Source organism: Thunnus albacares, chromosome 9, assembly GCF_914725855.1.
Source record: "Thunnus albacares chromosome 9, fThuAlb1.1, whole genome shotgun sequence".
In the NCBI taxonomy this organism is placed as follows: domain Eukaryota; kingdom Metazoa; phylum Chordata; class Actinopteri; order Scombriformes; family Scombridae; genus Thunnus; species Thunnus albacares.
In genome coordinates, this window is record NC_058114.1 from 8,221,799 (window position 1) to 8,510,156 (window position 288,358).

At 39.0% G+C, this 288,358-nt stretch overlaps 6 protein-coding genes, 1 long non-coding RNA gene and 1 other non-coding gene across 18 annotated transcripts; 2 read left to right on the forward strand and 6 right to left on the reverse strand.

The window, feature by feature from the left end:
* The first annotated feature begins 4,053 nt into the window (after nt 1-4,053).
* Nucleotides 4,054-4,125, forward strand: trnap-ugg. The gene has a single exon. It is a non-coding gene; the product is annotated as a tRNA-Pro (tRNA).
* Nucleotides 4,126-4,948: 823 nt separating this feature from the next.
* Nucleotides 4,949-10,595, reverse strand: ncbp2 (nuclear cap binding protein subunit 2). Its single transcript, XM_044362513.1, has 5 exons — nt 10,412-10,595; nt 8,662-8,748; nt 7,614-7,708; nt 7,309-7,447; nt 4,949-5,596 (listed from the first exon to the last, which is right to left on the reverse strand). Exons 1-5 carry the CDS (start codon nt 10,484-10,486, stop codon nt 5,498-5,500), a joined length of 495 nt encoding a protein of 164 aa, XP_044218448.1. The 5' UTR covers nt 10,487-10,595; the 3' UTR covers nt 4,949-5,497.
* A 1,771-nt stretch (nt 10,596-12,366) lies between these two features.
* On the reverse strand, nt 12,367-15,148 carry fkbp2 (FKBP prolyl isomerase 2). Of its 3 annotated transcripts, XM_044362590.1 has the most exons (3): nt 14,578-15,148; nt 14,444-14,479; nt 12,773-12,820 (listed from the first exon to the last, which is right to left on the reverse strand). In XM_044362590.1, the coding sequence occupies exon 1, from the start codon at nt 15,005-15,007 to the stop codon at nt 14,591-14,593; it is 417 nt and encodes a 138-aa protein (XP_044218525.1). In that variant the 5' UTR covers nt 15,008-15,148; the 3' UTR covers nt 12,773-12,820; nt 14,444-14,479; nt 14,578-14,590. The 3 variants fall into 3 exon arrangements, with proteins under 3 accessions (XP_044218524.1, XP_044218525.1, XP_044218526.1); XM_044362589.1 differs by lacking the exon at nt 14,444-14,479 and having other exon boundaries at nt 12,367-12,820; nt 14,578-15,146; XM_044362591.1 differs by lacking the exon at nt 12,773-12,820 and having other exon boundaries at nt 14,444-14,482.
* Nucleotides 15,149-16,385: 1,237 nt separating this feature from the next.
* Nucleotides 16,386-17,901, forward strand: si:ch211-162e15.3 (protein NCBP2AS2). The gene is made up of 2 exons (XM_044362482.1): nt 16,386-16,623; nt 16,743-17,901. The coding sequence occupies exon 2, from the start codon at nt 16,834-16,836 to the stop codon at nt 17,137-17,139; it is 306 nt and encodes a 101-aa protein (XP_044218417.1). The 5' UTR covers nt 16,386-16,623; nt 16,743-16,833; the 3' UTR covers nt 17,140-17,901.
* Nucleotides 17,902-19,854: 1,953 nt separating this feature from the next.
* Nucleotides 19,855-34,979, reverse strand: meltf (melanotransferrin). 2 transcript variants are annotated; one of them, XM_044362762.1, is made up of 17 exons: nt 34,893-34,979; nt 34,598-34,765; nt 32,892-33,046; nt 31,639-31,738; nt 30,870-31,055; nt 29,717-29,873; nt 28,002-28,069; nt 27,682-27,866; nt 26,968-27,133; nt 26,717-26,862; nt 25,915-26,011; nt 25,630-25,824; nt 24,528-24,681; nt 24,380-24,447; nt 24,094-24,281; nt 22,525-22,717; nt 19,855-21,830 (listed from the first exon to the last, which is right to left on the reverse strand). In XM_044362762.1, exons 2-17 carry the CDS (start codon nt 34,644-34,646, stop codon nt 21,763-21,765), a joined length of 2,175 nt encoding a protein of 724 aa, XP_044218697.1. In that variant the 5' UTR covers nt 34,647-34,765; nt 34,893-34,979; the 3' UTR covers nt 19,855-21,762. The 2 variants fall into 2 exon arrangements, with proteins under 2 accessions (XP_044218697.1, XP_044218696.1); XM_044362761.1 differs by lacking the exon at nt 34,893-34,979 and having other exon boundaries at nt 34,598-34,875.
* A 7,410-nt stretch (nt 34,980-42,389) lies between these two features.
* On the reverse strand, nt 42,390-160,438 carry LOC122989199 (disks large homolog 1-like). Of its 5 annotated transcripts, XM_044361912.1 has the most exons (26): nt 160,150-160,438; nt 158,573-158,743; nt 155,151-155,985; nt 154,480-154,576; nt 127,768-128,100; nt 122,156-122,278; nt 93,051-93,104; nt 90,496-90,546; nt 88,190-88,314; nt 87,250-87,419; nt 86,604-86,740; nt 85,601-85,745; nt 84,037-84,169; nt 80,671-80,827; nt 79,278-79,380; nt 66,381-66,495; nt 58,842-59,024; nt 55,119-55,182; nt 52,424-52,439; nt 51,014-51,055; nt 50,433-50,483; nt 49,333-49,434; nt 48,534-48,706; nt 48,271-48,380; nt 46,932-47,023; nt 42,390-46,078 (listed from the first exon to the last, which is right to left on the reverse strand). In XM_044361912.1, the coding sequence occupies exons 1-26, from the start codon at nt 160,166-160,168 to the stop codon at nt 45,972-45,974; spliced, it is 3,708 nt and encodes a 1,235-aa protein (XP_044217847.1). In that variant the 5' UTR covers nt 160,169-160,438; the 3' UTR covers nt 42,390-45,971. The 5 variants fall into 5 exon arrangements, with proteins under 5 accessions (XP_044217847.1, XP_044217843.1, XP_044217844.1 ...); XM_044361908.1 differs by lacking the exons at nt 122,156-122,278; nt 127,768-128,100 and having other exon boundaries at nt 160,150-160,436; XM_044361909.1 differs by lacking the exons at nt 51,014-51,055; nt 122,156-122,278; nt 127,768-128,100 and having other exon boundaries at nt 160,150-160,435.
* Nucleotides 160,439-168,425: 7,987 nt separating this feature from the next.
* Nucleotides 168,426-244,528, reverse strand: lrrc7 (leucine rich repeat containing 7). Of its 4 annotated transcripts, none has more exons than XM_044362326.1 (32): nt 243,926-244,528; nt 212,962-213,164; nt 208,190-208,307; nt 207,711-207,789; nt 206,014-206,103; nt 204,472-204,528; nt 203,341-203,404; nt 202,588-202,662; nt 202,318-202,462; nt 200,733-200,805; nt 196,943-197,072; nt 196,695-196,810; nt 196,324-196,393; nt 195,057-195,156; nt 194,640-194,764; nt 193,490-193,708; nt 193,218-193,340; nt 192,468-192,579; nt 190,576-190,819; nt 189,019-189,525; nt 187,945-188,169; nt 187,585-187,813; nt 186,390-186,737; nt 185,544-185,789; nt 183,164-183,376; nt 181,636-181,803; nt 180,222-180,341; nt 179,856-180,060; nt 179,089-179,348; nt 178,147-178,239; nt 173,600-173,674; nt 168,426-171,984 (listed from the first exon to the last, which is right to left on the reverse strand). In XM_044362326.1, exons 1-32 carry the CDS (start codon nt 243,948-243,950, stop codon nt 171,874-171,876), a joined length of 4,968 nt encoding a protein of 1,655 aa, XP_044218261.1. In that variant the 5' UTR covers nt 243,951-244,528; the 3' UTR covers nt 168,426-171,873. The 4 variants fall into 4 exon arrangements, with proteins under 4 accessions (XP_044218261.1, XP_044218263.1, XP_044218264.1 ...); XM_044362329.1 differs by having other exon boundaries at nt 171,901-171,984; nt 173,600-173,657; XM_044362327.1 differs by having other exon boundaries at nt 171,908-172,206.
* A 10,195-nt stretch (nt 244,529-254,723) lies between these two features.
* Nucleotides 254,724-271,233, reverse strand: LOC122988326. The gene is made up of 3 exons (XR_006404770.1): nt 271,223-271,233; nt 261,559-261,561; nt 254,724-254,834 (listed from the first exon to the last, which is right to left on the reverse strand). It is a non-coding gene; the product is annotated as an uncharacterized LOC122988326 (long non-coding RNA).
* Nucleotides 271,234-288,358: the final 17,125 nt, after the last annotated feature.

A 288,358-nucleotide genomic window follows, 5' to 3' on the forward strand; every position in this document is an offset into this window, starting at 1 on the left:
AATGATGATTAAATGCATACTGCACACACCAGTAAAAACAGTATTTAAAAAAAAAATTAAAACCATAACATCCTCTCCAATGTTGTCTATTTTATCCACTCACTATTCTCCTGCACAATCACAAGAGCATTTATGTCGTTTAGATGTGACTAAAGTTGTGGATGAATCTTACACAATATCTGATATCAATATCCTGAAACTAAATTATGTACACTATAAGGCCAAAAAGTAAAATGCCTGTGGACACCTGAACATTACACCCAATTGTTAAAGATCTCATGATGCATCAACAGCAACAGGTTTTCAACAAGTTTCGGTCCCATTCAGCCACAAGAGCGATAGTGAAGTCGGACACAGATGTTGGCCAATAAGGTCTGGCTCACAGTTGGCGTTCTGAAATGTGTTGGATGGTGTTGAGGCCACTGCTCATTCAAGTTCTTCCACATCCAAACTGGGGAAACCATTTCTTTGTGCTTTAGGGACATTGTCATATTGAACCTGAAACTGTTGCCATAAAGTTGCAATAACGCTGTTGTCTAAACTATCTGTAACTTTAAGTCACTACTCAGCATTTCTAAGCTTTATAGAAACATTTTAAAAAACAACACATTATAATATAATCTTAAACTGATTTGAGGACATTTGTAAGTTTTTATTAATGTACAGTATTTGCCAACAGTCATAAATTCTTCTTTGAAGACATATTTTATATTATTACAGCTGTATTTTACTGATTGTCATTCATGACCTGTTTATACACCAACAAGGATAAAACTGGCGATTTTCTGTATTTTTTTCTTATTTTGTTATTTTCTTATTGTCAGAGCCAAACCAACAATTAATTGTTCCTACTTATAACTTGACTGTGTACTTAAGTTTTTTAAGAAATTTACAATGTAGTACAAAGTTGAGATGTTGTGATATGTAGCACAACAAGCTAACTGAGCACTGTAAACAGACATGCTCACTGGTTTTCTGCCTTACACAGAACTACTCTTCAGAGACTGAAAACATGATCGCTGTTATTAGTCTTTGAAGCCGATTATTATATTACATGTGCATCAGTGTGGCTCGCTGATGTGTTTTTAATAGTTTTGGGACAACAATGGAGGTCTATGGCACAGAGGAATAAGATTTATCAGGCTTTATATACACACCATACTTGTAAATAGATCAGTTCATTCTCGGTTTGGATCTGCACGTGCGATTTGATGACAATAAGAAAAATATAGAAAATCATCAGGGGTATCTTTAAAGTTGAATGAGTGAGTTCATGCTAGTGTGTTTGCTTATCCATACCCCCTTTTATCATGAATTAATGACCAAATTGAAGATATTCTTGTGCTGAAGGCTGGTGTTAAGAGCTGTTGTTCTTCATTGAAACGGTGGATCATTATCTAACGGCATTATCTGTAACCAGCCAATGACAGGCTGCCTTTATAATGAGTTTCTCTGTGAGACAAAGTGGGGGGATTTCAAGATATTTCTTTCTCTTTTTCCAAACAGCCTTCTCATCAGCATAACGCCTCATTAATTCTGACTCTGGCCTTGGCATTGTCTAATTCTCACTTGACCCCATTTGAACTTGACTTTTTGAGCTTGACTATAATAACAGCTAATGTTTAAAAGCTGCGAGAATCGTATCGTGTGGGGTGTATTTGGGGCCTTAGTGATCTTCAATTCTTTCACTTCAGAAGTACAGAAACAGATTAATTCCTCAGCTCGCACATAAATGGCAAATACACATCATTTGGATTCATATCTCTTATGGGTCATTACCAGGTGCTTTATGGTATTGAGGACAGAATGAAATCCTTTTACAGTCCTTCCAGCCGTTGAGGCCACATGCTCCTTCTGTTAGAAGATCCACCTGTGTAATAAAAAGGAGCTGAAACACTGGTGGTGTCCACCTCAGTCTGTGCAACACTCATTGACTGAGCAGTGATTTCCATACAACTTCGCTGTAGTTGCCAGGATGTGTGTGGAAAGATTGTGGAGTAGCTCAGTTGAAAAAAATGTGATTTGATTGAAAAAATATATCCACATATTGAGTCAGCTGTAACAGTATGTGTTGCAACTGAGTGCATGAAAACTAGTTAGCAAGCAAGCTAAATAGTCAGCTAAAAGTAATGGATTGAAGGTGTATAGCTAAAGCTAAAAACAATGTATACATGGGTCAAAACAGGTTAAAGTTTGGTAAAAGTAATGTTAAAAGCAGATAAATGAATGAAATAGATGCTAAAAGTATCTTACTGGATAATTATAAGATGGCTAAAGTAATGGATAAGTTGAAATAGCTAAACATAATGGATAAATTATTGAAAAAGATAGCTAAATGTATGGGTAAACAGTTGAAATAAAAGCATAAATGGTAACTAAAAGTACAACAGTAGTAAGTCGTGCTACTCTGTTAGTCTATTGATAGTACAAATGCAAATTTGACCAAACTGACCTAAACATTGACAATTCAGTGGTATGAAAACATCATTGTTACAATACACACTTTTACATCATGTTAAATAACATCCTGTTTAAAACAAATTCAATGTCTTTGCACTGAATTTAATACATTCTGAAATATCTGTCATGTCTTAGTTTTGTGTTTATTCTTACACTGCTAATAAAGGTCCCAACATGTGTCAAATGGAAATAGTGGCTCTTCTCTGATCATATTAAGAACCTTGAACCTACATACATTAAAAGTGTGTGAGTGCTGCTCCACTATAACATCTTTCTCTCCCAAATAAGGAACTCCACTTCCTCTTCTGCCATCTTGTGTTCATTTTCAAAACCTGCTTAAGAGGATGCGATTAAGAATAAAGTGTAGCTGATGGCAATAATTAGTGGTGTGGATATAATGCAAAAAAAAAAAATCAGCTGCTTCATTATAACAGCTCACTTTGAGATAAGAGACCAGCTGACAGCCATGATACCATGTTCTTTATTACAGGCAGAATGGGGATTGTTTAGCAGCTGAGTACTGACCAACTGCTCAGCAGGATGATCACCAGTGTAGCCATAATGCTTTATGAAGAACAGGGAAACTACTTGGCTATGACATGATAAGTCTGGCAGATAACAAAGTTACATTAAGAGGGCAGGCACACACCCAGAACCCTAATTAACATATTATTTGTTGTTTGTTTAATCTGTTAATTAGTAAGTTTTAGAGGTGATGGTTTGTTACCTTTGGACAGAGTTGTCTGTTTCCCCTTTAATTTACCACACAAATATGAGAGTGACATCCATCTTGGTATCTAACTCTCAGCAAGAAAGTGTTTTACCCAGGATAGACAACTAGTCCTTTAAAGGAGAGTTCAACATTTTGGAAAATACTGTTATCAATACCACCCTCATGGCTGGATCTAGGAGGTGATCAGCTTAGCGTAGCATAGATGCTGGAGACAGGGAGGAAGAGCTAGCTTTGCTCTCTCCAAAGTTCAAAACTCCACCTAATAGCATCAATGTTGTATCTATTTGTACACAAATAGAAATGTAAAAATTGACAATTTGAGTTTTTTGAGGGAGTTACTGTTACTGTTCCAGCACAGAACTCCTTATAAAACCACAAATGATTGTTTTTACGTCATTGTGTTTGTCTGAATAAACAAATAAGAAACATATTGGTTAGTGAGTTTTAGAGGTGCTGTAGGTGGCTAGCTGTTTCCTCCTAATATTCCTTTAAGAGACATGTCAAAAGTCTGCAGGATTTCAGCCTGACTGAACTCCACAGCAGCAGATTGAACTGTTTTCCTCACCTGATCAGACATACCAGTTCTATGAGTTGCTGTTGTGTTTTTTTGGTAAGAAAACCTGCAGATAATTGGGCTTTGGTGCATAAATAAAACACAACAGACTTCATAGTAGCTGATTGAGTGTGAACCTGCACACAGAAATCCTTGCATAGTTTAAATGTGTTTAACACCAGTAAGACCTTCATGGCGTGAGGTAGGTACAGGCTTTAGAAGGTAAACAGGTCCTATTTTAATCCATTGCAAAACTGTTATGCAAGCCTGCAAATTCATTCTCCATTACACAGAGTAACTAAACAAGGGCTTGTTGGTCTAGGGGTATGATTCTCGCTTTGGGTGCGAGAGGTCCCGGGTTCAAATCCCGGACAAGCCCTTACATTAAAGATCTTTGATTGATAGCATGTGTGTAAAGCTGCAGGACTTTTAAAGGAATGCTCACTATGAGCCAAAGATGCAACTATTAGCATGTTAATAATGCTGGTAGTAAATGAAATGTGTCTGCTTGCATCTGTAGATCACAGTTTACTACTAAACCTGGAAATAACCTCTAGCTCATATAAATCATTAGTCTTCTGGAATAAGCAGATAAACTGTGGCCTCAGCACTTGCTTAGATTAGGATAGACATGATGTGTTTGATTGATCAGTGAAAGGAGATTTTTCTGCAGACAAAATGATCCTTTGGGAAGAGAAGACTGTTGCAGCCTCAGAGTATTAAGCTGTCTGCATGAAGCCAGGAAAGACCTGGATGTCAGGATACAAATCTATTAAAGAGATTTCAAGTGATTTAGTGTCCAACTTTATCATTAAAGCTGCTGTAATCAATATCTTTATATTAGCAATGGATTAAATGTGAAAGGAGTCACTCAGAATGACAAACTGTCAACTGTCATAAAGTTAATCTCAGCTCGTTTTTATTTTATAGCCTGCATGACTTTACTGTTTTGATTCATTCTCACTTCTCCCTTCAACTCTGCTTTAATAACTTAAAAAGATGATGTGTCAGTGTTTAAGCTACTATCTTACACTTTGTTTCATTTGCTATATGCACTGAAACAAAACATAGGAGTAAAATAACTAATTTTGCTACATTCATAATAAAGAAAACTGTAGCAAAGACTCAAATATCCACAAAAGAAAGTAAAGACCTTTGGATTACCAGACATCATCATCATCATCATTAAGGGAAATAAACACTTGTCAAAAAAACGGCTTTATTTAAAAAAGTAAACACAATTTAGGACACAAAGTTTCATTCATGGAAATGGGGAAGATCACATCATGCTTCCTTTCTGTTACTCCAGCAGACTATTATTGGAACCTGACACACAGAGACTCACCAAGATCATTTTGACGAGTCGTCTTTGTACAATATATCATCAAACACTACACGCGATCAGAGACTTTTTTTTTTAGCCTGTAGGGAAATTTTTGATGTTTCTATATAAAGGATGATGAAACCATCACTAAATATCACAGTAACTTTGTGGTTTAGCCTGTGATAGTAAGTCTGGAAGTCACAGAGGCAGTCAGAAAAGAAAACAAGCCCCCCCAAAGGAAATAAATAATAGCTGCTAATACGCAGGGTCCAGTGGTCCATGCAGACCAGCTGTAGATTGTTTAATGGTGACAATCTGTGGTTGTATGTTGTGGCACTGTTGGAGCATTAATCTGATCCGGGTGGGGGGGCGGAGGTGAGGCTCGAGCTCTGTGTAGTCCAGACAGACTGCTGCGGTGACGTTCGGTCTAAAAGCTGTTGCGCCCCTCTGTGGATCGATGCTGCTGAGCCAGTTTACCGTAGCCGCCTCTGGCTGGGTCGTAGTCCTGCCTGTACTCGTCTCTCACCTACATGGAGACAGAAACACGACCAGAGGGGAAACGAACAAACACAGGAAAGATTATACTCAAACATAGAGGAAAAAAAGAGAACTAATTACTCATTTTTAAACAATTTAAGTAATGGAAATGGCTTCAGTTGCAACATATTTACTAAGAAACTTGACCTAAGTCTCTCTCTTTTTTGATAGTTCTATTGATAGTTCTCATTTATTGCAACTGTCTTACTTTTGTATGTTTCACAATTTATATCTTCTTGTATGACATGTGCTGTATAAATTAACTTGTATTTTTCCTATTTTATTTATTATTATAAATCACATCCATATAATCTAATTAAATACTACTAACTGTACATATGTATTTTCGGAATAAATTTATTGTACAAGTGCACTGAATATTACTTATTTACCAAAATAATCTCAGATGAGTTACTTAACCACACCGCAGCATCTTCAGGTGTCACTGTTAAATGTTATTGAAAGCTCTGAAAGCTAGTAAGTGGACCTTTGAGCTTTAATTACTCTGTGACATACATTCATCCCAAAGGTCAGGTATAAACATCAATGCTCAGAATGTGTCATTATCACGGTCATTTTGGTTTTATCAGAAAAGTTACATAACGGAGGGAAGCAAACTTGTCAGAATATTTTCACACGATAAACCAGCGTTGAGTCCAATGTTTGATTCTTATTTACACTTCCACGTAGCACGCTGTGAACGGCCGCAAGAAAATTGGACATGATTATGCATTTTGTATTTGTTAACATACGGTTTCATTCTTCAAATGCCATACTATAGTAATACTGTCCCTTCAAAGGCCACACTTAATCATGCATAATTTATTTTGGAAGTTATATCACTTTCTAAATATCATACGGTTGACTTAAAATGTCATGATATAGTGTATTGATTTTTTGAAGGCCATTTCAGTATAGGCCATTTTTCAAATGCCATAGTGCGCTCTAAGTTTTATTGTTTTCCAAAATGCTGTACTGCAGAAAATCCAACTTTTTTCAATATGAAGGAGACACAAAATTGGTAGGGAGTAGACCCCCGAACCCTGTGTAATGACACGACCACACGGGAAGGTTTTTGATGTATACATCCTCATCCTACACCACAGCAACAGCTGGGTGTCAAATAAAGTTTACTACTATTAAACTACTAAAATCACTAGTTAATTATCACCCATTTTAATGGAGACTCTTATTACAGACCCCACACATTGTATCTTGTATATCTCATTCTATATTTTACAGTGCAACTTGTCTGTGTTGGTTTTAATATAAACTAGAGATTAACAGGATATGGATTTTTTTTTAGAAAAAGGTCCACACATGCATTTTTGGGGTTGAAACTGCTGATGTGCAATCTGTTCAAATGAAATCAGATATTTATGCCACAATAAGCATTCAGCGTCAAAACTGAATCCAAGCACAATAGCAAAAAACAATATATTTGTGACATTTATTAAACTTCTTAAGATCAATTCAAGTTGGGGAGCTTCTTGTAGACAATCAATATAGTTCCTTTAAACTGTTCAAGCTTAAAATAAATGATCCAGCAAACTGCATCATGTCCATCCAGCTGAGATCCAATTATCAACAAAAGTCAACAAGTCTGACCCTTATGTGTGATTTTTTTTTACAACCTGCCAGCATCCACACAAACAAACATTCACACAAGTATTCACAACACATGACTGTCAGATTTCTTACCTGTCCTCCAGACTTGCCGCGACCGAACTGCCGTCCCTCCTTGAAGCCGGTGTCCCAGTCTGTCCTGATGATCCGGTCGTCCAGCCGAGTGCCGTTAATGAAGCGCATGGCGTGTTCCGCGTCCGCACGTGTGTAGTATCTGGAACAGGAGGGGTTAAGGTCCGCCGCAGACTCTTAAAAACTTACACGATGTGCACACTTTGTCAGTAACCAGACAGGAAGTTGACTTAGTTTCAAAGTGTGTTTGCTGTACGTGAATGCAAGTGTTATTAAAACAAAGGTTTTTTTCATGTTTAAAAGGATACTCTACGAAGCAGAATCCACAAGCCGTCTTCTTCACTTTATCCAGGCCGATGATGATGCGCTTGACGTCTCCACTTTTGGAAAACAACTCATGTACCTGCTCATCAGAAACAAACAAAAAGAAAAGCCACACAAACAAGTGAGAATTGTGGAAGAGCTTGTACGAAATATATGAGTATTATAGAATAGAATATTCTGGCAATACTATGAGGCAATTCTCATAGGCCTGCATACTAAACATTATAACATTTTGTTTGTTTCTTCAATACAGCCTCCTATGAGAATTATTATTCACGTCTCCACCCAGTTACCGCCGTTACAGTACAAATCAAGCGCCCCCTGATATAACAGCCTACATAGTCTCAGTTTACCTGTAAGACTTGTGTTTATTTACGCTGTTGTTCATCATCTGTGATGTGAAAACGTCACATTTCCACACAGTCAGAGAAATAAAGAGTGTGCGTGCTGGTATTAGTTCAGTTATAAAATCTAAGCGCACCACGGAGCGTCTCTCCTGCCAGCTGCTGACAGCGCTGTCAGCTGAAGACTGGATCACACTGGACAGGAGGGGAGACGATAGAGACGCTGGTGCACGTCTGTTTAAACAGGAGTTTTGCTGCATTTAACTCCGGAGCTGAGAGCTCGGAGCAGGAAACGGTCGCTCTGTCCATCCTTCTCTGTATCCGTCACAGTCATGTCGTCTATTTAGGTCATTTAGAGACAAGAATCTGTAAATGTTTACAGACTGTCATGCTGTCACGCTGCATTACTCTGTGCATAATGACATGGCTAAAAAAAGGCAGCGGTTCGATCGAAGAAATGCAAGTCGGGTTTAATGACAGATGCATCGACTCAGCAACTTTCAGGCAGCAGCCATAGGCCAAAAAGGGTGAAAGACTAAAGAAGCAACAAATCTTTTAGTGTCCAAGAACCAGATACTTTCTTGAAATCTTAAAAAAGGATTTTAATGGTATGAAATCGATTTCCAAAGAAGTCAGTGCAGGGCGATAACTAATGGTGTGGTCAGAAAAGAACAGCGATGTATCCTACCTGCTCCTCAGTGGTGTAGAAGGAGAGGTTTCCCACATACAGAGTGTGGCTACCCTTAAGTAGCTTCTCCTGTTCATAGCGGTTACCCTGAAAACACAAACATCATCGTAAATACCAGTATGTTCTTCACTCAGTAAGGACACAAGCCAGAGCTTCAGTTTATAGCAGCAGGCAGATTATCTCTGCAGCTGCTGCAACAACTATTATCTTAGGATGAGCTGATTTTAAAATGATAAAATTGGATTTATTTACATTTTTGGCTCCACAAAGAATGAAACAAAGACCAAGTTTTGTCTAAAAGGAAGTAGATAGAAAGCCGACTACAAGTAAGCAGACATAACATTTCATTTGTATGTGAAAGCTGTACATGTCATTCTAAAACCATCTGGGCATTAATCTGCTGCTGAAACAGCCTTCACTCCTCTATAAAGAGCTTCAACAAGATTTTGAAGCATACTGAAATGGAAGCATTTGCTCTCATCTTGCAACAAGGTCATTAATGAGGTCAGACGTGGTTGAGGTCTGAACAGATTAGTCAAGTACTTCCACACTAAACTGGGAAAAACATTCTTTATGGACCTGGCTTTGAGCACAGGTTCATTGTCATGTTGACACAGGAAGAGTCTGTTGACTCATATAATCATATTTTGTATTCTGTACCTCAAAAGGACAGGGTCAAGTTTCCAGGTCTGTCTTAAAACGTGGTTGAGTTAACAGTCAGGAGCCCAAATGAACACTGAAACAGGTTTTTCTTGCCATAATTATTCCTCCTGTTTTTACAGATCCCTTCATAATACACTTACAATGTAAGTGATGGGGGACAAAATCCACAGTTCTCCTTCTGTGCAAAAAAGTATTTAAAAGTTTATCTGAAGCTAATATGAACCTTCAGTCATCCAAATTAGTCAAATGAAGTAGACATCTTTCCACATTAAAGTCTTTATAGTGCCAAAGTCCCTCTTTTTGTTACTATACTTCCACCGTAGCTCAACAGGGAAACACTGTCTGAGGAAACACAAAGAAGGAATTTGATGCTAAAAAGACTGTAAATGTGGCAGATATCCACTTGATACGACTAACTCAGACTGCTGAAGCCTCATATAAGCTTCAGATAAACTTTTAAACTGAGGATTTTGGCCCCCATCACTTCCATTAAAAGCACATTTGAGGGGGATCTGTCTGTTTTGTCCAAAACCCCAAAGATATTCAGTTTACTGTCATAGAAGACTGAAAGAACCAGAAAATATTCACATTTAAGAAGCTGGAACCAGAGAATTTGGACATTTTTTTCTTTTAAAAGTGACTCAAAATGATTAATCTATTATCTAATTAGATTGATTAATGCAATAGTCAGCAAATAACCGATTAATCGTTGCAGCGCTAGTTTTATATTGTTGTTATAACGATATCTAACGTTACACCTTTTACTTCCGAATCAGGCTCGAAAACCTGTAATTTAAATATCATTACTCAGCACCACAGTTGGCTTAAATGATATTTTAAATGACGTAATAGCTAACCCTAAGCTACTTACGTTAAATTTGCCATATAACTTTAGCCTCACTTTTGTACGAAGTTTAAGAAAACGTTTTTAAAAGTCTGAGTAAACACACAGATCCAGTCGCAGCGTGCAGTGAGCTGCCCGCTGCTGTTAGTGAACGGCTGCTAACTGTAAGCTAACGACACAAACCGTTATGTTGACGTTAAAACATTCAGTAATGTGTTCATCAGAGGTGTTTTTCTGACTTACCTTAAAATGTTGGTCTCTATATTGACTAATATCAATGTGAGAATCACTATTCAGGGCATTTAATTTAACAGACATTGTGAAGAAATGGTGGATACGCGGTCTCCAACTATTCAATTATTTAGCGTTTCAGCTAAAGCATGACGTTGCTTCCGGTTCGTAAGTCCGTCCTTTGAATGACTCCGGGTGCAACAACTGGATATTCAGCCAGCTGAGTGGCTTCCAACGCCGTTCTTCTTCGTCTTCTTCTTTGGGGTTTAACGGCAGCTTGCATCCTTAGTGTTGCATTACTGCCATCCTCCGGAGTCAGTCAAATCCTACAGTGTCCGGTTTGTCAGATTTTTCCGATTAATCCTTTTTTCCTAAGAAAGCTAAACAGACACTTCCTGCCTTGCCCTCTCTCACCACACTCCAGTATGCCCTCCAGACCTGCTCCTGTCAGCCCTGATCTCCTCATTCCCTAAATCATGTCCTTTCTCTCTGATGTATATTTCCTGCAGTTAACAAGTACATGCTCTAATGTTTCTGGTACCTGACAACGCTCACAAAGTCCAGTTGGATGCCTCCCTATAATGTGGATTCTGTTCAGGTTACTGTGTCCTTTTCCTAGTCTGGTCATTATTTCCTCCTCTTTTCTATTTCCTCCCCCACTTCTCTCAGTACCCACTCTATTTTGTATTGCCTCCCAACTCCCTGTTGGTAACATGTTATATTCAGTTTATATGCACTTTGGAGCTATAGAGATTTCCAACAATGATGATAGTGATTTTGTTTGATTCATATTGAATTAAAAACATCTTAAATTGGTGTAAAATATGGTATTTAGAGTAAATACAAAAGCATGCCATAACAAATCAAAAACACATGAGAAATGGTGTCAGCAGAGCCCAGATTTAAACCTTACTTTACCCATAAAACTCTTTAAGTCATATCTCTAATACACACTTACACACCCATAATCTAATATAGCATTTAATATCAGTTTAACTTAACAGAGAACTCATGGAGGACAGACAGTAATTGTTATTTATTTACTACGGTGTGTATGCTTGAGTTGTTTTGCCTTGGAACGGCAGTTTTTTAATAGAGTTAAAGATTTTTGTACTAATCTGCTGGTGATTTCTTATGTTAGGCCAGTGTCTGTTGTGATGTTGTTGCAGCAATTCCCGTTATCAGAGACAAATTTCTCCAGAGGGAGACAACAAAAGTGACCTTAACGAGTAATTTTAAATGTATGAACTATGTTGATGATACACCAAATGTAAAATTCTTTGACCTTTAAAACAAAGAAACAGATATTGTTGATTCATCAAAATACATATTTTACTATCTACTTTTTATTACTATCTGCCTTGTCTTTGCTTAAAACTGTACTCAATACATGTAGCACTAAATCTAATTCTATAAATTTAGCATTTGTAAAGTGACCCATAGTCACATGACTACTGAAGCAGGAAGTTAAACTGCAAGATGTGGTGCCGAGCTATTGGCTGCTGTAATGTTGTGCAACTGATAGACTGCTACTCTTGTTTGACTTGTTTGTTCTGAGAGTTTGTGTTTGAACTTTTTAAAATAAACTTTAACATCACTCTGCTCCAGGACGTGTGCCAAAACACTTTCAAATACATCGATTGTTGGTGTTTCCTTCGGCCTTTGTCACGAACTTGACTTTTAAAAGCCTGCAAGTTTGTAAGTTGAGAAACCTTCATGATTAAACACTACGGTGCATTTATAGGGTGTATTTACCAGAATTTTTAGGTATTTAAATGGACTTTACAGATGAAGATGAAGTGTTAACATCATCCTTTATAGATTGCACAACCCAGCTACAAGCCTGCTAGAGAGAACACATTAGAAATACAGAGGTATTACTAAAAAACACATACAAATGTAAAACCGAAGAAAGGTGTAAAAACTTGGGTATTTTCTTGTTCAATAAAAACACTTCAGACTGAAAATGGTCCTGTAAGGTCTAAATTTTATTATCACAATTCAAAAAATTTGACGTGAAAAAGAAAATTATCCTAATCTATCACCTGTCTTAACTGCTGACAACATTAACAACCGTAATTATTTTGCAAAAAGTAAGAACCGATATGAATGTACCCGCTTATAAATCACAGAAAATGAAAACATAAATGAGATGAAACAGCAGGGCTTAAACCTTCGACAAGATACTGGGCTTTAGCTGCAGACTGTTAATTCTACTAATGTTTAACAAGGACATATTGTCAGTTCTTGTATCAATAACTTCAATCCAATAAATCAGAGCATATTAAGCAAAGCCAGTAAAAGGAGGGCAGTGGCTCTGCCGGGGGGGGGGGGGGGGGGGGTGACAACTCTACTCCCAGATCTGCCTTGTAGTCTTCATCAGAGGTCAGATGATCTCATTCCTGCATTGACTCCTGGAAACTAAAAGAAAAATGATACCAGTAATTAACACTTCACATTCACGTCATTCAAAAAAATAACATATAAAGCTCATTTTATCCTTGTAGGTATGAATACTGAGCGAGTAGGTAATCTTCTCTGACGGTGACCGTGAAGCATGTAGCATGAACTCAGGTTCGACAGGGATTCTACTATTTTAGTCGGTATACACGATATATATAAGTGGTAGATGTATTATCCTCCTTCAGCCCTCAGTTATGCCTGATCATGTGGAGATTTCTCTTGCAGGAGATGCAGTTCTTCTCTGACTGTGAGTGAACATCACAAGTATAATGTCACAGGCAGACAGACTGTTGCCTTTTGGCATTTAAGATAAAAGAAATATACATATTTGATGGTGAAAGTCAGTAAAAATGGCCTTTTAGTATTAAATATTTTAGTATTAATTTTCTTATCCTCGTTAAATTCTTAGAATTATATATAAGCAAAGATCAATAGTCTAGTCTAACCTTAGATGAACCTGACAGCACTGAAAGTTTATTTCTACCGAAGCTATATCGTGCTCCATATTAATGTCTTATAGTACTGACACAAACAGTCAACAGATTGTTTACTCCACTGATCTGTTTTATAGAATTGTACATTAAATATATAGAATTTAGTGAACCATCAGCTGGCAGGCATGGTTCAACAGTAAGGCTCACCTGATCGCCCGGGGCGAGTAAAATGCCACATCAGCTAGTAAATCTGGCAACTCATTTGCCTGATCGGGGCATGTTTCAATCACATGTTTCAATCATTTTCTTTAAATCATCGTCATATCATTCTCTGGCACACAGCGAATCCCCCTCCCCTCGCATGCATCAGAGAATAATGGCGCACGCTGTTGACCAATCAAGAATCCAGTAGGTTAGTAGTGTGATGTGTGAAACAAACATCCCTCGGGAAATGTGAGTAATGTCAAATAGAGGAATCAGTGGAGCATGTAATGTTTCACTGCCAGAAATACTCTCGAGAACGAGAAACAAAAATGAAATCAGGAAGCCTGGACTGGAAGAAATTAGTTTAAAAAATGTATTTGCCCTCAGGTTAGAGAGACTATTACATTACTTGAGCGAAACAGTGCTGATCAAAAAAACTTAGTGTTCAGTGAAATATAAGGGATGGGTCATAACGTTTTCGATATGCAAGAATATTTGTTGCTTCGCATCGACGACACTCAGTGACATTGTTCTGTTTCATGTACTTACATAAAGAGACTCTTCATACATTTTTCCAGAGCCCAAAATAAAATAACTCGTTTTGTCCGACCAACAGTCCAAAACCAAAAGATATTCAGTTTTTTTAAAGCAGATAAAAGTAGAAAATCCTCACATTTGAAAAGTTGGAACCAGAGAATTTTTGGTGTTTTTTGCTTAAAAAAAAATCACTGACACAATGCATCAATTATTGAAATCATTGCCAGTTATTTTTCTTTTTTAATCAACTGATAATTAGATGTAAATTAATGGAAAAATTGCCCATTAACTTCCCAGAGCCCAAAATAGCATCTACATAGATCTTGTTTTGTCTGACCAACAGTACAAAACCCAAAGATATTCATTTTATAATAGTAAAAGACAAAGAAAAGCAGAAAATGCTCACACGTGAACAGCTGGACCCAGAGGATTTTGGCGTTTCCTGCTTGAACGATTAAAATCGTTGCCGATTATTTTTCTTTCGATGAATCGACTAATCGTTTCAGTTCTACAACTTATGTTTAAAGCAGCTTTCTTTACCATCTCTGCTACATCAAAGGTCGGATCTCCTCTCGATGCTGAGCAGCTCCACTTCGAAGATGAGCGTGGCTCCTCCGGGGATCTTAGGCGGAGCTCCCCGGTCTCCGTAGCCCAGCTCGGAGGGAATGACCAGCTTCCTCTTCTCCCCTTCGCACATTCCCAGCAGGCCCTGATCCCAGCCTTTGATCACCTGGCCGGTTCCCAGGGTGAAAGTGAAGGGCCTGTCGCGGGGGATGCTGCTGTCAAACTCCGTGCCGTCTTCCAGTTTGCCCGTGTAGTGCATGTTCAGCACGTCTCCTTTCCGTGACTTGATGGGGCAGTTGTCCACTCGCTTCTTGATGCCGATCTGTAGCTTCTTCTTCTCGGCCCCGTTGACCGCCGCCGGGCTCAGAGAGAGCAGCGTCACCGCGAACAACAGCAACACCCGCATGGCCGCAGTCCTCTCACGATTTTCAGGTGTTAAAGGGTTTGAGCTTTGGAGAAGCTTTGTGAGTGATGAATCAGGGAAAAGAGCCGCTGAGTGTGTTGCAGAAAGCGGATATACGTAGGAAACTTCACCGGCTGGTGTCACCATTAAAAACTTCCGGGGAAGAGTCTCTGACGATGCTGAAGTTGGTTTCAGATTCGATATTTTCTACACCAATTTAAATAGTGAAACTTTTATTTAATTATTTTTTATAATTAATCCACGGACATTTCAACGCCAACATGGTCTAATGTGACCATTTACCACATAGGTACTACTCAGAGATTGTTTTATTTTATTTTTTTGTATGATGTAATGCTTTAAATAAATAGTGCTTTTAGTTTTGTATGATGTAATGTTTGATACACTTGATTGTTTTGTAAATTTGCCTGACAGGGACTGCTAATGAAATTTACATGTCTAGCTAACTCTGAGACAGTCAACTGGCTGTTAAATAAACAAAACAGGCATTGCATCTCTATAAAACATACAAAAAATAATCCAAGCAGCAGTAACCTGACACAAATACAACACACAAGTAAATATAAAATAAATAAATGAATAAATAAAACACACAAAAAACTAAAAATTAAATGAATAAAAATTAAATAGGTTGGGAGCGACCCCTCAGATTTATCTGGTGACCCTTTGGAGGAGCCCGACCCCTATGTTGGGAACCACTGGACTAAACTAGTTAACTGTATACAAAGTAGTTGAAACTAGCTCCACCTCCAGCAGCTACAACAGTAACATGCTGCTCTAACACTGATGCTTCAGTATTAAAGGGAAACTTCAGCATTTTTCAACCTGCAAACAAGGTCAATTATGACTCTTTCTATCATGAATTTCTGATCCATAGAGGTTTTATATTTGTAAAACTTTCCTTGAGCCAAGAAAAGCGATTTAAAAATTTGTGACATCATCACAATGTAAAGCCTAATGGCCAAGCAGGAACTTGCGGGCAGGGCCAGTAGGGGAAACACCACTGCGCATATTCAGTGGGCCACACAACGTGGAAGCAATCCTAGAAGCTAGAAACTTTTTTTTTGCCATTTTTAGTCCGGTATGCAGCTTTTTATAATATCTCCATGGTCCTCTTCCACGGAGCCCGCCATGTAGCACTGCTATGTTTCTTCAGTAGCCCAGAACTCTACAGTTCTTTCGTTTTTCTTATGTTTTTCACAAGTGTCGCGACCACCATAGTTCATCTACACTCTTGAAGGGGAGGGGGAAGGGTTTTCAGTTGGTTGCAATTTGCAACCTCACCACTAGATGCCACTAAATCCTACACACTGGTCCTTTAAAGGATCTTTATAATTTACTTCTTCCACTAATGATCCAAACACATCATGACTAAAAAACAATGCAGATTAGAGACTCTGGAGACTTTTCAAACAACCTGCCAATTTTGTGAAAACTTACTTAAAAAGTACATTTTCACAGTTTTTTTCCCCACTCAGCAATGATTCAGACCAAGAAAAGTGTGGATTATTCTCCTCCAACCTGAAGCTAACTTCCAGCTCTCTCCACAGTTTGTTATGTCACCCCCGGAGAGCTAGCGGTCACCTGGAGCACCTAAAGTAAGTCACCTTTATTAGTGATATTTATCAAAATTCACACCAAAAATACAACTAACATAACAGTATGTCATCGATGTATATATATCCACAACTAACGGTGAACGTTGGTGTTATTTCAGGGCTGAACTATCCCGAGAGTTGGACGGCGAGTTAGCTGGCTAAGCTAACGTATCAGCTAGGACACCGATCTCTGAGGAAACACTTGAAAAAATGCTCGCTCGCATGTTATTTACCCTTCTGAACAGACTCCAAGTCGTTGAGAAGTTGGCAGAGTCTCGTCCGATCCGCAGGGCTGCTCAGATCACAGCCTACGCCCTCACCAAGGCTCAGCTAGCCGGCCAGGACGCCTCGAAGCGGGTCATGCAGTCGCAGACGCTGCGGCAGGTCCGGGAGGAGGCTGGACGAGTCCCCGGTGACCTGGGAGAGGTGGGCAACCGGCTCAAGAGGGTCCAAAAGACGTTTGTGAATGAGGTGAAGGAGGGCTGGAAGGATGGGTCCAGGCAGATCAAGAAATAAAGACGGTCAGACTGGCTGCAGGATGTTATAGAGACTGGGAAGCTATTGATGACAACCACTCTGTCCGATAATGGACTCACTGACCTTTCATGTTTTTGTAACCTCACCAGACTGCCAGCTGGACAAACTAAAGGAGACATCATGTATAAATACCCCTCAGCAATGCATGACAACTGTCTGTGTGGTGGTTAACTACAACTGTCTTGAATAACTGGCTTCATGTTGGAAACGATCAGTTCATGTCACTCCTGACCTGCAGCCAGTGGATAGTAATTTATCATAAGTAGGAAAGTTTAGCTAAGTACATCCATGATTCCCACATTTCTCAGAAAACATGAAATTGTGAATTGTAAAATTCCTTGTAGAGAAAAGTGTGGGGAAAAGTCAAAACTGTCCTCAAAAGTGACATAAGCGGCAGCTTTGAAAGGTGTAAAATGGTCAAGTGCACTTCTCAGAAGTTGGTTGAAGTTGAACTACCAAAGTGTACTTTTGTACCAGGGATTAGTTAGAAGACGGCATCAATAACAGACGATACTACTAGACATATGCTGAAAAAAGTGGTATTTCTCTTTCCACCAACCAAACCAATACACCAATCCTGCCATAAAGTTTTTGTGGATCTGAACAGGAGTAAAGCTGTCAGTGTAAATCATTTTATTGGCCTAAAGTGTACAAAGAAAATAACTGGTGTATAGAGAGAATGAATTCACTGTTATTCTGTGACTGTATAAATAAAGATTATAATTTATGATACAAACTGTGTCACTTGAGAGTTGTGAACTTATATCTTAAGTGTTCCAGTTTTGTTCTCCATCTGGTTAACCTAAAAGATGCACTTTAAAGTCCCCCTCCAGTCAAAAAAGTGTTTGACGTTGCAGAGTGATTGACAGCATGTGCAGAGTTCAAACGTGACATTCATCTGATGAAGGGGATAAGATAAGATTGAGCTTTTTGGTAAAGAGGCAGACATCATGTCTCTGGTACTTTTGACATAAAAAATATTTTCTTATTCACATATTCTGGATTTTTCAGTGAGAGGAAAAGGTGTGTTTAACTAGTTATTTTGACTTATGGGGGGAAACCATATCAGACATAAATAGGCTACTTGTTCAAAGCAGAATATTTTTGAGAGCTGCAACCATGATTTGATTAGTGGATCGACAGAAAATTAATCAGCAACTTGTCTGATAATGAAATAATTGGTTTAGTCATTCTTTTAAGCAAAAATGCCCAATAGTTGCTGGTTCCAGCTTTTCAAACATGATGATCTTATAGTTTTCTATGTCTATAGTGTCAAATCTGCAGTTTGTCCTCTGCTGCCACAGCAGAGTCACAAGTTCACAGTTCACTGCTTCCGAGTTGTAAACCATAGTCCCTTCGTTTTCACAACTCCAGCAGGATAACGAGAGATATATGAAACCCAGAAAAGGATTAACAGCTTAATTAGAATAAAGATAAGAGGACTTTTACTGCTTGTCAGCTGGTTAACCCAAAGTGAAGAACTTGTCAGGAGACCATGATGTCTTACGCAGGAACATTTATTGAAGCTCGATCGAGGAGAACAGAATTACAGGACAAGTGAAACACTGTGCAGTGCCACTCAATTCTGCTGTCTACTTCCAGACAAGAGTGTTTAAACCCTTCAACAAATCCTTACCCTTACTACTGCCAAGTAAGGCTGTGCTTCACACATCTATGCCCCTGTTGGTCATTGAACTATAAGCCACACACTATGCTGACTAAAGTTAACTGAAGTCACATAGTCTGTACACAGATTACTTGCTACCTTGAGACCAGTCTGACCATCTGCACAAAGCACAGCATATCTATCTCCACCTGACCTTGGTTCCCATCAGAGACAGCCAGCCTTATCAAGACAGCTGCATATCCCAACCAACCCCAGTAAACAGAGATATATACCGGAAAATGACCAGAGAATGACCCGTGGAACACAAATATTTCCACCACACCACTCCCTGGGAGATTTGGTGAAAGCGGATGCAGAATGATACAGCTTGTAGAAGATATATGCACACCAGTGAAGCATGTGCAAAGACTGGCTACATATCTATATCTTCATATCTCATTGACCCAATATAGTGCTGTCACTTACAGTAGAGGTTCAACAATTAGTTAATTAATCTATTTATAATTGATTTGGCAGAAAGTTATCTTGAGTACACCCTGAAAACATTTAATCAATGGTTTGTGCTTATGTTGTAATATTTCTTCATGTCAGACTACGAGCACCTGTTTTTTTTCCATGATGGAAATAAGTCCATGACTTAATAGTTGTATCCCTGACAAAGTCTGATGTGTTGTCAATAAACCTAAACCTATAAAAAATATTCAACAACTACTCTGCTTATCATTTTTATTGTTAAAGTCGTTTTTAAAGCGAGAATTTGATGGTTTTGGCTGCAGATTTCATGTCTCAAAGTTATAGATAATTGAATGTCTGTGGGTTTGAAGGCATCACCTTGTGCTCTGGGAACTTGTGATGGGAATTTTTCACTGTTTTCTGGGGAAATAAATGGACAAACCAAATTTCATGTATAGAAAGGTGTAAGAGGAGATCTGATTTCTGCCAAAATAAAACATTTGTCTGTGAAATAAAGCCAAAATTCACCTATTTTAAGACAATAACATGAGCAGAGGAGAGAGCACAGTTTGCAACATCTTCAGAAATGAGTAACATTCATCACTCTCACACACTTGTGGCACTTACATTTATTTAATTTGAACAAGCACAGAAAACAGCTCAAGTCAGCAGCTTTATGTAGAAGTACTAGTGCAGAGTTAAATGTTAGTTCAATGTCCCATAATTTCACATAAATATACATCTCTATTAGGAGGAAGAGAATGCATTTGTTTCTGACAGCATGAGTCAGTACATATACACTGATATGGCACCTGAACTTCATATAAAAATAAATCTCTGACAATAGGAAAATACACATCCGATCAACATTTTAAAACAGGAAACAGCATCAAGCATCAGGAAGTACAGCAGATATGACAAGAGCTGGTTAGTTCACTCGGAGGATACGAGAGCCGATTTTTTTGACAGTTGAGAATAAACAATTATTGTCTTTTAACTATATTTCCTGTCAATTTTCTGTCTGTAAGTCAAACACAAGCAAAAAAGCTGAAGACGTTAAAGTGAAAGCAGTTTTTCAAAACTTGTTTTTCTTCAATTGACATAAATTCCAGTTTGAAATAAACCATCCAGACAAACAAAAAACTCATTCACTCTCCAACACAAACCACAGGATGTTTTCTCCATGTTTTCTCTGAACTTGACCAACGAGTCAGTCTGTCTCGCTCCGACTGTGTCCAAATTAAATGCTAAAAAAGTCTGAAAAAATGGCCGATAACTGGGAAGAACGCTGAAGCAGTCAATCAGATTACATTAACAAGAGAAATGCTTAAATATTATACAGCAAAAGATTAAAAAAAAAAATTTGAATGTGCAGCTGCAAGCGAGCGCAGAAGAGAAACCAGATGAATGAAATAATTTATTTCCTTGATTTTAAAGTGTTTGAATAAAACACATGAAGCAAACAACCTACGGACACACAGTCACTCATCATCACACCGACCTCGGCACAGCTCTGTGTGGAGGGAAACACTAGTGCATATTCACTGATATGGCATCAGCTTAGAGTCAGAACATGGCCGAGAAAAGGCCATGCTCGTTAGTAGTATTCACAGAGCAAGTGGCAGCAGAGCAGAACAGAAATCTGACTTTTACGTTCACATGACGCCTTTTAAATGTCTGTAGCTGATCTGGGGTCAGTTACAGTCTTAATTTTTGGTATGTTTGGGAAAGTAAAAACAAATAAAGTGCAGGTTGTAATTTTCTTCTGTGGTTTCGAATGTGTGGGCTGACTAACTATATTTATTTTAATTGGTGAGAGTTTAAAAATAATTCCACCCCATGTTACTGCTGCTTTTACCACAAAGAATTTCAAGATTGTACTGGGAGGCCTAATTAGATCAGGTTTCCTGTGGTAAACCAGCAGCTACAACATCATCTGTGAGTCATGTGAGGTTAAAAATCAAATTGTCTGTTCCTGTTAAAACCAGCTTCTGAGAGACAGAGAGGAGCTTCCCACTAGAGCAAAGTAACAGGTGGTAGCATACGCACTGGTATGGCAGCTCACCTTCGGTAAACAAAGTGGCGGCGGCACCTCGTCGTGTCATATTCACACTGGCTGCAAGTCATCTGGCAGCTAACTCTCTTCTCTGCCGCACCAGTAAGTGTGCTTCATTTGCTTCAACATTACCACCATTAAAATCCAAAGGCAGTTCCAACATGCCATCGTCTCAAATATAATAAAATAACATATGGTGAATATGATGTAATCGTAAGATAAGATAAAACATGTAATCAGGGACGGAGTTTGGAGAGTGATTTGACTGAACAGCAGTCAAGAGGTTCAAAGTCTGAAGACTCCGGTATGAAAAAAAAAGAAATAAAAGGGGTAGAAGAGAGAAAGGAGGGAAGGGGGGGTTGGGTAAGGGCTATAGAGAGGTGAGAGTTAAGGAAAAGAGAAAAAGAAGAAAGGAAGGAGGAAAGGAGAAGAGGGGAAGAGGCTGGACGCTTGTGTCATATTGTCTTTACATCCAGAGGTTGGTCAGCATGGAGCTGAGCAGCGCCACCAGAAGCAGCCATGCAGAGGACATCACTGGAAGAGGGAAAGAAATTTTAAAATATTAAAGGAGACTGTACATAAAAAAACAACATCTTTGAAGCATGCACTGGCTTTTAGTAAGTGGAAATTGACAGCTCAATGTATTGTGTATCTTATTAATGGATCAATCTTCCTTCTGTCCTTTATCTATCTTCACTCATAATTTCCCAGGGGGTTCTGTAGTACATGGCTCATCCTTTCTTCCACAGTATCATATATGATATCTTAAACACCTCCGGCTGGATTTTGATGAAACAATGATGGAAAAAAAACACATCACCACAGCTTACTCTCATTTTTTAGAATTAAACTTATTGAAATAAGGGACAGCTTTAATCACAAGGTGACATAATTGTTACTGATTGTACTGTCTACACGGTGAGCTTAAACATCCCCATGTGCTGAAGTACAGCCCTACTGAATATTAGACAGTGTCGAGCGTCCCACCAGAGCAGTTTCACAGTGTCATGTCTATCTAAGAACCTCTGTAAGGTGGGGTATTTGTTTAAGAGATTTATGAGTGTTTATGCTTCATATTGAACCAGAATTTGATGAGTTTTTCAACCAATTATAATAAGATTCTCTTTATTTCAGCACTGCCTGAGTGGTAAAAGACACATTTCACACAGCCATCAGCTGAAATGAAACGGATGTAAAGAACGATTAAAGAAATGTGGTGTGTTTTTACCTGCACTCGATGAGTTGCAGTCCATGTTGACCAGTGCGTCAAGGTAGCCCGGGCCCAACCACTCCTCGTAGGTCTTTTTGTCAGCGACACTCACCAGGCGAACGGTGGAGTCTTTGAAGATGAGATCTTTGCCGCTGTAGGCCTGCGAGTCGAACATCTTGAAAACACTACCAGTGTCACTGCCAAAATATGTCTGCAGAGAAACAGTGAGGGAAACAAAGAAGCTTAATAAAGACCAAAACATCACGTTGATTAAAGGTTCAAACCATGTTTACAAGAGTTGATTTCCTACATCCTAGTTTAGCCACTGATTCATCTCACTATAACATGAACTTGAAGACACATGAGACTTATCTGAGAGATTGTTAATCCATCACATTGAACCTTTTGTCTACTTTATCTATTTATTTGTTTTGGTCAAAGTTAAGTTATCAACATGTAGCTTTGTTGCCTCGACCAGGATCCTTTTCGAAAACTCAACAGCAATTTTATTATTATTAGAAACTACATCACTCACTTATGATTCAGGTTACATTTTGTTTGGGACATTGATTTCTTGATTTGTTTATATATCTACCAAGATGTGGTCCTTAGAAGAAACTTTAAGCTGTATTTTTTTTCATTTGTTTTAAAATTCTAAACTTTTGGTCTGGCATTTTTGACATTATTTCTAAAATCATTAGTGCTTATCTAGAATCAGATTCTTTACTAATCGTCCTCGGCTCATCTGACGCAACAGTAAACTTTTCAAACGCTAAGAAACTTTCTTTTTCCCTCATCACAGAAAAAAAAACACACTGGAGGGAAACTAATGTCCTAACCACTAAAGTTTTAAAACACAATCTCTCTAAGTGTCATAGAATTTGAAAACCCTTAATTAAGTATCTTAATGCAGCTTGAAATTAGGCTACAATCTACATTTGGGATCATCTAGGCTCTTTTTATGTTTTTATTTATCTATTTTTGCTTTCTCAATTTATTTTGTTGTGATTAGTAGCCCTATTTTTTCACTTACTGACTGAATACCAGTGGATACTTGAGAGCACATGTTTTGGCTTTATAATACACTGCTAAACTGAGCAACACCTGAGCAACACACAAAAAAATCAAAAATCAAATTTACAACATTGATTGTTTGTCTTTTGAATGTGATCATCACTTCTCAGATGTCGGAGAATCCTTGAATGCACCACCAAGAAGAATCTTGAAACATGATGATCAATTTGACAAAAAAAAAAGTGAGTCCTTTAATATGAAGCATTATTTATCTTAAGCCAGTTTACTTTGCTGGCTTGCACCTTCTGGATGTGTGCAGTTTGCAAGACATTCACCAGGCAATTAGGGCCTAATGAACTTCACCAGTGAGTTGAGTCATAGAAAGTTCAAAAGTCAAGACATCTCTGCTTCTGTTGCTTCCACTTTGACTTCTTTTATACAAATCTATCTCTTGCAAGTTTCCTAACTTTAGGAAGAATACTAAATCACTTTTATGTTACACACATTCCCGAATTCCTTTGACTCTCCTCTTTAAAATGACACATGCATACTGTACATATGCATATTCAGTACCTGTGCGCTGTCCAGGAGTCCATAGACAATGTAGATGTTGGTGTCTGGCCGCACCATCACAGCATGGGAAGGGACTCTGGCCAGGTTACAGTTTAGGTAGTCTGTGACCTCGGCCCTGCTGTCCTGGGCACAGATCAGCTGGAAATCTTTGGACAGGAGATTCTGTGCCCACGGGTCAGTCGAGTTACCTGAATAAAGACACAAAGAGAGGTGGTTAGAGAGGTGGTTGACTGAGAAGCGACTTTTAAAAGGAGAATATTCTGTATCCTGGAGTTACTTGTTTTACCATCAGTGTTTGTGAAGACAGTGGTGTGTTTGATGAAAGCCACTTCCCCAGTTCCCTCTGCTAGACACCTGAATGGACAAAGATGCAGTGTGTTACATTCAAATAAAGTGTGTTAAGCTCAAGCAACGTATCAAGCAATTTTTAGTACCTGAAGGCACCGTCATATCCATCATACTGGTCTTTTCCCTTCTCACATTTGTTCTGCCCTGTGCCGTCTCCCTTACACAAAGCGCACAGGTTGCTCGGGAAACCGGGCTGGTTGGCGCCCGGTACGCAGCTTTGCTGGAAGAACCCTCCCACCGCTAAGCACCATGGGAAGCAACAAACAGAAGGTTAAAGGAGAATTCAGGCTTTTAAACCAAATACATTTTATAATTATTGCTACCCAGAGGAAAAGAAATACTTTAAAGAGATACTCCTCCAATTTTACACATTACGGTCAGTTTACTCATCGTGAGGAGTACTACAGTTTTATAATGTTTTCTGTGGTTCTGGAGGAGCTTTGTCAAGTCTGATGTAATAACCCTGATGATGTCAGCAGGGCAATCTCAGATCGGGTCTGTAGACAGCTAATTTATCACAGAAAACCTGTGTTAAGATGTGGAGGTATGTGGGTTAAAGACAAAGCATTAACCAGGCAGAGAGTTGTGACCCATACTGGAGACCTTTGTTACATTCATGGTCATATCCCATTTCTCTCTCCCCTTGTTTCCTGTCATATCTCAACTGTCACTATCTAATAAATGTATTTAATGTCCAAAACATACTTAAAAAAGTAACTAAAAGAATGAAATCTAGTGCTAAAAGGTTGATTAACAAATGAGTCAATCAACAAAGGAAAAACAATGTTACAGTAATAACCAATTAAACATTTTAGTCATTTATCAAGTAAGAGTAATAAAGAAGTAAGAAAGTTTAACACTGTAGATTAGACATCTGTCGGTTTTGAACTGGTGGTCAGACAAACACGTTTTACCTTGAGAAGTTGAGCATTTTTCACAATTTCTTTACGTTTTAGTAACTTAATGATTCATTGAAAAAAGCAGACTAATCAATAAAAATAAATAAAATCATTTGTTTCCCCCATAATGCAAACTAGAAAATGAAACATTCTGGTAACGCACACAGGAATGCTCACATGTTCAGTGTATAGTCAATGGATTCCTACACAAGAAGTTCATCTGACTTCACCTGAAATTCCTCTGCTACACACACACACACACACACACACACACTGACATCCTACTGACCTTGAGGTATCTCACAGTTTTTGGGGTAGATCAGGCCTCTCTCAATCAGCGTTGCTACAGGAACGTTCCAGCCAGCCGTGCGGCCCACTCCAGTGTGACAGGAGCGACGGCCTCGCAGGTCGTTAAGGCTGTGGATGTTATTATTATTCTTTTTCACCACCGCAACTGCATAGTAAATGGAGCCATCGCGAGCCCCTGGAGCAAAAACAAAACAAAACATCCTTGAAACCAGAGTGTGTGACTGTGTATCTTCGTTCATATGAATCTGTGTGTTTGTGTTTTTACCTGTGTAGCTCTCGCCGGTCGCAGGGACCAAGCCGTAGTCTTTGCCTGCTTTGTACATGTAACCTCCATCCAGAGTGATGGCATCAGCCTCTTTGTTCTACACAAATAGAAACAGAAAGAACAGAGATTGAGATGCCAGATCTGCTATAAGAAACCTGCAATCACTGGCCACTTGGGGGCAGCGGAAACACATTGTGAACACAAAACTGACATATCATCAGCTTTTAAGTTGATATGTTGAACATGTTAGCAAAGTATTTCCACATCAGTTACAAAGCAACATTATCATGCATGTCAGTCCAATATTCACTCTCTTTTAGCTCTTTTTTTTGCTCTCTAACAGATCCTGAGGGAAATATCTGACTCTTTGGCTGCTAAATGCTCCACTATATTTCACCAGATAGTTGCTGACTGTCTGTTTGCTGTTTGGTGCTGAGCAGGTAGTGTACAGTGAGTTTTGAGAGCTTTTGCTCTGAAAACAGCTGCCTGCTGCGGCAAAAAAACAACACTACTAGAGTGGTGAGAGTGAACCAAAACAGAAAAGCTGCAGCCGGACAGCTAAACAATGAGCTGAAACTCACTATAAAGCTGCGTAAAGCTGAGTGGAACTGCAGGTAATTCTCTGTGGGTTCATCACTACGAGTGACTCCTCTGACATAACACACTGACATTTGATACAGTTTTTATTAGAAAATATTTGCTTATTGCCACTTTAAAACAAAAACTACTGACACTAAAAGCTTTCAGTAATTTGTTGCTGGTGATCTCAAGAAACCGGCAGTGAGAAACATCTGTCTGGTACCTGGATTTTCTTCATGCAGTCAGTTTCAGACTCCCCGTAGACACAACTGATGTCTGGAACCAGATTTTTACTGCGGAAGGCGGTGGCCATGTCACCGCACTTCTGCTGCTCGCCACTGGACACCACACACCACCGCAGGGTTTTTTCTGTTGATAGATGGATGGATGGATGGATGTATGGATGAGTGGGTGGGTGAGAAGACAGATGAGGACAGATGGAAAGATAAACTCAGACAGATAAATATGCTTCACCTGTAAGGGTACAGCCCATGGCAGTCATGGCATTATAATAGCGACTACCCAGCCACTTCTTGGGGTCCTCATACCCAGCCTCTTGAAACATGATGGAGAACTCAGAGAAGAGCAAATTTTTTCCCCCGTACTCCGCAGAGGAAAACATGTCGAAGCCGGATTTTTCCTGCAGACAAGAATTTACACTCAGTCTCACAAATGAAATCTCACAGCGGAAATGTATAATATTCACACATAAGCGACAATGTGGCCAAATGGATCACTGATTACTTTGTTGTGTCTAATACCTGTAATGAAATTCGATAATTCAGGAATAATAAATGCGGCGATAACCAACATGTCACATATATGTATTGTCACAGGTGGAAGGTGTCAATCTGTATCTCCATGGCTACAATGTGCCAAAAATAGAACTTTGATGACTGATGTAGAGCTGCAACAATTAGTCAATGGAAAGAAAATTAATCTGCAATAACTTTCATAATCAATTTATTGTTTCATTTTTCAAGCATAATTGTCAAACCTTCTTTGGTTTTATCCTCTTAAATGAGACAATTTGCTGTTTTTCTTTGTCATGTATGACATTAAATTGAATATCTCAAGATTCTGGACTGTTAGTCAATAATTTTCCCATTATTTTTTTTATAATTTTATTTTTAAATAATCATTACTTGCAGCCCTACACTGATGTATTATTGATGCATTTGGACGTACCATCCCCTGCGTCAGCATGTTAAACACCACAGATGGGGTGACGTGATTGCCGACCACGATGCCACGAGATGGAACGCGGACTAGATGGCAGGATTTCCACTCATCAACGGGAGCTCTGGTGCCATCACGACACAACAGCTCATAGTCTGATGACTTTAGTTTATGTGCCCATTCTGGGCCACGACCTGGTGAAGAAATAACTGGTTAGCTAACAGACAAGCTTACTCACTAGATGGGTATTAGCCATCTGAATGACAGCATTTACTCAAATTATTATAATAGCCAACTTATTTATAATTATCAAGTTAACAAGTTGTTACCATCGGTGTTGTCCTCGACAGTTGTGTGTTTGATGAACGCCACGTCTCCTTGACCATCTACCATACACCTAAAGAGACCGAACCAAAAGCAGGAGAAGTTGAGAGTTAAAGGTATGAACTACTTGTAAATTCTCACACCAATTTCATTGAAAGTGGTCAAAACCAGATGCTAACGCCATTCACTTTTTGTCCCTCTTGTGTTTTCCTCTTCATAAACACAACAGAGATATTTAAAGATCCTCTCCAGAGATGTTTTAAGATGTATATAAAATACTCTACTTTGAATAATAATTTGTGTCTGGTATGGTTTTTCCACAAAAAAGTTAAATTATCTTGTTAAAATCCTTGAAATGACATCTACTACAGAAACTATGAATATGCAAATATTTTTCGTCTCAGAAGTTTAACTACTGGACACAAGATTTTAAGTCCATTCTCAGTGTATCTGCAGTGGAGGCTTCAAGTTTCCACATCACACTTGTGTAAGTTGAATATTGGACCAGGATTGGCTTCCAAACTATTTGTGATGTCACAAATCATGCTCGAAGGCCTGCCACTTAAAATCAGATTTTCGATAAGCACAGAGAAACTTTCCTCCTTCAGCAGATGAATATGAAAAAAGTCTAGTGTCAAACTCTGCATATACATCATTTTGCGAAGTGAAGCTCAAAAATTCAACTGTAGGAACAAGAAAAATATATCTCTGAGTGGACGGAGACTTTAACCATCAAAGACACAAATTCTTGGATTTGTTTCTTTCTTTTTTATTGTCTGAGCCCAGAGGAGTAATTTCCATTGTGTATCACTCAAAGAGAATAGTTATGTCTCTGTGTGGTCTTGTTTCAGTCGTTAAGGAATTACAATTTTTTAATTACTGAATTGACAGGACTACAGCCATACATCTGTGAGGCTGTACGAAGTCACAGTGCTTTGAACTGAATGGGTTAGGGTTACAATGAATGTTAGCATATGCTATCTCTATCTCTATGCTAATTTAACATTTCCAGCCTTTTCAGCCTTAGAAAACTACAGTGTAAAAATGCCATAAGATGTGAACATGGTAGTATATGTTATGTAATGTACTATATATTTATTTCTTTTTCTAAGTTATAGTTTTAGGTTACTGCTTGTATATTGTATACAGATGAAATGCCTGAATGTTGGTATTGAAGTGTGAAAAAGTTAGCATGCACACATTTGCTGCTTAGCACTATGACCATGACCATGAAAAATTAGTACTATGAGTAGTATAATATAATAATAATTAATAAAAAAACAATAAATATAATAGTAAAAATATACATTATAATAATGTATGTATAACAAATAGTAGTTTTCACCCTTTACTCTATGTTGCTATGTTTTTTTTTTCTCATTTGTGTTAGCCTACAACATACGCATACAACTCACAGTTTATATTATATATAAATATATAATTTTGTGTAATGTATGTATAATTGACATAAGCGATTGTGACACAACCATAGCTGGTGTTTCCTGCAATAAGTAATTCATAAGCCTTACTGTTGCTTTGCTTTCTACCCTGAATATAACACATAAATGATCCAAATATTTAAATATGAGTCATAATGAAAACCTTTACTGAAACTGGTCCTGATAGAGGAAAGGAAGGAATTACTAAAAAATGACCTTACTGTATGTAATTCTGATGTGTGTGTGAGTGTGTGAGTATGTAGAATATGAACTTGTGTTACCTGAACGCCCCGTGATAGCTGAAGTATTTCTCGTTGTCGCCCCACTCACATTTGTGCCCTCCCTGCCCGTCTCCCCCACACTGCTGACACAGAGATGAAGGGTAACCAGCCTCGTTTGCTCCGGGGACACAGCTCGCATTGAAGAAATTTGCCACACCTGATCACAAACACACACACACACATACACACACACACACACACATACATGTTGTTTATTTTCTGTTGTAGGCCAACAAACTTTATTATTTTTAGGATTTTTCTCTTAATGGTGGAAAAATGATTTCTGCTCTTGACATAATGAGCATTATGTAATGAAGGTCTCATTAGGCAATCACAGTCACAGTCATCATTTACATTTTGCATCAGCTGATACAACAACCCCATTAAACAACAGACCCCATGTTTCCCACATCAGAATCTCACACATCTTGAGATTGTAAAATATGTAAGATTAAAAAAATCAAGACAGCAGCTTCTCTGTTCCACTTCCTGTCACCTGCCTATCCCTTACCTTTTTCACAGCAGTAATAGAAAAAAAAAAAAAAATCACAGCTGTAACTAATGACTTTCATGATGACTCCAAGGATGGAGACCCAAAGTGTTTAATATTGAATAAATAAATAAATAAACAGATAATTAACAGACATTAGGAAATACATAATCAAACTGTATGAATAAATACATACAAAATATTTGAAATATGATAGGTGATATAACCATACAATTGTGAAATTATACTATTAATTGAAAACTCATCTGCAAAAAATAACAATAATAATGTCATTTTATTCAATTCTAGCAGTTTTCATCTCATTCATCAATCAGCTGCCCCCTTCTGTATTGCTTTGCCTTTAATATTTTATCAATTTTCTTTTCATTTGTTATCTGTGCAATGCTGTCGTGTTTTTAGGATTTTACCCAAATTTGATTTATTTTATTCTACACTTTTATTAATTTTCTGCTTGATCCTCATAATTATATCTGTGTTTTCATTTGATTGTAGTTCTCAGTATCTGTAAAGTGCTTTGGTCAACATTTGTTGTTTTTAAATGTGTTCTATAAATTGACTCAAATAATAAACCAAACATTAAAATTATTATTGTCTCTCCAGCTTTCTATATGTATATATACAGTATATGTATATGTTTCCTACCCTGTGGGATGTTGCAGCCCATCGCAGAGATGTATCCCTGGTCAATGAAATATCCTATAGGCATATTCCAGCCGGCTGTTCGGCCTTTCCCGGTGTGGCAGCTGTTTCTTCCTGCCAGGTTGTTGATGTTGATGCCAGGGTTCGACTTTTTCACCACCGCGACTGTATAGTAGGTGGCACCGGTACCTGAGGTGACGACAGCACAGGTGTTAACACACATGACACTGGAGCACTGACTACTGCAAGTACATGGACAGCAAAATATTTCTCTCTTATTATCAGGGAGATGAAATGGCATAAGATCAAAGTGCAGACTATGTAACGCTTGTTTTTAAATATCCCACATGCAGCACAGAGATTATAATCCAAGTAAGTAAAAGTACATGTGTGATGTGTGATCATTAGTGGAGAAATAATAATATATATTCACCTGTTTTCACTTTCTGTGTCTAGGAATCATCTATAAATTGTTATCTTTTCATGTCAGATGAACTGTCAGATCTAGTTCAGTAGTCAATGTTTACAGAGAATTCCCAAATTACTAAATCCACCTCTGGCTACAGTGGAATAACTCCAGTCAAGCAGATTAAGAAAACTCAGAGTGTTAATTTTCTTTTGTCTGATTCAGAATAGACAGATGAACTCTTTTATATAATTATTTTTCGTTCACTAGCATTAATCCTGCCCCATCATGAGCAATCCAAACTTATCAACTAAAGTCACTTGGAGTCATCATCAGTATTGTTTTCATCATACTACTAAAACTTACGGTCAGGGCCTGATTCACCACCAGCTATCTTGAAGGAAGCAATCTTCGACTGCTTGTAGACGTTGGAGGATGCCATGGACAAGGCATCTGCTTCATTTTTCTGCAGAGACACAACAAAGAAAAGGATTAATTATGTTAAAAGACTAAAGAAACATCTGTGGCCACATGATGATTTGCTCTGGAGCAAAAATGTGTATTTCTTCTTAAAATGGGACTAAAAGTCTCAGCAGGATCAAATCTACAAGAGGTTTAAAGATTCCATATTAGATTAAACATGCTTTTAAGCAGCAGATGGCGCTTTGGTACATATTTTCTGGGAGTTTGAGAAATTAAGCACTTTTTGGAAACTTTTCATTAATGCTAGATACTGAAATTCAATTCAATTCTTGTTTATTTTTTATATAAAAAAAACCAATTCAAAATATGAATACTGATTAGCATTACTTATTTTGCAAAAAAAGTATTTTGTTGTGTTGGACAGACAAGACTGCTCTAACTTTTAATTTATTTCTATACCTTATTTTCTTCCCCTAGAGAGTCATTGGAAAACAAAAATTGTGGATATACTTGATTACTTGATTTTTAGTCACCTTTTATCTTGTACTTGGAAAATGCAAAATTCAAAAAACAGTAGATGTTTAGTCATAAAAAATATAATTTACTGGATTTTTTTGTAAGACATAATTTTGGCATATTGTATATCATTGAAGCGCTTGTTTTTGCCCTGGGGTGGAGGGAATGAAGAAATGTGTGGACTGCATTGCTCGTAGTATCTACAGTTTAATGAAATGTAAAATAATAAAGAAAAATATATTATTAAAAAAACATGCTTGTAAGAGGAAAACACATAGCTTATTGAGCCTATCAGCTATTTCCTTATAACCTGAATTTGTACATAATACTTGTATTTTGCCCCGAGTTTAGCTTCTGGTAATTAAGATAACCTGTTCAGAAATCTTCCAATCTGTGGTTAAACAAACCTTTACTCAGTGTGCTTTGCGCCTCCTGATAACTATATGGTCCATTAACAAGTTTATTGCACAAGTTTCTGCCTCGTTATCTGACACGTGATGGTGTGTTCTGCCACTTAACATTTCCATCAGTGCTCTATGTCCCCTGTTGCACTGATTGACACAAATCAATAGATGATTAGATCAAAGAAGCTACACTTGTTTTAAACAAGTCAATTAGGAAGATTGGAATATTATTCCAATCTGACATGCTCGATTTGGTCCTTGTTATCACTAACCAACCTGCAGTTTCTGAACGCAGCCCTCGAGAGTCGCTCCCTTGACACAGCTGACGGATGGACTGATGGAGACGGCGGCGAAAGCCTTCGACATGGCCTCGCATTTCGACTGCTCTGGATCTGAGATGGTGCACCATCGGATGTTGCTCTGGCCAAATACTGAGGGTGAGAGACATGGAGAGGTACAGGGAGAGAGAGAGAGTGCAGGTGATCAGTCTGTTATTAAAATATTAAGTCCTTCATGAAAACATCCTATTTAACGTTTTTTTTTGCCTTTGTATAAAATATCTGATTAAGTGGTAATGCTTTATTTTACATTTTATAATTAAGTAATTTTGCAGGTATTTAATGGGAAATACACTCATTATGGAGTTTTTTTTAAGAGTGAGTTAAAGAATTGTTATTAAAGGGGACCTATTATGCTCATTTCCAGCTCTATATTTTCACTAGAGTAGCTTTGTGTGATTCACAGTTCAAAAGGCTCCTTATTTATCTTATACTGGCCCTTTATGCAGTCCCTCACTTCAGTCTCTGTCTTTAACAGGCAGTCTTAGCTCCTGTCTCTTTAAGGCTCCCCTCCTGATGAGCCCACTCTGTTCTGATTGGCCAGCTTCAAGAAGCCTGCCGAGGGGCAGCCGTATCAGAGTTGTGTTAAGTTACTGCCAATGCAAACCAGACATTTCCTGCTTTATTTGATCAAATTAAAAGCTTTTAAATTACTAAATAATGGGAGACTTTATTGTGAAGAATTTACAGGAAATTAAACGTGTTCCTCACTGAATTAGCAGAGCTTTGTTAGCGGCATTACATGGAGATATATGGAGATCTTTGTTCAGCGGATCAGTTAGAAATAATGCAGGGACAAGCAGAAACAACCACAGTGGTGATGATGTTTGATGAAGAGCTGCAGACAACAAGCACACCTCCAACAAGTAAACTACTTATTTTACTTTGCCTGCTGTGTAATGGAAAAACAGTCACAGTGTGCCAGCTCGACTCGAGTCATGGCTCGGAGTGACTACCTCCAAAACCAAGGAAAAATGCCATAATGTTAGCGGAGTGGAGCAGATGACCACATAAAAAAATCCATCACGAGCTGACATCAGCTTGGGCTGAAAGTAGAAAAAACCGAGTGTTCAGAGCTTCTACATATGTTTACCTCATTATTTGACACTTTGTTCACATTTCATATGAACATCTGACATTGTTCATTATATATATGACTGAAAATAAGCAAAAGCATAATAAGTCCCTTTTAAGAAGTTTTGAAAATTAACAAGTATGAACCCAAATATAATGAGCAGGCATTTACCTAAGCCTTAACTAAACCACACTTGTCTCCATTTTTCTTATAATTTTACCAAAATTTCTGTAAAATGTCCTAAAATTAACTGTTCAATACCTAAAAATCACAAAGAAAGTGTCCAGGAAATTTGTATAAAATTAAAGGACCCATAAAATAAAGCATTATTATGTTTCCTTAGCAGGGCTGCTGTACAGAGGCAAGTCAAATCACCTTAAAAGTTGCTTTGTAAATTCACATCTGTGGTAATCCAATTTGTTGCTCTTAGACTTGTATCGCATGCATTTTATTCCAGCCACAAAGACACACATTATTTAATAAATCAATGAAAACATTCAGATAAATTAAAAAAAAATGCTTATTTTGTGTAACTCACAGTGTACACAGTGTAAAAAAGCATTTCTTACCTGTATTTAGTATTAGCAGTAGAGCTCCTACTGTCCTCCACATAGCCATGGCCTTGTTCTTTCTCCTCCTATCTTTGGTGAAATAGCCTTCTTTTCCCTCTCCTCTACTTTATATGACGACTCCGGGGTCAAAGTCCTACTTCTATTTCCAAGAATCAGCTTAAAGTCCTGGTGTGAAGTTCAGAAGAGATTGTATTTTTAGTGGTTTACAGCTGGCATCTACAGCATGTCATTTCTAGTGGATTATTTGAAGCTCAGTGTAGAGTTTAAGAAAAAGTGTGCCTCACTGGTATACCTGGTCTGACACGTCTCTGCTGCTGCCGCCTGGCTGCAGGCCAGAGCTTAGACAGAGAGGTCTTTTACACTCAGGACCGCACCTCTGCTTTCCTCTCCCTCCTCTGCTCTGCTCGCATGGTGCTTTTCCACTGATGGGCAAGAGGGAATGAAGGGTTTCATACCAACACAGTGACTCAATGCTGAAACACCACAGAGACAAAAAATATGTTTACCTGCTTTTGTTATGGAATGTGATCTTGCCTCTTATTGCTAGAGGTTCAGTTATTTGTTTTGGTGCAGAATAGGAAAGCTGTTTTCCTTGTTACAATGCTGTACCCACAGAGATCCTACTGTGTGGGCATGTGGTCTATAAAGTAAAGTGAAGTGAAGTGAGGTGGGTGTTCTGGCTCAGAGGGTCAATGTAGCCTATATAATACTCACCATTCATGTTCTTGGTTTCAGTCTGGAAACCTAACGGTGTCCCAGACCCCAAAAATGTCAACATCTTTCCATCTAATGATGTACATACATCCCTTAATTTACCTCTTCAGTGAAAGGTCTCATATCTTTTGCTCAAATGCCAGATATATGATTTCTAGACAGAAATATTCATCGACTGTTCTTTTAGGCTGATGGGTATCAAGAAGCAATACAATTGTATTTCTAGACTATTACTTATCTTTTATTTACATATCTGTTCACTGTTGTTTTTTAATTTATCAAATAAGTTTCTATTCTTTTAATTTAAATTTAATGTTTTTATGCAGTTTTTAAAAAAAGTCTGTGAAAACAGTTGTATAAGGTCCTCTGTAGCCCTGGAGGTTTTTTTTTAAAGTTTGAAAAAAACAAAACCCTAGTGATGTCATCAGGGTTATCGCATTTTGGGTTTAAAGGACCTGTGTGTAGAATTCAGTGGCATTTAGCTGTGAGGTTGCAGATTGCAACCAACTGAATACCCCTCCCCTTCCAAGCGTGTAGGAGAACCTGCAGTGGCCGCAAAACTCGCCAAAAACATGAAAGGCCCTCTCTAGAGCCAGTGGTTTGTCCGCTCTGGGTTACTGTAGAAACATGGTGGTGCAACATGGTGGGCTCCGTGGAGAGGGCCCACTTCCTATGTAGATATAAAGGGCTCATTCTAAGGTAATGAAAACACAACAATTCTTATTTTCAGGTGATTAAACACAAATTAAAATGTACTTACGAATATTATATTCCATTTCTGACAAGTTTGTTCATCTAGATGCACCTAAATTCTAATCACTGCACCTTTAAGACTTCGAATTCATAACAGACAGCCTTTGTTACAAACTGGAATTGTAGGGTTTGGGAGGAATGGAGGGTGTAATGAAAAACTGAAAGATGCTATTGAGTTGCGTTATGGGAAACGTAAGATCCAGTGTCTCTTTTCACATCATAGAAATGAAATACTCTAATACTATGCAAAACTCGCCAAAAACATGAAAGGCCCTCTCTAGAGCCAGTGGTTTGTCCGCTCTGGGTTACTGTAGAAACATGGCGGTGCAACATGGTGGGCTCCGTGGAGAGGGCCCGCTTCCTATGTAGATATAAAGGGCTCATTCTAAGGTAATGAAAACACAACAATTCTTATTTTCAGGTGATTAAACACAAATTAAAATGTACTTACGAATATTATATTCCATTTCTGACAAGTTTGTTCAACTAGATGCACCTAAATTCTAAACACTGCACCTTTAAGACTTTGAATTCATAACAGACAGCCTTTGTTACAAACTGGAATTGTAGGGTTTGGGAGGAATGGAGGGTGTAATGAAAAACTGAAAGATGCTATTGAGTTGCGTTATGGGAAACGTAAGATCCAGTGTTTTTTGAGCATGACTCATACCCCCAGACTGCTGCTTTGACATTCTTTTTTTAAAATCCATCTCTTTTCACATCATAGAAATGAAATACTCTAATACTATGCAAAACTCGCCAAAAACATGAAAGGCCCTCTCTAGAGCCAGTGGTTTGTCCGCTCTGGGTTACTGTAGAAACATGGCGGTGCAACATGGTGGGCTCCGTGGAGAGGGCCCGCTTCCTATGTAGATATAAAGGGCTCATTCTAAGGTAATGAAAACACAACAATTCTTATTTTCAGGTGATTAAACACAAATTAAAATGTACTTACGAATATTATATTTCATTTCTGACAAGTTTGTTCAACTAGATGCACCTAAATTCTAAACACTGCACCTTTAAGACTTTGAATTCATAACAGACAGCCTTTGTTACAAACTGGAATTGTAGGGTTTGGGAGGAATGGAGGGTGTAATGAAAAATTGAAAGATGCTATTGAGTTGCGTTATGGGAAACGTAAGATCCAGTGTTTTTTGAGCATGACTCATACCCCCAGACTGCTGCTTTGACATTCTTTTTTTTAAATCCATCTCTTTTCACATCATAGAAATGAAATACTCTAATACTATGCAAAACTCGCCAAAAACATGAAAGGCCCTCTCTAGAGCCAGTGGTTTGTCCGCTCTGGGTTACTGTAGAAACATGGCGGTGCAACATGGTGGGCTCTGTGGAGAGGGCCCGCTTCCTATATAGATATAAAGGGCTCATTCTAAGGTAATGAAAACACAACAATTCTTATTTTCAGGTGATTAAACACAAATTAAAATGTACTTACGAATATTATATTCCATTTCTGACAAGTTTGTTCATCTAGATGCACCTAAATTCTAATCACTGCACCTTTAAGACTTTGAATTCATAACAGACAGCCTTTGTTACAAACTGGAATTGTAGGGTTTGGGAGGAATGGAGGGTGTAATGAAAAATTGAAAGATGCTATTGAGTTGCGTTATGGGAAACGTAAGATCCAGTGTTTTTTGAGCATGACTCATACCTCCAGACTGCTGCTTTGACATTCTTTTTTTTAAATCCATCTCTTTTCACATCATAGAAATGAAATACTCTAATACTATGCAGTGATTACTTTATCATCCTTATTTGGTAACACACTGCACTGCCTCCTCTGTGTGACTTCTCATCCTCCAGTGCCTCATTATCATTAAAAGTACTTTTAACAGTGCTTGAACTTGCTATATGACTATTTTATTTGAAAGTGAATCTTTCTGTGACTATAATCTGGGCTCAGAAATCATGAAGTACAAACAAACCCAGATTAATGTCACTATAGAGACAGAAGAGCTTCATGACACTTGAATTCCTTCTTTTTCTTATGATTAGATGATCCAACAGCTTCTGGCTGAAAACTCCAAAACACGTCTACCAAATGAAATCACATCATGTTGCAGGATGTGACGATGCATGATTACGGTCGTAAATTATTTCTAAAGACTCTTAAACACAGTGGCAACCTAACCATAAACATGTGTTATTGCTTTGATTGCTCCTCCTCAAAGAACATTACGAGGCACAGGTGATAAGAATAATAAAACTTAAAATTGAATAATGAAGGCAACAACAGTACTAATATCTCATAATCAGCACTTTTTTCATGATAAAGACTTACATCATATTTAAAGTTAAATTATAGTTTTGGTAAATAAAATAAAACAGAGCAAGTGAAACTCTGCAGTAAAGACAGTAAATGTGACTGCAGGAAAGGAGATTGTTGGGGGAATACAGATCACGTTTATGCTGCTGCAGCATTCACAAGACACCATGTGGCTGAGTGAGGATGACACAGAGGTGACAGCCAATCTGATGTGTCAGGTTGGTGTTATTTTCCCTCCACAGAATGCTCATTTACAGATATTTCAGTGTCAGTCAGCACATAAAACATCAGCTGACCTGAGAATCTGCTGTCGCCACTTGAAATGTGTCTTAAATTAGAAACCTGTGATTCATTTTACATAAAGTGAAAATAATGTGGATCAACTTTTCTTAAATCCCTATCTCTAATAAACCCTTAAACCCTCATGTGTTTTGACAATTCTCTTAATATCACTGACAGCAGGCTCTGAGTGCAGTCACGGTACCTATAATCAGGATTTTTTCAAGATCGTATAAAGACATTATTTATATATCAGGTGTCCTAAAACTGAGACCTGCCACCTTTTAACGATTTATAATTTCTGCCTCCTCCCACTCTGACAGCAGTTTACTGCAGGAAATTTGCCTATAATTACCTGAATATGGCTTCCTGAACTCGACGACCGGATGAGCTGAAGGGGTGTGATACTGTGAACTTTGGACCTGACACCTTTGGACAAATTACTCTAAAGTCCCAAAAGACAGTTTTCTAAAATCTTGTGCAACTTTAGGACTTCAGCAGCTCTGTAAGGAAATGTTCTCACAAAACAACTTTAAAAAAAAAAAAAAACTCATTTAAAACATTTTTACATCAGGAAAATTCTTCTCCTTTCATCATATTCATCTTTTTTTCCTTTATTTTTAATTTATTACTTCCTTAATTCTTATGACTGAGACTACATTTGTACTGATTGACCACCTTGACCTTTCTTTGTAATGGAAAACTTGAATACAAATCAATGTTATTATATTGTTATTATTATGTACTTGAAGACAAGTCCTATTATTTGATCCTACAAGCACTAAAATATAAAGAAGACTCAGTACAACATTGCATGCCTTAAAGGATAGGTTCACACTCTTTTTCAAAACAACAGTCAGGTGCCCAAATGAACTTTGCTCACTGTAATCATTCCTCCTGTTCACATAATAACCCACAGGCTAAAACACATGGTGGGCATTTCTGGGACTGCATTCCAGTGGTTCTCCGTCTATCTCACTGATAAGACTTTCTCAGTCTCTGTAGGAGAACTTGTGTCAGACACTGCTGCTTTGTCATGTGGCGTCCCCCTGGGATCGGTCATGGGGCCTATTTTATTCTCCATATACATGCTTCCACCAGGACAGATTATCAGCAGTTTCAGCAACATCTATCATTTGTATGCTGATGACATCCAGTTATACTTTTCCTTCAAACCTGATGAGCTTGAGAGACTGTCTGTATTGAACAGCTGTTTAAATGCAATCAGGAACTGGAAGGCAAATAATTTCTTTAAGTTTAATGCAGGTAAAATTGAAGTCTTGATTATTGTTCCGGATAACCTTCAGTCAGTGATCAGGCAGAACCTTGTTGCCTTATCCTTGTCTTCTTGGTCTAGTCTGCGTAATCTTGGTGTGATTTTTAACCAATCCATGAGTTTTGATGCTTATATTAGGACACTGAATCGATCAGGTTTCTTTCATTTAAGAGACATAGCCACACTCAGGTCTGTTGTGTCATGAGCTGAATTGGAGATGCTAACACATGCTTTTATCTCCTCATCTCTAGACTGCTGTAGTTCTCTTCTTACCTGCTTTAATAAATCTCCCTTGGACTGTTTACAAACTGACCAAAACGATGCAGCTAAGCTTTTACAATGATCCAACACATTACACCTATTTTAACCTCTCTACATTGGCTTCCTGTTAATTTTAGAATTCATTTTAAAATCTTGGTGCTCACTTATACAACCCTACATGGCCAGGATCCAAATTATATTGTGGACTTTATGCACCTCCACACCACAATCTGAGCTTTTAGGTCCTCTAACCAGGGTCTTCTAAGTGTCCCTCAGACAGGTTTAAGGCTCAGGGAGATTGTGTGTTCCAGTCAGCACCATCTAAACTTTGGAATAATCTCCCTAAAAGTCTGAGGTCTGTGGACTCTGTGGAATCTTTAGCATTTAGGTAGCAAGTGGTGTTTCATGTTTTAACTTGTGTTTGATGTCTGTTTTTTCTCCTGTGTGTCACTGCCTGTGAAGTCACTGGTAGGTAAACTTTACTTTATTACTTCATACTGACTATTTAAAGGTCCATTCTTAATGTGCTTTCAATGTAAGTGATGGGGAACAAAGCCTTCAGTTCAAAAGTGTAGGAAAAAAGGGGAAATAAAGTGGATATCTTCTTCTAAGGTTACAGTCTTTTTACTCGTTTTTTTATACTATTACTATCCTTTCACTGTGTAGGGAAGCACAAAGAGGGAATTTTGTTCTAAAGAGACTTAACTTTATAGGATATCCACCTTACATGCCTAATTTGGATGCCTGAAGCCTAATATGAGCTTCAAATAGATTTTTGAATACATTTTTGCACAAAATGAGGACTTATCACTTACATTGTAAGCACATTAAGAAGGGATCTTTTCATGGTCAGTATGAACAGGAGGTACTGCAGCAAGAAAAACCTCTATTAATGTTCATTTGGGCACCTGACTATTGTTTTAAGACAAATTATGCATTATCCATTTACTGCGCTCTTTGTTTATGTAACTGCAGTGAAGGATGACCTCATTCACACATACTGACCAACAATCTGTTGGCTCTGCTGCAGCACAGTGACTGATTAACCAGAACAACTGTGGGTGAGAGTGTGAGTGTGTGCAGGAATGCCTACAGGAAGTACTCTCAGAAATGTTGTTGACTCCTTTTTGATGGACTGGATTCAAGTATCAACCTCATAAAACTGACAGCCTGCAGAATTAACCCCAAAACTTCAGGGTTTCGTTCAGGCTTTACTGATTATAGTTCCACTGTATTTGCAACTACAGTGGTTAAGAGAAGGTTTTAATTTGTAAAAATGTTTTCTTTATAAAAAAAAAATACTTTACTGAAATATTAGTTCATTGACAACGTCTGTATGGTTCACAACCTAAAATGTATCATGTTGCAAGTGTTTTAGGTGCAGTATTGATAACTCTAATCATGAAAAAATATTATATAATTGTGATTCAAGAGGGACAAAATGAATACATTAAAAGTAAATTAAAAATAATTAATAGATTCTGCTTTTTTTTTTTTTTTTTTTTTTTTTTACCTTGGTTGTGATGCTGTATTTTTAGCCTCACTAGTGACACCCTAGGGATGGAAATGTCAGTTGATCCCCACTTTGGTCCAAATCGAAATATCTTAACAAGTATTGGATAGATTGCCATGAAATTTGGTAAGTACTTTTCTGTTGTTGTTGTGTTATTTAGATACTGTAAAAAACCCCTTGACAGGGATGTGGACACATTTTGTCTGTTTTTTTATTTTTATGTGGAGTTTATGCTCCTTGTATGTGCGCATTCAGTCTCTTGTGTGTTGTGTCTCCTGTATCAACCTGTGTCAACAAATTTAATGGAAAAATAAATAAAAAGTTGATCATTAAAAAAAAGGAAAAAAAAAGGAATTTGGTACAAACATCAACGTCCACAAATTGTAATAATGATCCTTTGACTTTTCCTCTTAATTTTGTATTTGGAACTCCAATGTTTTGTTTCTGTATTTTGGATCTTGAGATGGTATCTTTAATTTTAAATATGGAGTGAGCGGGTTCTTCGCCATCTCGACTGTGAATCTGGTTTTCACTGCTGAAGAGAACAACATCAGACATCAATAGAGACCACTACAAACTGGCAGTAGAGGTGGAAGTAAAGGAAAATATATTCATATTTACAGTTATTATAGTGTATTCACATTCATTCACATTCCACAACGCAAACAAGAATAATCATCTCTGGTCATCAGAAGAGGGATTTCAGTAAATCTCAATAAAGACTTTTATTTTTTTTGTACCAAAATAGGCAGTTAGAGCAGGGATAAATATTATAATATGTTAGATATAGATCCATCTCTGTAATAGATTCTTTGCATCGGTGCTTTACTCTAACAGACAGTGGCATGGTCCCCTGGCTACGACACACAGCCAGAGTCATACAGAGAGTCCAGTTCTGTTAACTGACAAACACCACTTGTCTACTCACTTCACAGAAGATTATCGATGGAAACAAATATAATTCAGCTGAATATTCTGTGAGGAGTGGGACATATTAAAGCTTTCAATACACATGTAGTCAAAACTATTTATCATTTGGGTCTAAGAGCTACTCTGTTAGCAGAACAGGCTTCTCTGTGTGTCTCTGGTCTCCAGTCAGCTTGGAGCAGTCGCCTCGGGGGTTGAAGGTGGAGATGGGAAGAGGGTGGCTGACAAGGTCCATACAGGGGCTGTGTTACCAAAAGCATCTTCGTAGCTCAAATGTTACGGTTGACAACAGAGATTCTTGTTGTGTTTTAGGTTAGCCCAAATCATGATGTCAGCACTCAGTATGTGAGAGAGTTCCCTATGCAAAACTTAGAGGAACATTTTTAATTTTTAACATTTTTACCTGTTATCCAACAGAGAGTTGCATGTTTAAATGTATTTTCAAGATCTCACAGATGCTATCTGTATCTGGATACATTATCTGGATAAGTAAAAGCACATTAATGCGCTCCAAATGCATTGTGATTGAAAGGCGATTGGGATGCGACCTGTATGTTGACAAGTCCACCGGCTCTGCCTAACAAATGTGCATATTGAGATCCGATCACAATGTGGGCATAACTGAGAAAAATGAGAACAAAATTTTAATACCACGTGTAAATGCAAAGACCCAAAGAACATCAGCAACCAACTGTCGATCAGCGATACATCCTGAGACCAAAGTCGAGATGTGAGTTCGATCTTGTTCTTGTGCATTTGCGTGATACCAATAAAACAGGGTCCCACTTGTGAAAACATTGCTCCATGGCGCTGCTAGAGGTCAAAAACTTCACATGGCACCTTAAAGTCCACCATGGTTGTGGAAATATAATATAGTGATTAGTAAAAGTTGGTTAAGCCTCGGCCAAACGTTTTAACTTTCTGGGCCGACAGTACACATCTGTGGGATCATGAAAATACCTTTGAAAATAAAACTTGTTCGTGGACAATAGGTAAAAATATAATGTTTTGATTTTCCCCCAAAGGTATGCGACCGAACCACAGAGTCACATACGGATAGCTGAGGTCACAAATGTGTCTAGTTCCAGGTGTCGTGTATGCACACTGGCACTGAAGGCTCAAAGTTATATACTGGTAACCAGCATGAAAAACTCAAAAAGAGCCAATGCAGTTGATTAGTCAGTCCTGACGGAGTGCACCTCATGTCTTTAAATACTCCACAATAGCATGACATACAGAATATGAGATAACTGCAAATACATTTTTACTAAAAAGTGTTCCCTGACCTCTTTAACTCTTTCAAACCAGCATGATAATCACTGAATTAGCTGAAAGAAAAGCGTATGTGTCACATGTCCATATACCAGAAACACTGGGACGGTATCAGCTCTGTCACGCTAAGATGCTTTTAAGAAACAAGCCCTCATTAGTGCAACTACAGTAAGAAGGAAAGCTATGATGCTGATGATTATGATCGTGATGATAGTGTTGATGAAGAAGATGATACACAGCTTTATGCTGGGAGTGCTCGACAAATGTCACACTGTGAACGTGAAAGAGGAGAGGACGAGAGAGATGAAGGCATGAGATGAAGAGGAGGAAGAGGAAGAAGAGGAGGGAAGGCAGAGAAGCCCTTGTAGGGACGAAGACTCGGGTGATTCAGACCCGAGTTTCTTAAACTGAGATTCTGGGCCTGTATTTATCAAACTGCTGAAAGAGACATTTTGGACTTAAGTGAAAGATAAAAGTACCAATCAGTTATTCCGTTTCTATTCGCTAATTTAAGGATAAAAGCTACCGTATAAATAACATTAAATGTAAACTGTAGTACAGAAATACTTTGTGCGGTTGTACAAAAATACAATGATTTGGTCATGATGAGTAATACATTACCTGAACCAAAATGTATAATTCAAAATAGGGTAGTTTAAGCCCATTATTTTCATTTCATAGGATGTCTTTTTTTGTTTTTCAGGGGTGCAAACAAGAATTGATTCCAGTAACAATCACTTTCCATGCATGCTCATCATCGTTTATACATTATAAATATATTAGATTGTTGTTAATTTCATATGTTAATTGTTACTGGAGATATTAAGGAATTCACACAAATAAAATGAACATTTTAAAAATTAAATATTGCAGAATTAAATATTACAGGAAGACTGAAAAATGTGGCAGGTGTAGGGGTATATCCTTGTCTCTGATTGGCTGGTCCTGCTCTGTTCAGACATGTAATTAATCATGTGATCACTTGAGAGCTGCTTTTAAAGGTCACTCTTACTCTTTACAATAAGTAAGAATGATAATTTGATAAATGTGTCTTCATCTTTACTTTTAGTGATGACGTTTTGTTACTCGTAAATCAGCTTTTAAGATTTTTCTTAAGTGTAATTCTCAGAAATTTGATAAATACAGGTCCAAGGCTCCAACTACACTCTACCACCATTTTAATGTTGATATACGATAAACAAAATTGTGCTAGAATATTCTACACTTTATGTAATTTAATGAAATCTAATTTAGTTTTCTATTTCAGTTTTGAGTGAGAATTTCTGCTTGTTACAAGTAAGCAGGTGTCTCAATTACAAAAATCCTAAATTGCTTATGATTATTTTCTTGCTATATTCCTAAACAGTGTTTGTACTATAGTTCCATTTTGACCTTTGATGCCAAAATGCCAGGGCACATTGTTAAACTTTCACCTTATATTTAAAGCCTGTCGGTAATGTAAAGAGGGTGTGATGGGATGTAAGAGAAAAGACAGAAAAAGACAGAGCAAGAGAGACTCTAAACAGGAACAATGCCATGAGGAAAGACAGACAGACAGACATGGAAGGAGATCAAGATTTTGTCCCAAAAACATGCTCTTAAAGCTACAGCGTGCAAAAGTCTGCCTCTTGGTGACAATATTATCATTACAAACCCATACATGAATGCATTACCCTTCGTTAATATGAAAACAACAACGACAACAACAATAATAAGAACAATAATGAAATCAAATCAGATGATGGTACATGTCGCCTTGATTTGAACCACCTCCTTAAACATTAAGGAACTGAGCTGTAGGAAGATCCACCGATAGGCTGCTGGACAGACATGAGCTCCTCCCACTTCAGGAAGTAGCAGTCCCAGATAGTCCCAGCCTCGTCCGACTTTATGTGCTTATGTGTGTAAAATATGTGTGTGTGTGTGAACCTCTATGTGTGTAAGAGAGAGAGAGAGAAAGAGAAAAAAGAGAGAGAGGAAGCAGGCTGATAATAGAAAATTAGAGAAGTGGGAAGTGTTGAAAATGTAATGTGTGTGAGTGTGTGTGTGTATGTGTGTGAACATGTAATATGTGTGTGTTTATTCAGAGCCGCTCCTTGGTGGGCACCCAGATGTACGGACCAGACTGCTCATCAATGATCTGCTTCACCTGCGAATACACTTCCTCTAGAGATGAGCCCTGGACTATAGCTGCAGAGAGACAGAGAGAGAGTCAAAAATAATTAGTAAAATATTTCTTCACTTCTCTCCAAAGAGAAATTACAAAAAAAAAATTACAGGTAAAACACTGTGTGCACAAAAATAAACCTTAATTAAAATCTCCATAAAAGGAGAAGTAACCTTTCAGTTAAGTCTGTCAAATTTTTTTTACACCAAACATGATGTCTGCTTTGTGAAAATGTAATGTGACACTTTCTGAATCACTTTTGGTTGGCTCGCTTAACAAAAATAGTACATGATAATGACCATGTTATCATTCTACAAAGGATATAAATGAGTGATTTCAAGCAAACTGCAAGTTAACATGTAAAGAATGTTTTAGAGTATATATTTGTCACATGTGAAGAGTTTTGTCTGATGTAATGCGTAACAGTGAAACACAGATTATTGCTTTGTACATCAGTTTCATTATTTTATATTTTATTTTGAAAACAATTTCAATATTGTTATATATAGTATATATATTTTTTCAAATACTTTTTTGGCTGATTTTATGTTTTTATTAGATAGCATACAGTTGGGAGATGATAAAGGAAGGAAATAAAGGGGTTTGTATGTTGAGAGAGCAAAATATATTTAATAATGCAGCCAAACCTTTTTTTATAAAAATGTTGCTGCTTTTGTTTACATTAGAGTTGTGGTGGAATACTTCTAAATATCTTTAAGTTATGAACTGTCAAAAAACAAACAAACTGCAGCTCCTGTTTTCACTTGTTTCCATCATAGAAAAATCATCAGACCATTTATGGGCTCATGTGCATGTGGTAAAGCAGCGTCAGCTTGTGTATATATACAGTTCACGTGTGTGCTTCTCATAACTAACCGGTGAAGTACTCTGTGAACTCCTGCTCCAGTTTGACAGCTCTGTCGTAAGTCTTCCTCGCCTGCTCCTCAGTAAACCGCTTGTTCATCTCTCTGCGGACACAGAGAAGAGTTTCAATATCAGGGTGCAGGACACAATAATGTAAAACTTCTATTACATGAATCTAAACTTGCATCAAACTAACTGACCTCACTGTGAAGTTCAACAGTTGCCAAATGAAATGATGATATTTAATTTTTATTACACTGGAACTATATCAGCTTACTATGATGATTTAGCACTAACCATGTACACACAAAATACAGTCTACACATACTTCATAGTAATTCTGAGTGCTGTCAATATATTTTGTCATTATTAAACTTGAGAAAGAACAAAAGTGCCAACATGAGAGACAATATTTCATTATACATAACAACATAAAAGAAGGATTTGTCATTTTAATTGCTACAGCCTGATTCAGTGTCACTCTCAAGTTGTTCAGAAGCTTCTGTTTGTCACTTGCAGGTTGTTATTTATTCTTTTGATAGTAATAATGACGAGCATGTTCAACGAGCGTTAAGCGAGTTAAACTGGAGAAACATTTGGTGGCTTTCATGTCAACAAAATAAGACACAGTCATTTTTCTGTATTTTTTGACAGTGGATGAGTGAGTTTGTTTGGCTGCGCTGTAAACAGGCACACCAGCTGCTCTTCTGTTGTATTTCTAACAAAGAAAGCTGCTCAACAAATGTTTGCTGTAGTATTAAACCACACTTACCATGAAAACCACAGGTGTCACCAAATCAATCTTAGACACTATAACTTTAAATGATGTAGAATTTGTTACTTGCAAAGCATTGTGGGCGGTATTTTATTTTCATAGTGTATATTGTTTATCTTAAGATATCATGTTTCTAATTGTAAGTGTGGCCCTGTCTTGAAAATGGCTTCTTAAGCTATAGAGTTCAAGTATATAGTTGACACATGCTTCAATAAATCTCTGTAGTCCATTTTACAAAGATGATACATTGACCAAAAACACATAAAACATAATGCAATAAGCATGATAAGAATGTTTAGCACGGTCAAAGACAAGTGTGCTCTCTAGGCAGCTTATTAAACGTTTTAACCAATCACAAGCAGAGCTGACTGCAGTTATTATTGTTTCTAATTAAGCATACTGCAAGGAAACTATAGAGCTGCTTATCCTTAGTGAATTAAATACAGCAAAATATTATATTTACAAGTATTTCCAACAATAATCTTGCTGAAGTTGTGTGATATTGTCGATCCTATTGTCAGGATTGCCATTGACACATACAGGATGTTGTATATGTAGTTTATTCATTTTACTTACAGGATGTTGTTGACATTGCTTGGTCTAATGAAGATAGCAATGGGATGGAGGCCTGCCATCTGGAGACGCTTTATCGCATTCCCTGATACATCCAGTATACAGTGTTTACCCTGAGAGAGAGACAGATAGTGAGACAGCGCATCCCGTCCTCATCAACCCTCCATCGATCACTCCTCTCTGTTTCCTTTGCCCACTGTACTGTATCTCCTCTCTCCTCATGTTCTCTCTTCCACTCATCATGTCTTTGTGTGTGTGTGTCTCACCTTGTCAGCGACTTCTTTGACAGACTGTATGCTGGTTCCATACAGATGGTTGTTATACTGTCCAGCCTCGATGAACTTGTGTTCCTGGATCTCTTGCTCCATGAGTTCTCTGGAGGACATGAAATGATAATCTCTGCCGTCCACCTCGTAGTCTCGCCGCGGCCGCGTTGTATCTGAGGTACACAGACGTATACATAGAAAGCTTTGTTTAAAACATTATCTCTGATTATACACACGAAGCAAACTCTGTAACGGTTTAAATTCCAGATCAAATTCAAGTGTTATTTACAGGTAAATTAACAGAATGTATATATGTATCTTCATACCTCTATACATCTATATACTACAGTAAATAGGTACAGATGGTGCTGTTTCAGCTCACTTTTTTTGTAGATTGGGTGAAAGAAACTTTTAAGGCATTTTTTCAAGATTTTTCAGGTTTTAAACTTTGAACTTTTTTAAGAGAATGACATCTTATTCTGATACTGATTTTTAATTTATGGCCTTTCTCAGCCACCATTTTACAGTTTCTATTTTCAAGCTGCTTATCAAGCAAGTCATCACTTCATATTACTTTCATGGGATGTCTGTCCTCATATAAATCTCCTTTCATAATAGCTAAATGCCGACTCCCACTGAGTTCATAAAAATGTACTGAAAAGGATATGACACACCATCATTTTAAACTGATGTGTCAGTGTTCCTTACAGTATCATAAACATGATTTTATGAGTTCCAGCATCTTTTAGTGTCTTTCAGACGTCACTATTGGAAAGCATACTGAAGTTCAAACACTCACGTGGGACACAGGAGCCAAACTTGTCAGGGAACTCGGAGATGAGGTCATCGTTGACTCGATCTTTCATTGGTCCAAGAATGATGACTGGCCGCGTGTAATTAACTGGGAAATAACAAACAAAACCAGGTTGATACACACACACACACAAGAAACAAACTAAGTTGAATTAAGCAATGCTGACATTTGAAAATAGAAACTAAATAACCCCTTAACATCCAGTTTTCATTTTGTTTAAGCAGCTTTAATCCTGCACTAATTGATATTATATATTTTTGTAATGTGAAACATGTCGCTCGTAGTGACAAAAACTCACAGATAACTATCACCCAGACAAAGTTAGCGGCTAGCTGGTGGACATAGAGGAGCATTTTAGCAGCTAAAGAGCAAGATATTTTCACTCAGGATTTGGTGGAGACCAAAACAGAGCTAAAAGGAGAATGAATATTACATTTATCAGGAAGATGGAAACACAATTGCAAATAAATGTTGATATGATATATTATATATATCATTTCTGCTGGATGTGTGAAATGGCAGCTGCTGACTAACGTAACATAACTTAACCAGCTTGACCAACACAACTTAACCATAACAACTTTATTAGTGATACAACATCAGTGATGTGTTTACAGCTTGTTTCGCTGCCCCCAAATGGCCAAAAACTAAATTACTTACAGATTTAAGGTTGGAAAAATCATCTAATTCTATATTTTGTATTAGCTTGGTTGAACACTTCATTGAAGACATATCATGTTTACATTGATTGATACACTAATGATAATTGGTATCTTTGGAAAGTTTGGGATCTCCACTAGAATTTAAAATAAAGCTTTGTGGGTTTTTTCTGTAAGTTTTGCTGCACAGCATGAATTTGTAATGACAAACCTACCAGCAGTTCAATTAATTTAAAATTAATTATTATTTTTTGTAATCAGCTATTAAGCTATTAAAGGTAAGTTTCCATTCATAACTTAAGATATGTTGTGTTTTATTCTCAGTATCAGTACATGCTGCATGCTGGTATTGATTAGAAAATAAAATTTTAAAAAATGATTCTTAAGAAACTAAAATAAAATGAGGATTTGGAGTTAAACACTGACCTTCCTGTTGCATGACTGGTTGGTAGGTAAGGAAGATCTCCTCCTGGCCAGCTGATTGGATAAACAGAAATCATAGACACATTTAGACGCAAAGTAGGTGGGATTATCGACAACAACACACACCCTTACCCTTTTCTACTTTACGACTACACCTCTTCAACAGCTCTGGAAAAGCAGGCTGGAGAAGCAGAGAAAGGTAACCTGCACACACACACACACACACACACACACACGCACACGTACACACACACACACACGCGCGTGAACACTCACATGCACATAAAAATACAATAATCACAACACACAAACACAAACAAGCACACACAGTGAAACACGCACACACACACGCAAACCAGCAGCAACTTCAAGTGGCTGAGGTTTGAAAATAAAATTAAAAATGAACAGGAAGTAGAATGAGTAGTGTCAGAGAGTGAGAGAGAGAGAGAGAGAGAGAGAGAGAGAGAGAGAGAGAGAGATAGAGAGAGAGAGAGAGAGAGAGAGAGAGAGAGAGGGAGGGAGAGAGAGTGAGAGAGAGAGAGAGAGAGAGAGAGAGAGAGAGAGAGAAGAGGGTCTAGACTTACAGGAACTACTCTCACTATCGCTGGTGCCAGAGGTTACCAGCTCTGGAAGGACAAGACAGGTCAGAGTCAGCAACACACACACGTACAGAAGCACATAGACAGACAGACAGACAATCACACACTGACACACACACACACACACACACACACACACACATACACACATCCTTTTTATACACAAAATTACTAACACACTTAATTAGAGAAAGCATCCACCACACAATATATCATTCTTCCATCCATGTTCTGTATTTGGAGGCTGGAGTGTATCCCAGCATGCATTGTACAATACCTTACAAAACCTACACTGTATGGCCAAAAGTATGTGGACACCGGATTGTTACAGCCTCATAATGCCATTAATTCCTCTCTTTCAAATTTCTACTTCATTACTCAAGTACAACTATGGCCACAGGATTCCTTTGTACCTGACAAAAACCCAGTTTGGGCTTGAAACATTTTACTTTCTCCAGTGTAATAAATGAATTTTAAAGGGACACTCCAGTGATTTAGTATTGCTCCCACAAGATGGGAGACATGTAAGACAGATTAAAAAATGAAGTTTTAAAAAACAAAGCAGCAGAGGCTGAAATATGATTTTTAGCCCCTAACACAGGTCAAGCTCCAAAGACATCTTCACCCTGTAGTAGACCTCACTTTGTTTACAGTGGCACTGTCATGTTGAAACAGTAAAGGCTCCTCCCCAAACCGTCGCCACAAAGTTGGAAGCAAACTATTGTCTAAAATATAATTGTATGCTGCAGGATTAAGCTTTCCCTTGAGAAATAATACAAGGCTTATCCAGAACCATGAAAACAGCCCCCGGACCACAAGTACAAAAAAACTGTGTTGACAGATGTGCTCACATACTTTTGACCGTTTAGTGCAGCCTACATGTCTTTGGACTGTTAGAGGAAGCTGTAGCTCAGCCAGGACCGAGCCACTGAACTGCACCATAATGTTTGCAAATTAATGTATGTCTAGTAACATGTAACATTTCACCAAAAACAGCTTTTTTATGAATTTTGGAGGTGATTCAAAAAGGAAAATCTACACATTAGACTGGAGCTGTTTTTCTTCAGATTGTATTTGTTGTGATGCTACGTGGCATCACCCTTCCTTTGTCAGGTCATTACGTCAATACAAATGTATGTTTTTATATGATGAACTGTCCCAGACAGAAGCATTATGAATTCAAACTTCACAGAATCCATTTCAGTACATCCTCCTCCCCCAACTCTCCATCTTGCTCCTCTTTCTCCATCTAGAAGGAGAACTGAGGAGGAGGAGGAGGGAGAGTTTGAAGGAGGATGTAAAGAGAGACGATCAGGGTGGAGGTGAAATGGTTTTTCTAGGAGCTGGAGTTACATACACCGACCAGCAGATGTCACTGAGGGAGAGAATACCTACCTTTATCATCCTGATCCTGCACAAAGGGACAGAGAGAGAGAGAGAGGGAGAGAGAGAGGGTATTAATCATCGTATCGAAAATGATCGCAACAGTATCTTGACTTTTATCAGCAGAAGCCCTATTTGAAAGCCCATGGGATCTCTATTCTTTACACACACAAGACTCAGAGAGAGAACAAGACTAATTGCAGTGTCTCTCAAAGCACAGAGCCAGGGGATATGGTGTGTGTGTGTGTGTGTGTGTGTGTGTGTGTGTGTGTGTGTGTGTGTGTGTGCGATCGCTTTTAATTATCAGGTCTTCACCATGCAGAGTTGCTGAATGAAGAGTTGCTGATTCGCATAGTGTGAGGAAAACAGAGAGGGAGTGAGAAAGAGAGCTGACAACACAATGATATCAATAGCTCGCGTTAGACTCGTGTCTCGTCTCTCATCATCGCGCTTTTAGAGGTGTGATTAAAGTCACGTCGTCGCCTCGCCTGTGAACTCAGACCAGAAATGTCTAGATCACAAATAATTAGTTTGTGTACTTTTAATTAGTCTTTAATTAACGGTTAACATATCTACACTTTTCCGAGTAACACGTGATGTGATGAAACACATTTTTAGTCGACTCATAGCCATTATTCATCATCATTTAACATCTGTTAATTTCACTCATGATCTGTCAAATCGTCATGCAGAAGGATCTTTTAAAATCTAGCCCTATTAAAAGACTAAAGAATATTTGTGAATATCATTGTGATGTTAGTGAGGTGACATTTTTCAGTGGTGGTGGTAGTATAATAGTTCATTCCTCATAAAAAGACCATTCAAAAATGAGTAGTTGAAAGAAATGTCTTCGCCAACAGGGACCTTGACTAGTTCACCTGTCGAATAAAACAGAGGATTAACTATCATAATATCAGCACAGTTACCTTTTACCTTTTTTTCTGCGTCTCTCTGAAAAAGCCGTCAAGGCACTTACAGCTAATTCAGAACATCGCTGCTTGAGTCATGACAATGATCTCAACACTGGTGAAGAATTCGTTTTTAAATCACTAAAATAAATAACTTGATAGTACTCATCTATAATCACACCAGATTCATACTGTAACATACTGTAACTGTTCTATGAAGACATATTTTATATCATTACATCTGTGTTTTTCTACATTGTCATCCATTATCTGTTTATACATCAGCCTCCACTTGCGGATGCCCCCAAGAAGAGTTATAGTTGTTCAATAATATGTTAATACACACTTATATCTGCTTACAGCTACATTATCGTGTGTCATAAACCATTTATTACCTGTTTATATATTGCTTATAAATGCTAAATAAAGGGGACTTAAAGTAAAATTGTATAATTTGTATTGTAGAATCTATTAAATTATCCAAACCTGACCTCTCAGGTTGTTTGACTCAGGTCTTCTTATTGTTCCCAGGATTCAAATCAAACAAGTTAAAGATGCTTTTAGCTTCTGTGCTGTGCGTACTGTGGATTAAATTTCCAGTGATTTCAACAATTACCTTTAAATGAGCACCATAAAGTAATCTGTCTACCACCGTTCTTAATTAAACAGTGAGTTACTTTTGGGTCTGTGCTGCAGATTTCATTATTTTATTTTCTTGGTTTTTTATTCGTTTGTTTGTTTTTCGACATTTTATTTCTGTTGTTTTAGTCTCAATAGCTTACAGAAAGCACTTTATATTACCCCGTGGTTTCACAATAAAGTTGTTGTTTGTACTACGTGTTGCTGGAGTTTTTACATCTTCATCATGTACCCTGGAGGTGGCTGCAGTCGAGACAGAAATCACTACTCTGTAATTACCCAATGTATGAAATGTACAATACAAATAAAGTTCTTCTGTTTTGCCCTAATCAAACAAATAAAATAATTATTTTGTGGTCACACCTTTTAAATATAGGATTAAGTCACATTTAACTAATCTTTAACATAACTAGCTGTTGTGGTCTCACATTAAGATGACTTCGATTTGATTAATAACACAGTCATTAACAGTTACATGGACAGGTGGAAAAAACAACTTTCCACTGCAAATAACACATTGTCAAACCTCCCTTTGCACCTGCTTTAACAGCATCTTAACACCTTCTCATTTATTTTCATCTGAGAACTGAAGTTCACCTGATAATCTGATATTACATATGGTATTCATGTTTTGTGTTATTAGAAGTGTCTCGAGTGTGTCTTGTGTTTTGAAACGACACATTGTAGTTGTGAGAAAGTATTAATTGACCCTTGGCTGTTATAATTTTACCAACATGTGTTATTTACAACACACGGGGAATAACAACACTCTACCTATAAATGTTTCATCTTTTTTTTTTCCCAGCAAGAACCTTTATTCTCACGACGCTCTGGATGAAAAGGGAGACTTGTTATTTCCTTTGACGTGTCTGTCCTGTTATATTGAACAGCACGGACTGATGATAAGACTGCAAAGCCGTTTGATGTATTTGATGTATTTTTTTTTCAAACTAAAAGCAGAAGGTTTACAGATAACTTTTGCCTCTAACTGTGTGTTTGTCTACCCTGATCAAACAAGCACACAAACAACGTGACAGAGACTTTATGGTAATCCTAGGTTTTGTGTTACTTTCACGGGAATGTAATCTGTTCGGTGATTTTTGTGACCTTTGTGAGAACCGGTCCTAATTTTAGAGTTTATATGACAAGTCGCTACTCACCGATCTGTCCTGAGACCTCGACACTCTGACTGTCTTTAACCTCGACCTCTCCTTCTTCTCTGCCCTGTGAGAAGGAAAGACAAGAAGAGAAAACTGAGAGAAATGCTGAGAGATAAAAAAAGACGCCAAAACAAAGAACAGAGAGAGTATGGATGGAGGCAAATACAAAAAAGTGTAGCTGAAATGCGGCTTCTGTTTGAATCTGTATTTACATGTTGGTTTTTCAGACAAAGTTTAAAAAGAAGTTCATTTGTGCAGGATATATTTATTAGCAGGTATATAGGAAAATATTTGTTCTTCAGAAGCATATCAGTCATCCATCTTGGGACTTTCTTCTGCAACTTCCTACATTATTCAGTGCTTAAGTGGTCAGTTCTATTTGCGGAGGGATAGTCCCTCTAAAGCTCGTCTCATGTCTAGAAGACTATAAACACAGAATCACCATGATGCAGCTGAAAACATCTGGAATGAACTACTTTAACCCCTCATATCTTTTCACTTTTCAAAATACAATCAAAGAGGAAAATATCATATAATAACCTTTTATTCAAGAGGTTATTTTGCAGCTTATTATGTTAGAATTTAGTTTTTTTTTTGGCAATCTCTTCCATATTTCAGCAGCACTATGATATTTGGGGATTTCTGAGGGAGCTGATTGAATTTCATGACTTTAATATCCACAGCTTACGTAACTTGATAGCATGTTCATATCCGCTAATCTGAATGTGCTGTGATTACCTTGTACTAAATGCAAAGGGATGAGAGTGAGACAAGATTAAAACAGTTTGGACATAAAGTAGAAAAGACGGTTTGGTCAAGGTCCTGCTAATGAGACAGGTTTGTCTCCTGAGTTTAAATTTAGATTTGAGGGCCATTTCCTGCTGGTGGTCACATCCAACACTTGAATTTTAAATAAGGTGAATATCCAGTGTCTTAGTTAAGGGACCTGCTCCTCTGTTGAAGCCTCATTTTCTAATTTGGGTTGAAAAGCCAGATGCATTTTTATACTAAATCTTGCATAATGCAGTTTTTAATCTCCTAAATTCAGCCAAAAAAAAATCACAGACCAGCAGCATTGTGGTCCACAGCAGAAATTATAGTAATAACTAAAGGAAAAATGCTGGACTGCAGGCCTCCTTTGGTTTTAATCCCTGATGACAAGTCGGCTCTGAAAGGCTTTACAACCCGACACTACCTTCATATGAGCGCATTTACACTTCTGCTTCGGCAAATAAGTTGTCTTTGCTTCTCCTCTCCTCTCTACCCAGCCTGTCTCTGCTTTCCTCCTCTATCTAAGGAGGAGTGGAGAGAGGAAAGGAGACGACCAGAGCGGAGGAAAGGATATAAGGAGAGGAGTGGAAGGAGATAGTGAGGAGGGGGAAGAGGCTGAGAGGATGAGGATGAGGTGGAGCAGAAAGAGGAGGAGAAGAAGGGATGAGGATGAGGAGTGGAGGGGAGGAGGAGGAGGAAAGAAAGAGGGGAGAGGAAGATGAGAGAAAAGAGAAGAGGAGGAAGAGGAGAAGAAGTGGAGAAAAGGGGAGCAGAGGAAGAGACAAGCATGAGGGGGAGAGGAGAGAAGGAGATGCAGAGAGAAGAGGAGGAGCAGGTGGAGCAGAAAGAAGAGAGGACGAGGAGGAGTAAAAGGAGTAAAAGAGAGAGAAGGAGAAGCAGTTGAGCATAAAGAGGAGGGGAAGAAGGAGAAAAAGGAAGAGAAGGAGAGGAAAAGAGAGGAAGAAGAGAGGATGAGGAAAGGAGCGGAGGAGAGGAGAGACAGAGAGGGAGGGGGACAAGTGAGCCAGACAGGAAATCTATTGAGATCAGATGACAGCCTTTATCAAAAGACTAATTAACTTCACGTTCCTCACACCAGACCTTATATTTCTCCAACCTCTAACGATCCCACATATTATAACTTCTGGTATTCTTCTATTATACTTCATATTCTAAAAGCTCAGTCTATAATACATGAAGCCATATTATCCTTTTACTTTAACAGTTATTCCTTTTACCCCTGATGCATCAGCCTCTAACAGCCCAAATTCTCTCACCCAACCTCTACTCTAACACCTCAGTCTATTAATACCCCATCGCCCAAACCCATGACAATCTTCACATCCATCCCTCCCACGTTCTATTTGCTCACTCCCACTCACTTCTTGCTGCCTCTAATCCCTCCATCCCTCTTTCACTTATTCTCTGTCAATTTAACACTCCCTCACTTTCCTTCCTTCCACTCCATCACTTTCCACATCCCTCCCTCCCTCCCTCCCTCCCTCCGCGTCACCTCCCTCGGTGCCACGAACGGTTCTAAATCAGCTCCTCCTCCTCCCACCTCAGAAACCTATCAACATCCGTCTGTCACCTCCTCCACCGAGGAAACAAGGAGGGAGAGAGAGGTGAGAGGAGGGATTATTGCTATATTTCTATTACAGGCATAAATTCAGCAGATTCAACGTGCCGATGATGCCTGCGGTTATTGAGCCCAACATAAAAATGACAGACCAAAGTAAATGGAAACCAATTACTGTTGAAATCTTTGCACACTGACAGTTTCCACAAAACAACAACCATGTTGTTTTTTTATCGTAGTGACATTTCTCAAGTGTACAGTGACAGCATACACTTGGAAATCAACAGTTTGGTCTAGTGTTTAGTATGCCACATATAGACGTCATCTTACACTTTTATTGCATGCCACACTGTGCGAGACAGGTCTAATAAAATCTTGGTGGCGATCAGTTTTGAGGCATGTCAGGTGGCGTGATGAATGCTGGGTGAACCGCAGCGTTACGATGTAAACAGAAAAAAAAAACGAATGCAAGCAGAGGCATGTCATCGACTCATTTCATCCATCTGCACTGCTCTCGTGTTTTGAGAATATAGCGAGCAATAAACAAGCTTCGCCCGTGGTGCTGTCACGTCTACATAAGAAAAACTCAAAAGAAGGAAGAGCAGATGAGTATGGACACGTCGCAGCCGGGGAAAAGAGAGCTGTTGATTTTGCAACATGTGTTTGAGGTAAATATGTTTTTAGCAGTCACTTTGTGCTCCCAGTGGATTCTGAATAATTTCCTGTCATATTCTGATAGGTTGTTTTGTAGGCATGAGTTGCAGAAGCAGTCACATTGTAAGAATATGGTTCTAAATTTCTGACACTGTTAGAATTAGACACAGTCTGCGTTGCCGAAGCTTTAAATCGTCTGTCGGTGTACTGCTGTTTTTGATTGATTTCACCACATTTATGTCATGACTGCCAACTTTGTCTGGAACAACGTAAAATCACAAACTATATAGGAGCCTTTGGTCAGATCGAGTAGAATAGGTTGAGCTGTCAGAACTGTGTTTTAGAGACAAAGAAAAAATTTTCTTATTATGTGTAGATACTATTTTTTTTAATTTAAAGAGTGACTTAACACCGGGTTGAAAAGCGGTATTTTACTTTTTTCTCTCTGGTTGATAGTCACCTCTGACCACACCCAACAGTGATGTCACAGGGTCCTGCAGTACACCTGTACATCACTGCAACTAGGTGAGACGTTGAACCACTGGAGGCCAGCAAAAACAAGATACTCAGAAGGTGTTATCTTACTCTTTTAAAACAGTTTGTATGAAAATGCCACAGATTGTTACTTAAAGTTATGCCTCCAAGAGTCATCAGCACACATGGCGATTCAAAAAAAGAAAAACATTTTGTTTAAGAAATAAGAATCAATAAACTCTGACCTCCTGCGGCTAGGGATGACCCCGACTTCGGGGCAGTTTGGGGGCGGGGGGCTGAGGTGACGTGCTGGCCACCACTCCTCTTCGCCAGCACTGCTCACGTGGAGGATATCCCCGAAGTGAAATGGCAGAGCCTGATTGGGCGCGCTCAGATCTGACGCGCTCCCATCGTAGTCGAACAACGCTCTGCAGACAGAGAGACAAATAATTACACATTAAACACATCTAGTTAGTTTTTTGGGGCATTTTCCTAAATATGAAACCTCTGGACACATTTCACAGTAAGAAATGTTTGAATATTCATCATACATTTCACATTAATTCCAAATAAGAAATAGAGAACAAACTTTTGTTATGACATCTTTCACATTTCTCACAACTGTTGACAACAACTCGACACTTATAATAAACAGTTTGAGATTAAATAACCTGACAAAACAAGACAGAGAGGCAAACAGAGAGCTGTCGTAGTAAGTAAGAGCCGAAACAGCTGAGGACTGTTTTCCTGCACTATTAATTCATGACCTTGTCTGTGTGTGTATATGCCTTTCTGTGTGTGTCTGCAATTATACACATCTGTGTGTGTGTGTGTGTGTCAGTCTGTTTGTGCACATTTATATGTTTCTGTGTATGTTGTGAGTCTGAGTGCGTGTGTGTGTGTCGGAACGGTGATCTGTCTCTGTGACCACAGAGTTCCAAACCTGTCCAGAGGGAAAAGGGAAAGGGAAAGTAGGCCAGCAATGTGTGTGTGTGTGTGTGTGTGTGTGTGTGTCTGTGTGTGTGTGTGTGTGTGTGTGTGTGTGTGTCTGTGTGTGTGCGTGTGTGTGCAAAGGAACTAGAGCTGAAATAACAGGCATCCCCTAAAGTCCCCACTGCCTTCATCAATAAAACAGAACAGAGACAGAGAAGGAGAAATCTAGAGAGAAAGAGAGAGAGCCAGACATCCGTAAAAAAAAAAAAAACAACAAAAAAAACACCACCTTATGTTTTAATGATGTTAGATAAAAGTAAGATTTCCACATAGCACATTACAGTCAAAGTTGGCTGCAAAAACAATCTGTCTGTCTCCACTGGACTGGATTCATACAAGCTGCTGTTAATGACTAACACTGTAATTAAGGGTACAGATGTCTAATAGAAATGTGATCTTATGACCAGAAGGTCAAAAGTTCAGATAATGTTTTGATGCAGCTGTGAAGGAACTTGACCTTTACTAACTTCTGCAGTGACGTTACTCCATGGTCAACAGTACAGTAGAGTACTGTCATCATCAGATCAGAGGAAACTGAGTTTTGTTTTAATCTACAGTTGTGGTGTTTTTTTTAAAAAATATATTATATACAAAAATAGCAACTTAATGAGATATTTAGAGATGTTTCTCTATTGTCATAAAGTGAACAATTTGAATGATGGCTTAAATAGTAAAGATAGCATGTTAAAGGTCCCAGAAGGAAATATTATATTAAAACCCAGTATGCACGTACGTAAAGCAGATGTATAAACTGTGCATAGTCATACTGTGTAACTCTCTAAGGAATCCTTTCAAATGTTTTTCAACTATTATTCAATTTAAGAAAATGTAGAGAGACCATATATTTGGACAATGTATAATATATAAATTTCCCTGAGGGGATCAATAAAGTTTTTCTGACTCTGAATATGAACTAAATGGATAATGTTTTTGTTTAGTCTTCCATCTTTGGTTGTGTATGAGTGTTTTGATGTGTGCAAATCTGTCTTAAATGATTGTTGAAAGTACTGAGGCAGCTGTGTTTCAGGAGGCAAAGCTGGTCAGAGGGTCAGTGGTTCGATCCCCGGCTCCTCCAGTCTGCATGTTGAAGTGTCCATTTACCATTTAATGGCAGACCATCTTGCCATTTATGTTATTATATGTTATATAAATGCAACCCCGCATTTATATTAGTGAGTTTACATAACATGCAGTAAAGGGAAGCTGCCAGATTTGAGTGTAAAAGTAACCTTCTTTTCATTCATAATATTATTACTGCATACAGTTGATACTTATAGAAAAAAAATAGAATAAAAATAAACATGTGCACTATCATTTGAAGAGCTCCGTACACCCTGAATCGTTTTTTTTTGCAGCTGCCAGGTTACACTGATGGATGGTGTGTAGTATTATTAAGGCCACAGCTGCAGTATGTAAGTGTAACTCTAAATCAATTACCTGTTCTCAGTGTTACAGTTGTTTTAATTCCTATGTGGGAACCTCTGAAATCTAATTACACGAGTCAAGGAACATATTAATTACCGCAGTGTGTAACAGGAATATGTAGTCTCATTTTACACTGCCCTTTTCCCAGTGAGCGCTGTCGGAATTTTAAACATTAAATACAAAGTTAGTGTTGGTTTTTGCAGAGCCAGCAGCTTATTTTCCAAACTGTATTGCAGTTTAACTTTGCACTCAATACTCATATAGTATTACTGCGTATGATCATGCAACACTTTCTATCCTGAAATCCTTGATTCAGATGAGGAAAAAAACTTCCATGGATGCAATAGATGGACATATGTATTATACGGGCTTAGTAGTAATTTGATAGATGTTCTTTATCAATACTGTATGTCTAACATTTGCTAATATCATATAAATGAACAGTCAGCTCTATCAGAGTGCTCCAAATAGCCCTAAAGCAATCTGAAACCAAAATATTCTGTTTCAAGAAGCCAAGGTCATAAAGCATTTACTTAAAATGCTTCAAAATTGATATCTACACCATAAATCAGTACAGCAGAGAGAAGTATCATTTTTTTTTTTGTGCCCAGTGAAACACAACCTTCAGCTCTCAAACCTCAATCTAGAATTAATGCATCAATAATTTGTTAAAAATCCTTTGATCAGATTCTCAAAGACCTGGACATTAGCAGACTGACCATCAGGTCTCTTATAAACCTTTTTACCTCTAATGCTTGGATAGCAGACAAATCCAAATATGTTAGAGGAATATATAAATTAAAAATTAAAATAGAAATATTTTGAAAAATATACTCTATAGTTTATAAGGGAATGTGACTTTATCTTCTTATTCTTTCCTTGCCTATGCAGGTACCATAGATCTTTGTGTTAGCAGTGAAATATACAATTACAATGCAGAGCTATCAGGCCATTCGGTGTGTTTAAAATAGTGGAGTGGATGTAAAATGAGGAGAGAGAAGGACGATGACTCGATAGAAGAACAGAGAAGAGCACAAACACACACACCTTCCACACACAGGACAGTCGTACATGTTACCTCGCCTCAGCGAGATTTCCTCTGAGGAAAGGTTATTCCGTGTCTTACAAATTATGCATATGGTAAAAAAAAAAAAAAAAATCCTACCATGCACACATGCATGCATGACCACACACATACAGCAGCCCAGAGCACCAGACACCGCGATCTATCATGCCACCATCCACCTCAGCTCGACCAATCAGCTGCCAGTCCGAGCCTTCCTCCTTAATATTTTTATGCTGATTGATCACTTATGGGTGGTAACCAGATACAGGTGCTTCACATATGACAGTGATTTATCATGTGGCTTGTTGGGAGGAGGGGGGGGGGTTACTACATTATTTTACATAACCTTGAAATGATCATGGCCTGATTTTGACTGTAGACTCGGAGGAATGTTGTCATTAAGATTCAGCACGTAAACTGCTTAACTTACAGAGGGTGTCATGATAATTATCTGATATATGCATATTTTCCTTGTTAAATCTATCATGATACGGTACAGTCATGTACAGAGAGCTCAGTTTTATCAAATATTTGTTAAGGGGTTTCAGAGTTATATCTCTAAAGCGCTTGGAGCTTTTCTCTTGGTTTAAGTTTGATGTGTTTTGTTCTGAATTAAGGCAAAACTGCCTTTATGTACGCTATTTTTCTATGAAACTCTATGCAAAAGCTCAATATTAAGCTTTAATATTTTATGTGAGACACTCAATAAGGAGCAGTTTTGTTTTGGTCTTTGAACCTGCTGTTTTGCTGTTGGACTATTGACTCTTAAAGCAGTTACACAGAAAAAAGAATCATAGCTCTTCTACTGACATTGATTGTGTTTTGCTTTCATTTTATTGCTGTAAAATATTTGTCTGCAACTGTTTGTTCTCTCCAGCCAGGTCTTCTTTGAAAAAATATAGTGCAACAACTTGAAATTGCTGTTGCCCTTGACGGTAAAGAGGCTCCCCGGCATATAACGAACATTTTTGTTTCGTTGTGTTTCGCTCCACATACTAAGCCTTTTTGTTTAGAGAAAAACTGCTGAGAGGAAAGTGGATATTGTGTTTATATAGCACAATTTCATCAAAATGCAGTTCAATGTGCTTTTCATAACAATAAAATAATCACATAAAGTGGTGGTGGACATTGTGACGCAGACTTCTTCAAATTTAATCAAATGAGCAGTGGACAAGCCATTTCTCTTCGTTTTTAGCGGGAAAAAAACAAATAAAAAATAGTGGGTGCTCACTGAATTTATGCTAATGATAATCATGCCTATGGGTGACTGCTTAAAAATTTAACAAGGGTGACGGCAAGCAGCTGCAATGTCATGTTTCCCTGTGTTTTCCTATTGAATCTGCTATTCGCTAAGGAGATCACACACTATACGACACACTATAAGAAATGAAATGGAATTTAATATCAACTAGAATCATATTTCAGTAGACTATGAAAAAAAAAAACAGACAAACAAAAAACAGCAACTATGAGTCAGACATTCGGGCTGTTTCTCAGTCAGTCAGATAAACCAGATGACCAGTCAGTGTGATAAATCTCTGACACTTGTTGGACTACATTTCCCAGATGGCTGAATGTGACCTCTGGCCTCTAGCTCCCTGACCAGACACAACCTCAGCCCTGCTCTCTGTGTGAGTCAGCGTGTGTGTGTGAGAGAGAGAGTGTGTGTAGTTCAAGGTGACTCTGTCCCAGCTGCTGCTGCTTTCTCCTTCCAGGCCACTTGCACATAGTTCAGGTCAGATGTTCCTTTCATGCAGAGTACATGTCAGCTGTACTTAAATCTGAGTTTTGAAGTATTTTATGTGATTTCTTTTTGTCATCAGACATAAAAACAAACATAGGAAGAAGTGAAGCGTGATGTGTTTTGCTGCTCATTTCTTTGCTTTGCATCTTTCTTCAAATTTCACCAAACTTTACCACTCTTGAGAAAAACCACTATCATAAATCTGCTGTTTACTGGGCAGTATCTAGTTAATACATGAAAAAGGAATAAGAAAAATGTGAACGTGAAACCATCTAACTCTAAAGCAAGGAATCTCTCTCTGTCTATTTCTGTATGTATGTTTGTCCTCCGCATATCTTGAAAACCATTCATCCGATCTACTTCATACCTGGGGTTTGTATTGCTTGAGACTCAAGGAAGTGCAGTGTCCAATGTGAAGTTGTTTGGATAAGCAGTTCTTGAGAAATATACAAAAATACCTCATAAACACTGTTGATTTGCTTCTTCTGTCTGTGGAGTCAACGAGTGGAAATACGGACAGCGCCACACTGCCATTACAAACCACATTGTGGTCAAAGGTGGGATTACATCCGTAGTGTTAATGACTTGAAAAAGAAGACTTAAGCTCTACTGTTGAACTGTCTACTGTGAATGAAAGTTGGCATGTACATTCAAGACTTACTGCAGGATGTCTCAGACATGTGTTGAACAGGCACTGCAGTCCATCTAACTAAAAAGCAAGGAATCTGTCTATCTGTATGTATGTGTGTCCTTTGCATATCTCAAGAACCATTCATCCAACCAACTTCACTTGGCGGGTGCTGGTGACCCAACGACATGCAATGTTGAATTTGGTGCAATTTGGACATGTGACACATTTACCATTAATAAACTTTGAATATACCCGTGTCTGAGTGCAGCGGGGGCTGTTTGATATAAACACCATCACATCACAGCGGGGTGGGGCCTCTGGGCTCTGACTCGACTTCACACTTGGTGGGTGTACTGCTGATGACCCAAGGAAGTGCATTGTTAAACGTGAAGTTGTTTGGACTTGCGACAGTTTTAATAAACTTTTTGTGCAGCGGGGGCTGTTTGATATTAACACTGTCACATCACAGTGGGGTGGGGCTTCTGGGCCCTGACTTGCTGAGTGGGACAAAGGCACACGCCCCACTCACTTAAACTGCCCGAAAGAGAAGAACGAGCATACACAGGAGAAAAAACAGAGGCAGAGGCAGTAAAACTAGCCAATAGGAGTGCAGACATGTTTGCAACAAAATCCACCAATGGAAGACCGTTAACTGCTTCTACAGTTCAACCTCAGTTTAGTCCCACCAGTGAAGTTTCTGTCTAGATTTAAACCATTTAGTTTATTAATTAATTATTGTTTTAATTCATACGTTTGTCATTTGATACATATATATGCGGTTCTAGAAATAATAATATTTTCTGGTGATTATACACTAATTAAAACATACTGAATATTATATTGTATTTCTGCCAATAGGTCCCCCTAAATCTTACACACTGGTCCTTTAACACCTTTATATGCTTATTTACTTCTCTTCTGTGCACAAACCCTAAAATGAAGACACATATGAAAATGGTTCCTGTTCTTGAATCATTTAGATTACAGCCGTGACCCTGCTGTCTTCTGAAAGTCTTTGGAGTTTACTAATATAATTGTATGAATTATTAATTATTAGATATGGTAAAATTCAAGATTGTAAGATTTTTAAACTGTTCTGTTTTGTATGCAGTCTTGTTACAAAATAAGCAACTCTTGTCTCAGTCATCGTGGGATTTTAATGTGATTTATGTGGAAAAATCATGAGGCTTTGTGCTTTCAAATGACCAAGTATCAAAGTTCAATTAGTTCAGTTTATCATTTGAGGAAAAGTATCAGTTTTTTAATCTAATAGTGAAATACACATCTATAAAATCGTAAAGACTTTTTAATTAAAAACAAACAAACAACAACCTGTTTTGAAATCATTGTCAGCTGTAGCTTAACTGATAAAACTTAATAACATGTTATTTTTGTCCTTGAAGACTCAACAATGGATTCATTAGTGTTACCGTTAGAGCTGCCTGTGTTTGTTCTCCACGTTATTGATCCTCCAAGAGATCCAGTGTGACTAATCTGGACTCAGCGACCTATTGTTTAATCAATATCTAAAAATGTGATTCTTTTGAAGAAAGGATCTTGAAAGTGTAGTTTTGTTAGGACTGAAACTGCTTCTGGGCTCTGCAGAGGAACCTAAGGAGAGACGGGGTGATTCAGAGAAGACTAAACGACGAGGACAGGCAAGGACAAGAACAACAGAAGGACAGAGAGAGAGAGAGAGAGGAAGTTGACAGGCGATGGATGTGTTTGTGTGTGAGTGTGAGACAGTATTTGCCAGACAATCTAATTGTGATTTCAGATGTGATAACCCCTCTTTCAACCTCTCACACACACACAAAACGTTGAGGAGACAGCTGAGATAAGACCTTATAATAGTTGTGTCACACTGAAGGACACTAGACAATCAGTCACCTCTGTCTATTGTGTATGTGTGTATTGTGGGTTACCTGACGTAAAGTGTGCGTTTCTGTGTGGAGCGGAGCGACGTGGAGCTGGAACTGACACTGCTGGTCATCATCTGTTCTCTCAGGTCATGGATCTTCGCCTCGAAACGACTGTACTCTACACACACACACACACAGACACACACACACACAAAGAGGACAAATATTGTTAGACCCAGCAGAACTGAGATACATCTTAACTTCCTTCTTTAGAGCTTTGGAAGAGGCCTGATCATTTACATCTTTGTACATGTTCCCTTTAAAAATAATCCTTACCTCAACTGATTAAATATTCAAAGAATCTCATTTAAAATACTTTTAAAAGCTACCTGTTACTCCACATTAGCAGCAGCTGAGTGACAGCGATTTTTTATGCTTCAGTCATCTTTGCTCAGTAGTTCAGAAACCACTTTACATGCGGTAGATCAAAGGGAGGAGCAGGTGCATGAACAAACACAGATGCAGGTGATGGAAGTTAATGTACTGTGTCATATGCAATCACATTTCCAAATGAGGTACAAGCGCAACATGTATTAAGACATAATGAAAATTGCACCCAATTTCTTTCACACGCAACATTTACACTCGGGCTGCGACTAACAATTATTATCAATTAATCTGCCGTTTATTTCCTCGATTAATCAATAATCGTTTAGTCTGTGAAATGGCAGAAAATAGTAAAAACATGACCGTATCAATTTCAATGACAAGCATGGAATCATCACGTTTGAAAAGCTGAAAACCTTTGGCATATTTGCTTAAAAAAATAACTAAAATGATTATTCAATCATCAAAATAGTTGATGATTAATTTTCTGATGATCCACTAATGATGACTATGATCCACAACTGTTGATCTCACACACACACACACAGACATACACACAGACCTGGAGAGGCAGAAACACATCTCGAACTGTCAACACATTCTCTGGAGCCATAATCTAAAAGTCTGTTTGATCTGAATATGAACTCCTGTTACATCAGACCAGATCCTTATCAATAACATCACAAAAACACACGTACCTACACACGCAAACAGTCAGTTAGAGACTACTGCGATGACTCAGATACATCACGTCACTAAAAATAAGCATTAACAAATTTCCTCATGTCAATTGGAAGGTTATTTATATCTGTTACATCCTGCAGTGTCCATGGAAATGATGTGTCTCGGCCTCACAATCAGACTGCCGTTTTGTTTCACTTCATTCGTTCACTTTTCTATTGCTATTTTTCACAAATGTAGCTACATTTGCATGCTAGCTTTGTAGAAAGATGACGTCCCCACTTGTTATTGGGCAGAACTCCAGTAATATTTTATTTGCTGAACATATCTGAGAGGTCTTAAACCAGGCAGTCAGTGTTTTCATATTTCCTTCCTTCCTCCACTAACATGCCAACAACTAATTACATTTTTAGGTTTTCAAGTCTATCATTCAATTGAAATTGGATTTCAATCTCTTTCATACAGTTTAACCATGTGAATAACAATGATTTGAAGGTAAGTTTCTTTTTGAGTACTGATATACTCTCATACTAAAGCCATGTGACAGACAAATCTGTCATACATGACAGCTAGACATGTTAGATCAATCTGACTTGAGCTGTCCACATGTGGTGTTGTACGTGGCAAACAAATAGACAAAGTCTGCACTGATCACAAGCGTCATATTATACATGCACACTGATTTCACACAGTGACATCCAAGCAGCTCAGCAGTGGTGTGACACTGCATCATTGGTGCAGTGTTATTTGGCTCATATTTGCTGCTTGGCTGGAATTAAAAAGACCTACAAGAAACACACAAGGCTGGAAAGAAAAAGCAAAAATCACTGAATTTCCTGCAAAATGGCTGCATTTGTTTCCATTCGTTTTCACCCTTGCTTACACAAATTATAATACTGTAATCTGGACATGTGGATTCATTTATTCCTCTTAAACATGCAAATTCACAACACAAAATTGCTGATGTCTTGTACGCAAATACAACATTTTCAAACAGCACTTTAAATTTAATTGCTAGGAACAACTGTATCCCCATCTCACTTGAACGACAATTAGTAAATTGCGAGAGCGCAACCAGTTGGCCAATCGATGCAAAGTGCAATGATTTGCTCAAACACTCAGCATAGCAGCCCTGTGCTTTAGTATCCTCCTGCTACATGCAGCAACAACACTTTAGTTTCTGACCCATTTTTTTTCTAGTGGCTATAAAAATGTCATTGGGCCTCTTTAATTATAAATGTACATTACTTATGGAAATTCACAAAGTGCAAAAACAAATGACATAATGTCTCCTCTGATGGGAAATCGTGGCTTTTGGGATGATGGTCTTCCTTGAGCACAAAAAAGTAAAAATATTTGCTTTTAACCAACAAGCTGATGTCTCTGTTTGGCATTAAAATGTGCTATTTTTCAGAGTGGCTGAACAAACAGCAGATGTGTGTTGTAATAAATCTGTACTGACTGTCTTCTAGTCTTAACACCACACAGCTTCCCAGAAACCCCTGAACTAACACACGGATGACAACGCCGCTGGCAATAAGCCTGAAAAAGCCCTTCTGAAGGATGTCCCTGTGTGTGTGTGTGCATGTGTGTGTGTGTGTGTGTGTGTGTCCCTGAACCATTACTGTGGACTACAGAATCTAATTAACCCTGAGTAATTCAATCATACTCGAGGTACACACGGTCATGCACACACACACACACACACACTCTGGGACCTGCAGTATCTGCTGATGTTTCCTTGCTTTCTCCCTATTTCTGTTTTCCTTTCCTTGTTTCACTCTCTGCATACACACACACTCTGCATACACACACCAGCCTACAATACCAGGATATCATCCCTGATTTCCCCCTGAAGTGTTAAATAATCTGACACATTGATAGTCACAGACACAAACAACTAAATTGCACTGAAACATCTCAAAGCCACACAGACTGACGTGATCTCTCATACTTTTATCTCGAGCTATTTTAAAACAAACACCGATGGATTAGTTGTTAGAGGACAAAAAGGTTCACCTTCATGTGTCCAGGATTTAACTGGTAAACATCACGAACTAGGTTTCAGTGCCAAATACGCATAGAAGCAAAACTTCCTTCAGTTTTCCATCATGAGAGGATAATTAAGGTGACATTTTGCTGAAAATTTCATTTCTTGCTAACCTTAAATATTTTCATCACTGACCTCAGTCTGGCATTTTCAATCTTGGACCGGCATCAGCTCTAATCCAGTATGAAATGATGGATTAACACTTCCTAATTCTGTTTGTTTCACTCCATAGAGTGATCACACACACACATCAAAATCATCAGACATCGTATGAACTTTCACATCATCAGCATCTCACCGCCTGTGTCAACACACATCGCTTCGATACAGCATTATGGGATTAAGCACGAGAGAGTGAGACCGAGAGAGAGAGAGAGACATTAGAGGGAGGGAGAAAACAAGACAGACTGAAATGAGAGAGGGAAAAAAAAGGAGTAAAGAGGAGGAGAGTGACTGACTGAGCTTAGATGTATTGCAGCAAAATCACATCTGATGCAAGGATATAGTGAATAAAGACAAAAGTTTATCAGACAGTGTTGCAGCATTAGAAACAACAGAAACAGCTTAAAAAGAGATGATGTTGCTGTATCTCTGCTTCTCTTTGTGATCTACGGAACAAAGACAACTAAGATATTATTGTTGTCGAGTCCTGAAGAGAAAGCCAGCAGCTCTGATCGTCCTCTCTTTTAAGACCAAAGCGAATGCTAGTGCTGAAAAGTCTGAGCTGTATTCTTGTTTTTTAAGTCTTAAAAACCAAATGTTATAGCAAAAGTACAGCAGTAATTCACTCTGTTGAAACAATCAGTTGACCGGAAAGAAAAAAAAACAAAGTGAGACTGTTGATACTAAACCGGTGATGTTTCTACATCACTGATCATTTCTTTCACTGTTACTCAGAGCACAGGCAGCGTAGGAGCCAACATGTCAATGCTGCATCACCGGTCATAAGAGGGGTAACAGGGTGTTAGTGCACCACAGATTCACCAGATCAAACCTACGTTTTTCAGCCCAATATCAGCTTTACCATCATTTCCCAAAACCGCTCCAAGTCCCTGAACTAAAGACAATGTTAAATCCATAAACAGTCGAGCAAGGTTGTTACCAGAGGCAGGATGTTAACAAGTAAATCAGTTCAGGTCTCCCCCAACTCCCTCTCAGCTGTACTCACATGCTGCTGGCAGACAGGCAGGCTCAACGTCCGCGCGATATGATGCCGGTACGGTAGCTTTCAGATCAGTGTCTGTGTGTGTGTGTGGCAGTGGAGTTTGCTGTTTAGTGTCCCTGGATGTGAATGAAAGGAAAAAAAAAACACAGAGAGAGCAGATGTGTGTTTGTGTGTGTGTGTGAAAGAGAGAAAAAGATGAATACTGATGGAGAGGATCTAACGCCAGTTCCACGTTGGATCCAGCATGTGAGCGAACTGGAGTGGAAAGATGTGAACGTGTGTGTGTGTGTGTGTGTATGTAAGTGTGTGTAGGTATGCAGTAGTGTGTGGCACAGAGAGAATATGTGTGTAAAATCAGTCCAGTGCTGCTCAGCTGCCACAGAAACAACAGATGCTAACGCTCTCCCTCTACTACACTCCTCTTTTTTCTCTATCTCTCGTTCGCTGGTGCGTTCGGTTGCTCCTCCCCCTCTTTGACAGCAGCTCGCTGTAGGGCGGAGACACACACACACACACACACACACACACACACGCAAATACACATGCAAACAGACACACACACTGTTTCCTCAGGTCACTCATGCAGGAAGCTGAGTTGATGCCAGGCTCTCCTGCCCTACTTTGGCCCAGGGAATTGGCCTACACACACACACACACACACACACACACACACACACACACACACACACACACACACACACACACACACACATGCTCACGTGCGCGGTAAAGCTTGACCAGGCATTTTGAATATTGATTTTTGGGAAGCTTAATTAACAGCTCAATATTTGGTTTTTAGATCGATTTTCCAAAAAATGTGTCTGTTTGATATGGAAATAGTAAAAAAGAAGCTAAAATCTTCCTTCATAAGTATAAGGAATTAAACTCTTCCTGCTCTGCATGATTTATATTTGTCGGCATTTCCAGCTGTCTCTCCTGTTTCTGTCTCAATTTTTTAAGACTAACTTTCTTCAGTCTGATATCTGGTTCTCTCCTGTCCTGGGTTTCACATGTAATAAAACCTTTTATGCAAAAATGTGACTAATTAAAATGTTGTGTTTGTGTGCAAACCAGCAGGTTGTCTCACAAGCTTCTATAATTACATCAAAAAACACACACACACACTTTTATCTCAGTCTCTTTCTCTGGGTGTGAAACTCCACAGTGCCATCACATACATCAAGATCATCAGATATGAAGTTTCACATTATCAGCATCTAACTGTCGCTGTCAACACACATCACCTCAAAGCAGCATTATCATATTATGAGCAAGAGAGAGAGAGAGAGAGAGAGAGAGAGAGAGAGAGAAAGGGGGAGAAAACAAGACATAATGGAGACAGAGAGACAGAAATGGGAGAAGAAAGGAAGAGGAGTGGAAACAGAGAAGAAGATAGGGGGGGAGGGGTGGTGACAAAGACTAATGGCTGTGGGGCTCATATTCCCTTCTTCTCTCCTTCCTTCATTTACCTCTCCTCTCCTCTCCTCTCCTCTCCTCTCCTCTCCTCTCCTCTCCTCTCCTCTCCTCTCCTCTCCCTAGAGGAGCATTGTTCATCCATTCAGCAGCCAGCAGAGACCTTTTCTGCATTGTGCAGCTTCAGTGTGCAACCCAACAGAAATTCATTGGAGAAGGGGCAGTTCTCATCTTTAGGTTGTGTTCATTGCATCATTATTTCCCTTTCAGATCAAAATTTCTTACATTGAATTAGAGTCCTGTTTACACAAAGGAGTGCCTCCTTAGTGGGTACTGTAGATACTATCTCCTTATTTAGTTTCCTGCTGGAAGGAGCATAGATTTTATCCTGAACCTGTGTCCTATCATATCATATTTGCTGTAACATTTAGAATTTTTATTGCTTATGTTACATTAAATCTACCCTGTGGAGTTTTTGACCAATTGCATCATGAAGTTTTTTCACTCTGTTCCACTGGTCAACAGTTGGTGTGGTAATGCACAAAGCAGCATAGTAATGTGTCAATATAGGCAGAGAAGGGGCATCCTAGTGGCCTTATGGTTAACGCCCACGGCTCGACTCCAAGCCAGGAGTCCTGCGCTGCATGCCATACCCCTCCCCATGTTTCCTGTCTCTACACTGTCTGTGAAATAAAGACAAAAAGATTGAAAAAATAATCTCTCTGAATCTCTTTACTTTTACTGCTGCAAAAAAATGATTTCTCCAAGGGGGAAAGTTTCATTATCTACACTTCCTAGTCATTATGTGTGCTATACTTAGTTTTTAATCATTTGGTGGATGTACATATCAGACTACAAGAGACTAGAGGTATTAAAAGAAGCATGCATTTACAGTTAAACCTAATTGTAAAAGGATGTCCCTCGCATAACTAATCAGTAAAACACAAGTATCCTTTGTATTTCACTTGATTCACTAGGAAGTCTGTTGTATAAGTGTACAAGAATTGATATGAGGCTCTGGCTCTAAAAATAGCTGTGCTAGAAGGAGCTCATCTATAATTGATACAATACAGTACAGTAATCTATATTGGTATTGATTAAATGATCAGATTGCAGAGGAAATGAAAGTACAGAAAAAGAGACCAGAAGAGTAAAAATAAATAAAAGAAATAAATGTCTCATAATGTACTGAATTCAAGTTTAAATGTCAAAACTGAAAAAACGTGTTTCATCTCTGGTAGCTAATAAAAGCCTCAGCATGACAGTGACGAGGTGACGCACTGCGAGTCTCTAATCAGTCACCTTCCTGTTACAAGTGACGCCTCAAATCCCCTGCATCACACTTTGTGGGCGGTGAGTCAGACCATTACCACAATAACACTGGGGAGGACAGGAGAGGAGGAGCTGACAGGTGGAAAGGAAAGAGAGGGACCAAGAAGAGGAAGGAAAAGCAATAAAGTAAAGTAGGAGAAAAGAAAGAAAAGCAGGCTACTGTGGGTATTCGACAGATAATATTCCCACAACTTTGTGTGTGAAGGCACTGCGATAGAGTTGCTGTTAATCTTCTACTTAACCAGTGGTGCACGACACACACAAACACACACACACAAAGTGTAATAAGCAGGCTAACAGAAGTGAAGATAATCCTCTCTGCATCACCTCAGTATTACTGCTGACAGAAACCGCCTCTTTGTGTGTCATGTCTAAGTGTATGTGTGTTTGTGTGTGTGTGTGGGTGTGGGTACAGTTTGTGTGTGACTGTGACAGTTGTGTGTAATCCCAGTGACTAATACTGCTGTCAACCTGCAGGCATTACTAGTCCCACATCAGGAAACTTTATGGCACAGGAGCAGATCTCACTGAAAGGTCAATACCGTTAAATATTAGACTTCTAACGCAGCCAGATATTTTATTTTGACCTGCGCAAACATACTGGGCACTTGAGAACTGGGAATTTAAGCATAAACATTTCCTCTACAAGGAGACCTGAACGGCATTGCTTTAAGATCCTCTGTTGGGTTACAGCAGATATTAACACCAGTCTTAAAACTTTTATTTTACAGTTCTTCTGCTTTTTATTCTCTGTCTTTTCTTAATCTCTATCCCTTTTACGATGTGTGCTTTTTATCATTCGATGCAGGGCCCGAAAATTATGGCATAGCCTGGAGGATCTGAGGCTCGCAGACTGAGTACATACTTTTAAATCTCTTCTAAAAACATACTTTTATAGATGTGCTTTTATGTGATGTCGTCTTTCATCGTCTTTTATAATTTAATACTCATGGTTTTAATTCCCCCACTGATCTCCATTTCTTTTTTCTTTACCTCATAACGTTGGCATCACTGTATTTTGTTTTAACACTTTAATTTAAAAATGAATTGATTATGCATATGTGCTTTTGCTGTGTGTTTAATTTATAGATGTGCAGATAATGTTAAGCACTTTGTACAAATAAAGATAGTATTATTACCGTCTTCATTTATATTTAAATGTTATATTTTAATGTTGTATAAAAGTTTCCCTGTTTTATTTTATGCTTTTTATGTCCCGTCACTGTCATTATTATGATCACTACTATTCGAAGGTAAAGTCACATAAAATGTGCTCTTTGCATTGTGGGTTTAGAGCCAGTGTGCAAAACTTTATCTTGCATGTCTTCATTTTTCTTAATGTCTTAACACCATGTTTTCTGTGGCTTTGGTGGCTGCAAAAGAAAGAGGGATTTTCATAAACTGTGTTCTTTCACTGAGGTGAAATTTGAAAAATAACTTAACTACAGTTTGAGGATTGGATCCATTTTCTCTACTCATACCTCCTTACCAAAGTACTGCTCATACAGTAATCTGCTTCCAATGCACCACAATGAACTTCAAGTGAAGTTTAGTCAGCACCAAATAATCTTAGGAAAAGCCAGCAGTTGGAGGTTTTTGGGAGAAAATCCAGTCAAACAGCCTTGTCTGGCCAAATGCATATGAATTTTGGGACAAACGCATTTTGGAACCACAGGTCTGATGTACAAAGTTGGCTTAAAATAGCCTAAAACGTGACGAGGGACATCTATAGTACTACTACAGCATGGAGACTTTTCACAGACAAACATACTCCATCTGCTGTACTTCATATAAACATAGATCTATATCTGCTGCATCAGCTTAAATCACACACACAAACACGCACACGCACACTGCTAGGAGTCCAGTTCTGTGGCGTGCTGCGCTGTGTTTGGCTGCAGCGGGTACTGTATTTAATATAAATAACAGGGGGAGATCTGCACACACTTTTTCCTCTCCTGGTGGAGGTCATTATGAGTTCTTCTCTTGTTGGCAGGAAGTGTGTATGTGAAACAGAGGGAGCACTGCTGGTCACTGCGGGATAACGGGACAAACACGGACCTCAGATGGACACACACACGCACGTAGTGCTGACCAAAGCCCAGCGTGGACAGAAGGTTTGATGTAGAGTTCATTCAGCAGTCAATAATGAAGTCTGTAGGAGAGTCACGACACTATCATGTGCTATCATGTGAGCAAAATCACAGTCATACACCTGCTTACATGAATATAGAGCAAAAACAACCTAGAACATTAAAACTAAGCTATGAGACAGCCTCACTGAAATCAGCTGGGTCATTGTGATTCCCAGTGAGTGTTGCCAATGTAAGAATTCCAATATAACACCTGCAACAAAGCAGAGACACATCACAGCCAGCTAAACCTGGACAAAGCAAAAGCAACAGACCTCAGAACCATTTTTATCTTTGGTTAGTATTGAGTATAGACAGAGGATAGAGATTAAAATCATTTTTTTAACTTTCAAAAGATGTATTACCTATGTGAGTCAAAGATATGTTGTGCTACCTGCTCTTATGTTATACACTAACATGAACTGTGGAACAGCAGTCAAGTTAGAAATGCATAAAACGCATCATTTTGAGGTCACAGCAGAGTTATGGAACCATAAAATAACCTGATTGCTAATGAAATCTGTTGTCCTTGAGTATCAAACAGGACTGAAGCAGGTTCGTACCTGCTGGAGTCTTGAGGTGGAAAAAATGGTTTTCATACAATGGTCGAACATTGTGAAAGCAGTCTTCCCTCATAACTGGACGAGACCACAGGCTACATCTGGCTAAAGCTGCCTATTGTTAGAGTTTTTAGAATTTTTAAACACATTGGAAAATAATTTCTATACTGTAACTGTTCTAAAGAGTAGACTTAAGTAATCATTATTAAATACCAATGACTAATAATCATATTGTTTGTTCTGTCTACATGAAGACAATATGGATTGCTATAAATATGTCTGTCCTTAAGAATCATGGGAGAAATTTGTGATTCTCATTTTGACCAGAATCTCACAGCCCTATGTTTCTCTACTAAGGCATAAAATGCCCACAAAAAAACTAAAAAAATGAAACTTTTTAGTCCATTTGTACGCTGTTGATACATTATCTGGTCTGTTTCCAACAATCCTTCCATAACCAATAAAACGCTAAATACTATTTCTGGTGGAATTATTTTTGGAGCATACTTAACATATAGATCAACGATGGAAAAAGTGATGCAGGAGTAGTTCAAAAGTTATATATATATATATATATATAGGTTTTGACACATTTTTATCCTCAAGGGTTATGTTTTTAGCAGAACATTCCTTTAAGGCCATAGTGCGCTGTCCATGGTGCTAATCCTAATTCATCCCCTGAACAGACACAAGCAAACTATTATGAAATGCACAGGCGTTCTCATTGGTATTTCTAACAAAAGAGTAAGAGTAACAAAAAGGCATGCTGAGTTTCCTCTTCTATTGTTCACTCCCAAGATCAAAGTGTATCACAACTTTTTATGACTTTTTAATGACTCTTAGATATCTGGGTGAGCCTTGAAACAACCAAACTGTTTCCCAGTGATCAGTAGTAAGAGGAATAGTATCATGTTTCTTTACATGATCTGATCAGCCTCATAAAAAATCTATATTTTATAGCTACAAAACAATATTTCATGTACTGTATGTGGAAATGATTATAGAAGGAATTCAGTGTCTATCAGTTGCCTGCTACCAGAGCTACATCATCATTTTATTAATAGAAACTATGAGATGTTTTGGAAAACAGCTACTTGACACTGACAATAAAAAGAAACTTACTTTTTTTATTACTGTAAATTAAAGTACCTACTATACCTGTACTGTGTGCTGTGTTTGATTTTGGCTTTAACTCAATCATATTTGTGTGATCTAAGCACCTTGAATTTGATATTTTTCTTCTCCTTCTACAGTGTCGATTCAGCCTCCGCAACATCACGTAGAGAAAAGAAAACCTTCATTTAGGATCTTCACTTTCTTCTGATATTAGAATTCATAATCCATACATCATGGTTTTCAACATGATGTATGGATTAAATCCTCCTGCTACTTCCATAGGCTCCCAAGAAATATGCATACTGCGGCTGCTGGGGAGCTTCATTATGTCCTGCAAGTGCTTTTCCACAACTTAATGTATTTTGCTCCCCTCCATATGAGTTGGGCTAACATCTATTTGCCCTGCATAATATTTGATCCGATGTCTAGGCTGGGTCCTTCCCCCATATGCTTTTACTTAAAGCCTAATTAACGTAGGTCATTCCTTGGTGGTATTCTGACTCAAGCTCCTTCACTGTTTTCCTCCAAATATACTAGCTATCCCCACTTCAACTAAAATAAAAGTGCACTATTGTTTTGGTGACAGCTCCCTATTTTCCCAAACTCTCCACCACTCTCACTCCACTCTCCTTTTTTTTTTTTAGCTGCCTCCAAATTCAAAATCAACTGTATTAGTCATAGAATGTCTGTCGTCTTATCCTGCACTCCAAACCTTCCTATATCATAGTCATCAAGTACATAACTATAGAAATCATATGCCAACAGTTTCCTCAGTGTCAGCATTTATCCATTTTGTTAGAGACTCAGCAATCTTGATGCCTTTAAACAGAAGTTTCTGCCAACTAATATTTGTCCCCCTTAGCAGTCTGACCTCCTTAACTTCTCTCCACTGGTCTTCAGCACTAAACTCTATCTTGACTGGATAATAACTGAACGTTGGTGGGTCAACGGCCATGTTACAGAATCATGGCAGTGTTGGATTCACCCTTATGTCAGATGGCCTACATATATGGTGCATATTTGCAAGACTACACTAGCTGGAACTGAAAATTAATTAAATCAAATCAGAATTCATCAAGGGTTGCAATTTTATTTTTATTTTACGAGTTGGATTTCATTTCTTCTTTATGAGGACATGTGATACTGTATATCATGCACTGTTCTAGCCCATAACCACACTGTTCTAGACCACCTCTCTGACTGAATAATACATGACTGATACCATAAAAGAGACACACAACCCACAAATACATTACACACACAACCTCCTGCAGTAAACACATTTCTACAGCAAATGAGGGGCCAGGGGACCTGATATTGTTTAACTGTGCGCACGACTGTGTGCAGGTGTGTGTGTGTGTGTGTGTGTGCCAGTGTATGTGTTACACTCAGGTCCCCCACCACAACAGCATCCCATTAGTTGAGCCCATCAGCAGTTATAACTTGGTTTCCTAGGTTACGGCCTTCTCAGTCACTCCCAGTAGACAAACATCCAGGACATTGCTTGTTGGGAAACCTCACTCTGTCTCTCGGTGTGTGTGTTTCTGTTTGTGTGTGTAGTGAATGTCAGAAACTTCTGTACAAAAAAGCATAACTAAATGTGTGTTTCCACTAACTACTTCTACAATAGTGAACTACAATATCACGTGATAAAAAGAGTACAAATACCTATAAAATTATTTAAAAAAAAACAAAAAACAAAACGTGGTTCATCATGAATCTACCTAAATTGCATGTTTGTTGGTTTTAATATTATTATTTCTCTGCCAACGAATACTGCATTTTGAATACTGTATGTCATTTTATAAATTTTGGGGCTTTCTTACAGAGAGGAGAACTGTAACTGTAGGCGGCAGCAATACACTCACACGATGTCCACAGTACATTGCCAAAATTAGAACAAGAAGAGGGAGAAGAAGCAGAGGCAGATCTACAACATCATCGTGTATTCCACAACATGTATCTCACTTTCTCTTAATCGATACACCAACTTTTCTACCTAGCCGAGAAGAAAAACCTGAGATACTGCAAATGTCTACTGATTACATTCAGATTTTCTTCTACATTAATCCGCACTTAAAAACAGGTAGATGGAAATGCATTGCGTCTATCTGCAGTACTCACCCTCTGGTCTGTACTGCGCTACTATGGTCACGGTCTGTCCTGCGTTCTTCAGAGCTGCAGCTGCCTGCTCGTGTGTTGCACTGGACAGGTCCACACCGTTCACCTGCACACACAGACACACACATTTACACACAGTAGTAGAGCCTTAGATCAATAATAATAAATGTACAGTGAGATGAGCACGCCATTAAGAACACTATACATCTTACTGGATCGATAACTCACAGGTGACCAGTTATATGTGTGTGCATGTGAAGGCTTGTTTTATGCTTAAAACCATTTGATGTCAGTACTTGCATACATGAATGTGTAATTTGCTATGAAACACAGTCACAGTCACTCAGCAGGGGCTGCCATTTCACCTTAATGGAACAGAAAATACAGCTGTAACACACACATCCCATGTCAGCCATTAATGGTGACTATCTGCTGTTGAGCTCCAATGGTGGTAATGTGCGAAGGAAATGATGCCAGTTAAGTGAAAGTTAACTTTAAATTCAGATTGCTGCAGACACTGTGAATGAATGTGAGAAGCATCTGATCAAATTATAAATCAGCTTCAGTAAAACATTTACAGTTCTAAACTAAAACTGCACAAAGTAGAATCTTTAGAGAAACATAAAATGACATGACGACTTCCTTGATAAACTGATAACCATAATATACAGTGATAACAGTCAGATTAAAGTCATTAATAAAATTAATCGAGACAGTAGTTGTTAAACTCAAGGCCCGCGGGGCGAATCCGGCCCAGCACCTCATTTTACGTGGCCTGGAAGAACTTGCAAATGTATGTATGTGCATAAATGTGTGGGTATACAGTAAGTCATCTCAGGTGTTCAGGAATTACCAGGTCTAATCTGAATTTGATTTTGAGTCTGAAATCTGTGAGAACGTTTATATCATACATATTTAATAGGCAGACTCTGGTTTGGTTCTGGACCAGTAACATTTTAATCCAGTCTGGGAACAAAATTTAACTGCAACCTGACCTGGACCGCTTTTGTCACCTCAGCTGTCATCATTCACCTGCCCCTAGGCGCCACAGTTAGCAAGGTGCCTGAGGAATGTAGGAGCTGATAAAATAAAATGTCTTATTCAAAACTAGCAGATACAAAAAAGAAAAAAAGAGGTTGACAGAGAAAAACATGACTGGGCTGAGAATACATGATCATTTTGCCTGAGGGAAGTATGAGACCATTGTGCTTGAATTGCACTATATATATATATATATATATATATGCAGAGGCAAGTAGATACATTTATATAGTCTTACATTTACAACCGACCCCCTTTGAGGGCAACCATAATGTTGATGTGGCCCAGGATGAAATTGAGTTTGACATCCCAGGTGTTATATATATATCTGTATGTATTAGGTCTTAGATCATACCGAGAGGATGCGGTCTCCCTTGCGCAGTTCCCCACAGAGATCAGCTGGACCTCCTGCCAGAATGAAGGAGATGAAGATTCCTTCTCCATCCTCCCCTCCAACAATGTTGAAACCGAGACCTGTAGACCCTCGCTGAAGCACCACCCGCCTGGGTTCCCTGGTGAACACACACACACACACACACGCACACACACAGTGTTAGAGTAAAAGGTGATAGATTGTATCCATCTTTTTAGCACAAATACATGCAAAACCTTCATGTTTGATCAATCTTGTCAATTTTGTGACAACTTAATGATCAGTCAGTCAGGACTCAGATAGTAACTGTTGTTTTTTCCAGTTGAAAGTCTAGCTGATGTCTAGTATTAAAACCTGGTAACCACAGTCTAAGAATCAGTGACTAGTGAGCAGTGATAGATGATAAGAGGATGCCAGGATGAGAAATTATATTATTATTATATATTTTAAACAACATAACAATAATAAAATATTGCATTAGTATTAGAAGCTGCCGTAGTTTGTATGTACTATAATGCTTTATGATTGTATAAAAACATTATAAAACCCTATAGTGTAGTGATAAATGATACATCTCAATGGGAGGAAAGGGAATTTGACATTAAGATATGTCACCATGTTGACCAGCAGATGTCAGTGTTGTACTGTCTTTTTTTGTTGCACTACGACAGTAAGTCTGCCCACTCCGGACATATTTTTGTTTTTTTAAGCAAACACCTCAGCCTCAGTTTATACCTATTTATGGTTAAATTCTTTGATCAATCACCATAACTTAAATTTCTTTAGAAAGCAAAAGAAACAAAAGCAAACTCAGGAAATCAAAGTCAGAACAGACAAGACATGCAAACACCTTTAGGACAGAACACAGGTTCTTCTTGCTATGAAGCAGCCACTGTACCATCATGCCACCCCAACTTGAAATGCTTGTGCAGAAAAAATTCCAGAAATCCGGTTGTGAGAGTTAAATTCATGTTAGTGAGTTATCAGGCTATTAAATACAGTACATGTATAAATAAACTAAGCAAATACATACACTGTACATATGTACATATGATCTCTATTTTGGGGAATATGTGTTTCAATTTCTTTACTTTACATTATCCCTTGTTAGCTTCTATGACTGGGATGGTACTGACCTTATTAATCTAATTCTGTATAAATCAGATGTTATAGATCCATGTTAAATACAGTTTCTATGTCAATGTCATAAAATTCTGTGTTTCTACTAACAGTGGCATTCATTTAGGTGGGCTGGTGACTCAGTTTTTGGTGCCACAACAGTACTTGGCCTAATGTTGCCTTTCAAAAAATGATCCCAATGAGTTCCATGCAGTTTGGTATACAGATATAAATTTGGGAAAAAGAAAACTGGCATCAGTTTTGGTAGATATTCTGTGTTAGAGAGAAAAAGTCAAATTGGTGCAGCCATCGTTCCAAAGCACAATTTAATAGGAGATCATATCTTTCACCTGAAATCACCTACTTAGCAAAAAAGCAGATGTGCACACTCAGTGGACATTTATTAAAACCCATAATCCTCTATTTGCATGACAAACTAATCAGAGAGCGAAAAAAAAGGAGATGAAAGAGAGAACGAGGGAGAAAAAACAGTCAGAGAAAAGAGAAGGGCAGACGTCAAAATGACCATTCTGCAGTCAGTCCGCAGCTTATCAGATTTATTATAATCAAAGCGCTCTGATTGGCCCAAAGGGTTATGACGGAATGAGTCATATTCTTGTAACCACGGTGACGCCAGTTGAGTGACGAGGGTTGTGATAGGCTGTAATCCCTCCATTAAAATGGATTAAAAACAGTAGAGCAGCACTGAGAGTGTATGTGTGCGTGTGTGTGTACATATGTGACCTGAGTTTACATGCCAGACAAAATTTGCACGGCCATCTGCCTTTTACTGCCAAACACGCACTCACACACACAAATACAGCAGCACAGTGAGCAGAGAAGGACAGAGGTCAGTCAGTGTATTTTGGTCTGTCTATTGGAAAGGCTAGCAGAGTACTGAAATGTCCTCAATATTGCAAACAAAGTGTTTGTGGTTTTAAAAAAAAAAAACAAGTTATTGCAATAAAAGTGATGGAGATGAATACTGTATGTCAAACAAATTATGATGGTGAACAAAAATACTAAGCCTGTGTAATAATCTGTTTTTATTACATAACAATTGAGTGGCCTTTGACATTTTGAAGAGCATTTTTTGAGATGGTTTTTACTTCTGTCTTATGACACAGATACTCCTACATACACAACAATTTTGATAATCAATTTATTGTTCAAGCAATTTTTCAAGCAGAAATGGAAAAAATGCATGGGTTCCAGCTTCTTGAATCAAATATTTTCTGGTTTTCTTGTATTATATGATCTGAAACTGAATATCTTTGGGTTTTAGACTGTTGGCCAGACAAAACATCTGAAGACGTCACCTTGGACTCCAGGAACATGTGACATGTATTTCTGCATTTGGTTCCACAAACAGGAAGGTTGGAGTTAGTATGGACTGAATGGATGGAGGCTTTAGTATCTCCTTGCATTACTGACATCTCGTGTCTAATGTGAATTCCCAGTAAAGTTTCTGCAAGCCTTAAACCTGCAGTGTGGAACTTTTACATATAAATGAACGTCCGTTACATTCAAGTCCTTGCCAATCAAGTTCACACAATGGTAATTAAGCCTAATCACTGTCAGATGAATTTTTCTGTATTTCACAGAATACCGGAGTTTTTAATCTGGCGTCGAGTTTGACATTCCCGTGCTGGCCGGATGAATGCATATGGCCGAGCCGCCTGAATTCCAGTTAGCTCTGCTAACCTGAATGGGGATAAAATAATTTAATCGTGCGGCTCTTCTAGACTTTCCAGATGTTCCAGACCAAACGGATTAAATTCTGATAGTGAAATGAGTCATTCGTGGGGGTTGTGTGACGCTCAAAACAATTTTATCCACTGTCTTACAGCCGCGACAGTAGCGACGCGGTAGACTACGGTGGAGCCGATGACATAAGCACGTGTTGACAATGTTTTTGTAATTACTCTCACTGCCAGAAGGGGGAGACAAAAGTCCCACAGTCCCCAGCTTTAATTTCACCAAAAGCTCCACAAAAGCTGCTATTTTGTGCGACTTTGAGTTATGGTTGGGTTGCCATTACATGATGCATTCAAATGTTGCAAAGAACTGGGAACATTCAAACATTTGAAAGAAAATTCATTATGCTGCCAAAATAGACTTTCTGAAAAAAAGGCTCCTCTAGTTTCAGTCACAGAAATTCCTTTTTCAGACACTCATGCCTGATAAAACACCCTGAGTGTGTGTGTGTGTGTGTGTGTAAGGTCTCACCTGGGGACATCCTCGTCTCCGGTCATGGCCCTGGGCAGAGGTGAGTATCTGGGTGTGGTCAATGGGGCGGGGCTTACAGACTGGCTGCCGCTCATGTAGGGGCTTATATGGTTGTCCTGGTGTGGGGAGTAGGCTGGAATAACACACACAAGCATTTTCTCTTTTTATCAAACTGTCACACATACACATTATTTCACAGATGATTCCTGTACGCTCATGTACATTTATGAACGTACACTTTGAAACACTGTCCTACCGCAACTGCCTCTGATTACACAGAACGTTTCTACTCTGAAATGTATTTTCTGGTTGGTCGATTGTCACACAATAAATCACAGCTCATACTGTCAGTCAATCAATAACTGTTTATGCACCGTATATAATTTGTATATTGGATGAGATATGTGCTGTTTGGTAATGTGTTAGATTAAGAGCGGTGATAAATGACGTGTTGTTTTGATAATATGCTGATTTGGAGATGTGACAGGTGGCTGTAACCCAGTGGACCAAATTTACCCAGTCTGATTATCAGACTGTTATATAACAAAGTTTAAAACTGTCTGGGTGATGTGGTCATTGTAGAATATCCTTAAAACATTGACATATAAAAAAAAAAAACACTAGAAGTATTTGCTTTTTATCAAAATGAACAATGAATTTGTTTAAGATATTGCTGCAACCTCCTCAAGTTCACAACATCCTCTGTTCAATTAATTCATTCTTCTTCTGTTATATTAGGGTTATAAACAACCCTATACACAATAAAACTGACTTGACTTTCATGTTTATAGTGCCAACCCCTAGTAGATATTTGATGTCTAATGTGGAGCGATAAAATTTTATTGGTCTATCCCATGTGAACAAAAAGCAGTCCCCTGTAGTATCAAAGCTGTTGTGGAAATACTTGGCAAGGTCTTTCACTTCACTGACAGTAAAACCATGCCATTATGACAGAGTTTTCACAATAGGGGATATGTTGAAAATTCAAAATACACCTTTAAACTTCACTAATAGGCTGATGACTTGCATCTGTATTTTTCTGACTGCATTTGGGGTAAGTGTTATGTCCTCTCCATTACCACTGACAGCAACACAGTCATTTGAAATCAGAGCTAATTTCGAAAAAGCTACTGCACATGTTGCCTTGATTGCTTGCTTGTATTGATGGTGATCTGGGAATTCAAGCTTACTGTGGTGTTACAGTTCTAATAAGAGTCTCTGCTAAAAGCCTAATGGTGCATGTGAGCTTTCTTATAAACCCACCCTAAGCGTAACTCCACCAGCAGCTTTGCTCCTTGCTGTTCTTTATAGTTAGACACCATCTGGCTCTAAAATGCTTCATCCTCTTGCACTGATGTGTGCTACATTCACCAGAGCACTGTTTCCCTGCAAGTTGTTTCTAATGTTGTGAAGAAAAAGCGAGAGCCTACACAGTCTGGATGATGCTGGATAGCGCAAACCCATGTTATGTAATGGACCATGACCGAGATCATATTGTTCTCTCTGAGAAAAAGTAAAAAAGTATTATGCTAAGAGCTCTCTAGTGTGTAAAGTATGTACTCACAATTAGTAACATCAGGTGGAGGGAAGTTGTCATTGATAAAAAGAGAAGTGTGTTTGGCCACACGCAGGTACACAACGTCAGGAGTTGACTTCAGGGCAGCCACTGCCTCCTCGTGTGTTACCTCCTCCAAACAGGAGGCATTCACCTAGACACACATGAAGACACATACTGTAATAAACACCAGATTAAATGTAGACAACATTAATGTCCTCTGTAAAACAACACCAGACTGCAGCACCAATCTTCGGTACAACAGACCATGTGGATGCTATCATGTGGTTTTGTGGTTGTGTCCATTGTCTGTTCCTGTATCCTAAAATCTATTGTTGGAACATAATTTAATGGGGAAGAGGATGTGATCATGTTGTTTGTATCATTGAGCTGAATGAGCCTGTAGATGTGTTCAGTCACCTTTAACAGACTGGGATATAAAGCAGAAGAGGAGCCTCCTAATACATTTATATCCTTTTACACTGTCCTTCTCTAACACTCCTCGTTCCTTCTTAGAATATAATATACCCTGTAGGAGAAGGTACCATGTTAGAATCTAATAAAGGGGGTACAAGGGATGACAAGCCTTGGTTTTGCTCAGCTCTCAGTTTAAAATATAAATACTGACAAGTCATCCTAAATGTGGTATAATTACACTTCTGATTTTATTGAGGGCAATTCATGTCATATTCGGGGTTACTATGACAAAATATCTATGATAAGTTCAATAAAATCAATTCATAGCTTGCAGGACGAAAATACTATTCATTACATTTTGGGGGATATTAAAGCTGAATTCATTCATCCATCTGAAAACAGTTCAAGCAATCCCCCTTAGATTAGAAAACAAATTGTGTTGTGTGAACCACTGAACTCAGCTGTCTTTAATCTAGACTGCAATCTACACCCTTTACTGAATACAATGAGACTCTGTAATTATTGGCATGACAACACATTACTGAAGTGAAGCGAAGAAAACGTAAAAAAGAGGGATAAAAATAGAATAGCTTACAGCTACGAGTTTGTCGCCTATCTGTAGCCGTCCGTCTTTGTGTGCAGCCCCTCCCTCGATGATTTTAGTCACGTAGATACTGTTGTCACCCGGGACATGTTGGTTTCCAACTCCACCTGCTATACTGAATCCTAAACCTAAAGAGAAAACATTAACAGGTTTTAATTTGAGGATTAGGGTTAGCAATTACCTGAAGAAGCTCTTAATGTTGGATATTTTTATATGCTTCACTACCATATTCGACCCCCATTTCGACCAGTTGTGTTATTTTTTTTACTTGATACAGAACAAATACAGGGTAGTAAACAAAAGCTAAATCCAAGTAGGTAAACCATACCTTGGTTTATTCTTTTCTCTCTCCTGTTCAATCATATTACTGTTCTTTGCTGCTTAAACATGCTAACTTCTCTAAAGAAATCAGAACATTGTGCCTCATCTTACTCTCTCACTTTAGGGCACCTGTTGATGTCTTTGTTTCTTTGTCTCCTTATGGTCCAGTTCAGTAAATAGTAGGACAGCAGAAGCATGTGAACTTTAACCTCATAGTCATTGTTTGATTTCTAGTCCAGTGTTTTGGACCAAACTACAACAATATATCCATGTAACTACTCTGTATGTTGTGTTTACATTTGTTGTATTTTCTCACCTTTCGGCCCTTTCACCAGCTTGATATCCATGATTCTCTCCGTGAGACTCCTCCTTCGTCGTATACAAAGTCTGACCAGACCTCCTGCCTCCTTCAGCGCCTCCACAGCCCCGCTGTGGGTCACCTCCCTGACGTCTGTCTCATTTACCCGGACTATGCAGTCATTCACCCTGCGAAGCAAAGTCCCACATGTCATTTGAAATGCATGAGGAGACAAACGGTGAAGACAAATGCTGCACATCACCTCCTCAACACAGATACTAGTCTTTCACTCTGACACGACATGTCTAGACGAGACATTTATCTGTTATAGAAAGAGCTAAGTGTGAGTGAACTGCTGAAAGAGGTTTTTTGAGTGGTGGTTTTCAACATCATCCAACAGTATGTTTTTAATATGTCCTATTGAAATAAATGTGGTAACTTTCAGTCAACTCTATGGTATAGTGCGGTGAAACAAAAAACTATTTATTATTACAATCAGACACACTCTTCTTTCAACAAATGAGGCGTTACTTGTCAAAATGAATGTATCTAGTCTACAACAGTAGCTATAAGCTACACAAATCAGCTTCAATAAGTCAAGGTTTAAGTATTCCTTCTTTAACCTTCCAGCAAAAAAAAGTTAAAGTTAGTTGAAAGAAAGACTTTTATTTAATGTTTGTATTAACATGTACTAAGTATTAATCACATTGTCAGGACACAGATCTGCTCACACAGTGGGGGTTCATAAACAGCTGGTCCCCTCAAAGTTAGTCATTTATTTTATGGTTGAGACTGTTATTTTTGGTTGAAGATGGAATTATAGTTGGGTGAGGTTTAGGACTGAAGCCTACAGTAGTTTCCGGTGATCGTAAACCTCCATGACGAAATAATGGAACTCAATACAATGTCATTAGTCACAAAAACAATTGTGTGTGTGTGTGTGTGTGTGTGTGTGTACCTGAGTCGTCCATTCTGGGCTGCGGCCCCTCCGGGTATAATCTTGGTGATGAAGATAGAGGGGTCTTCTCCGATGTGGGGGTTATCAGTCCCTCCTGCGATACTGAACCCCAGGCCTGAGTTACCCTGCACATACGCACAGAAAGACAATGTGTTTTAATAATAAACATTAACTGAAAATCCACACTGGTTTTAAAATATCTCTGTGACACGAGAAGCTTGAACTAAATACAGTTACTGTGAACAATGTGACCACGATGTTAGACTGATTTTTATCAAACCGAGTTGAACTATACTGATACTTATGATGCTTTTTAGTAGTAAATAAACTGATCATTGTTAGATAAGAAGCTGATAACCACACAGGAATTATAACTTCCTGTTGCTAAAATCTAGCACCATATCAACACATTACCACATAAAATCCAATATAATACTGTACTTCTACAAATCTCACTCATCAGCAAGAGGAATATAACAGTGCATCCTCTCCAGATTCATTCAGTAAAAAACTACATCTAATATAAATGTTCTCCACTGTCAATTACTACCAAGCTAATCTAATATCTCCCCAGCTGTCCCTTCTTCTCATTTATCACCTGAACAAACTACATGTACAATAATACATGTAGTAGATTCTGCTTATTACCAAATGATACCTAACAGATCACCTCTGTAAATCAAACACATTACCTGATGACATACATTTCTGTATATATCTCTCTCACTCTCTCTCGGTCTGTCACCGAGTATAAAGCTAGTGTAATGTCTATGCCTCTTTAAAGCAGAGCCAGTCAAGCAGACAGAACCAGGTCACAGGAGAATAGAGTGAGAGAGAGATAGAGAGAGATAGACAGAGAGAGACGGAGAGAGAGCCTCAGGGTGAGAGAAAAGGGAATATAATGAGAGGAGGAGGGAGGTGGATGGGAGGGGAGGGGGGGGGGGGGGGGGGGGGGGGGGAATCAGGGAAAGAAAGTAGGGAAGGATGGATGAGGAATAGAGAGGATGGGAAAATATGGTCAGCGGAGTTGGACTAGTGGTGGGACTGAGTAAAGACAGAGCAGAACGGTGAGATGGAGGGAGGGGAGAAAGATAACTGAAGACTCAGAGAGGTAACAGATGGAAGTTTTATCTTTTTCATAAATGTGTGTAATGTACACTTTGGATTCAAAGGACTTTATTTGTGTTGTAGTGATAGGGCATGTAGTGTCTTTTTCTTCCTCTCCTATGATTTTTTTTTTTAGAATTAGTGAACATAGGAATATTAGAAAATGTGAGACTTTTTAAGGCGTACAAAAATAACCTCCCTGTGAAGTAAAGCTAACTTATTACGAGTGAGAGGCAGACGTAAAGAAAATGGTGTGCAAACTACTGTGTAACCTCCAGTCTCTCATCTTAGTACTATATTAAAAACACACTAATATAATAGTTTTATTAGTAGTAGTTTTTTATTTCCATAAAACACTCCATCGGTTACTTTAGTGTCATATTAATTATGATTATTTGTGCCCTTAGTTTACCTCTAAAATGTCTGACAGCCTAAAATGGTGGTAAAAAAAAACTCTAGTTAGTCACCATGTTCGCTGGATTTAACCTTAATTAAACTATTTCGTAAATATCTTTAAATAATTTCTTAATGTTTAAATGAGGAATACTTATTTACACTTACAATTCTGTCAGAGAACTGTTGCTTTATTTTGCACTGTAGTGAGAACTAGCAACAAGCTACTGTTGATGATCTATTTTAATTGACATCAAGCATGAACAAAGAAACATCATGCTTTGCAAGCTGGCACATTCTCTAAGTACTGAAAAGGCTGATTAAAATACATAGTTAAATCTACCACATTTAGCATTGTTTATACTTGCCAAAAATGATCTTGAGCTCTTGTTATAGTTGGACTGTCTTCATAATAATATCCTCTCTCTGTCAACTAATGCTTTTGTCTGCTCAGAATTTAAAAAGTGTAAAATCTGGAGGGCTTCAGGATGTCAATATCAGCTCATTCAAATGGCCTGTTTGAAAAAGAAGTGAGCAATAGCGACCTTAACCCGTCTGAATTCCTCAGAAAAAATATATTCAGCCTTTTCACACCTTCTCAGCAATCGTTTGCTTGTTTTAGTCAGAAGCACAGAGGCACAAACACAGTTTCCTGCTTCCGACAGCACAATGTTTTTAGCATAATTATAGAGGAGAGTTAAGAGGAGGAGAGAGGTCAGTGTGATTAGATGGAGGTACTGTCACAGGGTGCCGATGTGACTGTGTACATTTACGGTATGTAGAATATTATGTTGATGGTTTTTTACCCGCTCCAGCGTGATTTCTTCATATTCAAAGTCTGCTTCTGTTCCATTGACCTGTTAGAGAGAGAAGGAAGAAGAAAAGGGAAATGTGTAAATAAAGAGTAAACCTTGGTTATGAAAATGTAGTGAGGAAAGCTGTTCTACTATGTCATATTAAAGCTTGTTATCTGAATCATTTGTAAGATGTGTTTTGTGTCACGTCACTTGCTGTTGGCAGGTACACCACGCTCCCATCAAACCTCTTTGTTTATTACAGCTTTATCACATTTCTCACTGGTTCTCACTGGTTCTACACTACATGCTGGATTTTTTTACTTTGCAAATCATTTTTAATTTAATTTTGAACATAATATGAAATGTTGAGTGTGCTCTGTGAAACATAAACAGCACAACATAAATGAAGGACACCACATAGAACCAACATCAACAAAAAAGCAATGAAAAAGCCGTCTAGACAGGAAGATAAATCACATATTGATTCCATTTCAGTTCAAGTCTACTTTCCGATTTTAAAACAATACAAAGAACAGTGAGCTAATTGTATTAAAGGATGAGTTCATTCACTTATTAGGTAATACAATCTGCAACTAGCCTCAGAATGATAGAAAAGTGAATTTAGACGTTTGATCATTTATGAATGACGCATGAATCTCAGAGATTAAACCGGTAATGCGTATTTACCGATGATGTAGCTCTGATGTCATATTTAAGAACATCCCTGATGAATTGGCTGTGAGTGAATATATTAACGTCTACATTTTCTGACTAAATGAACAGCACACAGAATTAAATCTGATCTGAGCAGACTATTATGTATTTTGTGTTTTACTCGGTTTATACTGGGAGATGAGTGTCTTGCTCCTGTAGGCAGGCACACACACACACACACACATATACACACACAAACGCAGTGGTCGAGTGGCATCCCAATGGCCCATGTAATCCCCTTGGCTGTAATCTGTGTCTCTGTGCAGTCAGATTAGTTTAGATTTTGAATTTCTGTCATTTCAAACAGAGGGCACAATCTTCCATCAGCCACTGTGTACAGTATGTCTACTATTACCTACCACACACACACATTCATTTACTATCAATATAAAATACCAGATTATTCTGAAGTACAAAGAGAATATTTTTACTGTTATTGCAAAAGTTGGGAGCTCTGGTCTCTGTAACGTTTCTTTGTAATATTTCTTGTTTAACAAAGTCCACTTATTTAAATAAAGCAAGAAAAAATTTAACCTATTTCTGCTTGGCACAATAGGAAGAAACTGCCTATAGGTTACTATTTAAAAAAACAGCTGACATACCACCTTTGCCTCATTTTGAGCCACAGACACCCTATATTGGCTTTCGTATTTCTGTATTTTCTGCGTGTATTAATCACATATTTCTGTAAGAGAGAGGATAACAGTCACCGATAATATTGATGAAATATTAAATGAAAATATTTTCCTGCCTGTGTTTTATTCTGGGCTGTTCAGCGGGGAGTAATTCCATAGTAATTACATAATAAACTTATCTAACAACAACAGACATTGGTTCTCTATGGCAGCTGGCTACCAGTAAAATGACATCTGGATCCATCTAATTCTAGACTGAGCATTCTCTCTAAAACCAGGACGCTACTATCATTATTATCCATGTTTAAGGGGGGAATTAATGTAAATTATGGCATATTTAGTAGAAGCTGCAGAAGCCTGTAGAAGTACAATAAAGCTTAATATTAACTTTTTGCAGCTGCAGTTATACAAAGAGGAGAAGTTGTTGTAAATACTACTAGAATTTTATATAAAAGCTCAGTGAGCTATATATTGATTATGCTGTAAAAAAAAGCTCTTTAATCTTACAAAAAAAACCTTTCCATGCCTCACATAAGTAGACACCTTATAGATTTGCCCCCGTTAAAATGTCAGCGGCAGCACTGAGGGCTGATTTATCCTTCTGTGTTGAGGTGTTGCACAAACGTTGTAGGTATGAGGAGGGTCATGCCCTCGCTGACATCTTCAAAAATGTAACTACACATCAGAACTATGTGGAGACCACAAGACCTGTGATCGGTCTGCTTGGACTGGTTTGATTTCTCCAACATATTTCCAGTGATGTTAGTGTTTGGTAAAGAAAGGCAAAGTAATGTCTCCATTTAAGTAATGTTGGAAAACTTCAATTTTGTGATCCGGAAAAACTATTTCTATCTATAAACCTTCTCCTCACGCTATCCCAAAGTGAATATGATACTTTAAATACACTCTTCACAAACACTCAGTCAGTAGACGTCTGCGCTGAACTATAAATTGATTCCCACACCAGAGGCATCCGCATCGTAACCACCACAACACCTCAACACAGAAGCTTAGGAGTTTTATGTTCTGCACATATACTACGAACATGTGGTCAAATCCAGCCACCAAAGGTCACAACTTCACACACGGTCACTGATACAGTATAGTAGTTTAATATTTATCTTGATATTATGTGATTTAACCTTATTTGCCTTTGGTCAGGAAAGTCTTTACAGTATCAACAGGTTGCAGGGTTGTATTTGAACGTGTACTCACATATGGGGGTGTGTCGACGCTGTCGGTGTTGACCACCACTGGAGGGGGGTTGGCCTGTAATGAGAGAACAGCAGAGTTATTAAGCACTTTTCATTTCGACAATATTATGATTTAAACAGAAAGACAGACTGTGAAACTTGAACACCACGCAAACACACAAACAGAGAGAGAGCCGTGACAATGACTTACTCGTCTCATGTTTTGGTACAGCATGTCGAGTACATCTGCTACAGATTACCACCATGGAGCGACTGCATACACCGCATGACATACTGCACAACCCTTATATTGGACAATACTAATGTACTACACTGCAAACCACATTTTATTAAGCTCTGCTACTGCTCCGTAAAGTACACTCAGCGATATAACAATTAACTAAATTATATTCTTATATCTTTGTTGTACACTCATATTCTTTATACCTTTAGTTTTATGACACTACACTGTATTTTATTAGACTGTTCTGTATTACATGCATGTTCTGCCCTACAATGAAAACAAAATCCAACAGCTACAGTCTTATATCTTCACACACAAATGTCTTTCCTTCCCCTTCCTCCCTGTGTTCAGTCTACTCTTTCTCCCTGGTCTCCGGTCCAGGCCTGGACAGATCAGATAATAGACATTATCTCTCCTATTCTTATTCTTCTTGCTAAATATTTGCTTTCTATGCAATCACAGATGTGTTTTTCTCCTCGTATTTGCAAGGGGAGCATCAACAGCCATCCCTACACCTCCCCTATCTATCTCATCTCACTTTCTCCACAGAAAGTATTTCGTGTTCTCCAGTCCACCGTCAGCAGCTCTAGTCTTCTCCCACAAACCAGCCATGAGCGAGCCAGTACATGAAGGACAGTTGGAGGCTCCGCGTTTGCTCTTGCAGCTGAAAAAAAAAGTTAACCAACCAACCAGCTAACCAAGCATCAAACGAGCTAGCAAACCAAATGGACAGTCCACGCAGGCATCACAGCATCAATGTGCAACAGAGCAGCAACAGCATCTATCCCTCTACACTAATCTCTACCTCCCTCATCCCTCCTTTATCTTCTCTCTCTCTCTCTCTCTCTCTCTCTCTCAAACACACATACACACTCTCTCCACCACATGTCCAGCTGTCTGTCAGTCAAGCTGAATGGATGCTTGATCCCACACGGGAACAGAAAGAGAGAGAGGAAGAGAGAGAGAGAGAGAGAGAGAGAGAGGATCAGAGGGATTAAAGGTATGGTGGGAGGAGTCAAATCCGTCTGCTCAACAACAGCAATGAGCAGAGCGTGCAGACAGATGCACACAAACCTCCAAAAGCACACACACACAAGTAAAAAAAAAAAAAAAAAAAGGGGGGGGGGCAAAAATGAATGGTGTGAGAACAGAAGTGGAGGGAGGTTGAGTAAGAGAGGGAGGGAGAGATTTGGTGGTATAATGAAAATAGAAAAAAATGCTCTCACAGCACAGTTCATGGATATTGAGGAGACAGTAAAGACATGCTGACAGTTGCAGCTGTCAGGATCCATCCGTGTGTGTGTGTGTGTGTGTGTGTGTTTATGTGAATGAAGTACAGACAGAGGGAGAAGATAATCACTGTATAATAATGTTGTATATGAGGCAAATATCACAATTATTCTGGGACCAGCTGACTCCACTGCCATTAAGCTGTTCAACACCTCAAGCTGTGAGGGCTTTTAAATATTACAGAATGACACCGCAGATGATTTCCTAATAGGTAAACTGTAAATGGACTGCATTTATGTAGCGCCTTTCTAGTCTTATCGACCACTCAAAGCACTTTACAACACGTGCCAACATTCACCCACACACACACACACACACACATACACACATTCATACACTGACGGCAGAGGCTGTCATGCAAGGTGCCAACCTGCTCATCAGGAACGATACGTCACTTCTTATTCAAAGCGCCTCACGATGTTTCTATGCTTACGCATTCACACTCACACACCGCTGGCACAGCCATCAGGAGCAATTTGGGCTTCAGTATCTTTGACCAAGAACACTTCGACATGCGGACTGGAGGAGCCAGGGATCGAACCACCGACCTTCTGATTAGTGGACGACCCGCTTCACCTCCTGAGCCACAGTCACCCCTATAGGCACATTTATAATAAATATAATAATAATTAACTTTATTTATATAGCACTGCTCTTGACAAAGTTACAAAATGCTTTACAGAAAAATAAATAAAAACAAAAGGTCACGTATGGACCAATTAATACCATCAGCTAGTGCCTCCAGATGAATCTGAGAGAAATCATAAGATTGTTAATCAGATTTTTTAAAAACTATATATTCATATACATATATCTGTAACAAAAATCTTTAATTTTACATTTTTCTTGTGGATACTTTCACCAGGCCAAATCCTTTACAGTTCCCCTGCATTCAAAAATATGTTTTTTCTTCTCGTTCCTTCAGTTGGATGTTTGAGTTTCACTGTGCAGATTTTGACACTAGAAGACTATTTTCACATTTATCTGTTGAAAGTTTCTCTGCGCTCACTTCAAACAGTTGTAGTTGTGTACCTACAAGCACAATTTATGTCTTCACAATTAGTTTGGAAGCCAAGTATGATTCAGTATGCAACTTACACAAGATGTGGAAACTTGAAGCCTCAAGTGCACAAACACTGAAAATGGACTTTTCAGTGAAAACACAGCATATTGATAAAATAATAATATCAATAGAATGAGGCATTTTTTTCTGAAAAAAGAACATATCAGACACAAATTATTATTCATTTCATTTTATATCTTATAACATGTCTGGAGGGGAAACTATCTCTTTGGCTGAACCGCTCATAACTGCCGTCCACACAAAGGCGATCACCTGTAATCAGAGTCAGAAGTAGACATGTTTTATCTTTAAGGGATCATGAGCCAAAAAGTTTGGGATTCACTGATCTAAACTGTGTTTTTCTCTGGAAGTATTTTGATGAGCTGTATGACTTATGAAATATTTAGTCTATATAAATTTGGTTGGGAAGGTGAACAACATTAGGTGTACAGACTGCATAGCACATTGCATTTATTGTATGATTCTCTACCCTCTGAGACTTTTGCCTTTCTCGTAGAACACTAAAGGTACCCAGATTTCTTTTCCTTTGGTTTGTCTAAATAATTAAAGATATTGACCGATTCATCTCAGCTGAAGCCTTCTCACCTTCTGCTGACTTTACCCAAACAACTACCTGCCTGAATTTATCTGTCATTACTTCACACTTACCAGTGTCCTTGTCTAAACTTTACCTAACTCCATCACCATTGCAACAGCAGCATTACAAAGTACACAACTTCTGGGTATGTGTCTTTGTTTATGTGTGTGTGTGTCATTGACAGAGCAACAAATCCAGTCGGTCAGTCTGCTTGTGAGTCCATTGACACGCTATGTCAGACTGCACGCTTATGTAACATCAATATGTGTGTGTGCATGGGGTTTGTGTTACATGGAAAGGCCAAAAGAACAAACGTGCAAATATAAACAAACAAGCACTCACACACAAATACAAAAACACACACAAGGTCCATATCCAGACAGTGTTTTGTTGCTCTATGCAAGTGATTGTTAGTCATTACATAATTGCTGTTACACCAGCTGTGTTATCATGGTATTATGACCTGGTTCAGCCCAGCACAGCATGGTTTAGAAAGAGATCTAGACTATCCCTGGTTTGTCTCATCAGACCAAGAGACAGACAAGAGCTTTAGTGGTTCAGTCATTACTCATGCCATGTAGGATGGTTGTTTAGACATGACGAAGTACTGTAGGTGTGTGTGTGTGCGCGTGTGTGTGTGTGTGTGCTTTGGGAAATGATTTCCCATCAATGCAGGGTGCTGGATCCAGCTTCTACAGTATCAGCATGATAATTCAATTATCAATTAGCGGATGAGTCGTGATTGGATAAACAGAAATCAAGAATCCCAAAACATCTAATGATGCACGGCGGCAGTTTGTTAAATAATCATTTAGTGCTGTGTGTCGTACTATGCCAGACGTGCGCACACTCTCACACGCAAGAACACACAAACACAAAGGCCAAAGTGAAAAAAAGGAAAAGTCACAAACCAAACTGGGAACAATGGCGATTGATTATATGAGTGTTACACAAAAATAAGCTGCAATATTTAAAGGTTGCATTAAAAACTTAGGAAAAACTCTACTCCTGTAGATTTAATTTATTGTAAGCAAGAACCAATGTTGAGACATGATGTGTAAAGACAAGAGTAATGCACACATCTATGCACACAAATACTCCACTCCTAATATCACTGTTCACTATTTCTTCCTAATGTGAAATGAAACTCCATTTGACTAATGAGCTAATCAGATGGAGCATGACTCTAATCAAATCAGAACTGCTGTGCTAATCATGCTAATCAGACTATCACTACCTGCTATCTCTGATCACTGTGCCCACAGCAGATGTACAGCACAGTGGCCGAACGACAGATAACAGGCAGCTGGCTTGCTGCTTTTTCTCGTCTGTTATGGTTTACACAATACACAAGTCCTGCTAAACTTGGATGGACAAGTTGCTTTGATTATATCACTAGGGAGGTCAAATTAACTTGAATTCTTTTTTGTCTGTGAAGTTCAATAAACTGACAGCTTTATTTTGTGCTGAGCTGTTGCAGTGAACCTTTCATTTACCCACAATCTGCTTGGTCTGTATTTTTCCTTAAGCTTGGGACGAAACTTATGACTGACATCAAACCTACGAGGACTACACAAAGCACATATTTCCGCCAACAGACGTAGATTTTCTTAAGTCTTGACAGCAGGAAAGGAGCACAAATTGAATGACTGAGTAAAAATACCGATATTCATCAAAGAGTTTTCTTTGCTAATTGAAACTGCAATCCATGTGGAAGAGGGAAAAATGTTAAATTTTAATGAGATGGAAGATGTAGAGATGAAGGCATCACAGACTGTAAACTGTGAGAATATGAAGTTGATTACAAAATAGTAGCGACTCTGTCAGAGCACATCACGGTTTGCCGTTTTAAAATGCGTTTATTCAGTTTTGGTTTCATTATTATTTCTCCAGCTCACACACGATATCAACATCCCGATTCCAGTCGTATACATCTAACATATCTAAAATAATAAAAATGAGAATAATGGGCGGTGACTAGATTGGAAGACATGAATGGATTGGAAACCTTCAACACCACAGATGATTTTAATTCCCGACTGGAACAGACTTGGTCCGATTGGTTGTGAAACTTAAATCATATCTATAATCTGCTCAGTAATCATAACGTGCATCACCGCCTTTACTAGGAATATAATGCAATTCTGCAGATAAGTCAGAGCCAAGGTTTTTGTGGACAACAGCATTGAACCACTTCGGGCTGTCAGTGTTTCACTTAAAAGGGCAGTTTGACAAAGATAATGGCAACATTACAGAAGTGACTTTCCACGTCTTAAATGTCTACAACACTGTGGTACAAATACAAGGCTGGTTCACAGAAGCTAGCGTACTGTGTAGACTACTCATCACATGGTAACACTGTGGATTTTATGGTCTCTTTGTTCGATCTCTCCATTTAATCTGTCTAATATATCCTGTAATGTATTGATTTCACCTTAAATGTTAATGGAATGAGCAATCCATTTGACTATGTGGAATTAACTTGTTATGTTTCTTGATACAGTGTTGTTTATTCAACTTTTGAAATCATAATTTGCATTCAGATGTTATGATAGTACAGGATAAATTGCCAAAAGAATACGAAGTATAGCTTTTCATCACGCCATATTATTTTCATTTTTGTATTTCATTGGTAAATAAGGTAAAGTAAGTTAAGGCATTGTGGGGGATATCATTTGTATCAAGTTACAATTAAAAAACTGGTTGAATAGCACAGCAGCAGGATGCTTGAACATTTATACGCACGTGTCAATAAACGATATCAATAATTAAAGAGTAACTTAAGACCAGGCTAAAAAGCTGTGTTGCTGCCCTCTCTGGTTGAAAGTTTCAAGCCTGTTTCACCTCTGATCACATGGCTGGGTGTGGTCATGAATGTGCTCTGTTGCACCTGTAACCACGCCCAACAGTGATGTCACTGTGTCCTAGAGTACACTTGTACATCACCGCAGCAGAGTTAAACCACTGGAGGTCAGCAAAGATTTTCAAAGGGTGTTCAGTTACTCTTCAAATGTAAAAGTTTCAGTTTCTAAACAAAATACATAATCTAATGAACACATGTAAGACCTGTGTCTTCAATCATCTCTTTTTATGCCTGATAAAGGCCATTGACCAAAACATAGCTTGTTTAATGTATTTTATGCTTACAGTGTATAAGAGTCTACCACATTTACAAAGTTTCAGTCTCTGATTTCTTACTACAACCTGTGTTATCTATCTCTTTGTAGAATCTGATTAATAATTGCTAATACATATAAGCTGTCCTTGTGGCTCACTGGCCCTAATGCATGCTACAATATATGTATCCACCCAATAAAACATACCTGCACATTTGCTTTTATTTGCGGAAAGTGGTGTATGTGCGGCGCATGTGGGGGCGTTTCCATGGAGTGCGTGGTCCATATGTACGTGTCGTTGGGCCACGGCCTGCTTCCAGCCTTGCTCTTGGCTTTGCTCTTTGTGGGACTCTTCTTGCCACTGTCTCTCTGGTTTGGGATCTTCCCTCTAGAGCCCCTGGTGGCCAGGTTGGTAGGCAGCGTGCTCCACCCGTAGCCGCCTGGTCCTGTACATAGGGGGAGCTGTGGCGAGTGAAATGGATGGATAGACAAGGACTGGGAGGCGTGAGGAAGAGGAGAAGGGTAGTGATGGTGGTGGTGGTGCTGGTACTGCTGGAACGACTGGTGACTGGGTGAATGGAACTGCATCTGCTGCTGCTGTTGGTGATAGATTTGATGTGTTGATTGCGAAGAGAGCATGTGACCGGGCGAGGCCGGAGGATGTTGCTGTTGCTGGTTTTGAGAATGATGCTGCAGCTGATGATGGCTTGGTGATAAGTGCATCTGGTGGTGGCTTGGCGAGTGCAGCATTTGATTTGGTGATTGTGGGGCCAGATGGTAAGTTGGTGATGTAGGAGCCAGCTGATGACTTGGACTTGATGGTGCTATGTGGTAGTAGCTCGGAGAAGGGGAAAGAAGCAGATGTTTCGGCGAATGGCAGCCATGATTCGGCGAATGAGGGTGGTGCTTTGGAGAGTGCAGCGGTGAAGGTTGCATTTGGTGATTTGGTGTCTGTATTTGCAGCAAATTCTGGTTATGCTTTGAGTGAGAGGGGCTCTTACTTGACTTGGCCTTCCCTTTGCCAGATTTGCTCTTAGTAGAGCCACTGCTGGGCTTCTTGGGGCTACAACAGAACTCATGGCTGTGGAAATAAGTGGTCATAGCTACAGAGATATATAAAAATACAAAAAGTCACAGAGAGATCCTCCTGTCTTCTTTCGTCTATCTTTGTATCTCCCTCTCACCACATCCTCTCCTTTACAGAGATGACAAAAGGGAGTAGCTCCTTAGAATCACTTGTGTCCACATAATGTAGGTCATGCCTTTCCAGAGCAACCAATCCTCCTCTGTGTCCAGTGCCAAGTCAGTATTCCTGCTCTTCCTCTATCTCTGTAATATATTCGTACGCTTCAGTATTTCAAGATCAGTGAAATATCAGAAATACAATCCATCCTCTGTAGGCTCTGTTTCCATTTCTTCTTCCTTGTGGATAAGACCCTCAACTAAGCTCCTAAAAAGCAAAGCATCTTCTTTTAGCGCGATATAGCACTTCTCTTCTCGGCCGTCTCCCTCTTAGGAGCACATTAACCCTCTCATCATCACTCTGGGTTTTAGGGTCAGCAGTAAGATCAAAGGTGCGGTTCCAAGAAGAAGCAGCAGGACCACTTAGATGAGTTGAGCTTCTTTTCGATCCTGCTTTCTCTCATGGTGTCTCTGTTTCTGTACGTCAGTTCATGCGCTCCAATGGAAGATTTCTCTTTCTCATTCCGCGATTAAGCTCCACTCCAGTGGTCAGTCATTCAGAGTAACTCATATTATCCACGTATGTTGTTGTGCACTCCAGCTTTGTATCTGAAGTCTTGGTTGCTCTGTAGATGATGTAGTTGGATTTGTATATTCCAAAAGAAAAGCAGTAGACAGTAAAACAGGAACCAAACTCAGATCAGATTCCTGTTTGTTTTTTTCTGCGTTAAAGAGTTCAGAGAACATTAAAGTCAAAGAGTAAAATTTGCTTGTCTTTGTTTTTTTTCCCTCTTTTTGCCTTTGTGTTATCATGATTTGATATTAAGCCACATCTCTATGCACAATTCTCTTTCTAAGCCTCTCTCATCCTTCTGTGCTGCCTCCCTCGCTCAGTGTCTGTCCCCCTCTCTCTACAACTCTCCCTCTCTCTCTCTTTCCTGGACTAGCCAATTAGGGACTTCCCTGGACTCCTGCACATGACAGCAGCCAGGCATGACTAATCGATAGGCGACCAGGGACAGTGATACAACGCTCAGAGCTCAGTCAGTGTGTGTGTGTGTGTGTACAATGAACCTAGAGCTGCGATTGGTGGAGAGCGGTCCCTTCCATCAACCTTTGTCTTGTTCTTTTAAAGCATCACAAGGCAGGCTGGGTCAGCTGGAATAGAGTCTATGAAAAGCTGCTGTGCGTTTGTGTGTGTGTGTGTGTGTGTGTGTGTGTGTGTGTGTGTGTGTGTGTGTGTGTGTGTGTGTCTATGCGTTGGCCTACTTCCTTGGGAGAAGGAGTTTAAGTTTAATCTTTGTTCTACACAGGCAGATGTCAATCTGCTGTTAACTGTCTCTACAAGAGGAAACACACACACACACGCATGCATGCATGCACGCACACACACACACACACACACAACCACAAGACCTAAGATCTAAGACTCCAATTCATTTCAGTCAAGCCCATTCAGAAGCACAGTTTCTCTGCAGTGAACCGTAACATGACAGTAAACACAAATGTCTCCTTTCTTTTGGTCAATGCTTGTGACTATGAGATCATTACTATGAGACGTCGATACTTTCTGAGTACCAATCAAATTGTGTCATGTGTCTTTGAGTGCAAAATACTGTAAAGTATCAAAAGTTGGCATTAAATGTTTGGTCTGATTCTTAATCTTGTTTACTTACTGTATTTGTTAATCAGTTGATTTAAATAATACTTTGGTAATTTTTTACTGTATTGTACTTTGACAAATTTAATCTTCAAATGTTTGAAGAGTGACAAATCGCGCGGATTGTGGTTTGATCCCCTGCTCCTGCTGGACACACGTTGACGTTGTTATTTAGCAAGACATCAAACCTCAAATTGTTCCTGATGGCCAAGCAAGCGCCTTACATCCCAGCTCCGCTGCTATCAGTTTGTGAGTGTTTGTGTAAATGGGTGAATCAGATGCATTGTGAAGAGCTTTGTGACGCTTAGTTAGAAATGTCCATTTACCATTTCAACACTGAAGCATGTAGAAATATATACATAGTAGTAGAAGTAGATAAACTACTCAAATGTGATCATACTTGTAATACTGTATTGTATTGACACTTGTACTGGCATTCAAAAAAATACCAAAAATATTCATAATATATATCAATATTCATTTTAAAATTATGTACAGAATGATTATAGAGTGGCCACTATTTTTAATAATAAATCGCATATAGCTTGTGGCTGACAACAGCTGGTATTTAAGAGAGAACAGCAACAGTTATGGCCATGGGGTTCAAGCCTCTATAATGTCAGCTAATATATGCCACAACTTGCCTCAAACCAACCTGACGATAGAGAGAGAGGCAGATAGACAGACAGATGAGGGACATTAAAAAGCAGCACCCATGTGGAGAGCACAAAGAGATGAAGAGAGCGTGAGGGTGGTTGAGATGAGAGAAAGGCTGTTATAGCCGCCCAGTGTGTTAGTGGGTGTGTGTTCCCTGTGTAAAGTGCTGCTAGCGCTGCAGGCTAAGCGCTCAGTCAGGAGAGGATGAGCAAGGAGAATAGGCTGCTAGCATCACAGCGCTAAATGAAGCCAGCACTAATATATTGCTAGAAGGTGGGGTAGGAGGGGGGGGCTGCTGAGAACTGTAAATGCAGGGATAGGGCAGAGATGTAGCTGAAGACAAGAGATGAAATGTGGCTAGGGAATGGATGATCTGAGTGTTAGGAGGCTTTCATTTTAAAATACTCCAATCGTTTCAGTCAAAATCACTTCTGTGATCTGTCAGTTAATTTCTAGCGCCGGGTATGAGTGCTTTATTCACACTAAAAGGAGTGACAAACTTGAAACATGAAGAAAAAATGCCTTCAAATACTGTTATGTATGAAATGTCTGTGTGGTGATCTGCCCACACACCTTGTCAAGCTTTACTTTTGTCTACCCCCACCTCTATTCTGATTTACAAGAAAGACTTATTCAGGATCAAATGAGTCTACCGAGACTGTCCTCCCAAGAAAAATGACACAATAGTTATGAATCTCAGTCATCCAAAAAATTATAGTTATGTTTGAGTGACAGATGCCAACTAGTGGCCGTAGTAATTATAATCCAGACAAGTGGCATCTATATAACTTGACAAAATGTCCTCATTCGGAGGTGGTGGATTGGATGAATGGCTTAACCCAAACTTGCAAACAGCGAATTTTGCAACAGGAAACTACTGTTTGTTTGCCGTTTCCAACCCTTAATGTCACAATTCCAACCGCAAATTTTTCAAGGACAGTTTTTTAAAAACTATGATCGTCCCCTTACCTTGACCCCGTGGTTATTAGTGGCACCGTGGCTCAGTGGTTAGCACTGTTGCCTCACAGCAAGAGGGTCCAGGGGTTAAACCCCAGGTCCTTATGTGTGGAGTTTGCAGGTTCTCTCCGTGTTTGCTTGGGTTGTGAGAAGTAATGCGAGAAATGACGCAATACCATGCACAAGAAAGATTGTTTGTGCGCTGATTTGCAGCGAAAAAACAAGAAACAAAAGAATATGGGTAAGAGAATGGATTGAGATATACAGGCAGCAAGGATTGTCTGTTTTGCAGAGAGAGAGAACACTGATTTGCTTCTGATTTGGGGCTTTTGTCGGCCATCTCCAAAACCTGTAAGCAAGTGCAAAATCAGGGCTACGATTATGTAGTTTGAACTCATTGAATCTGCCTATTATGTTCTGGGCCAGACAGACCCGATGACGAAGTTTAAAAAGACAGGAAAAACATCCTCATTTATTGAGCATAAAACCTTTTCTACGCCACATAATTAGTGTAATGGATTTCAATTAGTCTGCTGAACACAGACATCTTCTCTGTTTTCAGGTCAATTTATCTGTACCAGTCAATTTGACTCAGAGTGAGGATAAGTATCAAAATATCTCACATCAAATTTATTCATTTTCTGAATAAGACATAAATGAACCACATTTCTCATGCTGTTGCCTAAGTGCCAAGATACGGCACAAGATATCAAAACAATTACATTCACCAATATTATGTTTGACAATGCAGACCCACTAATGTAACAAGTGGTACAAAAGAGTGGAGTGAGCATATATGTCAGTATCTTGTCCTGCCTTCCATCCAGTGATTTGCATGACAGACTTGCATAAAATATTCTACTTGGTAGAGAAAATCACTGAAGCATTAAAAAAAAAATCCAGTAATCAGGTTTCCTTCCAATTACACTGTCTACTTTGACACAAGATTGTGAAACTGAAAGTCACCAGCAGGGGGCCTCAGACTCCACAGACAGATGGAGGACTGAGGAGAGACTGGAACACACTCACAGACATGACGATGCTACTCTACAGTGCTGTTCCTCCATCATTATTGAGTTATTCCCATATATCTGATATGAGCAGCACTGATAAACAGCATGTATGATATCATACCAAGATACTGCAGCACTGCATGCCACATCAATGTCCAGCAGACTCATATAACACATAAGACTGGAGGAAGCACAAGCACACAGAGTGTTAAATCCAAATTGTGTTGAGTATATGCAATCCAGTGAAGTTATATGCACTCTAGCATGCAGCATGTGAAAAATATCCTAATTTAACCATTCTGAAGCCTTCATGGATCTTGCAAAGCTGCTGTTGTGTTGTTTGGTTGACTGACTGGTTGGTTTTAGCTTTGTACCACTTTGCTTAATTTTAACACTGATGGAAATGTACTTTACTAATTTCTACTTAGTAAATTGAAAATACAACTTCAGTATGATATATTGTAGGTACACTGATCTGATGAACACTGGATGAATATTTTATACAGTGAGCTATGCAGTCGAATCCTTAAGAACGACATGTTCCTTAAGAACATGACATGAGTGTTACCAATATCTCAGTACTGCATGAATATCATTTGTTTGAGCTCTATTAACTTTTTTTTTGTACTGAATTTGCTTTCACTACTTCTACACTATCCTACTGACTGAACTGAACAGCATTCTTACAAAAATGGACACAGAATAACTGCATAATGCAGATGAGACACTGACATCATGTGAAGGTAAAGGATATGAAAAGACTGCATCTCAACACAGCAGAGCTGTGGTCCACATGGATCCAGCAGGTGATCAGACAGCCTGAGATCCTCATTATCATATATCACACCAGCAGCTACACACAACATGGCAGAATAAATCAGTATTCATTAAGTCCATCATGATTAGAGCAGGAATTTGTTTTGGAGAGGAAGGCTGTGGTATAGTGTGAAACATAGCAACATCACACAAATCAACATGCAAAACTAATCTTTCATTGCAAAATGTGACTGAAAATAATGTCTATTTGGATAAACTATGTTTAAATTAGAACTGTACAACGCTAATTCACATAGTATGTTTGTGGTAAACTGAGAAAGGTAAGAAACTGTGGTTTAACTTCAAAACCCAGAAACTATCTAACATGATAAGATAAGACTTCAGCTTCTCTGAAACAAGCTCACAGAAATCAGCCCTGATGTACTATCAGCTTATCAAACTGAGAACCACACTGGAGTCATATTTTTGGGCGTCAAGTCCAATACTTCCTTATTTTTTAGCTCAGGTTGGGTCTCAACCATGGGTGGGGAAAGTTGTATACACTCACCTTGTCTGAGCTTGTTTATTGGAAGCAACTGCCCACTAAGTCATCAGGGTGGGGAAGAGCCATGAGACTCAACAGATGAACAGCTCATTTAGGGCCATTTTAGCTCAAAACATAGGGCTAAAAGAGGCTACATGCTGTGTAGGGCTGAAGAGTAATTTGATTAAAGTTACGATCTAAGACATGTTTTAATGGAGCGATAAGTTTAATGTGTATTTCTTCTTTTTCACAAAAACATTCTGCAGAAGTGCATCGAATCCACAGCGTCTCAGTGGAGGGAGATGACATGTTCTTGGCTTTTGCATAAGAGGTTGTGACTACATGAAGTCTGTTCGACTACATAATGGCCCGGAGCTTCTCAGGGACCCGCTAATACAACCTCTCCCTCCAACTGCACAGTCGAATCAGTCGTTAAAAATTGAAGAATGTTTGCCTGCAATACAGAAAGTCTGATTTTGATTGCAAATGGATGCTTAAGTGCATTCAATTTCCATATTAAAGCAGAATAAAGAGAACTGTTGAGTGTCGTTGACGTTTTAGAGGACGCACTCTTGCCGTCTGTGTGGGCAAGCATGAAAGAGATACAGGGTCTAAGTGATGTTTTCAATGCCCATTGTGACGCACACTGTTGATCACTAATGCTCACTTTATTAACAATTACGCATGCACATTTTGGTCCTATGACTTGAATCAGACTTGAGGACCGAAATGTCGTCAATAAGGTGAATACAAGTGATGGACAGACTGTGTGTGGGATTCTTTGGTTTCTTCAGCCAATATTTTTTTTCCGTATGTACCTGTCAAACCTTTTTGGTGTACAAGCAGTTGCTCTTAATGCCCATTGTATAAAAGATGACTTATAAATAATAAATGTATTATGTAATGGGTCTGCCCCAATATGTATGAGGCCCAGTCCGGCTCCAAAGCTCATGATGAATATATTGAACCCTGAAGTTGCAGCCCTCTTCATAATTTGAGGTGATGATAATGTGAAGCACAGGTTCAAAACACAGAATAGATCTTTGGCTGTAGCATTTGTTTGTTGTAGTAGGAAATTAACTGCAATACAATACTATCCTTTATTATTCCAAATACTGTAAGAAGGGCTATTATATGCTGTAATAGGATCTGAGAGTTACTAGTAGGGTTAACATGAGTGGAACTGAGTCTTCTACACTCTGTTGAGCAGATCTCAGATGAACCTCCTCCTCTAACATTGATTGTTGAACTGAGGAAGTGATCCGACTTGTGGAGCGGTTGGGAAAGATCACTTCCTCGGGTCACGGCGCTCGGTTCATCAGTAACCGAATAGCTCATTTGCTGTGGTGTTCAGACCACAATACTCTCTCTTCCTCCATCTATCTGTGTACCCTCTGTCTCCTGCTGTCTCTGGTGAAACCCTATCTTGTATTATGTTGGCTAGACTGACTGTACTTCGCTCCAACTGTGAGCCAAAGAAGCAGAGAGAAGTAATACTGCTGAAATGGTATTCATATTGTTACAGATGCGTTTACAAATCTGTCTTTTTCTGTCTCTATCTAGGTGTCTGCTGTGTCTGCCAGCCTCAAGATTTCCTCATCCTTGATTTAAACTCTGTTTTCAAAATCTAACAGCTCTGTCAATCACAGGCAGAGATCAAGGAGCTGCAACCACAACTGCGACATAACAAAAAGTGATATAAAAGTTCATAGGTTCTGTATTTTATTACTATACTACAGTACGTCATCCATAGGCTCACATCACAGGAAACACAAGCAGTACAAAAGAAATGACAATGATGATAAGACACAAGGGCAAAAACTAATTATTTTCATTAGAGCTTCAACAATTAGTCAATTCCATCATTGCAGCTTCTCAATGTGAGAAGTCAAAGCTTTTCTGTGTCATACATGACAGTAAACTCAATATTTTTGGATTATGGTCTGTTGATCAGACAATACAAGACATCTGAAGACGTTGCCTTGAGCTTTAAGAAATTATGACAGGTATTTTTCTGTATCTTCTGACATTGTATAGACATAAATTGATTAGTCGAGAAAATAATCAGCAGATGAATCGATAATGTAAATAATCATTAGGGAGCGCTGTGGTAGCCAAATGGTTACAGAGCACACCACATAACCGCAGCGTCCCTAGCTTAACTCTGCCTGGGGACCCTTGTTGCATGTCATGCCCCTCTCTCTCTCTCCCTTGTTTCCTGTCTTCTTCTCCACTATCAGCTGATGATTAAAGGCAAAAATACCCCAAAAAACATCTTAAATATCTTGTATTTTATTAACACATCCACTGACTCGCACAATGTTTACCAAGTCATCAAGAAATGTAACCTTACAGAACACTTTTTCTTTTAAAGTGACATTAAAGATCTGTCATGTCATGGTACAACTTGTCCTGGTTGTTCTGTTATACTGTACACCTTTCCTGTGGTAGGCTCCCTTCTCCTTAAACCACGGGTGATGTGATATGTTCATTTGTGTAACAAGATACAACAGATTTAAATTCCATTAAACTGTAACTTTAATTAAGAAACACAAAACACCTGCGAGGAGGCACAATGACTGCAGGTCAAGATGGAGAGCATTAATTGCACAGAATAAAGTTTTACTGTTGTTTTGTATTCTCTGTGCAACAATAGCTTTTCCAATTAAAATCTGTGATTTATGCAGTAACAATCCCGTCACTTACTGTAACACACCCGTGTGAGACTGCTTGAGGTAATAATATCACTCTGCCTGGCAATATCACACGAGCAGACATTGTAGCTGTAAGGTAAAAACCTGATTCTGAGGCAGCAATAATATGTAAATCACGTCACCATCATCCTTTATATCCAGTTATAAGTTTTCATGTGGCAGCAGTGAGTAGGTCAAGCCTTCAGTAGTGTCAAATCATGCCATGCTAATTACAGTAGGATAGATGGAGCTGTCATTATGTTGTGTTCAGCCTCATTAGTCAGTGGTCATATTAAGTGATTGCTCGTGGTCAGCTAATCTGCGTTGATTATATCAGCATAGACAGAGAACAGGCTGGAGGTAGGAGACTGATGGAGAGGGAGGAGAGAGAGAGTGTGTGTGTATAGACATCTGTGTGTGTGTGTGTGTGTGTGTGTGTGGGAGAGTGCTGATATGCAAGCTTCATCCCACACGCAGAAGGTGACGCAACACCTAACACATTCTCAAGCACCAAAAATCTAATACACTACAACACAGTGTGTGTGTGTGTGTGTGTGTGTGTGTGTGTGTGTGTGTGAGTGTGAGTGACCTTGCGAGTATATTAAGCCTTTAAGTTTTTACATACTCATCTTTCTCTCTAACTCACACATACACACTCACACACACACACACGCCTCGCTCTGCTTGGTGATCAGCATAGCAGCATCACCATGACAACAGCTGATGCTGCCTGCAGTGTTGGCCAGCATCAGAGGAGAAGCTCATTGGTTACCATGGCAATGGTGGTCCAGGTTGTAAACATTTGCATTAGCCACACCCACTGTGACATCACCTCCACACTATCAGCAACTTAGTGTAAGGACCTCTTGTTCTTTAACTCAGATTTAGAAAACGGTTAATTTCAAAGAAAATAAACGAACGACATCGTTACACAACTCATTCTCAATTCATGATCACAGCAGCACACAACAAGTATGTTCACATGTAACAGTTGATCAGGATCAACCAAAGACAGCTGTACACATCAGTCACGGCGCCTTCAGGGTTTCCAACAAGTCTGAACACGTTAATGTTTCCAAGTCATTGCTTTTAACCTTCAAGTTGCTCCAATATTTATTCCCATATGATGTGAGGCATAAGCAGGAATAAGCAGGAATAAGCAGGAATACTGTGCAGTTCTGTGGTGTATAGACAGAAAAAGACGAAAGGGACACATCAAGACAAGACTATAAAAAGGTTTCCTTATTTGCACATTTTACCTCTTGTACTATACTTCTGAGGCTCTCAGAACTTGTCATGATTTCAGAAAAAGAAGCTTTGTTTTATTCCTTGTCACAAGTTTGGTTGTTTACACAGTCATAGCAAATGCTCCTTCTCTTCTTCTCACTCCTGCACTGAAGCGCTGCTCCATTTCTATGTGGTGATGATGTATAGTTTCTGAGTGTGCAAAAAAGATAGTGGGAGGTGAAAATTTGCAGTTATGGTGTGAAGATTCACAAAAATACAACTCTTTCTTCAGCTCGTTACATGCTGCCCACTCAAGAACAGACATGATCGACAGACATAATGCGCCACAAACTGTGATGAAGTTTCATAGTGTACACATACATATAGGTTGGTACAGTATCTGACTCCTGACAAACGCACCTAAATATGCTGTTCGCTACCCATTGCACTGCAGTGATACCACCATGTTAAAAAAAAAAGAAAGAAGCAGGACAGAGAGACAGAGAAAAGGAGAGAAGCCTACACAATCTCAGTCATATCCCACGAGGCACAGGGAGAGTGGAAAGTTTCCTTGGGCAACAGAAAGATAATGAGCCACTCTCTACAGGAGCGGGGTGTGTGTTGGGGAGAGTAGGTTGAACTTCACTGTATAAACGCACTTCTCTGTATGGGTTGAGAGTGATAATGACATAGCTCCCACACATTTTCCATTTTAAAATGACCAATGTATAAATGACATTTCAAGACCTCTTTCTAGCAAAAACTGCAATTTTTTTTTTTTACAGTTTTACTCAGTTTTACATGTGATTATATCAGAATGTGCTTTGACGTACACGGGTGAATTGTAAGGGCTTTTACCAAACTCTCCTGTGTATGTTACATCTTTTAATTTTCAACATTTTAATTTAGTTTTCTGTGACTGATCTGTCTAATAAAATGCACATAATAATGAAGAGGTAAAGCCAAAGTGAAAATTGAAACACTATAAAGTGAAAGCAGTAAAAGAAGTCTCACTTACTCACTGCTTTATTGTTGATTCTTATAGAAATATCTGATGGATTTATACTATTTACGCGTGCAGATAAGATGATTTATTAAATAACAGGTAATATGAGTATCCCAGCTGACTTGATTTATCTCTTTATGTTGATTGATGCATTATTATCTATGGGAGTAATATGCATGATATATTCACAGTGCTCACTTTGGGCAAATAGGCTCTCAGATTTCTCTCACAGTCCTAATCAATCAATAATTCTCTCCGTCAATGTTTCTCTCTCTCTATCTATCTATCTATCCCTCCATCTCTCTAGCTCTGTCCATCCCTCTCTACACCCATTTCCTGTGACCACTAAACACCTCTTTAAGGCTTTTAGAGCTCTTTCTGGAGAGCCAGGATGACTTTCATACCTCTGCTTTACCGCTCATCAATTATACACAAACAGGGTGGGAGCTTGGGGGAGTGGGAGGGAGGACCACTGTTTGAGTCCACAACAAAAACAACAGAAAAGTGTGGGGTTAACCATTTAACTGTGATTATTGAGATTACTAAACTCCAGCGAGGATACAGTACGAGATCTAACATGAATAAGATATGACAAACACTTTGCTAAGCTGCACAGAGTTCCTCAGGCAACATAAATTCTGCATTTAGCTTTCAGCAGACATAGAAAGTGGTACAAAATCACTTTGCATAATATATAGTAGCTCTAAATGGAGATAATGAAACTCCAATTGCCATACTGTCCATGGTGCTGCTTAACAATGTCTGATAATCTAAAGTCAACAATGGAAACATTGAAACAGACTGATTGACCGGTGAGCTAATAGCACAAAGCATCAATACCATCATTGCCAGCAAGGAAACGATATTGCAATAAAATGCTGTCTAGTGAGATAAAGTACTATGTGTGTATATTGTGTGTGTGTGTGTGTTTGTGTTTAGGTATAATGGCCTATCAGTCATGCAGTAAGTGCCCTGGATAGGAAAATGGCAACACCTTGGGGAAACACTGGCCAATATGATTACAACAAGTGGGGGAGGGGTTACTTTTTCCATGGGCTGAGCTGTAAATCTGCAGACAACTTTCAAAGTGCTGCAGAATTGAAACATTTTGAGTGGCGCCCCACCCGTTCGGGAGTTTTAGATCAATAATGTGGGTTTGAATCCAATTCAGACATTATTGCGTTCGCCATCTGAAGTGCAAATAGTGTCGAAAAGAAAATACATCATAATGCTGAGAGTAGCCATGACAACGTATTATCAAAAAATGCTGATTCTTTGAAACCAGGGTGACAATTATCTTCTCCAAAACAGATCTGCTGCAACCAACTAAAATGTCAATTAATAAAACTCTATGTTACTATGTATTACCCTGAACTTTTTTTGTAATTTGGGACTTTTGTTACAAGTCTGTCTGTGCAATGTCTAAACTCATGTGACACAAGCTTTAGAGAGCTGGTGTTTCAGGGTGTGAAAATACTTTGAAAATGGGCTCCTTAGTGCAAACCATATGTGTATTAAAATGAACTGGATATTGTGTTCAAAGATGGTATCTGATTCATTCCTAGGAAAGTTGCTCATGGGTACATACACTGAAAAAGGCTTGCGTTTCCTTGTTTTTGGGCCCGTCAAACATGCAAGTCCTTCTACAGCGAGCCCAGCTGAGCGTCCATTTGAGACTTTCTCTGGCCAAGCTGGCTGACTTGCTGTTGGCTCCCCGCACATATGAATGGGATAAAATGGTTTAATCATATTATCTCTCTTCTAGAAGAATGTTAGTGCTACAAATGAATAAAAGTCTGATAATAAAAAGAGTCATTTCGAGTTGTTTGTGACGCTCAGTAAAACGCATTCACCATTTAACAGCTGCTGCTTTTCTAATGATTGTATATGGGGAAAATGTGTTTTGGGCAAGTGTGTGCATCATGATGCTGGCAGAACTTACAATACAGACGCCAAAATCGCCTCACAGCCCAGCACTGTTTCTCAGGGCTTGGTGCAAATGCAATCACGAGTGCAACCTCTCGGCACAGGCACACAAATGTGTGACTGAATTAATTCTTGCAATATTGCTGACCAGAGCCTCAAGCAGGAATTGAGCTGAAGCAGGTTGAATACACTGTTAGCAGGAATCCAGTATCAGCTGCTCGAGTTGGGGGTGGGACTCAATAATGGCCAGTCGCACCAGCTCACAGCAGCAGTTCACTAATGGGCCAAGAGTTCAGGTCAGCTTGTCCTCAGAGATAACAGTTCCTTCTCGCTGAGGTGCAGAGTGCAAAGCACAGCATCTTAAATTTACAGACAGCATCTAATATTAATATGCAAGACCCCAAACATTCTTCCAGGAGCAGACGATGCACATTTGAAATGCAAATTAAAAAGTGAGTAAAACTTACAACATGAAACAAGCCTACATAAAAGGGATTTATGTTTTCTCTGTGCAATGCTGAGTGCTTGGTTTTTGGACGAAAAGGTGCCAGGGATTATGTCAGATTTAAGAATCTGAAAAGATAGAGGGGACTTTGAAGCATTATTGGAATTTGCGTCATGCAAATTACCATGGTCACAGAATCATTTTTATAACATTATGGAAGTGGTAAGGAGAGGTGTCTTGTAAGAGGCTTAAGACAACTTAAAACTGTTTACTGCAGACAGTGGCTGCAGCATCTATTAACATCAGAGGGGATCCATGTAAAGATCCTCATAATCTATATAGCATTCCTGCCTGAGTGGGTCTTTCATGGGATGGGACGGTTGGATTGCTTTGGTTATTAAATAAGCAATTTATGCTTAAGCTGCTGGTGTGATGACTCTAGTTGATTAACATGGACAGCAATGTTCTTTACAAGTGAACACTATGCTTCCTGAAAATTGGTGTAAATGTTATTACTTTTATTTAACCAACCAGTCAGGCTATGGACCCATTCTCATTTAAATGAAGCTTCATGTATCATTATTATGGTATAATATTTGTAATAGTGCCATCACTGCACTTAAACATCTTTGTTTAAGCATGTGCAAAGTGGTGATGTAATGGACAGCTAACTGAACTTATCAGTTATCTGGGTTTATACTTGACACATGGGGTTAACAATAGTCCCACCATAGATTCCTATAGTGAAACTATGCCTACTTATACCTACCCTAAGTTTTGATCGACATCATAGTTTGGCATCACATTTCACGTGCCAGCACAGATGTATCGCACATGACACAGTGAAAATGATATTCCTCACTCTAATTGTGTGTACATTCTTCCAATTTCTTTTTATCCGGGTAACTTATTTTTCACCAATTGCAAAGTATGAAACTCGTGTGCAAATGCCATGTTATAGAGTGACGATGTGCAAAAGATCTGCAGTGTAATGGCCTTGCTGGATGTGCGTTAGTGAAAAGGAGAGGACTACCGAGCCTTTCTTGAATGTCCTTAATGTTGTCTTCACTGTCAACAAGCTCCTCCAGCATTAGAAACAGTCCATGCTGATCAGTCACAATTCCTATGGTTTCCACTTGGAATCTCAATAGATGCAGTAGCCTCGATATATAGTTAAAGGTGAGGAGGTGCACATGAGCTGTGGCGCAGCTACATTTGCTACGTGGATAGGCTTGGTGGCTACGCTATAACCCATTAACACAGAACAATAAATCTTCTTAAGTCAATAAAACAACCTGAGTTCCATGTCCAATTTAAAAGGAGATGTAAATTATTTATAAACATACATCTATGGAAACATTTCAAAAATGTTTTTTTTCAAATTCTTGCTGTAACGTAATGTAACGAAGGACCAAGGTGACATTGACTCCTCTCTCATCAGGTCAACAGCACATCTTCCCTTTTCGTGGTAAGATTTTGTATTCAATGTGGATTTAGCAGCTAGTACCACTGGACTGCTCAGCTAAATGATGGCTTTGCCATGGCAACACACCAGCTCTCTGTGTCTCATACACTATGCTGGATCTCATTTCCATGACAACATTATCAGAAATCTCAACCACAAACAGGGAGCTGCTTAAGCTTCCATTTAAATCCTGCCTGCTTCACTGTTTTGGCTAAGAAACTGAAACTAGAGAATGTTTGCTAATGTAATGACCAGCCCCATGTGCACACACACACACACACACACACACACACACACACACACACACACACAGTAACAACAAAAACCCAGCTTAAGTTACATGCTTCCCACCATGATCCCCTACCACCCCTCAAGCATACGGCACACACACACACACACACAGCCCGTGATGTGTGTGTTACCTGGCTGGCAGTAATACAGTCGGTGAAGGCGCTCCTCCTGGAGAAGAACGTAAGGAGCTGCTGCCAGCGAGAGGAGGACGTGGAGGGGGAGGAGGAGGCGGGAGAGGAGGTGGAGGGGGAGGAGGTGTGGGGAGGTGCCAGCTCCTCCGAGGAGCCACGCTTGGGTCCCAGCTTCTGTTTGACTCCTAGCCCCGCCCCTTGACCCCCGGATGCCCCGCCTACCCTCGCACTGCGGGGGTACAAGGTGTTGTTACCGAAAATATAGTTCATTGTCTCTGCTGTCTGTTCTTCCTTTAGACAGACAAGATAGAGTTCATGTTGTAGAGCTTTTCCATTGCTTCATCTTCAGTTTCTCTCCTCTGTTGCTTCGTTCGTTCTCTCTTTATGTCTCTCAAGCTCTTGAAGCGTTGTTGTCTGATATAAAGTCCAACTCTTCCCTGTATTTCTTTAACCAGTTCCGGGTGAAGACTAGGTGGCTATTGTTGATATTTTCATCTTCTCTTCTCAATTTTCTCTTATAGTTATCCCTTTTCTCTTCTTAAGCTCCCTCAGGATGGAGAGAGCAGCTGGCAGATGGAGAGTTGATGATGAGGAGGAGCTGGAGGAGGAGATAGAAAGTGCAGGGCAGGTAGACAGAGTCCTCTTAGAGTTGGAGCATCAGTCTGTCTGTCAGGGTCTTTGTACATCCATTCATCCATCAGTCCATCTGCCCGTCTGTCTTGTTGTCCATCCATTTGTCCATCATCCCATCTTCTCTCTAGCCAGGAGAAATCTCCAACATCCACATCTCTGGAAATCCAAAATCTCTTCTCACAAACTCCTTCCTTTCCCTCACAGAGAGGACAGAGTGAGGGGCGTGGGCCAGGCAACGGCAGGATATGAGAATTGATTATTTAAGAGAGTTCACTCTTTCTCTCTGTCTTTCTCCACCCCACCTCTTCCTCCCTCCTTCCCTCCCTCCCTCTTTCCCTCCCTCCTCCTCCTCCTCCTCTCTGATATAGTAGTCCAAGGAGATGACCAGTCAATCTCCCCTCTGTCACTATGTGTGCTCCCATTAAATATGGAAGGAAGAAGGGAGGGATGGATGGGTAGCTGGATGGATGAAAGGAGGGAGGTGGAAGGATGCTGGCGAGGAGGAGAGCATCTGAAGTAGATGGATGGTTGGAAGAATCATTCTGCAACTCTTCTGCAACTCTTCTGCTTCTCCTCCCCTCCCTCCTGTATCTCTGATGTCGCTCCAAGTCTCACTCTCTCTTCTCGTCTCTCTCTCACTCAGTACATTATTCAGTCTCTCTCTCTCTCTCCTCTCTTTTTTCTACCTACCTACCCCCCACCCACCCTCTCTCTCTCTCTCTCTCTCACTATCTCTCTCTGCCTGTCTTTCAGCAAATTGTCTTTTCCAGTCTTTTATTGGAGCTGCAACCCGACGCCTCTCTCTCCCCTTTACTGTCAGATATCATTACTGGTACAAGCCACGCCCCTACATTCCAGCCAGCCAATGACATAACACAACCCACCCTACTCCAAATACACACACACATACACACACACACACACACACCCTGAAACATGCATGCACACACAAACATATGCACTGATGCCTGTTGCAGGTTGAGGAGGAGACAAGGTAGGAAACAGCTGAATGCCACAGAAGAACAAACTGAAATGCTAGCAGTGGCTAGATAGATAAAGAGATAATTGTGTGTGTGTGTGTGCGTTTGTGTGGGAGACAGAGAGAGAAGCAAGAGTGAAATGAGAGAGACGTTCACCCAGTTTCACCCAGTAACAACAATTCACATAGAAGCACAGCACCAACAGGTATGCTTCTAATGTATGTAATGTAATGTATGCGTGAACTAGTTGATAGGTTTGTTGTTTATACATATGTGCATTGGGTGTATGTGTGCTTGGAGGAGAGAGATCTTCTCCTGAGGCTGTTTCCAGACACTGCAGCACCCAGCTCTCCCACACACTCTCACTCTCTCTCTCTCTCTCTCTCACATGCAGACACACACACACACACACACACACACACACACACACACACACACAGACAAACATACACACATACACAGAAATACACGCATAGAGCATGACTCCAGAATGGAAAACAACAGGCTGTTGCTGGGCACCGACTGAGATAAAAGAAAAGAGAGAAGGTAGGAGAGGAGAATAGAGGAGAGGAAAGGAGAGGAGAGGAGAGGAGAATAGAGGAGAGGAAAGGGGAAAGTCGACAACCGACCAGGACAGCAAGCATCCTCACAGCATCCTTAAAGCATGGCAGAAAGGCCTAGAGGCTTTGAATTAGCTAGTGTGTTTTAAGGCAAAGGGAATATAAGTTAGTCCTGTAACTTGCTTCACCACGTCTCAAACTGACCTTAGCTGTAGTCTCTTGCTCTCTACCTCAACTAATCCAAGTCATTTCATGTGGTATTCTCAAGAATCTTGGGTGCACAGTTAGCCATTGCTAACTAAACAGCTATTGTATCCTCCCTGAGGATTAGCCACAGGTGGAGCAGCACCCCTGTCACAGCTTCTTCCTGTGTTTCCTTGGGAACCGTATCTATGGCAACAGCTTTGCAGAGTCCTGAAATACACCTGATACTGGCTGACTAATGTGTTGTTTTCCTAAGATCTGAATAGATGTCACTGTGATTTCTTATGCTTCTTATTAACCTTCTGAGAAGAAACCTGCCTCATATGTGATAACAGAGTGGGTGAGAGTGATCGAGCGTTTTTAGAGCGGTTTCCCCTGAATCTGGCTTGAATCATCCCACTTTGGAAGAGCCCCGTGTGTATACAATGTGAATGTAAAACTGTTGCAGATTGATCACGCTGAGGCATAGTCCCTACAGTCCTACTTCACAAAGTTCCTTCTAAATTCTCATTTTGACTTTATATCGACACCACTGAAGTCTATTCATTTCCTGTTAGTAACTCGGAAAACTTTTCGCTACTAAATTAAGCTAAAACTTGCTATGTGGGAACAATCACCCACCGTGCTGGCTGAGAAAAGTTATTTGGGACTGACAGTCTAGGAGTTCTCATTAGCCTGGGTTAGCGAGTCAGGATTTCATGACATTCAATTAAGTAAGTAAAAGCCTAACCTACAGCATACAAGACAAAGAACATAGCAGCATTTTTCCCATATTTGTAATAAAGGTTTGTGGCTGCATGGCTGAGGAAGTGCAAAATGAATGAATGTGAGAGCTGATATCAGACATTCACACATAACTAAACACCAAAAAACAGAACCCAAGATGAAAAAAACATGCACTAAGTTGTTGATGGCCAGATGTGGGATACAAACCACTTGGTTAACCAACTCCATCGAAAACAACACATATGAAGAGCTAAAACTATATGGCTGCGGAGCATTACACTGATGCAACCGGAGCTTCAAGAACCACCCACAACCAGTAAGAATAGAGAAACATATCAGTCATGTTGTGCTCAGTGCTAATACACGGAGAAGCTAGCAGCTAGCATAAATTACAACTGGAACAATATCATTAGCATCCGTCCGTCACCCTCTACCGTCAGTCTGTCTGCATTTAGCTACATTAACAAAAAGTACAATCCACAGACATGTGAGCTGACATAACAATTCAGTGACACACTGGCCGTATCACACCAACCCCGCCTTCGTGCGCCTCTTTCTCTTTCACTTTTTCATTCTCTCTCTCTCTCACCCTCTCTCTCTCCAGTCAAATGTCAGCCAGTGAATGCCAGCTCTATTAATATTTCAGGACCAATTAAATAAAAGCACACATCATGCATGTTTAATGTCCAACTGCTGAGAGAGCCAACTTTGCCATTCCATCCTCTACAGGTAAGCCGAGCTAGTTATAGACGGCCTAACATACAAACGCTGCGTTCACTTTTTTTTTTTAACAAATGATTTCCTACTTCTCCTAGTCTGGCTGTGGGCCACCACAGACTGACCCACAAATTATTTTGGATCCGAGCTCAAGCAGGCTGTAGACAGTCTGACCCTGTAGGCACAGTAACCTACTAACAACACAGCTACGCATGTTTGGCCGTAATATAACCTGGACTGTTGTCTGTCTGAACTCCTAAAAACATAGTACAGTATTACCATGCTATGTAAACAATCAGATGTTGAACATTAGTGGCCAACTAAAAATTGAAACCTCATTTTGTATTTTTTGTTGCTCTGTCACATTGTGTTAGCTTGTCTTTAACTTCTAACATGACTCTCAATAAAACTGCAATAAATATTATCTCTTTATATTGTCAACAGCCATAAAGGGACGCTTGTACAGCTATAAGCACTGTAAGCCAGACGCCATGCAGATCTAGACTGTGGTCTATTCCAGTGGTTCCTAATCATTTTGGCTTCCCCCCAGCCTTTCCATTAGATCCCTTTCAGATTCTGGTAAGGGCCATTTTGAAGAGCTACAGTATGTCAAGCTCCCATGGTAAATACGGAAGATATAGTGAGAGAGACATAAAGCACTGGGGGGTGGTTGTTTGTCTTCTCAGCTATAAAGCAATTTATTTAAACATCAAACTCATTTTTCTCCCAAGAGACCTGGGTGCTTTCAGCATCAACAACAAAGAACATAAAATAATGGAAGCACAACACAAAGAAACCCCCACAAAATGTCATAATTAATACAAGCATCAGCTTATTTCATTTCTGTTTTCCAGCCAAGTATTAGAATACACAGTGGCACATTCACAGTGCTGTATATCACACCGCTATTGAGAAATGCTGATCATCTCTTCGCGTCACACCTGTCCTGAGTGACAGTGCCAAGTAAATATTTCTCATTCACTTATCTTGCGGGTTGATGAAATTTCACTCTGCTAGATGGCTCGATACCAACAAAGACAAGGTGAAACTAGATACCTGGCCATCTCTGCGCTACTTTACGGGTGACAACATGCAGAAAATTCAATATTTCATCTCTAAATAAATAATAATAGATAAATATAAGCTGCTCAGTGCTCCCGCGGGTGAGGTCAAGCTTGATCCATGCTGTTCTGTAAAGGCTTTATCGCACTGGGTGTCTGTCAGGGCAGAGCCAAACCTCGCCGTAATGGTTTATAAAAGTGTCTGGATGTTATTTTTTTCTTGCGCATGTACTGTACAGTAGCTGGATTGATTGCCCATTCAGCCCGGTGGCCTTGCAAACTGGGGCAGAAATCACTTCACACCTGTTAAATGCCAGTCCTGCATGTAGAGGTCTTACTGACTGTTGATTTCTATTACTGCATCAGTGGGAGGGAAGCAGGATTCATTGGGGAGGAGTGATTTGGCTGACTGACAGGGTTGAGCAACATCCAGCAACAAATCTGCCCACTGTCTCTGTGTCTGTCTGCCTGTAATTCTCTCTTTATCCCATCTCTTGCCGCTCCCTGGTCCTCTCTGTCTTTCCTTCCTTCCTTAATTATCTGCATTAGCTTAATGACTAAGAGCCACTAAGGTCTACGAGTGGCCTATGTGTGTCTTACTGTTTGTGTGCTATACAGAGACAGCAAGTGACTTTTTACTGTTCTCCTCAGTCAGTCTCTCCAGTAGATATAACTTCTGGCAGTGAAGTTATTTAAACATAGTCAATTATACTGCTGCAGTACTGGCTGCATTTCCTCTCCAGTCAAACTGTCTAACGGGTTTGTCAATACTGATAACAATGAGTCCTACTATTCCCTTTATTACTCTCCCGTCTGTGCTGATGATATTCATTTATTCAGCCATCACTGCCCGCAATTAAACGGTTAGAGAAATTCTGTTTAGTCAGATTTTGATTTGTGAGGGTGCCACACACAGAAGAGGTTCGCTCTTTGGCTTCTGCTGCCTCCTGCAGTTTATAACTGCAATTACATCTAAACTAAGAGAAGATGAAAGGAGAGACTGTCAGCTCTCTTTCCACTCTCTTTCTAATGAACATGTTCCATACAGAAGACTCAGCAGCAAAATTAACAGACATTATGGGACAGACAGCATTATTTCTACTTTCTGGGCTTTTGCTTTACTGAGTAGCAAGTGAAGATTACACTCAGGTTCATTCCTTGTGTAATCCTCCACATCACATCCATGTCAGACCATGTGTACAGTACAAAAAGTCATACAAACATATCAATAATATGATCATGCTCTGTATTAGCATCATCCAGAGAACCAAAACCAGTGGATACAAGAGCATTAAGGCAGCGTTTTGGTTCTGACTTTAGGAGATTAGATATTCATGTTAAATTATTTAGATAAAAGCATGCAAGCCAGTGAGCATGCAGCAGAGCTGATCTCTTAAAGGTGCTACATGGAGCATTTTTAAGTGTCAGAATAATGAACATATCCTTGTAAAAATTAATCAGGATACAAAGTATAATTACCATAAACAAAAAGACAAATCTTCTGTGGTATTTATTTTTGTATTGTTTCAAAGGATTAAATCATATAATTTCCTACAGTGTCACATACTTGTCCCATCCCTCCCTGCTGTCTCCTCTCCAGATAAGTTGCTTGTCTGTGAGAACATAGACATGCTAGAAGGTTGTTGTTGTTTTTTTCTGAGAGCTCTGATGCTTTAGCTCCATTTGCACAAGGAGAAAAGTGTTGTATTACATAAGGTTTCCTGTCTTTTAACAATTTATTGATCTTAATAAAAAGCTACATGGAGCACCTTAAATTGATAAATAAATCCAGTCGATGTAATGAGTCCAGGGCAGTCTGCAGAATTGTCTCAAAAAACACAAGAAATAATAAATAAAAAAAGAACTGCATGCTCAAATATCTTTAAATTTGGGGACAAGAAACGACTGAAAACCGACATCACATCACGAATGAACAAAGTAGTAACGATGAAGTCATGCGACGGGCTCAGAGGCGGGATTACCTGGTAGTAGGCGTGGCTTTGCGAATAGAGGGAGGAGAAAGGTGGGGCTGGGACTTCATTCAGCCTCTCTCCCTCTGGGTGAGGCCACGCCTCGTCATCAAACGGAACCTCAGGAGATTCTACCTACGATGTACAGACAGAGCTCAGGATGGTGCAACTCATACACACACACACACACTACGGCAGACTAATACGTTAGGCGGCCCTGCAGGCTGATCATTGCACAGGTGGCAGCATTAATTTAACACAGTTATCTATAATATATTCATTCTTTCATGATATACTTCAGGATCGAGCAGAAAGTCACTGACAATCAGTGACAATTGATTTATTTAACTCAAAAATGTAGATCATTACATATTATGACCAGTAGTGGTACGGATAGAAAAGAAGTCTTAGGTATACTATTCTAAATATATATGTTTGTATGTGTATATATATATATATATATATATATATATATATATATATATATATATATATATGGCAGATCAAAAGTCGGGGCTTGAATCTAAAGGTGACCGTGCTTTTGCCATCAGGTCCCCTCGGCTTTGAAACGACCTGCCGCAGGATATAAGGCTAGCAGAATCAGTAACTTCTTTTAAATCACTTCTTAAAACCCATTTCTACAGACTTGTTTTTATGTGATGTTGTATTTTTTTATCATCTTTCTATATTGTCTTTTAATCTTTATGTCATCTCTCTATTGTTTTTCATTGTCTTCTACTGTCGTCTTCTTAATGTCAGACTTGTTATTGCTTTCTGTGTCGTGTGTCTTTGCTTTTGTATTGTCCTGCCTTTGCTTTGTCTGTCAAAGCACTTTGTAAACTATAGGTGCTATATAAAGATATAATTATTATTACTACTGTTATTATTATTATTATATGTTGCATCACAACACAAGATGTGATATACTGTGCGTATGGATTATTTACAGTATATAACAGAAACTGAGTACATCCCTGTGCAATATCACTAAAATGTTAAATGATTCAAAATTGTATCATCTTACAATAATTGTAGTATTTTTAGGGTGAAGTGAAAGGTGTTTGATCTTATTTGTAATTAAAAACAAACAGGTAAGAAAGACTAAATTGAAAATACAGGCCTTAAGTACAACCTCAATGCAACAATAGTGAGTACACCTGTGACCACTGAAACGAAAATGATTACACCTGCGACTTCCAATTAGATTAGATTAAATAAGGCTAATTGCCTGAACAAGGTTGTAAAAGAACCTGTGAACACCACAACTTTCTTAGTTTTGGCCTTGGTTGTGTCTCATGCAACATGGCTCCACATGGTGAGGAATTGCCTGAACAAGTAAGAAACGAGATTGTGAGACTTCATAAAGATGGGAGAGGGAGAGGAGCAGAAGTAGTTGCGGCAGTGGTTATTAGGTACAAGAGGACACATACTACCGATAACAGACGGTGCTCCGTGCTCGAAAAATGACGGCACAACCTTACATTGACAAACAGACGGGCAAGTGCTTCTGATTTAACTGTGGAAATTGGTGTTTCAGTGAATGATCAGACAATGCGAAGGACATTACATGAAGTCAACCTCTACATATGACGTCCAAAAATGAAAACAGAACAGCACAAAACTGCAAGGTTAAACTTAGCCAAAGAACATGAAAAGAAGCCTGATGAATATTGGCGGCACATTCTTTGGTCAGATGAAACAAAAATAAATTTCTTCGGATCAGATGGAGTCCAGCATGTTTGGCGTGGACCTGGCCAGGATTACCACAGTGACTGCATAGTGCCGATCGTGACGCATGGAGGTGGGAGTTGCTGATATGAAGCTGCGTGAGTAAAAAGGTGTAGGGGAGATGACATTTATAGATGGCACTAAGAATGCAAGTTTGTATACCCAAATACTGACTGAAAAGATGACTCCCAGTCTCAGGAAGGTTGGCAGGAGAGGGATTTTCCACATACTAGTTTTTAAAGAAGAAAAAAGTGAAAACTATGACCTGACTAAGTGTGTCCCCTGACCTGAATCCAATAGAACCTTTAGAGTATTTTAAAGAGGAAGGCAGAGCAACAAAACCCCTCCAGCAAAGAGCAACTAAAAAGAATCATCTGTGAAAAATGGCACAACATCTCTCCACAGATTTGGACAAGACTGGTATCATCCCTGCCCAGGAGGATCAAATCTGTCATCAAAAACAAAGTAAAATATTAAAAAAATAAAAGAATGGAGTCTCACTGGTGAAGGCTGTACTGACTTTTGTTGCAGTTCGTTCCTAAATACGGACCTTTCATTATAGTTTGATTAGTGAAACATTCTGTGGTGTTTTGCCTAAAAACAAATAAAATTGTATTAATTGAAATGATTTGTAATCGCTTAACATTTTAGTGATATTGACCAGAGATGTACTCAGTTTTTGTTATATACTGTATATGATGAAGACATAACGCAAATGTACACTTAAGATAAATTAGAGAAAAAGAAGGAGAAAGTGTGTGTGTGTGTGTGTGTGTGTGTGTGTGTGTGTGCACTTGAAAAGGAGAGAGAGAGAGAGAAGGGAACATGTACATGGAGAGAGCAAGATGGCAGATCCATCTGTCATGCAGAAGAGAGCCAGATCGAGCACCTGTGGTCTCACTCTCACACACATACACACACATACACACACATACACACACACACACCATTTGGAAAGGAGGAGTTCTCAAAATAACCCGAATACCCAAATACACCAACAGCAATACACAAGAGTGATGCAAAGATGATGGTGTTTATGATATAGTGGTGTGGTTTTGTTACTAGATAAAGATATGTGGATCTCTAAGCTATGTCCATGAAGCGTGAGATGAACCTCAGTGGTCACAGGTGAATGATGAAGATGGCATCCAACTAGGTTAACAGCCTAAAACTCTTTAAATACATTTCCAGATAAAATACATAGACATAGACAAAATGCATTGTTGGTGTATGGTGGTTCATGGTTCTTATCAAACAGAAGGCACATATTAAAAACTTGATTAATTAATTAAGTGAATAAAAAGATAAACAATCAGTCAAATAATCAGCCATTCATGTGATGTTACAATTTTGCATTGATGTCAAAAAACCTCGCTACACACCTCAGTAACTTCAACAGTGAAATGCTTTGAGAAGAGATGGGAGGCTGTTATCCAGCCACAAGGTGGAGCTACAAACCAACATTTCCTCCACCATACTGATAAAAATGAACTGCTGTAGTTTTGTCCGAAGCTTGTCCTGCAGACAAAACTTGGACTTGAGGTGACTGGCGACTGAGTCAGTACAATGACAGCGTATGATGACTTAGAACTGACACACCGCTAATACACACACTCCTCTGCTCCGACTGCCCGCAGCATGCTGAGGGCTGTCGTAACTTACCCAATAAACACACACCGCCGCTGACAACATAAGTGATAATCACTCATGCCAGATTTTTAAAAAAGGAAGACATATTAGTGGGGGAGGGGGGTGGGGTATGATACAAAGAAGAAATACAGAAAATGACAAAGAGACAGAGACATGAATGGGAAATGAGAGAAAATCAAAGGAGCGAAAAAAAATCCTTTGCCGTTTTAAATCTTATTCTTTATTGCCTGTCAGCTGTTTAAGAATCATTGTAAAGCCTTTTGTGGCTTATAGCTTGAAAAAAACAGAGCATTTGCGTGGCAAGAGAAGGATAGAGAGAATCCACGGGAAAATCACTGGGTGAATAAACCTTTGATCACTGAGTTTTGTAGTTCAAGGTGGTGTAAATAATTTGTTTCTTAATATGCATATTCTCATGCATTTCTAATGGACTATGAACCTGTCTCTGCTCTCTGCCGGATTCCATATGAAAAAAGACACCAGTAAAACCTACAACTCAAAAAAAAACAAGTAACATAAAGAGGAGCAAGAAACATAAACAAAAGATGTTGACGTGTGTAATTAAGAAATGAGTGTTTGCATGCTAGAGAATATATGAGAGTGTGTCTGTGTGTCTGTGTGTGTGTGTGATTGGAGCTGTGAGAGTACAGTGATTTAAGCATTAATCTGCAGACAGATACAGCCCAATCAACCAAAATATAGAGATTACCGAGCGACGCTGTGCGATTATGTGTGTGTGTGAGATTGATATAGAGGAAAAAGAAAAGGAGACAAAAAAAGAGGGAGCCAGACGGACACAGACTGGGTGCAGAACAGAGATAGTAATGGGCCTCATTACTAAAAAATGGGACAAGCATTCGACTGAATCCCTGCATGCCAGTTCTGCAAAAGTATTCTCCTGGTACAAAGAAAGGCTCTGTGCATGGAAGTAAATTTAGGCCAGTATCCTTGACTTCTAAGTACTTTTCAAAAAAGACCTAATTCTGGAGCCATATTGAAAAAAGGTCTCACTACTTCTGTTTGCACTTGAACTTAAAAAGGTTCTGCCTCGGCCACCTTGACAGCACCGTGTAAAGTCATCCGCCTCGAAAAGATACTAGACCAAGTTCTGAATAAATTACTACACAATTGTATCATGTCTATTTTTGAGTGACTATAATAAACTTGACTGTGTTATGTTTTTGTCCATTTTCCAGTGGCAGACAAAGGTTCCCAAATATTTGTATAGTCCCTCAATTAAAAGAAATACTCTGTGGTCCAAATGCAAACAAAAAAGTAGTTCCAAAAAAAAGGAGGAGACGCTTTTGGCACGTCACAAAATGCTCATAAAATATCGAAAGTGACAACATATTTAATTTGTTTTCCCTCAATATCGGTTTCTCGCAAAGTCACATTTGTTTGAAACAAATAAAGCATGATTAAACATTTTTATGGTTTTGTTTAGCCACTCACAGCATTGTGGTCTGTGTGGTCTTGTGATTAAATATTGAAAAAGCCAATAGTGGTTTGAAGCATTTACTATTAACATTAACCAAAACCACAATCTTTCCTTAACCAAAGTGCTTTTATTCCCTAAACTTCAACCACACACAGGACTCAGGGAGCAAACCATCTATCTAGCGTGTCAAAGCCGTACTCTTCCTACTACTCCCACCATCCACCCTGACCGCCTCCTTTTGACTTCAACACAATACAAGAACATCACTGCACTTAATCCAGGCAGCAGCTATTTTTCCCTCAACACATAACTGTCAAAACAAATTAGTATATAAAAATAAATTCTTGGAGAAAGGATTGGGAGAGGCACATACTCTGGCACTAATCAAAGGCAAAATCTAAGTTGTTGCTGTTTAAGGGTTTATATATTGTAAACACAGCAAGAAAACTGGGCTTCTGTTTCAATAATGATCAATTCACGATGTTACCAAAAGTCTTCAATTATGTATGAACACCTCAGACATGTGAGTTCAAAAACTATGGATTGGGCCTTTAAGTCAAAACATAAAAATGACTGAAAGGTTTACTAAACTAAAACATAAGTAATATCAGAGTTATTTGAACTGACGGACAAACAGAGTGGAGCGTGACCTTTGTGTTTGTGTTCCTACAACTACAACAGACAGGTAAACAGTGTTTGTTAGCAGATGTGATGGCGACCAGAGAATGTCAGTATAATGTGAAAGCTTGTTGTTTGGCATACTGATAAAGCGCCAAAGCCTCAGAGATAGACAGCGAGAGTTAGTTACCTGAGCAGGCGTGATGTGTGTGTGAGTGACATATCCGTGAACGTGTTGAATCTGAGACAGCTGCCGCTCCGCCACCTGAACCAGCTCTGCCCCCCGCAGGTCACCGTGACGACTGAGAGATCCGTCCCTCCCCAGTGATCGTTCCCCTTCTCTCTCCATGGTCCCGGAGCCCCCTCCCTCTCTCCTCCAGGTCCCCCGCTCCCTCCCCTCCCTCCCCAGGGTCCCTCCATCACTCAGCTCTCGGGCTACTCCCATCGGGTGCTGATGGCAGGGGTGTTGGTGGAGTTTTGGGGCGCCTGGCGACGCCCCTTCCTCTTCTTGATATCGATACTTCTACAGCGAGAAGGGAGGAGGATGAGCAGAGAGGAGAGGAAAAGATGGAAATGAAAAAGAAAATGCAGGGAAAAGGGAAGAAAGGAAAACCGAGAAAGAGACAGAGCGATAGAGGAGATGTCAATAAAAGAAGACAGAGATGGTCGGGATGAGGAGGTTTAAGAAGGTGGGCAGGAAGCAGAAATAAAAGACAAAGAAGAAGAGAGAGGTTATTTTAAAGGAGGAAAAGATTTAGTCAAGCTGGAAAGTAAGAAAGCATTAGTGATGCTCAGCAAAACTGCAATCAGCATAAAAGAGTATAGCGGAGTGTGTGTATGTATGATTGGTATGACTTAAGTCACTTTCAGGGACACACACCAGATTTAAGACCAGTTGATTTGGGACAGCCTGTGCAATTGGGGACAAAAGCCGTGTCCCCAATTGGTAAAACGCTGATTTTTAGGTCAGTGGTTCAGGTTAAGGTTAAGGTTAAGGTTAAGCAAGCAGTGGTTATGGTTAGGGTTAGGGTAAGTCTATGTAAATACCTCAAAAGTGACTTAAGTAAACCTGTGTGTGTGTGTGTGTGTGTGTGTGTGTGTGTGTGCATTCATGTGTAATGAGATGCTTCTACAGTACAGTTTGTGTGTGTAAGCACATGCGGCCGTCCAGGTGTACACCCAGCATGGTAGTAATTGTTTCATAAGCTTTCTATATTTTGCATACCTGAACACACACACAAACACACACAAACACACACACACACACACCTAAAAATACACACACGCTGGACATGAAACAGAAGTTTTGAGGCAAAATGAGATGCAAAACTGAATGAGGACAGTGAGCGGGAGGCAACTGTGCCTGAAGGAATAACTGTTTCTTTCTCTCCTCCTCGTCTCTCTATACCTTCATCATGCCTCTTTCCCTTCCACATCTTAGACTCGCACTAAGTCTCACTATTCCCTTTCTCCCCCTCTCATTCCCTATTCCCACGCACTCTACCTCGCCTCACTTCATCTTTTTAAAAAAATGTTTTGATGTTTTTTTCTGCTTTACTGGACAGAGTACAGTGCAGCTGAGGGGGAGGGATGACAGGTCCAGTTTTGAATCCCTGACATCGTGGTTGCATGGTGTGCAATTTACCCAGCAGAGCAGCTGGGAAACTGGCCTCTCCGTACACCACTGAATGCACAGGGACAACTCATTCCTTCCAGGAAGTACAATGATGAGGTGGACCCAGGTAAAAATCCTTCACCCCTCATTAAGTTTTCATCTAGACCAATCAGCAGGAGGAGATACAGATAAAGGGAAGCAGGATTTTTAAGCTTCGGGACAAATGAGATGTGGATTCTCTGATCATATCAACACAGAGATAACAATGCAATTTCAGCTAAGACACAGACAGCTTATACAATGACAAAACAAACCATTTAAGTAGGATCTAGTCACGCATTCAGTATAATTCAGGTATTGGACTCACAGCTTGACTCTATCCGAGGGTTAAATGAAAGCGAGAATGTGCACTGTCAGAAAATTATAGCACATTTAAAGGATTTGCGGCACACACCTGCTAAGACTATTATGCTGCCATCTGCATTTCAACCTCATTGTACCACAGCTCAGTTCTTGTATTGAAATACACCAGTTGACAGACTTTCTACATCATAATACAAGAGACAGAGATGTTAAAACAAGTGCTGTACTAACCCACAATGTAATAAATGTTGAGCAATATAATGACATGTCAAATGGCATGAGTACATCAGGAAAACACTATAAAGGAATACAGTGAAGGTCATTGTCACTGCCTTTAAAACGACCATCTCTTATTCATGACTGAAACATTTTCTGTTTGTGAACCTTTTTCTTTCTTTTTTTTTTGCACATTTCAAAATGTAAATGTTCAGCTTCACCACATGACCTCTATCAAGAATTATTCATTTTATAATGCATGGCTTCCTTTTAGTCTGTCCCTGTTCTTCTTCTTCTTTGAAACTACACACCTGAGACATTTTGTACACATAAAAGAAAGTGAAAACATCCCCTTAGACACTCTTCACAGCTGTTATCTAATACAACTTGCAACAGAAAATACATTTTGAAGGAAATGTAATGCTAAATGCTAAATGAACGTATCTGCAAAATGTTCAGCAACAATGTATTTTGATTTCTTTTTCTACAATATTTGAGAAATGTACATCAACGGGAAGGAAGAGGGTTAACAGATGTTTTACAGCTGGACACTGTGATAAATGTAAAGCTCAATTCAAGAAAATGGTCTTAGTAACATGACTTTTAAACACAATATATGTATTAGCACCAGCTCGTGGGTACTGGGGTAGTCAGAAAGGCAGATTTTGTGAACTGGTGTTGTTGGTTTAAGTTGAGTCATTACATATAGAGTTGAGAATATAATAACAATAACCATTAACAGACAAATACAGCCTGCAGCTTAGAGACGAGATAGATTCACCTCCCCTACAGTGAGCCAGACAGTCTCACAGTCAGTCCTATTAATATGACATTTAACCTTTTGACTCGCTATCACTCTAGCTAACCACAGGAAGCCAGGACTGACTTCCCTGAGTGTGTTTGTGTGTACTTTTATTAATCAAAAAGCTGTTAAACTGGTCCCTAAAAGGTTAAACATTAAGTTTTGGGTCAATCGGGTTAGAGATGGAGGACTGTGGGTGTATGGTGAGAGTTAGTGGTTTAGATCAGAGCTGAAACAGCTAGTCAGTTAATCAAATAACCAACTGAACATTAGATGAATCAGCAACTGTTGTTGTTTTTTTCTTGTTTTACATTACAGTAAACCAAATATTTCTGGGTTTTGGTCCGACAAATATCTGAAGACATTGCCTCTAGGATATTGTGCATTTTTTCCGCTTCATTAATCCAGAAAATAAACATGAATCATGAAAATCGTTACCCTATAGTTCAGACAATGATTGGGGTCAGGCATGTAGCGGTAATGTTCAGAAAAGCCTCCAGGTAATGTCCATACAGCGTTCCTTCCAAGTCAAGAAAACAAGTGTGTGTGTGTGTGCGTATGCGTGTGATTTGTCATACAGCTCCCTCTGTGTCTCTGTATCAGTAACTACGCAGCCAACAGTCTTAATTAAACATCCTTCCCAAGAGAGAAATTTAAACAGTTTGTGCTCGGGCCCAGACTGTGTGAAAATGCTGTTATTGGTTTTTCCCTTGTCAAGTGTTATTCAATATTAGACTTGAAGTATCCTTGATTCAAAAGACTTAACAACAGTCTACTCAACATCGATTCTATGATGTGTTTACACTTATGTTTTAACAACCACCTACTGACAGCAAGCACAGTGACTTACCAGGGCAAGATTAAAACATTATCACTACATGTGACCCCGCGCTGCGGCCGACTGTCATCTCAGTCAGCATCAAGATGCAAAAGCTATTCTAGAAATTGTGTTTTGGGGCAGGGAGTGGGCGGCTACTTTGCCCAGGAGAGCCCCTCTGTGCGCAACGGTATCAGCTAATTCTTATGAATTCAAATAGACATGGTGTGCTCTCTCCCCGCTTCCCCTGCTGCATACTTTAACCTCATTTAGACTGGAATTGGGAGTAAACACTCCTCTGACAAATGTGAGCCCGTCTCATGACCTTCAGCACGTTTCATTCCCTCTCCGCCTCTCGCTCTGATCTTTTCATTCACTGTCGGCTCGCTAATTAGTCAGAAATGCCTCAAAATAATCTTGGAAGCAGCGGTTGAACAGCCAAGCACTAAGACCCTACAGAGACCCTGGCTCACACTATTGTCACAACACTGCTGCTCCTGCCCTCTGCACTCACATGCACGCGCATGCACACACACACACACACACACACATAATCCTACATTTTGTGTTTAATTTTCACATGACACAAGAACACCTCTGAATAAATTCATGGATGAACGGACAGAGACACCAAATATGTCTATTTTAATAGTGTGTATGTGTGTGTGTGTGCTTCTCTGCTTGCTCAACTAGCAAGAGCAAACCATTCCTAATCAGGACTGTGCCTGCAGATAGCCTGCTCAACACATGCACACACATGCATACAAACACACACGTGCACACAGTGGCTGTCATGTGTTAGTGTGTCAGCCAGTCTTGCGTAGCCAGAAAAACGTGACTAGATTGGGAGCAGATTCAGCATCCTAGTACATATCTGTGTGTTTGTATCTGTGTGTGTGTGTGTGTGTCTGCGTGTGTGTGTTTGTGTGTGTTTGTGTGTATGAGAGTAAAGCCAGGCATTAGTCACGCTTGGTGAGATATGAAAGAGCAGGGGATCCTCTGCCGTAAGGGACTTCTCACACACACACACGTGCCTTCGTCTCTCTCTCTCTCTTTGCCTTTTCATTCTCTATCTTTCACATCATGCTCTCTCTCATGCTTTATTGGCGTGAAATATAAAAGTACTAACAACAAATAACAGCTGATGACCGCATTTATTTAGTAACAATGATAGCGTGACAGTAACAAATACAAATGGCTCAATGATATGAAGTTAGCCGATCACAAAATCAATGGACACATTTATCAAAGGAATGACTTCTTTCTAATAGGATAATGAATGTTTTACTATACAGTTTGGACACACTTTGCACTATTGGCACATTTTCTTCCCCACCTACAGTATCATTCAATTTTTATGAACTACAATAAATTAATCTAAACATCTGTTTCACTCCACAACTCTCTGTTGGTAAATATTTAGTGCATGTTTTCTTTTTTTTTGTTCCATGACAACATCCTCCCTGAATGTGCTTGTTACTATAAGGTGATGTAATATGACCGAATAGTGGAGAGTTAGTGAGAAAATAAGGTCCCAGTGTACAACAGTTACACACGAACCACTTGAACAGGCTACTTGCAGTTTTCAGACTAAATTGCCCAAATTCAGATTTTTTTTCAAAACTCTATAAGAATTAAAGTTCATGATCAACAAAAAAGTAGTTTCTATGACTGGAAGTTTAAATTAAAAAAAAAAAAGCAACAGGAAATAAATTATTTAAAAGCAGATGTCCTGAAAAAGTAGAATAACACGGCTGATAAAATAAGACACTCAAATACTGAATTAAAGTTATTTAAAATGTCAAAATTGAAAGTTCTTCTTAATATTTTCATTAACTCTGAAATATGTATGAGGACCTGCAGATTCTCCTTAACTGACTCAAACATGGCCTCGCTCAGTGAAGTGTCTTCAGTAGAAATATACAGACCCAAGCAGAACCAGAGGAACAGATTCATCTATTTTGAATGTGTTGAAATGTCTGACCCAGTTAAGGTGTGTTTGATTTATCTTCTCAGGCAGTTAAAAAGCTTCAGAAATGGACACATTGCTTTGGCAACGTCAAATGAATATACTTTGCCCTCATGTATCCGTCTATGTGTTTATCTCTCTCTTCTTCTCGTAACTTATGTCAACATGTTATTTTAAACTTTACTTTTCTCGTTATTACTAGTGTGGAGTGAGTATTGTTGAGATATTATCAATTCTGATGCCTACACACTCATAGTAGCTTTTTATCACTTAACAGGGTATGTTAATGAATGCTGTTAGAGTTACACTATTATAATTATTACGGTAATTACAGTAATGTCTATGCAAAAACAATACTTCCTGCAGGGAAGCATTTATTAGGCAAACTACAAAAAGCAGTTGAAGCAAATCTTGACTTAGTCTCAGAGGTTAGCAGCTGACATAACTTGTTTAAAAAAAAAAACGGATATACACTTAGATAGGGATATTTTCTGCACTATTTTGTCACCACATATTCTAAAGGAGAGATACACGAAAAGATGCAGCCAAACATACGGTTCCAGGTGACAGTCGTAACCTCCATCGAGGTAAGCGCTGCCCCCGACTGTGTCATTGCTGACTAATGGAAACACAGTTAGTGCTATGCTGGCATCACAGAGTCCTGATCATGGCTGCTCTCAATACACACAAGCTGACAGACATCTGAAAAAGAACGGTGGTAGTTGACCAACAGGACCAAAAATCACATCTACAGACTGTACAGCAACATTCATGAGTACAAGAACACTGCTCTTACTGTGTCACACACTATTGTTGACCCCCGTCCTCTCTCTCTCTCTCTCTCTCTACAGCTCTAGTCTAGCAGGCTGACATGATGAGGTGATCTAATAGGACAGAAGTGAAGTCCGTACAGTTTATTAGGGCCTAACTGCTGAACTGCACAACAACATGCCTATGCATGCACACATATACACACACACACACGCAAACACAGTCAACTGGACCTACTGTACTTTCTTATATTACATGAATTAATCACAGAAAATTGAACGCTCTCCTCTCAATCTCAACCTCTTCTATTCAATTATTATTATTGGGGTGATTAAAATAACACTGCTAAACCGGTAAAAAATGAACTTTAAACATGATACTAGGATAATAAGTCATTTGTTTGCTAAAGCTGTACATATTGTCTTTTCATTTCCACGTGTCTCTCGCTCTCTTTCTCAAGCTCAGGTCAAGATTTCACCGTGGTATTTAGACAAGTTTATAGATCCATTTATGGAGCCATTTTTGGGTTAGCTGTGTATTTAATAACAATTCAAAGATACAGCACAGTGTACTAACAGTTCCTACACATCAAAGGCACATTTCCTTAAGCTCTTGGGTGGAACTTTAATATTTCATGTGTTGATTTTCCACTCAACAGTTTCAGAGTACTTTGCAAGATGATGATTGCCAATTTTAGCCTAAGCTCATTCACTTAGCATGGCCTGATGTTATGTAATTAGCGAGTGGGCATACTCATGGGGGTTATAGTTTTATCAATTTAATAATGGGGCAGAGATGGTGCGGTCTGCCAAAGAACTGTCAAGTGGCTTCATTCATAATGGAATGATGGTGAATTTGAGGCAGCTTCGATGGCTAGAATATGGATTTACAGGGGAGACAGATGTCCAGAGGATTCTTGTTTTTAATCAAACAAATTCATGAGTAATTTGCCGTGGAAATGTACCATATTAATTTAGACATACATCTATTCTCTACCTGCTTATCCAGTTCGGATCTGTGGGTGTGAGAGCCTTTTCCGGCATGCATAGGACAAGACACGGGATATCCTCCCACATCGCCACAGGGGGTAACGCAAAGCTTCCAATTCACCTAAACCTCCTTGTCTTTGGATAAAGGGAATAAAAGCTGAGCACTAACACAAACGCGGGGGAGAACATGCAAATTCCACACATAAAGGCCCAAACTGACTGAAGAGTTTGAGCCAAAGACCTTCTTAGCGACATTGCTACACTGTCCACTGCACCACTGTGCCTGTCATCGACAGCTAGCTTACATATAAAAGAAGTACATGGATAAAGGTACATGGTGAAATTATGTATGGGCTCAAAACCTTGATACTTTTTGGTGGCAAAAACTATCAAGTAATAAAAAATGACCTTGAATACCTGGTCAGTTCCATAGTCTTGTGTATTTACTCAAATAGTTAAATTATAATTTTGCTAATTTTAGACTTATTTTTATTTAGGCTCAGCTTTTGGGTTTTTGACTTTCGGTCAGGCAAAACAAGAAATTTGAAGAAGTCGACTTGGGCTCAGAGAACTTTTGATGGACATTTTTTGATATTTTGTGATATTTTAATAGACTAAACAATTAACAGTTATACAGAAAAATATACATAATAATATAAATATACAGACAAATAACTGACAGCTTAATCAATAATGAAAATAATCATTGGTTGTATCACTAACACCAAGCTCTCATTTGCTTATGATTATTACCAGTATGTTACACTTAATCCAGCGATCGTATACATATTTATACATATTTATAATTAACATTGTGTTGCATTATCTCTGTATTTAAGAAAATAGCAAAATGAGGCACATTTACAAAAGACATAAATAATTTTAAGTGGTGAGTCAGTGAATCCTCGGATACATTAGTTGTAAAAACAATGTGGAGATGTTGGTGATAAACTGGCTGTAGAGAGTTTGTGATATAAAATTAGACAGCAGAACACAAACCTGCTTTTCTCTCTCCCTGTCTCAACCGCTCAGCCACACACACACACACACACACACACACACACACACAGCTAGGACCCCTCTCTCTCTCTCTCTCTCTCTCCTGTCGGCTACTAACTCTCACCTTAGTTTACCTCAACCCAGAATTCCTTGACAAGCTTAGTCATTAGCTCTTTCTTTCTCTCTATCAGCATATATTGCCTTAGTCAGTCTCTCTCTCACTGTCCACTACTTTGCCTCCATCCCTTACATGTCATGCACACACACACACACTCACACACACACACACACACACACACACACACACACACACACAAACACACACACACACACACACACACAAACACACACACACACACACACACAAAGCCCTCTACCTACCTTGCATCCAAACATCAGAGATATGGTGTTGTTGGTGCATGCTACTTTGCAGTGGCACAACATGTGGCTAACGTTAGCTAGCTGGTCCCGCGCTGGGGGGGCATCCTAGCCTTCATATACACATTTCACATTCACACACATGCACACACTCACACACACACACACACATGCACATGCATGTGTCCTATCAACTGAGCTCCATCCTGTCCCACAATCCCCCACTCTGCCGGCCCCCCCTCTACCCCCGCCGCCCCCCCTGCCTGGCTACGGTCCTCAGCTGTGGCAGGCCAGCGTCCTCTCCCCCACGCTCTTCATCGCTCTCATCTTCATCATCATCATCCTCATCAGTGTAATCCTCATAGCTGGTCAGGATGCAGGGAGCAACATGGTCGCTGTCTGCCTGTGCGTCAGTGTATGTGTGTGTGTGTGTGTCAGAATATGTCAGCACGTGTGTGTGTTCAGTATGTTGTTGTTGTTAGCATGTGTGGTTCAGTCTGCCTGTGTTTGTGTGAATGAATGTGTGTGTGCATGTAAATGTGTGTATGTGTGTGTGTCAGTATGGATGTGGTCTCTCTTGTCCTCCTCTGCAGCAGCAGTCCCAGTCCTCTATCTCCTCTCTCTCTATCTGTGTGAGAGTGTGCCTCTCTCGTTCTATCGCTCCCCTTCTCTCTCTCTCTGTCTCTCTCTTGCTTCCTCTCTATCTGTGTGTCTCTCTCTCTCTCTCTCTCTCTCTCTCTCTCTCTCTCTCACTCTCCCTCGGTTCGCTCCACTGCCTCTCTTGGCCCGCCTCTCAACAGCAAGATCAATGAGAGAGCGAAAGAAAGAAAGAAAGAAAGAAAGAAAGAAAGAGAGAAAGAAAGAAGGAAAAGAGGAAAGAAAGAAAGAAGGAAAGGAGGAAAGAAAGAAAGAAAGAAAGAAAGAAAGAAGGAAAGAAAGAAAAGGAGGAGAGACCTGCGCACAGAGGTGGAGGGAGAATTAAAAAATGTGTCATCTCTCTAGTGTCCCCCTATTTCTACCTGCTGCAGTGATGTTCTGCCTTGTGTAGTCACACACATACACACGCACACATACACACACACACATACACACACACACACATACACACACATACACACACACACATACACAGTGAGGAGGAGGGGGTAAGTGTACTGTATTATACGGGCTAGTGAAGATTGAATTGACCAAATATAACATTGGCAGAGAGAGCGGGCTAGAGAGACATAAAGAGTGAATGAGTGAGGCAGAGACAATGTCATTGCATCACCAGTCACAAGCCATGATCTCCCAAACACACACACACACACACACACACACACACACACACACACACACATTACTAGGGTGACTTGTTCAATTGACATTTGAACACAGCTCTGTTGTTTTGCTGGCAGAAGCACTTTGGCACTGAGCCATTTAAACCACAGGTGACCAGGACTGAATAACTGACAAGAGGATCAGAGTGGGACAGAAACATTGTGTAAAAACAATTAACATTAGAATCAAACCACCGCAGGACAAAAGTTTTACATAATATGCACTCATCTTTAAATCGGAGCATCCCATTCCCTCACCTACACCTCACACCAAATGTGAGCACTCTGTGTAGCTGAACTCATAAATATGCTGAAAAAAAGTCAAAAAAGTCTTAGTATATATTAATATACACTGCATACTGCCAGCTACCGCCTTTGGTTGCATTTACTGTAAATATTAAGGTCAGTATCATTTACACACTTCTCTATAGTATCTGTGCTTATAATGATCTTCTTAAACAGATTGGGTATTGGCCATGATGTGACGGAGCCACATTAAATACAGTCTCACCATCAATGTCATTGTAAAATTCAGTCTTTCTGCTAAACTCAGTCATGGCGAGCCGCCAACTCAGTTTTAAGAGCTACAGCAGTCCTTGGCCTTACGTTACGTTACATAAAAATGATTTAAATAAACTCCACATAGAGATTCAGATTTTTAATTTGGGAAAAGAGGACAGTAGTAGCAGACCCAAACTCGTTATCAATGAATACCCTGAATTAGGATGTTGGAACCAGTATCAGGACAGAGACAGTTGGATCGGTGCATTTCTTCTTCTATAGTACAATAGCTTAATGAAAGCCTCATTCAGAGAGGTTATTATGTCTTACAATATCTACAATACATAAGACAACAAATACACATTACGTTTGCCACAGAAATCTCAAATGAGTAAATTTAGCACCGAAGCGGTCGCAGCTTATCACACAATAGGTAAATATCTGGACAATCATTTAAAACTTCATATAATGTAAAAAAAAAAGCAACTTACAATTATTTTCATGATAAATTAACCCGCCGACTATCTTCTCAAATAAATAACAAATTAGTTTATGAAATGTCACAAAATACTGAAAAATTACCATCACAACATCCTCAACACAAGGAGATGTTTTCAAATCACTAGTTTTGTCTGACCAACACCCCAAAACCCAAAGGGATCCAGTTTCTCATCACAAAAAAGCAACAGATTCTCAACATTAAGACATTTTTCCACGAAAAACAACTTAAACTATCAATCGAAATCAAAATAGTTGGAAACTCCAAAGAAGTGTAATTTGAAATAGGCATTGAAAAAGATAACATTATCTGTACTGCACAAATATTTGGACCTTGTTGAGTTGCATGCTCACTGGAGAGGAGAGGAGAGGAGAGGAGAGGAGAGGAGAGGAGAGGAGAGGAGAGGAGAGGAGAGGAGGATAGAGGAGATGGGAGATAAAGGGCAGAAGTCAAACAAGCCAAAGCGCACTTTTCAGCCAGGGCTCTTAATGATGACAGCTGGGCCATCTGGACCATCACACACGCGGTCACACAGACCTAAACACACACAGTAGTCTCTCTGTGGCTGTCTCTGTGTTCTCACCTTGAGTTGAAAACAAACAACGCAGCATGAGAGAGAAGAAGACACAGAGAGGGAAACAGTGTGAGAAAGGACAGGATGAAGCAAGTGAAACTAGCAGAGGGTGATTTAGAGGTCACTGACAGGGAAAGATATTGAAAGATGGCAATGTGGGCAAATGGAGAGATAAGCTGTGAAGTAAAGTAATTTTCTAAATTCACTGATAAAGCAATCAATCCACAATCCAAGATTGTGTCTTAAGTTACATTAAAGTTGATAATCAGTAATGAGAAATTAGTTCTAGAGGGTTTTCCAACTGTACACAGATAAACGATGCACGTATTCAAGCCTGGAGGAGCCAATTAAGTCTAGAAGATGATGCAGGTAGACAACTCAGATAAATAATGCAATGACATGAAAGGTTATTCTGAGCACAGCAGGAACTTAATCTTCAAAAACATTTCTTATGTAGAATATACATACTTGCACATGTGCAACTTTGTACGTATTCTGTATAAAGCATTAATAATTCATTCATAATTGAATGAATTAACCATGTTGCAAAGCTTTGTTGTTCTTTATTTAGACATGAAAAAAGAGTTTCATGAAGCAAACAATGTGTTTTGCATCCAACTCATTCAGGCTCACATTCACAAGTTATTTTTAGCAATATGTGATATTTTATAATATCTTTTTGGATGTACTTTTGATTTTTATATAATTGGTAATCTGAGATCCTCTTTGGTGTTTTTTTGTAGTTTGCTTGTTTTTCAGTGACTGATTTTTGGCACTCAACGCTTTGCTTTGAAATGCACTGATCATCACCAGAGATCGCTTCCTCAAATATTGAGGCCAAGTACCCGAATTCATGTTCTATTTCTTCCAAACAAACACTTACTGTGTGCCAGAGTTGAGAATAACAAATGCATACAGGTTGAATCAGCACTGTGTGACATCATCTGATGACTGACGATAGATCAAGGGACATTTTTATGAAAAATGTTCTGCATTAGTGGTTTCTGAAATGTTTTCTTCTTGTATTTCAAACAGACAACTTAACCTGAAGTCCTCCAGAATAAACCAGGGAGTTATTTTTATGTTTCAAAGAGTCAGCTTTTGGTCATGTGCCCGTCTCTGCTTGTGTGATAAGCTAGCTGTCCTAAGACCAGCTATATGAGTGCCTCTGTGTTTGACAAGTAACAGATGGAGATCCTGCTGATGTGTGTGCATGAACATATACACACACACACACACACAAATACATTCATACATCTGGGATAGCCACAGGCGTTCTGGCTCATACGGTATAGCTCATAAAACATAATGTGAGTGTAAAGATAGCATCAAATGTTACATTACCAACATGACACACTGAACTACTGAAAGAAAAAGAAGATGAAAGAAAGAGCAAAAGAACAGAAGGAAGAAAGAATGAGGAAAGGAAGAAAGGAGGGAAAGAAAAAAAGAAAAAGGGAGAGCGACAGAGAGAGGGAGAGGATGCTACCTCATGTGCCTAGAAGGCATGCACTACATGTTAACATTAGTAGGTCAGCCAGCACAGAAATAACTACACTGTGTGTATATATATGTGTGTGTGTGTGTGTGTGCGCGTGCTCGCGGTAACCTCATACACTCCCTACTATCCAATCGTGGTGGATTCTCCATTCTACACAGTAACTAATCAGAAAAGACTCCATACATCAACATTTCAAATATGGTCACATGATCTGCTTTTACCAGCTGTGAGTTCATTTTCCACATGAGTGAACTTTCCTCTAAATATATCTCTTCCAATCCCTCTAAAATCCTGTGCGAGGACACACAGACTCCTGAATAAACCTCACAGCTGCAAATATCACGTTTGCAGCAGAAAAGTCTGAGGTTTTTCCCATGATTGAATTCTTTAATGAATATTTTACAAAAAAAAATAAGTCCAATGTCATTTGTCTGTGTAGTTAAATAGCAAAAGGTAAGGTGTGAAGTATCTGCAGAACAATTCAAGCACTCAACATGTTGGAGTGTTTGTCTTATGTACATACAGTGCCACTATGTGGCAAAACACAGACACAGCAGCACCTGGGCAATATTCTCTAAATATTCATTTTATCTCAATCATGTTTGATATAAACTTTAAAAAGTTTTAAAGTTTGAAGTAATATAATAGTTATATATAATATAGTAGTTATAAAAGTTTTTTGCTGACACTGAGAGAGAAAATTTAAGGATATGTGGGGGCTTAGCATCTTATTATATACAGAGCTCAAGGAGGTCTGTATGTGCTGAAATGTTAACATACACAGCATAACAATGTAACAAGGCAGTAAAACATAGCTTAAGCTTGCAAGGCAGCTGGATTCGTGAGATCATGCAAGGATCCATCTTGTCAGGCTTCAAGTTATGCGCTTGTGTCCGAATCACCAGCGGTTCGGGCCAATCAGCGTGCTATGAGGATTCTTGTGTGATCTTGTGATCTCGTGATCTTGTGAATCCAGCTGCCTCACAAGGTAAGACAGTAAGAGACGGAGATTGACAGATGGTTCATCCAATCACCTGCCAAGTATTTTTTTGAAAGTGCCTGCCCTTTTCCAAACAGTTTCCAAGGACGACTTCTCAGATGGTTCCGTGTAACAAACCATCTGGCGCACCAGGTTAATATATAGCATCCTCTCTCTGGATCTGGAGGAAGATGTAATATGGGTTTAAACATGCATGAGTATAAAATACTAAGTATTTATTACTTCACTCATTTTTGTGAAAACATCATTACTCGATCACGTGAAAAATAACAAGAGTAGGGATATAGGCCTTATGTGAATATTTTTATGGACTAAGTGTGAGAACAATGCGAACAAAGCCAAATATTGAGGACAAATATTGTCTTCGAGGAGACGGTTCTCCTAGTGTCAGTCTCAACAAATCATAATTTTTATTGCAACTGTTGCATGTATACTAATGGTAGAACTACAAACCAGCACAAGAGGGACAAAGGTAACATTTTGAATCTTTTTGACTCACAATACACATGTAGAACGGCCTTGATCCACTATCTAAACCATCCTGACAGTCAAGGATCAAGGGTTCACACAGTCAGGACGATTACTCTTAAAGATGTTTAATTTCCTCCCTCCTGAAATACCAATGTGAAGACTGAACTGAACCAAACTGAACTCATTTGACTGCCTTTTTGTTTGTGTGTGTGTGTGTGTGTGTGTGTGGGTGTGTGTGGTTGTGTGTGTGTGTGTGTGTGTGGGTGTGTGTGCGGGTGTGTGTGTGTGGGTATCTCAACAGAGATTAGTCATCTTCTTAATGGGATTAGCTGCTCTGGCTGTACTCAGGCATGACATTGGCTGAACAATTTAATGTTAGCTAATAGCTAGCTAGCCTGCTAGATATCTGACTGCAGTTCCTGTGAAAACTGAGACAATACATCTGCTAACAGCAGTTATAGAAAAACATAATTAGACAACTTAGATGACTTCAACTCTACCCCCTTGCTTTCTGAACACGAATAACAGCCTTCAGCCACAAACTACTTGTTCATAAGGCTTAAAAAGTATTGGCATCATGCTTGTGCTCCTTTCCAGACTGGGTTATTTTTTCAGAGCCAAGCACTGCTCAGTCCTCGCCTACAGAGTTGACCCTGGTAACCAACCAGCCAAGTTGGGCTGATTGTGGCTGAGGTCTGATGTGAGCTGAATGTCAGCTGGCAACACCCCAGATTTGGCTTGGTTTTGGGGATTTGGACTTGGATGGATTTGAGCAGCTACTGTCACAGCACTCTAGCAGTTTCAAAGTGATTTTTAAAATGACTACTACTTCACTGTGAAGTCAAGTTTCCACATCATACTTGTGTTGTTGCATACTGCACTATGATTGGTTCCAAACTAGCTGTGATGTCACAAATCATACTCATAGCTAGTCTTAACCTCAGGACCAAGTGTCCTTGAGTCTGCATTAGTTTGCTTCAGAAAAGGCTTCTTATGTGTTCACAGGTTGGAGAAACCCTTTGGTTTGGGGGTGATGCGGTGAGGTAACATGCTTCCCAGGTGTAGCCTATTTATTGATCTTTTCTACCAACAACTGACTACATGTTATTCCCTTATTCCCCTAACCTAAAGGTTCAGTGCTCTAAAAACATTTATACACCTTGGGTTTTCCAATATGATTGTCAACATATCATATGGCCAACTGTTTACTTGTTGGAAAGAGAAATGTCTAGAATTGGTTTGAAATGTATATACTCAGGCTTAGACTGGTTGTCATAACCCCACTACTCCTCCACAGTCATGCAGTAATTTGGTTACCACTCTAGCTACAATTTTAAGCTACTGACAAAAATAAAGTCTTAAAATAAAAAGCTATAGCAATGGTTTGAGAGCAACATTTGCCTGAGTTGTATCTGGTTCTATCATGTGCCTTTGTTGAACACAGGTTCATATTTTCCAATATGCCAGTGTCAAGGTGAATGAGTAAAGAAGGTGTTCTTATGTAATTCAGTCCAGTTAAGTGTTAAACAGTCATCAGCCTGTTAAGTTTGGGACAGAAGCAGCTGGGTAGCATGGCCACTACAGGGAATGGAGCATTAGTGAGCAGCTCTCATTAATGTTAAAGCCGTAACCTCATTAATGTTAAAACCATAACCTCTGGCCCTGGACTAATTCCTCTTAATTACTCAGCTCCTCTTGGTCGACAGCCAGCCTTTGTGATTCCTAGCACCTCCGATACAGTTCCACGGAACCATAAAGGCTTGGTGATTGGATTTTGGAAGGAAGTGACACAAATCTTGTTCCAAGTTGATTTTGGAGAACGCTTAGGCGTCAAAAGGATGTGTGTTGATGCCAATAACATATAGGGGCAAACTTATACTACAACTAAGACAGGCTTTGGAAACAGGTTGACACTGATACTAAATACTGTGCGAGAATGGATAAGAAGTTTGATGTAATGTGTTGAGCTTTTTTTGTTGCTTTATGTACAGTATGTACATACAATATAGGTACTATGTAAAAACAAACAATGTCTGTTTGACTAAATGGACCGGTGTGTAGGATTTAGTGACATCTAGCAGTGTTAGTTGCAAATCACAACCAACTGAATACACCTCTCTCTACCCCTCCCTTTTCAAGCGTGTAGGAGAATCTACGGTGGCCACGAAAGTCGTGAAAAAAGCAAAAGGCCCTCTCTAGAGCCAGTGCTTAGTTTGTCTGTTCTGGGCTTCTGTAGAAACATGATGGTACAACATGACGGGCTCTGTGGAGGAGGACCAGCTCCCTGTGTACATATAAGGGGCTCATTCTAAGGTAACAAAAACACAACAATTCTTATTTTCATAGGATTATATACTAATTAAAACATAATTAAGAATATCATATTCCATTTCTGCCAAGTCTATTCCACTAGATTCCACTAAATTCTACACACTGCACCTCTAAAACAAACTTTAAAACACCCCAAATCTTGAATGCAAAAATACAAGGCTAACAAAAAAATGTACTAAAATGCATACGGTTTCACATATAACACACGTTACACAAGTAATGGTCTGTGGGTCATTCATTACTTACTCATTCATTAAGTTGACTTAACCTCTGTTGCCCTTGCTACTCTCTACACTAATTACAATACAAGACTCAGAACATTTTTCTGAGTGAACCACACATAAAACAATAGTATATAAAATAAGTAAAGATACATTACATTGATTGAGGACACAGAGTTGCGATGGTCCATCTTCACATGTAGCCCTTGTGCTGGCCCAGTAGGTGTCAGCCCTACTACAGGCAGGGCTATCCAAACATCTACAGACTTGCTCCAATTCTTTACAACACGTGTGGATCCTACAGAGCCGAGAGGACGTTAAACCTTTTGAAGAGGGTCTCGTCAAGTGAGCTAACTTGTGACAGCCGTTCTACATCGCAGAGTTAGTCCTACTGCAGATGCATAGCCCTAGGCTCAATAGTCCTACGGCTGCTTGGAAAGTTCTCCTCCTCCTCGCCTCCTCTCATGCCCTCTCCGTTGATTAATTTGTCAGCCGTGACCCCTCCTCACAGTTACATCACAATGCCAGCTGGGCAGTTGCACAGATGGATGGATCGGTGGAATGATGTTGCTGTGCGTTCTCAGGCAAAAGCGAGAAAAATAACTCACCAAAGCTCGGTATGCCAGGAACTTAAATGCTCATGCACTCGTTTACAGACTTGCGCTGTCTCTTTCCCTCGGTCTTTGTGTGTCTCTCTCATTTTTTTTCTCTCTTTCCTTGTCTTTGTCCATCCTAAAATAGCTCCACCTCTGTAAAGTCTATTAGCAGCCTAAGGTAAGCCTCTTAGGAGAGACTCTTGCTCTCTTGGAGCACGGGAGGCCAGTGACACTCACTAAGTCCACACAACAATCACAGACTGATAAAACCAGGGTGGGATTTAAGACTGGATATATTAGAGAGGAAAGGAGGATTGGGAAAGATAGAGAGGAGAGTATTGATAGAAAGTGAAATCCACATTCATCATGTTTGACAAAAATCTCCTCAAGCATAAATACAAATATTGTACATTTGGTAGATGTTTGAGGACTGATACACATTGCTTTGAGGATTTAATGAAGAAAAGATGTCCCTTTCAACAAAAGGGATTCTGACAGTAGTGCACACATTGCTGCAGACATCACTTTGTCTCTATTACACGCCCCAAATTGCTTTATTTCCCATCCATGAGTACTATACTGTACTCTTACCATATACTTTACTATACTGTAATCTTCAATTTTGACATTTATATTGTGATTATATGTGCTGGCAAACTGTTTGATTGGCCTGCACTTTCTAATTTGATCCATTTCTGACTGGATGACCGGATGTCCAGTTATTCAGTAAAACTAGTCTTGTCTATGTTATTCTGTTATCCAAAAAGACAGGTTTTGAGACAGAGATCGGAAAAAGAAATTAATCAAGCTGGATGAGAGATGATGTACTGATACATTCTCCAGCGGTAATCTAGCAGCCTTGAGCTCAAGGAACACCCTCTGTTTTTAATCCATTATCTTAATGAGATAAATGAGATTAACCAGATGAATGTGAGATGGAATCCCTGCAGTCTGCCTGTATATTTGCCAACAGACTGCAGACTTAAGCGTGTGAGTGTGTGTCATTCATTTAACACTTTCATTCACCACTTAAAACCTTAGGCTAAAACTTCAGGTCTTATCTTTATCTTAATCTTTATGAATTCAGAGAAGAGCTTATAGCTTTACAATGGTTATTAATGCCAGTGAGGATTTGATTGTCTGTCCAATTCCAAACTTAGAATTGTGTTTGCAGTACAACAGAAGGTCATGCTCCTAACAGCTAATTCCTTCTAAGCAAGCTCATGACTGGCTGCAAGACAGTATATAAGACGGCAGGGTGACCTACTGGTTAAGTGTTCATCCTTCAAGACAAAAGGGTTCAAATCAGGGCTTAATCAAGAACCAACTAATCTGAGTAGACAAGTCAAAGACTGACTTAGAGTAACAAGTGTCTGGAGTCAAAACGAGATCAAGGCTGAATCACAGGATCAGACTGCAACAAACTGAGCCTTCTCCCATGAACAAGCCTAAACTTGGATTTAACCAACATGCATTCAGTGTTTTTTATTCTGTTAACTATCATAAAACATCAAGAATCTCAGGAAGATATACTAGAATTAATCATACAGGATCAGGTGGTTTAGTCTAGTCTAATATGGAAGAACAAAGTCTGTGACAAAGAGGAGAGGAGAAGAGAACATAAACCAAGTTCTAATGACTTACAACAATATTCAACCAGTTTTCTCTCTCAAATATCTCAAAATATTCACAAATATTTCCCTGAGGTGGTGTTACTCTTTGTAGCATTTGCACTTCAACATAAAAGATAACATAAGGATAACAGTTCAGTACTGCTGCTTTTAAATAGGCCATGTGCTTTTTCATGTGTGTGTGCATGCACATATAGTATGTGCATAGTATATGTGTTTAATCTTGCCAGCCTAGTTTTTAGCCAAGTATTTCGTCCTGCCTTGAGACAGTCGGCTAGCTAGTCAGCCAGTGAATCAGTCACATACACAACTGGCCAGCCAGTCAGATAGCTTGTCTTCTGAAGTGTGTGTCCTATCAACCCAATTTCCTGTCTCTCCGGGTGTCACATGTTGTCAGACCAACAGCTGAGCAACAGCTCGGCAGTCCCATTAGAGTCACTTCACTAGAGCACAGTCTGTTCCTTTATATCATCTTATAGCTGTTCATTCGCAAATTACAGCAAGCCATCCATACAGTAAGCAAATCTGTCTCCAATTTCACATGGCTAATTGTGAGCAGGTGCACTTAGTTGCCCTTCATTTACTAAGTCTGCAATTTATCATACAATGCTTCATCTGGATGTGTTAAGTGGAATCCCCCCAAGGACTGCAGGTCTCAGTTATTTTCCCTTAAAATAATGCTCTCTGTGTGACAGGTTAAAAAAAACATCATGTTAGGACATCTGGAACATTCAAAGCTTACCACATATGTCACAGACAAAACTCCAACATAACATTAAAGGAATTACCTCTACTTCTCTACTCTAATCTGCTTTCTTCCTGTGTCTCACCTTGGTAGTGAGGATACAGATGCAGTCCATCCTCAACAGTCCAACAGGCAAACTTTCACCAAAACATCTCCCAGCTGCAACTTTCCCATTCCACCACCATTTAGCCGCTTGTTGCTGTCGGTGACATCCTTCTGCTGTCTGTCCATCTCTGTCTCCTCCTTCTCATCCTTTTCTTTCATTCCTCAATCTCTCTCTCCTCCCTTTCTCATGTCCTCTCCACCTGTCCTTCCATCAGAGCAGCCAGAGAGGACTTCTCCGCTGAAATAGAGGCTGACTCGGAAACATGGCAGCTGTCCCGGTATACCTCCACCCGCCCTCTTGTTTTCCAGCTGCTGTCTTCGTTTTATGGCAGCTGGTAGCCACATTTTGACCTCAAAAAGTGCATAGCACAGAATATGTATCCGCACACATGCAGAACGCACTCAGCTCACAAAAAAACGGACAGCCAAACATGCAGAGACAGGTGCAGATATGCATACACATGGATGCACAGGCAAATACTCAAACAGACAGACCAGTATACACAGACATAAGCACACACACACACAAATACATATACTACACACAGACACACCACTCTGCTGTTTTATCAGGTCAGTGTCTGTTTGGCAGGAGAGGGGGGGTTAGACTGAGTGAACAGTAACAGCAGTATAGCAGTGGATGCTCTACTTTCAACTTTGACTGTGGAAGTTAGAGCTCCATAGTTAGAGCCTGAAGCTTTACACAGAGATGGGATTTCACTCACTGAGGATGTCAGGCTTTTTTAGGGTTTGCACAACATCACTACAGGTGATGTGGGATTTAAAATATTACAATACACTGTACTATCCGTACCATACCAGACCATACATACTTCTGCATTTCATACAGTGAAGAATGCAGAGAAATAGGAAAGTTAGAAAAATCACATACCTGCATTATATTGAAATGTGTTCCTAATATTATGCCCACACCATACATACATGAGGGGGGCAAAATAGTAAGCACACTTTTTTACTTTTAATGCACTCCAGTACACCACCACCACCCATTACAGCCTCAATAATAAACAAAGAGAAGTATCACTTTTCTGACAATGTCAACAAAAACTGAAAATGTATAAGCTTCGTATTTATGGCCGAGCTATTGTATTGAATTGCATTAGATTGCACTGGTATTCCTAATTAAGTGCTTGATGAGCGTATCTCTCAAACTCAAAACTGCTGCATAACACAAACTCACACATAGAGACATCATTTTAAGTTTGATTCTGTTCTTGTGCTACTCTACTTCTGTCCAGCTCCACCCTCCCCTGGCCCCGCACTCATTGTTGGTTCTCTCCTGATGCTCTTTGTTGCCAACAGAAAGTTGTCTATCTCTCTGCAATGAGTCGCGCTAATGAACATTATTATTTCTCAAGACTGAATTTCTCTTACAGCCACTTGTAAGACTATTAAAGCTGTTCATGAAACTATTCAAAGATGGAGGATTAACAATACAACATGCAAAATGTTTTTTTGTAAATTGTATTTCAATTAATTTTAACTTTGGTCACCTAACACGAGTGGAGAAAATCCCTATAATATCATTACAAATACAAATGAATAAAAATTGATATTCCATATTGGAAAGATAAACTGTCCACCCCAGTTTTAAATTACTACTGGATTAAGGCAAGGAAAACTACACAAAAGCATTCAAATTATATTTCAACAAAATCAACAAGACAAAACCGGTTGTATGAGCCCACCCCTAAGCTCACTCCGCTGACTCCTCTTGACAATAAAATGTTACCAAACTGAATTGATTCTTCTTGTCATATTATGTAATGCAATATAAGCCAATGTTCAAACAGCCAGCCTGCATAAACGATCTGTCCATCTAATTCTGCTATCTGCAGCCACCAGCAGCCCTCCAAAAACAGACAGGTTGTCACTAGTAAAAACATATTTGCCCTATATCACATCCATTTCCATGTAAGAGCGGTGATATGTTAGACATAAAGAAACAAATCCAGGATGATTCTAGAAGAAAACCTCTAATTCAAACCACAATTTTGAGTCATACGTCTATGAAATATTATCTCATATTCAGTAGGTGATTTAAGAAGGGGTGAGGGGGATGCTATCCTCCTTGTTAGTAAAATGACCAAAATGCCTCCCCCTTGTTAACCTGTCATCCCCCCTCTCCATCCCCTAGTAGCAGAGAGAATGCAGGGGCAGAGGGGATGTTTAGTTGAATATGTTAGTCTAGTCTGCCTGACTCATTGATCCTTTATCTGACTGAGGTTTGTGCAAGTTAGCCCCAACCATGGCTCTGAAATATCAGCAGCCTAACTGTGCTGTGTATTGATAAATTCACGGTGCTGTCCGTGGTGCTGAAGTAGCAGACGGATTTGGAATTGCGCCTTTTTCTCTCAGTCCCGCCCTTCTGTCAGTTTTGTCTCAGATCTATAATATTCTCTGCACTATTTACTATAAATACTATTCTATACGACATTGTAGCCTATATACTCTACTCCTATATAGAGTTGTGTCACCTTCATGATCAAAGAGACAAGTAGCAACGTGTAGTCGTGGAAGAGTGAGAGAATCAGAGAGGCAAACAGCTGCCTGTGATACTCCTATAATATTTCTCTAATATTTTTTATGATCATTTAGTGCTGCTGAAGCCACCTCTGTGACAAAATATTTTAGGGAAGTCATGACTACAGATATAGTTTTTACTATAGATGTTTGGTGTAACCTGGGACTGGAGCAGGTAATGTGACTGGGGACAGTTACATAAATCGAGGTTATGTTTATGCCATCAAAACTACAGTATGTTTTTGAAAAATAAGCATGATCAAAATGATTTCCACATCCAGTGAAAGAATAGAGCAGTTCTATGAAATCAAAATTGTAATCGCAATTATGTTATCAAGAATTAGGCTACGTCTATATGATAATCCTGCAGTCCTAATATAAAATAGCCATACAGAGGCAGGTTCAGGCGGATGTGGGTCCCTCTTACTCTTTCGTGTAGAGGAGCACAACAGCAGATGGGGGAAAGAGAAAGTGCGGCAGCAGCATGCAGAGGCTGGGTCAGAAATTAACAGAGCTTGAAGCAAAAGTGCCCTTGAATGCTCATAAACTTTTTTTTTTTTGGCAATTCTCACTTGTTATTTTTCAAATAAAACATATATTTGTGCTGCAAATTGAGTGTTTATTTGACAATATAATGTAATAATTATATATTATTTCAGAGTTTAGTAAATGCCCCTAAAAATAATATAGGCTAGCAAAATATAGGCTACCCTCTGAAAAAAAGTAACATGCACAAGTAATCCCTCCTCCCCCCTCCACCCTCCTTCCTCTTCCTTCGTGTGTGGATAGAGGGGAAAGGGAGGAAGAGAGAGGAGGCAGTAGGAGCAGTCAGAGAGGACATACATTTGTTAAGTTCACCTTTGAGTTGACACAGAATCCACTGGTATTGTTCACACAAAAGGGTTGCAGAAAATAAGCAATTTCATTGAAGTTCATGTCATTACTTTTGTAGAGAATCAACAGAGGCAGATAGTGGCAGGAGCAGGGCAACAAGGTGGAGGAGAGAGAGCAGGTAGTTCAACAGCCAGAAAGGCCAGAAAGAGATGATAAATCAGGAAGTTCAAGCAGGCCGGATTCTGAAAAGGATCAGGAAGAAATGCCAGAATGCTGGACAAAAAAGCAAGCAAAGGAGAAGAAGGAGCTATATCCATGGCTTGTATATTCTGCAAAAAGATGTATGCTGCTGGACCAGAGATGGGTGGAAAACACAAGCATGTTGCAGAGGAGTGGATCAAGGTAAAGGTGGTTGCATCAGGGATAACAAAAAGTGAACAGCAACAGTCTCTCCATAAGAAAATACATTGCCACAGAACCTCAGACTTTCACGAGGCAGCTGAGAAAACAGTGGAAAGGGCGAAAGAGAAAACAGTGGAAACCCTGACTGCTGAGATGATGAGGGATCAGTTTCTGACCACTGACTGGGTGTTTAGAACTGTTTATAAAATTGCAAAATCCAGACAGCCATACACTGACCTAGAAACAGACACAGGCATCCAAGTCCTGAATGGATTGGACATGGGAAGGACTTTACATTCAGAAAAATCTTGTGCAAATATTAGCCAGTACATAGCAACAGAAATGAGAAAGTCAGTATTTGCAAGTGTTCTAGAAAGCAATTCAAAGATTACCATTCTGGTTGATGAGTCAACCAACATCAGCCAAAAATCAGTATTAATAATCTATGTCAGAGCATGTGTAGGCAACAGCAAAGAGCCACCGACATTCTTTATGGATATTGTAGAGCTCCCTGTCCCAGTCATGCTTGGAAGCAAGGCAGGTGTGGTGAACAGAGTGGTTAACCAGTTTCCGGCATTTTCATCTGGCACTGTATGAACCACCGCTTGAAGTTGAGGGTAGGAGAGGCTGTTGAGGAGGCTGCAGGTCTCAATAAATTTCATTCTTTCTTTCATAACTGTACAGCCTCTATCATGCTTCTACTAAAATCCGAAAAGAGTTGACTGCATGTTATGAGACACTTTCAATGCAGTGTCAAAACATGGGGCGAATTTTGAGCAGAAGATGGATAACTTCCAGCTACAGAACTGTGACAGCTGTCTGGCAATAGTACCCTGTCCTATAAAAGCACTTTTCATAAGCAGTTGTGGACCCAAACCAAAGCTCTACAGAAAGGGTCATTCTTCGTGTTTTATGCCATCGGCTCTATAGTCCAACCTTTGTGCTCAACTTAGGACTCATGTTTGATGCCTTGTAAGAACTGTCTGATTTCTCCCTCTCTCTGCAAGACAGAAGTATGACACTTCAAAGTGTAGATACATCACTCAGTCAACAGATTCGAGTACTGAAATTCATAGCCTTCTCGCTGGGTTTCAAGACACAGGAGGCACAGCAGGCAGTGGGGATAAATATCTTCAAAACAGTTTCACTAGAACAAACAAATGTGAGACATGACAGTGCAATTAACCAGGGGTTGTTTTTAATACCCTGGCTGGAAGTCTTGAGCAAAGAATGGGGTGTCTACCAGTCAAGCTGCATGACAGAGATAAATATCAGCAGTTCCTCACCAATATCAAAACCCTGCAGCCTTCTAATTGGCCAGAGGAGTGCAGGGTGGGATATGCTGAAGCAGAAGTGCTGGAGCACTGCATTTTCTTAACACTTGAGAGTTCGAGAGGCACAGAGAGGCATGAGGGAATACATTGAAACAGTCAAAGCCAGTGTTGAGAAAAGTAGGGCTCCAAAGGAGCTAAAGCCTCTGTTAAAAGCAGTCAACACATTTGTCGTCTCCACTGCAGAATGCGAACATGGCTTCAGCCAAATTAATATTATAAGTGGAATGAGGGCCACCCTGGAACTCAAAAGATTATCAGCTTTGATTTTCATTAAATGTGTTGGTCCTCCTGTGAAACGTTTTTCCCCAAGACATTATGTGAAGTCTTGGCTTCAGAAAAACAACGTCTTGGCTAGAAACCTCCAGGCAAGAGCACGTGAAAACAAACAGCAAAAGTACAACTATGAGCTAATATGGAGTCTGTTATGAGCAGCTAAATGATAGTAGTGATAGTGAGGATTGGAGTCAGAATCTTGTACTATGCTCATATAACGTTTTTCACAGAGAACTCAAACTTGTTCTTTATTCATAGATTCCACTCCCTTTGCTGGTTATTTCATTGGTGCAAATATTTCATGTTTATTTACAGCAATGTCCTTTAGGAGGTGTACATGGGTGTGTAGGTAAGTGGTGTGGGGGCAGGGGGTGCTCCCATCGGGCCATCCCCCCTGTTAAAACATAACAAATCACCTACTGCTTAGATGACAACAATTCTTCTGTACAAGACAGTGTTATGCAAATGACAAATCACAAACTGTGCACAGGCAGGGGGAAAAAAACAAAACATGGTGTAAAAGAGTGAAAAAACCACGGGAGCTAAAACAAAATTTGAGTAAAACCATACAGAATCGAGAAAATCTAGTCAAAAATGCTGAGGAGGAGAAAAAACATTTATTAAATCCTAGCTCTAATAAAAGAAAAAAAATATTTGTACAAAAGATTTTAGTTATTGTTGTAACACCACTGGCAAACACTATATATTTATATAAAACCTGATATTATAACAATGAAAAACTTGAATATGATGAGGTTATCAAGACCACGAAATGTACTTTGAACTTTCGTCCACCTGATCTCATAAACATCAACAATGTGAGCCTTATACAGTGGATCAGCATACCTGACAAGCTCTCCTAGGCTCTTGGAAATGACACACAAACACATACACAAAATAGTTCCTCCAAGACCACCAGCATCTCTCTCAGAATCTTTGTTTTATCCAGCCCTACTGTAACCTCAAGGTTGCCACCCAACAACTGAGACCAGCCACCTTCAGACAATGCCCCTGTCTGACTGCTATCAACTGCTATTAACTGTTGAGAGATTTCCAGCAGGTTTCCTCAGGCATTAATATAAAACAACCAGAGATGTCTTACCTTGTTGGGGGTCAATGGGCTTGTAGCTGGCCTGGGGCTGGCTGGACCATGAGTAGGGCTAGCAGAGGTGACCTTTATTGGCCCAGGGCTGGTTGGACTAGGAACAGAGATCAGGGAGAGAGGTTGTCTGGAGGTGAACTCTGAAAACTGTCAGTTATTATTGTGTCATCTACACCTGAATTCAGTGGACCCCCCCAAAAAAACCTGCAGTGTTGTTTTATTTAACAATACCTCACCAAACCAATGTGATATACATACATTTCCATTAAACAAACCATGGAACTAAACTCATTTTATAATTTTGTCTTTACATGATTTCTCAAATTTAAAATGATGAGACATTTTTACTGACTGAACAAAAACTTAAAGAGTTGAATTATCCCATATCCAGAATGCTATTAGTTTTGCTCTCCTGACAATACATCTCAGATTAATTAAGTTTTTCCTGAAATTGTTTTGATTTCTGGTGGGAATAGATAAAAGAAATTAGTTTGCTTGAGCAGCAATAACTACTACAACTGATTCTTTTGTCCACATGTTTGGTGTTATTTGCTCACAGTATTTTGCTCTGAACTTTCAGAACATCTTTTATCAATTGATTGAAAGAGATTGAAAGTGCTTATGTTGCCAAAGGTTGCACTAAATACTGTAAAATGAAATTTTTAATTTACCTGAGAAGAGGTCCTTTGTTCAGTGGCCCTGGAGGACCTGTGGGGCTACGGCTGCCAAAGGTAGATTTTTCCTGGTTGGGGCTAGTTGGACTATGGCTGGGAGTGACTTTGTCTACGCCTGGGTCCTTGATAATAGCAGCATCTGTGACTCTGTTGGGACCTGGGCTGGCACTAGGAGTGGTGATGGTTGGCGTGAGTTTGTCTAGAGTGGTTGGAGACACAAGGCCTTGGATGGTGCTGGAGACAAGGGCTGAGACAGTCACCAGGTTGAGGTCAGCAGAGGCAGGATCGGTTTGTAGACCGGCAGAGGTAATAGTGCTTTCTAAAGAAACACTAGAGTTGGTGGCAGCAAGATGTGGCTTTGTTCCATTTAGTGATACTTGAGTTGGCGTTTTTATGGACGAGGTTTCTATACCATTCACTGTGACTCCCACAGATGTGGCAGCAGAGGGAGAAGAGGGCTCAGTAGTCTCCACTGCCATGGATTTGGAAGCCCCAGGCTGGACAGGAGGAGGAGGGGCACGGTACTTGACTTTGCCTGGCTGTGACTGAGGCGTACTGGACTGCGTTTTAGGGGAAGATGGCTTTGATGTGGGTGTTCCGGATGGGACTGGAGGAGCAGGGTACTTGATTGACCTGCGTTTGGGGGTTGGAGATTTGGGCTGGGATGATTCCACAGAATCCTGAGGGCTTAGTAGACCAGAAGTGGGCTGTGACTGGACTGTGGGCTCTGCTGGCAGGTTGCAGGAGGCAGGGAGGTTCGCTGGACTGTCGATCTGGTCCACAGAACACTTGCTGTCGGCAAGGAGAGTCAACTCGTAGTACTCCTGGATGTCTGGATGGAAACAAAGAGAGATTAGACCCATGACGAGTGACTGAAGGGTTCAGTGGATTGGTAAATGAAGTGACTCATTGAAGGAATGGATAAATTAATGTACTAAAAAAAGGTTTTAAAATGACATGGATCTTAGAGATGAGATATGAAATAATTAGTAAATTAATAAATGGTCGATCGACAGAAAATTACTGACAACAATTTTACTTACTATATAGTGGAAAAGTAACGCACACCAAGGGTTGTAGTGAGGTGCTGATAACTGGAAGCAGACTCCAAAGCAGGAAAAAAGTCACATACTCTGGCTCCATATGTGTTTCTCTTTTATCAACAATTAATAATTGTTGATCTTGAAGAAGGCCTAAGGGCCAAAACGTCATCCAAATAAAAGAGAAATACATATGGAGCCAGAGTGTGTGACGCTTTTTCCTGCTTTTTAACAATTTTACTAACAACAAAAACTGCGAACATACTCTGGTTCCAGATTTTCAATGTGAAAATTTGCTGCTTTTCTTTGTTTTGCATAATTGTAAACTGAATATATTTGGGTTTTGGGCAGTTGGACAAAACACTTTAAAAAATAATTGGCTGATTAATCAATGATGAAAATAACCATCAGTTGTAGCTTTACTGTATATAGCTGCTCCAAATACAATAGACACTCTTCATTGCTACTGTATACATTACAGATGCAAGCAAAATGAAGCATCACAGAAAGTCTTAATGTTTTGTACCTCCAGGATAGCTGGGTACATATGGAGAGAAACCCAATGTACCTTTATCTCTCTCTATTCTATTCTGTTCTGTTCTCTGTGCATATGATGGCCAGTATGCACAATTTAAAATCCCAGTTTATACACTGGTGGCATCTAGTGGCAGCACGAGGATACTGCTACATTAGTTAAATAGAACAACAGCTAATATCCAGGGATCCCCAGCTAAAAGAGAGGAATAGCTCAGTATTTCCACTGTCATTTCCCTCTTTAGAAGTAAGCTCTGACAGTATGTATCAGAGTGACTGTTGTAATCAGAGGAGCTAAGGTTGTCAAATTAGAGAGGTTCAATGGTCATTTAAGAGAATATTAAGAGTAAGAAATAAAGAGGGAAGAGGACAGGAAAAATAAAGACATGGTGGAGAAGAAAAGGAAAAGAACACAGAGAATTTGTCAATATAACGCATGAAAATGACCATCAAACAGGCATCAAGGACAGGAATTACACATTACAATAACATACACACATAGCTATGAGCATACAGTATATTCAAACATATTACATAATAGAAGAAGTTTATTGCATCAATAAAGGGAAGAAAAGGTTGGTCAAAGGTAAAAATGTACAAAACAGGAACTCAGTGGCAAGTTAAGTGAACAACACATTCACACACACAAAACAGAGAAAGGGGTGTTACTATCAGAGTTGAAAGTGTGGGCGTGGCGCGAAGCAGGTAGGACCAGGGACTAAGAACCAGTTTGTCGTCATGCACATAACCAAACAGACACACATGTGCCTGGCGTTTTTCCTCAAATAAGCTCAGTTAGACACAGACTGTTATCTCTTGCAAGGGATGTATATATGCTATATATTTTCTATATTTGTGCCTGCTTTCTACAAAGAGATCTGTGTTTCTGTGACAGGCCACGTCACGCCTACATATGTGGGTTCTGACCCTCATTTTCTGGTGAACAGTCATGTGATAAACCAGCTCAAACATCTTGTCAACACCATGAAAACAAGTGCTGCCAGTTACATGAAGCAAACATTCTTCCTTCTCTGACCAGTTCAGCTTTCTGTCTTGTGGCCTAGCAACCTACTGTCATACAGCCAAACCTTCTCATCTTCATTTGGACAAAAATGAATGAACACATACATTCCTGTCTTTAACACATCATACACAGTGTCAAACACACAGTCTGTTTTCCTACTGATTTCATGCATTCCTACATTAACCTTTTACACACTGCTGTTGTTGTAAAGAGCAACACAAGAACCACATTCAAAGGGTCAGTTTTAGCTCAATTACAAAAACCAGTGGCAATGTCATGAGTTTTCTGTCAACTCCCCAATACAGAAGAGGAAGTTAGTTTATGATGCCTAATGCATCCAAAAATGACATGAAAAACTGTTATATGTCCCAGTTACTCTAGAAAATAGTGACAACTGCCTACAGCAAAATATGTGGATTATCTGTATTTTTGAAACTCCGTATGGCAGAATATCAATGGGGTAAGACGGAAAATATGTTCTTTGGGTGAAGTGACCCTTAATTTAACTATGATGATTTACATTCTTGATCTATGGTAACATAAAATGTGGCTTAGGGCAGGAAAATATGCGCATGAAGGCATGAGAGTGAAGATGAAGTTGCCTTAATATGCATTTATTATAAGAACAGTAAATAGTTTAAGCACAGCTTAATTTTTATAGCAACATCTTTAACCCATATTCACACTGTGAGCAATACAATCAACACCTCATCCCAGGAATATTTTTATGTCTTATAGTAAAATCCTCATCATCAAACAATGGTTGTATAGTCAAAGAGCTTGTCAGCTAATAAAAGGCTTTAAAATCTACATATTCTTACCAAGCAGGGCGCTGAAGAGCTGGCTCTGGAAAACATTGATGACTCTGTCCAGAGACTGTTGCAGCTGGCTGTCTTCCTCCACAGGGCCTTGTTTGGACCGGTTCTGACTCTGCTGTCTCTGATCTAATTTGGCCCGGTACTGCTGGAGAAGCTCCAGGGCTCGCTGAGCGTCTGAACACAACACATACAAGTAAACAACAAAAGTCTTTTTTCCCACATGTTGCTCTGGAAGATGAAGGAAGAACAAAAATCTCCAGGCACTCTTAAATAAAGCAATGAGATTAGGTACTGGATATTAAAAAAACCTTTTTTTTAAATTGAGGATTAATATGTTTAAAACTCTGAGGGTCTTCAGCAGGGCTGCATTTATAAAACAAAAATTAATACCATATGACTCCATATTGTGAGTGTTGAAACAGGTGTTATTAATCCGTCATTAGGATTTTAACATGTTTAACTGTTCTTAAGAGTGTCTGAGTAATGTTTTCTTTCATTTTCTCTCACAGCTTATGAATGTTTCAATGTTTTGTAGTCATGTTTAATAGCAAATCTGACAGCAGTTAAAAATTAAAAGTATAGAAGGTCTTCACTCAATACTTTACAAGAATATCGATTGTTTTAGAAAGGTGGATCAAGGTGCAAATGACCCTGAGCTCCTGACGTAATATTACTACAATATAATATGCAATAAAACCTGGGAGATAAATTAATTTTTAAATCTTCTTAATTATAAGGGAATTGTAGCTCCTTCTGGTTAATGCTGTAAATTATTGATATTGCTGTAAATGAGTTACTGTATGTGTCTGCATAGTATGAAATGGTAACAACTACTATTACTACTGGTTTCTGTCGCTCTGATGCAGAAGAGCATAAGGGCAACAGAGTTTATGGTGTAATGGAAAGGTGCAGGCGGCATTCCAGGCTCAATGGCACTCTGAACAGCTGATTAAACCGGAAGCTCTGACAGCTCAACATCAAACTCAAGACGAAATGTGTCAGTTTAAGCCTTATGTCGCATTCTCACCAAATGGTATTCAAAATGATGCCAATCATTTTACAGCATATTGTATATAACCACATATGTATGAGGCAGAGCATGTTGATGTTGCATCACTACTCAGTTGCACCACTACATGTATGCACCATTTAAGTAGAAAAAAATCACAAGATGTCTCTTCTAGCTGATTTATACATGCACGAGCAACTGTGTGAATTAGTAAAAGCAGATAAAAAAAATAATTTTGTTATTTAAGTGCTGTTTGGTGGATTACTTGTAAACCGAATTTACCACAAGGTCTGAATAATTTGTAAAATCTCTTAAATTATGATCTACAAGTTCTGTACGTATACCAATAAACAATTTAACGCTAAATTGCTGGTGTTTTAGAGAAGTTTGGTTCAGTCGTTAACTGACAAGCTTCGCTGAACTACACTTCAACACATCAACGGAACAATTTAGAGTAGTTAAAACTGATTTTCTTCGATGATGTGTCTTTACATAAACACAGATATGTTACAGAGATGCGAAGAAATATCAAAAAAACAACAACAAACAAACCCAAAAACATTTAATTTACCTTTCTGTCGCACAGGCATGGTGACCCTCACAGTCCTCCACCCCGGGGCTTGTGTCTGTGTGACAGTCTGTTATCTGTTATTACAGATGTGTGCGTTTGTCCCGGGACAGCCCGCCTCCTCCAAACTAGGACACCACACTGACACCACGACAAGTCTACCAGCCTGTCTTTTCAGCGAAACAGAAAAACTTTAACAAAATGGTTTTGGTTTTTTTTTTCAAAGTCCGAGTTAACCGTCCCAGCGGGCAGCGGCGCAGTAAAAAAGAAACCAACCGTTGATATCAGACGGTGGACTTGGAACCCGGAGGTGTAGTTTGTTTCCTTGTCTTTCACTTTAATTCACTTCTCCGCGTGTGTGTGTGTGTGTGTGTGTGGGTGTGTGTGTGAAAAACTAGTTCTCCATTTCTACATTCAGGTGACTCAAAACGCTGTCCGACCGGTTCTTTAGGCGGTCCTGTGTGATGAAAACACACACATTCACACATGGGAAATCTCTAAACACACACACACACACACACACATTCATGCACTCACCTCAAAATACTATTAAAGCAGGTTTGAGAGGCTCTTCATAAGCAGCTTGTGTGTGAGTGTGTGTGCGTGTGTGTGTGTTTGTGTTGGCATTGTCATGTTAAACAGCTATATTGTGTAGCCTGGTCTATTCCAGTGCCTGTAGGATCCACATCTAATCCACTCAGCTCTTCAGTATAGATTTATTTGGGTTAACAGATTGTGATTATACACTAGAGTTAGTTGTATATGCTGTAACATCCCCTCCATTGCTCCTATAGGACATTACTGTAAAATGATAGCAAAATAAATAAAAACATAACAAATACGTTGTTCTATGAAGTGTGAATGCTGACGTCTATTTATGGTGTCTACATTCATGCCTACAAATACTCACTCAAGGAATCCAGTTGAAATGTCACAGGTGTAATCTCACCGCGAGTCCATGCAAGCCCATCTCTGGGTGAGTTTGGTGGCTTTGTCATGGTAAACAGTACATTGTGTAGAGTAGATTAAAGCTGCACTATCCCAGGCTTGGCCCTTTCCCTCAGCCTGGATCCACGTTATGTACAGTACCAGGGCCTAGTTTAACCAAAACAACACCTTTTAAAGAAGTATACAACATTAACCTTTGCTTTTAGTGCAGAAAATATCACAAACTCCCCAAATATTTGGGCTGGTGTTTTGTGCTAACACATAGTTTGGTGAAACTTTTCCAAGAAAGTCATTGGCTCCTAAAAATAAAGATAAACAGAACAGACAATAATTTTGCCTTTGACATATTAAAGAGGACAAACAAATAGTATTTTAAATGAATAATGAATATCATGTGAGAGGCTACTGCCAATACCACATTTTTGGTTATCTAGACTGGCAAAAACAAAACAATAATTAAACGAGTGGCTGATGAAGAAAGTTGAACATTTACAAAGCCAAAGAGATCCAGATGTCTCAGGAATTGACAGACCAAACCTCAGCTAATATGTGACAACTACTGAACCCAATTACAAGTAGCCAGAAAGAGGTCTAACATTAAATGTAGCAGGAAGCTTATTTCCAAAACATTTTCCATAATAACTTGATAAGCTAAATGAAGTTTATCTTGACTTTTGTCTTTCTGCCCTTTAGTCTAAAATCACTTAATGAAACTTTGACATCGCTGCCTGTTGTTTGTAAAATAGTATATTTGTCACTAATCTGACATTAAAACAATGATTTGTTGGTATCAGCTGCTCTTTGCTAGCAAATTACATGCACACTGACTGTTAGTGATACTTAGGGCAACTATCATTATGTAACGACAGAAACTATTTGTCATCATGTTTAAATATATCTTTTTGTGTTTCCACAGGATGAGTGTGCTGCTTATTAGGTTGCTGTTATTGCCCACACGAAATAAATTCTTAACATACCATATTTTCATCTAATCTATCAAAGTTACGGAAGATCATATAAAAACAATAACTATTTGGCCTATTGAGAGAGGCTAGTAAAAGTTTGTATAATGTTTTGTCTGCCAGCAGTTATTTGACCAACATTTTAATATTTTGCAAGCATTGTTTGCCATCTTACCACCGCACAGTCAAGAAGATTAATGTGATTTCTTCTTTGTGCATTCAAAACAGATGTAGATCCACGGTGTGTTTAGCCAAGCTTAACACACAAAATGAAAAAAATGTGCTTTCCAACAACTCCAAAACTGTCTTCTTTACATAATTGTGTCTTATTTGCTAATAAGCTAGTCAAGGGCTACATCCAAGCATCACCAGGATTTTGTTCAGCAGTGTGCAAAACTGAATAGCTTACATGCTGCTTGCAGAAGATGAAAAAAAAACAGCACCAATGCATAGGCTAACTGCTTCTTAAAGGACAGGTTCACAATTTTTCAAGTTTATCTTAAAACAATACAGGTGCCCAAATGAACACTGAAATAGGTTGTTCTTGCCATAATCATTCCTCCTCTGTTCATACTGACCATTAGAAGATCCCTTCGTAATGTGATGAGTGACGGGGAGCAATATCCGCAAGCCTCCTTCCTGTGCAAAAATGTATTTAATAGTTTATCTGAAAGTACTATGAAGCTTCAGCTGTTAAAATGAGTTAAATCAATCTTTCAACGTTACAGTCTTTTTAATGCCAAAGTCCCTCTTTTTGTTACTATACTTCCACCACAGCTCAACAGGGAAACACTGTCCAAGGAAACACAAAGATGGAATTTTATGCTAAAGGCACTGTAAATGTGGCAGATATCCACTTGATATGACTAACTCAGACTGCTTCAAATAAATGCATTTTTGCACAAAATGTGTGGACACACTGTGGATTTTGGCCCACATCACTTACAATGAAACTACATTCAAAGGGGATATTTTAATAGCCAGTATGAACAGGAGGAATGATTACAGCGAGGAAAACCTCTTTCAGCGTTCACAGCGCCGTGACTGTTCTTTTAAAACACACTTGAAAAATTGTTAACCTAACCTTTAAACTGTAAGGTATCTTTGGATTTGTTTGAAGTCAGACTGTTATACTTTTGATGGAGCTTGGCTAACTGTTTCCCTCTACTTCCAGTCCTTGTGCTAAGCTAGGCTAAATGCATCCCAGCCGTATCTGTGCACTGGACACACAGAGAGGAAATTGGTATTGATCTTCTCATACAACTCTGGAAAAGACAGCAAACAAGTGGATTTCCCTAAATGCTGGGGTTTACTTTCTTCTGTCTCACTGACACATTTGACATTTTATGATAAATTAGTCTCATGGTCAAAAAACATAAATTCTGATAAAAGATGAAACAATTAGAAATGCAAAGTTGCTGCAGGACACACGTCAGTCCGACATTTTGTACACAATATACTCTGTGTCTGTGTCTGCCTGTGGACACTGGAGCAATTGTAGGGACACTTCATCAGCGTCATACACACAGACACACACACACACACACACACACACAAACACACTCACCACACACACACACATACATAGGCAGCAGCTGAATGCAGGTCATGGGACTTAGTCTCTGGTATTGTTATTGATCAGGTCACAAGAGCTTATCGACTGCTTTGATGGGTTTACAGAACTCTCTCTCTGTATCTCTTACACAGGCACACAAGTGGTCAAACACACTGATGCCAGCATATATGAGTCAGCGTGGGGAGAAATTTATGCACAATTGTGTAAGTGGGTTGGTCAGTCAGCACACAGAAGTATCATTTTGTCCAAACAAGTGCGTGAAAGACAGAGTAAAGAGGAAAGGGAACAAAGAGACATCACTCTGTTTTCATCAATGTGTGTGTGTGTGTGTTTGTGTGTACTATTAGCCTCTATTGTTAATTGTCGGCCTGTACCACAGTAAGCAGGGTTGTTCCACAGAGGGCACTGATGCCAGAAGTACATCAGGGAATGGTACAGCACAGACAGGAAAGACAGCATAATATGGATACCTACCTTATTAAGATGCAGTGATACATATAGGCCTACCACAATAAAGTCGTATAGATAATATACTGTGGTTAGTAATTAGCAGTGGTAGAAGAAGTGCTCAGAGTCCTGCCTTCAAAATCTCACCTAAGTAGAAGCACAGAAGCGTCATCAGCAAAATATATTTTAATTCTCAAATGTAAAAGTACAGCACAGACAGGAAAGACAGCATAATATGGATACCTATATATATATACATATATATATGGTAATGATTATTAAAATTATGTTTTTGTAAGCCATTTTCACATGATCCTATTTTTTGTACGGTATAAAACCAATATATACCAGGAATTAATTGTAAATAGATGAGATAATCACATACAATTAAAGCCTAAAGCTCTCAAGATATCATTAATGGGTGTTAAAGGAGGATAATTTGAATATAATCTTACATATTTTTTTTTGTGTTTTACATCCAGAAATCTGTGCTTTGATGGGGCAGTCTTAAGGATGAATTGGATAATTCTATGAATTTACAAAAGAATACTGTATAAAACAAGCCTTTATTTAAAGTAGGTAATTTTAAGGTATTTCTTCAATGTTTTTCATTTTTTTGCGCAGACTTATACATTTGTTTAACATTCTAGCAATATTTTATAATGTTTTAAAATTTTTATTTTACAACAGTTGGACTGTAAAAATGCAGATAATGTCTATGATAAATTTTTTTTTTTTTTTTTTTTTCAATTCTCTGTAGAATAACTAAAGGTTGTTTTTTTTTACCATTATTTGATGGTAAGTGTTTGGCAACTTTTGCTGCCAGACTTTTTACCATTTTTTTAACTATTTATTTATTTATTTATTTTTGCATTTTTTTACATTAAATTTAAAATTTTGCTGCAAAAAACAGAAAGTTGCCTTAATTTTACATTCAGTAATAGGATGTGTATTTTCTGTATTTTTACATAGAATTCAATGTAATTTAACATTCAAGACCATTAAGCAATTGAATAATTCTGTACAAAATTTAATGTTAATACATTTAATGTAGAAAAAAAAAACTGTAAAATAATACGGTAAATTTCTGTGAAGTAACTTACAGTGTACCTTAGCCATGGGGTTAAACTGACTACAGACAATGTTTTTTTGTTTTAAATGGATGATGATTTGAATGACGACACTTCTCTTTTTGCCAGGGGTAAGTAAATTGTAAGTGGTCATGATATTTAAAAGTGATAACAGGTGATGCAGAAAAATAACAGGTTGTGATGTTCTTCACCTCCACCATGTTTTTTATGTTATAGGACTTAACCACCTGTAGCTATTATTGCCTACACATACTTAAATGTTTGCAATTAATTTAGCTCCCAAAGAGAATAGATATTGGCAATTTGAGAAGAAAGACTGACACTGAGAGTAATGGGAAAATGTTGGACATAAATGTCAACATTTTGGCTTTTATAGTTTTTAGAGACTCATCCCTCCTCAGGCCAAAATGACACTCTCAAATTATTCATAGTATAGTATTAACATTGTATATCAACATTTACTTAATTATCTATAAAATAAGTACTAATCATTTTTGAATCAATGGCTAAAAGGACTTTCAAGCTCCTTATCTATGGAAAAATTTACATTTGCATTTCAATATATATATATAATAGTTTTCTTCTTTTACTTTGGGTTTTTTGTTTGTTTTATTCAGTGTTTTTGCTTTTTGATTGTTGTGTTTTGTATGTTTGACATATATATGTTTAAAGCGAAAAAAAGCAATTTCATTTTCACACATGCTTAGTAATCAATCAAGCAAAAAATAGTCATGGTTTGTGTTATTTTCTAGCTGTCCATATACATATTATCACTGGTTTAGGGTTCTGTGCACACATGAGGAAGCTCCAGCTCAATTTACAGAAAATGTCCACAAGTAATTATCACCAATTAATAATTGATCAAATTTTTCACTTGCAGGTCTTGTATGCAAAATCAAGTAGGACTTTTTTTGCATGCTTATCATAATGGACCAAAGTGTTTCTTTGAGCTCAAGATTCGGAAATACAATTACTGACATGATTTTCTACCTTGATGGAGAAACTGTGAGGCAGCTAGACAAACTTAGCTGTCCCTCTGTGATCCACAGCTCAAATAAATGTAAAGAATAGGTGAGATGGATGGATAAAGAGGGATGAAGAAGAGTCTGGCTGTTAGACTAATGGATGAAGAGACAAAAGAGCATCTGCTGAGATGATGAGAGCCTCGGCTGAATTTAATCCACAGAGGAAACCCTAATCTCCCACAGACCTGCTGAGGTGATCTTCATCCCTCCCTTCCTATATCTCTTGCTTCATTTCTGTTTCTTTTTCTCTCTATCACTCATCCATTTTTCTTTTTTCATTGTTTTTCTCTCTTCTTGCTCCCCTCCTTCACCCCTTTCTCCTCCTTTTACCTGTCCATTTTCTCTTTTCTCCCTCTTTTCCTTTATTTCCACCTTTTCAATTTATTTGCACAATTTCTTTAATCTCTCTCCCTTTTTTACATCCTCTAATTTCTTTTTTCATTCTTTGTCTCACCCTTCCATCTTTTGTCTCATTAATTTACTCCTTACATCTTTCTTTCTTTCTACAGTTATAAAAACACATGAATAAACAAGAAAATTCTTAAAGCAATCACACTGCATTATGTAACAATTGCTGGAGTCTGAATTATGATTCTACCAAGATTAAAGTTTCCCACAGGGGGGATCAAACCTATGACCCGCTGTTTGTTAGACAGCAGTGTGAAGCCTGAGCTATCATGACTCAGAAAAGAACATCAGTATGATCAGGTTAAATTGCAGAGTAAATAAGGCTTGCACCTCTGACATTTTTATAATCTGAAAGGGAGATGGAGTAGCTGGGAGCTGGAGAAGAGGTGGCAAGGAGGGTGTTTGTGCCAGTGTATGGCCAGTATGTTGTGTTGTTTTTGTATGTATTGTTTGTTTGTGTTTGTGAGACAAAGGCAGTTTTGAACTGTGAATAAAACCTGAAGGTTTGAAGGGACTAAAAGAGGAGCATCTTATCAGAAGAACAGCCTCACAGCCTTTTGCAGCCTCAATCAGCCGATTGGGAGCACCTGTAGGCTATGTGTCTGTGTTTTTGTCACCTTCAACTCTGTTGAGTGCTGCCCTTAAAGATCTGGTATTATCGCCTTTTTGGACAATTTTTTATAAATGCTTAAGCTTTTTTAAACATACCTGTGATATTTTATTCACCAAAAGTTGTTTAGATTTCTCTAAATCCATCTTTCCTTACAGCCCAGATTCACTATGACTACCTATTCCAATTGGCTGGAGGTGTGGCCCCCACTTTCACCCCAAGCCAATCGGAATACTGCCTAATGAATAATTTACATGCCCTTAGGCAGTATCCTTACATGGACTAATGGCTGCTGCTGGAAACATAAAACAACAGTTGTCTATGAACCAGAGTCTGATCCTGAATGAAAGGGAAGAACCTGCTGTTGCACAGTTGAGATTTCAAAAGGATGTTTCAGAACAGTAAGATCATGTCTAAGTTTCCTAACAAAGTTGCTGGAGGGCGCTAGCTTAGCTTTAGCACACATCCTGCTTTGGCCATCATCCGGCTGAAATGCAAACTCAGACAACAAAAGTTATGTATGCACTCAATATGGGAGAAGGGTCTATCTGCAGTTGTGCAGATCTACATGACACACCCACTACTACATGAAAAGCCCACCTTACTACACAACACACTCCTGACCCCTAACCCTAACCGTCTCACAGCTCATGTCTAAACCTAACCAAATGGGTGTGTCATGTAGATACTGCGAGTCCACAGATAGACCTACTTGCAGTGTAGCGCTGGGTGACGGTGGCTTCACGCTAAAGCTTCCTCCATATTGATTTGCCTGTTGGGTCTGATGTAATAACGGGTTCAGCCTCAACATCGCAAGCTCTTGAGCCACGAATTTCAGAATTTCAGATAACTTAAACAGAGCAAGGAGACAGAAATTAGTAATTTTACAGCACAGGAGGACTCCCACCATCACCCTAATCCATCCCAAAGCTAATTTTTCATGTTTTACTCAATGACAGGGTAGTTGTATCAAATGTTACATACTTGGTTGCAATTGCAATTTTGCATGGGTGTGGCCTATATCAGTCGAATCAGCTTCATCCAAGGAACACATGGTGCAAATATTGTTTTGCTTCGCCTTGCGGTCCATGAGTTATTAGCCAAAATGTAAAACGTGTAATAACAGACCACTTGCAGCAATCACACTAATTAGCAGAAAGAGAGAGGTCTCCCTCCTACAGACAGAGCTTAGTGCACTATAAAGAGCCCAGATTACCAATAGTGACATTTTTATTATTTGTACAATAGAGACTTTAGTACATTATTCAAAACACTTCTTATATACTGAAAAAATGGTACGTCCCAAAGCCCAAAATGGCTTCAGTATAATCGCTGCACAGCATTTTTTCAATTTTATACATATATTATTTTTTGTAAAAACTGTATCTTAAATAGTATGTACAGATAGCGTCTGCAAAATGCATTCTAAACACATGATATATATTATATATACTTCGGCAATTACATTTCTCCGCATTAATACTCAAACTTAAAACTGGAAGGATTTCAACTTGCATGTGCAAATAAATAAAGAAATAAATAGTTCTGTTAAATCGTCACTAAAATTTGTCCAACTTATAACTCAACAGCAGTTCTCTCTTCGGAGGTCAAAGTACTTTTTGTCACACAACAGAAGAAGCAGCATTCAAGTTGGGTAGGTGTAGGTACTGCAGAAAGCATGAGTACATTCACAATCAATATGAGTCATTTTAAATTGGATTTCATTCACAGCTATGTACAGTGACACCGTCCTCAGCATTTGTTCAGCTCTTATGTAGTTTAAACACATAGAAAATGACTGTTTTTATAGTCATATACATATATATATAATATATATTTGTATAACACAAATTCACAATTACAGTAGAAATACATTTTATACAGTTTTGGATAGTACATGTGTAGGTCTCCAAGTCATACTGTGCGTACTTCCATCCATAACTTTGTTATAAGTGTCATTATAAAATATCACAATTTTTGAGCAAAGCTAAGGTATATCAATATATTTAGAAAGAATTACCTGAAACATGTAGTAAAAAATAATTATATTATCAAACCTTTTTTCTCTGTTCTCATCACAATATCTTTGATATTTCAAACTCTAAATAGGGTTGGGTGGGTACCTGTGGTTAAGATCAACCACACAACTTAACTGTGCCATTTTGTGTCCCTTATTGAATTAACTAAATTCTGATGCTTATTAGGAGACTTGACACAAAATGGGCACAGGATGACACTGTCACGTCAAGTAAAAGCAAAGGACAGTGAAGGATGTTGTTTTGCTCTGGATGAAACATCAGATGTTACACAGAACAGAACAAAACTCACTGCCATGAAACGCCTTCAGGACACTTGTTGCATTTACACGAAGACAGAAAATGAACTTCTTCACTTTTTTTTTTTTCTTTTTGTGGTTGCTTCTGTCATGTTAATACAATTTCTGAAGCGTGACCATGCAGGTCAGATTTTATATAAGACCACACTGCCATGGCTTCACCTTTGGCCAGAAACCTCTCATACAGTCTCAGTTTTTAATCTGAGTTGACATAACTTGGTTTCCCTGTTTTATAAATGTCAAATTCCAAACAACACCTGACCCAATCCACATATAATTTTCAACATTCACCAACAAAGTTGGCACATCTAAATTTCCATGTACACCCAGTGTCAATTTGCATCTTCTCAGGTTACAAAAGTTACACTGAGATTTCAAGTGAAGCTAAAGTCTTTGTGATAGAGATCAGATCTTTCCCTGATTGTCTAAAAAGGTAAAATCCGATTCAAGGCCGATTTACCCGTTAAGAAAGACTAACGGTGTGTGTTATACCTTATTGATTCTGCTGGGGAAATTCTCTTTTCACTTGCTGCTTTGCACAGGGAGGCCAGAGGTCAGGGCACTTCAGCAGAGCGGATGCTCTGGATTTGATGCTGAGCCAACAATTGAAACAGTTTCCCTACTCACTAAAGCCATGCAGCTGCTCTCACTGTGGACAGATATGATCTGGGCCACAGTGAGGTGAAGCTCTGATGTTTTGGGCCTGTGTAAATACAACCAGGGAGGGTCAGAGGGTCTATATGGCACCAAGTATAGAACATCAGTCTCACTGTAAATCAGTGGTATAATACATCTAGAGTCTTCTAGAGAGTACAGGCCTCTAGAAGCCAACAGAAAATGGCTGGCTGACAGTGACCAACGATATGAAAGCATGCTGTGCATTTACCATACAACTCAAACAGCTAGAAAGGGACGTGACATTGCTGAGACAATTGTAGAAAACACTTCAAACTCTCGAAATGTGGCACAAATGTTATAGATAGTGTTACAGTGTGTGTGTGTGTGTGTGTGTGTGTGTGTGTGTGTGTGTGTGTGTGCGTGTGTGTGTCAGTATGTCTGGTTTTATAATAACATTTGAAGTCAAAGATGAGGTTAGAATATAGATATGCAATGCTGCATAGAGCACACCATTGTATATGTGTTGTGTATGAGTGTACATGAGTCTGTGTGTATGTGTGTGTGTGGGTGTGTGTTTGCCTGTTGTGTATGGCAGTGTGTGTATGTGTGTGTGTATGTGTGTGTGTGTGTGTGTGTGTGTGTGTGTGTGTGTAAACATTAGCATGAGTTGCTCATTAGATGGCACTGCAGGACAAGTTAGGCTCTGCTGAAAAGCTCAATGGGCAGAACCTCGGAAATATTGCTTTAGCTCTTTTCAGCACAGCTGTGCAAGCAAACAGTTTTTTTTAAAACAGAAAACAAGTAGCAGAGATGGAGTATGAAAACTGTTTTCTACACAGAAAAATTGTGGTATATATGCTTTAAAAAATTGTCCATTTGGAGAATCCCTGTATGTTCATATGAGAGAATTGAGAATGTGGTTTATCAACAATAATAATATTAATCAAACTTTTAGAGCTGTCTGTCCAGGCCCCAAGGAGAGTGCAGCTCTAGGAGGCTGCAGCTCTATATATGTACACAAGGCAGAAAGTCTTAAGATTTCAATTTCTGTACACTGGAGGCAATAATACCTGCAGAACAGAACAGACGACAGCAGAACAGAACAAAGCACAAAACAGTGAAAGAAAGAGGAGAACAGAAGAAAACATAAGACAAAAGAATTGAACAGAATACAATACTGCAGAGAAAAAAAAAGAAAAAAAGAACAGTGAAGAACATGGAAAGTGAACCATGTGCTACACCAGGAAAATCATTAAAAATCTACCATGGACAGCAAAATACAAGGCAGTGGAGAAAAGCAAAAATACCCCAGAACTCTAACTAACCAACAAAACAAACTACTCAGACTGGCCAATCAGATGACTGCCTAATTAACAAACCAACCACAAAATCCAAACTGCAGCAGCCCTGTAGGGACTCAAAGGGTAGAGTCCTCTTGTGGTCTGTCCAACCGTCGATCAGGTCCCCGACCGCCGGTAGACAGAAGAGCCGATATGTTTCCTATGGTACATTTGGCACTAGTATTTGCCTTTGGTCCAGCAATAGGCAAAAAAATGTCTGTGTATTCCCCTAAAAAGGTAAAAAAGGCGGCTCATTTTTCAGGTCCACAAGCCTCCAGCGGAGGGCAGGTGGTGTGGCGTGGGATGGCGATGAGCAGAGAAGAGAAACGATGTTGTGTTTATTTGTTTGTTTGTTATAAAACTATTTCTAGCACGTGCTGCTGTCTCTCAGAACCACCAAGTCCACCGTCCACTGGAAACTCTTCAGCAGAGAGACGGCTGTCTCGTGCTCCATGTGTAAAAAACTATGTCCGTTAGCCTGCAAGGCAAACATGCAGCACAGTCAACAGCATGTGTGTGTGTGTGCAGTTTTTCCATACATATGTATATGTGTGTGTGTGTGTGTGTGTGTGTGTGTGTGTGTGTGTTTGTGTGTGTGTGTGTGTGTTTGTGGAGGGATGGAGGGTCACTGCCATCATTATCTCAGAAACACATCACTGTTGGGGAAAAGAGAGAGAAGAGGAGGAGCTACACAGTCATGCTGTAGAAAGAGAAGGGGTAAAGACAAAAAAGGGCTTTTTAGATGAGTTAATCCAGCTAAACTGTACATCTGTGGAGAAAAGACGAAAGGGAAGGAGAGAAGGGAGGGAAACATGAAGGGGTTCATGGTAAAGCACTAATTATGACTACATGGTGCAATCCTCACACTTTTCTTTTGGGCAAAACTAGCAAATAGCTACACTACTTTGAAATAATAGCTACAATAAATATACTAATGCATGTAGCACAGTAAGAGGGTGAGGTTTGTACTATTCCAATTGAGCGTATTTTGTTTCAATTTTGACTGATTTACAAAATATTCCAATATTTGTGTCTATTGTTGCTCCCTGTGAAGTAATATCCCTGCAGGGTGTAAACATAAATTGTTGCAGCATCAACCTTATAATGCGACCATGTGTACTCATAGGCACTCAAGTTTGCTTTCTCACAACTTATAAAAAAGACAAATAGTCTAGTCATCTGATAAACCACATAATTTGGCGAATTACATTCTGTTTACTTTCGCACACACAATCTGCTTTCATGGCAAATTACCAATAACAGTCGTTCTCAGAGGGTAGGCTGACACATCACAACATTGTCTTTTTCCAGTGTGGTTGAGCTATTATTCTGTTACCTTTTAGAAAAATTCACAGTGTTCAAGCCTAAATCTTATCCAAAGTGACTGCATTTTAAGACCAATTATGCAGTGAAAGAATGTAAATCTTGAATAGCACAAAAACACAGTGTGGCTTAATAACTGTTTTCATTAGAAACTGAGTTAACTGACATGGAAATATAAGAAATTGAGCTCTGCTGGATTTTGTGTCATCACTGCAGACCTATGGCAGTTACAGCCGATGCTGCATGATGACGTAGCCTCATTTAAATTCAGCACTGATATCTTATGCAATGGCCTTCACAACCTTCCTTCACTCAGGTTTTCAACAGTATAAACTGTTAGGCCACTCAAATCCAGCTGTAATCTGTGACCTCAAAAGTTCTTGGTTGTCATTAGCTAAAGAAGAAAGATGGGTGAAAGGTTGGTGGGGGGGCTTCTGGGGGGGTCATGCCAGATTTCTAGACCAACAGATACACACACAGAGGCAGAATATACAGGCAGGAAAACGCTGAAGTCTGAACCCTAATATAAACTCCATGTGAGCTAACACCAGTGGGTGGGTTACGGCTTATCAATGATTGTTTGCTGCTGTTGGATAGCCTATGTAATAAAATGTTACTTTACATGGCAGGTAAAGTGTTTATGACTTCCTCCTTTGTCCTGCTAAATGCCCTGCCTCCTTGTTTGAAAAATAGGGGAAGGGTAGGGGAGGAAAGGGGGGTAAAGGTGTGGCTGTTTCTGGCCCATCTGATGATGAGTGAGAGGGTGTTACCTGCAGTATCTTGTCTCCAGGCTGCAGGGCAGAGGCGGCGGGCCCGTCATGCTGTACCCTAGTAACAAAGATACCCTATAAGTCAAAATGATACACCGTTAGGACAACACAGGGACACGATGGTTTAGAATCTTTGCCTTTCTCATTCTCATCTCAATATCCACCCCCCCAGAAAATCACATTTCTGCCAAAAGTTTAAGGGCAGTTAAAAAATGCGTTCTCTTTGTTCTGAATTTGGGAAGGCATGCAAATATACCTTTGACAACAAAATTGCAAGTCATACATAATTATTGAACTCTAGTTATTCAAAGTACTTGAGTTTACATTGAACAGACTAGTTTTAATTCAGCATCTATCTTAAAATCTACAGAAGCTGAATGATACATTCCTCCCAAAAAGACAGATTATACATGCCAAAATGGTTTATCACCTAATTATACAGATAAAGACTTGGTGACAATTAGACATAAAAATAGAAAAATAGATAAACAGTAAATATATATAAAGAATAGGGGAAGAGGAATAGGTGTGGAATGGGTACTGACTAGGGGAAAGAAGTAGGTAGCAGGAGGGGCAGAAGATATTTCATCCCCCATATTTTCCCTCAACAACCCAAGGCAGAGATTGTAAAAACACCAACATCTTTTCACAGAGAGCTGAAAGATGTTTTTGAACACAGAAAGTGTAGGACAATGCATCTGTAACAGCTCAACATGTTTCAACAGGTTGCGCACGTGTTGAACACACAATAGTGAGCATAACAGACAGATGTGCCACACAGAAGTGACACCGGTTAATAAAGAACAATACGATGTAGTAGTGATAGTGCAGTGGCACCAACATACTATAGGCTATGAGTGAATGCAGGAACAGACACATACAGGTATATTGCATAGAAGTGCATATGTTAGAGGTATTAGTTAAGCTACTATACACAATAACATTTATACAGTGAGCCTCATAATTAGATAAGAAATAAGACGTTATTTTCCCTGGGTTTGTCATATTTTCAGATTCAAATATGCCATTTCATATATGGCAACATAGTAAAAAAAATCAACTTCATAAAATGTTATTTGGACAATGTTAGCACTTTGTAATGATCCCCTGACATCTCAAGCACTGAAACCTATGACATGTCCCTGTCAGGTCACATATGGAGCTCACTGTACATTACAAATGTATTTGTTAGCAGCTGAAATTGGTTAGCGTTAGTCACAACAATCAAACATTTACAGACTATAAAGCAGTTGCACACAAAGCTGCCCTACAAAAACCTTCCATCTTTAAAATGTACTTTTTCAGTAAATTTGAAAAAAAAAAAATCTGCAAATTATGCCAAAGCATGAGCACATTTTTAACAAGATTAAGTAATTGTATTATTGTTAATCTAGACAAGCTAAATGAACAAGTTTCTACAATGTTAGTGGTCAGTATTGAGGATGAGGGTTTTGCAGCTCAGGGATAACACACATACAATTTTCTCAGAGAAATGACAGTTGATACATATGTTTGTTATCAACAGCAGCTCAATGTGCAAGCACAGCATATCTAGCAACACTAGGAACAGAAAATTGGATTTTCACAACCCAGATGTGACTAAAAATCCATGTTCTGCTCCCAAAATCCCTGTCTTCTGTTCTTAAACCAAGCCTGAGAGGCTAATACATCAAAGCCTGGGATCTCACTTCTGTCAATACAGGAACTGAGTCCTGTCTCCATTCATTGAATCCTAATTAGCCAGAAGTGAAGTTGACCCAGTGGCTTAAAAGTGTCACAGTTAGTCTTTTAAATCAAACTCAGGAGAATATCACTGTCATTTCTTTTTTTTTTAGCAACCTCATAATGATGTCAGATGGGTTTTACAAATGATTTTAAGACATTAAGAAATCTGATTCATCGAGGTTAGAAAACTCTGTTCTCACAAGCAATTTTTGGGAACTTTCAACTACAGTATTTGATTAAATATAAAAGGGTTTCGGTGCAGAAGATTATTCTGCACAGGATATACATAGTTAGATTAGATCATCATGCTTTTTAGAGACAAAATAAAAGGGTACTGGTACATTTACAGAATCTAGAGATTAAGCTATTACATTGAGAAGATTTTTCCTCAAAAACACTTTGGAGGTCAAGAAAACATGAAGAGGGCAGCATCTTTTGTTTCAGTTTGGATAGACAAAACAGGCCTTAAAATTCAAACTGGCATTTTTGAAGCCAATTTGCACATGAGAGTGTTTTACAAATATAAAACTCACTAAATCATCTGGGAAACAAGTATGCCACTCTAGCCCAGATAAATCAGTGGAATTAGTCCCCACTGAATTAACTGTAACCAACTGGGTGCAAACAACAAGATGACCACTAGAGGGAGCCACGATCCTGTGGAACAGTTGTGGCTGTAGTAGGCTCAAGGGATCAAAACCATAGATGTATAATTTATCAGTCAAGCTGTTTTGATACACAGTCCTTTTTAACTATTTAAACTCTCACTCAATTTAGCCTTAAGTTTGCCCTTAATTACATTAAAAGAAAATAAAACCAATATATGTATACTTGCCTGTAAATACTAAAATAGTCACTAATGAAGCTTTTGGTGATAAAAGGAAAAAAAAACCTACAGGAGCTCTCATAATTAGGTCAGAATAAACAATTGAAACAAAATCAAAAGCTTGTTAGAGCTAAAACTGCTGACAGATCAGCCCTGAGTTGACTACCATTGATCATTAAATCATGAAAACAACATTTAACTGCTTCAGCAAGATGCCTCACGTGTGGATCAAAGAGGAAATGTTCATAGGGTAGGAAACAACAGAACTATAATAAGAAAAGGAGTTTCAAAAAAGGAAATTTGGAGTAAGGAAAGCAGAAAGTTGTATCCTGGTGACAGTTAACCACCATTAGACCCTGTGGGCGGGCTCTAAGGTGAGCAAACCTACACATTAAAATGTATATATCACATTTTACATTTGAACCATACACACTTCCATGACTCAGTGAAAAATGAACAGTTGCTGACGTTAACTGACATCACTGCCGATAACCAGAGGCTTAGCAGGTGATTGACAATTACCATCATTGTTTACCATTCACTGAGCTCATGGGAAGCTGCAGTATGTATAGTGAATGTCAACATTTTACTTTAAAGTGAAATATTACAACACATTATACACTATCCATCCACCCCTGTTAACACAGATAAATATTTTTATATCTGTCTATACCTGTATTTCAAGTCTCCTATCGTCTATATGCTGTATAAATTTACTGTGTGTAAACCATAATTACTCATCTAAAGATCATGCTTTATGAATACGAATAGGCAGTTTTGACAAAATATTTAGTAGAATCACTTGAGAAACTGCTCATCTTCATTGGTTTCAATTCCTGCCTGTGCAACATTGCATTAATAATGGACAAACTGCAGCTGGTGGAAGCGTTATGGATAGACACAGAGATGGGAAAGATTAAATAACTGTACGAGTCAGCAACTTAAACACTAGTTGTCTACTAAAAACTTAAGTGAAATGATGAATTGACAGTTCCTGTATTATCAGTTCCCACCCCCGACTTAAATTAATTCACCATTGTGTCACATGGGCTGTGCAGAGGCTGAATGTTTTAAAGGACTCTTCTTACAGGCTTTCTATTTATAGACCAGCTGTCTCCTCAGTTACTCAACATCTGAATAACAGTCAGTAAAATCTGTCATACTTCCCATCCCTAGATCAAAGCGTTGAACATCTAAAATCACCCACGATGTCCCAGAACTAAGCAGCCTTCCTAAAATAGCTGTGAGAGCTCCATGAGCAGCCGTGCTCCTTTAGACTGACTATAGCAGCATGTTTCTAGGACAGACTGCCATGTGCTGGAGGCCTGGGGGATCTGCAACCCCAACAGGCTCTCAGTTACAGGCACTCTGACAGAATCAGTCAAACTGAGAAGTAGAAATGATAAAAGAGTTTGGCATATCTTGTAATTAGACATCATGTATGCATGTGGGCACAAATATGTTTTCAAAATATGGAAATATTCAAGTTTGTTGATTTAACTTCATTTTCCAACCAACCTGCCAGTGATAAGGACTCTTTTAAGATCAAATAAACACATAAACTAAACTATTTACTATTACTATTTACTACATAAATGTCTATATCACAAAGGTGTCTTGTATTATCAGTCCTAACTGCCAAACTCAAGGGTTTTGAGTATTTCAGGAGATTTAGTTTAGATATACTACAAATAACCCAGATACATGAGTCTTAGGTATTTAAGTGAAGTGCAAAGGAAACTAAATCCATAAACAGCTCCTGCTTCTTACCATTTCAAATACATAAATCCTTAATTAATCTGCTATTTTCCAGTATTTTTTAATGTAACATCACAGACTCAAAGTGACTCAAAGTTAACCAAGTCAACTACTACCCCACAGACAGACAGACAGGCCGATAAACGAAACACTGCGGTAACGAGCAGCAGTTTCCATGGCAACTCTGAGGTAAAGCTGGGGAGGCTGTGATTGGCTGGCAGGCCAGGTCGGGTCGTACCATGTCGGAGGGTTTGAAGGGGTTCCCCTGGCCACTGATGCCACCAGAGATACTGAAACCAAGACCGGGGTTCTTCTCTATTCTCACACACAACTAGAGAGAGAGAGGAGGGACACACAGAGAGAAAAGAAAGAGAGAGAGAAAGAAAGAAAGACAAGTGAAAGTGAAATCTAAAGATCATAGCAGTCTCTACATGAGCATAGATTACATACACAACAGTAACGGGGCTTTCATGTCATGTGTGACACGCTCTGGCAGCTATATTGGAGGTCCTCCAAACTGAGCCACAAATACTCTTGTCAGAGTTTGACATAATGAAATGCTTCTCATATTTGGAAGGGCAAAAACAAAACCCTGAGGAAGATCAGCTGATGATGAGCCAATCTGAATGCTGCAAATGACTTCATGTTCCCACCTAAACTCTCCATCTGTGAAATATCTCACATTTAGAACTACACCTCCGTGGCTTTTTCTAGACCTGTTTCTGCACAACCTGTCACTGCTAGGCTTGTAAAATCACACATGGATGTAGTGGTTATCAGTATATTTTGTTTCCTTGAATAGAAACATGTTTTCCTGCGTATTTGATCAGGTAACAATCATATTCTGTTATCCTGTTGGCTAGTTGTAACATGTAGATGTTAACCACTACTCTTTGCCAAATTTGTTGCCTGTTAGCTGACAAAGCCAACAATGACAATAGCAACAAAGAAAGCCAAAATCAGTTTACTTTGTCACAGTTACCTACATTTAGGAACAGATTTAGCTTATCAAACCATTCACTTTTACTTGTGTTGCTACTCAAAAGACCACAAAACCCTTTCTAACCTATTTACTATATACAGTATGTAACTGTTGTTTGAGCATAGCGCATTTTCTAAATAGACCCCCAAGATAGTGAGACATGTGTTGCCTCAGACAAACAGACAGACGGTCAGATACCTGTTCTTGGAAACCATCCGTGCTCTTCTGGCCTTTAGTCTGCAACAGGCAGCGTGCGCTCTGAGGCCGCGGGTTGGTGTGAGTGGTCATAACAACCTGATTGTTATGGACCATGCCCTGGTTGCCGTGGTACTGGGGGTTGGTGGCAGGCTGATGGGGGTTGTGGGAGGTATGAGGGTTATACTGGGATTGGTTCCCGGATGAGGACAGGCCCATGGTCATGCCGGCACTTGGGTAGCCCTGGCCAGGAGGGGGAAGGGCTGGATGGAAAAAACAGAGAAACTGGTAGCATTTAACACTAAATAAATAAAACTTTGTGTAATTGATTAATGTGTAGGCTGCTGATTAGTTACACAAGGTACACACACTTTCTGACTTTTTCTCCCAACTGCTATCACACTATTATTCTACTACTGAGTATCTACATATTTCAAATATAAAAATTAGAAACTAAAAGCTAATCTAAACTTGACATGACTTGACGCTACCTGGAACTGGATTAAAAAAAGAGAAAATAACTGAAAAACAAAAACTACAAATAACAGCATATTTCAGTTTAAAAAGGTAGAAACCTGGATATAATTTTATTACAGTTTAACACCAGCATACAACTCTTGTTTCCATTTACACATTGTGATTGGAGTTAAGGATTGAGTGACAGCTTGTAACCCCAATAATTCAATGCGTTTAACTACTTACAATTAATTTCTAATTCCAAAATAAATCTGTACAGGCTACAAATGAACAATTTTTTAATTTACTTTTACCTTGAGACATGGTGCCTTGATATTGCCCCCCAGAGGGAACGACTGATAGGGGCATCCCTGGCTGGTATTGGCCCTTGTTCATCATCCCGCCATCGTAGACCTGCTGACCGACCACACGATGAGGGGTCGTGGCCGAGGAGGAGGAAGAAGAAGTGACGATCATGGTATTGTGTGATTGGTGAGATGGGTTATGGGGGTGGCCGCCCTGAGGAAAGAGGAGCGGGAATTAGGTAAGTGGAGATATTGTATAGTGTTAAGATGTTTATTCATCTGCATTTATAACAAATATGTATATGAGCAGTGTCCTTCCTTACTCTCTTGGTGGAGTTTGATTGAAAGGTACACTGATTACACAGCAGCTCTCACCTTTTTCATGAGGTTGTCAGGTGGGACATCCCTTCTGCCAAGTGAGTAGGGAGCCCACTGATTGCTCCCTGACACCCCCTCCTGGTCATTGTCCAGCATGGCAGCCTGCTGGGAGGGGGTCTGAGAGGGAGACAGAAACAAAGACAGAGACAGACCAATTAACAATTACTGAGAATGAACATTTAACTTTCATAACATACTTGTATGTACATGTAGACGTATGTCAACCTTTGTCTGCCTGAGTTTCAGACAGGTTTAAATCAATGTTATATGAGATTTTGTTATATTTTTAAGTATGAATAGGGTTGTACCACCTCAGTTAATAGATTCCCCTTCTTAATGAAGTAAAGTAGTACGGCATGCAGTGATACCACCAGTCAACATGGGCTGGAGGTTACAGGTGATAAATATTGCATCTGAATAGAAATTACCTTCTGCAAGAGTTGCTCTTTTAATAGAATTCCCAACTCAAAATTGTGACTTTTTGTTTATACCAAGTGTCCAAGTATCAGATAGTAAAGACAGAGAATAAATCATAAAGATTATAGTTTTTGACAGCAACTCAGCTCACCTTACAGTAAGCTCTACAAATAGTTTACTATGGTGTAGACCCACCGCTTTGTGTGTTAGACAACAAAGATCTGCATGTAGATAATGCAGTGTACTTTAGGATGGAGAGGACAGATGTCTGTTTGTTGAGTTGATTTAGTTGAGGGCTTCAACTAACAATTATTATCATTATCTGTTGATACTTTCATGATTAGAATCGATTAGTTATTTGGTCTATAAAATGACAAAAAATGTTAATCACTGTTTCGCAAAGCCCAAGGTGCAACGTAAAATCTCTTGTTTTGTCTCAACCAACAGTCCACAACCCAAAGACAGTCAGTCAACAATCATAGACAAATAAAGAAGCCAGAAAATATTCACTTTTAAAAAGCTGGAACCAGAGAATTTCAGCATTTTTTTTTCTTTTAAAAATGTCTCAAAACAATTAAATGATTATCAAAATAATGGGCTACTAAGTGTCTTTTGGTCGACCAATCGATTAATGGACTAATTGTTGCAGCTCTTGTTTAGTCTCTGTTGTTTTGGCAACCTTGAAAAGTTGAAAGTGTCTAATAGCTGAATTCAAACTCTTGAATTACCAATTCACCAAATTACCAATTTATACACACGTTATATTCAGCCACTCCGAGAATATTTGGAACACCAAAAAATAAGACATATCACCCCAAGTTCATTGATACTCACAGCTTGAGATGGTAGACAAGATAGTTATAATAATCTAAATTATGATTAGTAATATGTCACACAGTTAAATAATAGTTCATGGTAGCTGTAGTTGGGTGGAGAGGTAGTGGCAGCTATGTGTGGAGTACCAGGGGTTCATTGTACTCAGTGGGATACTCACAGTGTTAGCAGACGGAGGAGGAGGTAGTGGCAGCCAGCGGCCAGCAGGGGGCTCATGCTTAGTGTTATTGTAAAGGTTAAAGTTCAAAGTGCTGCTTTGCCCCTGGCCATGACCCCCGCCCTGACAGAGCATGCCCAGCGTGAGCGTGTTGTGCTTTAGGACACCACTCTGATTGGAGAAGACAACATCACATGACATGGGTGAATGAGGGGAGGGGAAGGGGAGCCTGCACAGCGGGCTGCAGCGTGGCGACAACACACTGTGAGCTCCACAAACAAACAAACAACAATAACACTGATAAAACAACAACAACAACAACAACAACAATAACAACAACAACAACAGTGCAGAGTTGCTGAAAGCACAGAGAAATGTTAGCTAGTGATTGGTCAATACACAAAGTGAACATTGTGTTATACAAGCAACAACTGGTGGATAAAGTCATTCCATTAGTTAATAAATTAGTATACTAGTGCTCACATCAGTTAGTAAGTAATATTGTATGTATGATCATTTAAAGAAGCCCAATCCCTAACTGAAAACATCTCCCTGCACTAAGGTCTTTTCCTTTGTAACGTTGCTCATGTTCAAAAAATTAGACCAAACTGGCCGTATGGAAAACATGCATTTAGTTTGATTAAATTAATTTAATTTGTGTTAGAGGCTGTGTTTCCACTTTAAGGACTTTATAAGGGATAAAACTGATACTCTATATCAGTGTTGATACATAGTTTCTGTATAATTACACTACCCTGAAAAATAGCCTTGTCTTTAAAAAGTGATTGTGTTAATTCTGAAGATCTTGTGGTTTTTTTAAACAAATGAAAATGTGAATGAGTGCAGTCTCTCAAAATAACATTTTAAAGAGGGACTGTTGAGGGATTGATTGATTTTTAATGGTCAAATTTGAAGCAGCAAATGACTAAATATCCTGAATTTTATTGAATGGTATGGGTCAAGCTCAAACATCATTGGGACTCTAAAATTTCTGTAATGCCACTCTAGTTTCATTAGACCCTTCCTGCATGATAAACATCTACATCTTCAAACTCCACACTCCCAGTGTAATAACATAGGCTCTCTTTTAAAAAAAATACCATTACATCATCAGGGTTATTTTCTCAGACTTTGGAAAGGTACTCCAGAGACATGATACAACTGTATTCACAGGCTGTTTAGTACTTACAGCAACCGTCTTTAAAATAACACTACTAGATGTAACCTCACTGACTTTTCACTTGTTTGAAAAAAAGATTTTAAGACTCAACACAAGATCAAATGACTTGTCACATTACAAGTTGTGTGGCACTGCATCTCAGGACATGTGGTTTCTTCAGCACATATCCACAGTAGTGAGTGTGCAGTAGGTCAGGCTGACAGAGCGACAGTGTGGAGTGGACACACATGCAGCCAGACACATATCTTGTCAACTTTACAACACAGACTTAGACAGATACAGATTGGGAGGGCCTCCGAATGTGTGTGTGTGCATCTCCCTCTTCCGTGTGTCTGCATCACATTGACGTACCCTGTCCAAGCGTTTGGCCTCTATGTGCCTGAGCAGCTGTTGCCTCCAATCGGCAGGCATCTTGGAGGTGATGTCTTCAGGTTTCTGTGGTACGACAGGTCTTACTTTGATGGTGTCATCGGATGGTTTCTCAGGACAGGTTGCCAGGGTGTAGTCAGGGGGCATCTTCTCCAGCAGGGCAGCCATAGTGGGACGAGCAGACACTGGACGGGCCTGAGGATCAATATCATGAAGATCATGAAGAAAATTCTTGAAAGTTTGACTGAAAGCTATGGTTTTATTTGAAGGAACTGTGTGTGAAAGAGGACATATCATGCTTGTTGTGATTTTCTGTTATTTTTATACCATTATAATGTCGGATGTTTATGTTAAACAGGGTCAAAGGTCCAAAACTTGAGTTGATTGTATGTAGAAATGCCCCAAAAGCCAGCCTTCTCTGAACACTTTGTTTGCAAAATTACCTCTACTTCCTCCTCAGGATGACATCAGATTGTTTGCACATAGCAAACAAACAGCCCACCGCTGTTAGCCTTTCTTGCTAAAGTTGTTGACGTTGTCCATACACACATTTCGGATTGGATTCCGGCTCAAAAATGTACAGATGTATTTGAGAAGTTTCCATTCTGAGTAAAGAACTAGAAAAAGAAGTGAAATCCTACTACTGCTTACTGATGTAGCCTCCCGGGCTGCCAGAAGTTGGCCAAGACGCAGCTTTCGGAAGCTAGCCAATCAGAACAGAGTGGGCTCATGGGGAGGGGGGCCTTAAAGAGATTGGAGCTAAAATGGCCTGTTTCAGACAGAGGCTGAACTGAGGGGCTGCATAAAGGGCCAGTATAAGATAAATAAAGAGTTTTTTGAACTGTAAATCACGCAAAGAAATTCCAGCAGTGCCACAAATGAAAAATATAGACCTGGAAATGATATGATGATACGTCCCCTTTAAGATTAGGGCTGCATTTCCCTTTCATCCGAAACTGTCATCACAAAAAAAGACAGCATTTGTTCTAAAAAGCCTGAAACAACTCATGTTGTTTCTGAAAAGCGACCTATTGCAGTCAAGCAAATAATGACTGTACCTCTACAGGAAAATGTCAGCATTACCTCTTTGTTAAAACAGTTAAAAACAGCCTGTTTATGTTTAGTTTTGTGACATTTTGGATTGTCCTCTAAATTGCTGACCCACATGAGGAAGTTTACGTATCCTGGGGGGAGGTGATGGTAAAATAGAACATGAAATTGGCAGGCAGATTGGCACAGTGATTCAGTAATGCAGACACCGTATCAGACCATTGTGGGGAAAATGGAGCTGAACCTTAAGCTGATGTCCTGTATGATCCAGTCCTCACCTTTAGCTATGAGTTTTGGGTAAAGACTGTAAGAATAAGACTGCAGGCACAAGTGCTCAATGTTAGTGTCGTAGCTCCTTGTTTCCTTCCTGTGCCCCGCTCCTTCATGCTGAAAAGAGCCAGATGAGGTGCTTTGTGCAGCTGATCAGTATGCCTCTGGACACCTCTCTGTGACTATTTTGGGAAAGTGTGACTTGGAGCAAACCCAGAAAATGCTGGAGGAATTATTGATAGACTTGGGAATGTCTTGGTTTTTAGCTGGAGCTAAGGACATCTGTGCTACCTGTGCCACCACAACCCAGGTCAATGGCTGAAAATTAATGAATAAAAATGCTTTCACTCAGTCACATACAGCCACACACATACTATAACCCAAAGTCCTTACTCTTCTATGACACAGTAGGTTGTCAGTGCCCTACAAAATGAGCATTATAGGTGTTAAAATACAAATTTTTATTTTATTTTTAGGAACCCAAAACTATTTAGTTAAGGTTAGGGAATGTCATGATTATGATTTAAATCAAGCGATGTTGACTGTTGGTGGGAAACAGGTGCAAACCCACATAAACAGGGTCAAATTCAAACACTGACAGAACATATATTTAACATTTTACATCTAATTAAACAAACAACTAATGCTGTTGTTTTTCTGAAATAAAGTATGAGCCCTCTTTCTGTTGTTATGAAGATGACAATTTATCTTGCCAGGTTTATATCTCTGTCAGATGGGTGATCTATCAACAAATATTTAATCTTCTGCGACTATTGCATGCATCTATTGGTTTACTTTTCCTAGATATTCTCACAATTGGTCTTTGAGGCTGTAAAACTATAATTAAATTAATAATTCATTTTCTATTAATTTAATAATTGTAACATAGTTCTTGGACTGAAATATTGTATTTTATGGGACCACAAGTTAAAACACTTTAGTGTGTGAAAGTTTAAAATAGTATAAAATAGAGACATGAATGGATAGATACACAGCTTAAACAGCTCACGTCAGCAGCTTAGGTGACAAACAGACAATATACCTGAGATGCTCCGTAGGTCTCGGTACTGTAGCTCCTGGCAGACAGGGGACGGCGCTGAGTCAGGCTCTTTGTTGGATAACCAATCATGGGCTTCTTCTGTTCCTGGTAGGTGGGGTAATCGTCATCGTAGCGGCCGTTTCTCTTGTTGTGCAGCATCTGGCTCTGGCTGTCGACCATATTGGAGAGAGCGGAGTGCTCCATGGGGGAGGAGTAGGCAAGAGCCCGGCCATAAAGAGGAGGGTCCGCCTAAGGAGAGAAGAGGGAAAATTCATCAGACCACAGAAATTAAGTTCAAGAAAAAGAATCCACCCTTTGTAAGAATTTATGTTATTTATATGAATACAGTGGCATAACGGAATGTAAATTTATAGGAATTTACCCTAGTTTATTGGTGCATATGATCATTAGTACAACAGAAGTAAAGGTTTTAGTTTTCAGTTTTTTTATACTTGTTTGTGGGATAAATTTATTGTTGGTTTTAGACTTTTCGTGGGATTTGTTTCCAATAGGAAAAATATAAAATCTCGCTGGATTTAACCTTTAAACATGGTTGTGTACATCAGAAAACAGATGAGCTAGAAAATGGAAAGTTTTTCAACAATTGATTGATTCTAAGCCATTTGTTATACTAAACTTGGTGATACTTTATGATGTCTAAACAAACAAATATTTTCATGAGTCATGGCCATATTGATACCAGATCACTTATACATGGGACTAAGATATATTTTCTGGGTAAAGAACAAATATTGTTGTCCTCATTTATATGATGAATTCATTTCTGTCAGTAGGAATAACACACACAAGCAGGCAAATAAGTACAATTCTGCACACAACAAATACAACCTGCTGTCTGTACTGAGCTTCCTGCAGCGCCTCCTGCTGGGCTTCATGGACTCTGCGGAACAAGGCGAGCTCTGTAGAGCTCACTAATGAATCAGCTCTCCTCAAAAACCCTGGCCTGGAACGCTGCGATGGTATTGGCTGCTGCTGGCTGGGCAGACCGTCCTGGTTGATCGGTGATTGGGGGAAAGAAAACATCTCCAGCGGTGGGTAAGCACGGTACCGAGGGCTCACTAACTCTTTGGGTAATGTCTTCCCTGGTTGATTGATGTACTCCAAGGCCTTAGATGAGTGGTTGACATAATCTGGTGTGTTGGGGAAGGGCGGAGGGACTCGGCGGTCCATAGTCACCTGATTGGTTAGAATTGTTACCAGTAAATCCCTGAAAGTTTTCAGACATTGATGTCATGCAAAATATTGTGACTTTTGGTTCTTTTGGTTTTGATATTTTGTCGAGAAAAAAATAATGATAAAAAGAAAAAAGAAAAATCAAAAACATGCGACCCACAAAATGCTGCTTAAGTTATTCAAACCTGCATTAAATGATTTTTTTGGCCATTTGGGGGCAGTGGAAACAAGCTGCAAACACAACACTGACACATCATTATCTTTTAAGTTGCTATGTTAAACTTGTTAGCATATAGTTGTGTATTTACACATCTAGCCATTATGGATCAACATTATCATTCATTTGCAGTCATGTTTCTGTCCACCTGGTCAATGTAAGTCCAATATTCACTCTCTTTTAGCTCTGTTTTTGGTCTCAATCGACTCCTGAGGGAAATGTCTCGCTCTTTAGCTGCTAAATGCGCTGCTATGTTCACCAGCTAGTTTAGAGCTAACTGTGTCTGTTTGCTGTTTGGTGCTGAGCAGGTAGTGTACAGTGGGGTTTTAGAGCCTTTTCTCTGAAAACAGTTGCCTGCTGCAGCTGAAAACGACACTATGAGAGCAGTGAGAGTGAACCAAAACAGTAAATTTGCAGCCGGACAGCTAAACAATGAGCTGAAACTCACAATGAAGCTCAGTAAAGCCAAGGTTCATCACTACGAGTGATACCTCCAACAGTACACGTTATTTGATATATTTTTATTATAAATTATATTGATTATAGCTGCTTTAAAGTTTGTGAGGTTTGATTTTTTCCCCCACAAAGCACATATATTATTTCCAAAATTTAAGACAGGCACAAGCTGCTAACCTGGGGGTTGTAGTTCTGGTCGAAGTGGTAGGCCTTCTGTGGGATGGCAGGTTTTTGGTTCTGTCCCAGCTGGTTGCTGGATCCATGTCCTGGGAAGACTAGTTCATCGTCTAACATGGGTGCAGACTGGGACCGTGCCATGCTGGTCTGCTCCATAGAACCAGGCAGCTCCTGACGGTCCAAACTGGTCTGCTGCTCAATGGATGAACTATAGCTGTCCATAGGAATACTGTACAAAGCGAAGACAACAAGAGAAATCAGCGTTGACAGCTGTAATCAAATTACTGTTTATGCAGGAGACCCCACTTTGCAATCACCTGACTTATATTTCAAAAGAAACAATCGTAATACTAAATCTACCTGTAGACTTTATAGGAGCCGATGTCAATCTCATCGATGCTCTGTGACTTCTTAAACTTGGACCTGGTCTCCTTCATCATGGGGGACAGGCGGTCCGAGCTTTTACTCATTACCACGGTTACCTTGTTGCCCCCGGTGACACTTAGCTGATCCTTTCTGTTCTGCTCCCCCTGATTGTCGTGGTACGTCCAGCTGCCGGGCAAAGGCCCCGCTCCTTGTTCCAGCCTTGGACAAAAAAACAAGAGATGTTATAATAGAACACACCCAAAATGATTAGCAGAATTATAACAGTATGAGCAGAAAACAAGACCATGTGACACACTGTCATTATAGCCTGATAATCAGACTAAGCTGTCATTTTGTTTCCACTCCATTATTCACTCTCTTTCAGACAAAATGTTGGTGGCACTTCAGAGGTCTGAGGCCCTAATAATGTCATGATTCTGATGTTGGAAAAATATGAAGGATAATACAGAGTCACAATAATGAGAACAGAATTGAAGAAGCAGCTTCATAACAACACATTTTCTGCACAACACTCAACTCTCAACACTACATTTTGATGAATCAATTAATTATTTAGTCTAAAAAAGGTCAAAGAATGCCCAAAGTGGCATGTTCAAGTAAATTGCTTTGTCCTACTGAAGTCCAAATCCCAAAGGTATCCAATTAACAACATAAAACTGAAAAATTTAGAAAATATTCACATTTTGAGAAGCTGGAACCAGTGAATATTGGTCATTTTTGCTTGATAACGACCACAAAAGTTTAAAGGATTATCTGTTGATTGGTTGATTGGCTCAAATAATTATTATTATTAATTATTTGAGTGAAATTTGTGAAAGCTGGAAGAGTTTCAGATTTTTACAGGGCACGTAAACATATAGATGTATATATGATTCATGTAGACTGAGATGATCAACAACTGGATCTTCAACCAGAATGAAGTGTACAAATGCTGCTGTAGTGTTTGGTTGGAATGAAAACCTGTATACCCTGAGGGTCATGAAGGCGTTTTAGTGGTGACCGAGGTACTGTTAAGCTGGAAAATGGATCATTTCTTGCTTCAGTTACCTTGGGTCCATCACTTTGCGGTCGGGGTTGGGGCTGGAGGTGGGTGTCAGGTCCAGTTTGGAGGGAAAGGCAGTCCTGTCCTCCAGTGGGCTTGGGGTCCGGGTCCAATTCTGCCAAGGATTTTGTGAAGGACCTGCAGAGCCTTGAGGGTCATTGTCCGGGGTAGAGCGTTGGTTGCTGTGGAAGGGGAGTGTCTGGGTGTCCAGCTCCAAGGGGACTCCCACGATTCGCTCTTGCCTGAGGAGGGGGCGGCGGCCATGTGTCGACTGGCTGCGGGGTTTGGAGCCCAGAGGCGGGTTTCCCTGGCTCGTAGTAGAGGACGGGCCGTCCAGAGGAGACTCCTCAGCATCGAAGCCTGTGTTATCATAATGAGGGGCTTCAGCCCAGTCAAAAGGCTCGCTCAGCGGGCGTCGATCGCCGCGCTGCTGCAGGGTTCCTGATGGAGGGGTTTCTCGCTGAGATAACAGGGGCTTGGAGTCAATGGGCTTGGGGAATGACTGGGCCAGTCTAAAAAGGACAGAAAATATTAATCGCAAATTATGTTGGAAAATAATAAAACAAACTGAATTATACTGAAATGCCACGCTACATTATTATTATGTACTGTGCTGTATATTTAATCATTGGTAACAGCGTAACTTTTTCCGCTCTCTCTCTAAAAGATCAATTTGGCCAACAACCATGTTTGTTGTAATTAATGTTTCCAAGAGCAGCCTGGAATATAAAATATTAATGCCTTTAGCCTCCCTCCTTGCCACTTGCAGTATGCAAATACCAAGTTTCACAAGTACACAGACAAAGGGACAAGTATACAGATTGGGATCGGTACCGCCCCAGGGCATGTGAAATAACAACTTTAATGTCAAAAAATACCAAGGCGAGCTTTCAACCTGCAGGGGCTCTGCATGGGAAGAGAATGGACAAAGAAATGAGTTTTCAACATTAGAAGAGATGATGAAACAATGAAAAAGGTCTTCCATCACAGCAAACTGTCATAAATATGGTACACAATGTAAGTTGAGACATTTATTGTTGTCTATAGCTGCAACATTTCTTATTAGAACTCAAAACACTATTCCCATGCTATTTCTCAAGCCAATTCTTTCAAACTTTACCCTGAGTCCACTCCAATCAGGCTAAAAACATCAGTAGAAGGACCAAGCCTCTTTATGTGTTGGTATAAAAACCCCCTCTAGATAGTAACATTATTGAAGTCTGGACTGGACAGCTTTGAAGCAGAGGGTTCAGAGGCAGAGAGAGAGATTCCTGAACAGAAGTCTGCAGCATCCTAATGAGTCTCTCTGACCTTCACTGAGCAAACGAGAGAGATGAGAAAGACACAGAAAGATGGAAGGAATGAGGGTGGGAGGAGAGGATGGATTGAGCGACCGGATAGATGAATGAGATGTACGAGGGTGATAGATAGAGGAGATTGAAAGTGGGGGGATGGAATCGAAAGAGAAGAATAGATGATAGATAGTTGGAGGGAGGGATAGAGCGAGGGACAGAGATGAAATTGAACATGAACCGTGTGTGTGTGTGTATGTGTGTGAGTACCTGTTGGTCCAGTGTGTTTGAGGAGCCTGGTCCTTGTTGGGGGCCGGCAGGGCGGGTGTGTGTTGGTGCTGGTGCTGGTGTTGGTGTGGGTGTTGATGTGGGTGAGAGTGTGTGTGTGAGTGTGTGTTGGCGGGCGGGTTGGAGGAGCCCGAGGAGCCTTGTGAGGGAGAGTAGTCAGAGTAGGTGGCTGAGGAGCCGCTGTGGTTCAGACAATGGAGCTTATCCACCTCCTCATCTGTAGACTCTGGACAGAGACAAAGAGCTCTGTTCAGTGAAAATGTCACATCCTCTTCTTTCTGATAGCCCTCTTTTACAAGTACTTAAATGCCTTTGTCATGTTTGAAAGAAAAAAATCCTTTCCTCTTCTCTTGAATTTTATGTCTTTTCTCAGATCTTCTCTATCGTACACAATCTCAAGAGACTCTGCATGTATTGTTAGTGATCTAAGTATACGTTCAGGTGACTTGACACACATATAGTTTCCATTAACAGCTGAATAATTTCTGGTTGTATAATGTGGACAATAATTTTTCTTTTGATACATGCCTATTGATTTTGTGTTTAAATGTCAACTCAGCAGCTGGACTCAACGAATCCTCCTGAAGTTCTGTTGCTACTGGTTATGATTTACGGTCCGCATAAACAGGACTGAATCATTGACAGAAGACACCCGGACTCGACGGATCCCCCTGAGGTTCTGTTGCTGCGTCTCCTGTCTAATGTATGATCTGAGGTATAGGTTAGACCTTAGAGAGGGTCCTCACATAGAAACCTAAAGCTTTAGACTTAAGGTGGTGTTAAATATACAGTCTTTGACTTTGTTATAATCCAACAACACTCTTAATTCCCACCTTAATGCTGGATTTAAAAACTCAACAGTGAAGTATTAGCTACTGTAAATTACAACAAGTTTGCACTGTAACCAAGATGATGTTTAGGCTGAATTTCAGGTAGAAGAACCACATTACTTTCTGAATCTTGTCATCTGTGTTTTAACCCAGATTCCTGCACTGTTCTTATTATGTGTTTGGACAATATTGAGTCCACTGCACTGACGCACGACATGGCCTGGTTATAAAACATGGGTTTAACAGTTTTTTTTAAGTGTTCCTATTGAAATCAAGAACTTTTCTGGAAGGGGAACCTGTAAAGACAGCAGCATCAAAATAAACCCTGACGTTTGCAGAAAGGCATAAAGGAGGGAACAAAGTAAAATTCGTGTGTAAATACTAAAAAGCAGTGGTGTAGTATCAAACCGGCAGTTTCATGAGTCAAACCTTTTTAAATCTCGAAAGAATAAACAAAATGAAGCTTCTTATTAATTTCCCTTCATTAAGAATTTACCCTCACCAAGACAGACAAGCTGTTTGAGCTGTAACTGTTTTGCAGTGAGTTCCCTGAAGAAAAAGTAGATTACATGATTACATGCTTTTCCTGATTTAGTTGCAACAGGAGCTCAGGAATTAGACACAGCTACAGTTCGTCACAGAGAAGAGATAATAAACTGTTTCTTACGGTGGATGGGATTAAGGCACTAAATAATTTTGAGCATAAAGACAGATTTTTAATAGGGCAGTAAAATTAGGTTTACCTCGGATGAAACTGAGGCCTTGAGGGCAAAATAAGTAAAAAGGGTCGATCTAAAAGCTGAAACATATAACTGGGATCTGGATATTCTGCAGAGCTTTATGGTATTCCCTCACTCACTATGAAATGAATCCGCTCTCCACCATGACTAATTAATGAACACTATTACAACATGCCCCAAGCGCTTTACAATAGACCACATTAAATGACAGTGTGTATTGTATGTGCGCAACCTTGTACCTAATCCTGTTTGCCTCAGTGCTATTTTGTATGTTTTTATGGACATATTCAGTATCACACAATACCTTTCTTGTCCTTGCCCAGCAGTACCACCTTTGGTTTGTACATAGGTGGCTCCACCAGGGTGGGCCTCATGTCAGAGATACGGATGTCGTTGGGTGAGCCGCCCATCGAGTCCTTTGGAAAGAAAAACACACAAGTTCTCATCGGTTAGCCAGAGTAGAACATTCTTGGACAGCCAAATAAGTCGTGGGAGGTAAACAGGTCAGAATTAATATTTTAAACTTAATAATTTCATGTTTCTCAACTAAATAGCACTGAATAGGGAGCTCAAACATTTGGTGCTCTGTCAGTCTGTGGAACTAGATAATTGTGGGATCACCTGAGATATAATTAGGTTTAAGCAATAAACTGGCAATCGTGTAGAAGTTGACAGAATATTTAAGAGCTTCACATACAGAGTGGAATATAAACTATATGAGGCTTTGTAAACTGATGTATGATTAATCTTTCAGCAGCCTCTGTAAATCCATTCATTACTTTTTTTTGGAAATATCAGACAATCTAGTGTTGTGACATTTGCAGTGTGCTCATTTGAATACTCAGTTTAGGTATAACCTTTTATAGATGTGGTGAAATATTACCCTGATAACTGTAAAAATCACATGGCAAGAAGACAAGTTTCTAAACAAACATGAATCTGATTGTACAAGTTGCGTAGCCGCCTCTCGAAAGGCTAAAAACACAACATCTAATGTGGCCATAATCTTATTTGACTACATGTTTGTTTGTGTACGTTTGTACACGTGACAAACCTCTGAGCTCTCTGTCAGGTCCTCTTTGTCCTTCCTCTTGGGAATTTCGATGCCAGAGTTATGCATTGATCCCTGATCCATTAACTGAGTCTGAGAGAAGTCCTGCATCTCTCTGTCTGTCACCTGTCAAAGTCCATTTTGAGTCATGTATTGATATTAGCATCAAATGAGCAAAAAGAGAGACCTTTATGATCATACACTTTAATGTTTATGAGTTTTATGAGTGTGTGTAACTGGGAATGTGTGTGTGTGTATGTGTGTGTGTTTTCTACCTCTTTGGGAGGAAGGGGCCACGGTGGTTCGTACTGTTCTTTGCTGAGGTGTGTGTGTTCCATGTTGGTTCCTGCCGAGGTGGCGGTGCCTGTGCTCAGCTGGTGCTGGTGTCCATGTCCGGCGTGTACGCTCTTACCCACGAGGCTTTGCACTGACTTGACCATGTTCTTAAGATCCTCAGGGTAGGGTGTTGGGTAGCGCTTTAGGTTTATCTCCACCTACAAAGATGGAAATGGAAAATAAATGACCAAAAGAGACGTACACTGAGCAAGCATTTGGTAAGAATGCTAAAAAAAAAGTGTCAATCTGCCATATGATTCTTTAAAAAATCTAAAACAAGACATTATAAAATCTGTTAAAATGTTTCTTTGACTCATTCCTTATTCATTGTTTAGTTTTGTATTTTTTGTTGTTATTGTGTCTTTTGCTAGTTTCTTCTTATGTATACTTTTTTAACCTCCGCTAACATGCAACATTGTCATCCTCATTGTGGCACTGACTGCTCAGTATTTTTTCAGACACTGCAGAAATCAAGAGAAACATAATAGCAATTTGGGAAAAAAAACTGCACACTTCACCTTAAAAGATCATTTCAAGGTTCAGCACAAAAATATGAAAATCTCCTAGATTATTTAACAATATTAAAGGAGGGTCAGATAAATTATTTATATATTTTTCTCAGAGAAATCATAACTTTTTCATCACCTTTGTATATACAGTAAATGGCTCTAAATACTACAGCACTCATGAGCCTCAGTGACTGTTTGCAGAGGGGTGAGATCTGAGATGTACAGTAATATATTTAGAAAGCTTCTGTGTTTCAATCAGGGACAAAGCTGCACCATCCAGCTGAACTGATCCAAAACTGATCATCAATCTGAAACTGAATCGATTCAGGTTGTTGAATTAATATAATGAATTATGCAAAGCAATGCTCCTTGAGTCTTGTGCCTTTGACTTTTTAATCAATGAGTTTTTTCCACACAGCTAACAACATGCTAAAACAAGAGTTGGAGGTTTTCCAAAGGCCAGTCAGTTATCATTGTCTTTGCAAAAAAGCTAATAGAAACCCTGGTCACCTCATATAATCCCTCCCAACCAGAGAGAGACACAGACAGACAGACAGACAGAAAGAGAGAGAGAGCTGACCTTGACCTTCCCAGAGTTGTCTTCCTCTTCTTTCTTGTCCTCAAAGTCAAAGGCCACAGTCATCCTCTGCTGTCTCTGCTCCTCCCACAGAGTAGGATTAAAGCTGTCACTGTCCGACTGGTAATCTGTACACACACACACACACACACACACACACATACACACACACATCAAAGATGAGGTCCCATTATAGGACTGTGGATTGTCATTTACACCCACACTTACCGGTATACACAAATCTTGCAGCATTCAATACACATGTATGGTTACAAACACACACATGACATCATACAGTTTAACAAAAGCTAATATTGTTATATTAATAGTGTAACAGTACAAAACATACATTTAACCATGCCCTCACATTAAGAGAGACACACACACACACACACACACACACACACACACAGATTGTACCCTCATCATGTCGGGGTTGTTGAGGAAACATGTAGTTGGTCAAAACCTTCTGTTTGGTTTCGGGGTGGGCTTCTGTCTGCAGTGGGATCAGAGCCTTGGACTGCAAACACAGACACATACATTTAGATTAGCAATCTTGTATGAACTGTCAACGATCCTATTTATTCCTTACTCTCACATCTACAACTAATCCGACCTAAAAGCTATGCTGTCTCACATGTAAATGTCATGCTGCGCTGCCATTTTACAAATTGCATTTGAATTTTAAATTTGCTTTTCTTCTTTAGCGGGTCAACAACAATCCAGTGTTGTTATGAATTCACTTTCATTTATCAGCTGTGATTACACCTTGATTAAACTGTTAGCGGCATAGATGACTTTAAAATGTCATGAAGAATATTATTAACTTGAATCTTAGTATAGTTGAAACAAATGATACTTTAATATCATCATTAACAGCAATGTGTTGCTCTATGTGCTTCATTCACTCCACCATGCAACCTACAGCTGCTTCAGATTGTTTTAGTCATTATGAACTCCGGCCAGTCTGCATCCACATTGTACAAGCTGAAGCTCCATAACTAATTCAGACTGATAATTAATTCTCAAATAAAAGCAATCAAGTAATGGCCAAGTCTCAGAAAGCAAATATGCTGTGTTTGAAAAAAAAAATAAAGGCCAGACCCAAAGGAACGAGGAAAAAATAGGGAGAAAATGAAATTACCAATAACTGTACAATAATGACAGACATTGTAAATTCAGTAAAATGTGTACTTGCACAACACTCTATTGATCTGAGTTCATTTTTAACATAAACACTGATGTTACACAGTGTTTTAATCATTATGACCCACTCTACTTTGCTTTTTGCTCTTAGTTATCGTTATTATTGGGCTAGTAAAACTTAATTAAATAATAAAACAACACTTCCTTCACCTGTTTCACGATGGAAGTGTTCCAGGGAAATTTAAGGATTAAAAGATTTGTTTTTTAATCCGAAACAAATAGAGAAGATGTTTTTTGCATTAAGTGCAGCAACAGCATATTAACACGGCAAATGGGAGCAGATCAGAGGAGAGAGAGGCTTCTTAGAAAAAATATGATATAAACACTAATAAACCCGTAGAACTTAAAAATGAAAGCCTTTATCTACTAATAACCTGTCTCAAATAAAGCCTGGTTATGTGATTAATATGTGTGTAGCTGATTGTATTCGTGCTGCGGGTACAGGCTCCGGGAGAGTGTGTGGGAGGAGAGAGAGAGATACCTGATTGTCAGAGAGCCAGAGAGCTGCCAGGTCCTTCAGCTTAGTGAAGGTAAACGGTAGATTCTTTAACCTGAGAGAGAGAGAGAGATACGGAGGAAGGGAGGGGAGAGAAAGAGAAGAGAGATGTTTCTTCTGCCCACACACTGTACAGCCTGCAGAGCACGTCACCATGGCAACACACTCATCCATTCCCATGGTAACTGCAGGCCGTGAGAGTGACTACAGAAGCAAAAACGGTCATTGACAAAGTGTTGCATGCGTGTGTGTGTGTGTGTGTGTGTTTGCACACTTATTGTCACTACTGAGTCATAGTTTGGTCGTGTGTGTGTGTGTGTGTGTGTGTGTGTGTGTGTGTGTGTTTGTGTCTATACCTGTTGTCACTGAGGTTTAAGACTCGTAGTTTGGTCATCTGCCCGATCTCGTCAGGAAGGAACTCAAGTTTGTTGGACCGCAGCGACATCACCGTCACATTCTTACAGTTACCGATCTGAAACACACACCCATAATCCATCAGATCACATTACAGCGGAGGCTAGTACTTAATAAGAGACGCTCTTTCCCTGAGCCACATTAGAGTATTATGACTCATATCAAGGTTAGATAGTGTTTATCTCCTTACCTCCCGGGGCAGCTCTGTCAGGAAGTTCTCATCAGCGGCGAAGGTCCTCAGGCTGTGCAGGTAGCCGACGGTGGGAGGCAGCGACTCCAACTCATTACAACTACAGTCCAATTCCTCCAACAGAGACAGACTGAGTGAAAGGAACAGATGCAAAGAGAGAACATGACAAAGACAGAGAAGAAATTATTCTGCAGGTTGTAAAATCTCTGCTGCAACTTCAGATGATTTAGATGTGAGTTTTAAAGGATTAGGATGGTAATATTCTATATTTTTTCTATTGTCAACAAAACCTGTGAAAAGACCGAAATCTGCGATGAATTTATCCTACTATAACAACTATTGCCTGCACCCAAAACCTGATATAACTCCATCAATGTGCCACACTGTTGCACTGGCTGACATGTTACACACACACACACACATATATACCATCCTGCTGCTGTGAAATAGTCTGTTTTATTCCATTTATGTCTTCAGGAGGAACAGATAGGTTCGGGGCTGGGAGCCACAGACATAGTAGGGAAGTTGAAGAGTTTTGACAGATTGACACATCGTTGGTGTTTTCATGGGATTTGTTGACAATGAGAAAAAACATAGAAGAGCACCAGCCTTATCCTTTAACATGTTAGGATGAGAAGGAAACATTTGTCTTTGTAGCAGACAACTTAGAAGAGGAGAGCGTTGAGAGAAGCAAAAGATCATCACATTGAAGAATCAATCAATTCATTAATCAATCATCAATTAAACTAATTTCATTTGGTCTCATTTGCTGACCACCCTTCATCTTTTTTGTCCCATTTTTCCCTCTTTGATGCCTGACATTCTTCAACTGGGATCTCAACTTCTCCATTCACAGTAACATCCAGGGCAGGCCCTCTGCAGGGCTCCCTGACCCCCCTTTGACTGACATCATTGGCCTAGCAGCACACTAACAGCAGGCTAATGCTAATGAGACAACATTTTTACATTAATGTACTGTCACTGTTAACATTGCATTAGTCTGCTATTATTATTCCCAATGGCCCGGACCATCTGGGCCACCATACGGTCTGACAGAGGAGAGGAGAGGAGAAAATAGGAGAGGAGAGGAGAGGAGAGTTTCTTATCCTATATCTAGATGTACTGCCAGCCTTGAAATCTAAACGCAATAGCAGGTGTCATGGGAAAGCACAGTAGCTCAGTGGTTAGTGCTGTCACTTTAAAGCAAGAGGATGTACGTTCAAGTTAAGTTTTTTTCATTCAAATCTTTTTGTTTGCAGCATGCAAGCTCTCTCTGTTTGTTTGGGTGCTGCACTTGCTAAATAAGAAACTAAAAACCTATTTTTTAACTAATCTTAAGTCCCTTCTGGTTTGGAGTATCAGCTAAATGAGCAAAAATATAGTTTTACACAAGATTGAACTCACAGACATCAGTCACAGCAATTAAGCTTGAGATTTCTTCTGAACAAAAATATCTGGAAAAGTCTAGGTAAATAAAAAAAATAGCCAGTACATTACTGTACATGCTACAGTGGGAGTAGCTGTGCATATTTCAGTCTTCAACATGGTATATACTGCCCCTCTCACAGCTCTAATATTATAAAGACTGAATGTAAAACGTAAACCCTGATGTCCACTTGATGAGGCTGCGCTCTGCCACTGAAGCCAGTGTGCTGATGTCTTCCAACCCTTGTTGGGCTCACATGTGTTGTCCTGTTCGGATTCACAATCTTACGTTCTGGATCGATTTTTGCTGGAGCAACTTGCATCGCTGAATTTACTCTTGTGAATGAACAGAAATGCAGATTTTTATTCATTTTTTGACATCTGAGATTGAATTAATATTACACAATGCAATTACTTATTTTGTTATTGAATTTGTACAGCAGCTAAATTATTTTTTCTTGTCTTTTTCTGTCACTTGTTCTCCAGAGTTTGTGTAGAAGAAGAGGAAATGCTACACAATTCAGTAAATATAGATTTAATATAAAGGTAAAATGCCATAGTGCATACAGTAATTAAAACAAGTAAAGTACAGCTACAAAACATTACCAAACGGAACAAAAATGAACTGCAATTTAATATTATAGATAAAAAACACAGAAATGTCAGGAAAACAACTAAATAATATTGGGATGTGGCTGCAGAAGAAGCAGTCTGTTCTGAGCCCCATCCAGTGGACATCTGAGGGTAAGATTACCTGCTTTTTGTTCTGTTATAGTCACTTTTGACTGTACAAAAGTAAAAAGAAGTAACTTATCTATAATTTAAGCCTGATACATTTATAGTATTCAGTATCTACAGTATGCTGTAGTGCTAAAATAGCTAGAGGGGAACAGGATGTCGTCCTGGCTGAAGTAAAGGGATGAAGCTTGTATTACTTCACCAGTATACTCAGATATATATATAGTACACATATCCATTTGCGCTTTGACTTTACATAGATACATTTGTCCATAAATATGTAAGTATGAGTCTATTAATATGAGTAAGTTAGGAAAACACAGTTGTCCTATGTACAGAGGGGTAATGATGGGAATCACATTCATCATTAGTAAGAAAACCTTAATCAATTAGAGGGGTAAGCGAGGGATATTATAAGGTGTTTATGGTATTATCACAGGAGAAGTAATGGATCTACAGTACTACTTATTGAAGCTAAAACCCGGGACTTGTTCAGAAAGACAAAATGTTTTCAGAGTGTTCAGATACAAAGCGTTACACACAGTGAAAAACAGTACATGTCAGTAAATAGCATCTGTAGAGTCTTTTGAAAATGTAATCCATCACAGATTATCTGATTCGTACTGTGATTAGAAACGTAATCCATGTAACCACTCAAACTGCAGAAAGGAAAAGTTAAGTTAAAGGAAAATGTATTCTTAATCAAACATATTTCTGTTAGAGTCTTGTTTGGATTACCTTTCTTCCAAAAATCTATCAACCACGGAGTTAAAAAGGCAAATTACTCTTATTTGCAGTCTATAATGTGAGCAGAGTTTAATGTTTATGTGAGATCTCTGCTCTATGCAAAAAGACTCAGTCATTTTGAATCCAGATTGTATTTTCCTTTCAAAAACGTTTCTGCTTTATTCAACAGATGTTTACTCTTTTTTTTTTTTCTTTTTTCAAAAGCAACTAATCTGATTATTGTGATTGAATCTGCACTGTGATGGATTATAATAAGAATTATTGTAAACACATTACTGTAATCCTTTTACATGCAATCATTTCCGTCTCAACCCTGTAGGTTTTAGCTGGGCTGGGTTCAGCTCATTTTCAAATCAAGATCTGGATTTTATGCAAATATTAAGCCCAAATATTGAAAAAAAATCATGGGAGGTAAACATGAATTATCACTTTATGCATTGAAATTGAATTAAAATTCATGTTTGCATGTAATTTGAATGAATCGAAGATGTTTCCCACAGCCCCATGTGTTTATTAATCTTGTGTGTTTGTATCTGTGACGCAGCTGAACATCTGTCTATCTCTGAACACACCCCTGGATCCACAAGGCTAATGTTACTCACCCTTGCTTTGGCTTCGCACTAACGCCACGGCAACGCAGCAAACACAACACACAGAACCCCCCAATCATCAGCCAGCAAAACAACACAGCAACTAACAGTAATACACAAGAAAAAACAACAACCCACCAAAGATAAACAATAATCTGCTAAGAAAATCTAATCTGACAGAAAAAACAGAATGTTGAAGGTGGTTTCTGCTTGAATGGCTTGAATTGGGATTTATGATCCGTTTTTGCTTTGTGTGCATGTGTGTGCGTCTGCGTGTGCTGGTTTCTTACCTCCCGATTGTGTTAGGCAGTGAGGTCAGCTGGTTGTCATCTACCTTCAAAGTCGTCAGCTTCTTCAACATTCCTACAAACGCACACAAACGTACACGTACAGACACACAAACGCAACCACTCAAAGTAACTCTGATCTTAGAACAAATACACACCGAGCTCTGAAAGCTAACATCCTTTTCTTTTAACGTTATTAATCACAAAAGTTGACACCAAACGCTTCACATTCTTTCATTTGTATTGTCATTTCATTTGCACTTTTTTCTGCTAACTGACATCCGCACAGTTAGACACACTCATTCCCGGGATTAGTTCAACACAGCTGCAGTTCTCCCCTGCTGGCCACTGCACAGGTCCGTCAGGGGTTAAAGGAATAGTTCAACATTTTGAGAAACATGCTAATTCACTGTCTTGTAGAGAGATAAATAAGAAGATCAATCACACTCTCATGTCTGTCTGTTAAATATGAAGCAACAAATAGCAGGTTAGCTCAGCTTAGCATAAAGCTTGGAAATTGGAGGAAACAGCAACTCTGGTGCTGTACAAAGGTGAAAAAATCATCTGACCAGCTCCTCTAAAGTTCATGAAATACCTCCATTTGTTTAATCTGTACAAAAACCGTGTAAAAATGTTGTGGTTTTATCTATCTGCTTTTTGCCTTTATTTGATGGTCAGTGGAGACAGACAGGAAATACAGTGAGATAGAGAGGAGTATGGCACGCAACAAGGGTCCCGCAGCCGGGAATTGAGCCATAGACAGTACAGTTATGCTCTTTAAACCTACAGTGTCGAACTTTTACATATAAATGAACGTCTGTTACATTCAAGTCCTCGCCAAACAAGTTCACACAATGCTAATTAAGCCCAATCACTGCCAGATAAATCTCTCTGTATTTCACAGTGTACCAGAGTTTTTAATCTGGTGTCGGGTTTGACATTCCTGCGCTGGCCGGATGAATGCATGAATGCAGACTTCCGGTTAGCTCTCTGCTAACTTGAAAGGGGATAAAATAATTTAATCGTGTGGCTCGTCTAGACTTTCCAAATATTATCAGACTAAATTGGTTCAAATTGTGACAATGAAACGAGTCATTTTGCGGGGGTTGTTTGATGCTCATAACAATTTATCCACCGTTTAACAGCTGCAACAGTAGCGAAGGAGTGGGCTAAGACGGAGACTATGACGTAAGCATGTGTCAACAGTGTTTTTGTAATTACTTTCATTGCCAGAATGCCCCCGGGAAGCCCCAGTTTTATCTACTTTTATCTAACGGGGTAGGTGGATTTCGTTACCTTTTGACAGAGCCAAACTAGCTGTTTCCAGTCTTCATGCTCAGCTAATCTAACCAGCTGCTGGCTGCTGTTTCATAATTACCTTACAACCATGAGAATGGTATCGATCTTCTAAACCAACTCTTGGCATGAAAGCAAATAAGCAAATTTCTATTCCTTTGAGCAGGTGTGGATTTAAATGCCTCTCTAAAGTGCACAACAGTAAGATCATTTTGGTTCTGTGGAGGTAGCTTTAACAGCTTGTGAATGTTTATGAGTATCCTTGTGTATGCATGCATGTGCGTGTGCCCACCTATAGAGTCAGGGAGGTGCTGCAGCATGTTGGAGGATAGCAGGAGGTCTTCTAAGGCCTCACAGCCTGAAATGTCTGTGTCCAATGACTCAATACGATTCTTAGCTAAGTCCAAGTACCGCAACTGACGAAGCTTCCCTATCGACTGCAGAGGGGAGAGAATGGAGAGTTAGGGAAATTAAATAATGCAATAAATATGAAATAAAAATGTCATTTAAATATTTCCAGTGCTGCTTTTTCTTTCACTGTGAGAGCTGAAAGTGTTCTTACCCCTGGTATAGACTGTAGAGAGTTGTTATCCAGCCACAGCTCCTTTAGATTGTGGATCTGTTCCAACACCTCCGGCTAACATGCAAACAGGGTAAAACATATCAACACATACTGACCGAACATAACTTAACAACAACAAATATGCACATGGAAGTACACAGTAGGAGACCTAAAAATCTGAATTATTGGATCCAGAGAAGACTTCCACTTTGGCAGACATGAATAAAGCAAAAAAAAATGTTTGCAGAGTGGGTGAGACTGGCACCCTCCATGCCTTCTCTCTCTTGGCAGGAAGCAGACCATATACAGCCAACCTACTCCTGTCAAAACCGACTTCCTGTCTGACCCTGATGCCACATCCTGTCAGTCTCTCTTCCATCCAGCCCTCTCTTCCTCCACCATGTCGTCGTGTCCCATTTCAGGGTCCAACTGAGCCTGTGCCTCATTGCTAAATGAGATGGTCTACAGAGGATTCACCGAATGCCGCACTGGGTCTTGAAATGTGAACTTTGAAGTAGGCAGCCCCTGAAATGGGACACAGCATCTGTATTTCTGACTCTTCTCTTCTCCTTCCACCTTATTTCCTGTCCATGTCCTCACATATAAAGACGTTTCAACTAGTAAATGCACATATGACTACTGAGACATTAATATTTGAGCTTCTTATCATAGACAGAAAGGATTATCTCGATGTCAAATGTACACACAAATACACAGCACTTCTGTGAACTTGTAAACAGCAAACACTCTCACCAGTTCAGAGAATTCATTGCTACCCAGATCCAACCTCTCCAACTGTGTCAGTCTGTGGATGGACCTGATAGGAGAGGAGTGAATACAATACATTGATTATTACAATTCAATATGAAACTACACCTGGTAATAATACTGTGGCATCCTGTAGTGCAGTGGTTCCCAACCTTTTTTTTGTCTGATGTATGCAGGTCCCAATTAGATTAGCTAAAGTACCCCTTCATCAACCTCATATTATATCTTTCCCATCATCAGCAAATCTCATATGCAGAGCCAAACCAGCCATGAACTGATCCTACTTACAAGTATCGTATGTATTTCCAAACCCTGATATATCGTATAGATCTTTGTTGTTGTCCAAGTACTATTAAAAACACATTAATGAGCCACACTGTTGCACGGGGTGACATGTTCCTTCATCCTGAAGAGTATGGACATGGTAGTTTGTTTAGAAACGGCACCAAAGACACAACAATTTTCAGTCTCCTGAGAGTAGTGCTGTGTAATGCAGACGCCACTGAGCATGAGCTAGAATGCGGTTCCATTTATAGAGCTTCGCAAACTTGTTGTGCTACATATCACAACCTCTTGACTTTGTACTACATTGTAAATTTCTCAAGTAACTTCAGTAGAAAGTGAAGAGCTGACCTGTTTTTTTTGGACAACAACAGAGGTCTACAACACAGACAAATAAGATATATCAGGCTTCGCATAAACACACAATACTTGTAAGTAGGATCAGTTGTGCTGTGGTAGTGGCATCTTTTGTGGCCGTCGCGTGGATATGAACACGGGGGTAAATTCTGCTACATGATGTTGAACAGGAAACATTTAAAACTGTTAAGGCCAACACGTTCCTGTTAAAACTGGCTTCATCAGTATTCAAGAACAGCTGCCAGAGATAAATATAGTTTTAATCTGGACACCTGGGAAAGCACGCAAGCTCAGTAATATCATAAAGCATCTGCATGTGTGTGTGTGTGTGTGTGAGAGAGAGAGAGAGATGTGTGTGAGATGTAATTTGTGGAGTGCAAAAAACCAAATTGAAATTCTTTTGCTTTCTCTTTCCCCCTCTCTCTCTCTCAGACACACACACACACACACAGACACACACACACACATTGTACTTACTTTGGCATGGTTTTCAGGTGGTTCTCTCTCAGCTCCAGGATCCGTAGTTTGGAGAGTCTAACAAACAGACATACGGTAGATAAGCCAAAACTTTATTTACTGGATTAATTCTCTCTGCCGGTTGCCAACAAACATTTCTAGGAAAGTCATGGATGGTCAGACAACATTAAATTAAGGAAAAACAGGCCCCATGTAATTCACCTATTTCCTCATCAGTGATCATAATTATATATAATCATTAATCAGAAATGTTTGATCACCAAAATTATCATCACTACAACATCGCAGCACCATCATAGATATGTTTCAGTTTGCAAGAATTCTGTCATGTATCCATGATAATTGATTGATTGATGAGTCATTTTTTTAAGAAAAAATGGCCAAATTCTCTGATTCCAGCTTAGGACAGTCTTTGGGTTTTGGACTATTGGTTGAGACCAAAGAAGACATTTGGGGACTTCATCTTAGGCTTTGGGAAACAATGATCAACATTTTTTTTTTTAACCATTTTCTGAAATTTAATAGACCAACAAATTGATAAATCGAGAAAATAATTGACAGATTCATAAACAATAAAAATTATTGTTAGTTACAACCCTAGAAAATATATTAATGGGTTCAGCAGTCAGTTTTTTGGAGCGGGCACAGTTTCACAATGCTGTGTTAATGTTCACACCAAACCAAGCTGTTACCAATAATGATCTGCTGAGCTGCCCCCCTGTGATTGACTGACATTTATTAGTATTATATCGCATTTAACAGTGATATTGAACAGAAAATGTTAGTGAAAAGGCTTTAAACTCAGAGGTAACAATAGCCAGCTTCACTGATTATTTAACGTCAAGTAAACAAAGCTCACAGACATGTAGTTACGGTTTTTACCGACACTATTTAGCTCTTGACTCTGTAAAAAGTCCATTCTATGTTTGCAGGATGCATTTCAGTGCTACTAATACACTGATGCTAAAGTCACTTTAGGGAAATCCTGAAGTGCTAAAGTAATTTATAAATTCAATCATGCCTCTGAATGGGTTAATGTGAGGAGGGATTAAGTAATTAATTTAAAAAATAGAAGAATAACTGTAAACTGTAAATTTATGTGAGATGAAAATACACTACATTAGCATACAATTTAAAAAAAATATGTTTTCATAATTAAAATTGGTAATTGTAGTTAATCATTCATGTACTCCTACCCAGGCATGATAAAACATATAATTGCTGCCTCAAACACAAACATCCATAAAACGCTTAAGCCTCAGGCTGATTCCAACACACTGTATAACATGCAACATGATCATTTTCAAGCCAACTTATTTAAATTTTAGGTGCAGTGCATAAAGCAAAAAGCCTGATAATCCTGGATTCTTTTTTATTAAGATTCTTTACAGTCATTTCAAGTGACACTTAATAATAGCTTCTGGTGCTTTAAATATGTAAAACATCCCATCCAACACAATCAATCGCACAACTTGTGCACACACACACACACACAACCCCTAATGCGCAAGGAAACACTAATGATTACATGCATGGGTTTACCTGCCAAAGTTAGCCGGCAGATACTCCAGGAAGGCATCATTTAAAAAGAGCTGGGTCAGATTGAGGAGCTGCGTGAAACCATCTGGGAGTCTGGAAAGAAAAGAAAGAAAGAAAGAAAGAGAGAGCAGGAAGAAAGGAAGAGAGTAAGAACATATGCAAAAGAAGAATAAGAAAGAGTGAAAGTGAGTGTCTGTCCTTGAAGGGCCTCGGTGGAATAAAAGAACAAACTGCTGTTAGCCTGAAGCTATATATACCACCTTAAAATAATGTTTGGTTAGTGCTCTTTATGTAAGGTTTTATTTTAATTTAGAGTGTATGTAATGGGTCACATGACCAGAGTTTAATTAAGGGCATAACGGTGGTATCGTGGGTCAGAGCCAACATGGATGCAAAGGAATGACATACAGCCGCAAAATAACCTTAAATCTGCAGGTGGTCTGAGAGCCACACACGGTCTTTCATTGATTTTATATTTGTGTATAGTGTGTATTGATGTGCCTTTACATGGACGATGTGATACGTTTTCTGTAATTTTACATCTGAGTTCTTCACATTCCTGTTGTGCTGACATGTTTGGGCCTGTTTATCTACAAAGACTAGCTTGAAAGACTTTTAAATGACAGAGATGTATATGTCAGACTTTTTATGTCTTTATTTACTTGTAGTTTTCACAACGTCTGCTAACGATACAGATATCTGTATGGTGTATGGCCGTTATTTCATTGAACCAGTGTAGTTACAGGTAGTATAGGGTGTATAGATGCAGCCAAATATAAAATATTTTGGCCCAATGTGGTGCTTTAGACACATAGAATTGAATATGTATATCAAAGATAATTACAGTGTTGCTCTCTGGACACTGTTCTGTTTATAAATAGTTGAATAAATGGCAGAAGCATAATTTTCATTCATTACAGTCAATTACATCTTGAACTGAATCCAGCTCCACTTAATAAAACTGGTGCCACCGACCAAACAAGCAACTCTCCCAAAGGCCAAATAAAACAGTGTTCACAATTAAATTAAAAACAATGACAATATTATTAGCAAAATTGAAAGTGTTTGAGATATGTTTATTTTTAAGATGACAAGATTTTTCTATTATTTGTTTGCACCAGTGTGTGTTAAACTTGCAACCCGACCTTTTGCGCCGCAGATAAACATTTACTGCCAAACAAACAAGAGACCAGATTGTTCCAGTGCATGATATTAATATATTGTTTTACTACACAGTGTGTCTTAAGGCGCTTTTAGACTGCACAACGACAAGTTTAATGTATGTCACATTGTGCGACACACTTATAATAAAATCTTGGTCACAATATCAATCTGATGCTATTAAGATTGTGCGCTTGAATGCATTGTGAATCACAGCGCTACGGAGCAAATAAAGCAGAGACATGTCATCAGCTCGCATCATTCAAACTAAACTTCATTCAAAAAACTGCAGTCGGGTCAGCCAGTGTATTCTGCTGCATTTCATGTTGTATTCTGACTGGTTTGTTTGTAGTCGTGGGTCGTAGCAGTGGTGACATTGTAAGAATTCGGTCTTACATTTGTGAACCTGTTAAAATCTCTCACAGATAACAGATAAAAAAGTCTCACATTGCAATCTAGGAGCACAGTTCTGGATTGAGAAAACCTAATTGCCTCAGAAAGCCTGAAATCACACAGTATAAAGGCCTTTAGTGTCTTACTTGGTGATGGGGTTGACACTGGCTTCCACCACAGACAGACCTTTACAGCATTTTATATTGTCTGGAAACTCCTGGATACCTGTTAGAGAGACACAGAGGGAGGGAAATTGAAATGTTTATTACATATTTCCACATTTTGTTAGAATGAATTCTTAATACAGTAAGACAGGCAGGGAGCTATTATCTAAAATCTCTCTGAAATTTATAAGTATTTTTAACAGCACATTTTCCTTAAATATTTGGATGTGAAATTATTGGGATTTTAACTAGAGACGGTTCAACAGTTTTAGCTCTGCCAGAAAACTCACATGCTACCCTTGTTTTCTTATCCCCTAAACTCCACATCCTGTATCTAGACACATTATAATTAAAAATGTATGATAATAATCCTCTCTAATATGTCTATCATTATCATTTGCAGTTGAAACGAAAGTTGTTTTATTTTGTTTTTTTGGTGAGGTTGAATTGGTCAATCTTACCGTTTTTACTGATGTCCAGCTCTTTGAGGTTAACCAGGCTGGCGATGGTGGTGGGCAGGTTGGACAGGTCGTTATCGGGCATACTCAGCTTCTTCAAGGCCTGGCAGTTGAAGAGTTGCTATGGAAACACAGAGGAAAAACAAAGGAATATTATAGTCTGTTGGCAAAATGACACAGACCTTTAGCAGAAAAGTACAAAAGGACAGAGAGCGAGAAGTGAGCTGGAGGCATGCACCACATAATGTTGTGGAAAAGCATTGCCATTTTAGCTGCCTTTCTCTATGAATAATGTAGACTTAATCTTCTCCATACGGAGGCCCCTAAGGACAAAACACAGAGAGAGAGTGAAAGCACAAACATTAGGAGAAATGTGGCCTAAATAGAAAAATACTGCAAATGCCAAAACATATACAAGAGTGAAGGCATAAAAAGGAAAGTGCTTAGAATACAGAAATGTTATATTTATGTAATACCAAAATAGACATTAAAATAAATGCTCTCCCAAATCCAGAATGATGCAAATACTTAAACACATTCAAAAGGCAAATGCACAAACATGAAGAGGAATGATGGACACTTTTTAAAGTTTTTTAGCAGCAGTGAAAGGTGCTAAAGCTTCCCCATTAGTCCCAATTGGGCAAAATAAACCAAATTCTGTGTCCCCTTTTCTAGATTTTCCGATGGCTTTCAACAGGTATTATTAACCCATTACTATCAGTGTTGCCTGATTTTTCCCCTATTATTCTGGTAACATAGGGTTAGGGTTGGTGAAAACTTTAAACATTTAATGTAACATTATCTGAAAGACTTTTACTGCTTATTTCTATGATAGCACAGATAAAAATGAAAAATGTGGATACTTGTAAGACTATTGAGTGGGTTCTAGGCTTGAATGGGCTACTATTTGTCAGTCCCATCTGGCAACATTATTTCCAATAAATGAACATTCACGCCGCTCATGAATAACAAAAATAATAAGTTCAAGATGAAGAGGAAAACAGTTAAATGTGCTAAGATGTTCCAAAAGGGCAGTAAAAGGTGCACGGAATTGTTTTAATTCAATCAATTAACAATTGAGGTATATTTTACCTAACAATTTTCATTCATATGGTCTTAAGCAGCAAACAAACAAGCTAACTACTCTCAAGTAACTCACTAATGCAGCAAGTTAGTGTTATTAATATTATTACTATTGTCCCAAGTTAGCAAAACTTCTCACAGCAGCAATTGATTTAATGCTACAGGTCTAGTTGTCTGTTAAGTCAACGAGTTAGCATTATTATTATATTATTATTATTTACCTGACTTACTGTAGCCACTAGGACAATTCTTAGCTAGGTAGCTAATCTGCAGTCCATCAAATCTTTATGGCTATTAACAACAGTCAACTTTCTTCAATGTTCAAATAAACATTGCTATGGTTCCTCTTCCTGCCCTCTCAGGATCTCGAAGCCAAAGACTTAATGATGAGGCTAGCAGCCCTGTGAGACTGTAACGCTATTTACATACTAGCAGGAAAAAATCAACTATTCTTTAATCTTGACATCTCTGACAGGTCATCATTGAAATGCTCAAGCAAAAACAGCAAGAACATATGTGCCAGCAGAAAAGCTGCATAGCTTTCATTCACTGATACATATCTGTCAAAAACATCTGGGGACATCATCAGGTGACCTTTTATATGTAGTATAATTATATGACACTTAAATATTTTTCCCATAGCTTCTACAGATATAAAGATCAGTTCAGGATGGATAATGTGTACAGTATATTCTGTACAATTCAAACCAAAGGAAACATGAAAATGACCTGTTATGCACCAGGCAAAGATGAGATCATTTTCAGGTACTGTCAGCTAAGTTTAGTCAAATTTTATTCATGGATTTTTGAATCAATTTCAGCAAAGCTCCTTTTTAAGAGATGAACAAACTGCTCTGTGATACAGAAAAATCCAAATATACACTCAAAATAAGACACCATAGCGGTAAACCATCTTTGTGTATAAAGCATCAATCCATGATTGGTGTACAGTATATTCTCCCACTTGTCATGTCATTCAGTTCACCTACTGTATATGAAAAAAAAAAACCTATGAGGCCTTACAGGTGACCTCAATAACATCCTAATTTAAAAGCTGCTTATTAAAATGTCACTTGCAAAAAATATAATATCCCACACTTATTCCACAACACCATTGGGAGTTATAAACTGAACTAAGGTCAATCCACAAAACACACATTTTCTGATAGAGTGTAATCTGTGATGTGTAATTTCTTTACAATGAAGAAACACAAACACACTCACATTCGCTCCTACAGGAAGGTTACAGTTTCCTGGTCACCGAATTTACATGTCTTTCAATTAAAAGGAACCCGTACAGAAAAAGAATCAAAGCAACGTGATTTTTACTAAATAAAAAACTGCACAAAATGAAATGGTGTTCATGCATTTTGTGAACAAAATGCTGTATTTTGGATTTTATAAGATGAACATTTCAATCCGAATCATAGTTGAGAGAATATGGATCATCTTTTGCACATTTCATTGACCTAATAAAATTATATTGACTACTGTATATCACATCTGGTGGTCACTGTTGTTAAATAAGAATGAAAGAGCACAGAGGAGCTAAACATGGACAAGGCTGCTCTGTGTCACTATACTTACACAAACACGCTCAGCCTTAAAAGCACACAATCACTTACACACTCACACACACTTGAGGAGCTCTCTAACTCACGCCCATAAAGGTCAATCACTCTGGCACCCTCAAGAGCTCTTATATAATCTTGGCATACATACACATTTTTTTTTTGGTCAGATGCATACAAGTTTAGCTTGCCACTCACACAGCACTATTAGTCTTTATTCATGCAGGCTATATTTAGAAATTCAGTCATTTAAACCAGGACAGAATATCAATGAAAAGAGACAACCTTCTCATAAACAGCACCTGTAGTTCTCCTTGAAAAACTGGAAGGACGCTGCCATTTTTTTTTTTTGCCTTGTTACTGCCTGCATGGGAGTTTTTTAGAGGTCTCAGACTCCCAATGAACCTCCTCGCTCACCTTATGTCTCCTGCCACTCACTGCTGTCTAATATGTAATGAAGGTAAACATGACTCAGCAAACTTTAAGTCTAAATTTAGCTTTATCCACACTGGTCATGTGGTTCTAGGAGTGGCGGCAAACACTTGATCAATTGGACGATTGGTCGAGGAAAGTCTGAGAAAATTAACTTAATTAACTTAACTTAATTTTGCGTAGCAGAAATATGTTTTTTCTGCTTTCCTATCCTCTTCATAATCTTGCGACCCCTCAGGTTTATCTTGCAAAACCACTTCTGGGGATCCTGCCCCCCAGCTTGGGCACCACTGCTTTAGCATGCTGACATTAGTATGAAAACACTAACTTTAGCTTTCAATTCAAAGCAACAGCTACATATCTCAGGCTTACAAAGTACACTGATGAAAATTGCAATGAAGTTGCAAACTCACAAGTCTGACACGTCCTAAAATGGAAACTGTACACTAGATAAACCCCTTTGATTTGGGTAGCAGCATCAGTCTGAATTAAGCATTTTTTACTTCACTGGCAGTAAATATCTAAGAATAGCAAAGCTGTTTCTCCATTTTTCAACCATCAAACACTTGATTTCCGGTGCCTTTCAGGGCCCGCTAGCGTTGCTCTAGATTTTTAATATTGCTTTACTGTAAATCCCTTTAAATGAACATCACCACTGCCTGTCTGCACCAGGAAAGGTACACAAGTATAAAATCTTACCAAACAAATGAATACTAAATGTGTCACAACAAACAAAATCTTTCAAGTATCCTGTTCATATATAATCAACAGGTTCACATACATGCAATATAATCTAATAACACACTTGTGGGAAAAAAGAAAATAGAAAACTGATGCACATCTTCATAATAAACTCTCGTCCACTCAATGCTGACATGCTTGAAGACAAAGCTGATTAAAAAATACTATAAAATTTTGGTGGAATTTGTCAGGGAAGAGTGCAAGTTTGTCTCTAAAACAGTAGAAATACACATTCAAGAGCTACCATAAGTTCCTTAAAACAATTCATGAACAGCTTTCACCCGACACAACACAGAAAAATATACTCATTTATCACTAAGGCACATTTGCTTGAGCAGTGATCATAATATTTCGAGGCACAGGAATAAAATAACAGCATCCAATCAACATTACAAAAGGGTTTAAAGTAATTTATGAGACACCAACATGCAGCTGCAAAATATATTTTAAACAGTAGCTCGAACAACATTAATATATCAAAATGTGTCAACTTCTGTGGGCGTAACTCACAGTTACAGCCAAGTAATCATTGGGGTTGATGTTATGAGTAGGTTTATGCTTTAGATGACGGGAAGCTGAGTGTTGCATCAACACTCAAAAGGGATAAAAATCCACTTTTTGTCATATACCAAAAAAAACACTCATAATATGTCACATTTACAGCTACTTTATGTAAACGACAAAAATGTTTATTTGCTGTGCTTTCCACCAATTGCTCAAAAACTAGTACTGCTGTTTATCATGTAAGATATACAGTAAGTACATCCTGCTCCCTTGAAACCAGTTTGGAGTAAAATGTTTATTTAAGTCATAACAATTATTTAGGGCCTCTTCTAAGGTTTTACATGGATCACATAGGGGTCAGGTGGTCTAAGAGGTGGTTCTAGAGGTTAGAAGTGATATAAAAGGGAGACAAGTTGCAGCAGAAAGTCTGTGTTGCAGAGTTACCTTGGGTAGTTCCTCGATCTGGTTGGCGTCTAGGTAGAGCTCCTCCAGAGTTCTCTCAAAGCTGAAGATTTCCTTGGGGACCTGCTGCAGGCTGCAGTGGGAGTAGTCCAACACTGAGATCACTTCCTCTTCCCCACGGAAACAGCGGCACGGCACCAGCCGGCCAATCAGCTTCCGCTTAGTGGTCATTTCCAGACACTGCACTATAGAGGCCAAAAGAGAAGAGAGACGATCTTAAATTAATTTAAGGAATCACCAGGCTCATTATATCTAATTTTGTTGCTTCTCAGACCTCATTTCCTTGTATCTCTGTAGACTGTTGTTGATTGACAGCGGTAAAGCGGCACCACACAGTCAGAATAGATCACTATGTAAAAGATAAAAAGGGCTCTGATATATCAAACTGGACTCTAAATGTTCCTGCATCAGATGTTGAGTCTAAAATCAAAATTCATGAGTGGAATTTTCTCTAAAAGGTCTTAAAATAAATGTATCTGTAATAACATCAATGTGATGTGAGCTTCATTTATTAATGTTCAGATTTCACTGCTTTTGAGTTGAGTAATACCACAGATAGATGCACACACACACACATACACATAAAAAAAAACAGGTTCTCACTAACACACCTACTGAATAAGTTTCCAGTGTGCTGAGAAAAATGCTAAATTAAGGCTGAGGGTGTAAAAAGCAACCTTTATATGACTCCGCACGTATCAGCCCATCATGACAATTTAGAGAAGAGAACAGCAGGTATTGATGATGAATGGTTGGATGGATAGACGGAGTGGGCAAATAACTCATCAATAAACTACTTGCAGCTTCAAATCAACACATTTTCTTCGTGGTGGTTTTTGTGGATCAGATGGGTAATGCACTTTCAGGTAGATATGATGCTTGTTACAACATAAAATGGTAAAATGGTAAATTGACTGTACTTGTATAGCGCCTTTCTAGTCTTCTGACCACTCAAAGCGCTTTTTAAACTACGAATAACATTCACCCATTCACACACATTCATACGCTGAATGGGTACAGGGGCTACCATGCAAAGTCTCAACCTGCCCATCAGATGAAATCTAATCATTCACACATATTCACACACTGATGGCACAACCATCAGGAGCAATTTGGGGTTAAGTATCTTGCCCATGGACACATCGACATGCAGACTGGGGGAATCGAACCGCCGATATTCCAATTAGTGGGCGACTCGCTCTACCTCCTGAGCCACAGCTGCCCCCAAAAGTGAAACCTCACAGCATATCTACTGTCTTTATATACTTATATATTTTCTGATTGCATACCATTTGCAGTTTACCGCTTATTATCTATTCTATGGGTTCATTGCGTGTCATTTCCACAGAAAATACTTCTGATTTCCTTGAAGACATCCATTAAAATCTGAAACAAATTGTTGTTCCTTTACTGCACAAATCTTAAAATAACAAAAGAGTACCTGCACACTGCTTAATTGCTCCCAAATCTTCTTTAACCCCACATGGACATGACAATGTTTCGACCATCGAAGAAGACCCATAGTGGTTGAAAGAAGATTTGGGAACAATATCGCAGTGTGCAGGTACTCTTTCATTCTTTTGTGGGTTTTTTTGTTACACAGCACCTGCAGAAATTTATGGATGTGCACATGCCGACTGATACAGATCTTGACAGTAACCTCTCATTCGAACACCACGCCAATCACATCACTACAACTGCTTTTTTTCAAGCTTAAATCCTTTCCACCCATCTGTTTTCTAATATGCTGCAGAATCTCTGAGCCATGCCCTCATCACATCCTGTGGATATGAAATTTGGTTTCAGCTCTACTGCTGCAGCAATATTCTTTAAGGTACATCCTCCATAGTCCTTACAAACTTAAGTACATCCAGAACTCTGCTGCTCACCTGCTACACTCACTCACTCCCGCTTCCACATCACTCCGGTCCATCAACATCTCCACTGGCTCAATTTAAAGTCCCTTTCTTCATAAACTTAGCCCTCTATAACCAGCTTCTCTCCCTCCACCACACTCCTTCCGGTAGCCTCCTGCCCCCCTTCATCCAGGACTGAACACCAGACCTGTCATGGCAGGCTTCCCACTGAAACTCTCCCCCCAAACACATCTATGACTGTTGTATATGTCCAATAGATCTCTGGAAAATCTGGAAAATCCATCTTAAAACTTCTAATATTAAGGTTTAATGTTTAATCTTATGTCCTGCTCCAGTCAACTATTCTGTGCTTGTGTTGTATTTTAGGTTTTTTTTTTACTTACATACCTAATTTGTCTCACGAAGCAACTCAGAGAATCTAGAAAAAGGCTTTGTAAATCAAATATATTAGTAATGTTATTACTAATATTAATCACAGTACCAAAAGTCAGTGCACAAGGTATATTAAACTGTAGGAAACATAGCAACTATATTTCTGCTTCATGCTACCAGTTTGCTTACTGGTCAAACAAACTGAATTGTGGGTTATTATTGTGACAATAAACAAGACCTGGATCTTCCTCTAACCTTGCCAGTGCCAGTGTCTCGTATCGTAAAAGTTTTGCAACTCGACAAATACGTTAATTTAGTCATTTTGTCATTACGTTGAGAGAAAACGTAAATTGGGCGGCATTGGATTTCAAAATGTACTTGCTGTTGCAATTTAGCTTACGAACATAATTTCTCAGAGACATAGTTGGTAGATAAGCACACCTCTTTTATTCTACTGCAATGATGAACCAATTCAAAATGCTTCACATTTTGTGGAAAGCTGCAGAGCAACGGTGTACTGTATGAACTTGTTTTTAAGCAGGGATGACGTGGGACCAAAATTAGTTTGAGAGCTTCAAATGACTGTGCTTTTTAGCTGCCAGGCAGGTGTAAAACCCGGGGCAGATGGGTAATACAGCCGTCCTTTGCCAACCAGCAGTTACCCATCTCAGAGCAGGCTGAGGCTCAACTCTGTCTGTCACGCACACACACAGTCTCTGCAAAAAACAAGCCAGAGCCATATAATTAGACTGAATCCTTTGTAATTCTGCAACATCACTCCATCACTCCATTACACGACTCCATTTAAAAAGCTAGAGGGCTGAATGGCATAAGTAGGCTAACCATGGGTATTAAAATCCTTGAGTGAGGATTTATCATTCAGCTTTATCATTTCAAACCACGACGCTTACTACACTCAATCTACTGACAAATAAAAACATTTTAATGCTGGCCCATTCAAGTAGGACAAAGAGTGAATTTTCAGTTATCTGACTGCTGCCTCAATTTCCTGTTTAATCTGGATGAGCTAAAATGATGAAGAGAGGAGAGGAGAGGAGAAGATGAGTGAATACAGTGGTGTGAAGAGAAAAAGAGGAGTCAAAAGGAGGGCGAGGATAGAGAGAACATGAAAATAAGGAGGTGTGGAGAGAAAAGCGAGGCAGACCAGGAGGCTCAGAGATAAGACCTGCAACTTTATCTGTCAGTAAACACACACATGTCCAGCTCCAGAGTGCGAGCAGATGAGTTCGAGTGATAGACAGATGATCTTGAGCGTTGTGAGGACACTATGTTATCTGCTCTAGTTCGTTGCGAGCCCGGTGAAATCAGATAAAACGACTGCAGATCCTCCAGGACTGTTTATCTAAAAGGGCTGGACCATTAAAATCAATACATCCTTATCCACAGTCATGCTCAAAGCGGGCGTAATGAGGCGAGCAGGGATTTACTGTTTGTCTACAGTACGTGTAAAGCCAGCAGTCAGTGCTTTTAACCTTGGACCTCTGATTCCTCTTATTGTCCAAAAGCTTTAGAGCTGAAGGAGACTCAGGGTGGGCATATAAATATAAAGCATATAAATACTTGAAGCTTATAGTCCTGTCTTATCGTTCTTTTTTAATATAGATGTCAGCTGCTGGCAAAAAAAAAAAAAGAAAGAAAAGACAAAGGTCGAAACTACGGGTGGGTGACATAAAAATTTGTGTTGATAATTCAATATGTGTGATGATAATAAGTATCAATGTAAACTAAAATCACATGATTTTCAACAAAAATAAAGGAAAAAAGTTGAAATCAAATATATGTCAAATATTTACAATCTCAGTGTGTAATTTGGTAACATTTTACTTAATTAACTAACTTAATTTTCCTCTTGAAAGATTTTTTTAGCCCTTGATGGTTTAGGCATAGATACTGTATTTTGTAAAAAAGTATTTTGAAAAGATGGATATAACTATTTGTATGTATATTATATTTACGGTAATTTATACTGTATTTCTCTTACGTAATCACATGACTAATAATAGTAGCTTACAACGATGAAAGCCTTTTTTTTGTAAAGCACTTTTTTAGACGTGTCCTGCTTCACAGGATTAAAATAAGAGACTAAAGCAGTGATCCAGACCTGTCGTTCAGTCATACAGTACAGATTGTCTCTGCCTTTCTTCACAAGAGGAGAAACACCATTTGACTTGAATTATAATATCTGAATCTGAATAAATTTATCATCATCATCATCATCATCATCATCATCATGGCTGCCAGTTTACCGAGACGTATTTTTGATATTTTATTGGAATATTTTGGCGCAGCAACTTCTATGTTCAGTCGTTGTTGGAAACAGCTGCCTCAGGGTCTTTCTGCAGGTCTCTGTCCAATATGTTTTGTTGCAGCTCACAGTGTAACATCACCTACTATAGGTTATAATTTTATTCTTCCCTTTAATATCTCAGTGACTGTCAGACTGTTACTGACCACCTCCTATCACACACCGCTTTGCTTTAGAAAGACGTTTTCTAGCATAACACTCTAAATTTGTTCTGTTCTGCATTGTGAAATTCTTGTTTTTACTCTTTGGTCGCATTTTTGTGGATGAAACTTGCCAAGAAATGGAGCAGAACATGTAGCCATATACGGCAATTGTAGGGGCGTTGATTATGTTAATGCTCAAATCTCATGATCACACACATCCTGATAAACAAGGATATTCATCAGGCTGAAACTAGCGATTTACGACAAGTCTGCGCAGTTAAGAGAGTTTGTTGAAGCCGACTTGGAACACTTGTACAAACAAACCCTACAGAAAAAAAGTTTTAAGAGAAGAGTACGAAAGTGTTCTTGCATGAGGACGAATGAGCTGCGGCAGTCTCCCCATCAACAGTTAATGTGGTGTTAAAGGTTTCCAGGCCTGGAGCAGAATAAACCACATTTACAGGTCGAGACTGTTGCTCTGTAGGAATTGTATTAGATACTCTGCACCAAAGCAATGGAAGTGATGAACTGTAACTTAAGTACGACTCTGTATAAATATATTCTATGCATGTACAGTATATGAAGTAAATGTCTTAGGTCTCTGGTATATGTCAAGATTTTTATAGTTTCAGCCTGCTTTATTCTTCTCTCAAAATGTTTGGTTTCAGTGTCCAACCAGCGGAGGACACACACGTCATGTGACACTCATCGTCATACAGCAGCAAGTAGCAGTAGGCACCTTCTCATTGGCTGAGTAAGCCGGATCTCTACTTGGCTGAAAGCTATACGATTACCAAAGGTGAGACATCAGTTTAATGCTTACTGCATCCTCTAATCAACTGCTTGACATCCCAGCCAAGAGCCAGATGGCCCAGTATAATGTCCCAAATAAACCAGCAACACCCACCAGAGCTGATATGACCTTTTTGCTAGATTAGTGCCTCTGTGCTCTACTTTCCTTTGACTGCAGGACCGGGCGATCTCAGTGTGTTATAAGCCTTTTCTTCTCTTCATTTTATCATGTTTTTATATAATTTTAGATGCTTGTCTTTGCCTAATCCCAGTCATAAAATCTATTTATTTCTGACATGATGATCAGTGACAACAAATGTTTGTTTTCCCAACTGAACTGCGGTGAAGTTACTTTGAATAAACCCAGTATAAAAGCATTCAAACTTCTAGTGGTTAAAGATTCTGCTTAATTGATAGTGGAGCTGCAACGATTAGATGATTAATCAAATAGTTGATGAACAGAAAAATTAATTGTCAGTTATTTTGATAAATGAATAATTGTTTTAGTCATTTTTTAACCAAAAAATTGCTGGTTGCAACGTCTCAAATGTGATGATTTAATGCTTTTATTTGTCATACATGATAGTAAACTGAATATTTTTGGGTTTTTGGACAAAACATGTCTGTCATTTTTCAATATTTTCTGACATTTATAGACAAAATGATTAAGCGATTAATCGAAAAAATGATTGTCGCATTCACTGAAAATGAAAATAATCATTAGTAGCAGCCCTAATCAATAGCATAAATATCAGCACACAGTCTGCTAAACAATCTGTTTTTATTGGCTACTGATTTTTGCAGCTGCTTGATTAAGCCCTCACAGTCTATTGATGTAACAGCTTAAATATGCAAAGACAGAATAGGCTAAAAATAACTGCTTTTTTTTATAAAGCAAAGAGAGAGAGAGAGCAAAGCGGATGTTACCTTTTAGAATCAGGCAAGTAATACAACAGCAGGGACACTGACAAATATTAGGAGTGAACGGGAGAGACGACACTGTTTATGTGGGCAACAACGAGAGCCGACGGTTGGCAGTCACCTTCATGACACACACGTACCTCCAGAGAAAGAAGACACACAGAGCAGGGAGGATGTGGAACTGCTTAGACAGCTGTTTCCTCGAATCCATAGTGTGATATGGATTTCACGAAAAAAAGATAGATATAGACAAAATTGTATCTTATCGTTAAATATGCTACAAGACCAGTTCATCACAGTATATCAGCATTTGGGTTGTCAACTCAACTCGACTTCTCTAAACTGAGCAGATCAGTCTGAGTCGACTCCAACTGAAGCATCAGCCTGATGTTTGTAATGCAGAACTTGATTGTAAAAATTCAGATTTTTAGCTGCAGAGTTTTAATCTTTTTCTCTTCACTTTCATTTTGTATCTTCGTAGTCAAATGTTAAAATGTCAGAGTCAATGAAGACGTGTGTGTGTGTGTGTGTTCGTGTGTGTACTATATATTTACACTAATTAGTTTCATATTTCAGCTCCTCTTCATTCATGGAAACATACTGTGCTGTATGTCTGTTTGCTTTTATTTCCTGTTTCTTGGTGTTTCTGTTGAGCTGGTCGACCCCATCTGAATGAATGAATGTAAGGGGGACACTGAAGTGTATCCAGTCCCGCCCAGACTCCCGGAGAGCCAAAGCCAGTTGCAAAAAAAAAAAAAAAAAGTATGAAGAGAGTCAGAGCAAGCCGGCACCAATAGGGTGAAACTGGGAAGTGAGCGTGGTTGGCTGTGTTGGCTCTCGCTGCTGCTATGGAAACAGTATGACAGAGCAGACTGACTCTGCAGAGGCAAAAGCTACATGTGGATGTGCAAAGTTCCCAACATATTGTGCACACACACACACACACACACACACAGTACAATGATTATGACATTAAAAAAACAAAGATGTGGAGGGGAATTTTGCAAACACACACCCAACCACACATGCTACACACACACACACACACACAGCCACCCACCTACACACACACACAAGCAACCCAGCACGGTGCCATTGCTCTTCCTGTATTTCAGCTCAACTAGTTTCTATTCTGTGCATTTGCTCTTCACTGGATTTAATGTGTGTGTGTGTGCCATCTCCAGCAGCTCGAGAGGGTGAATTCCCCAGGGTCCCATGACAGCCATCACTTCACGTGCAGCCTTGCCGTCACCATAGTAACCGCTGCCATAGAGACCGTCTCCCAGGAGCCGGGTGTATTTTTACTCATTCTCTCTCTCTCTCTCTCTCTTTCTCTCTCTGTCATAAAACAGAACATGCTGCACTCAGTGGGCGATCGCTCCACATTTGGCGACGCTTTTACATAGACTCAAATATATCCGACATCTGAATAAGAGCTTTATAAAAGCTTCTTCATGTCTCCTTTCCCTGCCTTTTAAAGTAAAGGTGTGAACGCTCCACTCTGCAGCACTCACCTCGGGCTTCTGCTCTCACTCACAATTAAACAGTCACACACCGTCACGTACAAGCACATGTGAAACACAGACACACACATAAACCGGTGCCGACACACGCGCAAACTCATTTAAGTTTCTGATTACTTGCAACAGTGACAGCAAGAGAAAACGGAAAATCCTGTTTCACATCCCAGTGCTCCACATTGTCAAGCAAATCTCTGAGTAGTGTGTCAGAGTGTGTGTGTGTGTGTGTGTGTGTGAGAGAGAGAGAGAGACTGTGTATGTGGGAGGCAGTTAGCTAACTAGCAGCCAGGAACAGCTTGTTCTGTCTTTTTTACATTCATTAAAGAACCACTTACAGCAGTTAACTATACAAGCACATGCATACAAACACACTTTTTTTTTTGTCTATTTGCAGAATAGAAGGGTGGTTTTGAGGCAGGATCATTTGTAAAATTTTCCTGTTCAAAAATCAGAGAAATATTCTGCCTTAAAGTCTTGTCAGGAGTCATTCTGCATGCACAAGAATGACCAGAAATAAAGGCTTACTGAGATGAAAAGGAGTGTAACCTCAAGGGGGAATGATGGATATTGAAAAAAGACATTAAGTTTGACATTGTGGGTGTTTTGCTGCCTCATAGCCAGCGCCATTTGGGATATCCTCCAGCCACGTGACAAGGAATAAATACATAAAGACAATGAATAGATGAATATTTAACATTTTGTGCATACCAAGGATATCTTTATAAGCTGCAAAAATGACATGGGCCTCAGTTTAACAAATAGTTACATTTGGGCAATATGTTTGGAGCTGCAGCGACTAGTGGATCGAAAAAAAATTACCAGTAATTGGCAACTATTTTGATATTTGATTAATCGTTGAAGTTATTTTTTCTAGCAAAAGCTCCAAACGTGATAGATAGAGTAGATTATGAATATAATAGTTTACATAGTTGCCCCCTAATGGGGGTTCACATTTGGAGAGGTGTTCCCTCAACAGGTTGCCATTCTATCACAGGGCTCACATGTACATAGACTGGAAAAGTCACACACATACACCAACAGGTGATTAAACTGCCAATTCCCCTGCAAGTCTGTGGTCTGTGGAAGGGACCCAGCAAGTAGTAAATCTGATCTCAGGACTTTGCTATGAGGTGACACTGTAACCACTGTCCCAACATATCAATCAAAGTGTATTAGGGCACATTTATGATTTTCTTTATAGGAACAAGACAGATGTCTGGCAGCAAAAACTAATTTTATTAAACTATTTGGAAAGACTGCAATCCAAACAGCCATGCAGACGCACGACTCAAACAACAGTTCCAAAGAACAAAGTCTTTTAATTGCAGGTTCGGTACACGGGCAGGCAGTCAGAGAAGGCAACAAGACCAAAAGGGCTAGGCAGAGGCAGAATCAAAAAAAAAGCAGATCCGGGGTCAAAAAACACTAGAGACTATAACGAAGAAGATAACGCTGGAACACTCGCGACAAAAAACAAACTGGCACAGGGAGCAGGGATCTCACAGACTAAATACACAAGGGGAGTGAGGGTAATGAGACACAGGTGGAGGACATTAGGGGATGATGACGAGGACAGGAGCAGGAAACACACAAGGGCAGGAAGTGGATCTGAAATGAGAGGAGAGTTAGAAACCAAAATAAAACAGGAAATGCAGAACTAAATGGGAGAGGAAAAAACAAAACATAACCTAAAGACAGGATGATTCATGACAAACTTAAACATCAGCATCAACTAGCATCAGTTTGGAAATATATACTGTATCTTAAGTACTCATCACTGAACAATAAATAGGTTGTTCCAAAATTACCCATATTTTCTGATCTGTCACCTCTGTGGTTAAAGTCTGGTTAAGTTGAGGCAACTAAAACTTCTTGGTTAAAGGACCAGTTCACAATTTTTCAAGTCTGTCTTAAATCCATAGTCAGGAGCCCAAACGAACACTGACACATGTTTTTCTTGCCATAATCATTCCTCCTGTTCATACCGGCTATTAGAAGATCCCTTCATAATACACTTACAATGTAAGTGATAGGGGCACAAAATCCACAAGCCTCCCTCTGTGCAAAAATGTATTTAAAAATATGAAGCTTCAGTCGTCCAAATGAGTCAAATCAAGTAGATATCTTTCAACATTACAGTCTTTTTAATGCCAAAGTCCCTTTTTTTGTTACTTTACTTCCACTGCAGCTCAACAGGGAAACACAAAGAGGGAATTTGATGCTAAAACGATTGTAAATGTGGCAGATATCCACTTGATATGACTAAGCTAAATAGATGAATAGGTAGAATACTTTATTAATAATAAAATGTTATAGCAGCTATTTGACATAAATCAAAATACAAAACCAATGAGGTAGGTAAAAGAAACAATTACAATTAAAGGCTAAATTATATACAATAACTAGACTAACTCGAATATAGAACTCAAAGATATAACCATAACTTTAATATACTATTTGCTGAGTATACACTGTTTAATGATGTTAATATGCTAAAGTAAAGTACACTGTACATTAGTGCAAGTCAGGTGGATATTGCTAAGGTAGTAAGGTCCATGATTGTCCATGGATGTTAGAATTAATTGTACATTGATACTTAAATAATCAACTTAAAGATTAACAAAATATGAATCTCAAGCTCAGGTGAGCAGTCTGTCTTCACTTCCAGAAGAGTCAACTCAGACTGCTGAAGCCTCATATTACATTTGACGGGGATCTTTTAACGGCCAGCGTGAACAGGAGGAATGATTACAGGAATGATAATAGCACCTGACTGTAAATTGTAAACCTATTTAAGCAAAGACCACATCCATGGTCAACACATTAAATAACTTTTGGTAGGAGATGGGACACAAACTCTGTATTCCCAACCATCCACCTCCAACCTTTTCTCTAAGAGGTTTTGCAGCAGTATGTCGTGCTTCTTCCACCTTTTGCTGCTGAGTAATTATTCATAAAGTCACAAGATATTGCTTGTCAGGAAAATGTAAACATGTTGTTTAAGTGTTTGAAAAAAAAAAAACAGTGCCTTTTTTCTGGTGAGGACAAAGAAATCACAACACCAATGTTGTAGTATCATAGTCGGGGCATTTTCACACTCACAGTCAATCTGCCTTCCACAGTGGCTCCAGGTGGCACGTCTGTAAAACTCAATGACCCTCACATCACTGACACTAAAAATAACAATAGACCGACACAACAAAACACGAAACAGCTGACTATTCACCTGCATCCGAAATGTTGGGAATCAATTCTGCTCAGATGCATGAATGAACAAATACACATACAGTACGAATGCACCAAATAGGTCAGACTAGCGCTACTTAAACTCTGAGTCCAGCCTCAGAACGGAGAAAAGACGTTTCCAAAGGGTTAAAAAAAAGAAGTGCTGGAAAAGTTTAGGAGCATTTGGTGACAAATACTGACAGACGACAGACTGAAAGTTAAACAGACCAACAGTGGGATGTATAAATAGTACGCAATAAAGAGAGATAAACAAGCAGCCAGACAGAGCAGAGAGTCGTGCCGTCAGAGAGGAACTTATCTGGGTTACTGCAGTGATATTCTAATATACAGTGTCTTCATACAGTACGTCCTCTAATAAGGAGCAGCACTGAAATGAATAGATGATTAGAAATAGATTACAATTTTTGATAATTAATTGTTTAAATCTTATATAAAGCAAATATTTGTTGTTTTCAGCTTCTCACATGTGGGTATTTTCTGTTTTTTCTGTCATATATCACTATAAATGAAATATATTTGGGTTCTGCACTGTTTGTCTTTATTGGATAGACAAGCGTAAGAGAGAGAAACGTATAACATGCAACAAAGTGTTCCAGCCTGACTGGGATGGTTATGCATTTTACCTCTCTCCTGTATTTTCTGACATTTTATAAACTAAACCAGTTATTCCCAGAAGATCAGTCTGAGGGGTTGTGAAATGATTAATAGGGAAGCAGAAATAGTAGTAGGAAAGTTACAGTATGCTTATTTTTTTTCAGCTTTTCTTCTAATCTTTGCTTTTTTTTCTCTCTCTCTTTAATTACTGGATAATTTACATTCTTCGGGACTTTTACTTCCTCGGGACTATTTTAATATTTCAAAGAAAAAGAAAAAAAAAATCACTCTGTGGTTGAACTGCTCAACAATCAACTTCTTTCTTGTTGTTTATGATATTTCTTATGAACTTGTCTATTTCCAGTTGGTTCTTACTTTAATGATTATATATAAAAAAAACACCAAAAAACTTCTATCTAGTGTTATTTCTCAATGCACTTGTACCTCGTCAGCTACTTCAGAATTTGTACCTCGGCCCTTTTGGAGTCACTTGTAAGTCGTATTGGATAAAAATGACTCTCACATGACAAAATGTTCATGTAAATTGCTTTGTTTTTAAAGGGTCACATGCAAAGAGAGATCGGGAACCACTGCACTAAACAATAAATTGATATATCAAAGAATTTGAGAATGAAAATAATCATTGGTTGCAGATCATTTCTGTATTATGGATAATAATGTGTTTGTGAAGCTACTCACCGGACACTTCAGATGAAAAAATATATACAGTGAGTCAGTTTTTAATTTCAATGATTAAATCAAAATTACAGCCTGTTACAACTTGGGTTGTATTTTCATTGCTTTGGCCGCAGCTTTTATCGCCTATCGACTCAGACTGGGCAATAAAACGGAACCAGTCAGACAATCAGACTGGTTGTAAACAAGGCAGCACTTAACCTAGATTATTAAAGCCACTTTATTTGGAACTACAAGTGAAAGTGAGCACACCAAAAATACTGGTATTAATCGTTCACTGCAGAGTAAAACTGGATAAAGCAGAAAGTCGGACAGTTAGAGCAATAATTTTACCGATTGCTTGTTCTCACTACATAAGTTGAGCTGTAACCTGAGTGTTTAAAACTTGTGTGATGTTTTCAGCCCCATTTGACTTCCTCTCAGTGATGTCGCTGCTTTTCCAGGAATTACCATAAATTACAATGTTATCATCATTCATAGGGTAGAACTATGAAAAGCAGAATCAAAATCTGTAATAATCTATAATAAAAGGTTTGAAGCATGGGTAGTATTATGTGTTAACGTGGAATGATTATCAATAGAAAGTTCACAAACATTTTCCAGATCGAATTATTTGGTTTCTCATGTGAAGGCTTCGCTTGTCCAACTGTTCAATTCTTCACAGTGAAATGACTTTACATGAGCCTCCCTCCTCTCCTTCTGTCATGTCTCACTTTCTCTCCCCCCCCCCCCTCCCTCCTCCCTCCCTCCCTCCTCTCTCTCTCTCTCCTGTTTCCAGGCCAGTCTTTTTATTTTTTTCTCTTCTGTTCTTCCAGGGTTGTGCTCAGTGGCCCAGTTCTGCCTGAGACGCCCCAGCACATCTCCTCTTTCTGTCTTCTCTCTCTCTCTCTCTCTCTCTCTCTCTCCCTCTCAAAGCTCTTCCTCAGTCTGTCTCTGTGTTTAACTTTTTCTCTCTCTTCCTCCATCCCACCCCCTACCAAGAGTCAGCAAGGGAAGCCATCTTAAATCAAGCTCTTAAATCAAGCACAGTACTTTTTGTTTCCTCTCTACGGGAACATCCCACTCTAAATCCCTTTTTTTTTTTATTCCAGGATGTTGTTTTTTTATTTGAAAGATTAACTTATCAGCTTGTGTTTGAGAACAATAAAATATCCACAGACTGTGTTCTCTGGTATGAGTCATCCCTATTCCGTAGAGAAAGAAAATGATAACTTTCCATATGCAATTTTGCAAAACTGAAGATCAGACATCTCTAAACAAGATCTACTTTGCTGACGGAGATCTCACTAGAACTGATGAACACCATGAATTAAAGGTAACCAATGGAAACCAATGGCTTGAGAAATTTAGGCCAGTTTGGGCTCATTACGCTGTAGGATTCATGCCTAAAAATACAACTATTGCTATTAAACAATTAAGTTAATTTAATAATAAAACGACAAAAATAGCCTGCTAGCTATGGTTGGGTAATTTAGCTTGTTATGCATGTTTGTTCATGGAGAATATTAGTAGTAAATATATGTAAGAAAAAACATTCAAAAGTCCGGTTCTGCTGATCGAGCTTGATCAGGGTCGAGCTGAAGCATCAGGTTTGTGTAGTACTCTGCTGTAAGGCACGTAGTAGCTGTGGTAGAGGTTAGATAAGTGTCCAGAAAATGAATGTAAGTCAATGCAAAGTCCCCTTAAGTGAAGGAAACAAGTTTGTGTGTGTGTGTGTGTGTGTGTGTGTGTGTTTTAATTTATTTACTTATTTACTTAGGTCACCTTGCCATGCTGGTGTCCCAGCAGCTCGTCCAACGCTCAGAGCCAGAAAGAGAAGAGTGGAATGAACACAAACACACATACACACACACACACACACACACACACACACACACACGGATGTCCACTATTACAGGATCATGTCTTGCAGTTTCAAACTGTTGACCTAGAAGTTTTGAACTATTCATAGATGATGCTAAGAACAGGATGACACTTTATTATGAGTTTTAGGTTAATTTGATTCAACATTTTGCTGCCTAAATGTGAACCTTTTGTCCTTGAGGAACAACACATGATGTAGCCTACCAGTAAGTCATGTGTTGTATAGTCTGATCCAAATCACAGTTAGAAAGTGTCGGAATCTGGCAGGAATGAACCAGTGTGGAAATTGGGAATCCAAAGTCGACAGTTCTGGTGCCTAAAAGTGCGACTACTTTATGTTTTCTGAACAGAAGCCAAATGTGACATTTACAAGACAATGACAAATGCTACAATAAGAGTTATAAAGTCAATTAACAACTTAACAATGCAGCAATATTTATCTAAAGTTTGGTAACTTTAGCCATTATAAGGTACTGGTTGTATATGTACCATATAAAGATGTTGGTAGTTTGTAGTGATAAAACTCCTGAATGTATTGAACTAAGCAAAAGTATGTTTTAATGCTTAGGAATTATACAGTTCATATAAAAGAAATGTCTTCTATCAGAAGTTATACAGTGGTTTCCAGCCTACAGGGTTGAACTGCTTGCAACTAATCATCACAGACATTGCTTCTCTTTAAAGCAGTTATAATCAATATTTTTAATAATATATCAAATGACAGTGTGTGTAATGTCAGAGGTGTCGCTCGTAGTGATGAATCTACAAAGAATTATCAGCGACTCTGCAGCTCCCCTCGGCTTTACGGAGCTTTTTTATAGAGAATTTCAGCTCATTGTTTAGCTGTCCCGATGCAACTTTACTGTTTTGGTTCACTCTCAGCACTCTCATAGTGTCATTTTCGGACACAGCAGGCAGCTGTTTTCAGACAAGAAGCTCTAAAAACCCACTACCTGCTCAGCACCAAACAGCAAACAGACAGTCAGCGACTAGCTGGTGAGGACACAGTGGCATTTAGAAGCTTAAGAGCCAGATATTTCCTTAAGGAGTTGGTAAAGACCAAAAACAGAGCTAAAGAAGAACGAATATTAGACTTTCATCCGCCAGCTGAACAGAAACATGACTCCAAATGAATGATACCGTTGCTTCGCAACTACTGGATGTGTAAATACGCAACTGTTTGCTAACAAGTTCAATATATCAACTTAAAAGGTGAAGATATGTCAGTGTTTTGTGCACAACTTGTTTCCACTGCTCCCAAGTGCCCAAAAAATCAGCTAATGCAGGTTTAAGAGGTCACAAGGCAAAAAAAATCTAGAAATTATCTTTGCAATGTAACAAGTAAGAAGTTTGATTACTCCTACATGCGTAACCCCAAACCTTATCCAGAACTTAACCTTGTCATTATTTTAACCTTCGCTCTAAAACCCAGTCTTAAAATGTTTAACTTGCGGTTATTGAATCCCCACATGACCAGTTTTCTTTCCCTACAACGTGCTAAACACAGAGCACACAGAGTCCTGATTGCAAGAGAACAGTTCACCTTCACCTGAAGCACTCTCTGTACACACTGTGAGACCTGCTGCTATCTGGAACAACCTCTCTATCTTTCTGTCATCCCACTCTCTTTCTCTCTCCCCCCCTTCTCTCTCTGGCTGGGAGTCAATCTCTTTTTTCTACTGCCAGCTGATAGCTGTGCATGACTGTCTGGATCTCTATTCATGCGTTCACTCCATCTATCACCTGCTGCTGCCTCTGTCACTCCTAAATCCTCTCCTCCCCTCGTCTTCGTCTTCTTCTTCCTCCTTCCCTGCCTCTTTCTAAATGTCTTTCACTGAAAATAGGCTTTAAAACTTCTTTTATCTATGCCTTAATGTTTTAGGATTTAACCGGGTCTGGTTCAGTGTCTTGCTCACAGTCACTTCAACACTTGTGCACACCGTCTGTTGTGGGAATCTAACCTGTGACCTCTGAGCATCAGCACATTCTCTTTCACAGTGGACTCCACACGCTTGCAGGGTTTTGAATGTTTTCCTCGCACTGCATGACAGCCCCGCATTTGCATAAACACCCTTTAGTAAGTTTTATCCCTAAAGCTCTCCTTAACAGTCCATGGAAATTGCACAGTGAGCAGTTGCTATGGTAACCAGGGACTCAATTGCCCCAAATTACCATAAAACACTAATTAAAAAGCCCTGGCTAAGAGCACCATTTTGACAAGCTTTATGCAACACTGTTGAACCAATCCCTCAGGTGAGGAAAATGGACTGGGAATGGAAATGATTTTTACACCCACTGAATGATGTTTTGTAATTCTGTAGACTGAATGTAAACTTGGTGTTTCTGAGTGTAGGTGTGCAGTATGTGTGGTGGCATGTATGTGTAAGCCTAGGGTTGAGTGGTTGTGACAAGCCAAGTTTTGGACATTTTCCAGTGAATATACCTGAAAAAAACACACCAATGAGAGGCAAAAAAGCCTGTGAGGCGCCAACACTGACTGATGAATATAAATCAGATCTAGAACCATATATTCAAGTGGCCCAGATTTGATATGAAAAAATCAGATCAGATGGTTTGTTCACACTTCTGTGAAAAAATCAGATCTCACATTTGGAGGCAAAAAAATCAGATTTGGGCCACTTCAGCATGTAATGTGAACATAGAGAGATGGTATTGTGGTTCTGTTGTAAGGCTGGGTTGTACCCTCTGTTTCAATGTGATGAAGTGGTTCAGAGTGAACCCTTACTAACAAGTTGGTGGAGCTTATGATGACTTTATTCCATTGTTAATTTACGACTAGTGAATGTAGTGTTGTGAAGACTTAGCACTGTTTGGTCGATGTAAAGTGTTGTAGAATAAGCTAGTGTGTGGCTCTCTCAGCTACAGCTAGCTATCCAGGGGCTTTTTTTTTATCTACATGCTGCCAGCTCCTTCTACCTTCACGAGCCACGATGCAGATGGCACTGAAGAATTGGACAGATGCATATCCCAAAAAGTGATGACGTATGATGACGTTGTGGGCTTACATAGAAAACAATGGGTGCAGATGTTTTAGTGAGCGTTGCCCTTTGGACCCCATCTGTTTTTCACACTCTCTAGTGAAAGACACATGTTAGCTTGATCTTTCTGTCTTTTCTTTCCCTTTTCTTAAACAAAGTGAAAGTCTGACTGAGATTAAAGGATTAAAAGTGGCCTGTCTGATTCTGACGAAAGCTGGAAAGTTAGAGAGGTGATGCATCTTGTTACACATCATCATCATCATCTCTACTTAAATCACCTTGATAACCACTAAACCGACATCCCACTGTCATCAGTTATTATAAGTACTAGCTGAGCAGATACAGCTCGTTGCAGAGCAGAGTAACCACAGACTCCGACACCTTCCACGTCTGGACGCAGAAAGAGACGGGAGGAGTACAGTCACAGCGAGGAGGCAGCTCTGTGAGAATACATTGGTATGAAGCCCACTTGTCACGACACAAAGCCGCTCTGGATAATGTTTTAACATGATGCCATCGCCACGGTGACGTGGGCATCACACAAGGCAAATTCAGGCCAGCCAGTCAAGGGTGAGACACTTCACTCCCACATACCCGGGCACCGTCAAACTTTACCATCACGATTCAGAGAGACTGAGCTTGTACATATCATGTAATGTTCTTGTAGAGCACTGTCTCACATTTAAACTAACAAGGAATGAAGTTCACGTTTTTGTTACTGCAGCAACATTAACTCTGGATTTTCACACTTAAGTTGCAAATGTTCTTGTACACAAAAAGGAACAATACGTCATTCCCACAAATGTGCTGTTGGTCTGCACACTGTCTGTACTTGCTATTTGTCACTCTCCCACCTCCCTACCTCTCTGTCTTTCTCTCTTTAATTGTTTAAAATCAACTTTTTTATCCACATTAATGCTGCCACTGGTTCCCAACCTGGGGGTCTGGACCATTCCAATGGGTCAAAAAATGAATCCGAGGGCTTGCAAGATATAAAGGATATATACTGTTCAAATGCACCAGATCTCAGCATCTACTGTAGGTGCACATGTCAACAGGCACAACTGAATTGCTAATAAATTCTGTTGGCTGTATGTTTAAGCCAGCAGACCAAGCTGCCATGCTACAGCTGCCATACAGGCAGTCCTATGGACACCTACAGAGCTCATAAGACCTGTGGGAGCTGGCCTACATATACTGATATACCGCACGCTACACAGAGAGAGATAGTCGGGAAGAGAAACGCAAAGGGCAAGAAATAGTGGGAGAAAGAGGAAGTCAGTGATGCATGAAGCACCAAAGCTTTAGACACACACACACAGAGATGAGTTAAAGAGGACGTATGATGCATATTTCCAGATTTATATTTTTATTCTGGGGCTCTACTGGAATATCTTTAAATGATTTACAGTTTAAAATCCTTATTTATCTTATGCTGGCTCTTTTTGCAGCCCCTCAGTTCAGCTTCTGTCTGAAATAGTCCATTTTAAGTCCCAGAAGACTTCAACCAGCTCTGGAGGCTACATAAACAAATAACAGTAGTTAGATTTCACTTCTTTTTCTGGTGCTTTACTTGAAACGGAAACTTCTCAAATACATCCGTACATGTTCGAGCCCAAATCCAAAAATATGCGAGCGGACAACAACGTGAACAACTGATGGAACAACCTTAGCTGGCAATAACCTTAGAAACAAACACGTGAGTTTGATGGGAAATAGAGGTAACTCTCCAAACAGAGCACACCTCTGAACTCTGAAGACCCGGCTTTTGACTTGAAGGCAATTTTTACATACAGTACGTTCACCTAAAATTTAGTTTAACACAGACATCCGACATAATAAGAGTATATAAATGGCAGAAAATCACAAAAAGCATGTCCCCTTTAAGTGATCGAAGGAAGGAAAAGATTTTCAGAGCTGAAGTGTTGAGGAAAACTCATAGTCAGCGATCTTTCCTCTCTCTCTCTCTCTCTCTCTCTCTCTCACACACACACACACACACACACACACACACACACACACTCACACACATATAGTCACATGCAGCTCCACACATCCAGCACACGCATGGATGGGCACATACACTCTACAGTGACACAGTATATACTGCGCAGAGTGTACATGCACACACATGCACACTCTGAGGTCGCCCCTCAGTCACGTGTGGTGGAGTGGTCTATTAACATTCTCCACACGTCGCTGCCTATAGTGAGCCTGGGGACTTTTGGTCAAATGTAAAGAAAAAACACTGTCAAACAAAATTATTGTACCGCATCTCGCCCAAGAGATAAACTCATGAATGGACATAAAGCATCATTCAAATACTGTTTACTGAGAGTTATTTTTTTGCTCATTTGTTTGTATGATTGCTTTCACATAGTATGCTTTCTGTAATATTGTAGCGATGAATGTTTGACATGCTTGCATGCTTGTAAAAACATCTACGGGGCATTTCGCTGATATTCTGTGCTGATGAAAAAAAGCCAAAGGAGCAGTGAGTAGTGAAGCTTTGCTGCCAAAAAAATCATTATAATGTCATGTGTAATTGTAAAGCATCATCTCCTTTTCTCTTATATAGAAATCTGAACCATTTTGACATTAACACACAACCAGTAGACCTGTTTATAGCTGACACTTTGACTTGTCATAGCAAGATAAGCACAGGTGGAAGTGATAACATTAATAATGGCTCTGCTCCATTAAGACGTGCTTGTAAGCTTTGTCTGCCGTGAAGAAGGTCTATTACTACTGTTTGCCTGTTCTTTTTTTATTGGGAAAAGTAAGTGGTTTTAAATGACAGGAGTCAGGAGTCACCTACAAAAACTGACCACAGCAGATCTTAAATGTAGAGTTTTATCTTCCTTTTGACTTTCTTTGCTGTCAAAGTCATTCATTACAGGCTGGATATAATCATTTCCTTCCTCTGAGGCTAAAAAGCAAGTGTCTTCATGCCAAGTCTCCATTTCCTCTCCTGATCCTGGTGGGAGCAGCTCTGGTCCAAGTCAGATACTGAGAAGTGGCTACCACTGCCAGCTAACCAAAATCCATGGATGGATTACAGAAGGGGCCTACCAGACTCAGCCCAAGAGGTCGGAGTCCCTTTGAAAACAGCCTGTTTGTGGCTGTTATATGCATTTCTCATTAGGAAGTCAAATGGCTCAGTCAACAGTACGGGTGTCCCCCTTTAATTTTTAGTATCTGCTGGTGCCAAATATGAACTCATATCCATTTTTATATTTTTGCATACTGAGGCTATATTAAACTTACATTAATTAAGTTGTAAAACAAGTCATCTCTGCCCAAAGAAAACCCTGAATCATGTATAGAATACCATGTACAGAGACCCATCGGTTAGCTGAGAAATGCATTGTCATGAAGCTGAAACAAGGAATGTTTTTCATACCTCATGAAAAATTTACATTTAAGAGATAAACAGTTTTCACAGGACAGTGTCAGTGTCAGTGTGGATCATTGTGGCGGGAAGGTTTGGAGAGGATTTAGATGACTCCAGACAACCAACTCCACAACTTCAGAGTTAAGTTTAACAAAAATAGCAAAATAACACAAAAAGAAGATGCAAACTCATCTGGGAGGAAGGATGAGGGGGGGTTTACATGGCGTCCTCTGAGCCAAAATCCATTGACTACTTGCTACTTATTGCTATAATCTCCACACAAATAACAGTTACTGTTGGTAAAATGTTAAAGCCTGTTTAACATTTCTCAAATCTTGAGTATGTCTATATGACAGTAAATATTTATGACTAAATATACGCAAAAATCAAAGTTAAAGTCTGTATGGCAGAGATAATCAATATTTTTATAACAGCAATGTATCAAAAGACAACATATAATGTTAGAGGTGTTGCTCATAGTGATGAAACTACAGAGAATTATCACCTGACTCTGCAGCTCCCCTTGACTTTATGGAGCTTTATAACCAATTTAGCATTTCTTTGCTGCCCGGCTGCAACTTTACTATTTTGGTTCACTCTCATAGCGTCGTTTTCGGCTGTTTTCAGAAAAATAGCTCTAAAAACTCACTGTACACTACTTGCTCAGCACCAGACAACAAACAGACACAGTTAGTGAGTAGCTGGTGAACATAGTGGAGCATTTAGCAGGTAAAGAAACAGATATTTCCCCCAGGAGTTGGTAGAGACCAGAGAAAATATAGTGAATATTGAACTTCTATTCACCAGGAGGCCAGAAACTCGACTCCAAATGATTGATAATGTTGCTTTCGTAACTGCTGGATGTGAAAATAAGCAACTGTTCACCATATCAGCTTAAAAGGTGATGATGTGTCAGTGTTGTGTTCACAACTTGTTTCTGCTGCACCCAAGTAGCCAAAACATCAGTTATTGCAGATTTAAATGCACAATATGTAATTTCAACTGCTAGGGGTCTCTCAATAAAAACAATAACAAAAGACGGAGTGTGATGACGGTGTGAAGTAGAAAGGGATCATGGGAGTTATTATCTTCATTGTTAAACAACCAACAACTTCTCCGGGGTAGGATTACTCCAGTGTTCATCGTGCTCAGGATGTTTTTACCGGGAGCCGAATTACCCGCAGAGGTCTCCTCCTCTCCAAAACAAACGGACCCGGTGATTACAGGTAAAAACACTGAATAAAGCTGTTTCACTGGCTGCTAGCCGAGCTGCTGCTAACATTTGCCCAGTTTATTTCTCTTATAACTTAAGATCCAGACGTCCGACGACTAAAATCCTTCATCCGGCTAAAAGATATAGTTAAAAACGACCAAACTTTATCATGAAAATGCGACTTCAAACTGAATAAAAGTCAATATATAACAATTTCTGTGGAACAACCACAACGCTGATGTATTATCTTGTATGTGTGTAAGCTACTCTTTGGTGGACGCAATTGTAGCGGACAAACACAACGCCGAGGCATGCATCTTGTGTGTGAATACTCATTGGTAGAGGGTTATGACGCCATTGACAGGCAACCAAATGAAACAGTCCGTCACCTTGATTAAAATTACAGATTTCTCTGGGTTTGAAAATTGTTGGAAACATTTGAGATAATGTAAGTACACAACTCAACAAAACATATAACATAGATCTAGTTGTTTTTAGACATTTTAGTGCGGAATAATTACATATTATAGCTTTAAGTCTAATTTATTAAGAAGTAAGAGTTTATTAAAGACTTTACAGCTCAAATAGTTGTCTAAATCTGCTTTATCAGGATGTGTGGGTGTGTTTTAACAATAGCATCTCACCAGCAGTAAATGCAAACACACCCACACCTGCCATCAAATTTAAATCTTGCTAAATTATGTCTGGTGCATAAAAATAGATAAACACAAATGCAGAAGTCGTACATATAAAACAAGCAAAACTGTTTGAACTTGAAGAGAATTGTGAGTTCATGCGAGACCGCATGGCTCAGAGTAAGAAGCTGATGGAGAAAATATATTTTCAGGACCTTCGAGACTTTAACTTACACTTATAAACACAGAGAGACGGCAGTTAAAGAGAACCTGCTGTCTTATTGTGATGGTGAAATGCCAAAGAGCAGCAAACGCCAGCGTACACTGACACAAGCCATCTCTCAGTCTCTTCCTGACTGATAGCCAATGACAGCTGAGCTGAGACAGACAGAGCGGGACAGGAGGCAGATGCTGTCGACTTTTAGAGAGATTACCCCCCTGCTCTCCACTTCCTCTTTGTCTCTCTGTTCACTTTGCTGCTCTGCTTTGTACAAGTGTTGTCTACAAACCAAATTCACAAAAATGACCAAAAACTGAGAACGCTTCTTATTCTAATTACCAGTTGATTGCAGTTATATGTTTCCCCATTGTGTCCCCAGTGTCTTCCTCTACAGACAAGTGTTCTGCTTTTATCCCATCTGACCAGTGCTCTTCCATTAATGGAGGTTGTGGTTATTTTTGCTACAGTAAAATGGCCATTATTAATAGACTCAAAAGCTTTCAATTACTTCCATGTTAAATGCTGTGAGTCTAAAACGGATGAGAGGATTTTAAAGAGTCTAACAGAGGCCTTAGGACTCACATTCAAACATCTCAGCGTCCTCTCATGAAGGGGTCGTCTCATGAAGAGCTCAGACCAGGGGACGAGCGGGCTTTTGTCCCATTAAGAGAAGCCTGGGTTGCCCACGGCAACACAAACCAGTACAGGATGCAGACAGACCCGTCTCCTCCTCCTATCTCCTGGGAGACTGTCACACATTACAGCCCCTCTCTAAGAATTACTGGATTGGTTTTGACTCGGCACGTGGTTGAGGAAGGCCATTATTACTATATTAAAGCATCTGCGGTGAACATCTTGTTAGCGAAGATGTTTTTAATCCAACAAACTGCTAATAAAGTTACACCATATTCTCTCATACCTAATGTTCAAGTCCTCCACTGTAACTTCTTCAATAAAACAAAAAAAGTGTTAATATTTATTTCATCTCCTTCACTGTGATGATTTGTCTACTGACTTCTTCTTTCAAACTAGGGCTGTAACTAATGATTATTGATTAATCACTTTATCTATAAAATGTGATAAAACAGTGCAAATGTCTGTTATAATTTCCCAGGGTCGAACGTGATGCCTTTCAATGTCTTTTTTTGTCAGTCCAAAAAAAGTTATTCATCCTACTATCATGTGTAACAAAGAAAACAAATAAATCATCACATTTGAGAAGCAAAAAGCAGCAAATGTTTTGGCAAATTTACTTTAAAAATTACAATTATTTGATTATCAAAACAGCTGCCAGTTAATTTTCTGTTGATCAATTAATTGACTGAATCTACTTCAAACAAAGAAAACACTCAAAATTAAAGTCATCATTATTTTAAGTTTTTTCTCAAACTTTAAATTCCCGGGAAAAAGAAATGAAATCTGAAAGTGAACAGCAGTATACTGGGATCTGACTTTTCAAGTATTACAGTCAGCTATCTGTCTGCGGTATGAGCCACACTTGATCACTGCAACAAAAAGAGACTTTTATTTCTAAACTCCTGTGTAATACAGTTTAAGAATGCGGATTACTCACCTTTGTTAGAAATGCTAATTTCCAGCTTATTTAGGAGCTAGCTTTGAAATGAGTTATTTCATTGGCTTATTTATTTATCTACTGTGTTGGAAGACACAGCTTGTAATAGCTGGAGACAGTGCTCATGTTTCAGCTAGATATCATGTATGTTGGTATTTAACTCAAAGTCCTGTATCTACTATCAATGTTATCACTATTTTACCGATAAAGGTAGTTCAAATGTTCTGTGAATCCAAGTGCATCTTCATTCAGGAGGTTTGTATAAGATACAGAAAGTATGAGTTGTCCTGCAGAATGCATGGGTCGTTTATGTATTAATATAGATGACCTCAGTTGAATCAACCTCTGTCATACACACTGTAAACCATCCAGTGAAGCACATAAGAACAAAACGCAACTGAGCTACTAAGTCAAGAGTTTCTGTGGGTTTGGGGGTTCAGGTGAGGTTGCTTGATGTCCAGACTGGGTTACAGAAGATAATCTAAGATTGATGTGAAAGAACACATTTATTGTATTTAAAAATGTGATCATTTATAATCTCTAGTTGGAGCTCCATCCACATCTATATCCATACTGATAACAGAGCACATAAAAATGGCCTACTTAGATTCACTCAATGACTTGTCATCTCTCTAACTTTTTGGGGTCATGGGAATCTGGAAAAATTAAAAAACAGGGTCATAAGATGTTGAAAAACCTTGTACAAGGCCAAATTCCATCAGGTTGCAACTGAGCAAGCAGGAAACATGGAGGCAAATAAAACTGCACACACAGGATTCAGCAGAAACACTGGGTCACACCGTATGACACATTAGACAAGTGTGAAAGACTCAGCTATCCACACACACACACACACACACACACACACACACACACACACACTGAGCCTACTGTACAGTGTGAAACACCTTGCTACAGTCCTGCCAGGTTGTTTAACAACTGCATGGTTACCTATGGTTTTTGCCAAACTGTTACTTTGCACATGATTAGAACAAAAAGACACCGAAACCTGATGATGCTCATCCAAACAGCCATTCCTTTGACCTTCTAACCGGCAGCAGCGAGGCACATATGTGGCCCTGCTGCCCCGCTACTGTCCTCTTTTCCACCCACTCGAAAAGCAGCTGGATTTCAGGACACACTCAACAACAATATTCCAGCTTGACTTCCTGCCTTGTCAGTGACTCTTGTCAGGTCATCTTCTTCAGTGTTCTTGTAGCTGTCACAGCAGATGAGGACAGACTTTTTGTTGGGATAGAGAAATACTGTACCAGCAGCAAAATGTATCACAAAAAAAAAATGCTGCCTGGTGAGCCACAGCTGTGGACACTGGATCTTGAAGTGAGGCCTGAGGAATCACATGACACTGTTACAACGGGCATTTTGCACTTTAGGGCATAAAGTTGGCCACCGCTAAAAATAAAGAAAGTATGTTGGAGGAGTTATAAGATGATGAGCCACCGCTGATTGGCTCAAGTTTCTTAAAAATGCTGCAGAAATGATGCGGAATGATGCAACTTAGAATAAATCAGCGTTAATATTGAAACTGTTTGGGTAACTTATATAAGAGATAATAAAGGCTGCAACTAATGATCATCTCCATTATATATTAATCTGTTATTTTTTTCAGTTAATCATTAATACTATAAAATATAAGAAGATAGTTAAAAATAGCGCCAAGCACATCTTGTTCATCTGACCAACTGTCCAAAACTCCAATATATTTAATTTGGAATGATAAATCACAGAAAAGCAGCAAATCCTCACATTCGAGGGGCTGAAACCAGAGAATGTTTTTACATTTTTTGCAAGATAAATAACTTTCAATTGATAATTTTTGGAAATAATTCACAATTTCGACTTTTAATTAATCGACTAATCGTTTCAGCGCTGATAGCAGAGGTCTTTTTGAAGCAAGTAATAAATAATTAGTGCTAAGTTTTTAATGTCACCTATTGGGTTTTTTGCCTGGACGACTGTTTCTACACTGACACACAAATAAGAACTATCACTGCTCCATGCAAGCAAACTCTGACTCATGTAACTTGCAGAAATGCATAATGTGCTATGGAGTGACTCTCAAAAGCAAAAGTGACACTGTAAGCATTAGATGTATAGTTAAATACTCCACACCAAGATCCACTTCCCTATTACACCATAAAGAAACAAGATCTAGAAATTATAATTCAGGCCAATGAACTATGTCACCCTCGAGAGAACAATGTGCATGATGCAACCACACTGTCACTGAGACAGGAGGGATAGATCGGAAGCTCCCATATGAATCTGTATTCACAGTCAAAAAAAAAAAAGAAAGAAAAAATCACATTAAACCAGTTAAATGAACAAAACGGATGAGATAAATTTATCCTCTGTGAGACCAGTTTGGAACAGTTTCATGCAGCCTGTGTGAACCTACAGTACAGTACGTGCCGTGACAAAGAGGATAATGTTTCTGTCTGTTCCTCCTCCCTTCCTCCCTCCCTCCTCTCCTCTCTCTTCTTCTCTAAAATCCTGCAAACGTTCCATAACATATGGATTTGTTGGTTTTAGGAAAATGCAGCAAAATTGGATGACATTAACAAGTGCGCGGTTTCTGCTTCAAGTCATACTATCTAGCAAACATTCACCCCCTCAGCTTGAACTCTTGAAGGATTTATGACAAACAAAATTTCCACAGAAACCAAATCTCAAACCAGTCCTGCAAAAAGGCTGCAATGAACAGTTATTTTCATTGTCATTTATCTTGATTAACCAATTAATAGCTTTCTCTACACAAAGTATAGAACCTGAATAATTTTCAAATGTCTTGTTTTGTACGACTAACAGTCCAAAACCCACAGATATTCCATTTATAATAATATATAACAGAAGCAGAAGCAGAAAATCCTCAATTTGGAGAAGTTGGATCCACAGAAGGTTTGGAAATTTTGGTTAAGAAATCATATAAATGATAAAGCGATTTCTGTTGATTGACTAATCAATTAATCAGGTAATTGTTGCAGTTCTATCTTGCAGCATAATTCATGTCTCCACTGTCTCTCTCAGTCAGCTCAGTATGTGCCAGACAGTCATCTTTTTGTAAGCTAAATACACAACTTTCCAGCTGAGCTATCGCCTTGTTTGAAGCAACGAATCTCTGCCCAAAAGTAGCATTTGAAAAAATGTGAATGTGTTTTCTGTCTGTAAAGTGGCTATATAAAGATTCAAGACTCTCCATCACATATTCCCCAACTTCTTCAGCATCACCATAACTGACAACGTCAACATATCACATATCTCCTCCACCATAATCAACGACATCCTTGATAACATCACAGTTCATCTTCATGATCATTATACACACTGCAGATGTACTGGTATCTCTCTGTCCCCCTTCCCTCACTGCTGGGTCTCTTTCCCTTGGCCCATCACCATGACGATGGGAGCCGGTTCCATGGATACAGTCACTAGGCAACCAGCAGCATCAGCAGCAGCAGCAGCAGCAGCAGCAGGAACAGCAGCAGTGTGCTGTCAGAGCTCTAGTGGAACTACAGAGAGCCTGAGCCAGCCTTCCTCTGCAAGCTGCATGCAAGTTTGCTCTCAGAGGAGAAAATGTTAATGCATTTATCGTGTCTCGGAACTGAATCCTCTTACATTACACTCCACACTGGAAGTACTTAATTTAGACTGACATAAAGGACTTGTGGTTCATTTATAGTTATTCTAAAGTGGGTACAGTATGTTGGTAAAATGGAAAACAGATGATTAAAGGGTGTGTGTGTATATGGTTTAAGGCAGCTGTGTAAATTTAGTAAATATCAACATAATTACTACTTTCACCATCAATACTGGCTCAAATGTGGATACTGCTCCTCTCACTCTATCTCTTTATGCCTTTTTAGCCATGCTAGCAGCAAGGCTTTATGGCTGGTAATGTCATGTACAGACACGCATTTTCCCAAGAGGATGAATCCTACTGACTTCTGACTTTACCTGCAGTGCCACCATGAGGTTAACATTTTTGGTCTTGAGTGAAATGTCTCAACTGTTGGATGTATTACCATGAACTTTGGCTCAGACAGACATGCCCTCCTCAGGATGAATTGTTATCACTTTGGTGATCCCTTGACTTCTAATCTAATTTGTATAATACCTTAGTCAGAAACCAAATACCTGCAAAATTAATGGCATTCTCATCTTTATGCACACAAAAAATCACTGGATGAAAATTTTACCCAGTTTGGGTGAATACTGGGTTAATGTTCACCAGAAAACCACCCAAGACAATGAGGTTGTTTTGACCCAGTTTTAGTGGGGGTTTTTTTAAAATTATTTTAAAGTTGGGTTATCCAAACTATAGCTTGTTATAATCTACTCTACTCTTTTCAAACATACGTGTGAATGTCAGATGCACATTGTTTTGTGCAAGAAACAATACATTTGTGACAGTTTTTAGCTAAAGCTTGCTAAACTAATTGCTACTGGGTACATTTTTACATTTAGTCATTTGGCCTACACTTTTATCCAAAGTGAATTACAAGTGAGGCAAGACAATGTAAAGTTAACCCAAAGTTGTGATGGTGCTATATTGACCCAAATTTTAACCCAGTGATTTTTAGTGTGTACCAACATTCATGGTCCTAAGAGGATGAATCCTACTGACTTTGGCGCCACCATGAAGTTGACATTTTTAATTTTGAGTGAAATGTCTCAACAACTATTGGATGGATTGCCCTGAAATTTGCCTCAGACAGTCACGTCCCCCACAGGATGAAATATTTATCGCTTTGGTGATCCCCCGACTTCTAATCTCGGGCCATCATCAGGTCAAAGCTATAATTTGTCCAACACTTTAGTTTGAAACCAAATATCTGCGAAATTAATGACATTCTCATCATCAACATTACACCTGCTTAACATCAACATCCAAAAATTTCTATTGTGAGCATGTTAGCGTGCTGATGTTAGGGCTGTAACAGCATCACAGTGATGTCAGCATGACTGTAGACTCTTTGTCACATTTTCTCATACCAAGGGAACAACCAAAGACAAAATATAAGGCGTCATACATACAATAAAAAACAACTGAGAAATAAGCCATTAATGAATAAAAAAGCCACTAATAAGCAGTCAAGCAGCTTCCTAAAGAGACCATCATGTATCTGGAACCACTGGATCACATTTCTACCAGGTAATTTAACCCTTATTTTAATGTTGGCAGGCTCAGCAATCACTCTAGAGTTTCCACAAAGTAACTACAGAGTTTTCTACGTCTATAAACCAGCAGAAAGACATACATTATATGCACAAAGAAAACGATAGGACCTCATTTATACTGGGAATGAGGCTAATCACTCTACTGGAGAAATACATTTGAAGTACATGTGGCCAAAGAAAGAGATCATACTAAACTCACATAATGGCCTGTTTGCAAAATGATACAAAATAAGGCTATTAGCAGGGACTGCAAAGCCCTGCTCAAAAGAAAATGTATTAATAGAACCCATCTAAGAGGCAACACAGACAGAGAAGCTTTGAAATATGTTGCATTGAAGATTGTAATTAAATATTCCCTTTGATTAGAAGGAGCCTTCTTTTTTTTTGCATGTTGCTTTACTGCCCTGCAAGTCAGAAAGACATATATATAGGGGCTATTCAGTGTAGCTTAAGAAGAAGACTGGGCGACAAATTACAGTACATAACGAGACAAATTATGATGCGGGGGGGGAAAAAATGCTTTAACCTTGCACAGGTGTGTAACAGCTGCAATAAACCATTCAGCCGAATGGTTAACAAGCCCGCTCATAACAAGCGTGACAGACTGATACGGCAAAATAATGGGAAAGATAGGCTAATAAGCTGCAATACCTCAGGCTGCATGGTGGATTTAACAGGTGTGTGTGTGTGTGTGTGTGTGTGTGTGTGTGTGTGTGATAATGTGTTATATGAAAGCATAAAGCTATCATGGCAGAAAGGCTGGGGGTTACATGCCAAGACAGGAGGGTATATGACACTGCATCATATATCACCCCCCCAAAACACACACACACACACTCTACCCCCCCCCCCCCCTTCCCCTCCCCTCCCTCTCTTCCTGCAGTCATGGCTGTTTCATTAGCTCATCACAGAGCTTGAGAGGCCCGTGGATGAGGGTCTATGAAGTCAGCTGAACATTTTGATAGATACAAATGATAGGGGGGGAAAAATACATTATTCTATACAGCAGGCATGCAAGATCTTGTTCCTTAGTAGCAAATAATGTCATTCAATGTGTCGCATGATGCCAGCCTAAATAACAAATTGATGTTCATAACATATAGAAATCATGTATGGCCAGCATTAACCCTATAATAACATTTAGAAGCATATGGTGCATGAATGACTGTAAATGTATAAGACATTTATTTAATGATTTTAACATTAGCTGTATATTAAAAAATAGTATTTTGTGCAATAAGGTCCCACTGAGTCCTTTAAGGTAGCCTATAAGTCGATATTAATGTGATTTTGCATTAAGGGATGCCCATCATCAACACTGACTAATACTGCAGCAGGTATGTGTCTGTCCGTGTCGCCTTACGTTGTAAAGTAGAGTAGTTATCCATCTGTCAGGCTGCTGGTGGCGGATCCGGTTTAAAAAATAAAAATCACTCTGGTGGCCCCTGTGGACACCGCAGCACCGGACAGGATCAGTCTACCGGGACGAACCGAACCGGTGTGAAACCAGGACAGGTACCTTCACCCGCGCTACCAGCCGCATCTTTAACACCCCCGGGGCCAGAAAACGGAGGAGGTGAGCACATCAGTCCGGGTGGTTTGATTCATTTCAGGATCATTTAAATCCAAGTCGGTTAAACACACAAACACACACAGCTTTCAGTCCCCGGTATGTATAATGTAGTATCGTTACAAGATGCCTCGCTCCGCCTCCATATAATAAAAAGCACACAAGATGCGGACACACCGGGGATGCAAAAGGTCAGTGTGCGGTTAGGAAAAACACACAAACGGATCCGTGAGAGGAATCGTAGAGAGGAGCGGTGCCCTTCTTCTTCCTCTTCTTCTTCTTCTTCTTCTTCTTCTCCGTCTCCGTTACCGTAAACCCCGCTCCATTCAGCAGGAGCGTCTCCTCCCATCTATCCCCCGTAGAGAGAGAGAGACAGAAAGAGAGAGAGAGAGGGAGAGAGAGAGAACGGGGGGGAGGGAGGGAGGGGTAGAGGGAGAGAGATGGATGAAGATGGAACGAGGACGCCAGAGTAGGTGCGTTTGCGCGTGCGTGAGTGTGTGCCTAATTGTGCATGGACCATGCTGCGCGCGTGTGTATGTGTGTGTGTGTGTGTGTCTGTGTGTGAATGTGTGTGTCTGTGTGTGTGTGTGTGTGTGTGTGTGTGTGTGTGTGTGTGTGTGTGTGTGTGTGTGTGTGACAGAGAGAGAGAGAGAGAGAGAGAGAGAGAGAGATAAAGGCAGAATAGAAGTCGTCCTTTTATCTCAGTGTGTCAGCACTCACACACACACTTGAGCAGGAGCTCGTCCCTGAGACTGTTGCCATGCTGCCTCTATATCTTTTCCTGTGTGGCAACTGTTTCTGATGTGGACAAAAATAGCCCAATTTTGCAAACAGATGATATGAAATGAGAAGGGTTTTTTTGTATTCTAAATATATTTATATGCATATTTAAAAAAGAAAGAAAGAAAAAAAAACACTGTGAAATATGTGTATGTCAAATCACAGCTGACCTCCTGTTGAAGGGGTTCTCCAGTGATTTAGTGTTGCACAGTTGGGGATCTTGCCAGATGGTCAAAATCAAAGCAGCAGAGGCTGAGATATCCTTCATTTGAAAATACTGCATAGCTTTTGTCCATGTAAAACAGTCATCAGTAATTATAAAGATATTTCTCTGTTATGCTCATTTTATACATGATTTTTAGCTAAAATTTTGGTCAATGTTTACTTGCTTTAGTATATTCATTTATTTGTCGAAATACTGTAGGCTACATGCTTTTGTTTTTACTGTTAAAACTAATAACAGAATGATTGATGACTATATAAAACATATTTCTCTGTGAGTTGACTATCACATTAATAAATCAAGAGCAATGTGCCCAATTTCCTTTTTTTTCAATTGACGTGGAAAACTTTTATGCATCCTTTAGCAATCGCCAAAGTCAAAAAGCTCAAAGAATTTCTACTCTTCTGGAAAACACAGTGAATCACATTTGATTTAATTTGTTTTGTCATATTTTATTGATGTATTTATTGGTACTAATCTTTCATGTTGTATTGTCCTTGATTTATTATTCAAGCACTATGTTTATGTCAAACTGTCTGATATTCCTCTGCTCTGGTTTATAAATAAAGTTGTTTGCATTTAAAAAGTTCCTTTCCTTTCCTTTCACTTCCCATAATGCAACTCCATAACATATTATACTATGCCATGTTCACGTCATTTCAGTCTAACTGTTGTTACCAGTTTCTGAACATGGAGATGTTGTTCATTGTGTTCACGTCAACGTCTACGTCGTAATTGCGACTTGGAAACTTACATCATTCTGAAAGCTCTGACTTGGCATTAAATAATATGAAAGTGCCTTAAAACCAAGCAAACATGGATGTCTCACATCAGACAAAACATGTCTTTCAAGTAATTAACCTACATTTAAAGATGCCTTGTGGAGTTTTCTTGTAAGTTATGTTTACATTCAGTGCTTCTAGTGTATCTGTAGGATATCCTTGAGGTCTAATAAATGTTTTGAGTCCATTTTCATTGCTACATTTCTTTGCGTATTACCGCCATTAACGGTCTATCAGTGCCGCAGTGTGACACCAACGGCATGAATCAGAAGCCCAAACACAGAGTAACTAGTGGTCAAAAACTCCACAGGGTACCTTCAATGAAAACACTGCTCTTTTGTCGATGCAAAGTATTTTTTCATCCTTACACGTCCAGCTCTTTTCATAAACCATCTTGAGTTGCCAGATGACATCAATGACTCTTTCTCATTTCTACCATCCATCCCATATGATGTGAAAGCAGCATTAAACACTCCTTGCCTGGTAAACACCCATGTCTTTCAAACTCCAGCTTCCTGTTTGTAACACAGGCTCTCCGTTCTGAATTTGTAGTCTCCAAGCCCAAGCCAAGATAACCCTGATCACAGCATCATGGGATAACCCCTCAGACTTGTCAAAGCTCTTCCAGATACACTGAACACATTAAACAACTGTTCTCACTGGCTGGATAGTACCCACCAGGACAAATAAACTGATCCTCGTGTAAAATCTGTGGAGATTTTACTCCAACTAACCTTTTCATTGCATAAAACCAAATCTAATCTCCCAATCTAACCACCAGTAGCAGCAGTCACATGTTCACGTGACCAGATGTGAGAGAGTCAGTTTGCAACTACATCACCAACATCATCGACAACTATCTCCATTGCCAAAGCCCTAAAGTATTTGGCCTTATGCCCGGGATAAATGTGTTCCTCCTCCTCTTCACCCTTGTCTCGACCAACACTTAAGTATCCAAAATTAAATCTGAATATGAAAGGTAAAGGCCATCTATCAAATATGATGATCACTGTGTCAATGAAGCTTTAGCCAGCTCATTATTTAAGGACACAGTTTCTTGGCAACTAACTATCAACAGTTTGACAATGTATTATTATTATTAGCTGAACTTTATGTTCATCTACACTGTTTTTGGCTACAATTTTGGGTCAATGATGGCCTTAAAGATAAGAGGAATGGAGCATTTGAGCACATCACTTAACCTGCAGCAGCTCGAGTAAAGCTTCTCATTGGCCAACAGATCAGACTGTGTTGTTCATGGCAGCCTCCAGGTGCAAATGTATGTAATTATGTGAGTATAGTGCAGGGCGTTTAGAAAAAAGGACCCTTGTCATCAGAAAATCTACTCAAATAAAGAGTATGACCATATTACCCTGAGCACGCCTGACCTTGACCAATCTTGGAAGCTATAACCGGGGTCAAGCCTGATTAGTATTTGAATGCTCGAATGTTAAAACATTTAGCCCATGCTGATAGGATTTCAAACAACTGACGCTAAGACTTTCAAAGCGTTGTCATTTGACCTGTCCTCCGTGTCTGTCTCAAGGGGATATTAAAATAAAAAGGAAGGAAAAATCCACTAAAGCCATCTCTTAACCGGTGGCTAAAAGGACTGTTAAGCTTCATATCTACGGAAATATTAACATTTGCATTTAAAAGTTGTGGGGACCATATATGGACTTTTCTATCTTTTTTAGTCATTTAACTATTCATCTATCACTGTAAGTACATTCTGTTGTTTTTGTTTTTCTTAAATGCAGTTTTACTTATACTGTATGTGCATACATATACTATATATGTATGTGTATGTGAATACATGCACATATACTAAGCCTGTTTTTTGTTTCGCTTTGACATATATTCCGTACATAATGAATACAATGGTAAAAAACAAAACAAAAAGGACGCCGCCTTATATTCCACAAGGGCAGTGGCAATAAGGATGTGTTTGTGCCGAATTGCCATGATTCAAATCCGGTGTCGACAATAAATTATACTGCAAGAGGGACAACCAGACATGGACTAGTCATGCGGGAGGTCATGAGAAGCTTAATTAAGTTGGATTTTGAAATATGAAGCATAGATGGAGTGTATAACACCCCTTGAGATAGTCTTAATAAGTAAACAAAGTATGACTCCTATCGTGGCTTAGACTGGCCTCTGATATTTGATATCCAAACATAACAGACAACTTACAGTTTTACTTCCCTCCACTGTTCTCAACTCTTCTCTAACAAATGACATAGTATCCTTACGCCATCTGTGCCAGTTGGCAGTGCCAAGACAAAGCTCTAGATAAACCCAGATGGCAGCGCTGGGATTCTCCAAGATTGACTGAGTTTAACAACAGTCTGTGAGAAAACAGGAAGCCGGCCAACCCGTTTCTCTGTCAGTCATCAAGCCATCTATTTCTCTGTCTGTCTCTCTGTTTTCTCTCTGTCCAGGGTCACCTTGAGCCTGTAAGGTCCGAACCTATAGATGATGATAAAACATCAACTTCAACATCCCTTTCTCTCAGTTTTGACTTCCAGGGGAGTAAGCCTGCTTAGATTGAATTTGAAAAAGTTCAAGCTAAAGTCTTGTTTAACATCTGTGATTGTGTTTGTTGCCTGGCAACAACAGTAACCAAACTTGGCCTTGGGCTTTTTAGTGAAAGTGTACAGGTTTTGTGGTTTTGTTTTCAAAACAAGGTATTAAAAGTTAGCTAAAGTAAAGTCATCTACTTCAAAAAAAATGAATCACAGCACAAATAAAAAGATGGTAAGAAGTATAGTCCTGCAACTATTTTCATTATCAATTAATCTGTTGATTATTTTCCCGATTAATTGATTAGTTATTTGATCTATAAAATGTCAGAAAATGGAAAATGGAAACATGTTGATCACTGTTTCCCAGAGCCCCAAAGATATTCAGTTTACCGTCATAGAAGACTGAAGAAAATATTCACATTTGAAAGGATGGAATCAGGGAATTTTATTTTTTTCTTAAAAAATGACTCCAAATGATTAATTAATTATCAAAATAATTGGTGATTAACTTGGCAACTAATTGTTTCAGAGAAAATAATGATTTATTCTAGGAAGATGTATTTTTATTATATCCTCTGTTTCTGTTTGTTTTCTGAGAGACAGAAATGAAGACTGGTTATATATTGTATAAAATGTTGAAGTAACTCTTGCTACGAGATTATTCCCTATCGTTTTCTTACATGCAGCTGCTTGCTCTTACCTTTGCCCTCCTTTTGATTACAGTGGTGTATTACATTACCAATATTTTATAAAAGCAGTGAGCCACAAGATGCCAGGCTTTACAGTGATTTAAAATCAATATGAAGAAGGCTTTACTGAGTTTCTCTGTGTCTGTTGATGATTGATTGCCATTTGTGGTTATTTTGCTTAACAGAGAAAGAGATAGCAAGTGCTATGACTTTATAGAAATATGATACAATACATTCATTGAACCTGAAAGAAAGACCCTTAAAACCTGGTTTCAAATCTCATGTTGTTTTTGATAAAATGATTATATTCATGATTGAATCAGCAACTATCAAGCTTAAAATTTCGAGAGAAAAAAATACCCTCAAGTGTTATTTATTAAGAGTTTGGCACTAAACAATTCAACTAATTTGCCTCATCAGGACCATTAGATCAAGTTTGATTGACAGTTGGCCAGCCAGCATCAGCAAACAACCTACATCTGTTGTCGTATTAAATTAAATTTTGATTGGAATATGTGTTATCACCTTTTTTTTTCTCTTTTCACTTCAAACCAGTGAGAAGACACAAAAACAGAAATCTGTCCCAAAACTGTTCTAACTTCGGCAGAAAAGTATGTTTTCATGTAATACCACATCGCTCATAGTAAGAAACTGATTGATAAAATAGGATTTCAGGTTCTTTAGTATTGCCAAACATGAAAATATCGGGCTGAATGAGTTACCGAATGGCAGTTCAGTCTGGTAATCAGCCAAACTCCCTCAGGCTGTGAAAGAGAAATTAAATACTATACAAGGAAATGTACAAGCATTTTATTCTTCTGTCATTCTCCAGGAGCAGAAACCCATGCAAATACATCCAAACTCCTTCAGGTGTAGCTGAAATTGTCGCCATGCATATTTTCAGAGGTTTAATTATTGGTGCTTAAGCTGAAAATACTGCAAGACACATAAGGCTTATAGGCTCCTTGTTCTGCAGTAACTCAGATGACAAGTTATTAAATTTAAACACAATACATGAGAAACAGCGCACTTGACACTCTGTGTAACACTTTGGTGGGCCAAACTCATTTTATGAGAGCCAGGTTTTGCCCACAGGTCCTATTTTAAGCAGCTTGGATTCAGCTGATTTTGCCCACAGGTCCTATTTTGGGCAGCTCTGGTTTAGAGAGCCAAGCATGTATCTGCAATAAAACATAGGTCACAATGCTTTACGTTTACAGAGCTCAACTATTTTGAGCACCAAATTGCAGCTCCATCTCAACACCTCATGCTTATTCTGTCAGTGTTGGATTTGAAATATAACAATGATGCTCGCAAAATCATGATGGCAGGATTCCCAGCTTTGCAGATACAGTACAACTGACAACATTGGCCATAGAGCTGTTAAATGCAGTTTCCAAACTCTTATACTAGCTGGACATGTATTATTTTAAGCAGCTCTGGGTCAGTTCTGCACATGACTCCAATCTGTGTGTTTTTCTATCTTTGTGAGAACAAATTTGAGTTTCAGACCTTGAGAGTGAAGCTGTTTTTTGAAAAGTGGGAACATTTTGGCCACTCCTCCTTACTTTAAAGGCCTGTTTGAGGGTTTAGACTCGGTTTGGGTTCGGCATGTTGTGATGGTTAAGATAAGGCAAGGGGTAATCACAGCCCTGAAAAGAATAGAGATACAAACACTTGTGTGTCAGGGGAGGATGGTTATTGAGAGAATTGTGTCATTACAGTGTAATCACAAGCAGCTTGAGAGAGGAGTGTCGTTAACACGCACACATACACACCCAATTGCAACCCAGAGAGACAATATGAGTATGAGATTGTACCCTGCAGGTAGCAGAATGTAATACAGTGAACCGTCAGCCTGCAGAGCTGACGAAAGAATTGTGTCATCAAATCACTAAAGCCTCAATAGTTGCTTCCCGTTAAAGCTGGAGTGCGGCACTTATGACACGTACATAAGCCTACTACGTCACTACTGTTGTCGGTCTGATAACATTTGGGAAATCTAGAAGAGTTGCATGATTAAATTATTTTATCCCCATGCAAGTTAGCAGAGAGCTAACCGGAAGTCTCTAGTGCTCATGCTCAGCCTATAGAGCATGTGCAGTATGCATCCCAGCGCGGGAACGTCAACCCCAGCACAAGATTAAAAAGTCTGTATACTGTCAAATACAGATTTACCTGGTGGTGATAGGCTTAATCAACGTCGTGTGAACCCGTTTGGCGAGGGCTCGAATGTAACGGTTCATTTATATGTAAAGGTTCCGCACTGCAGGTTTAAGATGCTCACTAAGTTAATGTTGCTAAGCAACAAATACAGTTCCAGCCGGTGAGAAGAGCTTCTTGGCAACAAAATTTTGCAGGGAGGATCAATAGCTTCAAACCTTGCACTGTCACATTATGAAGTTTGGATTTTCAGAGAAGTAGCAGCTGTAAACAAGGACACCTCAGTCAAGTTCAAGTCATTTTCAGTTCAAGGTCCTAACAGAGCAACTCAAAGCCACTACTGCAAATCTGCTTTCTTTCTTTCTTTCTTTCTTTCTTAGGATCTCCATTAGCACCAGTATAAGCACTGGCTATTCTTCCTGGGGTCCACCACAAATATAGTCATACACACTTATACATACAAACTATAACTACATAGACACAATAAACAAACCAGCTCATCTCATTGAATTAACAGTGATTTCTACTTTCACCCAGATTTACATTTTATATTTTACACCAGTTTTTACTTGTCTACATACTCACAATTCAATTATGGTTCCTGAAATGTTTTGAGATACTGTTTTAACTAAATTTTGAACAAATCTTTAGTACTTTCTTGAACAATATGTACTGGCAATGAATTCGACCTGACTATGGCTCTGTACACAACTGTTTACTGTTTACTTATTTTCGCTTTGGGCAACATGAACCTTCTTTCTGTTGCATATCTTGTTTAATCATTGTGTTGAACAACCTGAGAAAATCATATAATTCATATAACATTATTGGTAATTGTGTCACCAGTATAGTAGTAGTACCAGTTGGTTTTACCATCATTTTGTCAGATCTGAGACCACACAAACATTTTACATCTCTTATGTACTCCTCACATGCCATTGTTGGAGCATTATCTGAAGGTGGTGCTCTTTTTGGTGCTGTTTTGTAACTGCTGATTTGTGATTTAATAAAAGGTAGTTTTCCTGTGATCCATTTACTGGTAAGCTAGCTATCATATTAGCTGTCTGAGGCTGATGTGTTGCTAATACAACAGTAAAGTAACTGTTAATGTGTGTTCAGACTGTTCAGACAGAGAGCGGTTGCTGCTGCAGCTGCCTCCACTGTTTTCAACATAAACACAACAGCAGCCGTGTCACTTAGATCAGCAGTGGCACAGTCACTACTCTCGTGAATCTCATTTATGGTGGTTCAACTTTTTTTTTAACTTGCCTCCGTGACATGCTGTGTGACCATGGCAACCACAGAAACCACAGGAGGGGAAACGATACAGGAGCTGCTTTTACTGGTAGCTGAGTTTCCAATTATTCACCTCCTCACCAGCAGCGAACAGACAGAGAACTTTATCGGAGCTACAGTACCAGTCAAAAGTTTGGACACGCTTTCTCATTCAAGTTAATGGGAAGGTGTGTCCAGACTTTTGCCTGGTACTATACATCTTCTCCAAAGTCTGATTATCTGGTCTGGGACAACATTTGTGATATTTGTTAGAAAAACTTACTATGTATTGTTCTCTATTTCCTCTATTTTAAGTAACAACCCTATATTTAGCACTAGGTATACTAGGTAATAGCAGAAGCCTGTGGTGTACTCTACAGGCTTGTAGGATCAGAGCTGCTGCAGCAACGTTGCACCCTGCTGCCGCTGACTCAAAACATAGAACATTGACGTGCCAGTGGCAATCGGCAGCAACCACTGTGAAAATACCTCAACTGTTAAATTCAGGGCTGCACCGATACAATACTTTTAAAGTTTCTTTGTTAATGTCATTATAACATTCAGTGTCTCTGCTTTCAGTTACATTCATTCAGTCACAGTTATTCCGATGACTTCCAAGCAGTGTGGAATACAGATTGCTACTGAATCAGTACTTCAAAGGTCAACTCCTGTCTTTAAGCTTTATCGGAAGTGTTTAAGCTCGCTGCATAGCTGTTTACCTACATGCATACAGTTTTGAGGGCGGAAGACACATCTCAATATTGTATCAGGTGTGTTAGTTAGATGGCAAAAGCAAAGTCAATGCTCCTAAGAAAGAAACTGAAAAAAAATAATATTTAATCCAAAAATTTAATTAAACTCAATTTGAGTCTTACATGACTCACCAAGAAGACCTCAGGTAAACTGTAAAAGCTTTTACCAAAAGTCAACTTTTTAAACTGAAACTCTAATGACTCTAATGATATGTTACAATATATAATCAAAACTTCACATTGGCTCAAGGGTCAAGAGCACTACTATGTTTCTACAGCTTTTATGAGGGGAAACAAACAACGCCGCACAGCTCACTGTGCCAGTTCCATAGTATGCTGTACTACACCAAAGGACAAAATACAGCACCAGGTACCACAACACAACAACTAGTGTTCAGTAAAGGGGTAACACCGCATGAAACTCATGTAAAACTGCATACATACAGTCCACATAAATGCACACATGAACTGCAAGATGACACATATAGGTGAACGATTCATTGAGGTTTCTATAATTCATAGGTCCATGAATAAGTTATATAAGATGATAATGTGATTCATAGAGACACTAACTCAACTCTAATCACTGCAGTGAGGGGCAGTTCCACACACACACACACACACACACACACACACACACACACACACACTGCACACACACAGCACCCAGGCTTTCCCTTGCCTGGTAATCTGAGTGCTTTTCCTGAGTACCCAAAGAAAAAGGAGGAATGTGTCTTTTTCCTTCCATTAGGAACCTGAAAGAGTACCAATATAACGTAAAATATAAATGAGTGCCAGTTTCTTTCCCTTATATTTGAGTTATTCAATTCATTCTGTCTCCAACTCGCTTCCCTGTACCACTTCCACTCCACTGATTTCACCAACTCCCAAGTGACAATACTAATAATGATAATGATGTTGGATGTCTATGTTAAACATGGTCAAAGTTCCAAAACATGACATTAACATATGTAAAAATGTTCTCAGAAAGTCAAAAGCCAGGGCTTCAGCCTGCTCTGAACCATGGATGTATAAAGAGAACTGGATACAGTGTCGGAGGCGGGGCCCCATTCATTCCTATGAAAGTTGCTCAGTGGCGCATGAAGCCAAAAAAGTTCCACTTCTGCATATAAAATTACCCAGATCTTCCGGGATCATTGGGCGCATAGAGCAAGCACACTAGCGGCTTTCACCGGCCGAGCCGGCTACTTCCGGTTTAGCCCTCCGGCTAACTTGAATGGGGATAAAACAATTCAATTGTGCGGCTCTTTTAGGCTTTCAAAATGTGATCAGACCGAATGAATCAAATTCTGATAGTGAGACAAGTCATTTCGCGGGGGTTGTGATGCTCAAAAAAATGTATCCGCTGATTTACGGACGTCTCTTTCACAATGTAAGTCTCTGGAAAAAAATCTTTTTGGGCCCAATAGCGTCACATGACATTGTAATTACACGGTTTGGCCGCTATGTTAGATTGGCCTCACAGCCCGGCGCTGTTCTTGGGGGCTTGCTCTGAACACTACGTTTGCAAAGTTAGCTTTACTTCCTCCTTGTGATGACATCAGATTGTTCACACATTCCTTTTTGACAGCAGTGCATGCAGCAGGATCTGTTGCACCAACATGTACTAATGCTTTGAAAGCCAACATGTTAACATCATTCCCCATGGTCAGAAAAACATTTTAAATTTGCTAGAAGTTTCCTTGCAGTAATGATTTTGCTGAAAGCTTCTAAATGTATCAGCAAAGTTGGGAAGACTTTTCCACTGCAGGCTTAATAAAAGTTTATTTTATTTTTGGTGGTATCTGATATCATATTTAATCTACTATGTATATTTTGAGTGACAGTGGGGTTTAGTGTCAGTGATTCTTGTCCATTAACAAGTCTGATGCCACAACGATCTAAGAATACAACAATAATTGATAAGAGTAGAAGAGAGACGACAAGAGCGGAGCAGAACAGTAGGCAGCCTTGTCCCACTGTCTTCTTCCTGCCAATATGAAATATCCACGGTTGCTATGGAAACACAGTTTCATGAATCACTATGTTTTATTTATTTCTGGGGCCAAAAGCTGCAGTTTATAAAGCTGTCTTGTGCACAGTGCCCATTACTGTCTGCATTGTAAGCCTTAAGATCTGTTAGGTATTAGGTGTGGGAAGAGACCGAGTTTTAGTCGGCTCCCACTGAGATGACTAATTGGCTGGCTAGCTGGTTCGCTGGCTGGCCAACAGGCTGAACAACTGATGGAGGGACAGGGGAAGGGAGGACGGGAAATACTGGACATGGGATGGGATTACATAGTAGGCAGGAGCTGGTACTTGGACGACATTGCAATCTGCAGCAGTGCGTGACGAAGATAGAGGAGTGTAGACTAGGTAGGATGCAGCAGGTCCAGCTTGTATAGGACTTAAATGGACCTTTGTAAAGGTGCACTTTACACGGCTGTTGATGTGTTAAGAGAGACACAAATCTTGTTATTGAGCTATCAAGCATGTATACAGAAAAGTTCATAGGGCAAATTTACTTCTTTGTGGTCATCGGTGGTATTAAACTGCAACGTGCTGAACAGCAAGAAGCCTCTGATGTTTCTTTATAAAAACCCTGCTACACAAAGCAGAACAGAACAGTAGATACACTGGTTTGTTATTTACTCTCTGAAAAGCCACATCTCTTTTATGTCCTCTCTCTCTGAATCTGAGAGTACATTCAGCCTCCATACTGCATTATGCCTTATATGGCATTTTGTGAATGGGTGTTGCTAGGTAACTGGAGTGCAGTAAAGCGTGGCAACTTGGTTCTTGTATTTAGGATGATTAAGGGAACTGTTTCAAGCACCGGGGCTGCTGAGCTAACTGGAGGAATTACGTGCATAGAGGAGCTGTGTCGTTTTCAAAAAGTCATTGATTTTATTTTGGTACTAGACAAACATACTGTTTATATTCCTCAGTAGCAAAGCATCTCAACATATGTTCCTGTGTGGAAAAACAATATTTTGTACCATATCATGGAGTGAATGGTGAAGACTAAGGTTGGTGATGTGTGTTTGTCCTTCTAAGACTTTGGTTTAGAGCCAGATATGTCAATAATTACTGGCCAGATAAGCTGCATCCAAGCTTTGCGGCTTCCCTCATGAAGTTGTAAACTGAGACAATAATTAGACTGTATATTTGGATGGTTCTTGTCAACTCGCAAGACTAAAATTTCCAGGTTTATCACAAATGAGTTGTATCTGATAATATTATTGGTGTCCTGCTGAAAATCTTTTATTTCAAAAAGGTTATCAGTGAGCAGAGATCAGCTGGTGAAGTGTTGTTTCTAAAATTAAGAGTTTGGGCCAGGGTTTGGGTTTCTTTTTGTTCATGTTTGAGTTTTTTTATGTGTTTCATCATTGAGAGTAAGGATTTCTGGTACAACTTCACCTTCTTTTAAGGTGCATGGAGAAGGGAAATAGTCTGAAGAGGTCAAAACTGCCGCTACACATAACAACTTCATTGTGAGACCAGCCTGTCCTCACAAGAAAAACAACAGTATCGATTTGTGAAATTTTAACAAAGGGGATGGTGGCCTGTGAAGACGTTTGAGACTGTACCAAGAAATCATGGATAAAGCTGAGGACATGGCAAGCTAAATACTGATACTACAAATGAATAACAAGGGCAAACATATACTCAATTATGTTTAAAGTTTAGCTTGTCAAAACATCTCAATCATAAAAATCCCAAAAATGCATTAATTTAAAGCTTTACAATATAAATAGTTTCTATATTATCAGCATATTCAAAATTCCAAATCATACTGCAAAATCAGTCTGCATTTTAAAACTTCTGCTTCTATTAAGAATTTATAACTAAAAAATAACTAACTAAACCAAAGTAAAAATTCTATAACTATAAATGTCTGCCATTGTTCAGTTATACCAGCAGCAGTGTGTCTCTATGATCGTATTGCTCTTCTGTGACAACACGTTGCTACTTGTCACTTCGATCATGAAGGTGACACTACTCTATTGAGTATATCTGCTACAATATAGTGCATAAATGAGTATTTATAGTATATAGTTTAGAGAATATTATAGACCCAAGACAAAACTGACAGAAGGGCAGGACGGGCGCAATTACAAATCTGTCCTCAACTTCAGTACCATGGACAGCACCATGTATTTATCAATACATAGCACAGTTAGGCTACATATATTTCACAGCTGTCGTCACTTCAGGCAGACCAGTCTAACATATTCAACTAAACAACCCCTCTGCCCCTGCACTCTCTCTGCTACTAGGGGATTGGACGGGGGGGATACATTTTGTTCATTTTGCTAGCAAGGGGGATGGTTTCAAATTCTACTGAGTAAACTTGAGAAGTAATCTGGTTAATTTAATTTAATCCTTCTCAGGGGGAACTCCATGAGTGCTCAATTTTTTCTGCTCAAATTATTGTCTTGGTTGCTGCATTCAGACTGTTGTGATATTTATTAATTCCACAAAGTATTGTGTAAATAAAGAAAATAGGTCCTAGAGACATATCACTGTAGTAAATATAATTAAATGTAATGGAAATTTGTTACGCACAGGGCTGAACTCTTACCTAAATAGTTTTAAGTTCATAAAATCCCAAACAAAATCTGACAAGATTAGACAAGCCTGTACAGACCGAGGCCTCAAACTTTCTGGTGAACATCACCAGACTTGTTAATTAATTAACTTACAGACATGTATTCATGTTATTTTTACTGGTGTAATCGCTCTTTACAGTTCTGGAAACTTGATCCATGTCACACCTGGTTAGCTGTATGATCCAGCCAACTCTGCACAGTATTTGTCATGCTCCTGATGGATTATGGGTAATGACTGACATGGTCTGAGGTCAGAAATTTCTCATGTCATCCTTTCTTTTCTATCCTCTAGTTTCTCTTCTTCTCCTTTTAAGTATTTTATATTTTTCTGCAGTTTTCTCTATTTATCCGCCTCGTTGACCTGATTTCTGTCTTATCTGATTTTTGTAGCCTTTTTCTTCCTTTTTTTTTCTCTTTTTCAGCATAAGAGTAAACAACGGTAGACAGAACAGAAAGCTGGATACACTGTGATGTAGGCTTGCAATCTGAAATACATTATTTGTCAGTCTGTGTGTATTAATGATGTTATTTTTTGGTCTGCATTATAGGATTTAATTGCCCATTGATCCTAAATAAATCTTACAGATATTAAATTGTGTTGGTTTGCTGTATAAATACAAAGAGAAGAGAAGCAAAGAGAAGTGAAGAGAAGAGAAATGAAGAGAAGAGAAGAAGAGAGGAGAGCAAAAGAGCGGAGAGGAGAGGAGAGGAGAGAGCTAATTGATTTTCTGTGTCCTCTTCTCTAAATGTCTTCATCCTTCCAGGACACTCCACCTCTATTTTCCACCCTGTCTTTTCCTTCCGCCAATCTCTCCATCCACTATTCATCTATCTGCTGTATGTTTAATGTGTATGTTGAATATCACATTAGCGCTCTAGATGGATAGGTAGATAAATCTCTGGATTTCTTTCTCTCCTTGCATTTTATCTCACACATTCTGCCTCTCACTTCCATGCCTCCTCTACCCTCTCACTTGCGTCAGCACTTCTGCCTGCTGATGAATATATGAATGAGATTAAAACAGACACACACACACACACACACACAGCCTCTCTCTCTCCCTCTCTCTCTTCTCTTCCTCTCCAGCATATAGCCTGTACACCACACAAGGGCAAAACATTTTCACATTTCCAGTTTAGAATGGGAAAATGATGTGAACGCCCACTGACTTTTTCCAGTCTCTTAAAACCTAAATGTCCTCAGAATTAAATGGAGAACATTTGTTGAGCATTCAGGGAATTGCAGGATAAAAAGCAGAATTAAATCTAATAATGAGACAATCTTCCAGTCAGGAGACACTCTGCATGACATCGACTTTTGATTCAGCAACATCCACAACAAGAAGTAAATAATGCAGCTAACAAGCAGTTTTTACCTCAAGCAAGAATCCATCCTATCCTGTTTACAATGGAGGAGGAGTCTTGCAGCATATAGCACACACGCACACACACACAGAGGAAAGTATGGTTGTGTGTATCGTAAAACATGTTTCTCAGACCCAGAAGGTATAATTGGCCCTTAACTCCAGGATACAGAGGGATAGCTGAAGGATTAGAGATAAAGCTGGAGGGATAGATGGAAGGAACAGATGAAAGCTCCAGGAGAAGCTCTAGGAAACCAATCTAGTATGTGAAGAAATAAAAAAAAACAGTTGTACAGAGAAAGACAGATGCTGTGAGGCAGAGATGGATGAAGTGCAGCTTTCAACCTTAAAGTTTTCCCTCCTTCCCTTTTCTATCACTTTTCTTTTCTTTCTCACTCTTTCTCTCTCTTCTCTGTAGGCTCTTTGTTGCTATGGCGACTGTTACTGCCATCACTGAGGAAGAAAGGATACCTGAAGAAAGAAGACAGCAGAGGAGCAAATGCATAAATGAAGATGGATAAAGCAAGAGATGGATGGATACACTCATGGACATATGTGCACAATATTTCCACTCTTCTCAAGATGTTGAGCGATTTTGATATAATTTAACTCTTGTGTTTTGTTGACATTGGCTTTACTTCATCATTATTTATGGTTCCACAGATCCCACTGTATTGTATGTGTAAAAATTATGCAAATAATTGCAAATATTGCAACATTTTTTTAATTTAAATATTTCTTTTTTTTTCTTTCTTCTTTCTAGCATATAGACCTCGATATGTAAAAAGGTTTGAGCTGGTAACCTTTGCCACAAAGTGGGATTGCACACAAAAGTGACAAAACACAGAAATTACCATAAAGCATTGTTATTACACCAAATATTTCATATATTATATGTTATATGAGCTAACACATGAACAATTGTATGTTCCTTTTTGTTTGATAAAGAAATAAGGACATTATTTAAACTTATAGTTTGTTCTGGTCTAAGTCAGTTAATGGGTTGGTTGGGTTGGCTGGTTTCCCCTTGGTTTGGGTTTATTTTCACACAAGGAAAAATTCAACCAACCACTTCCTCTAAAGGGTCTTGGTACAGTTGTTTTGGACTGCACCTGAGTAATGATTGTTGTGTTCAGATCTGCCCAAGTGAATCGCACTAAGGGGGAAAACTAACCAGAGTCAGATTCAATTGGAATTTGGGAGGGATAGTGCTGCTGTGTAAAAGGTCCTGTTAGCACCAATCACAGAACTAATGTGTCATTTCCAGTAATTTCTGAAAAGTGTCATCAAATCAAAATTATGTTTATAACCAATGCTCATGAAATTAGGAAACACCTCGAAGTATCAAGCTGATAAAACAATGTTATGGATGTTATTTGAGTTGTTAAAGAGCGCCCAGAGTCTCCAAGACCCCAAACAATAACAATAGAGTTACAAACTCTCCTTAATACTCTCATTTACTCCCATATGGTTTTTGGATTATGTAGTGAGAAATGCAGAAATTGGAGTATGTCTGTGAAGATTTTCATTCATCCAGGCCATGAATATCCAGAACGTTAAGAGCAGCTGGACTTGTTGGGACAGAAGTTGGAGATGCTATTTCTAAGAAAACATTACATCTTATTTGGCGGGTAACAATAAGGAATTACCTTGGATGCAAATGGATTATATTTACTTGTTCTTACATTTTTTGGAACCACTACAGTGTCAATGTCTGTCTACAAACTTATCTGTGACAATCTGTAACATAAATTAGGGTTTCTCCTTGTATCAGTGATGTCAGCTGAAAACCTATTGGGCCCAGTTTTGTCAATTTTCATATTTTAGTTCAGTTGAAAGACACTGCTGCTCATAAAACACTTTAAAACTCCTTTGGATAAACTCCAAAATATATGTGGGCCAAGAGGAAAAAACAGTTTTACTTATAAAGGTGAACTTTCTGAATGCCACATGTTGCCTGTAACTATCATCTGGCCAAAAAGGGAATTCCCTAAATTATACCCACAGTCCTAATTTGTCCCTTCTCACTACTTCCACACCCCCTTCACGTGTTTTTCTGCCCCGTCCCTGATATGTGCTTCTGCAACCCAAAAGGGTGCCTATTTTTAGTTTTTTTCCAGGTCACTGAAAACATCTTTCAATGCAACTATCACCCAACAACAACAATATGTTACTGTTATTAAGCTTATACTTTGACTAAGCATACGATCACATTATCATAATCAGTGTATGATAGCGATGACTACGCCTTACCCACGTTCTTGCCTTAATCAAATTACAACCTTAATGTTTAAGGCACTTCAAACTTGGTCGTTCAACACATATCAACACCTGCTGTGTGTACACTAGTGTTTCATGTGGATTCAATTGTTTTTCATCAAAACAATTCGTCAAATTTGAACAGTAGTTGTGCCTCAGTTGTCGTGTTGCACATTTAAAACAAGTTACAATTGGCTTTTAGTTGTATACAAAATGATTAATTTGACATTGCTGCAGTTTGAAACTGCAATGTCCTGAAACAATTTACAATTGCAAATCAATTTTACACAGAATTCTGACTATTCACACAGCTGAATAATCTTGCAAGCATTACATTCGCTGAATAATGTTTTTGGTGCATTTTGAAGATATTTGCAATAATGGAGCAGATCATGATATTAAACTTTGTGCCAAAGCTGTGAATGCTCAAGTAACTCTGTTTGCATGAGCCGTTAGCCATTATCTTATCTTCCCATTCATTTGTCTATCCAACCATCCATCAATGAACAATATTGTATGTATAACTGTTGCAGTGAAGTTCTTCCTGGTATCTGCAAGACAGATTCCAGCCAAACATTTCATCAGTCCCATCCACAATGAAACACACCATCAGATTAAATAATATCACATCATTGCAGCAGATTGAGGGTGATGTGCAAACTGTTATGTTCCAGCTTGATTGACAACACACACTGCATTCAGCAACAGTCCTTCAGTCTTAGAAAAACTCAAAATTGCTTTCTTAAGTGTGATTAAGACAGGATTTTCTCATTTGGATATTCCTGTAATGTTGCGCCAGGAGTGACTCATACAAGAGTTGTTCACAAAAACCATTAACTCTGTTCACTTCAGCTCAGACTGAAGATTCAGTCCCATGGATTCATTTGCAGTTGCTTCAATTACCGTAAACTTGCCCAACTGTTCTCTGTTGCTCTACTGTCCTCTTTTATGGAAAAGAAATTGCAATCATGAAGGAGTCATTACAGCAAATGCCACTCACAAAGGAGCTATTTAAAGCTATTTAAAAAACTGAAAATATTGCAAATATAATCTCACAGGTAGAAACAGTAAGTTTTATTTTATATGAAAATTTGCGTCATCCATAATACACTCTCCCCTTTTATGTTGTGTTAATTACAGCTCTGTCATGTTGGAGGGAAGATGGTATAGCCCAAAAACTCATTGGGGAAAACATAAATCTCAAGGGATGAAGTTGTAAGCTTGTGTATATTTTTGTTCCAGGATGAACAAATTAACCAATTATATCATGGCCTGCAGAAATAGTTCATTGTACCTGGCTGGTTGGAATCCATGAATACAGATAGCATAAAGTTTATCTAGACACACACCATCAATCTCACTTGTCTCTGCAGGATTGCAACAAAACAGTTCATCAGCAACAGAGAGCAGTTCAATAATACTCAGAGAAAGTACATTATTTGTGCTATCTCAGTGCTGCATTCAATATGAAATTCCTTTCAATATCATTTAAATAAATCCTCCAAACTCTCATTCAGTGGGAGACACCAATGCCTATGGTTAGAAATAATGCAGCCATGGTGTGTTTTAAATTATTTTGAGCATGAAATGAGCTCCACCAACAGCAAAATAGAAAAAGGCTCTCATGTTCACTCTTTGCAACAACCAGTTATGTACTGTAAGTGTATTTCAGAAAGACACTGCACTGAAAATGATTGTCATAGTGAATCAAATGTTCCTCCCTGACATTTAAGGTCCCGGGAAGTGGTGTCATTAGCTCATTAAAAGAAGTAGTTTGGCATTTCGGCAAATAAGCGTATTCTCTTTCTTACTGAGAGTCAGATGAGAAGATCAATACCAATCACTAATTACAACATCTTGTATTGTTGTTTGTGATGTAAAAACAACAATATCTAGTTTTACAGGGAGTTATGTGATGTAACTATTCTTGATGAACAACAGCTAGCACATAGAGACTTCCTAGTGTCTTTGTCATCGCCCTGAGAAGTGCTAGGCTAATGGATAAACTGTCGTTTGTCCCTCTAAAACCCCAAATTGTCATTTTTACATAAATGTTTGCATACGAATTAAACATGAAGAAATGAGGTACAACCAAATGGCATTCACTATGGCTTAAGGCTGAAACCAATGTGGAAATACCATAAAGTGCAACCAACGGCCACTTGATGCTAGCTCTAACTGAATCCCATTCAAAAAGCGTCAACTTCTCAAAGAGTCATTTGGTCTCAAATGCTAAATTCAGGCCCTTCAATAAGTGTGCTGGTGGTCAGTTTGGAAATTACTGCTCTTATAGTTGTAGACTTGAAGACTTATAGTAGCTTTGATGTCTGCCATGTGGGCGTTGACTGACAGCTGCTGTGTTGGACGAATATTTTGGTAAGTTTGATGTTATTTGACTACAATACTTGCCTTGTCAGCACAATTTCGCTAAGGTAGCCAGCATTAGCCCAAGTGTGCACCGCTCTGTGATCCCAGTGAGCTAGCGTCCAATTCGGTCCGAGGTAGCGAGGTAGGGCATGTTTCCAGAGCATGAAAGGCAACACCCCACACTCCTTATTTGGGGCTTCAAACCAGTTCCAATGTAAACCAATGGCTGATGTCACACCTCGCTACGTCCATCTTTTTTTACAGTCTATTGATACAACGTGGTAGGTGGCGAGAACCAGACTAGTTGTTTCCTCCACGTTCCAGTCTTTATGCTAAACTAAGCTAATCACCTATCAGCTCCATACTGAAGGGATAGGTTCACATTTTTCCAAGTCTGTCTTAATACAGTATTCATATGCCCATATGTACATTGAAAGAGTTATAGGTCACTAAAATTCTTCCTCCTCTCTCTACTGGCAGTAAAGAAATCCTTTCCTAACATGATTCAAATGTAAGAGACAAAATCCACATTCCTCCTTCTGTGCAAAAATTCAGTTTGGTTAAAGCGAATATGATGCTTCAGTGTTTTCTGGTTTTCAAGTTTCTTCCTAAGTTATAGCTTTTTTAGAATAAAATTCCCTCTTTGTGTTTCCCCTGACAGCATTTCCTCACTGAGCTCCAGTGTAGGGATAGTACAAAGGCAGGAGAACAAATAATCATATTTCTCAAAATGTTTAGCCATTCCTTAAGTGTTATGTTACTTTTGAAACAAGATGTTGGAGTTGGACATCAGTCAGTGATGGATTAGAAAATCAGCAATGAGCTTTAGAGAGAAAAGCAGTTTGAGTTGCTATGGCAAGGAAAAAGGCACGGTTGCTAAAAGAAAATGTAATTACTTTTTAGGGTGGATGTTTTTTGGGATATTTAAAAACAAGCAGAGGTCAAATGGCTAGAAGCAAGTCCACTGAAATCCACTTTACTGTATACTTGTGTCATGTTGAGTGTAATCGTGGATTAGGAGGTACAAGGCCAAGTGAGACATCAGTGATATGCTTCTTGAAGGTAAGGTCTTCCCCCTAAAGAAAGCTGGCCAGACAGCTGAATGTGAGTCGATATCTCCAAATTGCTACGAGCAGCTGGGTGCAATTTGGTAAACGGGTCTGAGATGCCACCTAGTGATTCTGATTGGACCACCTGAGTCAAACTGTGCCTTCCTTTTCCTGACTCAGCGAATGGGGATGAGTAGGACTGGTTTCCATGGCAACAGCAGAAAGAGAGAGAGAGAGAGAGAGAGAGAGAAGGAGAGAGGAAGGACAGAAGGAGCAAAACACAATGAGGCCCATACACCCACCCACTCACAAACACACACAAACACACAAAGATCACATTTTAACACTAGTGGAAAGTTATTAAGTGCATTTACTCAAGTACTTGTACTTTATTTAAGTACTTCCATTTTATGGTACTTTATGCTTCCACTTTACTACATTTCAGAGGGAAATATTGGACTTTCTTAGCGTGGGAACCACAAATCTGCAGGCTCATGTTTTATTTGCTCTGGCAGATGCATCTGGCCATCCTCTCATTCAGACAGATTTGCAGCCAACCTGGCCCGGGTTGGGCCAATCACAACTGTTTATCTAACATGGGGCGGGTTTGATGCGATGATTGTACAGAGGAGTGCCATTTAGGCATTTTTGTAATCAACCAAGATGGCTGCCACTGATGTGGAACCAAGTGGGCAGCTACCGGTCTGAAATGTGAATCCAATGCAGAAGTGCCTTCAACCTGATTCTTTCAAATGGCAAGCAGGGGGCGACTCCAACCTCTCATCCAAATATGGTTACTTCTGCTCCAAAAATCAAAGATGGCCATGGTTGATCCAAGATGACAATAGCCAAATCACTAAACTTGAGGCTTCAAAACAGCAGTCCACAAACCAGTGGGTGACGTCATGGTAACTAAGTCCATATTTTTTTACAGTCTATGTGTGGAATGGTCTGTTGAATTCATTACAGCAACAGTATTAAACGAACTGGATGGTATATTTTCTCTAAAAGAACAACAAAGAGCTGCACTTAAAGCTTTTGTTGATAAGAAAGATGTGTTTGCTGTACTTCCAGCACGATTTGGTAAGTCGCTCAGTGCTACGTCACATGTTTCATTGCTCTGATTGGATGTAGGTCTATCCATCTGTGTCCAGAGGCATTTTGGTTTGCTCCTGTTGATAACGCCCCTTGGAAATCAAAAGTAAATTGAGAGGTTGGCAATGCCAGACTAGTACTTTCTACTCCACCATATTTATTTGCTTTAGTTACGAGTTACTTTTCAGGTGAATTCCTTGTTGGAGGCCAAAACACATGACGGGAAACCATACTTATCCACCATTATTTAATTTAAAGTTAAATCAGAAGGATTTGCATTTGTGACTCTTGGCTTCTGGTTAGCTATCAAAAGCAAATTGCTCTGAAGGATGTGGAAGAGGCACAATGGGAAATAATCTTTCATTAGTCAGAGATCTAATTGGTGACAGATTCATCTTTGCCTCTGAATGTTGTGGGCAATAAACCTCGTTCCCACAGGAGAAATGTGGAACTTAATGAGAAAGACTGCTCTCGAGAGTAACATATACAGCCCAATAATGTCATTCGAGTACCACAATGCTCTTCATAAAGGTTCGACTGTTGTCTTCATCATGTTGTCATTTCACTCAGAATGTGGATCTAACTCTGGGGCAATATGAAATATTTACATAACTGACTGTGGTTAGTTACATACCTAAACTAATGAGTGTTAGCGCTCTTTGAAGTTATTGTTTATGTATTGATTTCATAATTTAATATTCTGTGATAGATTACTCACCCATAGTAACCCAGTCCTATTTGAAATGTGGCATAATTTCAAATAGGACTGGTCATAGGTTTGAAGTTCCCTTTGATTGCTAAAACAACTGTCTACTGCACAAAAGGTTAAGGTTAAGAAGATTAAGAAACAAAAGGTGTGTTTCCATCCACCTGTATTTACAATTTATACGTAAATAAAACCTGAGCGGAAATGCTGAAAATCTCAAAATATCACAACAAAAATTTATGCTCAGCTGAATCGGAAAATATCAATAAAAGCAAAATGCAAAGTACAACGGAAACAGATTCAGAGATTGAATCATGATGTACACGAAACATGTGACTTAAATGTCCACTTAAGGTTTCCGCTCCTCGGAAGACACAAAAACATCAGATCTGTGTGAACCGATGAGGAGACTGTAACACTCCTCAAATTAATACATGAAACAAACAGAAATGTCATATTTCCATCATGTTTTCTACGTTATTTTTCACTGTTTGAGGTTTGACAGTGGCCATGTCTTCTGAAGTGGTTTGATGGGCTTAACTGGGAAAATAATGCTACCAGCTAGCTGTTTATCTTGATCACCCAACTCAACAAGTATTCACATAACAGCTGTGGATGGAAACACGCATTAATTTGAATTTTCTTCTGCTGACATTCTGGAAATTCAGTTAAAAATTGTACTAAATTTGGAAGAATACCTAGTTTATGACATGTTTGTATATTTTTGGATTATTGGTGTATTATTACTTTAGTTCGGCTCCTTTTTATCCAGCACCTCCAAAGTTATCACTTGTACACAAGAAATATCAAAATCTAATGATTACATTGCCTTGAAATTTGCTAGAGGCCTTCATGCTCCAAAGAGGACATTTCATTTTGGACATTAGAGCTTTCCTCTAATGCTACCTTCTGTTCGAATGGTCATCTTTGTACTAGGGATGTGCAGAGATCCCAGTATTTGTATTTGTATCTGTATTTGTATTCAAATAAAAGTAGAAAGAGGCTTAAAAATCCTGTTTTTGTTTTTTATGACACATATTAGAAAATTAAAGTGTTACAATAAGTGTTCATGAATAAACTACCGTACAAAGGAGGTACCTGCATTGGGTCTTGAGCTGGAGTCTCCCAGATCATAGACAACTGCGCTACTTACTGAGGTAAAACTTTACTTATCACCTCATGCAGACAGACCTCTTCCTATTTATACACCCATAACACAGAGACAGCACACCGTGTAACGTGTAGGGAGGAACTTCAAAGGCAATTATTGCTTTGTACTTTTCATTTATTGCCTATTTTTTACAACCTAACTTTGTGGAAAAGAGAAGGGGAACAACAGGTTATGGAGAGTCCCTTGGGAGCATTTTGCTTGTGTCAGTAACTCAGCTTTATCTCTGGTGAACACCCCCAACAAATAATTTTTTAAAATATTTGTATGAAACAAATATCCATATAAAACCCACTATTTGCACTTTGCCGAATAATGTTTTTGTATTCGGGCATACCCCTACTTTGTACACAATTTATTACCCAGTATTTAGCACCTAATGGCTAGATTTACATGAATTCTGTCCAGGATATTCACAATTCACAGGAAGATAAATACATCGTTTTCCTTTTTTCTACAGTGCCACAATTAGGCCACGGAAATAAAATCTAATTGGGAGATTGCATTGAAATTCACTGAACACATTTATGCTGCCCAGAGGATGAAGCTTTACTATTTTGGGCACCTCATGAGTTTTGTCCTGCACCATCGACCCAACATGGCCAAAATGTTCACTTCACATAATCTCTTGATTATAGATCAGATGAACGGTTTAAGCATATTCATGCCTCCAATGGATGAACTGTTTTAATGATTCAAAAGCATTTTCTCAAGTGCCACCTTACTTTATATTTGTTCTTGGTTAATAACCTAAAATCATCTTTAAATTTGGAAAAAATCCCTGCTATACATAATCACTGCTGTCTCTCAATGTTTTTACTGCTTCTTTCATTGAAACTATTATCAGTCCTGGTTTAATTGGTTTCTGTTTAAAGGTTCCTCCTGCACCTCATAGCTCACAGCTGATCTACCAGCTGCTGTTTCTAAATGGCACCTAAGTACCTGTTTGCTTGTCCTGCTTATTATCACATGGTGTGATGTTGGCCACAGAAATCAGGTGAAACAATATGAGATTGGTTATTGAACAAAATCCTGTTGAAAACACACAAAATGATTTTTATTAACTGCATAGCCTCAAGTGTTTCTGACTAGAGTGTGTATATGTAGGGGTCTATGTATGTAAGTATGTTTCAATTAAAGTGCTTGTAAGCAATCTAACAATCAATGTGCAACCCCCCCCCCCCCCCCCCCCCCCCCAACACACCCACACACATATACACGCACTTTTCCTCCAGCACCACAATTGTCCACCAGTGTTTGCCATTATCCAGAGTTGTATGATTCACTGCTTTGGGACAACAGCGAGAAGGACACTATGACAGCAGACTTTTTATCCGATCTCCACGTTTGGCCATTCAGAGCACGTATACAGATGTATTTTGTCTTTGGATGTGGTCGGACAACACTTCATACAGACTAATTCAAGCATCCTCTATACTTAAGCTTCAACAGGACAGAGAAGTTGAATAACCTCCAGACTGTAAACAGTCTCTCCTCCTCCTCCTGCACCTCCTTTTCCTCTGTAACTCTAATAACCATGTTCCATTTACCTTGCGTTAAACTGATTAACCTCTTTAACTCCTCCACCTCTTTTCCTACTTCTAACAATTCATTCACCTCAGCTTCCCTTTTCATCTCCCCTCCACTTGCTCCAGAGTGAGGGTGATAATTAGAAAAGCTGCTGTTACTGACAAACAAAGCTCTCAGAACTTGAGATATGATGGCTCTTGTTCTCTCCTCCTCATTTCTTACCAGTACTGTGGGCCAATGAGGATTCAGATGCCGGCGTTTGAGGCGCTGGTCCAGCTGTCAGTCACCCTGGAGATCAGTGGTGAGTGGAGCCTATATCCCCGGGTGACGGCCTGTGGTTGGTCAAGTTCATCTCCGCCTTCTTGTAACCCCACCCACTGGCCCCCTGCAAGGCCTTATGGGTACCACGCTCTGCTGAACATGTTCCTGTCTGTCTGTAGTTCAGTTAAGCTCCCCGTCTGTCTGTTCGTAGCAATCTTCTTGTTGAAGCTTCTTCTGTTGTCTTCATATAGGTTACCTGTGTCAACAGAAAAACAGAGAACATCTTTGTCTGTCAGTGAGGTCACATTACTTTTGAATTATGAGACCGTAAGTTAATAAGTCCAACAAGTCCTCCAGAATAAATGACAAAATACTTGGCTGTACTTTCCAAAACCACTACAAATCACTGTTGAAAAATAATTATGTTTATGCTGTCTTGGTTAGGGGTTAAAAAAAACTGCTTGCTTAAGGTTAAGAAACCTTTGTCGTCATGGTTACAATAATAACCACCTGGTTATGGTTTAAGGACAACTAAAAACAGCCCCGACTCACAGAAATGTGAAACTCGCGGTTTTTTAATGAGAATATTCACGTTGACATTTTTAGTCATTTGGCAGACGCTTTTATCCAAAGCGACTTAAAATAAGACAAGACGATGAAGCATAAGAGGACAGAAGAGCTGTGGTACAAATTCTCAAGTAGCTGACCAGGTACAAGTGCAATGAGAAAGAGCCATGGTGTTAAGTTTTTTCAAATTATTATTATCAATTAAATTGAGTCAACAAGTGCATAAGAAATACCATAAACAACAAGAAAATCGTGCAACAATCAACAAAGTGCTAAAAAGTTAAAGGAGGTCAATCATTTATTTTATTGCAGCAAATACAAACAAGAAAAGAAAGACTGGGAACTGTCAAAATATTGGAAATGAAACACTGGATATATGATTGTAATCCCAAAACTACAATGAAAGCTTTGTGCTGTCTCCAACCCCTTTTCCTTTGTCACTTAAAATACGAAATACTCGTCTGTCATCACTGTTAACACAATCAGTTAAGCAAAAACATGCATAAAATCTGAGTGTGACAATGTTGGGATGATGTTTTGTCATTTAATAACAGAGCTTTTGGCACTGACTGAAGACAATAGCAGTCTTTAGTAAAGAGTGAAATGAAAAGTTATAAATACTGAGGATTTTCTGCTCATCAGCCCTCTGCCTGCACACTTCTTAGACTATTATACAGTTTTCTTTTATTTGGAAACACTCTAGATTACTGTGTAAACATTTTGTATGTAAAGGTTACTACTAAAATACTAACTGGAAACTATTCAATTCAGTGGGGGGGGGGGGGGGGGGGGGGGGGCAGGGAAGCACAACAACAACAACACCAACAACAACTACAACAATAGATACATGACTAAGAACAACAAACAGAAGTGACAAACAGCAGTGACGGCTGGAGAAGGATGGCCAGAGCCTGGTCACTACACTGAAGTTACTGTGTAAAAGGGATGTACAATATGCTAAAATGATCAATTTACAGCTTTACAATACATTCAAGATTTCTTTTTTAAAAATCAGACTGAACATCCTACAATCAGAGCTCCCTGCCTCCTGCGCTTCCTGGTTGGATTTATTATTGCAGCTGTTATTTGCAAATGGCCAATGTTAAGTAATTTAAACTTTGAGCTAAATGTGGTGTAAACAAACTCCACTTCCAGAAATGGTTTGAATAACCGACTCTTCTGTGTGTCTTAGATACAATGGGATTTTCTGTATTGCTGCTTTTGTTTCTCTATGTTTTCTTTTTTAATACACTGTATATCTTTTGGGGCATTTTATGCCTTTATTTGATAGTGACAGTTGAGAGATGACAGGAAACGAGAGACAGGAAATGACATGCAACAAAGGCCACTGCCAGATTCAAACTGTGGACGTCACAGTTATGCTGCATACGTCTTAACCAGCCTACCAAGGCACACCTACTGTTGTAGTTTAAGTGTTGTATCATCTTAAAACTGGACTCCCAGCACAGACTACGATATTTGATTTGATTTATTGAACACGACAGTGTGCAGTATTAAGCATAAATGATGCATTGCACCAGAGTTAGCTTGAAGCTAATTTGCATCTGTAGTCCATTACAATCAAGACATACAACAGTACAACAACAAACAGTACAAAGCAAAAAAAAAAACCCACACAGAACACACCATACAAAATACAAAGCTACACACAACAGCACATCACATAAACCCACAATGTCAATTAAAAATTAACAATGTAAACTAGTCTCAGTGGTCACACAGATGATTCGTCTTTAGTTGATTTTTTAATTTGGCCTTGAATGTATTGATAGAACTACAATTCTTCATATAATCAGGTGGCTTTCACACAGAAAGCTGACTGCCCAAATGCAGTGCGATGAAATTTGTTTCTCATCATAAGTTTGCAGAGCCTCATGACTGCTTTTGCCCTCAACGCAAACTTCATCATTCTTCCTCGTTTGTCAGTTCATTAACTCCAAAATAAATCTCTATAGACTACAAATGAAATGGAAGTATTCCTCTGCAATGTACATTTTTGTGTTGTTTTTTTTTGTTTGCTGGAGGCAAAATTAACAGTAAGTCAAACCAACAATGAGATAAAAACAGCAGCAGCAGCCTGCATGTGTGTCAGTCAGTTTGTCTGTCCAAGCAATCCAAATCACATCCAATAATGTTGGGATCCTCGTCACCATGGTGATGCAGCATGAGTCATTGTGAGGATCGTTATGAAGACAAAGGCCTGTATTGAATGTATGATTATGATTTATAAACAGAGAGGGTTTGCTTGGATACCAGCACACACACACACACACACAGACACACACACACAAACACATACACACACACACACACACAAACACACACACATACATACAAAATGGTATATATTCTGTATATAAATATACTTTACATATAGGGACTGAAATACGTCTCTGCTTCTCCACGCCACAATCCAATTCCACGCTTGTCAATCATGCTTCCTATTTAAAAATAAATAAGCAGCTTTGCAGCCTAAATTTGCATATTAAATATTCTCTCTCAGTCTCTCTAAGTTTGTTTCTCTGTTACCAGCCCTTGCTTTTTTGTCACCATTAGTTTTTGTACTGGTACTTTTGCTACACTAGCAGTGCTCATGAAGTCCTGGTCTGTGGGCCTCATTCTGCATCTAAAACGTTTGAATGAATGCTAGTGACCTTTTGTGATTTTAAGCATTATTTTAAGACAAGTCAAGTCAATCAAGCCACTTTTTATTTATATAGCCCAATATCACAAATCACAAATTTGCTTCAGGGGGCAGCATACAACATCCTCTGTCCTTAGACCCTCAATTTGGATGAGGAAAAACTCCTCAAAAAACACTATACCAGATAAGAAGAAATGGAAGAAATCTCAGGAGGAGCAACAGAGGAGGGATCCCTCTTCCAGGACAGACAGACATGCAATAGATGTTGTGTGTATAAAACAGACCAAGATAGCAAAATAACAGTATGGAAAAACAGGGATTTATTCAACTTGTTTCCATGTGCGTATTTAAGTGGGCTGTTTTAACCCAGCCCAGTTCGGCAGTGGGTCTGGTAGGAGTGAGGGAGACTGTTTCTGGCTTCCAGGAGCATCACAGAGAACAACTTACAAGTGTGAGATATGTTTAGGTCCATAATAGTCAATACAAATATAATTTTACAGGTTCAGTGAAAAATCACTTTTCTGTGTATTCCCTTTTATCAGGTTGTACAGATATCAGCTGCTAGACTTTTAACAAAAAACAAGAAAAAAGATCACATTAGTCCCCCTTTAATATCTTTATATTGGCTACAAGTTTCATACAGAATTGATTTTAAAGATTTTACCTTTAAAGCACTTCATATCCTGACCTCAAGTTAAATCTCTGAATTGACCTGCATGACAAACCCAGATCTAAAAAATCGGTATCCTTTTTGAAATTGCTCGTTTTTCCTTGTTAAGCACTTTGTAATCCCTGGTTTTGATAAGTGTTAAATGTCATCATTGTTAGAACGAAATTACATGATAATTTGACAGATATTTGTGGTACATGTCTGTAACAGAAGATGTTTCACCCACGCACAAAATGAAAGTAATTATGATGTCAGCAACAAACTATAATGTAGATGAACAAACAAACAGAAGGAAATTGTTCTCTGGTCTTCCCCTAAATTTAAACATTCTCCCACAGACAAAGTCTTTTTCTCTCTAAATACTCAGAGCGCTGACTCCCCTGCCCACCCACGGTCTGTTGGCCACTTCACCCTGTTCTTATCTGTGGAAAAAAATAAATAAAAAAACAAATCCAATACCTCCTGCTGGATGAATAGCTGCACTTTCTCAAGGATTTGAAGCGTGATCTGAACAAATGTGTTGATTTTCAAAGTATACTGTACTTGTGCTATAGGGGGCTATAATCCCACCAAAAAAGACAAAAGCCCCACATCAAAATTACCAGATGTGTAACATACATGTGTATAAAATGCTGCCTGATTTCCTTTATTCAGCTGCTGTTTCTCCCACTCTCAGTTGATCCGGTCCAATAGTTGCCATAGCAACCTTCTATGCACTGGAATCCCCTGTGTGAGTTCACATTACTCATCTGATATTTATTTACTAAGTAAACTATTATTTAGTTATCATATGTACACTAAGTGGAAATAATAAAAAAAAAAAAAAATACATTGTTTCATTATCCAACAATCTCGTCAAGAGGAACCAGAGTGAATTACAGTCGGAGGAAACCACCTGTGACAGGTTACAGCAACTCCTCCTCACTCACTCACCCCTGGCGGTGCAGCCAGAGGAAAGACGCCGAGGTCCAGCCATGAAAAAACACCTGCAACAATTCCACAACCAGTAAAGGAGCTTCATTCAGGGCTGGTGTGACTACTAGCTGAAATATTCTGTCAGTAAAGATGCAGCTTTTTGTCAGCATTTCCTGCAGTCCTTGTCTGTGTTGCCTCTTTGTCGAGGTATGAGATGCCTCCATGTTTTCAGAGTTTTCCGAAGTTTTCTGCATCAGCAGAAATCAAAAACAGTTAAGTCTTCATCCACTCAAAACTGTGTTTTTATTGTTGTTGGTACTTCACTTAAATATTTGAGCTTCACTGTGTAGAGTGATGTATATGCAGAGTTTGACACTAGAAGGTTGTTTTCTGATTCATTATTGAAGGGGAAAGTTTTTCTGTGCTCATCTTAAATCTGAGTTTAAGACGTGCATAAACGAGCATGATTTGTGACATCACCTGGTCCAGCATGCAACTTGCACTTGATGTAGAAACTCCCAGTGCACAAATACTGAGAATGAATTTTACAGTGAAGTAGGAGACATCTTGTGTCCAGCAGTTAAACTGCTGAAATGTAAAATTTTTCTGTATTCATAGATTGTAGATTTTTCAATGAGGCAGAAAGAGTAGATGACATTTTTAGGATGTTAATGAAGTAATTTAAAGATCCCCTCCAGGCATGTTTTAAGATGTATATAAAATACTTTACTATGGGTAATAATTTGTTTCTATCTTGTTGAAATCCTTAAAATGAAATCTACTCCATCTCCCTCATTAAAAAATCCCAGACTCTATGAATATGCAAATACTTTTCATTTCCAAAGTTTAAAGGTGCAGTGTGTAGAATTTAGTGGCCTCTAGCTGAACAGACTTGGCAGAAATGTAATATAATATTCTTAAGTATGTTTCAATTAGTGTATAATCACCTGACAATAAGAATCGTTGTGTTTTCATTACCTTAGAACAAGCTCTTTATATCTATACAGGGAGAAGGTCCTCTTCCACGGAGGCTGCCGTGTTCTACAGCAGCCCAGAATGGACAAACCAAACACTGGCTCTAGAGAGGGCCCTTTGTGTTTGTTGTGACTTTCTCAGCCACCATAGGTTCTCCTACATGCTTGGATGGGGAGGGGGGGCGGTATTCAGTTAGTTGCAATCTGCAACCTCATCCCTAGATGCCACTAAAGCCTACACACTGCTCCTTTAACTGCTGGACACAAGATGTCGCCTTCACTGAAAAGTCCATTCTCAGTATATGTGCATCAGAATTTCCACATCACACTTATGTATAAGTTGCATACTGGACCAGGATTGGCTCCAAACTGGTTGTGATGTCACAAACCATGCTCAGATTTTCGGTTTTGAGTTAAGGGGGACTTTAGCTTTTTTTTTGGAAAAAAAAAAAACATATCAGACACAAATTACTATTTAGAGGGGAGCTTCTGAGTTTGTGTTTTCTGTGATAGCCATTGTTAATGTGACATCATCAGAAGTGTTTGTAGTAGGCATGTAATTCTTGAAATTGACTTTCAAATGCCACACGTCCTCATATATTCGTGTATTAACAACACATTATACAGCCCCACAATCAAATAATTAAGCCCCCAACAAGCCCAGCAGGAAAAAAATCTCTGACCCCTCCTGTGGTAATTTCTGAATGAAAAAGCCAGACAAATTACTAAATTGTTTACTGTCAGTCTCGATTCAGCTTTAAACTCTTTCACCTCAATCTGTCTGTCCTCTCTTTCTTCTTACACCCTTCTCTCTCTCTCTCTCTCTCTCTCTCTCTCTCCTCCCGCCATCCCATCCATCCTGGCAAACAGAGTGGGAGCGAAGGGTGAATTAATAAAGGAGTTAAAGTGGAACACAACTCCCTGAGGTCCGCCTTTTCTGGGACGCTCAGAGAAAGAGATACACACACACACACACACACACACATACACATGCACACAGCGAAACACAATCTACATAAAGACTCTGAAACACACACACACAAATGAATGTGAGGCCTACATGTGCAAAAAGCCACATGCATTCAGCTCATGCATTACTGGTGTGATAAGATGAGAAGAGGAGGAGACAGAGAGAGAAAACAATCCATACATCCCATCATCTGCATGCTCCTGCCTCAGGGTGGGAGGGAGGAAAGGGGGAGTGAAGAGGGGAGAAGACTGAGGAGGAGGAGGAAGAGGAGGAGGAGAAGGTGGAGAAGGGAGGGCAAGAGCCACGTGAGGAGGGATGCATGGAGAGTGTCGCCCAGGGCGGTGAAATTCACAATGGTCCCATACTCTCTGTGTTTCGTCCTCTCCTCTCCTCTCTTCCTCTCTCCTCTCGTTTCCTCTCTTCTTTCCTTCTACTGACTCTTGATAAATAAAACCGGCCTCCCAAAAAATACATAAGTAATTTCAGCAAATGCCCAAAAATGACATTTAAGTACATTCAAGTGACAAAGCCCTCTGGCAGCCAAAGTAGTTTTCAGTCAGTAGCAAAGAAGAAAGTAGTGTTTTGTTGTCATCAATCGAGGTGGATGGATGGGGTGACAAAATGTTGGACTTGACAGACAGGAGAGACCACATTTAAGCCATTAATACTGTAAATAGTCATTTTTACCCCTTTCTCTAAACCTAAGCAAGTTGTTTTTGTAGGAAAACAACCTGTATATCTTACATCTCTTCTTTATCAGATCTCAGGAGTGCCATGTTCAAGAAATTTCCAAATTTAAAACAAAGCTTGGTACAAAGGCTTCTAAAATGTTTTACTCCACTCAGACATAAAAGACTGCAACAAGATTTGAAACTGGATGATTTCTTTTAAAGTTTGAACTGAGTCCACCATTGACAGTACTTGAACCTGCTATAGTCAGATCTGAGTGAAGTATAGATATTATAGATAGCATAAAGTAGTATAGATCTTACAGCTTGTTTTTTTTTTATCCCTTATTGTTGCATTCAAATATATTTGCTGCTGTATTTATTCCTGTTCTGATCCTTTGAACCACTGTAATCTCAATTTCTTATTTGCATTCTAAATTTTAATAGTGAGCGGAGGTTGCCGCTTGGTGCCATCCTGCAGCACCAGAACAGAAAACACATGTATGTGTTGTTCAAGGGGTCATGGACAATCAATTTAAAGTATATTGTCGTTCAATTTGAAGGAGTAGTTGAGTCAAACAGTTCGCTTCTTCTAATAATTTATAGATTTACAGTGGTGTATTGCATATTGCCAGGTGTGCAAAAGAACCTGGTAATCACACCTTGGAGCGTGAGGTTCAGACTGAAGGGTAAGTCATGCAGCGATGGTGGGATATTAATGCAACAATACTGTCTAATAAAACCTAATGTCAGCAAAAATCAAACAGTCTGAACCCTGTTTTACACATGAAAGAAAAAAAGAAAAAAAATGTGTGGAAATGTGGTTTTAAACATGGTTCACTTCAACTCGCAACTTGACACGATTTGTATTGATGGGTTGCTTTATAGTCAGCCAGGAGGGGAAGTATTGTTTAGTACATAATAAAACCTGTTAATAATTAAGCCTCCGTTAGAAAGAAAGAAAAAAAAAAAAACATCCCTCAGGAGTTTCATTGTAATTCAAAGCGTTGTAGTGGGCACAGTCAAGCACTGGGGATCAAGCCAGCAACTCTTCAACAGAACTGCCAACCAGCAGACTTTTCCTCCCTCTGCTCCATCCATCCCTCCTTTCTCTCTATCCATCACTTTGTTTTCATCTCTTCCTCCCCACAATCTGCTGACCAGAAGAAAGAAAGAAAGAAAGAAAGAAAGAAAGAAAGGGAGTTTGGAAGGGTGGATGAATGAAATTTAAATGAATTAGTGAGTAATCCAAACTAAATAAATGAATGAATGATTAAATGTTTATGACAGGGTTAGAAAAGCTACTACAAGTTAATTAACTGCTCGTCTGTTTCAGAACTGTGAGTCACCAGGAAGTGACAGGTGGATTTTTTCTTTAATAAACTGCTGTGTGAAATGTTGACACATACTAATGGTGCAGGGGGGAAAAAAAGGATTAAAGAGAGGAAAAAACAGACACCTCTAATTAGACAGAACAGCCCTGTATTTACCTCTTTGTTTCATTTGTTCCAGTCTGAGAGTCATTGGACTTTACACCAAAACAAATCCGTGTCTGATTAAAGTCTGACATGGAAGAATTAGGTAATGTATGTAATCACAGTGAAGGATTTCAGGGCAGCCAGGTGAACACAAAGGTTGCAGAAATATTTCAGAGCTTCAAAATATGTGTAATTGTTGTGTTTATTTGTGTGTACAATGTCTACAGTTAGCATGGCAACATATCATATTGAATGTGCTGAATGTTAATGTATGTATGCTCTTGAATGTATGTAGCAAATTTCATGCCAATCCGTCCAGTAGTTGTGGAGATATTTGACTTATATTCCTTACTCTTTCTAGTGACTGGTGGTGTAAATGGCTTGCCCATTTGCTTCCTAAAATTAAGGTGAGATTTGGTGGTGGCTATAATCAATATTTTTTCATAAATGTATTACAATGTATCAAATTACAATCTGTAATGTGGGAGCTGTCGCTCATAGTGCTGAACCTACAGAGAATTATCACCGACTCTGCAGCTCCCCTCGGCTTTACGGAGCTTTATAACGAGTTCCAGCTCATTGTTTAGCTGTCTGGCTGCGACTTTACTGTTTTGGTTCACTCTCATGGTGTCGTTTTCGGACGCAGCAGGCAGCTGTTTTCAGAGAAAAAGCACTAAAAAGCTACACTACCTGCTCAGCATCAAGCGGAAGACACATTTAGTGACGAGCTGGTGAACATAGTGGAGCATTTAGCTGCTAAAAAGTTGGTAGAGAGCAAAAGCAGAGCTAAAAGCGAGTGATTACTGGTCTTACATTCACCAGGTGGACAGAAAAAAAAAACTCCAAATGACAAATGAATACTTTTATATTAACAATGGATCAAATTACTTTGTAAGTGAAATGTGTCACTCATTGCGATGAGGCCATAGAGGAGAATCGACTGACTGCAGGTTTCCTCAGCTCTGCAGAACATTTTAGCATCTTTCAGCTCTTCATTTTGGTTTTCTGGACCCCATATTTACTGTTTTAGTTCACCGCTGTCATCAGCACCATTTTCAGCTACAGCAGGAAGCTGTTTTCAGCAGAAAAGCTCAAAAATCCCATTATACACTACCTGCCCAGAACCAAACGTTAGATATAGTTGAAAATTAGGGGCTAAAGAGACAGATGTTTCCTTCACGAGTTGGTTGAGACCAAAACACAGCTAGTTGGAATACTGGACTGACATTGTGTAACGTTCACCAAGTCATCTTTATAAGGTGGTTATATCTCATTGTTGTGTTATAGCTTGTTGCCCCTTATGTGGCCAAAAAAGCCAGTTACTGCAGCTTTAAATGGTCACTGAAGGATTTGTAAGACACACGTAAGGAGCCTCCTCTCCAAACCAGAAGGATGTTTGTTTAGGTATATGCTTAAATGTTTTATTATGAGCTTTTAAATTGTTCAGTTTAGGTGTAGTGTAATGTTGTTAGAGATGTTAGAGATTGTAATGGTTTGGCGATTGTATTCATGCTGGAAAATTGGATCATATAATGCGTATAACATCATAGATTTGACACACTGGCAAACAAGACTTTGTGTTGGCGCTCTCTTTAATCTAAAATATTCCGCTACTTGTTTTAAATCATCATTTCACAATTATGAAGTAACATCCAAAGTTCCTTTGACATCTAACAAGTTGATTTGAAATGATGAAAGAACTTGATCGTGACATATAAGAGATTAAATATTGATAAAACATCAAGGCATGCCTTTGAGCATCCCAGACAAGGATGTACCGTAATGTTTGCTTCGACACCACACAGTGGTAGAAAAAGGAGCAAGAAATTGTTATAATGAATGTGATACTGCCAGGGCAACGATGAAAGCTCACCTACAAGGTAACAAAGGCTCAATAGAGCAAAAGATAAAGATTTAGGAGAGTTGTAGACCAAAAAAAACCTAGAACATGTCTCTGTAAGTCTGCATCCGTTTCTTAAACAACCTAATTTCAATACTTCATCTGGTATCTGTGAGGGATTACCTCATTTTCTCCCTTTCTCTCTCAGGCCTGCACACACACACACACACACACTCACACACACATATGCATTCAAGCACAACTTGATGAAGAAAAGCAGAGAGACACAGAGACGAAAGCAGCAAAGAGAGAAATGCAAAAGAGAGAAATAGAGCAAGAAGCAAAACATGTAGGGGGGAAAAAGTGAAAGAAAGAAAGAATCAGAGCTAGAAGCAGTGAGAAGGAGAAAGAAAAAAAAAAGAAAAAAGAAAGAAAGAAAGAGAGCCTCTTGCAGAAGCCCAGGGGGTATCCTGCTATCCCAGAATGCTTTGCTCTAACCTACTTTGGTATTTCTGTTTCTGTCTTTGTCTCTGCAGTGCTCTGAGTGGGCTAGCTATACCCATACACACCATATCTGACTGAGTTTGGTGTGCTCTTGAGTTTCTATCTTGCTGAGCACCACGGTTATATATTTACATATACGTGGAGTTGAGTACACAAAGAGGCTTTCTGTCCCTGCTTTTAGGGGGGGAAAGATGTACAAAACACACACACAAACACACACACACACACACACACCCTGCTTAAAAGAGATGCTACAGTACAAGATGCAAGTGTGGAGGATATCCTGCTCGCACACTATAAAAACCTCAAAACATCAAAGCACTTGTATGAGTGTAGCTATGTGTGTGTGTGTGTGTTTGTCTATATGAGTGTATCCTCAATGTGAGTTATGTGTATGTGTGTGTGTGTGTGTCTGTAAGTCAATAATGTGTATTTGTGTGTGTCTGTGTGTGAATGAGTGTGTGTGTATAAATACCGCTTGTGTGTTTATGTGGGGGTATGCATGTGTTTAAGGGCTGTGCGGGCTGAGTGGGCAGCCTGACGACCAGCTCAGCAACACTCTGTCACCATGGAAACTAATGAGCGCACCACAGAAGAGAGGAGAGTGACACGGAGGGAGAGAGGGAGGAGAAGAAGTCTTGTCATTTATTATAGTCGACGTTAATTATGATGTTACAGTAATTGTCTATGCATGTATGTGTGTATCTTCTGTCTCTATATCTGGAAACTGGACTTTATGAAAGAAAATGTTAATTTATCCATTTATTTAGTGCATTTAGTGTATCTTATTTATTTCATTCTTTGTATGCTAAATCATTAACAGCACTCTTTTAACCTGAAATTTTATGACTTTTCCTTTAAAAAAAAAAAGAAAATATTCCAACTTTTTTAAAATTTTTGTACAGCTGATACACATTTTTGCACATAGAGGGTGTTCCAGTTTAAATGTGACCCATCATTCAAAAATTATATATCATAACAGCTGTTTTATGCAACATAGGATCATAATATATATATAAATATAGTGTGATTGTGAATAGTTTTTCTCCATAAACAAATAACATAAATCCTAAAGAATATCTCTGCTCTCTGAAAGCTTCATTAAGGATTAATCACCCATTTATTAATGACTGATGAGACATTTATGAATGAAGAATAGATTTGTGGTTCAGAAGTTTGGTATAGAGACTAATTATGAGGGAATACTGTGAAATTTCAGAATATGAACATTATGTAAGGGTTAATTCTGCTTAATTGGTTGTTGTTTTATGTTATTACTTTTACTTGTGCAGTACCTTGTAACCTTGTTAAGAAAGTTGCTATATACATAATAAAGAATATTATATATTTATCAATCAAATTGTTCAATTTCATCTGATTCATGTATGAAACGGTGTCTCTAAATGTCTTGTTCTGTTTGATCAATAGTCTAAACCTTAAAATAATTCATGTAGAATGATATAAAACAGAGAAAAGCAGCAAATCCTCACATTTTAGAAACTGGAACCATAAAGTGTTTTGGTGTTTTTGCTTGATAAATGACTCAAACAACTAATTGGCTGACTAAACATTATTCAAATATGAATCAAATAAATCTTACTGTGATAATCACCACTTCCATGTAGTTACATGGAATTATTTTGCAACAGCAGAAACATCAGTGTCAGCAATTATATCAGCAAAATGAGTGGATACATGTAATATTCAGTAGCAGGTTAAAGTGCCTGATTTTCATGTTTACATCCTGTGCCATGTTACTTTTAGTTTTAGGGATTAATAATTGGATTGCTGTTTTTTGTGTTGCTGCAGCATTGACCTAACTGTGTCAGCATTGTTCTAAAAATGAAATAAAGTCAAAAGTGTGGAAGCTCTTCTCTTCTCTGCACTCCTCATCACAACTTCAGATCCATCATAATTGTAACTTGTGAGGAAATTGTGTTGATTTTCATTGATTCCTTAATCCTAACCCTATACTTAATCTTAACTGCTGTATACTTGACCACAACATTCACCCTAACCTTAACCTACAACTCTTAACCTTGAAATAAACGGGTAACCTTGTGGGACAAAGTTATTGTCTCCATATGGGAGGAGAGTTCCCACAATGAGAGTGCGTCAACAGATTTTAGTGCAGGCACACAGATGCATCTATTATAAATGTGACATCCAACACTGGAACCAGGGCTCCACCTGCTGCATGCACAGGAATACACTCACAAACACAAACATACACACACATACTGTTTAAAGCCTTTAATCTGTCATACCGATCAAACATTTTATTCATCTCCATGATCGGTTCCTAACAAATCATTAACATACAAATCCACACCTGTATTATATTTGAATAAACTTCTCTAAACTCTGATCCACTTGAAACATGACTGTTCATACAAATCAGGCACTCCTCTTTTCAGATGCATGTTCAAAACATATGTTCTCTTTATCTATCTATTGTTTGTAAAAAAAAAAAAAAAAAAAACGCTACACAGCCCTCTGACCGAAACAAGCTCACGCCGCCTCACAACAGTTTTTGTGGTTGCCAAGGACATAAATCACTTCTAAAGGGCTTTGGCACTTGTTTTGTGTTGGTAATCTGAAATCAAAAAGTGAATTTACTTTGAATTTATAGTTTAGAAAAATGAGTTTGTGCATGATTTTTAAACAATAAGGCTGACGATTTTCTATATTTTTCTTATTGTCAACAAATCCAATGTGAAGGTCCAAACCAACAACGGACTGATCCTACTTACAAGTATTGTGTATGTATCCAAAGCCTGATACATACTTAATATGTATATATATCTATCCTCTGTACTGTAGACTGTACAAAAACTATTGTGAGCCACACTGTGGCACTGGGTGACATGTTCCTTCAACATGAAGATTATGGTGACAGTAGTTTGTTTAGAAGTGGCTCCAAAGGCTAATAACAGCGACCACGTTTTCAGTCTCCTGAGAGTAGTTCTGTGTAAGGCAGATGCCACTTAGCATGTGCAGGAACGTGATTCCATTTATAGAGCTTCACTAGCTTGTTGAGCCACATATCACAACTTTTCGACTTTGTACTGAAGTTCTTTGATAAATTTACAATGTAGTACAAGTTATTAGACTTTTGAGCCAGTTCTAAACAAACTACATGTCACCCAGTGCGACGGTGTGGCTCACTGACGTGTTTTTAATAGTTTTTTATGGACAACAACGGAGGTGTACGGCACAGAGCAATAAGATATATCAGGCTTTGGATACACACACAATACTTGTGAGTAGGATGAGTTCATTGTTGGTTTGGCTCTGCACATGAGATTTGTTGACAATAAGAAAAATATAGAAAATCATCAGCCATATCCTTTAATTGTATTCAGACAATGTGTGCCACTGACCATGAAATGATAACAGTGTAAAGGGTAAAGAAAAATAAACAAATTATAGTTAAAAATACACAAAAAACAGTTACCCTGCTCATCAAGACATAGCTCCATAAGTGATCAGTAAATTTTGCCAAATTCAGCATTCAACCATTATTCAGAAAACTGAACCATCCTGCTGATCATCTGACCACATAGATTATCTAATACAGTAAATAGTGAATGGAGCAGACAGCAGATGGTATTCTGAAAGATCACTGGAAACTACAGTGGATGGACTCCCAGAACAGACTGCTGTCCTCTCTTTTACCTCATGTCCTTTGTCTAATCCTCTTCCTCTTCCCTCTTTTATCCACTCTCAACAGTGAAGGCCCAGACACAAGATGTCGTGCTGACAGGGGCATCAAATCAGAAAATGCTCCAATGACGTGCAGTATTGTTTTAGTTTAGTTTCAGGCACTTTAAGGAGCTTTGTATGAAGTTAACTGATAAATAAAAACTATTCATGACATTATTTTTACAAGCATCCTCACTTTACTTTTAGTTCCTAAAACCTTTGCACAGTACTACATTTTGTGCTTGACTTCTCCATATACCAAATCTTATTTCTGTACACTCTGTATATACAGTGTTACAACAATTGCATATCTGTGCTCCTCTGTTCTTCCTCTTGAGATATTTTTCCAACTCATGATTGTAAGGACTGAAGATGTTGTTAGTTTCATGGATTGTGAAGAAGTCTGAGACAAATTTGTGAATCTGAGCTACAGAACACAAAAATTATATATATACGTATAGTCTTCCATGTTAACTGGCTTTTACGTATAATAACCGCAGGCTATCGTCCACTGGTAACTGCTGACCGCTCTGTCTATGGCTAATGGTTGGGAAGGCTCTCAGATGACTCACTCTCTCCTTTAAATGCACACAAACACACACACTCACAAACAATGACGCACACAAATTTCCAATGAATGCTCCATTAGCATTTATCCAGAGGCAGTTACCAACACGTAACTAGTGTCAGGCCATTCAGAGAGAGACAGGCAAACAAACAAACAAACAAACAAACAAATAAACGTACACTGGTGGCTTGTTCTAGCTACCATCAACAACTTGTGAAGGTTTGGAGGGCCCACTCTCTTGTGTGGATCTCTATGTGTGTGTGTGTGAGTATATGTGTGTGTGTGTGTGTGTGTGTGTCCATGGGCATCCTGTGTGTGTGGGCGGACAGTGAAGCTGAGTTGTCATGTTGGGCAGAACATATCTGCATATTCATAACCAAACATCTATAAGCATTCACACACTCTCAGGTGAACACAGACGCACAAAAATTCACCATGAGATGTAAACGATATTAGAAAAATGATAATGGCGTTGCGATGAGGAGCGCTGCAGTAGGCAGGAAGGAGAAAGAGAGAGAGAGAGAGAGAGAGAGAGAGAGAGAGAGAGAGAGAGAGGAAAAGACACAATGGCAGACTAGAGCGAGAGAGAGGAAGAGAATGAGTGGTAGGCAGGAGACTCTGTGTGGGTTGACTTTTTCTCTCTCAGGTGCTATGGTAACCTACAGAGCTGCAGTTAATCAGAGGAGAGGAGGAGAGGAGAGGAAAAGACAAGAGAGAAGAGAAAAGAAATCTGCAGGTTTCGTAATATTTTAGATGCAAACGTATCTCACCATCCACTCAAGAATGTGTTTTCGCATCTTGTTCCTTCAGGTGGATGTTTTTGAGCTTCACAGTGCAGAACGATGCAGAGTTTGTTTTCACATGCATCTGCTGAAAGTGGAAAGTTTCTCTGCGTTCGTCTTAAATCTCAGTGAAAGGCGTGTGCGCCCACAGGCAGGATCTGTGACATCACAACTAGTTTGGAGCCAGTCGTGGTCCAATATTCAACTCATACAAGTGCAATGTGGAAACTTGAAGCTTTCTGTGCACCTAGGAGACATCTTGTGTCCAGCAGTTAAATGTTTGATACCAAAAATTATTTGTATTTTCATAGATTTTTCAATGAGAAATAGGGAGGAGATGTCATTTTAAGAATTTTTAACCAGTTAACTGAGCTTTTTTGTGGGAAAACCCCATTTCAGACACAAATCCAAGCAGAGTATTTTTATACTGTATGTCTTAAAATATGTCTGGAGGGGATCATTAAATTCCAATTGATAATACCCATAAAACTAAAGGAGAAAGATACCATGAATGTGTGCTCCTCTGCCAGTTCTAGTTTATGTTTGATTCTGTATTTGTTATTCTTATTAAGTCAATAAAAGACGTATTATTTCTACAGATTTTTTGTGATTTATCAAAAAATTCTGGAGCTTTTGATCGAATCACGTGATCCTCCTCAGCAGATGGAAGGTTCATTTAAATTGACATTTCTTTTTTCTGAGCAGTTTAAGGTCTTCTTGTGTAATTTGCAGTTGCAGCACTCTCTAGTCTCTAAACTTTAGTCATTATAAGTGGGTTTGGTGTTTTTGCAGATGATATTAGATGCAGAGGCATACACACATCAGGTGGATCGCCACCTCTGCAGCTATATTTTTAGATCTTTTGTGTGTAGTGTTTTGATGGCCTGTCCTGATCTAAAATGTACTGATTCTTAACAGACACCGTATGATTGTCTCTGCAGAGGGAACAAGCAGTTAACAAGTCATAATAACAGCCACACAAGTGACTATACAATGTGTGTATCTAGTTGTATATTTTACATTTCTGCATTTTTATCATTTGGTAGAAGAGACTGTTTTAAAGCCCTAAATCTAAACAGTATTTTAGAGTTTATGTTCTGAGTCAAAGAGACTGATATAGGATTTTCAATGTCATTATCAATACTTATGCATGTGAAAAAACATACTGTTTTGTTCTCTGTCATTTTGTTCATATTGTATTTATATTGTAATTTATTATAAGCAATGAAAGAAATACGATGTTAAGAAAAAGTTAGTTTTTCTAAGATGTTAACTCGTTTGTCTTAAAAAAAAAGAATGAGAGAATGGATGTCTAAATACTCTTCTCGCATTGTATTGGAACAGTAACTCCCACATAAATGTAAGAATCTTTACATCTTGTCACAAAATAATAAATATATTTATGTTTTACCAAAAAAAAGAACCTTTAAACAAAAATAACATAAACTTCAACACAAACACGTTAAACATGTCCATCGTTGGAAGTCCAGATTTGATCAGAAAAACACACGCAACATATCAGTACATTTAGTGAAAACTATATTTTTCTGTACATGAAATCTAACACAAAAAGTGTTTGGGGGCGGACTTTTGTGTTGTTTGTTGTTGTGACAGTTGATGATATAAAAAAAGAAACGTCAAGGCTAAAAACATAACAGTCTTTTGTTCCATAGCCTGGGTGTACAATGCAGCAAATTCATCACAACATGATTCAGCCTCATGAAATGAGGTGAGGACTGATCTACTGAAGGCAAAACTGGCATCAAACCATTGGCAACAATGGTGCATATTATATCTCTATCATATGGCTTTACATCCCTCGACTTCAGACACCAAGTTTGTATCTTCACATGACAGGAAAAAAAGAAGAAAACCCTTCCTGCACCTGTGATCATTTGTTATACTCAGTCCAGTAATTACTCCATACCTACACTGGCACACATAACCTGTTTGAAGGTGTGAGGGCAACATGTTTTCTGGTGGGAACAGGTGCAGAGATAATGGTGGAAATTGGTCCCAAAATGATCGTGTGGTGCAGACTCAGAAAAAAAAAAAGAAAGAACAAATAAATCTGTTGAAGCCTCGGGGATGACTGCTGGCCAAAACGATTTCACACATGTGAGATTCATTGCTATTAATCGAGCGGTGGTGTTGGAGAAATTGACTTTTGTCTCTGAAATGTCAAAGCCAAACATATTAAAACAATACAAATTCTATCGCCTACAAAAGTATTGATCTCTTCTGAACTCTAGATTTGAAACAAACCACTAATCTGAAGCTACAGGACGATCAAAGATGAACATGCTTATGTGCTGT

Bases quoted from the DNA above. Each gene is read 5' to 3' on its own strand.
- meltf (XM_044362762.1), bottom strand. From the start codon at position 34,646: ATGGCTATGTGGAGGACAGTAGGAGCTCTACTGCTAATACTAAATACA. The intron at 31,739-32,891 runs GTTGGTTAGTGA...GTGTCTCTGCAG, and splicing joins GCTGCGTTCAGAAACTGCAG to AAAAATGAAGCAGATGCCTT. The intron at 24,448-24,527 runs GTACTAAAAATT...TTGTCCATTCAG, and splicing joins GGATATGACGGTGCCTTCAG to GTGTCTAGCAGAGGGAACTG.
- lrrc7 (XM_044362326.1), bottom strand. From the start codon at position 243,950: ATGGATAACTACTCTACTTTACAAC. The intron at 197,073-200,732 runs GTAAGAAACCAG...CCTTTCACTCAG, and splicing joins CTGCCTAACACAATCGGGAG to TCTGTCTCTGTTGGAGGAAT. The intron at 187,814-187,944 runs GTAGATTTAGTA...CGCTTTGTACAG, and splicing joins GGCTCCTATAAAGTCTACAG to TATTCCTATGGACAGCTATA.
- ncbp2 (XM_044362513.1), bottom strand. From the start codon at position 10,486: ATGTCTGTTAAATTAAATGCCCTGAATAGTGATTCTCACATTGATATT. The intron at 7,709-8,661 runs GTAGGATACATC...TCTGATGAGCAG, and splicing joins TCTACACCACTGAGGAGCAG to GTACATGAGTTGTTTTCCAA. The intron at 7,448-7,613 runs GTATCCTTTTAA...CTCCTGTTCCAG, and splicing joins TGTGGATTCTGCTTCGTAGA to ATACTACACACGTGCGGACG.
- fkbp2 (XM_044362589.1), bottom strand. From the start codon at position 15,007: ATGCGGGTGTTGCTGTTGTTCGCGGTGACGCTGCTCTCTCTGAGCCCG.
- LOC122989199 (XM_044361912.1), bottom strand. The intron at 122,279-127,767 runs GTAACTAACTCT...TGTACATCGTAG, and splicing joins CACACATCACGCCTGCTCAG to GTAGAATCTCCTGAGGTTCC. The intron at 47,024-48,270 runs GTAAGTAAAATG...CTGTGTCCGCAG, and splicing joins AGCAATGTCAACAACATCCT to AGAGATGAACAAGCGGTTTA.
- si:ch211-162e15.3 (XM_044362482.1), top strand. From the start codon at position 16,834: ATGCTCGCTCGCATGTTATTTACCCTTCTGAACAGACTCCAAGTCGTT.